General features: G+C 42.1%; 1 protein-coding gene and 1 long non-coding RNA gene across 3 annotated transcripts; one reads left to right on the plus strand and one right to left on the minus strand.

The window, feature by feature from the left end:
* Positions 1 to 8,979: 8,979 nt before the first annotated feature.
* On the minus strand, positions 8,980 to 124,389 carry SMPD3 (sphingomyelin phosphodiesterase 3). 2 transcript variants are annotated; one of them, XM_069968418.1, is made up of 9 exons: positions 124,299 to 124,389; positions 70,772 to 70,834; positions 32,757 to 34,330; positions 21,823 to 21,898; positions 15,960 to 16,115; positions 12,863 to 12,952; positions 11,392 to 11,455; positions 10,289 to 10,451; positions 8,980 to 9,817 (listed from the first exon to the last, which is right to left on the minus strand). In XM_069968418.1, the coding sequence occupies exons 3-9, from the start codon at positions 34,080 to 34,082 to the stop codon at positions 9,716 to 9,718; spliced, it is 1,977 nt and encodes a 658-aa protein (XP_069824519.1). In that variant the 5' UTR covers positions 34,083 to 34,330; positions 70,772 to 70,834; positions 124,299 to 124,389; the 3' UTR covers positions 8,980 to 9,715. The 2 variants fall into 2 exon arrangements, with proteins under 2 accessions (XP_069824519.1, XP_069824518.1); XM_069968417.1 differs by lacking the exon at positions 70,772 to 70,834.
* On the plus strand, positions 110,041 to 118,564 carry LOC138789659 (uncharacterized). Its single transcript, XR_011362753.1, has 3 exons — positions 110,041 to 110,155; positions 115,796 to 115,862; positions 118,441 to 118,564. It is a non-coding gene; the product is annotated as an uncharacterized lncRNA (long non-coding RNA).
* Positions 124,390 to 288,358: the final 163,969 nt, after the last annotated feature.

The following is a 288,358-nucleotide window of genomic DNA, read 5'->3' on the forward strand; positions in this document are numbered from 1 at the left end:
ACATTTGCAGCACTCAGCCACCAAGTGCTTTTAAGGATTTTTTTTTTACTGGAATCATGCTTTTATGTAATCCTGAATAAATATGAATCATTATTTGAAAAATACGCGCATTTTCTTTTTTTTTTGTGTTAAATATATTGGTGTGGGTTAGTCTTTTATGTTGTGCTAGACACTGACATCTAGTGGTAAAGGGGTGTAGAGCAGCCCCTCTATATACAATTCAAATGTCTATTTGAACCTTGTGTTTAAAATCAGTAAAATTATGTTTCACTAAGAGCTCTGTATTAGGGCAATGGTGGGAAAGAAAACTACAATTTCTTTAAGCAGTGATGTCCCAGGCTGCTGGGTATATTGATTTCTGTGGATTTACTTCTTCCTTCTCTGATGTTCTTATTAAATTACACTGATGCATTCCTAATGAAAAAATGACAACATTTGTTCATTGAAATCATATTTCAAACAATACAGGTATAAATTCATTTGAGCTTGTCTTTACAGAGTGAGGCTGCACTCACACTACGTATATTTCAGTCAGTATATTTCAGTCAGTATTGCAACCAAAACCAGGAGTGGATTAAAAACACAGAAAGGATCTGTTCACACAATGTTGAAATTGAGTGGATGGCCGCCATATAACAGTAAATAACGGCCAATATTTCAATATAACAGCCGTTGTTCTAAAATAACAGCAAATATTTGCCATTAAATGGCGGCCATCCACTCAATTTCACCATTGTGTGAACAGATCCTTTCTGTGTTTTTAATTCACTCCTGGTTTTGGTTGCAAAACTTACTGAAATATACTGACTGAAATATACGTAGTGTGAACGCAGCCTGAAAGGGATGGGACAGCTCTCATACTGGGATTGTCAGGGACAGTTGAGAGAGGCAACATGGGAGGTGGTCAGGACAGAAACAGCAGTGCCAGGAAAACCAAGCCTTTGCTTTTATTGATATACTTTATCCAATAACTTCCTATCCCCTAGTGTAGTCCACCCTGCTCTATTGATTCTCCTAAGTAAATTGGGTTCTATGGATGATACTTTCACAGAAGGGTTTATGTGCAAAATTTCTTTTTATTTGCCTGAATCAGAGTTGAATGGCCCAGTTATGAAATGCGTTCAGGCATTTGATCCGTCTATGATTTGATCCTACTAATGCGTTCAGGCATTAGCTGATCCGCCTATGAGAGCGTTTTCTGATTCAATTAGTATAAATAGTAATAGCAGAAATGAATTCTCTGTGTATCTCATGTATTATTTATTAGTCTGGCTGTTACTGGCAAACCCTGGTTTGCAGGGGAGCAAATACCTATGGGTAGATTTGATGTAATTGCAAGATGACAATGATGTCAAATAAACCTTGAAGTTGTGTAAGGGAGTTATAGCCTTTCCTAAACAGAAAATTATAAGAATTAAAGAGAATTTCTACTTCCTTTATTAAGTCAAAAGAACAAAAAAGTTGCCTTACCTTGATTCCCAAAGCAAAATTTGGAAACATTTACCCAAGTATATTCTAATTTCATAGATTCATTTCTGTTCTCTTGCCATATTAGCCCTTGACTAGGCAGCTCATACTTACAACCAGTATCAGGAGGATTGGGATTCAGAATACAGTAATATTAATAGGGTCCTACAGTTTTCGCTTCCTGGCGTGTCACTTCCATCCCTTGGCCATCTCAGAAGAAGACAATAGGGGGACAGGTGAATGTCAGGAACATTAGGAGTGGACAGACCACACCTGCACACAGTGTTTAATTGCTGTGACATCAGCCAGCTATTGGACGTCACATGCAGGTGTGGTTTTGTTCGCACACAATGCTCAAGACATTCACCCATCCCCTTTCAAAGGTATACTTCTGAGATGGCCAAGGGGGCGTCGCGGAGTGAAACAGCTTAGACCTTTTCTGGCTCCCAGATAACCCCTTTAAGGAAGTGATGCAATTTATGGATTAAAAAAATGTCTTAAATATCCTGAACAGCCAATTAGATGCTTTATATAAGTCACAGGAAAGCTGTAGGAGCTGGGGCACAAAGAGCAGATAGTCAGAAGGACTATAAGTCAAACACTAACTACAAATACAGAGGGACTACAAGTCCAAGACGAACTGCAAGGACTACAAGTCCAAGACTAATTATCAATTGTAAACTTCTCCTACATCATAAGAAACTTTTTGGAAACAGTGACATATACGGAACACATCAAAATACGACTCCTTAACCAGTCAGCACCCAGTGGCACTGTTTAATATACAGAAATCCCTATGACCGCATCTATTGGCACTTTTTAAACCCTTATCACTGTTCATGTTCATTATTTCTTTTTATTCCCCTTTTTTTCTTTTATTATTTTATTCATTCATTCATTTTTTCACATTTGTCCACACCCAATCTTGTTGTCTGGTATTGTTATATGTTATAGGTTGCATGCTATACCTTACGTGCAGATTTTACCTTATATCCATATTTATTGTCTTGGATAGGATATTGCTACCAATGTTTTTACTATCCTATATTTTATTGAATAAATTATTTTGTTAGAAATAGGGCCGGTATTTGGTTTTGAGGACTAGAATACTCACAATTTTACAGTCAAACCCCTCCACCTGCCCATCTCTTGGTTTGGGCAGTTTTTTAGTTTAACCTCGACCCTACCAGTATATGATTGTGAGCTGCACCTAATCCTGTTTATTTTGTAACAAAGAGCAGATTGCTTTAGTCCTTTAATATAATGTACACTAGAGAATAGGAGAATGGTGGAGCCTGTGCACCACTATACAGATACATGGTGGGTTTGTCAGGCAATTTGTTGGCTGACAGAAAGTTGATGCAGAAAGAACAAGTCTATTCCTTATAGTGGTACAAAAGCTTAATGTTACACTCACACATAGTGGGAAACTTGCTACATAGAATAATTGTTGAATTTTCTGCCGTCTCTTAGAGGAGCCTGATGGACTGTTTGTAACAAGACAAATCTTCCATGAGGTCAGGTTGCACCCAAGATAGCCGATGGCTCTTACCCAGACAATTAATGCTGCTATGGGCCTAATGGCCAGTGGCCAACACCTTCTTCTACTGCAGGATGACATGTGGCAGAACCGTTTGCCCGCACCAAGAGTAGGTACCAGGCTGTGCCCAGACTGCTTTTCACTGCAAACATAAGGACACTTTTTCTGCTCTGGTGCTGGCTTACCTTTCCCAGAACAATAGGGTTAGGAGGTAATAATGAATTGACAGACAGAAATGTAGTTCTGCTATATCATTTTATATATGTGCACCCATGACAGATGTTTCCTTGCATATTGTCTATTGCACAAGCCAACAGAAAAAGTCCATCAAGGGTGCAAGTATACAAAGTAGATGTAGCAGGGCCAGATGTGTCTACACAGATGGAGTTGAGCACTTTGTTGCTCTTTCATGATCACGAGACCAGTGTGGAGACCAGTCGCTTTGTGCAGGATTGGCAGCTGAGTGAGAACTGCAGCATAAGGAGCAGCACGCTACTATAAGATGGCAGGTGGGCAATAGAGGCAGTTAGAGTGTGGGGGCAGCGGAATGTGAAATACAAGAAGACTGAAGACTCATGGGAAATGTAGTCTTTAGTAGATAAGCAGTTATGGGTTCTTGTCACAAATCAATACTAGGCACAGTGAGTATTGCCCAAAATGCCTTATGTCAGGATTGTTGGCTGTCAGATAATGCCTTTTATTTTATTCAGCATTACCTAATTACATAATTGTTATCTATCTGTCTAATATCTAATGACAATGTACAGGGTTTATGGTTTTATATTCCACAAGCAAATGATTTAATCCTATTAATTACGAGTGTTTGATAAGATTTCTACTGTGTAATATTAACATATTCATTTTGTTTTCCTCATGTAGCATCGCACCCACCGATACCATCTGTTTGCATTAATTTAACCCAAGATCTTCTCTAGAGGCCAGATTTATAACTGAATACATCAGGCTGGAAAATAAGAGCATGCAGGAAGTATCTTAATGGAAAATGTTTCATTGTGATGACGCACCAGCATGCAAAACTATGTTTGTTTTAATCTTTGCCATTTTCCCCCCAAAAATAGTGCTGCTGTTTTGTCAGTTATACTACGGCTATATACTGTAGTCTAGGGGGGAGATTTATCAAACATGGTGTAAAGTGAAACTGGCTTAGTTGCCCCTAGCAACCAATCAGAATCTGGTTGGCAACTGAGCCAGTTTCACTTTACATCATATTTAATAAATCTCTGCCTAGGTGTATATTAAGTCCGTTTCACAATCCATGGCAGATATTGGAGGATGGCATGTCGGTTTTCTTACTTCAAGCTGGGTTCACACACTGTATACTTCAGGCAGTATTTGGTCCTCAAGTCAGGTCCTCATAGCAACCAAAACCAGGAGTGGATTGAAAACACAGAAAAGATCTGTTCACACAATGTTGAAATTGAGTGGATGGCCGCCATATAACAGTAAATAACTGCCATTATTTCAATATAACAGCCGTTGTTTTAAAATAACAGCAAAAATTTGCCATTAAATGGCGGCCATCCACTCAATTACAACATTATGTGATCAGAGCCTTTCTGTGTTTTCAATCCACGCCTGGTTTTGGTTGCTATACAGCCTCACAAATACAGCCTCAAATATACATAGTGTGAACCCAGCCTCAACCAGAACCATGTTTTTGTAGCTGAGCATACTGGCCTTCATGAAACACGCTTCAGACAAATGAAAGTGAATTCTTTTTATCTGTTGAATATGTATTTGCAGATCAAGGAAAAATTATGGAATTTGCAATTTGCATTTCTAGAACAAATATTGGCTAAAAATAAAAAACAGTCTGTATTTTAAGCTAGGGCTACAAAAAGATCTCTGTCTTGCTATGTGTGGATTATGCTGTGTTGTGGCTAAGGGCCTTATTACACGGAACGATTATTTTGCCAAAAATCACTATATTGTTCAAATTTAAGGATAATTTATGTGTGAATGTAGTTAATAAAGAAGTGACTAACATTTTCTTTTGTAAGTGCATGCAGCGGCCCCCTGTGCCTGCAATAATTGTCCCTGGGGCACAGGCCCAACCTGTCCCCACCTTCAATACACTTCCAGTTGTTTCCAGTCAGCTGTGTGGAAAATTTGGTACATGTAGGGTGTGTTTATACTGAGGAATTCTCGAGGATAATATCTGCGGAATTCCGTCGGCTGTCCGCGACCGCGCCTTTCCGCCGGCTCCATAGACACCATTCTATGGGCGGGCGTATTCCGCTATCAGCCGAAAGAAGTGACAGCCTGCAGCTGGAAAACTATTACTCATCAGTCACTTAACAGTTGTACATACAAATCCATAGAAAACAGAAATGTATTTTCTTTTATTTGTTTTTAGTATGTTTCATGAGACCAGAATGGTTATCTATAAAAAATTATTTTGTATTATAACTGTGATCTAGTATTTGCCACTAAGTACAAAAGCTGGGTAAACATCCATAAATGTAGTTATTCCTGTGTGTGTGTGTGTGTGTGTGTGTGTGTATATATATATATATATATATATACAGTATATATATATATATATATATATGTATATATGCTTTGTATTTACATTTTTTGATAAAATTACAATCCTTAGCCCTGGGATAATAACCTCCATAATAATAATAATAATATTATTATTATTATTATTATTATTATTATTAATAATAACGCTGGTCAACAGCCAAAAAGGTTCTGACATTAAAACAATTGAACTTAACTAATTTTGGGGTGCTGAGATCGAAAATGATGTTCAAATTTTGAAATTGGCTCTAATTTTCAAGATATAGACGTACTTTCTATACTTCTCACAGCCTGTTATACAATACTGGAAAAAGTTTGCATTGTTAGTATTGCATCATCAACTGGTATATTGCATCATCTCAGAATGACCAATAGTTATGGTATAAGGCTAGATTCCCACTGCGTTTTTGCTATCCGTCTTTTTCATCCTTTTTTTGCGAAAAACGGATGAAAAAAAACCAGATGCATTTGTGTGCATCTGTTTTGATCTGCTTTTCCATTGACTTCCATTAAAAAAAATTTTTTAATTCGTTTTTTATAATGGAAGTTAATGGAAAAACGGATCAAAACGGATGCACACAAATGCATCCGATTTTCATCCGTTTTTTGCAAAAAACATGAAAAAAAACGGATTGCAGAAGTGGAACCCATCAATGCTTGTCGATTACTGTTGGACAGTTATCAGAGACAATCCCATGTATGAATACAAAAGACGTGTAAATGCACCGAGAAGCCATTGAATAAGGACCTACATTCCAGAGTTCAATAAACATAATTCATTTGTAAAAGTTCTTGGATATGCCTCTAAAGTGTAGTTGATTTCAGATAGAACTAAGTTTTCTATGAATATATTTCAAAAGTTTATGAACAGTAAACTTGCCTCCTTATGATTGCAGAAGTAATAAATATGTCGGCTATTATACTGTATTCTATACAATTCACAAAACAGTAACATTAGAAATCTTTGATATCATTGAAACTACAGCTAATTCACATTTTTACTTATTTGAATTCAGCACATAAAAATCATGAAGGAATGGATAATTTTTTTTTGAACCAAACAACTTTTGAAAATTTGTTAACCGCTGTAATCAGGGCTAACAATTAGAGCCACCAATATACTTACATATACTATAAATCCACAATGAGAAGAAAAGTTAAAAGACTGCTAAATAAAGTGTAGGACTAGACACATGGGGGAGACATTAAGGGTGCGTTCACACCTACCGGATCCGCAGCTGATTTTCATGCTGCAAGTTTGCAGCGAAATCAGCTGCGGATCCTGTACTGTGAATCTCATGGGACCCGGCCCCTTTAACCCCTGCGCCGCAGCTTACAGCCCCGGCCCCCTTAAACCCCTGCATGGCGATAGGGCGTGCGGGGGGGGGGGGGGGGGAGGCGATTGGGCGTGAGGGCAGTGTGGGGGTTTAAGGGGGCCGGGGCTGTAAGCTGCGGGTGACCGGCGGCAGCGCAGGGGTTAAAGGGGCCGGGTCCGGGTCCCATGCAGGCAGCGGATTTCGCTGCAAATTCGCAGCGTAAAAATCAGCTGCAGATCCGGTAGGTGTGAACGCACCCTAAGGGTGGCTTTACACCTAGCGACTCGCAGCATAAATTACGCTGCGAGTCTGTCAGGTCCTTGCAGATCACTTTCACTACATACACACAGCGGTCTGAACGACCGCTGTGTGTATGTAATTCTGCCGGCCCCTTAACCCCTTCAGCTCCCGTCCGGCTCCCGCTCCCACTCCGCTGTATACATTACCTCTCCTCGCTGCACGGGTCCCGGCGTACTGATCTCCCGCCCGGCCAATCAGTGGCTGCGGCAGGGCAACACACTGATTGGCCGGGCAGGAGAGCAGTACACCGGGACCCGTGCGGCGAGGAGAGGTAATGTATACAAAGCGGAGCAGGAGCTGGGCGGCAGCTGAAGGGGTTAAGGGGCCGGCGGAATTACATACACGCAGCGGTCGTTCAGACCGCTGCATGTATATAGTGAAAGTGATCTGCCAGGACCTACCCGACTCGCAGTGTAATTTACGCTGTGAGTCGCTAGGTGTGAAGGCACCCTAAGCTAGACTGGTGTACTCTTAGGCCAGTCTTAGATAAAGCCCCGTCCCCAGACTGATTTACTAAGTGGGGCATACCCCTTTGTAAAGCTGGCTGGCTCTGTGCAGGCATTTTGCGGTAGTCTGCCCTGCTCTTGTTCCCAGGCATAAACCTTAATAAATAAGTTGTGGGAGGACCCCATGTCTCCTCCCTGCCTTGCCATATTCCCTTGCTCGACCATCAGGTGGGCTGGGGATATGGCTACGGATCATGTAAGAATCTGCGCCTGCTTCGAAGCATATACCCGCGGTGCAGCCTTTATAAATCTCCCCATGGTCCCTAGTTACAACTAAAATCAAAACCTGTTTTATGATTTCAACTAGACAGGTTTATACAGAAAAAATACAAAGAAGATCCATCCAATAGAAGGACTGCACTAGTCATAGGAACCATTTATTACTGAACTATCAATGTTTCTGGATTTCCAGACATGATTATTTTGCCTGTTTTTTTTTACTCATTTACCTGGGGTATTGATGGTTAGGGGCATATCAGTAGGTAAATAATATACACTAATAATGGCATCTATATATGTTGTGTTGCACTGTTTATATGTTATTTTGTCAGTAATACCTCCTATGGAGGAGGTATTATAAGAGCCTATATCAAGAGCAAGTTTGGCACCAGTTATGGAGATTGCCATAAGCCACAAAAGTTGCTGAACCTGACTGCTACGGGTCTGTCTAAGAGGTAGCAGGTTTTTGCGTGTGAGGCAAGGCAGGAAAGAACCTGCAACTCTGTGCTCTGTAGTTGGTGGACCATAGGTCAGTGATCATTGCGGTAAGCCTATGCAGAACAGAGTTCACTGCTGGAATGGCGGGTTTGCTGGGTCATTTATTTCACACATAGGTGGCACTTGCCACATAATAAAGTCTATACAGAGCATATTTAGGCCCTGCACTGTGAAGTTCATTTCTTTTTATTACATTCATCCATTGCGTTTAGCTGTATACGGCTTTCCAGGGGGCCCGCTACACATTATATCTCATATATGTAACATGAATGTTTTTCAAATGTTTTTTAATATAATTAGCCTGTTTTCAATAAAGCTATTATATATTTCCTTTGGGTGTGCTCTATTTCATGGTGCTTTCCCTTCTTTAGTAATTGCAACTATACGTTAGCACTAGTAGCACCCCGATTTATGTAATTTTTTTTCCAATAAGATGGTGCCCACTCATCCTTTCATCTTCTTTGGCGCTCTAGTTGTTGACAAAATGCAGGTAGACAGACTGTGATGAATGTTTCAGCAGACCCCGCTGACATTGACAATACAGTAGACCACTGTAAGATTTTTTAAACTGGCAATAGAATCCATATTGATAAAAGCAGGGTGATATTTTATTGTGTTGTTTCTATAACCATTGAAAAAAAAAGAGTAAAGAAATTCCTGAAAAGCCATTAGAAAAGTATTAGCCAATCATGGAATGAACAAGTTTGAATTTGCAGTTCAAGTTCTTGGACGTATCCCTTAAAAATCATCCAGGTGAAATTGGTTGTTTCTTTATCTTTTTAAATATATTTAGTTTTTTTTTTTTTTTTAAACATTTTTTTATGCAGAGCCTCATGCAATTATAGCGCATGCTAGTGGAGCTGTTCAGAACTACAACAAGAGCCTAAAAAGTAAAAAGGTAAATGGTCCTCATTTTTCTTTAGATATACAAAGATTATGCCAAAAAGAGAAAAAAAAATAAAGAAAAATAAACATTGAACAGCATATCACGGTTACAAACTAAATTGTGCTATATAGTGGTATAAAAACATCTTGGTAAGAATGGCACTGGATCTGTTCTAGTTCCTCTCATTCGGATAACCACAGAGAGGGTGACTGGCCGGCTGCGGGAGCTGCTCTGGTACCCTGTGGCACCAGCGAGGAAGCCTCTGAACTCTCATCTTGTCCACCTCCTTTACGCAGTCCAAATGGTTTGGGACTCCAGTGGCTCCATTAAGACACTGGAGAAATCTCCCTGCTCCAGATTCTGGTGCTTGGAGGAATACCCTAGGCCATATTGTATGTACTTTCCCCATTAATACTGGCAGAGTCCACAGTCCTGCTTAAGACTCCTCTTCTCCGGTAGTAACGGTCAGTCGCATTGCTACTGGCACATGGTCTGTAAGTCCAGCTAGTTGTGTAATAAAACTGTACTCTTCAATTTCCTAAAATAAAAGTATAGTGTTATTTTCTGTACTCTGAGCAAAGTGGGACAACATACAGTGATATGCAAGACAGTGATAAAGCAGTCATCATAGTCACAACATATTGGGGGAGATTTATCAAAGTGGTGTAAAGTAGAATTGTCTTAGTTGCCCCTGGCAACCAATCAGATTCCACCTTTAATTTTTCAAAGACTCTGTGAAGAATGAAAGGTGGAATCTGACTGGTTGCTAGGGGCAACTAAGACAATTCTACTTTACACTAGTTTGATAAATGTCCCCCATTTTTCTTTAGAAAACAGGATTTCTGAAATACAGAACACAAGAGAACATGGCACCAAAAATCTTGGGATGCCTTGTAATTATATCTGGGGCACACTGACATGGCTTTATGGATCTGTACAACACAGATTCATATCTCATCCCATTTACACATAGAGATCAGCTAAATACGCAGCCAGATACCCAACTTACCATCTTCCATTCCATATTCAGTCCCTCCTCAGAATACAGCATATAATCAATTCTGCGGCCACTACCCTTCAATGGAACCTTCCTTCCTTTATGGTTGGGACAATGGTTCTTGCTGGTGGGATATACCAGATATTCCTTCCTGCCATCTTCATTTTCTAGGACTCTAGAAGATAGGAAAAAGTCTCATATTGAGAACCAGTAACAACCTTTTACTGGGATAGCAACAATGGGCTAAGCACCTCCATCCTGACTGCTAGTTGTCTATATAAATAAATAAAACTATATTGGGGTACTAGGAATGTATCAATACTTTCATGGAAACAGTATGCATGGCACTATTTGTGACAACGACTGCTAGCATATCTATACCACTATTTAGACTATACTATAAACTTTGGTTTTTCATTATAGAGGTTGTCCATGCAAAACTACTCTCTGAACCCCCCGCTGAACTCTGTATCACCCCCTTCCCCCGCTTCTTTGTTATGAATACAGCCATGGGTACGACATATGACCCGCTCCTCTATTGATTCCAGTGCCATACCCGCGGCTGTATTCATAACAAGGGTGCTGGTGGCGATATGGAGATTGGAAGGGGTACAGAGGTCAGACCCCCCGCAATCTCTTACTTGTCCCCTATCCTGTGAATTAGGGACAAGTTAGTTTTTCCTGGACAACCTCTTCAACTTGACTTCCCATATAATATCCCTACTAATCTTAGCTCTGGTATTATTTATCAATGCTTACACCAGAAACTTGTATTTCAGTACTCATGACGGCTCTGTTACTGCATTTGCTGAGCTGAGTTCTAGTGTTGTATTTAGGTATTGAGCATGGCTCTGGTGCTGCATCTATTTATTACATACAAACTGTTACTATTTAGGGATAAATGCATCTCGAACATGCTCGAGTCCGATTGTGCAGCATTTGGAGAAGTTGGATGCAGCCCTAAGGCTGTCTGGAAAACATGCCTATGGCCTATGGCTGTGTCCATGTTTTCCCAGGCTATACTTGATATCGTACAATACACAGCTGCAGCGTTCAGCATTCATTTGTGCTAAGCTTGTCCAAGTGACCAACCAAATATATATTTCATTACTCACTTCTGTAGATTGTCGGGGGTGCACACCTCCTCATCATAGAGACCTTCAGGATCCAGCAGTGTTCCTGTGAAAACAGAAATTCATATGTTATGGCAGCTGAATACAATCAAAGGCCATTGTACTAAATCGCTGTGACCACCTTGATAACCATAGTATACATTACACCACTTACAATGCTAAGAAAGAAGCCGAATAATTTAGGAAATACAATTTTTTTTCAGGTTGTTTATAAAATGAAACTATTATACCCTCTAGCTTCAGTAGGGAAATTCACATTCTTAACAGTCTTAAGGCAAGGCCTTATACATACATGTTTCTATTATGGTAATGTAATTAAAGGGATTGTACACCAAAACATTTTTTTCTTTCAATTCAACTGTTGCCAGAAAGTGCCAGAGATTTGTAATTTACTTCTATTAAAAAAATCTTTCAGTACTTATCAGCTGCTGTATGTCCTGAAGGAAGTGGTGCATTCTTTCCAGTCTGAAGAGCAGGAGAGGTTTTCTATAGGCATTTCCTGACATGGACAGAGGTGGCAGCAGAGAGCACTGTGTCAGACTGGATACACCACTTATTGCGGGACATACAGCAACTCATAAGTTCTGGAAAACTTTTGATTTTTAATAGAAGTAAATTACAAAGCACTTTCTGGCACCAGTTAATTTGAAAGAAAAACTTTTTGGCGAACAGTCTATTTCCTACGGCTGTTGTTTGCAAACTGTGAATCAATAGAACTGAATGAATTTGAAAATCTGCGGCCGTTGTTTTCAATGACCACTACAGCTGTAGTTTCCTGAATTCATTGCAGTGAGTAAACATAGCCTTAGGATGAACTAGAATAGGGATTGTGAGGCAGGCCCTCTTATCCAACATCAGTGTCTAACCCCACAAATGCCCTTCTGGATAATAGGGCATAAATTCCCAGTCTTGTAGAAAGTCTTCCCAGAAGAGTCATATTAAGGGTAGGATCAAGGCCATACTAATGCATATGGATGTAGAGTGGGATGTCCTAAAAGCTTCTGTAGATGCAATGTGCAGGTATTCCAATACTTTTGTCGATATACTATATAAATCTTAACAGTATCAAATAAAGAGGTGGGACTCAATTTAGCGAAAAAATATATGAAGGTTATTCACATACAGGGGTGAAGTCTCAAGTTCTCAATGATGTCTTGCTTGAGAAAGACTTTATTGAAAAGTTGAAATGTTGCCTTTGCAGGTGGACGAATAAATGTTACACAGTTTTTCACAGAACAGGTGGCCACCCCTCTATTTGATACTGTTTGTATATTAAGCAATGAGGGGGATCATCAAGTGAGCACTCTAACTTTCCTTCATAGTGCTGTGGCCCTCTACATTTATTTACGTGTCCTATTTGCTCTGCATTGGTACTTGCAGTACTTAGTGTTTCCTCCAGGTGGCATTGGTAGAAAATACTTGTTATTTCTTTCCATCAGCACACATCTCTTACCTATTGCCCAAGGCTTTTCTTCTCCAGGGCCCAGTCTGCATGGATCCTTATAATGTGTAAACAGGGTATGTTGCTGCTCCAGCTTATCTTCTGCATGAGAAGATGTAACATGTTGGTTATATTGAATGACATGTCTATTCTTCACATCCAGATTTGCATTTCTTTTTTTTTTTTTTATTTCTCCCTCTTTTTTTAAGCTGCTGATATAATGTGATGCATTAAACTGTAACGCTTTATGTGATTACGTCTAACAATGAGTTCACACTGTGCTTTAATGCTATGCTTAGCACGTACACAAGGAAATCTTCCAACATTGACGCTTAAAGTCTCCATTAGTCAGAGGCTAAAACAGTGTCCTTTTGGCCTATGTCTGGCCTGTAGAAATGGCATAGTAGACTACACGATTTCTGTAAATGGATAAATGTATGCCTTAGAATAGCCTATGGGTGTTATACGGATGCCTTACAGTGGCATCCATCACCCAGCGGCTATAACAGTATCTATTTAACACATATGCCATAAGAAAGGTCACAATGTAACCATTAAGCAGATCACATATAGTCTATAGAGTAACAGATGCCACTGTTAAGTATCTGTCACGGCCTACATTTAGCGTATACATCAGGAGCTTTTCAGGGAGTTTACAAACCCAGCCACAACAAGTAACCATCAGGACTATTATATCTACACTGTACTGTATGCTGTTCGCTGAGGACTAGTGTGTTGCATAGACTCTCTAAGTTGGTGTACCTGCTCAGTGAACTTGACTTTGCCATATGCATGTAGTCTAATGTACAGCCTTTAGAAAAATGATGGGCATTTAAAGGCATCCTTTATTAAACTTCCCACTCTGCATGGAGAGCACAGTGGTTCCTCTACATCCTGGCTATCTCCTAAGGAGGAGGTAAACTACCCATATAGGATGTATTCTATGGAAAACCTGAAAGGTTGTCTAAGTATCTGGAAGCAGGTGAATGAGAAGAACCAGCGCACCAGCTTGTACAATCTGAGATATGCTGGATTACATTGTTATTCATTATATGCCTGCCAGTTATTTAGCTTACCCCCATTATACTCTCTTCAACAGCTCTATTGCAATGAGCGTGACTACGACATGTTGCTATTTTATAAATTACAACATTGCACAGCATGACAAACTCCTTGTTAGCCTTAGGTATGGAGTCTATTATCATCAGCATAGTCGCAGCCAATACAGTGAAGTTGCATTTTTCCTTAATATGAAGACATTACTGAATGTGACTACAGGCAATGTCTAACCCACTAATAAGAGTCCCAGAAAGATACTTAAAGCGACTCTGCACCCAAAATCTGATCCCCCCCAAACCACTTGTACCTTCGGATAGCTGCTTTTAATCCAAGATCTGTCCTGCGGTCTGTTCGGCAGGTGATGCAGTTATTGTCCTAAAAAAAATACTTTTAAATTTTAAGCCCCGTGCCAAACGGGAGTATCTGTGCCCTAACTTTGCACCACCCCCTCCGTCCCTCCTCCCCACCCTCTTCATCATTAGGAATGCCACTGGAACATTTTCTACATGCTGAACACTGCACAGGTCCTTAACGATCCAGCCCATGTGCCGGGCTGACACAGGTGGGAAATAGGAGGCAATCTGCTTGGAGCATTCCTAATGATGAAGAGGGTGGGGAGGAGGGACAGAGAGGTTGTGCAAAGTTAGGGCACAGATACTCCCGTTTGGCACAGGGGTTCAAGTTTAAAAGTATTTTTTTAGGACAATAACTGCATCACCTGCCGAACGGACCACAGGACAGATCTTGGATTAAAAGCAGCTATCCGAAGGTACAAGTGGTTTTGGGGGGGTCAGATTGTGGGTACAGAGTCTCTTTAAGAAGGTTGTTTGGGGGGGTCCTAACCATCCTCCCAAGTCGATCACAAATCAGGCATAAAATTCCAGATATTTACAAAAAATTATGTACCTACTAAAACTCAGAAGCCACTTCCCATGCAATTCACCTGACTGCATTAGGAATTTCTCATCTCAACTATTATGCCTAATTTTTTTTTCTTTTTACACTCAACTTTGATAGAACTCAATATTCATGAAAAATACTGTATACTAGTCTTGGCGAGGGATGACTGATGTTATTAATGGCAGGAAAAAAAAACACAAAGATTTTGTCCAGGTAATGGGATGATCTTGGTGTGGATTCTCCACTGAAATCTGTGTAAAATCCAATGAAAAGCTGCAAACTATGCACGCTAATTCCTTAACCTACACGGTTACCAAAAACAGTGCCACCCCTCACCCGGGGTTGTTTGTGGTGTTGCAGCTCTGCACTATTGGGCTGAGTTCACACACAGTATATTTTAGTCAGTATTGTGGTCCTCATATCGCAAGCAAAACCAGGAGTGGATTGAAAACACAGAAAGGCTCTGTTCACACAATGTTGAAATTGAGTGGATGGCCGCCATTTAATGGCAAATATTTGCTGTTATTTTAGAACAACGGCTGTTGTATTGAAATAATGGCAGTTATTTACTGTTATATGGCGGCCATCCACTCAATTTCAACATTGTGTGAACAGAGCCTTTCTGTGTTTTTAATCCACTCCTGGTTGAGGTTGCAATATGAGGACCAAAATATTGACTGAAATATACTGTGTGTGAACCCAGCCTTGTAGTAATTGAAGCTAAATTGGAATACTGGATTCAATCTGTAGGAAGGTATCTGGAAGAAAGAAGCCATGTTTTTCTAGTCCTGAACAATGCCAAGTCTTTTTTTTATTTAATTAAGAAATCCTAGCTCAACAGCTTGGAGGTCTTCTTTACACTTTGTGCAGATCCTACTTTGTACTGCTGTAAAACTCAATCTGATCCAGCATTGTTACAAAAGTAAGGTGTCCTTTTATGTCTTAGTGGTTTTTATAAATCATTACACTATAAAGCCAATACACTAATGCTGTGTCATAGAATATTCTTATAGCTGTCTGACAAAGTCAGCTACATAATGCCCCATCTTTCAGTATCCTCTGATTTCACTAGTTTAGCTTCTGACATATCAATACATAAAGGACCAGTGATTTCTATGTGATTAATAGTGTTTTACTTCTGAATTCCTACCTGATGAGCAGTTGTCAAAGTTGAGGTCCCCACAGATTACATCAAAGGCCACCAGCTCCTCAGGATTTGCGGCACTGGAGGAGGAGGTAGATTTGCGGAACTCTGACATCCACTCCAGGAGTGAGTCAAGCTGCTCACATCGGATCATTGCGTCCCCTAAAAAGAAGAGCATAAATCTTATTTCCTATGCCAGTGTTTCACATTCTTTGTGGTATGTAAAAGAAAAATAAAAGGCTATGGACTAGGGATGAGCGAACTGAACCGTAACGAACCAGATTTGTTACGAACTTTGCAAACAGTTCGGTTCGGCACTGAACCAAACTTTGAGAAAGTTCGTAACAAATCTGGTTAAAATAACAATAACAAATATAATCACAGAATAGACCAGGATACAAGGGATTATTACTCCTATAATCCCTTGAATCCTGTTTTTTTGTGAATATCAAGCTGTGTGCCATCACCCGTTAGGGTGAGACCTTAAGTTAGTCTCATCAGATATACCTGGGTGCTGCCTAATAAAAAATGTAATGTGACAGCTATCTGTGACACATGAAAGCAACTTCAGTGTTCAAGCTGATCTACTTTATGAAGTGAAAATCTCAGTTCATATCTTTACAATAAAGGTTCAAAAAATAGGAGAACCCCGTTTAGCCGCAAAAAAAACAAAACAAAAAAAACAGTTAAAAAAAAGTCCCATCGGCTGTCCCACTGCACAGTTGTGTAGAAAAATGTTGGCGACTCATTGGGATTCTTGGTGTCCAAGACCATGCACCCCAGTGCTGATTTCTGGTCCTTTAATTATGGGCAATGGCAGTACATTTCTGTTACTGCCCATTGGGTCAACATTCCCCCAGAAGACCATCAGAAAGTTGGCCCATTCTTGCCACTGTCACCTCCCCAGTGCTTTTGGGCCAGTTCTGCAAAAGTTCTGCCTCCACAAGCTTGCACCCATCCACCGCTTTGACTGCAGTCCAACGTGCCCTGGTGTCTTACCAACGATGTCAGGCCCGGCGCTCTCAGGCTGTCCTCCATTTTGTGAGCCTGGTTGAACAGAGCCACAGTGGGCAGGAGCTCCTCCAGACCATCAGGGAGCAGATATATGAATGGCTGACCCCACGTCAACTAACGGTGGGAAGTGTTGAAGCCGACAATGGGAGGAACATTGTCTCTGCAGTGCAACAGGGAGGGCTAAGTCATACACCTTGTATGGCACATTTCATAAACCTCATAGTGCACAGGTTTCTTCGAACATTTCCTGCCAATTGTTGATCCCTTTTGAGGACGCGACTCTGTTTGGGAGTAGGCATGACTATGGATTCAACGACATCATCCCACTCGTCCATGTTCTGGAAAGTGCGCTGAACAACATCATCAGCGAGGATTCCCAGGCCACTACTCCAAGGCTAAACATCCTCCTCCATCAATTATCTGTTCTCAACCATACTGGCCTGGGTGCAATCAGGTACTGCCTCCTCCTCCTCAAATAGTCTGTTTTCAACTATACTGGGCTGGGTGCAATCAGGTACTGCCGCCTCCTTCTCCTCCTCAAATAGTCTGTTCTCAACCATACTGGGTTGGGTGCAATCAAGTGGTGCCGCCTCCTCCAATTGTCTGTTGTCAACCATACTGGGTCCAATACAGTACTATTATTGGTGCTGGTTCCACTGTCAAATGTCTGTTTTCCACCCTACTGGGTCCAAGGAACTTTGTGTCCTATGTCCCGTGTAATCACTTACACCTTGGCTAATTTTTTTTCACTTTTTTTTCATTGTAATAGCAACTGCAACTAAACAAAACTATACCCTATCAGACTCCCACTATTGTAGCTGCAATTATTCAGCCATTATAGCAAGGTTTGTTTTAGGTTCGGTTCGTACAAATTCAAATTTCACGAAAGTTCGCTGGATCGAACCGAAGTTTGCTCATCCCTTCTATGGACACCTTTTTATTTTTTATTGTTTATATTTTTTTAATATGCAAAATGAAGCAATGCTCTATGTAGTTTTCATTAACCCCTTAAAGGGGTTCCTTGATTAAAAATTTCTTGTCCCCTCTGTGCCCCTCCCCGGTGATCTCCAGATTGACCCCAGGATCCTTCATTTGGATAAAGCTGCGGGTCAGCATGTGACCTGCGGCCCTATTTATTCTCAATGGAACTGGAGATAACCAGGGGCATGAATGTCAACCCACCAAAATCTCTCACTTGTCCCCTATTCTGTGGATAGGGGACAGGTAGGTTTTATTTGGTAAACCCCTTTAAGGCACCAATATGTACCTTGTAAGAGAGTATAGAGAGGGCTCCCCTCTCTATACAATGATCATGGTCAGCATGGACTGATCACCTGTGCTGGCTATTTAACCATTTAAGTGTTGCTGTCAAAACTGACAGCAGAATTTATATTGCCCAGTCTCGCATGATTGGTGGTGCAGGGGCATGGATCGTCTTCGGGGAGCTGACCCATTCTACAGGTAGACTTGGGTTTTTGCAAGGCCTCTTCGGCTGCCTGTATTCAGCGATTGCTACCAGTTGTCTTCAGCAGCCTTTAGCAATTGAGTGCCAAGATAACAGGATCAATGCAGTACAGAAAAGATTCGGAATGTCAATTTTAGAGATAGCTTGTGTATAGTAAGTTATATACAAGCTCAGGTTGTAGACTGGAGGAGAGAATCCTTGGAAGACATCTTACTCAGGTATGGATAGAGAAGAGAACAAATAAATTAGGCACTCTGCAATGGACACTCATATAGGCTCTGAACAAGTATCAAGAGCAAATAGGGCTCACACAACAATTTGCAGAGGCTGTAGAAGCAAAATGAAGCTGATTTTTTATTTTATTTTTTTTTTTTTATAAAAACCTACATAGCCTTTAAGGAAATAATATTAACAACAGTAACCAACTACATTTACAGATACTAGTGATAGAAGGAAACTTACTAGGGAACTATTGGGGGCTATATGTATAGCTGCCAGAGGGAGAATGGGACTGATAATTTACTGCAGATTATATACAAAGCTGCTAGAGTGGGAAGGTAATTTACGGGAGAGGGAGAATAACTAGGGTACTTATTAGGGACTATATTTACAGCTACCTAAGGGGGGGGGGGGGGCGGGGTTAGAGGAATAAAGAATACATTCAGGGGGTTACAGAGCTTGTAAGCCTGAAGCTGGTCATTGGTGGATCTCTGTGTTTACTACCTCCAAGATGTCAAATTATACAATAAAGCCTTGCTTTTGTGGAGGCCTTGATGCCATCCTCCTAAAGGCAACATATGTTACCCTATACTCCTAGCCTGAATGCTACTGACAATATTATGCTGTCCAGCATTAATGATTTTTTTTATTGGTAAAGAAGTTAAGAAGTTTAGGTTTAAAATGTGTTTTTGTTTTTTTTTGGTGTGTGTGTGTATTTTTTGACACTCCCTGCTGCCCACTGCTTTCTGGTGTCTGCCCATTCAGCCAATCAGTCACTATGGTGGGTCACTGCCTCAGACCACAAAGCAGTGGACAGCAGCAATCTGCTGGGCTTCTGAATGGCAATGAAAGGGGATTATGCAGGTGAGCACTGTTCTCTCTTTTTTATGTCAGGCTAGCCCATTAAAAAAAAACATACATGTTAAACAAGCTCTCTTTGATCTAATTCTCAGTCAGAGACGTAACAAGGACCACCCTTTCCAGGCCCTAGTGCTGGCCCCTTACTCTCCCCATCCTGTCCATTTAGTCAGACCAATTTAATTATGGGTCCTTCTGCATTGTACACCAACAGGCATTGTACACACTTGAGCATTTTCTTCATAATTCCCTTTTCATTCTGCTGATTTCTCTGAACATAGGAGAAACGTATGAAAATAGGGCACTGAAGCAGACAGAGTGAGGTACTGTGTACCGGCTGAGCTATAATACAATAGTGTATCCAGCTATGCTAATGTTATAAGCCTCTCCACCTGCTGGGTTTATCATCATATCTCTTGTCATCTGAGCCTGTCGTTTCCTTCACTCACAAGCAATGTTGAATAAATGTTAAGTTATTCTTTTATCCTTGAATTCTGCTGTTCAGATGTTTCCTAGTTATAAATGTTACTCCTCCCTAAGGTTTCAAAAAATGAAGAAAGAATATTGCAGCGATTCAACTGTGATTTTGGTGCTCGCTAAAGGATACAGTTACCTAGTTATACATTCCTATTATACTGTCCCCTTTAGGAAGGGAGACTAAAAAAAAAAAGTTGACAATCCTATAGGAACTGCAGTACCTCAAGACAGGGGAACATAAAATGAACAAATGGTTACATGGAATTGTAAAAGAAAATTTGAGGGGAAAAAACACCAAAGGCTTCATAGGTTGGTGACAGGTTGTGCTGCTGCTGGGATCAGCTGTTGTCTGTGGGGGAGCCTAGCAGAATTGACACAGTTCTCATTGAATCAAAGGGCATGGAGATGCTGCCCTTTAAATCTCTTGCAGCTGCTGTCCAGTCCCGCTAATATAGTAGATGAAAATCTCATATTTCTATGCTAAAATATATTCTATTTACAAATAAAAGTAACTTTCCCCATGGTAACATTGTATTTATAGTGGACTATAAGGGAATGACCATGATAGATAGCAGATCTATGTGGCTGAAATACAGCAGTCACTAAACTACTGGTGAGGTTATTGTCTGACATAAAAGCCCATGCTACTCACAGACATATAGTATGTCTCAACCAGACCACACACAGAAAACTCAGCATTGAGCTTTGGTTAACGTCAGTATTTTGCTACATGGACACTCCCCAAACATTCACGCATCATATTTTAAATTGGGACCTCAAACAATGTCACGGAGCTGAGCTAGTAATGTAAATACGTGTCTGTATTATCCCAACACAGTCTAAACCCTGCAGCCTGTCTGTGTGGACTCCACTCTGATACAGCTACTAGACTCAGAGGTATGGGGGACAGACACAGGGAAACTGCCACCACAAGGGGAAATCCAGTGCTACAAAAAGATGGCCATGTTCTTCCAGAGACAGCATGACTGTTGGCTCCAGTTAAGGTTTAGTTTGCAATTAAGCTCCATTCACTTCAATGGAACTAAGTTGCAAAACCTTACCCATTTTTCATTGCCCCTGTAAGCCAGAATCCTACCCCACACTGACGAGGGGCAACTACCCCGAAACAATCGTCTGTGGATGGATGCCTGCCTTGGTAAACCCTTGTCATGTTGCAATACTCGCCACAGAGTTAGACTTTGACACAAAAGGGGCCACCCTGGTATTTTCCTATTTATGTTCCAATACCTGCAACCGAGTGGGACTTAAGGGGCTACGTATCAGTGTGGTTTGGTGATCTCCCCACTGGGAGGCACCCCCTTGGCAATAGGCTTCCCTCCCCTGGAGGGATATCTGGCTATTCCCGTGTTTTGAGACTCGTAACTGAGACTCCACGGACTCTTCTTTTGCAAAACCTTACCCAGACTGAAGACAAGAGTGGTGCTGTCTCTGGAAGGATAAGGGTAAGTTTCTTACCTCATACTTGGTGCAGTTTTCAGGATATTAGCAGTTTATACTATATGCTAATGAGGTGTTCTTGTTCCCTGGGGGTGGGGCTACCTCCCTCAGTGCACCGATGCGCCTCGGTCGACCTGCCGCTCCTAATATTAGCAGAGTGCCTTCCCAATATTTATTAGAAGGGGTGGGCCAGCTGGGTTAGATCAATCCACTAAGGGCAGTAGCTCCAACCCCAGCACACCAAAGCACCTCCTTAGCATATCTATGGCTCTCAAACTGTATGGTATATTGCTAATCCTTGTTTGTACCCATTGATATATGCATGTGGTTTTAATGAATTCATTCAATTCTATTAGAACATACAGGCAATCGACTTACCTGACAGAGCATGCAGGTGAGTGCAGGAGACATATCCCACAATTCTTTGGTCCTGAGGAGTGGTCCCCACCTGCACCTAAATACCAAAATACAGAGAACAGCTTTTAGGTATACTACACCTACAATTACAAATTAATTTCAGACCCTTCTTGGTCATAAAAATTTAGGAATCTACATCACACACTAAAAGTCGGTCAGAAAAGCTTGGACTACACTAATCTCAAAAAAGAAGAAATTGTGGACCTCAGGGATGTAACACAATGACAGTACTGGTCAGTTATGTCCATAATATCCTTGAATTTCTGATACAGATTTTTTTAGGGGCATGACTATGTTTGAGTCCATCAAGTTTAACCTATAACTTAATCCTGGCACAACATTCCACCATATCCTGTCATCTAAAATTTTTCCAGGAGGGCATCCAGACTCCTCTTGAACTTGAGCAATGAATCAACCATCACAACATTGTACACATTATAGAATTATAGTAAAGGGTTCCCATCTGTGATGATCAGGGTCAGTGTTAGTGGGGGTCAACCTGGGCTTCTGACTTAAATAGGGGCCTTAAGACAGCCATTGGACCATTGGCACGTTACTGAATTTTGCTATAAATGCAGAGGCAGTAATGTACTGTTGGTCCAACAGATTTTACACAAACAAAGTTACACTTTATTGGCAAGATCATCTTGATAATGTCATTACAGGTACAATGTACAGTACATAGAGGAGAAGGTAATGCCTGAGTCACCTTGTAGGGGGGCAGCATCAGGGAGCAAGGGGAAAAAAACATCTCCCATCTCTCATTTAAACTTGCCAGCAAATCTGGTGTTTTTTCAAAAGGAGGGGGGAGGAATGGTGGTATTAGTCAGGTCTGGTATGGCGGTGTCATCCAGTGACAGTATGGCGGTATTGGTCAGGTCTGGTGTGGCAGTGTTACCCAGTCACAGTATGGCGGTATTGGTCAGGTCTGGTATGGCAGTGTTATCCAGTCACAGTATGGCGGTATTGGTCAGGTCTGGTATGGCGGTGTTATCCAGTCACAGTATGGCGGTATTGGTCAGGTCTGTTATGGCAGTGTTATCCAGTCACAGTATGGTGGTATTGTTCCATTTTGGTATGGCTGTGTTATCCAGTCACAGTATGGTGGTATTGGTCAGGTCTTTTATGGCGGTGTTATTCAGTCACAGTATGGGGGTATTGTTCCGTTTTGGTATGGCGGTGTTATCCAGTCACAGTATGGTGGTATTGGTCAGGTCTGGTGTGGTGGTGGTAAATGTGACGCCTGAAGCTATTTCCTACCAATCAACCAATCCTATGGTGAGAATTCCTTCAGACAATATGCAGACGGCTCTAATCATTGATTCAATGTAGAAATTTGTTTATGTTTTAAGTTAGAAACTATGAAAAATCTGATTCAGACAATATTTCTACATGCGGAGAAATGCACGTCATCTGCTGTTACCAGGATTATCAGCCATACGCCTATTGGCTATCGCATGAGGGTCTGGTTTTGGCTGCATGTGGTCAACGTGGCTTAAGACTGAGCAGATATCAATATGATGTTCAGAATTTAGAAAATCATGATGCTAACTGGTTAGTTAAGATGGGGCGTCTTCAGGTTTAGTGCCTAGGGCAGCTAGTAATACGGCCCTGGGGAGCAGGATATGTGAGTGAAGGCCATAAAGCAATGTTTATGTGAGACGGGGCTATAGAAGGCAGCATATTGCATAAAGTGGGCATAGGGAGCAGTATATGTAAGGGGAGGAGCCATGTGGAGGAGTGTAACTGAACGAAAGATCCATAGGGAGCAGTATATGTCTGATCGGAGATTCTAAAACCACCATAATCAGGACCAAGTCAACCATGCCATGAGGGTACAAACCATATGATCAGTACTCAATGGTTACATATACATATGCTACAGGCAAATATGAGGGGGCCAGGCCTTAGTGATGGGTGTGAGACAAGGATTCTCTTTTTGGTGTTCTTTGAATCTTAGTACCAAATAGCAACATTTTAGTAAGTCTAACAATGGTGATATTGTACTTAATTCTACAGTGCTTAAATGGGTTATTAGTAGAGATAAGCGAACTGGGTTTGGGTTTGAGTCGATCTGAACCCGAACTTTCAGCATTTGATTAGCAGTGGCTGCTGAACTTGGATAAAGCTCTAAGGTTGTCTGGAAAACATGGATACAACCAATGACTATATCCATGTTTTCCACATAGCCTTAGGGCTTTATCCAACTTCAGCAGCCACCGCTAATCAAATGCCGAAAGTTTGGGTTCGGATGGACTCGAGCATGCTCGAGGTTCGCTCATCTCTAGTTATTAGTTTTTTTTTTCTGAAAACCCATTTTCATATAACTAGTTAGGGAATTCTGTGTTAATAAAGGTGATGGAGGTGTTGAAATATCAGCAACAGCTGCAGACTTATTAAGTGCTGAGGGAAGCATATTTAACAGAGAACAGATGGTGGGGTGTTATCTGTTAATGTTTATTAATGTGTACAGTGGTACCTTGTGTGTAATGTACATCTCTCTAGTTATGACATAATTCTTCTCTGTTTTCTTTTGATATCAAGTACATGATGGTTTCTGCATGTCACGTTAAACAGTTAAAATGCTACTGCCATTTAAAAAAATGTGATTGATCAGGATGACTAGATCACTAGAACAAGCGGGGAGAAGCACCCAACTAAGAACTTCTCTACCTGTCTCTCTCCTTGCTGTAGGAGATGGGCTGTGTAGTATTTCTATAGAATGCATCTCCTACAGTGAGGAAAAAGCCAGGGAGAGACATGCTTAGCTGAGTGCTTCTCTCTAGGGATGGTCCGAACCGAGTTTGGTTCGGGTTCGTATAAACCCGAACTCTTGGTAATGATTCCTGCTGTCTGCACGCTCCGTGCAGCGGGCGGATCCAGCGGGAGGACCGCCTGGAAAACTGGGATACAGCCATAGCCATAGGCTGTATCCCAGTTTTCCAGGCGGTCCTCCCGCTGTATCCACCCGCTGCATGGAGCGGGCAGACAGCGGGAATCTGATGCCGAGCGTTCGGGTTCAAACGAATCCGAACCTCGGAGGGTTCGGACCATCCCTACTTCTCTCTATTCATTCAAGTGATCAGTGGATCTCAGCACCCAGACCCTGACTGGTCAAAACTTTTCAGATGTGTCTGTGACATGTCAAAACATTTCTTAAATGATAGCGACTGCAAACAGGGCACATCTGTAACAGGACAGTGGGTTGCTCAGGATCAGCGTGTAGAGTGAAGAGCAGTTACAAAGATCCTCACTTATTGTGGAAGACCTCTCCTGTTTTGTAGAACACAGACAATCATTGATTTGAATCGGCTTTGTGTGACTGTCAATGTTCCCTGTGGTGGTGCTCGAGAGAAAATGACCATTTATTGCCAGGTTTCTTCACAGATTACAACAGATTCACAGGGATTAAAGCATGGGCACTTTATGTGATCAACTTATTGTCATGAGACCCGTCTAAAAAAAAAGCAATTATCTTAAGGGAAACCCCCTTTGTAGCATTCAGCCCACAACATTTACTGTATGACAATGCACAACACAAATGGGATTCAAACAGCAGGGTCTGCACAAGGCAACATCAAATGCAGGGTGGGCCCTGTTTCTGCATACTATAAAAGTAAAAGATCACCACTTAAATGTTGGCATAAAACATCTATATAATGTCCCCAGATACCTTAAAATAGTCTATTGCATCCTATTGCTCTCCAGAGAACTAAGCAGCAGCTTCAAAGTACTGCAGGAACCTGGTGCAGGTAAGCATCAGCCTATACTCTATTCTTCCTGCACAGCAATGGGACACCTCACCTGTCAGATTTTTGTGACCTTACTGATACCCCACCAGGACAATTAAGTGATATGTGCACTGGGGTCCCAGTGGCTCTAATATTGCACACTGGGGTATCACTCACTGTGATATATTGACCCTGTGCTATCCTACCTTCATTGGGTCTTGTAACACATCTAGGTTCCTCAGGTTTAGGTTTCTTTAATTGATGATCATTCTTAGGCTCTATTCACGTCTTATTTCTGATGTCTATCACCAGTATATGCCGACATATACTGAGGTATACTTGCAGAGAGCCAATTGACATTAATGGACTGTATGTAGCCTCCATTTCTCTGACTTACACAATAGTCCATATTTTTGAGGCCCCCACAATAAAGTATACTTTGGATATAGGCCTGCCATGATTATACCATGTTGTCATATTTTCCTGCTATCCAGAGGTATACAAACTTCAAACTCTAAAAACAAGATGTGAATAAGGCCTTAGTTGTGTCACTGGCATGTACAATATATATTCAGCAACCTAGAGCGTACCTGTCTTTCCTTAGGGTGCGTTCACACAGGGCCGTCTTACCCATTGGGCATGGTAGGCGGCTGCCCGGGGGCCCTTGCATCCTAGGGGGCCCCTGCCCTGTGACATGTTCCCTGGCCCTTTAACTGGGAGTGCTCTTGATGAGCAGATATGGGCTGTGCACAGCTCGCTCTAGTGGCCGGAAGCTGCATTCTGCTTCCGGTCACTAGAGGCCTCTCTCACCCCCTGCATTCCCGTGCGGAGCACGAGTGACGTCACCAGCAGAGCCCTGAGAGGAAGGAGAAGCTGGAGGCCTGAAGCACAAAGCTTGAGTGAGTATGTGCTGATACCAGGGAAGGTGTTAATCATGGGAGTGCTCTCTGCAGGGATGCAGACAGGGCTGTGGGTGAACTGGTAAACAGGGAGGGGGGATCAGGGGTGTAACTCCTCTAAGTGTGTATATATATCTCCATTCAGTGTAAACAGCAGTGTATTATATACTTATCCTCCTCCTGAGAGTGTATATATCTCCATTCAGTGTATACAGCAGTGTATTATATACTTATCCTCCTCCTGAGTGTGTATATATCTCCATTCAGTGTATACAGCAGTGTATTATATACTTATCCTCCTCCTGAGTGTGTATATATCTCCATTCAGTGTATACAGCAGTGTATTATATACTTATCCTCCTACTGTATGAGTGTATATATATCTCCATTCAGTGTATACAGCAGTGTATTATATACTTATCCTCCTGAGTGTATATATCTCTCCATTCAGTGTATACAGCAGTGTATTATATACTTATCTTCTTCCTGAGTGTGTATATATCACTCCATTGTTGTCTCCCTGTATACTGTATAATACAATATACAGGGAAACAACATTGCTTATATATAGAGAAGGGCAAAACAACATGTCTCATATATACAGAGGGGCAACAACATGACTATTATATATGAGAACCATGTTGTTTCCCTGTATACAGTACAGAAAATGTAGAAACTGTGCAAGTCTTTCCATTATAATTTTTCCCTGTCAGTTCCATTCCTGGTCTTGGTTAATGGATGGAAGTACTGGGTGTGAACACACCCTTAATACGGAAATATTAAGCCCACAACAGTCTTGAAATCAGTTATGTTTCCACTACTGGAACGTGCTGTCGTTTTTTGGGAAAAAGTGCCCCTCTATTGATAATGACGCCGGTAGTGGAAACATAGCCTAAGGGCCCTATTCCATTGGACGATTATCATTCGCATAATCGTTAACGATTAACGATCTCAAGTGACCGCTATTGTGAAAGACCTGAAAACGTTCACTCATTTCCATGGAACGATAATCGTTACTTATGTTCGTATTTGCGATCGTTTTTTCTTCGCTATTTCTTCGCTATTGAGTTCGTATCTACTGCAAACAACTGAACGAGGTCTTATTCAATGCGAACGATTTGCGAACGTTTTGCGAACGAGCAACGATAAAAATAGGTCCAGGTCTTATAAAGCGATCAACGATTTCTCTTTTGGTCGTTAATCGTTAACTGCATTTCAACCGAACGATTATCGTTTAGATTTGAACGATTTAACGATAAACTGAACGATAATCGTCCAGTGGAATAGGGCCCTAAAAGTGGCTTATTAATACTAGTTTACCACTAGCAGTGCTCTACTACTGGGGCAGCCAAGATGCACCTCAAACACACTGACACCAATTTACTATTGCCATTTGCTCTAAACAACATGACCTGCGCCACATTTATCATGACTCTTAAACAATTTTTAAAACCGCCTTTTACCAGGTCTGACAAAAGGTCATTCTTTTTTTTTTGTGCTGTGACATCACTTTTTTTTAACATTCTGATTTCATTATCCATGTTGGACATCACTGCATCAAAGTGATGTACTACAACAGTTTTTACTAACCCTGTATGGTTATGGTATTTATTTATTTTTTTAACCCAATACATTTCTGTGCAATAGCCCTTTCCTGAGATTTCATAGCAAATGTTATTCCTGTACTCTGTTATAATTTACATAAATTATCCTCATGCTTTGACATTGCTGTGGTCCTTAGAGCTGAGCAAAACTACAATAAGTTCAGGTTTGCATAACCCTGAACATTCTGCATGTGACTCCCAGTGGCTGGAGAAGATGGATGCAGCCCTGGGCCTGCCTGGAAAACATGAATACAGCATATGGTCCTTACTCTTTGGCAGTGACAGCACTAGATACCTTTACCTGTTCTGTGAAATTGCTGTGCATTACAATATAATGCTGTTACTCCACGCCTATGACAGCACCCAATCACAGCCCAGCTTTAATTTCTCGAAATGAGCTGTGATTGGTTGCTATCTATCTAAGAAAAAAATAAGACACATTTTTGTCTCAGACAAATTGGTAAATCTTGGTCACTGTGTGTCCTTAACATACTGTGGCCAAAAGCAATTTCATATGACATTGCAGTATTTAGAACCTTAGTATTTAGGGTCTTTATAAAGAAAAATGTTTCTTTTTTCCACTTATCAGGCTCATTTTGCTGCTTCCCTACTCCTCATAAACTAATTTTTCACTCTGAAAAAGATACTACCTGTAACGCCGATATTGGAATAAAGTAAAGAACTGTTTACATTTAATTTAATTTTTTTTTTCATTTAATCTCTACGCACATATTATGATTGAGCATTTTTATCTTTGAGGGTGAGCCGCACAATAATGACTTCATCTGATATTATGTTACATGGCATATACTGTTTATGCCTTGTTTTTTGTCCAGGTGAGATTGGCAATGCCGGCTCTCATCCTCTCTGCCATTTAGCATCATGTAATTATGTTACTGCATCATTTTTGTGCAGCATGTGTGAACACAGCCCTAATTTTCACTGCAGATTTTTGCACAATCAGTAAAGGTGCAGCAACTTTCATTCTGTCATTCCTTGCTGCTCAGGTGTAGTAGGGGGCTGGTTAGAGATGATGAATCACTCAGGGCATCCAGCCAAGCCTCCTGTGACATCACGCCCTGCCCCCTGTCTGCATCATCAGCCTGTGCTCAGCAAACACACACAATGTAAGACAGAGGCATTAAATCTTTGTCTCCTAAAGGGAAATAGCAGAGGGAGCAGGAGACAATGTGAATTGGCACAGAGGCCAGTTTCCTTCACTTTCTGGATGTTAATCAGCTACAAGTGTGGCAGAACCGCACAGATATGGAAATACATTGTATAGACAAATCTGTATAACTTTTAATGTACTTTTAATAGAAAACAAGTTTTCCTTATTGGGCGTTCCCCTTTAATACACAGTTTTGACCATGATGGTCATGTATGCTCAGAGACGGATCTTTACCTGTATTGTAAATGTAATAATTTAGGAGACCCATCTAAAGTCTAAATACATTCTCAGTCTAAATAAATAAGTTGCAACTGTACAACTAATTTTTCAACAGATAGCTGAAGGTTAACAAAAAGCTATTTTTTCATAGAACAATTTTCTTCTTATTGTCTTATATTATCTCCATATGTCACTTACTGAACAAGTAGAGTTCATACTTTTCCTAAACTTCCTGATCAATCGCATCTTCTCACATTCAGGCAGATAAAATCAATTCAGGAGAGGTGTGCATCACGCTCCAGCCACAGCAGGTCACCGACTTGGGGAATTAGAAGCACATCTGAGATTCCTTACAGTGTATCTCTGGGGCAATATTAATAGTTGTCGGTTGTGGCTCTAGAACAGGACTCGCCCTACAGCTTGTCCTGTTTGTGAGTGTTTTCCCCAGGAATACAAATATATTTTAAAGAAGGATTGTAATTGGTCTGTAAATGAGGACTTGTTTTACATGGCCGATATTGCATCAGCTATTGTGGTGTCCTACCCGGGGTGTTATTAGTGTATACACCCCTTGCAAAAGCCTGTATTCTAAGTAAAAATGGTGATGAAGTAGTACCTAAGTTTTGCCACTAGATGTCGCTAGTATGTATGTCTTGTACCTTTGTATTGCACAGCTGTAGTACTCAAGTGGTTATTGCTTTGTGATTTGTGCACCAATGAGAGCTCTTTCCTCTTCTCCACCTATCTCTATTCTCCTATTCAGTGAGATGTTCTGCTTTTGATGTAAACTTTCTACTCTCCCTCCCACTACAGTTTACTTGAGTATGACCCTTTCCACATAATTACTACTGGCTAAAGTGTCCTGTATTGGCAGAGGCTTTGAGATCTGCCTCATGGGGTAATTCAAAAGTTGATCTCTCTGGATGCCTACAAGTACCTCCATAATATAACTACCAAACTTCTTCACAAATCTGCTATCAGATTGCTTCTGGGCACTATAAATCCTGCTAAATGTTTGATTGACATTGGAACAATCGAGCAGTGCCTTCTCAGTCCAAATTACTTAATAGAATCCAGGATTGTTCATCTTTCCAACTGAACAAATTCCATATGATCTAGGACCATTACTTCGACCTCTATATTGTTCTCTGATGTATGTTTCCTTTTTGCTGCTGTATGTGTCTACAGTATCCCCCCCATGTCTTGTTATTCTATTTAAACTTTGGATAAAGCTGTAGAGTCTTTCTAACATGTTGTATTCATAATGGTATTGATGTGTTTTAGATATATGGTGTTAATTAGGGTTGTTTTTGCTCCTTTTGGTTTTTATGCATTCCTATGGCTAGCTCCCTCTCTCTCTTTCTCTACATACAGTGTATGTGCATATAAATATATTCCACACTCTTTGTAGCTTTAACTGCACTCATAAGCTATTGTTGTTACATTTGGGATTCTTTCATTATTTGATAGTCCAACTGATTTCTTAATTGTTCCACTACGGCTAGGTTCACACTGCCTTTTTGCATCCTTTTCACTGTATTCATTTCAGTACATTTTTTTTTAACATTAAGAAAAATGTGGGCGACCAAATCTTTGTGTATTTTAACACATAGGGGGACATTTATAAAGTCCTGCTTTTCTGCGCCGGACTTAAAAATGTCCCCGTAGCTCAGACACTACAGAGATTTATGTAGAGGCGGACTGCCTCTGCATAAATCCTGTGCGCTCCGCTGCGAGCTCTGAGTCCATGCCCCCCGTTCTGCCCCCCGTTCCGCCCCTAGTGTCTAGTATCTCCTCTATACAGTAAAGTGTGATACTACATATCCTGTACTGCTGTGTGTCTAGTATCTCCTCTCTACAGCACAGAGTGATACTACATGTCCTGTACTGCTGTGTGTGTCTAGTATCTCATCTCTACAGTACAGTGTGATACTACATGTCCTGTACTGCTGTTTGTCTAGTATCTCCTCTCTACAGTACAGTGTGATACTACATGTCCTGTACTGCTGTGTATGTCTAGTATCTCCTCTCTACAGTACAGTGTGATACTACATGTCCTGTACTGCTGTGTGTGTCTAGTATCTCCTCTCTACAGTACAGTGTGATATTACATGTCCTGTACTGCCCTTTACCTGGGCCAGGATGAGTTGAGCCTTTGGGCACCAGTTGAGGGTGGCTTCATTTTATTTTTCCATGACCCTGTGTGATCTGTACAGGACCCTGAAAATACTCCACTCCTCTACATAGAAATTTAGAGTCTCTTGTAGCTCTTTCTGACTGTTATATGTAAGGACTTGCTGTATCCATATTAGTTAGCTGCTTATTTTCCTTTAATTTTTTTTTCTAACATACAATGGTTTCAACATACAATGGTTGTCCTGAAACCTATTAATATTGTATTTTGAGGGACCACTGTATATGTTAAATGTCAATATGTAAAAATGGCAGTGTGAATCAAACCTTATTAAAAAAAAAACATTTAACTAAACAGGTATATAAAAAGTTTACTTACAATTACTCACTGAAATGACACCTTTAAAAATCGATTTTTTTTTTTCACGTACACAAAACAAAAAGTTCCTAGTTTTTATGGGCTTGGAATTTACAGACAAGTGGCGTCCATGTTGGAGATAACATTGCACCTGACAGAACTTTGGACAGGAAATCTTTTAGTAGTAGGGAGATATAAAACATTGGTTTTTACTTTTACAAGCTTTTGATAGGTCAGTTAAAGAACTTCAGAAACATTTTAAGCAGCGAACAATTCTCCCTTGGGACAAAAATTAGGCAATAATTGAATTTTCTACTGGAACATTGTTAATAGTGTACAGTTCGTGACTGATCAAATCCCATATAATCAATAGTCATCTTGGCAACAAAATAAATTTGTTTCCATAGCTCTGTGAGTACACTGCACCACAAAATGTCTTTTTCTTCTAACATATAGTAATTGGAAAAAAGCAGCTACAGTTAAAACAGCAGAGTCTGAAAATCATTTAGATGATCGGTGATGTTTATCAGCTTATAAAATGATTTATGGAAACATCTGATACATGGACATTTTAACCTCCACCTCCATAAATTCAATGATGAATGTATTCAGATTTCATTAAGTGTTACATACATCAATCTGAGTACCAGTTTATATCTGTCTGTGCTATTAAAACTGTATCAAATAGCGTCTGAAAGTCTGCTCACTGCAAGGACTATGCAGAACAGTGACAGCATTGAAATATATTGTGCAGCCCATGTATAATACACAGTGACTCACCTTAATAAACAGAGCTCCCTTGGCGGCCAGCGCGTCAATTCCTCTCCCATTGGGATAACAGTGATAGGTAGCGTCCAGTATGGGGTAGCGGCTAGCAAACATAAGCCCACTGTTCAGGACTTTAAAGCCGCAGCAGCCATGACAGCTGTAGACCCCCACATCATATAGAATATACTCAAAATAATAGTGTAATTGTTCTTTCAACTTCTCAGCGGCCCGTTTGTCAAATACTTCCTGGAGGCAGAGGAAGTCCAAGTTAGCTGGGAAGAAGGCAGAGATTTCGTGGTCAAGGATATCATCTGAATGCTTTTTTTTACGAGCTGCAGCTTTTTTAATAATGGATGCCTTGTAGAGAAGTTTGTTATTAATGCTGCTTTGGTCAGTAGCTCCATCTGCCACCCTGCCCTTGACTAGGGATTCACGGGAGGTGGTGCAGCTGTCCAGACTTCCGCCATCCCCTTCCCTGTGCTTATGGTTAGAGGTTGGGCTTTTTTGAAAGTCCGGTTCTGTTTCAGCCAAACAGGCCACATTGACGTGTCCGCCCATAGGATCAGGCTCCGTATCGGATATGTGACCACTGTCCTCCCCACTGATTCGAATAATACATGCATCCTCCCCTTCACCCATATCCCCACCATTTTTCCCATCCCTTCCCTCTTCATTACTATTCTCCCCAGAATTATCTACTTTGTATTCCATGGATGTAGTTCTCTTCATACCCATATTGACTGCTCGATGGGTGACATCTGTTCCCTGTGGGGAAACTAGGCTACTAAAGCTTGCAGCACTGATAGATGTGTTGGTTGGAGAGTCTATGTAAATCTTGATCTGAGGTCTACTGGCACCATTGCGTATTCTTCTTCCAATTTCTTTGGCCCGTGCCTGAGTGTTGAAGAGGTTAGTAAACCTGGCCAGTGAGTCAGGCAACAGGCAGACATTGGCAGAGCCAAAGCAAAAGCTCTTAGCACTGCTTGTGGCTCTCCATTCTGTTAGCAGCTTTGCTCCGCTGGCCCTGGCCTTGTCTTGGAGTCGAGAGTAGATATAAGGTCTACGAACAGCTTGGAGAGGTGACCATACCAGGAATCCAATAAAAGCAAAAGGGAGGGAGGAGACAAGCAAGGCCAAGTAAATCGGGGTAGTGATGATAATACAAAGTGCCTGGAAGTAACAGGGATCATCGGACCGCTGACGTTTCTCATAGGTGGTTGGCAGAAAAGAGGCTAGGAGACGATCTCCAAGCCAGAAGCATGGAAAAATTAGTGCCCAAGACAGGGAGTGGAGGAATGAAAGGAAGCTACTGGGGAAGGGGGAAGTGTGCAAAACCATCTCAGCTCAGTGGTGTCCTCTTCATGGGAGCTTTTGCATGATGTCACTCTTATTGAATTATACAAATGAAGGGGGCAGAAGGCAACATCCACCTCCAAGCCCCCCCTCCAAAATGAAGTAATTTGCACTTCTGGCAAATATCACCTTGACATGTCACCAGAACCAAAAATATAGCTAGGACATGAATGTTTTTGTGGCCAGAAGTGTGTCATCGCTTGATTGAAGCCTTCATATCTGCACAAGGTATTCTGCAGTGAGAGAAAGAAAGAAAAGATTATTTAAAATTGGTCAAAAATATAACTCATGTAAAGCTATCAGAACAAATCTGAAAAATTACAAAAAATTATCTTGTTGCTTTGGGTATAAAACTGTTTTAGAACTTTTGCAGAGTGACCAAGATTGCCAACCTTCTGCCAATTGCAAATTCTCGCATTGAAGTGAAGTGGGGCTGTTGGACGTTTGTAGTGGCTATTAAATCATACAAAACAGTATATAATCCAATGGGATCTCTACATATCAGAATCCTAGGTATTTACCGGTGATCTATGTATCGGCATCCTTTCAACTATGATTCATTTGTTTTGTATATAGTAAGAGCACAAAAGCATTTTTCTCTCCCAGGCTTGCATCTACAGCCACAGCAGAGAGCCGCAGGGAAACTGCTGTCCATGATTGAACATTATTGTTATGTATGATTGACCTAGACAGGACCTACTGTCTATGATAAAGTCACTTGGCTATGCACCCCCTAGGCAAATGACTTCCCTTTGTACATATTAATGTATTAAATATAATTCAAACTAAATTTATTCATAAACCAGGTGACATTTAAAAAAAAAAAAAGTGGACACAAATTTTGTTCCATATCTAATTATTAGAAATTTATATTTAGTGGTGCTTTGGATTACGAGCATAATTTGTTCCGGGACTGTGCTTGTAATCCAAATCACTCGTAAAGCAAAGCAAATTTTCCCATAAGAAATAATTGAAATGCAGACAATTGGTTTCACACCCCTGAATATGTCATATTATAAGTTACTGGAGAGTATAGCAATCAGCATGTGGAGTATAATGTATAGTAAGTGTATAAACCTGAAAAAACAGCATCAGTTTGTAGATATAGGATGGAGCTGCAGATCCCCATAATGCAGTAGCGTAGTACAACAGGTAAGAATAGAGAAGCAGGGCTGCTGTCAGAGGTCTGTGTGGTCACATGACAGCAGTGGGGAAGGGGGGTGTTCAGCATGGACCAATCAGGAAGTGAGAATCGCAGAGCTGTGCAGGAGGACAGTGACAGAAACTTTTCTATACTGCAGTGTGTATAGCTGAGTGACAGAGACTACAGGGAGCATGAAGGAATGAGCAGGGCAGATGTTGACAAATAATTGCATCTGGGAGAGAGGAGTTACAGCTATGTAGAGATTACCTCCACAGTCCTGTCCATTGATGCAAGCCCCAGCCTGAAGTGGATCTGTTATGATTTGTAAGGTGAGGGAGACTTCCTGGGTCAGAGTACAGGGCTGTAGACCACTCCATGCAGACCATGCCCCTCCCCCACTCCCCCTCCCACCCAGTATAGGGAGCTATTAAACCAAAGCAATGCTCTTAAACCAAGTAACAATTTTGAAAAACTGTGAGCTCTTATTGCAAAACGCTCTCAATCCAACTTACTCTTAAACCGAGGTATCAATGTATTTGCACCCAATTTAGAGGCCATCTAAATGTGGCCGTGTGCATCACACCTTCAAGAGTACTGAGGATAGTAAGCAGTACTATCATATCCATTAGTGATGTAAAGCCAACAATACTTTCTCTCAAAGGATGGATATGCTCTGTCTGATTATGTATGCCAGTATCACAGTCTGAAAGAAGAGATGACTTCTCTCACATAAACATGAAGTGTTCTTTCCCTGGGACTCCATTAACTGTGGATTTAGCCAGAAGCCATTTATCTTTCCTGGGACAGAACAATAACCATTATGTCTTGTGACAACTTCACTGAAAAGAAGTACAGCTCAATTGTGCACCTTCAGTGTGCTTGTATTTAGGGGTGTCTGCTCCCTGAGGCAAGAAGTGCGTTGCAGCTGAGCCGATTCTGTGCAGTAATTTATATCGCTCTTATCTTATCGCTCAATCTTTGCGGACATTGTACAATGTCTGCATATTCTCCAAATTTTGACAGTTTTATTTCCCATGTATTTTGTATTCAGTGTAATAAGTAGCATGTGTAAGTGTAGAGAACCCTCAGGCTTAGTAATAAGAAAAAGTTCAGAAATGACTAAGGATACAAGCAATGATACAGCCTTATGATGATGAAACATGCTAAAGATTTAACATATATTAATCATATGATATGATTAAAGTGATACTGTCACCCCGCTTACTTTCGCTTCATTTCATCGGTGGACAGTGTCACCCAAGCGGGGCTTCATGGCAGTCAGGCAACATGCGCTATGGAGAGGAGACCCAACTGCTGTGAAGCCCCACTTAGGGGACACTGACCACGAATGAAATGAAGCAGAAAGGAGACACAGACAAGTGATATACGGGCATATATGTGCAGCATCTAAACTTGTGGATCGTGCAGAAAAGCGCACATAGAGTAATAGGGGGTGGGGAGGTGAGAGTATCACTTTAAAGGTCCTTTCAGCTCTAGCTGCAGATTAGTAACTCAAAGGTCTCTAGTCAGGTCATCAAAGGTTCTCTCAGCTCTAGTTACAGGAAAACTGAGGAGGGGGAGGTAATCAGGGTAGTTGTGGAAGCCTGTGAGAAAAAGGGGGAGATGGAGGCATGTTTGAATGGGGCTGAGCAGCAGTCTCTGTATGGGAGTGAGCCATGGACAGCAGTAAATGTGAGAGAATGGGGCTATGAGTGGTGTCTACATGAGAGAGGGGGCCTTGAGTGGGGGTATATGTGAATAAAGGTATAGTGAACCATGAGTGGAGTCTTTGTATGAGAAGGGAGCCATAAGTGGAGTCTATAGGAGTGTAGAGGGGTAGGGAGTGTATGAGTGGGATCTACTGTATGTGAATGGAAACATGGTGAACCATAAGCAGGGTCTATGTAAGAGTCAGGCCATTAGCGAGTCTATGTGAGTGAGGGAAGCTGTTGGTGGAGTCTAAATGGGGAAGGTATGAGTGGGGGATGGGTCTATGTAAATGGACGCAATATAAAAAACAAGAAAAACATTAGCAAATATATAGCCAATGCTAGCCTTATATCTGCTTTCTATTTAGATTTTAATTTTGCTGCTCCAGTGGCCCGTTTGGCGCCCCATTGTGCTGCTCATGCTTGTACATGTCACGCTTAGCCGGTGGGTGGGCTTTTTTTTTTATCAGTTAATTAACTGATCTGCAGCAGTGCATGGTGCTGGCCAATCAGCATTCATCTTCACTGGGCCAACTGACATCACTTCCTGCATTTGGTCCTGAATTTGCTGTTACTAAAGACCAAATGGCCTAAGGGCCGGAGCATCGGCTGCAGTATTCCAGTAACTTAGACACCTAGTGGCTGTATGTATAGCATTGTATTTCATACAGAATACAGGCAAAAAAAAAAAATAAAGTTCATTGCAAAGAAGTAAAATATCATCCTCCTGCCAATTTGACATTTATTGCTGATGACCATTCCCATTTAAATAAACTTTCTCAATAACTCCACTAAGGCTGGGTTCACACACTGGAGCCGCGTGGTGCCACCAAAATTACTCTAATGTGCAATTTGTTGTTCTTTTTTACTTAATCTAAAAGCAGCTTGATTGTTAATGGCCATGTGAAACGGTTTTTGGCTTCAGCCAATTTAAAGATCCTGCCAACAGGTTTGCCAGCATAGTTTTGGCCTCATCACAACTACAATGTGTGAACCAAGCCCGAAGCTCCACACACATCATCTCTTCTTGTATATAAACTAGTGAGTGCTGGAACAATGGAAATAAAACACCTATTATTGTTTTTTTTTTCAATTATTTATCACATAGGGAACTGTCATTTTTTATTGTTAAATTATGGACAACCATGATGACTTTGCCACAACTGAGGTTCTTGGTTCACATCTTGATGGATTGGTGCTTGAGTAATTTTCAGTAATATTGCTGCACAATTCTATATATATGTTCTGCAGTTAAAATTGTAAAAATGCGTGCTGTAGGTAGAGCTGAGTGAACTGCGACTTACTTTCTTGGTTCTGTTTTTATGCTGTTTACCTTGTGGTAAAACTGACATGGTAACTGAATTCTTTGGGTCAGCATTAGAGATGAGCAAATTTACAGTACAAACAAAGTGAATTGCAGGCTTATCAGCCATCTGCCTTTGAAGTCTGCGCCGCTCCGTCCCCAGTGCTAGCAAAAACTGGATCCAGTCCTGGGAGAAGTATCCAGCTTTTCCAGGCACCTAGCCTTCAAAGGTAGCCGGCTGATAAGTCCACTGCCGAGCTACCAAAGTGATTCACTTAGTTTGTATTGTAAATTTGCTCATCTTTAGTCAGTACGATTACAGTGATAACCAATTTATATAGTTTTTGCTATGGTTTACTACATTTAAAAAGGTATGGCTTTTATGGTTTTGCATTGACATATTATGACCTCTATAAATGTTTTAAATTTTTGCATCTTCAGAGCTGTATAAGCTTTTGTTTTATGTGCCATGATCTGCATTTTTATTAGCATCCTTTTGTGGTAGATTAAACTTTTTGATTGCTTTTTATTCCATGTTTTCTAAGAAATAAATAAAATTATCTTTTTATAGTTTGGACAGTTCCACACACTACAATATCGACAGAGTTTTTATTAAATTTTTTAAGTTTTAGATTTTTTTCAGGGACACAAACCTCCCATAAAAACAATTACTTTTTTAATTGTTGGTTCCTGTTTTTACAAGTGAAGTTGATAGATGATAGAAGATGATAAAATTATGGAACCAGAATATCCCAGTTAGTGCTTCTCTGATGGCCTATATTGTTTGAGGCATGGACATGCCTCCACTAAAAAAATGTAATACTCTGTTCTGTGGCAAGATGCATCATAATACTATGTACTAGGTAACCTTTATATGTTTCATTAAACCACTCCTTGGCCAATGTAGATTGGTGATTCATTACTGAATATCTCTTTCATCCAATCCTCATGCATCTTTCATACAATCCCCAATGTTTTCTCTTTGATATGAAAAAAACACATACCATAAATTAATATAATTTACTATAATTTGTTCTGAGATGGAGAAATGTCCTTTAAGTGCAGTGATTACAAAATTTTTGCTTGGGGTTATACTTTGTGATTGGCTAAAGAAAGATAATAGAAATACTAGGTATTCAAAAAGGGTACATGAATATGATTAAATGAATACTGTCACTAACCACTTATAGGAGTTATCCGGAGAGCAGAAGTCCTCCCTCTTCTGCTCTCTGGAGCTGTTTCTTCTGCTCTCCAGTGCCCCACTTCCACTCTCTGTCTGTATGTGATGATAACACTGTACCATTGAGCAACTATTGGACATTGCGTGTGGACGTGATTTCACCAGCACACAATGCCATGCCAATGCACTGCCATAACATGCTCCTACCCCCTTCCCATCTCGGAAGTTAGCTCAAGAGACAGTCAGAGGGAGGAAGTTGAGCAGCGGAGAGCAGAAGAGATAGGGCCTTTCCTGCTTTCTGGATAACCCCTTTAACTACATTATGTAAAAATGTGATGCAGAAGATATAGAAAGTAGGCATAGTAAGTTTGGTAGAGGAAGGAGCCAAGGAATATTGTAATCTTTGTAAGACGGTGGGCACCAATGTATTGGGAAACCCAATATTAAACGTCTTGTGTTTGCTTCGGGATATATTGCCCTGGCTAGAATTGGACCTATATCCTCAAACCCACTGCACGGATGACAATATACCATGAAAAGATGTAAGGTTCTCAGTAGGGCAAAAAAAAACAAACAAGTATTTTCCTTATAGATCACCTCCCGGGACTCTTCCTTTTTATTGCATTTTTTTCAATATACTTTTCCTTAAAATCATCAAAAGATTATAAGGTCTGACACTTCCAAACCACAGTGTGTATAAAGAGGAAACCTGTTAAAGCTAGCCGCTTTGATAAATCCATGCCTTAGTCTAACCTGTTCTCTCATTAGCCACTGCTGCTCGGAGTATGGAAAGTGGTTCTTGCTGCTTATTAATGCCTGCTGGAACATACGGTCCCTTGAGGGCATTCACTAACTTTTACAAAAGTACTAAAAAGTCTTAAAAGAGAAATTCTTAATCTTTTTCTTGCCAATATAGAAACAGATACCTATGTATACTTTCTTTGTATTTTATATATATATATATATATATTTTTTAACTTTCTGTTAATTGAAATTCATCAGCTATTGTATTGTAATGAACATACGGTCCCTTGAGGGCATTCACTAACTTTTACAAAAGTACTAAAAAGTCTTAAAAGAGAAATCCTTACTCTTTTTCTTGCCAATATAGAAACAGATACCTATGTATACTTTCTTTGTATTTTATAATTTTTTTTTTTTTTAACTTTCTGTTAATTGAAATTCATCAGCTATTGTATTGTATGAGCTATTGTACCGAGAGCGCATTAATACTAGCCAGAAATGTATTATCCCTGTGCAAATCTGGCCATATACGTGCTATAGCTGTGGGACAATCACTGATTTGGCCTACAGTTATTTTTCTCCAAAGTTAATCTTATTGGCGAGAGGTGATGTCAGGAACTGGACAGCAGGACAAAACAAGACAGTGAGCCCTGACTCTGAACCCAGCCCACTATCCCTGCCTACTTGCCACAATCCGCCCTAAGATGGCGGCTAGGTGGGACACAAAGACAAGACAGACAGACAAAACACAATAAAGAATGGTACACAGTCTGGGTCACAACAATCGGGCAGCAAAGGTACAAAATCACAATCCAATAAACGTAGTCAAAGTCCAGGCAATATGGTCAGGGCAGGCGGCAAGCAAGGGAGGTCAAGGAATAAGGCAAAGATCAGGGATAGCAAATACACAGAAGATACAAGCGGGCAGAGACAAAGTCAATAACCAGCAATGAGTGCTCAGACTGAGGTTAGTTATATAGGAGGTCAGGGTTCTGGTCCAGAACATCATTGGACCATTCCCCTGATCTCCAAGCACAGACAGCTGAAAACAAAACAGATCCACTGGCAGGAATACTTGTCAGTCACAGCAGAACCAAACACAAATTAACCATAACATGGCCAGACAGAATTCAGCAGGTGAAGTTGGGTGTGTCTCCAAACACAGTGAGTGTTCACACACTGCAAAAACAAAACACAGAACAGAATACCGCCTGGAAAACATTGATACCGCCATAGATGGTGGTCTAAAGCAGTGAAGGGGTTAATGTAATGAAGGGGTAAAAGTTTATTGAAATGACAGTGCTACTTTTAAAGTCTCCATGACAGAACATTATACCCACACATACCCAGCTCTAGTGCATGTACAATACACACCCAGCTCTGCCACATCAAAATACACACACACACACAGCTCTGCAACTGTAGACATATTAAGGAAGAAGAAGAAGAAGGTATACAGTATTCATGGAAATTGCACATTACAATTAGCAAATATTTAGCTATTTTTCCCATTCATACAGAGGTCATGCCCCTACTTCTGAATATGATGTTTTGGTCTATACAGGATAAGTATTGGTATAAGTGGAATTGCTGAGCTTTGCTCCCCAGAAAGCTGCATTCATTGGGCTATTGATTCTACCTTCAGACCATTGTGTGAATGAATTATGGACATCTGTTTAGTGCAGATAACTTACAAGTTGATATTGATCAGCTGGAAGGACTTGGCTGAGGATGTGGTGCATATGGTACCTTTAACTCATTCCTGGCTCCATCCTCAGCTTCTTTACTTACTGAGTCTCCATGCACTTGTTCTTTTCCTGTACTTGATCACCACAGGTCTGATGAAAGACTTTGCAGCTAGTGACAGAATTCTGCTGCGGTCTAATGCATGATATATACCACCGTGCTACTCTTAGCAGCACTAGCTAGAAGAGAGGGTCCCCTGCAAGGAATCCCCTTCATCATGCCCCTGTATACCAGTAGGACATATCAAAGACAACCTATCAAAGACATTTCAAATAGTTTTTTCTATGTAAGGATAGGTTCATATTCATTTTGTACATTCTATCAGCATTTTGTGCAAATGAGATGCTGACGTATATATATGCACAGACAGACAAAGACCTCATTGATTTCACTGGCCCTAACCTAGGTTCGGGTCATTTTCTGCAAGTGTATGTGTTTTGTCTTGAATTCATGGTGTGCTGCATTTTTTGTTCCTACCAGGGTCTTACTCTATGTTCTGTCATTCATAAACAGATTTTAAATGTTCAGGATTTATTAAACACATCTAAAATGTTTATATTTACATGATGAACCCAAAGGTAACCACCACAGAAGCTGCCCCTGTGGCTGCTACAGAGTTTAAGAAGACTGGGGCCCAGGCTCAGGTTGTCCAATGGCTTTTCGTATTAGCATTATGAACTTGTGTAGACCTATTCATAACCAATCCAATTGCTGTAAAGACATTTTATACAATGAAATGGAAAGGGGAAATCCTACAAACTGTAGGCATGCCTGTCGAAGGGGAAATAACACTACTTTTATCTTTTACCAGTCATCAGCCCATTCTGTATGTTGACTATATGTGAAAAATTAGCATGCCTGTTCTTTAATCCTCTTAGTAAACCTTATGTCTGGATAAGCTTAAAGTATTTGTATCCGGTTGCCCCTTTCTGCTGTTTATTTCATTAATATATATATATATATATATATATATATATATATATATATACATTCACCATTGCCTTAAAGAAATACCATGCTGAACAGTCAACAGAAAGCACATTCTGAAATACTTATGTGGATGATCATGCGTGAATGACTGTCCTGAATCTTTCAAGACTGGATATAATTGGAAGACTGTGACTCTATTTCTGTTCATACTATGTTAAAGAAGATAACCAAGGCGTGAAGAGCAACAACCTCTTATCAATATAATTAGTTTCATCCTCCTCCAATTTCCTATACCCATTTTTCTACACACATTCCCCAGTCCCTCAAAAAAATAAAATGTGTTTCTGAGTAATAGGAAGAGAATCAGATTTGTGATCTTTCTTGCATTGGGGACATATGATGGGATTTTCTGGTGCACTGGTAATGTCATGAGGCAGAATAATATGCAACCTCAAGACACAGACAAGTACCTTGCTTTATTAGATAGGAGGAAGTTTATAGGCTGCTAGTCATACATCATAAGATGACATTTCAGAAATTGCTGTGAGACAAAGCCAGGGGTAGATCAGGTCGTCTTCATCATGATGTAGTAATGTTACATTTATACATGCAATGTAATTATCTCTAATGACAGACAATCTTGAAATGAAATCCCTGGCTAATATTACTGTTTAGTTTTTAAGTACCTACAGTTCTTAATGGCATGACGTACTATGAGCTCTATAAAGATCTGGCTTACAAACTAACAAAGCGATTTTAAAAAAGGATGGGATTTTTTTTTACAACTTGGCTTTGGGAATTTTTTAAAATGGATCTTAGTATTTCTGGATGATGCTGTGATACACTTCCCATTCCACATTACCGTTTTCATCCCTTGTATGAATAACGATTGACCTGGAGCCCCTGCAGCCCCCTACCTCTTTTTGTTAAAGGGGTTATCCAGTGTGGGGGCACTTTTTGGGGGGGACCGGGGAGGAGGTGGCTGAAATAAAAGACGTCCACTCACCTCCCCAGTTCTAGCGGCGGGTCTCCGACCGCTTTCTGGTGTCTGATGCCGCCCGAGACGCTACGTCTCAGGGCCGCTCAGCCACTCAGTGAAGGAGGGGGGATCCGTTTGAAGTCCGCTCGGATCCCGCCTCCTTCACTGAGTGGCTGAGCGGACCTGAGACGTAGCGTCTCGGGCAGCGTCAGACACCAGGAAGCGGCCGGGAACCAGGGACCGGAGCGCCGCGATGAGTGACCCGCCGCTGGAACCGGGGAGGTGAGTGGACGTCTTTTATTTCAGCCACCTCCTCCCCGGTCCCCCCCAGAAAGTGCCCCCATGCTGGAGCACCCCTTTAAAGCTGCATCTTCTGTGAAAATGTTAACAGATCTGAACATTTCTGAGCAAGCTTCTGGTTTAAAGTGTGACTGCTAATTCACTGTAGTGTCAATTGGAATTTTTTTCTTCTTAAATTTTGCAGTATTACAAGTTCTCAGGATTAGGAGATCCCCCTTTGGTTACACATAGTGGAGGGAGCTTACTATTATCTGTGGTTTTACGGCTACTGGTGCTTACTATGACACATGTTTCACGCAATTATCATCTGTTCTGCAGTTTTAGGCTATGTTCACGCTATGTAAGTTCCACAGAAATCACAGCCGTTGTTACAACAGCCGTGATTTCTGTGGTACTAACGTAGTGCTGTAGGCTGAGGGAATCCCAGCCGGAGTGTATACCACTGAATAGATGGGATGATCTTTTCTGAGATCAGCCGGTCTCTTACCAAATGTGAACATAGCCTTAGTGTGTTTCTTTACACCACCTTCCTTGAGGTACCAGATTTTGGCACAACAGAGGACACCTTTGTGGGGCAGCAGCCTTAAGGCAACTCTGTACCCACAATCTGACACCCGCAAACCACTCGTACCTTCGGATAACTGCTTTTAATCCAAGATCTGTCCTGGGGTCAGTTTGGCAGGTGATGCAGTTATTGTCATAAAAAATTAATTTTAAAATTGCAGCTCTGTGCCCTACGGGTGTATATGTGCAATAACTTTGCACCACTCCCTCCTCCTCCTCACCCTCTTCATCATTAGGAATGCCACTGGAACATTTACTTCTGTTTGAACATTGCACAGGTGTCTTAATGATCCAGCCCATGTGCTGTGGTAACACAGGTGGTGAATAATGTACAACCTGCCTGGAGCATTCCTAATGATGAGGAGGGCGGGGAGGAGGGACGGAGGGGTGGTGCAAAGTTAGGGCACAGATACGCCCGTAGGGCACGGAGCTGCAATTTTAAAATATTTTTTTTTATGACAATATCTGCATCACCTACCAAACGGGCCGCAGGACAGATCTTGGATTAAAAGCAGTTATCCGAAGGTACAAGTGGTTTGGGGGTGTCAGATTGTGGGTACAGAGTCGCTTTAAAGGGAACCAGTCACTATGAAAATGCAACCTAAGGTATCGCCATAATGTTATGGAGCAGAAGAAGCTGAGCAAATCGATATGTACCTATATGGGAAAAGATTCAGTATAACTTGTAATTTATTGATTGTAATCTCTGATGTTTCTATGCCAAAGAGTCCATGTTATACTGAATTTTTCCTACAAAGATATATATCAATCTGCTCAGTTCTTCCTGCTCTATAACACTATGGTGATAGATAAGATAGCATTGTCTGGGTGACAGGTTCCCTTTAACAAATCTGGGCCAATGTTTGCATATTTGGGATTATGAAGTCATACAGCACAGTCTTTATTGCAAAGTGCTTCAATGCCAAATTGGCATCTTTGTAAGGCAAGGAAATATAATAAAAGGCAATCATATGTAACTGGCACTATTAAAATATAAATGTAATAAAATAAATGTTTTTAGATTACTAAAATGGGATTAAAGAAATAACACACCCTTGATGTACCATAAAGGGGAACGCCTCTAGAATCCAAGCAGCAGCAGATATTGGTGAAGACTTTTTTTTCTTCAAATAATAATGCAAAACATACTTAATGGTTCCATTCACACTTATGTGCACAGAAGCTTGGCAGTTGCAATGTACTCTAGGGGGCTTGGACTTGGATTTAACTTGAACTGCGCCCTAAACAATTGAGCTGTAACTTCAGCCAAGTCAGTATCACCATTTAAACAAAAAAACTTACAATATAACTTTTCCAACACAAGTCTGTTAACCCTTTCATGACAGAGCAGAGCCAATTTTCCCTATGGTAAAACTGACATGTTATGTATGTCCCTCAAGTCCATACAATTACAACAATAGGCAACTTATATACTTTTTATTTTAAACAAATTTTATTTTATTTTTTTAAACAAAAACCCTTCCACTGAATGCTCATAGGTATCATGCATCAATGCAATCAGTGCTCTATTACTAAGGGCTGCTGAAGCCATAATAAACAATTTCCTAGCTGAGGCTTGGCAAGTATGATGGATTGCGCCTTCGCGGTCACATTACGGCAGGCGATCCCAGCACTGGACCACCATGGATAGTGTTTTAACAGGATTTAAATAGCTGGTGCGAATGATTGGCTATTAACCGCGGTCTCCAGATGTTGAGAGCAGCCAGGAGCAACATGGTACAGACTGTCTTAATGGCATATAGGCATACATTTACGCTATATGTCATTGAGAAGTTAAGCAGGAAGAGGGTCACTCTGAGAACCAATCCTTAACAGACTCTAACAACTCCCATCCACTAAACCATACAAACCTGACTATAAGCCTCAAGGCAGCTTCTGTATACACCAAATCTATATTTCACATCATGTTAATGTCTAATATAGCCCCTTCCAGGTCCATCTATAGCCTTCCTCCGGGGTTGTAAGCTCCCACAACCTAGAACCCCTCTGGGCTAACGTTTTTCATGGCCCTCACCAGACCCCTCCCCCTGACTCCTACTAAGGGTTATAACGTTCTGAGCATAGTTCTTTCAGCAACAGCCCAAACAGGGCTTTACAAGCACCTTTCCTGTGCCTAGACAATCTCAGGCCACTACTCTTTAGTATCAAAAATACCCTCAGCTCTCCTTGTGCTCCTCAGTGGCATCTCCAAGCCATTCTAGGTGATAGCACAACGGCAACTCTTGCTATTCTGTCCCCCAAAAGCACACTAGGTGACTCACTATGCAGCATCTCCACAAGCTTCTTGTCACTCACTCTGCCCTGTAGCCCATATCCTCTCTCTCCATGAACAAGCTTTTTAGACAGCCAGGAATTGTTCTTCTCTTATGTTGACCTGATGTACCTTGACATTTTCAGCATGTTGTTGGTGAGCAGCTAGAAGACTGACTCCCTTTTAGCTCTCTTTGGGGTCAGGCAAGGCTGCCCTCTTTTACCTCTTCATTCTGTTTGTGCTATAGAACTTCTAAGGGCCCTTTTACATGGGACATTTTTTGTGCAAAAAATCGTTATAACATTCGAATTTAAACGATTATCATTCTGTGTAATTGTAAGCATTGTAAGTTGAAAAATTGTTCAATGATTTAGATCAAATCGTTCGCTGTAATTCCACATTTGTTTGCTCAAGTTCCGCATTGTTCATTGTTTTGCTGGGATCAGGTGGAGTAAACAATCGTAGTAACGACTATCATTCTGTGTAATATGGTAAAAGATTTCAGGTTAACAATAAACAATCTAGTTTGCGATACTTTATGTACATCCCTGCTGCGAATTTGTCTTCAGCCCTCCCCATTAACCCCCTAGCCGCCGGACATTATACATTACCGGGTCCCCGTTCCTGCTTGCTTCGGGGCTCCCGGTGTCTTCACGGCCCGCCCGGCCAATCAGTGCGCTGCGGCAGGGCAGCGCACTGATTGGCCGGGCAGAACGTGCCGGGAGCCGCCGAAGCAAGCAGGAGCGGGGACCTGGTAATGTATATCCTGCCCGCCCCCCTGCCGCACGATCGCCCCCCGCACCCCCCGGCCACACGATCGCCCCCCGCACCCCCTGGCCGCACGATCGCCGCCCGCACCCTCGGCCGCACGATCGCCCCCCGCAGCCCCCGGCCGCACGATCGCCCCCCGCACCCCCTGGCCGCATGATCGCCGCCCGCACCCCCGGCCGCACGATCGCCCCACGCACCCCCCGGCCGCATGATCGCCCCCGGGCTGACAATGTTAGGTAGTTGCTATGTCAAGGAGACACATGATATCTTACACATAGCCATCTGTGCTTTCAGAAGGTATAAAAATAATTTTATTTTCCAGAACAAAGCTTCTGAATGGCTGCAAGCTGTAATGCCTCCCGGCTCCCCCTCTAACCCTACTTGCCCTTCAGCCACTTGGTAACGCCTCTGTGGCAACCGGTTACAGGTATTGTAAGGTAACAATAAAAAAAACACTTTCTTTCTATTACATGCATAGAAAAAGAAGCATTTTGAAAACTGTAAAAAACAACCTAAACCCTTTGAAGGAAGCCAAATAAGTGTTCACCCCTGGAAAAGTTCAGCTCACAACACTGAACATTTTGAAGGAGTTTTTTTTTTTTCTACTTGAGTACAGAAGTGACCAAGGCTTAAGATCAAGTTATTAATGTTCAGAGTCAGCCTGCCTCCAAGCAGAATACAGTTTAAAGATATCTTCTAAAAACCTTATGTTAAATATCATATTGCAGGAGTTATAGTGTCAGCTCGAGTTAAACATAAAACATCATGTTTGCTGAATTCTATTACATTATTTTACACTGCTTTTTTTAAGATGTGGAAGATCTGACTGAATATCTCATTTCAAAAGGGGAAAGAAAGAGTCTAAAGGCCTTATTACACCAAGCGATTATCGTCCGTATTCAGACAATTATTGTCCGTTACAATCGATAATCGTTTGGTGTTATAGCTCCTATTAAAAGGAAATGATCAGCTGTCATGCATGATGTTGGCTGATCTTCGTCTTTAATATGTTGAAAGATTTTTGAGCGGTAATGACAGTCTGCTGGCCGTCGCTTGTGGAATAGGAGTGGAGCAGCAGACCGCTGCTATGTCTTATGGATCTTAAGATCGTCGGGGCAGTCCCTCCTGCAGCTCCCCGCGGAAGCCCCACTCTGACTTGCTTGCTATCGGCATGTGTACTATCGCAAGCAGTGAGCGGGAACGAGGAGCAAGCAAGCACTAATTTGATAGGTCAGCGATCGATTGCTTCTCACCATCGTCACGTGTAATAGGGGCTTAGAATTATATGTTATACATTTTCTCTCTGTAGGTACCACTCTTGTTTTTGGCTTATAAATACGGGTGAAAGATAACAGTGGCTAATCTGACCAAGCACAAAAGGATCAGCCACGTTGAAATCCAAAATTCCTGACTACTCTCCTACAACATCCACCAATGAAGGAGAGTCAGGAAGCCCCATATACATTACAACAGAAATGAGCCAACTTTAACCTATGGGTATCTACAGCTTTAGGATAAAGAGTGCGGCTGTTCGTGCATAAGAGGTATCTTGTAAAGTAAAACAACCTAAGTATCAATATGATGCTGGGAGCAGGAAAAGTGTTTAAATCTTCACAGCATTGTAATGAAACCGCGCGGCCCTACTCAATTGAATACTCTCTATTGCCTTATCACTGAACCTAAAGAACATGCCATATAGTGAGTAATACAATCAGTAGTTTATATCACTCACGACTCCACAGAGGGGAATGGCTGCCTGCAGGGTGCAATAGATTATAGTCAGCTGCATACATTCTAAAAAAGATGGACTTTCTGTTTAGCCCTTCATGAAGTATACCACCTTCAATACTCTTTTATTAGAAAATCAATTTGTTTAATTACTGCATGTAACATTTTTCCTTCCATTCCCACTACCCTTCCCCTGCAGCTTATAATACATGATATATTAATAACAATCATAAGCCACCAGTGTTGCCTTGGCAATTTAATAAACTGAGACAACCACGCAACATGCCTGACACTTGACAAGTCTGGCTGTACACTTTATTGAGAAACTGGCTTGAAACCTGGGGGACTGGCATGAAATCTGCACCATCTGGTTAGATTACACAAACGTTCACTTTTAGTGGGGGTTCACACTATGTATATTTGAGGCTGTATTTGGTCCTCATGTCAGGTCCTCATAGCAACCAAAACCAGGAGTGGATTGAAAACACAGAAAGGATCTGTTCACACAATGTTGAAATTGAGTGGATGGCCGCCATATAACAGTAAATAACGGCCATTATTTCAATACCACAGCCGTTGTTTTAAAATAACAGCAAATATTTGCCATTAAATGATGGCCATCCACTCAATTACAACATTATGTGAACAGAGCCTTTCTGTGTTTTCAATCCACTCCTGGTTTTGGTTGCTATACAGCCTCACAAATACAGCCTCAAATATACATAGTGTGAACCCAGCCTTAAGGTGCACATTCTTATTTAGCTCAATATTTTTTAATTGAAATATATGTCTGAAAATGAATGCTATTTTTTCCTTGTTTGCATTTTATTAAAAGGGTTCTCCGATTAAAACATACTTGTCCCTGTTCCACAGCATAATGGACAAGTAAGAGTTCGCGGGGGGTCCGACCTCTGTACTTCCCGGCAGTCTCCAGATCTGCCCTGTCTTCTTTGTGTAGAATACAGCCACGGGTTGGCACGTGACCCGAAGGTCTGTTCATTCTCCATGAAGCCGCTGGAGAGAGCTGTGTACCGCATTTGGCTCTTTCTGGCAGTTCAATAGAGAATCGATAAAACCGCAGGTTACATGCCTAGTCGCAGCTGTATTCAAAATAAAGGAGCCAGGGGCCGATCTGGAGATCGCCGGGGGTACACAGGTTGGATTCCCAAAGATCTCTTACTCGTCCCCTCTCCTGTGCATAGGGGACAAGTAAGTTTTAATCAGAGAACCCCTTTAACAAAACAGAAGAAAAACTCTTCATATGTGTTTTTTGTATTTCATTTTTCTATATGCTAAATGTGGCCTAGTGTAAGCTTGACTGCTACTGTGAAGGGTTAATGACCTTAATCTGGCAGTTGGAGAGTGCCAGTGGTGCCAGCACACAACATTGGTAGTTGGCAGATGTGTGCTGTGCATGCTGGGAAAGAGAGAAGGGGCACAGAAGGATCTTGTGAGGAGAGCCCGTCAGTCAGAGTGTGTGCTATGAGGTAACAGGAAGCAGGATTCTGTTGTGTGAAAAAGACAGAAAGGAACTAGTATACTTTAGTATACTACTAGTATATACGTTGGCGACATGGTACACTCTGATCAAATAGTTTGCTAAGATCCTAATTTTTTAATATCTACAGAGCAGGTGTTTGCCGTGTGTACGGTGGGAGGAGTATATACGGTAAGAACTTCCACCTGTGGGTTGCTGCTGCACCTTCTGTTTTTTTGTCTGTACTTAAGCCACAAGCAGCGTGCAACCTGCAGTGTGAATAGAGTCATAGATGTGCGGCCAATTTTTCCTTTTTTTCTATAGTATATACTATATATTTGTATATAGTGAGAGACTAATCAATCATGTCAGGCAGGGTGAGAAGAAGCTGCTGTGGCCCACAAAAATGATTATTTTTCCCCAGTCTCAGTTGTTTTTTAAGCTATGATTTCTTTAACATGTAGGAGTATTTCGGAATGAATGATTATGGTGCTTGTGCCTCTTTCATGCTCCCCGTGGTTCAGGCAAAATGAATCTCCAGAACGGTTCCATTTTAAAATCGAATGATCTTATTTGCATGGTCATATCGTTGAAAGGAACAAAGCCCAGACACTCCAATGGGTTCTTAAAGTGACATTTACAGCCCATCTAATCAATATACCATGAACTTTTGTCATTGGCAAAGCTAGTTAAAGGTGTAAATTAGTCCATTTAACCATCAGATATCTCCATTACTTGTAACAGACCTGACCACCTCCTTGCTAACAATGTCATCTTTTGTCCATGGAGCTACCAAGATACCTAAGTACAGTGCTTGGCTTTCTCCTTTCGCTATCCTGTGTATAGTGGATGGTATTTCAATGAGGAATACCCCTTTAAAAGTGCTGCAGAGACTTTTCTACACATAAGCCTAATTGCTGAATACTGAGAAAGTCTAAAACATCCCAAACCACTGCATATCTTGAGAATAGGAGTCATATATTCCTTCCATTTAAAGGGGTATGTGTGTGTGTGTGTGTGTGTGTGTGTGTGTGTGGGGGGGGGGGGGGCGGTATTTTGAGCATGGTGGCTGCATTCTGAGTCAATTGGACAGTTGAGCTGTGTGCAGAGCACAGTTATTTCTGGCATTCCCATAGAGCAATGGCATGAATGCCCCATTCACAAGGGTGACTACTAAACAACTGACAGTTCATTCATCACTTATCCCTTAAACTACTGTAGCTCTAATCCAAAAACCCTGTGCTAGAACTTATATATTAGTGTGCAAACCTAGGCTTAGTACTAGTTTTTATTGAGACCGAGAGGATGAATTGGTGTAGAAAATTTTAGTATCTATTTTTTTAATATCTACTAGGCCTGTGGTACTAATTCCTTTAGGGCTACTTGTAAATATGAAGCACGTGCTGGCATCAACTTCACGTCTCCTCTAATAAATATCTCAAAATGACATAGTAATCAGCAATTAGCAATGAACTGGCAACAGATCAGTGTATGCATCTGAATTATTAATACATGACATACTCTGGGTGATCAATAGATTTTAGTATGCTCCATTAGTGCTCAGAAGTCAGAACGTCACTCACCATGTTAAACAAAGACATAAATCTATCACATTCAACCTTTTACAGGATTTCCTCTGTATTGATTCAGAAAAAGAGTAAATAATGAACCCAGTAAAGCAACTATTACTTACACAGATATGAATATAAATCTTTTGTTATAGAGAAACCAAACACTTGGATTTCTCCCAGGCTAGAATATTTCCTGTATAAATCACATGCTTTTGTGAGCGAACTTGTCAGATATTTCAATCATTTGTATTTCATATACTATACTCTCTTAATGTACTGGGATAATACACACCAGTCAGCCCTAACATGGTCAACTAACTTAGCAAAAATCGATAATACAAGTAAATGTAAGAAACTTGGTCATTTTATAGGATTAGGCTCTTCTGCCCCTTCTCCAAACTAATCATTCACTATTAAAAACAGTTCAAAAGATGTGATAAATGGTAAGCTCACTGAAGGATCGGGTTATATACTGCTCATAGAAATATAAGGAAAAGAGGGGGAGAATAGCGGGGGGCTGGAAAAAGCCAGCCTATTGAGAGCCATGATCCCTGCAGAAATGTTGATGGGTAGGTACTGTATCTTACATGTGAATGTTTCATAAGGAGATTTTCTGTTTATTTTCATACAAATCCAACAGACACAAATTTGTAGCATGCTGTTCAAGATTCTGTATGAATGAAGTCATTCTAACTTCAAAGTACTGCTTGAAATTATGACTACATACAAACCACAGGATGAGGAGCATTGATATAGGATACATTTGTATATATGATATTTTGTGCACCAGAAGCTAGGAAATACTTGAAACATATTAAAGAGCACTATATGAATCTGTTAACAAATATGAGCTAAGAGATACTGACTATGGTGCCAGACACTTATCTCCACTTTCCATCACTAAACTTTTCCCAGGATCCCATTGACTGTATGAAATGTGACTAAACAGAGTATGGGAGACACTTTCCATATTATAGCTTTCTACATGTGATTGTTAACAAGCATCATTTAGTAGTAGTGATGTATTTGGAAACACATTTTTACTTGCTTATAACTATTATAAAGCATGTAAGTTAGTAGGGGTTGTATATTAAAGGGGGATTCTAGTATGAGAAAATTGTATTTACATTAAACTATCTCCCCAAGATATATAAATTACAAATACAATTTTATTACCAATGATCCTCGCTTCATTGGCTTTTTTGTTCATCACCACTGACAGGAAATGGAAAATAGAAGGACTACAACATTTGTATTTACCACAGATTCTCCCTCTCTCCCATGACAATGCATCATCCTCTGATGTCACAGGAGGCTTGGCTGGATCTTGTCTCCCACCCTCTAAATGATTCACCATCGCTGACCTGCCCCTCCTGACTACACCTGAGCAGGCAAGGAGTGACAGAAGTAAAAGTCTGCAAAAGTCTGCAGTGAAATTAGGGCACACACTTGTTCACACTTATTGGAGTTTCATTGCAATACTGTCACAATACTGCAACATCTTCACAAAAATAATGCAGTACTGCAATTAAATTATGGGAAAACGGCACAGAGGATCTGTGCAGGCGCTGCCAATCGCACCGCACAAAAAACAAGGCATAAACAGTATATGTAGTGTAGGATAATATTGGATAAAGTCCTTATTGTGGGGCTCAATTTCAAAGACAAAAGATGCTTGATCATAATACATAAATGGGGATGAGAAGAAAAAAAAGGCACACATTAAATTCAAGTTAAGTTCTTTACTTTATTCCAATATTGGCATTACAGGTAGACAATACAGTGTGCTGTGTGGTGTTACAGGTAGAGAATACAGCATGCTGTGTGGTGTTACAGGTAGAGAATACAGCATGCTGTGTGGTGTTAAAGGTAGAGAATACAGTGTGCTGTGTGGTGTTACAGGTAGAGAATACAGTGTGCTGTGTGGTGTTACAGGTAGAGAATACAGTGTGCTGTGTGGTGTTACAGGTAGAGAATACAGTGTGGTGTTACAGGTAGAGAATACAGCGTGCTGTGTGGTGTCACAGGTAGAGAATACAGCGTGCTGTGTGGTGTTACAGGTAGAGAATACAGGGTGCTGCGTGGTGTTACAGGTAGAGAATACAGCACACTGTGTGGTGATACAGGTAGAGAATACAGAGTGCTGTGTGGTGTTACAGGTAGAGAATACAGCGTGCTGTGTGGTGTTACAGGTAGAGAATACAGTGTGGTGTTACAGGTAGAGAATACAGCATGCTGTGTGGTGTTACATGTAGAGAATACAGTGTGCTGTGTGCTGTTACAGGTGAGGATTCAGCATGCTGTGTGGTGTTACAGGTAGAGAATACAGCATGCTGTGTGGTGTTCCAGGTAGATAATACAGTGTGGTGTTACAGGTAGAGAATACAGTGTGGTGTTACAGGTAGAGAATACAGCGTGCTGTGTGGTGTTACAGGTAGAGAATACAGTGTGCTGTGTGGTGTTACATGTAGAGAATACAGCATGCTGTGTGGTGTTACAGGTAGAGAATACAGTGTGCTGTGTGGGGTTACAGGTAGAGATTACAGTGCTGTGTGGTGTTACAGGTAGAGAATACAGAGTGCTGCGTGGTGTTACAGGTAGAGAATACAGCGTGCTGTGTGGTGTTACAGGTAGTAACTGTGTGCTGTGTGGTGTTACAGGTAGAGAATACAGTGCTGTGTGGTGTTACAGGTAGAGAATACAGCGTGCTGTGGGGTGTTACAGGTAGAGAATACAGCGGGCTGTGTGGTGTTACAGGTAGAGAATACAGTGTGCTGTGTGGGGTTACAGGTAGAGAATACAGTGCTGTGTGGTGTTACAGGTAGAGAATACAGTGCTGTGTGGTGTTACAGGAAGAGAATTCAGAGTGCTGTGTGGGGTTACAGGAAGAGAATACAGTGTGCTGTGTGGTGTTACAGGTAGAGAATACAGAGTGCTGTGTGGTGTTACAGGTATAGAATACAGTGTGCTGTGTGGTGTTACAGGTAGAGAATACAGCGTGCTGTGTGGTGTTACAGGTAGAGAATACAGCGTGCTGTGTGGTGTTACAGGTAGAGAATACAGCGTGCTGTGTGGTGTTACAGGTAGAGAATACAGTGTGCTGTGTGGTGTTACATGTAGAGAATAAAGTGTGCTGTGTGGTGTTACAGGTAGATAATACAGTGTGCTTTGTGGGGTTACAGGTAGAGAATACAGCATGCTGTGTGGTGTTACAGGTAGAGAATACAGTGTGCTGTGTGGGGTTACAGGTAGAGAATACAGAGTGCTGCGTGGTGTTACAGGTAGAGAATACAGCGTGCTGTGTGGTGTTACAGGTAGTAACTGTGTGCTGTGTGGTGTTACAGGTAGAGAATACAGTGCTGTGTGGTGTTACAGGTAGAGAATACAGCGTGCTGTGGGGTGTTACAGGTAGAGAATACAGCGGGCTGTGTGGTGTTACAGGTAGAGAATACAGTGTGCTGTGTGGGGTTACAGGTAGAGAATACAGTGCTGTGTGGTGTTACAGGTAGAGAATACAGTGCTGTGTGGTGTTACAGGAAGAGAATACAGAGTGCTGTGTGGGGTTACAGGAAGAGAATACAGTGTGCTGTGTGGTGTTACAGGTAGAGAATACAGAGTGCTGTGTGGTGTTACAGGTATAGAATACAGCGTGCTGTGTGGTGTTACAGGTAGAGAATACAGCGTGCTGTGTGGTGTTACAGGTAGAGAATACAGCGTGCTGTGTGGTGTTACAGGTAGAGAATACAGCGTGCTGTGTGGTGTTACAGGTAGAGAATACAGCGTGCTGTGTGGTGTTACAGGTAGAGAATACAGCGTGCTGTGTGGTGATACAGGTAGAGAATACAGAGTGCTGCGTGGTGTTACAGGTAGAGAATACAGCGTGCTGTGTGGTGTTACAGGTAGTAACTGTGTGCTGTGTGGTGTTACAGGTAGAGAATACAGTGCTGTGTGGTGTTACAGGTAGAGAATACAGTGTGCTGTGTGGTGTTACAGGTAGAGAATACAGAGTGCTGGGTGGTGTTACAGGTATAGAATACAGCGTGCTGTGTGGTGTTACAGGTAGAGAATACAGCGTGCTGTGTGGTGTTACAGGTAGAGAATACAGCGTGCTGTGTGGTGATACAGGTAGAGAATACAGAGTGCTGCGTGGTGTTACAGGTAGAGAATACAGCGTGCTGTGTGGTGTTACAGGTAGTAACTGTGTGCTGTGTGGTGTTACAGGTAGAGAATACAGTGCTGTGTGGTGTTACAGGTAGAGAATACAGTGTGCTGTGTGGTGTTACAGGTAGAGAATACAGAGTGCTGGGTGGTGTTACAGGTATAGAATACAGCGTGCTGTGTGGTGTTACAGGTAGAGAATACAGCGGGCTGTGTGGTGTTACAGGTAGAGAATACAGTGTGCTGTGTGGGGTTACAGGTAGAGAATACAGTGCTGTGTGGTGTTACAGGTAGAGAATACAGTGCTGTGTGGTGTTACAGGTAGAGAATACAGTGTGCTGTGTGGTGTTACAGGTAGAGAATACAGAGTGCTGGGTGGTGTTACAGGTATAGAATACAGTGTGCTGTGTGGTGTTACAGGTAGAGAATACAGCGTGCTGTGTGGTGTTACAGGTAGAGAATACAGCGTGCTGTGTGGTGTTACAGGTAGAGAATACAGCGTGCTGTGTGGTGTTACAGGTAGAGAATACAGCGTGCTGTGTGGTGTTACAGGTAGAGAATACAGCGTGCTGTGTGGTGATACAGGTAGAGAATACAGCGTGCTGTGTGGTGTTACAGGTAGAGAATACAGCGTGCTGTGTGGTGTTACAGGTAGAGAATACAGTGTGGTGTTACAGGTAGAGAATACAGCATGCTGTGTGGTGTTACATGTAGAGAATACAGTGTGCTGTGTGCTGTTACAGGTGAGGATTCAGCATGCTGTGTGGTGTTACAGGTAGAGAATACAGCATGCTGTGTGGTGTTCCAGGTAGATAATACAGTGTGGTGTTACAGGTAGATAATACAGTGTGGTGTTACAGGTAGAGAATACAGTGTGCTGTGTGGTGTTACATGTAGAGAATACAGTGTGCTGTGTGGTGTTACAGGTAGAGAATACAGTGTGCTGTGTGGGGTTACAGGAAGAGAATACAGTGTGCTGTGTGGTGTTACAGGTAGAGAATACAGCATGCTGTGTGGTGTTACAGGTAGAGAATACAGTGTGCTGTGTGGGGTTACAGGTAGAGATTACAGTGCTGTGTGGTGTTACAGGTAGAGAATACAGAGTGCTGCGTGGTGTTACAGGTAGAGAATACAGCGTGCTGTGTGGTGTTACAGGTAGTAACTGTGTGCTGTGTGGTGTTACAGGTAGAGAATACAGTGCTGTGTGGTGTTACAGGTAGAGAATACAGTGTGCTGTGTGGTGTTACAGGTAGAGAATACAGAGTGCTGTGTGGTGTTACAGGTATAGAATACAGCGTGCTGTGTGGTGTTACAGGTAGAGAATACAGCGTGCTGTGTGGTGTTACAGGTAGAGAATACAGCGGGCTGTGTGGTGTTACAGGTAGAGAATACAGTGTGCTGTGTTGGGTTACAGGTAGAGAATACAGCGTGCTGTGTGGTGTTACAGGTAGTAACTGTGTGCTGTGTGGTGTTACAGGTAGTAACTGTGTGCTGTGTGGTGTTACAGGTAGAGAATACAGTGTGCTGTGTTGGTGGAACCACAATGAAATGTTAGAGTAATACAATTAATTCATTAACACAATGAAACTACAATGTGTGAACACAGCCTAGATGTACACTGTACACTGCCATATTACAGATGTCTGTACAGTGGTCTGAATCTATAATATAGCATATGCAGCCAGTTTAGCCGGTTCTTTACCTGGTGGTTCCTAGAGCGCCAATTGGTCATTATTAGAGATGAGCGAACCTGGAGCATGCTCGAGTCGATCCGAACCCGACCTTTTGGCATTTGATTAGCGGTGGCTGCTGAACTTGGATAAAGGCCTAAGGCTATGTGGAAAACATGGATATAGTCATTGGCTGTATCCATGTTTTCCAGACAACCTTAGAGCTTTATCCAAGTTCATCAGCCCCAGCTAATCAAATACCGAACGTTCGGGTTCGAAACGACTCGAACCCGAACCCAGTTCGCTAATCTCTAGTCATTATACATAATTTATGTCTACATGAGCCTTTAACCCAAAGAAGGGTTGGGGGGGGGGGTGGCTGTGCATTGATGTTTCCATTAAAAGTTCTGTCTTATAATCGACTGACAGTGGCTGCAGTCAGAGAACAGCAATCCTAAAACAGAAACTACTGCTTTAACAAGTGTGGATATGTCACACATGTGATGGGATGGCTCTGCACAGTAGCCAGCTGGACAGGTAGGTCATGCTGATCAATCAGATGTGATATTTCACACATTACAATACAGCCCACACAATAAGAACCTTTCCCTATTAAAGCAGAAAAATGTGTCACTTTGTTTTATCTCCACATTTCCTCATGGAATAAAAGGAGAACCATTTTACATGCAGTGATAGAATTTTCAGAGGTTTTGACAAAAAAGGACACAGCCAACATAGGAGTATATAATGTTATAGCACCCGTCTTCTCTCAGCAATGATACAGTCCAGATCCTATATAAATCATATAAGCAATTTATGATTTCCCAATGGTCCTATCTATCTATCTATCTATCTATCTGTCTGTCTGTCTGTCTGTCTGTCTGTCTGTCTGTCTGTCTGTCTGTCTATCTATCTATCTATCTATCTATCTATCTATCTATCTATTCATCCAGTGAGTATATGTTGCTTTGTAGTTACATTTTTGCTTTTCAGCATTATTCTGTTACTGCTTACAACTAAATGTCTTGCAGTTGTGTATTGCATTAATATATAAATATTTTATCATACAGAATACTAAAATAGGCAACTTTATCTGAATCTTGCAAAAGAAATAAAGAAATAATAGTTGGCTGGGAGCTGGTCTATATTTTAACTACCGTATATGTGGCGGCTGGGAGCTGGTTCAGATTTCAGCAACAGTAGATGTACTGGGCTTTGGGAGGGCATATCCCTATGTATTAAGCTCCACACAATTTCTGAAAAGTTGCAAGCACAGCATAAAAGTTTTGAAAAGGCAGAAATCATTGTGCTAATCGGCTTTACACGAACATGTACAACATTTTAGTCGCATTGGGAATCCTTTATTAAACTAGACTCAATACAATCTGTAAGTGGGACTCATACTCCAAACTGTTGTCACCATTGGTTGAAGAGGATGCATTGGGGACTTTATATTTCCTGGCTCTTCTTTATTGTTTCTACAGGCATTGATTCTAGTCGAAGCTTCATATGATGAAAGTGATCTATAGTATTCTATAGTCTCCGCATTACCTGCCCTGTAAGCAATATTTGACATGAGTACTTTATGACAATTCATTAGCTAGAGCCCTCATTGATTGCTTAAGTTCTGGGTGCATTATTTTGGTCCCTTGACATGAGCAGATTTCATGTTTGCATGGAAGACATAGGAATATCATTACTGATCAGGTGCTTTGCTTCGTGACAGCAGTGAACCCATCTGTAAATGAGCTTTTTCAGCAAATAATGCTTCATTCCACATGATTAGGAAAGTCCTGGCATGGCTCCACTAATATAACCGTTAATTCAACTTAATGCAGGGATGTCACCAATCCCTCGTCTGTAATACCATTAAGCATTTGTAGAATAAGGTGGAGCATGCTATGCTGAGTACAGATGTAGTGACAGATAATATTACACTTTTAAAGAGATAGTCCACTAGAAGAGAAAACTTCAACTGGCTGCTCTCTTAGCCTGGAAAAAGACCAGCTATATGCCAAAGTAATTGACATGACCGTAGGTAGGGTAGCCCGAGAAGGGGTGGGAAAGGAAACAGACAGTGAGCCCTAATTTGTTACCACCAGCTGAACCTGCCGAGTTGCCTCTATCATCCTAAGTGACTGTGGACAACCACAGAGATGGTCCCTACTTGCAATAAGGTGATAACACAAAAAACTTACATATAAAAGGTGGTCACAAGGTTAAACCAAACAGGCAGCAAGATACAAAAACAGGATTCAAGAGAATAGTCAGGTAATAAAGCCAAAAGAAGGAAAAGCCAGGTACCACTATAGGAAAAGATATGGAGATGCTTACACGCTAGAAAAACCAGTCTAATAGCTGCCGTGGACATCAGGGCTCTGATACACTTTATAGGAGGTCAGGGACCCAGTCCAGGATATGATTGGGACACACACACACAGCAGGGTGAGTGGAAGAACCACTGTTAAAGAGGACCTGTCACCCCCCATGCCGGGGTGACAGGCTCCGGACCCCCCGCTGGAGCACCCTATACTCACCTGATCCCACCGGGTCCCGCTTCCTAAGACTGGTCGGGTGACTGAGATATCAGCGCCCGAAGCCTGGCGTGCGCGCTCCTCAGATGAGTCCAACGCTCATAGAGAATGACAGGCGAGTCCAACGCTCTGTCATTCTCTATGAGCATTGGACTTATCTGAGGAGCGCGCGTGCTGGGCTTCGGGTGCTGATATCTCAGTCACCCGACCGGCTCAAGAAGCGGGACCCAGCGGGATCAGGTGAGTATAGGGTGCTCCAGCGGGGGGTCCTGAAGCCTGTCACCCCGGCACGGGGGTTGACAGGTTCCCTTTAAGTGGCCAGAGGGAACTCAACAGGAAAGAGACAGGTGTGGCAGATAAATCAATCAGTACAGCAGAAGGAGTAGAGCTGTGTACAGAGAAGTGCAAATAAAACATAGAATGCAAATATAAAACCTTGACTAAGAGCGCAGTCTTGGCCGTATACCATGAGCCTAGGACTGTGCCGAGGTCCGAACAGGCATGGTCATAACAGTAATGTTATGTTCATGTTACAGGATTTACATGGTTTGTAAGAGTCTGGATGCTACAGACCATGTCATTCTTATAATGAAAGAGTGCGGTCATATTAATTCTTCCGTTATTCAATTTCTAGTAAAAAGAATGGACAAATTGACACAGCACTGAGATCCTACTGACATCTACTATTTCTATACCTAGACCATCTACTTTGAATAGAACTAGACCCATGTGTCTTGCCTAGTTAAGTGCAGTAATAGAAGTCCCTCCACTGTATTGTTGAGTATCAAATTGAAGTGGTATTTATTTATACATGGGACGTGTGGAACATGACTGCAGTTAATGCAAGCACCATATATATACTGCCTCCAGAGGCAGCAGGTGGTATAGCCCCTATGATTTTTTTTTTTATAAGGATTTAAAGTGACTTTTAAAGCTCCCACTTAATAATGCTTATCTCCTCAATATTTGTGTTGCAATTATCTATAATTTTCTCACTGGTGATTTACTATTTTACATTGCTATAATGGAAATCAGCCCTCCCTTCACTGACTTCCTGTTGGGACAATGATAGACTTGTAATATACATGGCAGCTGCTCTGAAAAGGTAGAGCTACAATGAGATGGGAGACAGCAGCAAAATTCACCATCAGGTAGATCTCAGACTTTCTCAGGCATTATGTATGCACTGTAGCTACCATAAGCCCTAATGCCCTAAAGTGAGAATCACACGTGTGTTTTTTTCTTCTTTTGGATCCATTCTTGTATTTGACTTGAAAAACTACTCGACGACCAATGGTCTTAGGGTTTGGACCTAAAGAAACGATCATCAAATGAGCATTTCATCTGCCGATCATTGTTTCTATTCCATGGAGCGATAATTGGACGACTAGGCCTGATTTGGCCAATTATCGCTCCTTGTAATAGGGACTTAGTTGGTAAGCTCACAAATGGACTATCACTTATGCTGGTTTTACACATAGCAGTATTTTGGACAAAACCAGAAGTGGATCCAACAGGAAAAAGTCCTCCCTTTATATTTTCCATCCCATTTGAATCCACAAAAACTGCCATGTGTAAAACCATCATAAAGGAATGGGGGGAAAAAACATGACTTAGATGAACAAATGAAATAAACCCAACCTGCCTATTATAGGGTAATAAATGGTGGAACGAAAGCTGCATGTGATCAGAGTGCTACAACCACAGAAACATGGGCAAGAGTGGAGCTGGTTTTGGAAACTTTTTTCTTATCATCTTGGCCAAGTGTTAGTCGCACAAGCATCTAAAAATGTCTGAATCGGATTTCACTATATGTGCCTGCCATAGATGCCTCCGTAATACCTCACACGGATGGTTTCATTCTACAACACATGCATCAGTGTCGACTGTGCCAAGTTGCCTATAAGTTATAGCTATAGGGGGCACAGATATAGCAACTGCACCCCAACTGTAGGCTACCCTGAAGTATGCCATGGAATTTGACAGAAAATTTATGAATATATACATATAGAGAGAGAGAGATACAGTAGAATCCTTGTGGTCCTAGTCATAGTCCTAGATTCCACCAGTGAAAAACTACCAGCATTTTATCTTGTGCTGGACAGTGATGGCTGTTCTCTCTTGTATAGACTTTGAGCACTACAAGTTAAATGCCGTAACTAACATCAAGATGACAACATTAGCTACTGCTCCATTTCACTTTCTTCCCTTTCCTTAGATAGAATTGGCTGAACTGAAGAATTTTGTAAAAAAACAAACAAACAAGACAAAGAAAATCTGCTTTGCTAAAATTGGTTAACTTGTAGGGTAGGTTTGGTGATTGAGGCAGGGCTGCATGGTGACTTGCAATGTGCACTGTAGCCAAAGGTCCTCATGTCGCACTGACTGCATCGCAACTAATGAAAGTAGGTCATCTTGCAACCTCCAGATAGTCACCACCTGACAGACACCAGAATTCCAGGCAACTTGCATATTGCAACAAGACCCCATTTGCTTTTATAAGCTCTGATACAGGCACACGACACTGATCTTCGCCATGTCGCTATGTAGACCTAGCAAAACAGTGTGCAGTCTCAATGTCTTACATAACAGAATGTTGTGGCTCCATTGTATCTTCTGCATGTACTGTGCATAAATTTTACTTTTAGAACAGAAACCCTGTGACCTTTCTTCCTATTTATCTGTTGCTTTTTATAGCTTCTTAATTTCATAAAGCAAAGTAAATTATTTTATGCTAGAAAAAAATGATGGAAAACTCCCACGCGTTGAGAGATCCAGCTGTACCAGAACGCTACTGTACGTTAGGTTGCTACGCTTGTTTCAGTCATATTCTGCCAGCATCCCTCTCTGCTACAGCATAGGAGACTCTGCCATTATGTTCTTTTCAAACCTATTTTACAGGAGGAGTCTTGTTGGGAAGGGTGGTGGTGGTGGGGGCTTACACAGGATATGTTCACATTGCATTTTTCTGTTTATTTGACATACAGTACACTTTGGGAGTCTTCCATGACTCCAACATGTAAACCAAATGTGTGCCACTGTGGCATCCTGTATGTCAGACATTGTGCACAATGCATTTGATGAGAGTAAAGGCTTAGTCCCACATCCCATATTTTACTGATGCTACTGATGGGGAAGCCCTGTAGTGGAGTTTTTCCCCGCCTAGTATGATGTATCAAAATATTGGACATGGGAATAAGCTCTAAATCCTTCCTGGTTGTGTCTTTTAAGATGCACCCTGTGCCTTGGTTAGGGTAACAGGGGCGCTATCCACATGCTCTTGCAAGGGATGTAGCTGAAGAGTTGAATTGGGCTCTATGGCTATTCCATTAATGGTAATCATACCAGACATATTCTGATTAAGATACCATGAATAAAAACCAGGAGGGCAGCATCGAAACGCGTCAGCAATTTTAAAGATTTATAATAAAGCTGATTGAATTTTATGAGCTGAAGGAATCCATTTCTTTCTTCTGTGAATCATCATGTGTAAAAGGGCCAGTAATCAGCATTCTCAAGTCTGATCGCTCTTTATTGCAGTACTGGCCAGGATGATCTTTTCTGAGACAGTCTCTTACCAAGTGTGCACATAGTCTATGACTGTATTAGATCTTTGTGGCCATTTAAATTATCGCTATTGGGCACACATTGTTCTGTGTGAGCAGAAGATCACATCGGCCCATGTAAAAGGGCCCTTATTCCCACCAATCCCCATAAACATGCTTTCTTCAATAAGGAGAAGAGAAACTGTGAATTAATTGCTGCCAGACATGTTAGCAGCTTCTTCTGTGGCAACAAAAGATCAGACACATTGAAATTCAACATGCTGCTCTATTCTTCTTTGCCCCATCTGCTGTCGGGGACAGTCAGGAAGCCAACATACACATTAGGTTGTCATTGGGTCCTATCAAATCTTAAAGCTTGATTTTTGTAGATGTACTAGAGAAATATGTGGGAGTATGACAACCTTGCTATGACACAAGCTTTCTGAGCTATGAATAGCAGGGCTAAAACGGCTGGCCTGTGGGATTAAAGCTGTATTTGTGTCCTGCGTAACAGGGGCAGGTGATACAATGTCCCGTGTGCTGTAGGGAACCGTGCAGCCACCTGTTGCACACACAGCCGCCTGATCACAAAGCTGAATCATAATCTACCTGATTAGAGCCGGAGAGCAATGTCCAGAGCCAACAGCACATGACGAACGCAGCAAACTGAGCCAGCAGCAGATCACATTGAGGAACACAGTGCTTGTCTCTTGCCATCCTTACTTCAGCTTCTTTTGCTTCTTACCATTTATGTAGCATTCCTACCCAAATGACTTTATGCAAGGATGAAATCTGCATTAATGTATAATAAACCATATGCCCCAGCTGCTTCATGTTATCCTTCTCTATTGTCACCCATTTGCTCAGCACTGGATGGGTTGTCTTTAATGTAAATATATATTTTGATGTGGACACAACCTCAATCTCCATTTTGCTAAATCATCAAAACTTCAACAACAATAAGTTTTTACAATCTAAACGAAAGTGAAATAACTGGGGGCATAGAGTGATGCTGACTACTCAGGAGCTAATATAAAAAAAGAATAAATAAATCTATAACAAGACCAAATGAGTCTGAAATGCCATGGCCCTTATCTCCAGCCACCTGCCAAGTTCCTGTAAGGTCCAGGCGGATAATGGGTTAATACAATGAAGAGCAAGCGGTGAGAGCTGTGCACTATGTCCCCACATTGCCCCGTTGCTGGGCAGTCAGCCAGATGATTGGGATATTGTCAGAATAAGCTGATGTTTTCCAAGTCACAGATTTATCATAATAGCCACCAGTATACAAAATATCTGCTAACCCTATGTCAGTGTCTGTCACAGTATCTCATGGGTTCTGTGACGTATGGATAGATAAAGGCGAACACGAACCTTTACCATTTTGCTTTAGCTTCTTATCACACAATATTTGTGGTGTATGTTTGTCGTATCTCCTTCCCCTACACGTTTGGTTGTTACTCATGAGTTTCCTAATGAAATAAACAGTGTGTAACTGCCGGGGTGTGTGTATATATATATATATATATATATATATATATTGTGGCATGGTGGGGCTGTAAGAGGCAGTTCTATGCCTCTGGAGTGGGAATTGGAGTTCAGGTGGAGCTCCTGGTCCAGATACTCCACTCCAGCCCTAGAGCTAATGAGGCTCTGAAACCACCTGGTGGAGCTCTATTAGAGACTCCAGAGCTTTCCAGGTGATGGCTCCGAGGTGAAGACTCCCAGGGTGGGAGAACACAGGCAGTGCTAGGGAAGCTGCAATGTGTAGTCAGTGGCTAGACAGCCTAGGTTTTATTTTATTGGCAGTGTTGCCTATGTCTTGTGTTTTGAATGGATAAATAAAGCAGACTGAGGTCAGTATAAAGCATACAGCACTGACTGGACTGCAATTTGCGATGTGCCAACCGTCTCAGGCCCAGGAGATGGCGATCCCAGCGAGTGAGTAACCCCCAGATTGTCACAATATATATATATATATATATATATATATATATATATATATATATATATATACTAGCGATTTCCCCTTAAATAAAACAAGGGTATGGGATGTGCTCCTGGGCATCCTTGGCACAAATCCAATTAAAACATGATTTATGGTAATTTTGATATTAATTTTAAATATGCACTGTATGTATTTTTACATAAGAGTATGACAAGTCCTGTTCTTCTTCCATTTTTTCTCTATCTCTCAGACAAGTCCTTGGCGGAGGATCTGCCCACTCAGCCAGTCATTGGCCACAGCAGTGTCCTGTCTCGGCCAGCGATTAGATAAGTAGGAACATCCTGTACCCAGCATTGGTCTAAAATGTAAATTCAAGAGACGAGTGGCTGGTGACCCAATGAAGAAAACCAGAGCTGCAGAAGAATGGAACTAGGCAACGACACACACACACACACACACACACACACACACACACACACACACACACAGTCGCATGCATTTAAGTGCACTGCAGCAGTCACTCCATAGTAAAAGGGGTACTCCGGGCAAAATGTATTTTTTAATATTTTGTTACATAAGGAAATCACTAATATACACTAATTATGGGAAATGCACATAAAGTGCTATTTTCCTCAATTTAGAAGATCAGGCAGGCTTACTTCCTGAAAAAAAACGTGACGTCACGTCTCAAGTGTCCAAGTGTTCCGGCAGGGTCCAGCAGGGGGCGCACATAGACATATAGACTAAGAATAGACGTCTATGTAGAAACCCCCTCCCCCCCTCCATCCCATCCTGCTGCCTGTCTTGGTTCCTCCCGGCCATGCTGCCCTGTCCCGTGCAGTGGGGTGAGCGCTCCTCATCTGCCGCTCACCCCGCTGCACCTCTTTCCAAGCAGCTGCCTGTACTGCTTGGAAGCTGCTGCCAGCTGCCTCTATGAGCAGCTCCGTGCCCGGTCCTGTCGGGGTGAGCGCTTTTGCATGGGATCGGGCAGCAGGGTGAGTGCTGAGGCGCAGCGGGGACCGCAGATGCAGGGCCTCAGAATGGACATGATAGGGGCAGGAGCGCTTACCCCAATGGGACCGGGCAGCAGGGGGGACTCGGTGGCCGGGCACGGAGCCGCTCGTAGAGGCAGCTGGCAGTAGCTTCCAAGCAGCATGGGCAATTGCTTGGAAAGAGGTGCAGTGGGGTCAGCGGCAGATAAGAAGCGCTCACCCCACTGCACGGGCCCTGGCGCCAGATGTATTAGCAGCATGGCCGGGAGGGAGACAGGCAGCAGGATGGGTTGGAGGGAGGGAGGGGGGGGGGGAAATTCAACTACACAGGCTTCTACATAGACGTCTATTCTTAGTCGATATGTCTATGTGTGCCCCCTGCTGGACCCTGCCGGAACACTTAAACACTTGAGACATGACGTCACGTTTTTTTGAGGAAGTAAGCCTGCCTGATCTACTAAATTGAGGGAAATAGCACTTTATGTGCATTTCCCATAATTAGTGTATATTAGTGATTTGTATAATTTTCCTTATGTAACAAAATATAAAAAAATACACTTTGCCTGGAGTACCCCTTTAAACTCATTTATTCATAGAACTACACAAAAAGTTGCATTGAGTTTAGTTAAGTTTTTTTTCTTTACAACATAGCCCTATACAATATACATTTTAATAGAAGTGATGTCATTAAAGGAGAAATTGAAAAAATGGTAGGAAGGCAGAGGGGTGTAGGAAGATGATGAAACAAAATATTCTTACCTGTCCCCGTGCCCCATAGTTCTGTTTTCGGGTCCCGTTGACAACCGCCAACCACCTGCAGCTCTTCCAGTGGCAATGTCACATACCCAGGTAATTGACTGCTGGCTTAGCCAATCAGTGACTGGGACAGGACACTGCCCCAGTCACTGATTGGCTGAGTGGGCAATCGTTCAGCTGGGCTGTGGCGTTGCAGCTGGTGGAGCTGGCTATGTGGCATACCCATACTCCAACCGCTGTCATCATGACCCGCTACGGAGGCATGGGGAAGGGTGATTTTGCTTTGTTTATTATTTTCCAGCAGCCATGTGCCTTCCTACCGTTTTTCAATTTCACAAGACTTCTCCTTTAACCTCTTTTTACCCCTTCAGTTTTTGTATGAAGCTTGTTTTCCATAAAGAAATTCTGTGCCGAAAATGTTGTGTATACCCTGTGTTACATAAGTGATTTTCTATTAAGTGTACTCAATATAAAAATGTACTGTTACACATTAGGGCACAAATGTATAGCGAACAGCATCAAAAATTCTAATTACTGTAATTTTCATTACTAAAACAGATTATTTTTAGGAAACTGTGTGCTTTTTAGTACATAGTGCGTGCAGTGTGACATCATAGCACATGCTGACATTAACCCCTGCCGCTTCCTCTGCGGTTAAAGCATTAGCGGTATTAACCAATGACAAGAGCTAAGTAGGTGGAATGAGCTCTGATCTGAATGCGTCTCCATCCCACACAGCTTCCCTGCGCACACACAGATATTCAGGGAAAGCTAATTGTCTTTATTTAAGACAGCAATATTTTAGACAATTCTGTAGGCTAATCCGCACACACTGCATTACTGGGCTTCTTATAAACAATCACTCAGGATCCCAGTGGAACATATTGTGTGGGAAATGGATGTGAAAAGCATTTGGCTCCATTTAAATGGTTTAAAATGACAGTTTAGTACATTTAATCAATCTCCAATAATATGGATCTGTAAGAAGTGGTTCTGGAGTTTCCCTAGAATAGTGGTTAGACTTCTGCCCCCACCACTCCACGGAAACTGCCCTCACCAAAGTGGCCAATGACCTGCTAACTGCTAAAGCCTCACGCCAATACTCTGTGCTCCTTCTCCTTGATTTATCCTTTGCCTTCGAAACAGTCGACCATTCCCTCCTTCTACAAACTCTTTCATCCCTTGTCGTCACTAGCTCAGCCCTCTCCTGGATCTCCTCTTACCTCTTCAACCGCACTTTCAGTGTTTCCCACTCCCACACCACCTCCTCTCTTCAACCCCTCACTGTTAGTGTCCTTCAAGGCTCTGTACTCAGGCCTCTTCTCCATCTATACCTTTGGCATGTAAAACATCATAGAATCCCAAGGCTTCAAGTCCACTATGCCAATAACACTCAGATCTGGGGTGTGGGGTTGCACCAGACACTGGATTAATGGGCCTTTGCCAAAATCACACTCCACACTGCCACAGTCGGGAAGAGACACACGTTGACTGACAGGCTCCAAGGCAACAATCACATGGCTGCCACTCACACTTTTACAACACCAGCGACATTTAAAAAAATAAACTTAATGGGAAATGAGCCTAAATTACATCATAAATCTAGTAGATTTAAAGTCTGCCATACAGAGACTGAGAAAGATGTGCCTTATTTATTGAGAGGCTAGAGCCTTCTGCTTCTCAGCGCTTACTTCCTGACAGTCCATGTCTAGGAAATAAGCCTTCCAAGACGTGGAGGCATGGGTCTGAGTTGGGAACATAGCATATGGGCCTGGTATTGCCCTATAGCTGCATGGTGTCTCCCATATTGTGCCGACAATACACAGCCATTGGACATTGTGTGCTGACATGGTTTTGTCTGCTTAGTCCTTTTCAGAAGGGAGGGGGGTGAAAAACCTTCAGCACTTAGCTTTAGCCTTCTTCTGCACCCCAAACAACCCCTTTAAGATCTCCATACACTTAATACTGATGTCAATGAAAAGTGTATGGGGGTCTCCTGAGTCTCCACTGACAGCTGATGTTGGTGGAGATAGGGGTTGGATGTGCTCTGTTTGCCCTCCACTCCCCTAGAGAATACCTTTACACCTTTTGGCCCCGATTAGTACAATACAACATTAACTTTCACTTACATATTCAGTTTTGTTAGGACATGTGCACATGTCCTTAGGAGATTATGCTGGTAAAAAATCTTTTAAAGGGGCAACCCAAACAAGCTCCATTCCATCGCCGTTGGTGAACATTCTATCCCAGCATCTGCATCTGCACACAGGTAAGAAAAAAGCCCCCCCCCCCCCCCAAAAGGTACAATCTGCCTGTATGCAGCAAGCAGTATAATAATATTTATCACTCGATTGACTGAACATTCATATCCATGGTGATATCGAATATTTAGTGTCACCTTTCTGTGAATGACATTTTCGTGATATATGACAGGTCATAAAGTAGCAGAAGAGAATTCTTCATTAGGCTGCCAATTCATGGTCTACAAGGCATTCTGCTCGCTTTCCAGCCCAATGTGTTGCATGATGCACAAAAAAAGAAGGATCAATATCTTACTAATTAAACCAGCGGATCGTCTCTCTCAAGTGTCACATTTTATCTGAGAACAGCAATAACCCAGGCTCAGGAAAACTTGTAGGTATAAAGAACTTACCAGACAGCATGGATCCACTGCCCTCCCCTGATGCCTTTTTACCAGCTGAGTTTTTCTTCCACTCTGAAAAAAACCCACAACAAAATGTTTTTGGTGATTTCATACCTAAATATATAAAAAACAATAGGGGATCTCTACAATGGCTCTTGCATAGGGATTTACCGCTATAACCAAGATACACTTAGTATCCACTGCAACAGGAAGTATTATACTATAGGACTAGGTTCACACAGCGTTTTTGCTTTTATTTTATGAAAAAAACTATGCAAAAAGGGATGGTAAAACTGATGCAATTGTATGCCATCCATTAGAATCCATTGATCCTAATGGATCAAAACGGATCAGTCTTTCTTTTTATTTTTTAGTGTACCCAAAAAATTTGGTTGCTTTTCTGTACCTAAAACAAAACATTTAAAAATGGATCCAGTAAATGGAAAGCAAAAACGCTGTGTGAACCTAGCCTAAGCTATATAATCTGATCATTTATACTATATATTACGCCATAATACCAAATTACCAAAGTGAATGGTGGTGGCTTTGTGAGCCTAAAGTTGTTGCGACCCAACGGTTACAAAAATTCAATCCAAGATCTATTTCTGGTTGCAGTTAAAACAACTTGAAAGTTTTGTCCCAGCCATTTACTTTCATCAGTTGTGATGCAATCATGCAGTACTGTGATTTTCTGGCAGTGCGACCTGTGTTGCTGCCAAAATTGCTGTGTAGCTCCAGCCTCATTCAAACTGACTGAACGACTGTTGCATACAGTAATATTAGTTCTCATTCAGGGTTTGACAAATTACATTTTTATAGATATCAATAGAAAATGTTAGGTAGGGGGAGTTAGGTAGGGGCTGGCAGCAAATTAGTTTGAACACTGAATATTTGGTACAATTTTTTAGATGCAACTTTTTAAAATCTGCTTGTTTTAAATATTCACCCAAAAGTTTGCATAATCCGGGTTTGGCGCCCAATGTATCATTTGCGACTTTTTAAAAAGCTGCACAAACAGGTGCAGGCTTACGTCTGTTCACTACCAGGTGAATATGATTGACCAATTTTTGCTTTTTCTGCTACTTTTTGTGACTTTTTTTTCGCTAGATACATTCACTATGGCAGTGCTACATTTTAATAAATCAGTCACAAGATCTTGGAATAAAATATACACCTATAGTCGCACAAATTAGACTCCTTTGTAAATGTCCCCAATAGTGTTTAATACTAAATACAAGAACAATTAAAAGCATGAAGAAAAATAACTCATGAGCCAAATTCATAATGCTCATTAAGGTGGAAGGTGCGAGGCTGCTTATGATCATGGAATTTATGTAAAGATTATCATTACTATTATTATACCTTGATTATTAATATTATTATTACCATGTATTGGCACCCTAATTTGATCATCATTATTACATTATTATTATTATTATTTTGATTAAAGATTATTATCATTATTATTATTATTATACTTCGTACTATCAAAATACCTTTTAGGATTAGCAATACTAAACTCTTAGATTATTGTACTCTTGAAAATAATTTCTATTTTGGACTATATATCTAATACAAATCTACATGTCCCCATGGTTACAGACTACAAACAAAGCCTGTGTAGTCTGATCCTTGAAAATTTCACAATCTCTTTGAGTCTATTAGCAATTTAACTGACTTAAACAACTGACAGCCTTAAAAACACACTAGTTTAGAAGCTAACATAGAAGCTAACATAGAAGCTAACATAGATAGTCATTCTGGCACTTTTTTTTCTCATGGCCTTGTAAAGTGATAATATGAGAATCAGTCCACAGCCTCAAAGCAAAGAGTCTTCAAATCAATGACTGGTGAATCAGCTGATGGATTTGCTGCTCTCTAGTACTAATATATAGCAGATGCCAACTCATTTTACAGATACATGTATATTATTGACACATTTATACATCGATACAGCAATGTGTGCTTCTAGTCAGATGTCTGAAATCAAAGACACAACTTTCCTTGATGTACTTTATGTACCTTGAAATCTTGTGTTTATTTATTTTCCACATCTTAGAACTGATTTCCTTTGCTAGTTCCCAGCTTGTTGCATTAATGACATCACAGGAAAACTCTAACCTGGTTAGCATTAACATCAAGAGGTAATGAGCTGGTTAATTCAATAAGGTCCTGTGGAAGAGTTATGGCGGCTCAGTGTCCCGAACACCAAGCCCACCAATTAGCAATAAATTAATTAGCAGATCTGGAATGGAAATAAAAGCAGCCAAAACAGATACCAAGAGTGATAAAGAATTCAAATCCAGTCATCTACCATATCGGTTATATGAATAAAAGTAACAAAATATATTGCTTGGGTTAGGGGAAGCCCATTTATCGAAAAAGTTATTTCTAATATAAAAGACCCCGATTCTATTTCCTATACACTATATCGCCATTGGCTGATGTATGTGAATATTCACCTTAATTATTCCTACCTTAACCATACCCAATGCAACCAGAAGCATAACACTAAGTACACAGGCATTGGATTTCTGTAGACACACATAGCAGTATAGACTACACTGAAGACCTCAGTGACCAAAAATGTGGCTCTACCATGGGATGGCATTTTGCCCATCTGCAAAGTGTGTCACAGTTAATGCTTGGTGCTAATATGGTGAATTGGAATCATCCAGGAACAATGAACAGCTCAGTCAAGAAGTAGTAGACCAGAATGAGGCCAACAAGGGCTGAAGTGCATATTGTCTACACCTTCAGAATATTCCACTTAGCTAATTGGTATTCAGAACTTTCTGGCAGGGGTGTTAGTCAACTCAGGAAGACAGTGGAGTTGTATGAAGTATTAAGTGCAGAATAGTATGAAGTAGTAAGACAGAACAAGACCAAGTAGCCTATGAGGAATTGCCAATGCCTACTGTCAGGACCAGTTACACGAAACACACAGAGACAGTGAGCCCTGAGCTCAGCCCCGCCCACTGTCCCTACCTAATTGCCGCAATCTGCCCTAAAATGGCAGTGGACAACTTGGCGGCGATCCCTGGCCTGAGTATGTGAAACAATATACAAGACAAAACAAACAAACACAATAAGAATGGTCAGCAATCCGGGTCACAACAGTCTGGCAGCAAAGGTACAAAGTCAGGATCCAAAAGAGTAGTCAAATAACAGGCAATATTGTCAGGGGCAGGCAGCAAGCAAGCGAGGTCAAAAGATACAAGGCAGAAATCAGAAGAAGCAAAGAAACAGAACCACAAGCAGGCAGAGACTAAGTCAATAACCGGCAAGGCACAGGCAGAAACAGCTAACTTAAATAGGAGACCAGGAACCATGTCCAGAAGGTGATAGGAGGGACCAGCTGTCAATCAATGAGGCAAAGGCAGGTTAACTGTTACATGACCAGAGGAAACTTAGCAGAACAGACATGGGTGGGGCAGGGAAAACAATTAGCAGACCAGAAGGAATAAGACACAGTTCAGACAGGGCACAAACAAAGGCAAACAAAACACAGAATAAATTAAAGATTATGTCCAAAATCGCAGTCTCGGTCGTACCTTACGCACCGAGGACTGCGCCAAAGTTGAATTCATGACACCTACTCTGGGTTCCTTTGAGCCAAGCCTGGATCCCACAAAAAGCTACTACAGATACCCTATGAACTGACTGGGTAACAATTTGGAAGAGCTTATAGCAGTCTAGGACCTTAGTGGATATCCAGTTAGATTTGGAGCACTTTTACCTCTGGGAGCCAACTGGTGTGATCTTTTGCTGTTGCCTCAGTGACATTAACATTTCAGGTACTAACTCAGGCACCATTTTCTGTTGTCTGGTTTAAGTTGGGTACTGTACCTCATTAAGAACGGTGCCTCAATGTATGTAAAAAACTTTTGCAGAAGAGTGGAGGCTTTTATACCTGCAAAATGTCCCATCAGTGGAGGATAAAACAAACAGACACTTATCACCTATCTTATGGATAGGTAAGGAACATACAGTAAGCCTTGTTGTAAGGATGTATATACTATTCAGACCTGTCATGTTGCTACTACAAGGACTACTTAGAGAGTAGGCACAGCTCTTGTTGGATTTATTTCATTAATATCTAGGCAACAAGGACTTCCCACTCTTCATACGGGAATACAAAAAATTTTGTTTGGCCAATCACTGGCTGCAACAGTGACGTACCCAAACCAGTGATTGGCTGAACATGTATTTCCTTGTGTCAAGCCAGAGACAACAATGCAGGGATGGGGAACTTATACTGGAGACCTTAAAGGGAACCTGTCACCCCCGTGCCGGGGTGACAGGCTCCCGACCCCCCGTTAGAGCCCCCTATACTTACCTAATCCCGTCGGGTCCCGCTTCTGGAGGTGGTCGGGTGATAAAGATCTCAGCCGCTGCAGCCCGGCGCGCGCGCTGAGAGATGAGTCCAACAGCCATAGAGAATGACGGAGCGCTGGACTCTCCTGTCATTCTCTATGGCTGTTGGACTCATCTCTCAGCGCGCGCGCCGGGCTGCAGCGGCTGAGATCTTCATTACCTGACCACCTCCAGAAGCAGGACCCGGCGGGATTAGGTAAGTATAGGGGGCTCTAACGGGGGGTCGGGAGCCTGTCACCCCGGCACGGGGGGTGACAGGTTCCCTTTAACACCGCATAGGTCTCCCGAGACACTGGATTTAGAGCTCTATTTCACGCAATATAATAATATAATAAGAATATTGAAATATTAGAAGGTGGACTCCCTAAGGACAGCTCTCACTCTGACGGACTATGTGTGACCCTGTTTTACATAGTTGACCACTTGATTTTATTGAGTAACATCTTACATTATTGCTGATTACCATATAATCTGTAATAGAATAGTGACTGCACATTAGAGATGAGTGAACCTTGAGCATGCTTGGGTTTGTCCTAACCCGCACGCACTCATTACCGCTTTGATTACCAGTGGCTAAAGTGGTTGGATGCAGCCCTAAAGAATAACGAAAAACATAAATGCAGCCTATGGCTATATCCATGTCTTCCAGGTAGCCTTAGGGTTGCAATTAACTTCTTTAACCACTGGTAATCAAATGAAGAGTGTTTGGGTTCAGACAAACCCCAGCATGCTCGAGGTTTGCTCATCTCTGCTATACTTTAGTTTATCACAACTATGACATGAAGCAAACACTACATATTTTTGTCTCTCATCTATTATACTACAGCATTAAATAAACTAATGACCAGTCCATAGTGGATCTAGGTCAGTGTTTATCCATGCAAATTTACTGAGGAGACACTATTGCGTATTTCTCAACGTCAGTGAACTTGCCAGACCTTCTGCCGGAAAGGAACAACTAAGCAAAGGGCGGTCTCTAGTGAAGGAAACCACCTTTCAACAAGCCACAGTCAAAAAATAACAGGACTTGGGAAATACCCAAGCAAGGTATCCATCCCCATACAGCTGTTTCAGGGTATTTGCCATCATCAGTGTGGTGTAGGATACTGGCTCAGGGAGATCAACCAAAACACTGCAGAGACACCATCACATGTTTTTCAAAGTCTGTGAATCTAGGAGTGTTGGTGACAAGATCAGTTTGACATAGTTATTTGCACATAGTTTCCCAATGCTTTGCTGAGGTAATGACAACATTTGACACACACTTCAAACTAAAATGCAAATGCAATTATCACTGTAAGATGAGATTATTTACAGTGCATCCTCTGCACACGTCACTAACGTCACTATGTATAGGAAGATGACTCACCCACCATCCTTTTGAGTTTTGAAGTGATCTTCGTCAATGAGAATCAGCTAGATATCCTAAGTAATCTAAATTAAAGGGGTTATCTTAACCCTATGCGTCAGTGCAGAAAGCTACTGAGCAAAAACAGCTCCTGCCCTGGTGAAGCTGACCATGTATTACATCCTCAGTCATTCATGTTTATAGTTGACATATATTACTTTTTCTTTACAGATGTCCCTAGAGTTGTCTGTATGACAAAATCCCTTTCCCCGATACCACTGCATGCTACCTGAAGTGTCAACCAAGACGGCAGTTCAAAGCTTCCCATAGTGAGTATATATAGGGTTCCTGAGCCCCCCCCATTCTTCTTCACAGTCATTGCCACTCCATTTCTAGTCTATAGCCCAGCTTTATCAAAGGGTGTAAAATATAGACTGGTGTAAACTGTCCACAGCAACCAATTACAGCTCAGCTTTCATTTTACCAGAGCTGCAAGCTGAGCTGTGATTGGTTGCTGTGGCCAGTTTACACCAGTCTATATTTTACACCCTTTCATAAATCTCCCCCTATGAGACAGATGACGATAGCTAATAGCTAAGAAGCAAAAAACCCTACAATTAAGGATTTTTTCAGACACCAGTAAAATATTGCCAAGAGACAAGATTTGCTTCTTGTTATGAATGCTCTCTTCCACTTGGTCTTGGTTGAACTTGATGGACATATGTATTTTTTTATGTAACTGTGTAATGGAGCATTTTCATAAAAACAGCTGCAAACATTTTTTTTCTGTAGCGATGTAGCTGAAAATGGTGCATTAAGTGCTTATTGAACATCTGGCTGTCATTTTCCATTTTCCATAAGCTTAAAAGGCAATCTGCCACCTGGACATTCTTGAGCATCACAGTCACAAAGGTTTAAGACATATGTCCATCAAGTTTAAGCTGTCCCTGGCCTAGCTGCCTGACCCACAGAAAGGCAAAAGACTCACCCCCCTGGCCATAATGGACAGTCTCACCTCATAACCATCAAGGAAATTTCCAATTAATAAATTAAAACCCTTATTAATTTTATAATTATTTATGCAACTAGCCATTTGCATGCTGTCATTCTTTATGGTATGCCACAGTTTGACTACTCTAATTGATAAGAATTGTATTGCTGTCTTTATTGCTCCACGTATAAGAGAGAGTCTGTGGTCCTTGTATAGAAACGATGTCTAAAACAGTATATACATGAGGCCTTGTGTTGTCGCAACCATGGCACTTTAGTATTTACATATAGTGCTTTCCTCGAAGCATTCCTGTCACTTAAAGTGTAACTGTCATTTACATAGTTTACATAGTTAATATGTAAAAAAACACATGTCCATCAAATTCAACCAAGGAGGGGATGGATACAGGGAAGGGGGAGGGGTGATAGGTTCTATACATATGCATTTATGTTATTTTGGTCTAAGAACTTGTCTAGGCCGGTTTTGAAGCCCTCTACTGTTTTTGCTGTGACCAGATCCTGTGGTAGACTGTTCCACAGATTCACAGTTCTCATGGTAAAGAAGGCTTGTCACCACCGGAGATTGAACCTTTTTTTCTCTCCAGGTGTTCCCCTTATTTTTTGTAAGGGCCATTTATATAGTTAAATAAATTAATCATATCTCCCCTTATACATCTCTTCTCGAGACTAAACAAATTTAATTCTATTAATCTATCCTGATAACTAAGATGCGCCATTCCCCTTCTTAGTTTAGTTGCCCGTATTTCAAACAACTTTGCAGAAATTAATATTGAATATAATATTGAAGTTTGTAGTAGGTTTTATGAGGCAAAAGAGCTTCATTCTGTACTCACAAAGCTGTTTCCCACCTACTTCTTATCTTTTCTTTATTAAGAGAAATGAAGCAAAATGAAGACAGGTTTGCACTGTCCATTATAGCCTATGGAGGAGGGAGGGGCGAGGGGGAGGAGTAAGCAGGAAGAGGAGACATGTCACATGTTAGACTGCTCAATGCTGATCTAGGAACTTCTGAAGGTTTGCTATAGTGAGGTAGGATTGCAGGATCTTGTTTTTAGTGTGAATATTGAGTATAGGAGCCAGCACAGAGGCTAGTCTGCATCCACACTGCAGCTGAGCATAGAAAATGCAGAAAGAGATTTTGTAGGGTGGTAACAAAGGAGACAAATACTAGTTATGGAAAGACCCAATATAGTCCTGCACCTCATATACACAAAACAGGTTATCTTAAAAAATTCCCTGAAATGATAGGTAAAAAAGCTACATTTTTGTCAAATGTTTTCATCATTATGGTCTCTGTGCTGATCCCTACCAATTGCTAGATAGACCCAGGAGAAGCGCACAGCTTGGTTCTTTAATCCCCAGCTGATGCTTGATGTGACTGCAGTAAGTAGGCTCTATAGACTTACAGAGACCCCATCTAGTTTCAGTACAGAGACCCCAGCCAATCAAAACTTTGTGTGACACATAAAAAGTGTCCGTGTCAAGAACTGTGAAGAGTAGTATCAAAAGCTTTAGAAAACCTCTTCTGTTTTGGACAATGCCGGACAGCAGAGAGCACTGTGTTGGACTGGAAAGGAAACTTCCTGTTGGGCATACAGCAGCTTATAAGTACTGTAAGGGTTCCTTTTTTATGTAGAAGTAATTTACAAATCTGTGTAACTTTATGGTATCAGTTAATTTTAAATCTATTTTCTTTCTCTAGAGTACCCCTTTAAGGCTCATACACAATGTCCTACACCATAAACAGATGGCCATCCCATGCCTGTTCACACTGTTCATTTACTGTAAAAGGATTTTCTAAAGGGCAGCATAATTTTTTTTAAACTTTTCTCCGAGCATATAAAAATTGCAACAGCTTTTGCCACAGATAGAGTGTCAGCTTTTTAACAAATGTGACCCATTACTTGATGTGGTTGTTACGTAGCAAGACTATGCAACTCTGCAGGCTAGAAAATATAAAAAACGTATTAAAACAAAATTCATCAGCAGATCTTCATCCATAAAATGTCAAAATATGGGCCACAGCAAGGAGGAGCATTAAATATTGAAGACATGAAAAGATGAGAGGGGCCAGGAGAGCAGCCATCAGTAAGAGCAAGTAACAGGAACGAAAAGAAATTCCATGTCTGAAAAATCCACAAATTCATTAGGGAAAGGAAGATTTGTCTCCTAATGGTATTTATATTAATTCGGTAAAATTAACTACTGCCCACGCTGCTTTTAATATGATAACCAAGATCAGTTTAACTTTTGCCTGCCTATCAGATGCTGCTGAATTACGACTTGAAAAACCCTTTAAATATCGAAATCCCTTTGGAAAATATTACTGGGTGGGCAAAGCTTTTTAACTATCAAAGGCAATTCTGTGTGGTAAATTCTCAGCCGCCCACTAAGATAATTATTTATCTATAAAATATTCATGTCATTTCATCATCATCATATCTTAGAGTTACCATAAAAAGGGCATTTCTTACGGTCACTTATGTTTGGTTGGACATTAAGTCAGCTTAAGTTTTTAACAGTATAGGACATGACCACTGGTAACATGTTGTTAAATGTTCAGCTGTTGAAGAGCAGCTCCGGACTACCAGGAGGATGCTTCGGCAGCTACACGCCGTGTTCACTGCCGGATTGGGCTCTAAGTCCTGCCTTTGGCCGAGGTGTTGTCACAGTTACCCGATGGCATCCCTAGCAACCAGGAACACCGTAGGACCACGTCACTGGAGGGGGCTTTCCTATGGCAGGTGTCTGTTGTTTGTTGTGTGACGGTTTCCTCTGCCACTTATGACCATATGTTTTTAATTGGGAACCAAGGGCCTGGTCGAACGAGCCTTTGGACGGGGCCCATTGTGTCCTATACAGTACTTCTTTACCAGTCCCTGGATTCTGGCTATTAATTCTGGATTCTGGATTCTGTCTACTTATTCTGGCAAGTTTAACATCCCTTTTCTCCGGCTGATCTGACCTCTGCACCCGTACCCTGACCTTTTTGCTTTGTGACCTGACTATCCCTTTTGATGCGACAGGTTGAAGCATACAAATATTGTTTGGTACCAACTACCAAAAGCTTTTTTAAAAAAAAGAAAGGTCCCTTTAAAATTAAACTGTGGTGGATACAACCACAGGACATAGGAAACAGCTGTTTGCACTACCAGGGCTTCATCCTGTTGTGAATGCTGGAGATAATATACAGCAAACATAAAACTTTGGATGTGAATTTGCATGGCTTTACAGAATCTGCAGCAATAATGAACATAGAGTGGAATAAAATCTGGGTTTATTTTTGCATGCAGATTTCTTTCCACAGAACATATGAATTGGGGAACAAATGCAAATAATATACAATGTATCAGCAACATTTATCGACGTGCTTTAAATGTAAAAAACTGCATCAAAAGTCCACCACTTTGTACAGTATGTGAATGAGAACCATTAAAATCTCATACATTATTGGCTACTATTCCTTACTTTGGATTTTTCATCCACAAATGCAGAATGAAACTCTGCAGCATATCAGCTATGTCTGAACTTACAATTTAGGTGTGTAATCTGTGTCAAATTCCAGGATTCTCAATGTGTGAACACTGCCATAGGTTAAAGGAGTTGTCCAGCGCTACAAAAACATGGCCACTTTCTTCCAGAGACAGCCCCCCTCTTGTTTTGCTGCTCAGTTCCATTGAAGTAAATAGAGCTTAATGGCAAACCGCACCTGAACTGGAGAACAGAGAAAGTGGCCATGCTTTTGTAGCACTGGATAACCCCTTTAAGGGCTACCAGTGCAGGAGCTGTGCATTTTTGTTGTACACTGCATGTGCTTATGATGCAGTTTTTAAGAATTTGCATTTGATTTCAGATTTCAAAATTTATGAACTGAAGTTGTAATTACTTTAATTGTATTTATATGGACAAAAAGAAATAAACTAATAAAAAACAAAGTAAAAAAACAAACTGGGTAACTGCTTCCATCCAGCAACAGTATAGCATACATGACATGTGACATAGAAATATAGAAGATTGTCGGCAGAAAAAGACCACTGGGTCCATCTAGTCTGCCCTTTTAGTATTTCCCTTCTTGTTATCTTAGGATAGATATGTTTATCCCAGGCAGGTTTAAAGGGGTAGTGCGGCGGTAAAGAATTATTCACAGAATAACACACATTACAAAGTTATACAACTTTGTAATGTATGTTATGTCTGTGAATGGCCCCCTTCCCCGTGTCCCACCACCCCCACCCGTGTACCCGGAAGTGTGGTGCACTATACATACCTGTCACGTGCCGACTCGTCTCCGATCTTCAGTCATTGAAGTCATCTTCGGACCGACGGTCGGACTGTGTCCCAACTTCCCTCCTGAACCTTATTTAGTCCTTTAACATATTTAAAGGCTATTACCATGTCCCCCCTTTCTACCATTCTACCTATTTGGGCCAGGGGTCAGAGGCCGCGGCTGCTGCCAATCCAGCGCTGGGGGGGGGGGGGAGCACGGACTCCAGGGACAGCGCGCCACAGCAGCACATCACTCAGGGGCCCACTGGGCCCCGAAAGTGATGTGCTGCTGTGTAACCTCATGCACAGTAATAATGTGGGCGGCATGGGCCCCCCCCAGAGCCTCGGGCCCCGGGCGGCCGTCCAAACCACCCACATTATAATCCGCTACTGCTAGCTACTAAACAGAACCTGAAGTATATCCTTTAGTTGAGACACATGCAAAATACTTGAATGAGTTGCACTTCAAATTAGACAATAATTTGTATGGGAAAGCACCTTACTGTGATTTTGACTATAGTCTACGATTACTATTCTATAAAGCTTGTTTATATATATATATATATATATATATATATATATATATATATATATATATATACAGTATATATACACTACCGTTCAAAAGTTTGGGGTCACATGGAAATGTCCTTATTTTTGAAGGAAAAGCACTGTACTTTTCAATGAAGATAACTTTAAACTAGTCCTAACTTTAAACAAATACATTCTATACATTGCTAATGTAGTAAATGACTATTCTAGCTGCAAATGTCTGGTTTTTGGTGCAATATCTACATACAGTAGGTGTATAGAGGCCCATTTTCAGCAACTATCACTCCAGTGTTCTAATGGTACAATGTGTTTGCTCACTGGCTCAGAAGGCTAATTGATGATTAGAAAACCCTTAAGCACTCATGTTCACACATCTGAAAACAGTCTAGCTCGTTACAGAAGCTACAAAACTAACCTTCCTTTGAGCAGATTGTGTTTCTGGAGCATCACATTTGTGGGGTCAATAAACGCTCAAAATGGCCAGAAAAAGAGAACTGTTTTCATCTGAAACTCGACAGTCTATTCTTGTTCTTAGAAATGAAGGCTATTCCATGTGAGAAATTGCTAAGAAATTGAAGATTTCCTACAACGGTGTGTACTACTCTCTTCAGAGGACAGCACAAACAGGCTCTAACCAGAGTAGAAAAAGAAGTGGGAGGCCTCGTTGCACAACTAAGCAAGAAGATAAGCACGTTAGAGTCTCTAGTTTGAGAAACAGACGCCTCACAGGTCCCCAACTGGCATCTTCATTAAATAGTACCCACAAAACACCAGTGTCAACATCTACAGTGAAGAGGCAGCTGCAGGATTTTGGGCTTCAGGGCAGAGTGGCAAAGAAAAAGCCATATCTGAGACTGGCCAATAAAAGAAATAGATTAAGATGGGCAAAAGAACACAGACATTGGACAGAGGAAGACTGGAAAAAAGTGTTGTGGACGGATGAATCCAAGTTTGAGGTGTTTGGATCACAAAGAAGAACGTTTGTGAGACGCAGAACAAAGGAAAAGATGCTGGAAGAATGCCTGATGCCATCTGTTAAGCATGGTGGAGGTAATGTGATGGTCTGGGGATGCTTTGGTGCTGGTAAGGTGGGAGATTTGTACAGGGTAAAAGGGATTCTGAATAAGGAAGGCTATCACTCAATTTTGCAACGCCATGCCATACCCAGTGGACAGCGCTTGATTGGAGCCAATTTCATCCTACAACAGAACAATGACCCTAAACACACCTCCAAATTGTGCAAGAACTATTTACAGCAGAAGCAGGCCGCTGGTATTCTAACGGTATTGGAGTGGCCAGCGCAGTCACCAGATCTGAACCCCATTGAGCTGTTGTGGGAGCAGCTTGACCGTATGGTACGCCAGAAGTGCCCATCCAACCAATCCAACTTGTGGGAGCTGCTTCTAGAAGCGTGGGGGGCAATTTCTCCAGCTTACCTCAACAGATTAATAGCTAGAATGCCAAAGGTGTGCAATGCTGTAATTGCTGCAAAAGGAGGATTCTTTGATGAAAGTTTGATGTAAAAACAATGTTATTTCAAATACAAATCATTATTTCTAACCTTGTCAATGTCTTGACTCTATTTTCTATTCATTTCACAACGTAGGGTGGTGAATAAGTGTGACTTTTCATGGAAAACACAAAATTGTTTGGGTGACCCCAAACTTTTGAACGGTAGTGTATATATATATATATATATATATATATATATATTTTTTAAGAGTTATTTAAATTTGGTATTTCTGTAATTTTACCAACATAGATAACAAGATAACATATCTACAAGGAACAGTGCACACATTAAAACCACAATGATAGATATACTATTATTTTCCACCCCTCTCCAAAAAATAATTAAAAATATTAATAAATTATTTGTACCCAAAAATAACATCAATAAAAACTAGAATTCCTTTTACAAAAAAATATACTATCATTCCGGTCTGTAAAACTTAAAAAGTAAACCAGTTAAAGTAAAAAAAGTTATGGCTCTTTAAATGTCTACAATTGTGGACTAAAAAATGGAAAGCAATGCTATCCAGTAGGAAATCGAAGGAACAGTTTTGAGTTCAATACCTGTGCATTACTTGTCTCTATTGACTCCTGCACTTTGTCGTTGTCGTGTGGTCTTTGCCTGTGTTCTCTCTGGATTGTGCATGGCTCCTTTCTGTTCTCCTGTCATCACTCAGTTACTATGCCCTCCCAGGGTATTATCTCTCACAGACTGCTCTAATATTTATGTTACAGGTGCTCCAGTTGGAGATCTCTTTCCATCGTCCCCAGAGAGTGAATTACATTGGGTACCTTCTTAATTAGATGTTTCTGATATTGGGTCTATAACTTTAGATTTATGCATTTATAAAATTTAGTGCAAAAAAAACAACATACCAATAAAAAAGTAGTAATGACTGTCTCTGGGGAGGGGTTATTCTAAGATCAAAGGTATCCTATATCCACAGAATAGGGGGTAACTAGATTTTCAGTGGGAGTGCCAGTTGTTGGAGTGCCACCATCCCAAGATCATAAGTCAAATGTCTCCCAAATAAATGGAATGGTAGTGGGCACTAACAGCCAATGCTCCTTTCATTCTTCATTGTATTTCTGAACATCGGCAATTTTTGAAAGCCCCATAGAGAAGGTGGTCTTATTTGTGCTGCTGCTGCTACATACATTCATTCACTCACTTATTCAGGGGAAATTTGATTTCCCTTTTTGGGAGTCCCAATGGTCTGATCCCCACTACTAAGCAAGGTATTCACTATCCTGTAGGAAAAGGACAACCTTTGATCATACGATAACCCTTTAGACTATGTTCACACTACGTAAGTTTCATATTAATTACGGCCGTTGTTGCCGATTTGCAACAACAGCTGTGATTAATATGAAACTTACATTGTGCTGCCGTCTAAGGAATCATGGGCGTAGTGTATATACAAAGTATACACTCCGGGCGGGATCCCTAGCGGCCACGCAAAAAAACATTCATTGAATAGCGGCCACAGAAAACCTGTCAGTTCACACAATGGAGCGTGCAGCTCTGGCCGCACACTCCATTCTGTGCAGCAGTGAATTCGGATGGGGGCGCACACGGGTGCACCCGCATCCAAATTCAGCAGAAGTGAGGATCATGCGGACAGTACTGCAGTACTGTCCGGGATGATCTTCAGTACACCGGCTGTTCTGTGACCCGGCCGGATCACAGAACGACCAATACATAGTGTGAACATGGCCTTAAAGTGTTCTAATGTTAACAATGTTAAAGTTCACCTGTGCCGATGTAGCGCAGGATTGCTGCTCCAGGACCCCCACCAGGCTCCGGTATCTCCTTCACAGCCCCCATCACAACCTGGTTGATAGACTGCCTGCTCAAGCCAGGCAGTGACTGGGGTGGGACAATTTGCAGTAACTGATTGGCTGAGCGGGCAATCCATTTCAGCAGGGGCCCGGCGCCTGTAATGCTGTGCTTTGCGGGCACGGAAAGAGGTAAGTAATCATTGTTTATTATGTCACCCCCCCCCCCCCCCCGCTCTGCCGGCGGTAAAAATGTTTTCTTATTTACAGACTTCACCTTTAAGTTAATCTAACATGTTTCCATACCATATCTAAATAGAACTAGTGATGCCTACGCCCTTTAAGAACACATTTAAAGTAACTAATAAGTTCCCATATCACAATCATATATGATTCCCTCTGAATGGCTGAGCAATTTCAGGATAATCGTAATTGTATCTTCGGACAGGAACTGGGTTTCAAGTCATCACGGTGGACCCCAGCGAATTGACTGATAGATCTCTTCCTATTTGCGTATAGAGAGAGGTCTATTAGGGCTGCCAGACCTCTGTGGTGACTTTAGGGTTAATCATCGCACCAAAATCAGCACTTAAATCCACATCTCCAAAAGAGATTTTATGGCTAGTTCCATAGCGTCGTTTTTTTTAACAGCAAAAGTAAGTCTAATAAACCTAATTAAAATTAAAATAATTAAACTAAATAACTAAATGTAACATATACAAATACTAGAATGTTAACAATGAGAAAGAAATACAAATAAAAAACAAACATTTTTAGAACAAAATATTAGATTTCATTGTAGATTGTATTGTATCATTTATTACAGCAAAAAAAACCAAAACAACAACATAAAGGCTGCAAACAAGCACAGATATAGTACAAAAGTAGTGAACATGCTCTGCTTTTCATGGTCATGTATAATCATTAGCCCTTGACAACCACACAGCACTTTACTATTGTGAATTGAGCTTTGCATGGAATGTCACAGAAACTGCAAGAAAACAAACTGTATCAGCAAATTTTTCTGTCTTTGCTGACTTTGATTTCTCTGTCGGAAGTGTCACAAAGTCCCTGTCATCACCTCCATGCTAACAAGACTGTCCCTGTCAAGGCTTAAAACTACAAACAGGTCATTTATTATGAAGCCAACACTGACATCTGATACTCAGGAATCGGCTTGGTGAAGTGATCCGTTTCTCCTATGTACATCATAGACACATGCACAGACACATTCTCAGTGTCTAAGGCCACATTTAGCATAAAATCACACAGTGCTCGGTTATATACATCTAATGTGCCCATTCACTTCTATTACTCAGATGTATTTCGAAAGAGCATCATTTTCTTTTTATGTTGACTGGTGTAGTCGACTAGGCTTCTTAAGAAGAACTGAATCTAACTGAATGTATTGGGACAAAGATATAGTAAAGGAAATAATATAAGATATTATATAATATATTTATAAGAGGTGATTAGTTGGATCAGTTTATTTTTCTTACAGTGGAAGTTAAAAATATATGCAATCCATATGTAAAACATCAACCTATTAAACCACAAACAGAATTAGTTTGAAGGATATTTTTCCCCCATAAGGGTATATGCACACTGGAGAACTTCAAGTGCCATGTGCCCCTGCTTGAAGTTCCGCCAGTCCTGTAGGCCATATTCTATGCTCAGGCAGATTCTGCAGTCCGTCCAAAGAATTGACACGTCAGTTCACAGTTCTCCACTTGGAATCCATAGTGTGCACATACCCTTACGCAGCAGATTTACTTATTTATTTCATATGCCACTGATAATCAGAGTCGACTGGGGTGAGGCCAGATTCACATGTTCTGTGTATATCGTTCATGCATAGACTGTATGCAATGGAACAGACTGTTTTGGATAAATAAATGATGATGCAGGGAGTCTGTTCAGTAGCATAAATTCCCTGCATGGACCGTATATATGGAACATGTGAACATAGCCTTACATTGGGGACATTGTTGGCTGTCTGTACACCACAAACAATAATGTACAACAATTTTTGCATTCATAGTAATAAATATGTTGGGCTGTGGAGGGCTCCTTCAACCCCATCCACTTTAAAAAAAAGTAATAAAGTAATTTAACCCATTTCTGCATATGGACATTACTGTATGTCCATTTTTGCAGTGAGTTACCTCTGATGTACGTACAGTAAAATCCATGGATCCCAGCAGTTAATCCTATAGATGCTGCTGTCAGTGCAATTGCAGCATCTATAGGAAGAACAGAGGTTGAAATCTTGGGTTGCAAGGTCCCAGGCAAAGTCTGCAAAGCAGAACAGCACTACTATGTATTAGTCTATGTCATCAGACAAACAACTAGTGAAGTTTCCTAGTGGTACAGTAAAATAACATGTAAAAGTAATAAAAAATACCCCACCAAAACTGTAAATGAAGTAATCTAAACACATAGGCTAAACATCAAAACATCAAAACTTCACATATTTGGTATCGTAGCATGCGTAACAACACTGCCAATAAAATTGTCACATGATGTAGTCTTCATGCTGACTGCAAAATATTAAAACATAGAAAATCCAATTTTTTTATGAAATAGGGGCATTTTTGGCAAGAAAATTGTACAGATATCGGCCAAAATTTACCACTAACCTAAAGTACAATGTACCACAAAAAATATAATCTCAGAATCGCTAGGATAAGTCAAAGCATTACGAAGCTATAACCACATAAAGTGAGACAGGTCAGTTATGAAGAATGGGCCCTGGTCCTTAAGGCCATTTTGAGTTTTCAAGTTGCCAGCTGTTTTTTTTTCTTTAACTCCTTACTCTTTAAGGCATCATTATTTATTGTAAATGGTTTTATTGTTGCTAAAAATGACCTAAATGGTTCCTCTGCTACCAGAAGACAACAGTACCATTGTCTTGGTGGCGGATGATGAAGTAGATTACGATTTTCTTTGATGCCTTCGTCAGCTATCCAAAAGATAATAAGCTCTGTATTAGTTTTACGACTTGGAACAGTATTGATTTTCTTTATGTTCAAGGCTTGACTCATCATGTTCCAGTTTTACCGTCTGACACAGAAAGGTGCAAAAACTGCTCAATGTTAGTACTTAGAAAGCAAAGATGAAATGAGGGTAAATCCAACAACAAAAAGCTGAGAACTCAGTACATAGCCTATGGATAGGATCTAACGATTTACAACATTTCTCTTGAGACCACTTAGCATTAAATCCACGTAACTGGGGCTGGTAACAAGCTTTAGCTGTATATAAAGAAACAGTACAGTCAAGTAAGCAACTTCTCCCTTTTTTATTATGTAAAAAATGATGAGTCAAATTATAGGTGAAGAAGAACATTCTCCAATACCCCCACACCATATTCTGCTTATCCCTTATGTAAATAATGGTATATAATGGTATATATTATCCAGGTAAGGGAATGTAAGCCTATTCGGATGAAGGGAAGGATATGAAGATATGATCTAAAGATGAAGGGATCAATCGATGAAGAGGAAGAGGGTTAGGGCACCCCCCCCCCCCCCCAAAAAAAGCGCCTGGCTTCAAGGCTAAAGCCTAGTATGTTTAGTCATTAAAAGTTCTTAGCAGAGCCTAAATTATATGTCTTGTTTGAACAGATTAGTTTAACAAAGGAGATTTTTTTTATTAACTGGTGTCATAACGTTATACAGATTTGTAAATTACTTCTATGTAAAAAAAACTACTCTTTTTTTTACATAGAAGTACTTTCATTACTTATCAGCAGCTGATAAGTAATGAAAGTTTTTTTTAAAATCAGTTTAAAAAAAAAAGGAATTTACAAATCTGTATAACTTTCTGGCACCAGTTGATGTAAAAACTTCCTCTGGAGTACCCCTTTATGATCAATTGTGCCCCCCCCCCCCCCCGATCTGTTGCATTCATTTTTTAACTAATCCTTTTTTTAATTTACCAAATTAATAAATGTTAAAGTCAATTGCAAATTTCATTAAAGTCCGTCAGCCGCAATTCACATTGCCGGCACTGGTACTGTTAGATAGCTGTTCAGTCAAAAAATAAATAAATAAATAAATAGATAAATAAATAAATAAATAAAAAAAAAAAATAATAATAAAAAAAAAATATATATATATATATATTCTTGTATGCTAAATGTTTAAGAGGATTTCCTAAGTTCCTGAATTGTTGTAAGCTAGAATACCTCCTCACTCCCCCTCCCATCCATGACCCTACTTGATATGCAACTGTAAGATGAGCACCTAAAAGGAATAGGAATGGGAAGGGGACCGAGGAGACAGCTTGCAGCACATCAGGGGCTTGGGAACGCCTCTTTGACACTTGGCATAGGAGAATAAAATGTTATGGAAGCAAAGATGGATATATGAAAGGTACTCCTTGCCCTAACAGCTATCGAACAGTGTCTGTAATTATTGAAAATTCCAATTAGAAATGTTAAGTATTGACGCATTGGCAGAAATATCTCTAACTCATTTTTATAAGACATAAGTGGAAAATGCTTTTTATCCAATTATTTATGGAGCTTTACAATCCCATTTCCACTAGACTGGTATCGTTTCACTGTGCACTAAATATAATAAATCTCTCCTGCCTGCCATTCTGCTTATGCTTGCAGGCTAACCTGTGTAGATGACCTTTTCATGTGAGGATTTTTTTTTTAGAGAATGATGTATCATGTCCTTACACGTACCTAGCTATCTGGTATACACTCACATGATCTGTGCTGGTCACTAAAGAAGCCATCCACACCAGGTAGCCGCAAATAGAAAACGCAGGGTTTCCAGGTACAATAAATTATGTATAGCGTATTCATTTGTTTGGAGGTTCAAAAAGGCTGAATTAATGAGATCAGCTTCCTAAACAGGGCAGGAAATGCAAATGAATAATTTATACCTATTGAAGCAAACAGCATATGTAGGTCTGTAAGAAGTCATTCTACATTTTACTCAGCAATCTCTGTACATTATTATAGAGGGGTCAGCAGAAAAACGTCAGCAGTGGGAGACGTCTACAAGGAAGGTTTGGCCCGAGCAGCAGATGACAACTTGTGACTTTACTCGTTACTTTAAAATTTAAAAAGTTATCCCTTTAAAAATGTTTTTATTACAAGAGGTTTTAATCACTGGCAGCCTTCTAGCTAGTATACCATTAGGTACATTACTTTTTTTCTACAGTAGCAGTTGGGCATCGAGTTGCCCGGTGGTGCAGTCCTTTTTTTGAAAAGTGTTCGGTTTCCCATTTGCACCATTCTTTAGCCGTGCACCAGCCTGGCTCTATGCCCTGGGAAAGGAGTCCCCCCCCCCCCCAAAGTGACGATATTCCCTCCACTCTGTGACGCGGCTCCATTGATTGTAATCGTGTCACATAGGGGAGGGGATATCATAACACTGGGGGGGGGGGGGGGACACTTCTCACTGTGTTTGTATGGAGGGCTTGGGACCACCTTTCTAGTGTTCAGTCAGAGATCTAACACTGAGGCCCCCAGCAAGAATAGTCATGGTCAGGCAGAATTATTTGTCCCTTGTATAGTGGCATTACTGGTGATATTCGGCTTACTATAGTAGTTTGTATTTAATATCAGTATGATGGTATTATCTAGTGACTCCAGTAAGTATTTGTTGTCCTGGTGTGTAGGTATTATATTATTTTTTTACGCCCCACCCTTTAAGAAAATTTTGCCTAGACCTCTAGTAAGAAGCAATGCACACACTGTATGCATTGCCACTCTCTTACGTTCATAGGCCAGGTTGGGGGGGGGGCACAATACTTCTTTGATGGTATAATAGCAAATGACATTTCATAAGAAAATTTTTACTTTTGCCATAGTGGAAATGTAAAGACTGAGAAATGGAGGGCGCTCTCAGGGGCTCAATAACGATAACTAATATCTCCTTATCAGCAGATTCCCGGGAGCGCAACTATGCATCCGGGATCGCAGGTATCGCACTGGAGTGAGCGGCTTTCGGACCGAAAGTCCGAAAGTTCTGCTCATCTCTAATCATTACACAATAAACCTTAGGGCTCTCTATCAATGTTTTTTTAATGAAAACTAATGGTCCTTTTACACATAACGATTATTGTTTGAATTTTCACGATAACGAACGCATTTGAGCAATACTCAGCTTATGTAAACACAGCGAACCATCAAGTGATGAACGATAAATCGTTCATTTTGATCTTTCAACAAATCCTCAAATCTTCGTTGGCCGTTCACTTAAAATTCGCAGATCGCGTCGTGTAAACAGTTATTCAACGATTCACCCTATATGTGAGATGGGCTCTTAGGCGATCTTAAAACGATCACAATAATGATTAATTCAAACGATATATCGTTCCGTCTAAACACTGATCGCTATAAAAAACACGTTGTTACTTCAAAATCGTTAATAGTTCGATTGGGTGAATTATCGCTCCATGTAAAAGGACCAATGGGGGAGATTTATCAAACATGGTGTAAATTGAAACTGTCTCAGTTGCCCCTAGCAACCAATCAGATTCCACTTTTCATTCCTCACAGACTCTTCGCTTCACTTTACACCATGTTTAATAAATCTCCCCCTAAGCCTTCAAAGGTTTCCTTTAGAAATCTGACAGCATGATTTGTTTGTATTTGTTGAGTTCGCCTATAAATATATGTGATTTAAGGAAGAAGTCCCACTAACTGTAAAAATGGCAGACAGGCGGGGGTGGATGAGAAAATAACAAACAAGCGAACTCAACCAGTCTCTGTGCTTTTGTAGCGCTGCTCCCAGGTCCGTTCACATTAGCTGGGGTCCTGCAGCTCTGCTAGTTGCAATGTCTTGAACCCGGCTAAGTAATTGCCCTCCCAGCCAATCAGTGACTGGGCAGGACACAACCTCAGTCACTGACTGGCTGAGCGGGCAATTGCTCAGCCAGGCTGTGACGTTGCTGATGCAGAAGCTGGGCACGTGACATACCTGGTTTCCTGCAGCGGATGACAGCCGGCGGCAATAAATGGGACCCCAATGCAGCACAGCGGAGGCATGGGAATGGGTGAGTTCACTTGTTTTTCCCCTCACCCACCCTGCCTGCCATTTTTTTTATCTTGATGCGACTTTCTCTTTAAGGGAAACTTAAAAGTGTTAAAGCCCTATTCCACGGAACGATTTTCGGAATATCTGCTGCCGCCACTCCGTGGAATAGGAGCGATGGCAGCGGACCGCCACTATCCTCTATAGGCTGCCCGGACGATCTAGCGATCACCCGGGCAGCCCCTCCACAGCTCCCCGCAGCCCCTCCTGCACTCACCCGCTTGCTGCCGACACGTGCAATAGCGGCGGCAGCGAGCGGGAAGCGAGGAGCAAACGAGCGCTGACAGCGCTCGTTTGCTCAGCTGCACCGCCCTGTGTAATAGGGGCTTTAGAGGGGGTTATAATGATTTGGCCTATGTCTTATCAGCCCTCATACTCCAGCCTTGGGTCAGGGGTCAATGATACCAAGGGATTTAAACAACACATAAGGGTTATTTAGTTTATCTAAGCTGTCTAGTAAGAAAAAAAATTAAATAAAATATGTGCTAAGCTAACCAAGCATTAGCAAACAATTGCCCAGCTAGAAATCTTTTTCAATTTGTCTTGCTTTTCCATAGACAGCTGCTCCATTTCCATACTAGGACACACCTCAGTTCCTTGACCACGGATCATCACGCTTGGTATCACAGTCCAGAGACTTGCCTTCTAAAAGTCTATATATTTCTAACAGAGCAAAACACTAAATAATGAAGGAGGAAAAAAAGTTCACCAGTTCAGCATTCTGTCTGCACAGCTCCGCGCTATATGGGTCTTTGGCTCTCAGCAGTACTGACAAGTCCTCAGTGTGCCATTACCTAATGGGTTCCGTCCCCCTGTGACCAAGCAATGCTCTGTTTTTCATTAGGAAGGAAAGCAAATGAATGAGTTGCGGAGGTAATTAACTTAATAATGCATGTGAAGAAGGAGGAAAGCGGCCTCTCTGGATTCGCTGCTCTGCTCTATACCATTCACTGATTTTGCGCTTGCTTTTTATTGTACCTAGTTTTCAACCAAGAACAATATTTGCAAAGTTAATATAAAGCCCTCCATCATACTGTCCCACTCACTGCTGCTTCATTTAAAGAGAAAAGGCAATCTTTTTAGATCAGGTATAAAACAAAGGGGACAAATCTGTATGTGCACACCAATGGAGATATGATACATAAAATTATTAATACAGAAAAATAAAAACCGACCATTTGAGGTCCTTTACAGAGGGTTAGTAGCCTCATATGGTGCTAAGAATTGCACTCGGGGCAAATCTATAGGCCTTATTTACATGTCGGACGGGGAAGCCCTGGGACCCAATACCAATTGTGAGAATGATCGCTGTTCGCTCCCCGCTCTGTGTCAGTGAAAGAGTCATGCTCCATAGACTTACATTATGAGCCAGATTCATCACATGACACAGAGCTGGTGGAGAACCACGCTCAGTGTGGACTTCTCCTGGCTCGTTCTCATGATCAGCACTGATCAAAACTTTTGACAAGTCTCTATGACATGTCAAAAGTTTTATGAGGCAACAGTGACACTTTAAAGTAACTCTGTACCCACATTCTGCCCCCCAAACCGCTTGTACCGTCAGATACGCTTTTAATCCAAGATCTGTCCTAGGGTCCGTTCGGCAGGTGATGCAGTTATTATCCTAAAAACAACTTTTAGACCTGGTGCCCTGTGTTAATATGGTGTGGTACCCTCGCCCCAGGCCTGCAATGCCCTTCTCCCTGCCCTCCTTATCATGAACACTGCACATGTGCTCGATCATTAATCATGTGCAGTGTTTAGACAAGTGATGAATCGAGAAAATACTGCCAGTGGCATTCCTTATGGTGAGGAGGGTGGGGAAGATGGACGGAGAGGTGGTGCAAGCCTAGGACACTCTCGGATTTTGGGTACAGAGTTGCTTTAAAGGGAAAGTTCACCTTTTCTTTCAAATCAACTGGTACCAGAAATTGATTTGCAATTTACTTCTATTAAAAAATCTTGTTTTCCAGTACATATCAGCTGCTGTATGTCCTGCAGGAAGTGGTCTCTTTGACACCTCTTTCTTTGTCAGGAACTGTCCAGAGCAGTAGCAAATTCACATAGAAAACCTCTCTTGCTCTACAGACTACGACTTCCTGGAACACTTGAGATTTTTTAATAGAAGAAAATTACAAATCTCAGGCCCTTTCTGGTACCAGTTGATTTTATTTTTGCTTAACTACCCCTTTAAGATATTTTATATTTAGTTGGTGACATCCATTTTATAGCCCCTCAATCTTTCAATAAAGGGAGTTTCAAAATATGTTAACTCCCCCATAAGAGCAATAAGCAATAAGAACTATAGAGATAAGTTATGTAATGGCAGGAGAAAAATTTTAAAAACTGTGTGCGCAAAGTTTTTTTTATTTTATTTTTATACTGTACCTATGCAGTTAAAGAGAGCATCTGATAAGATTGGTTGTCATATTTAAAATTTACACTAAAGGTTTATCCTTGGCCCTGCTAACTTGTCTTTTTCAGTAAACTGCCCCCAACTGGTAAAACCCAATTGGCTATTTGGTCATACATTTCTGGTAAGAATAAAATTGGAATTACACAATGCAAGAAAAGACATTTAAATAATACTTTAATAGTTGTTCATATGTCTGTTTTTTTTGTAATGCCATTACAGCTCAGATTTGCTTTCTGTACATACATACATATCTCTGTACAGCACTGCAGAATAGGTCGGAGCTATAAAAATAAAGGAACTGTAGGGAGTGAATTATCAAACTTGTGCAGAGGAACAGGGAAGCAGTTGCTCATAGCAACCAGTCAGATTCTAGGTTTCATTTTTAGAGGCCTTTTTAAAAATGAAAAAAGCAATCTGATTGGTTCCTATGCGCACCTGCTCCCCTGTTTCTCTGCACAGGCTTCAAAAAATCTCTCCCTGTACAGTGGTACCTCGGTTTAAGAGTAACTTAGATTAAGAGCGTCAATCAAGCAAACACAGTTCAGTTCGGCACTCTGGAATCCACGGTGGTGCACGTAGATAGGAGCAAGTCCCCCTTGAGCAATATAAAGGATTTCTCGGCACTCACCTAGCTCACAGCAATCAAGCAAACACAGTTCAGTTCGGCACTCTGAAATCCACGGTGGTGCACTTAGATAGGAGCAAGTCCCACTTAAGCAATATAAAGGAATTCTCGGCACTCACCTAGCTCACAGCAATCAAGCAAACACAGTTCAGTTCTGCACTCTGGAATCCACGGTGGTGCACGTAGATAGGAGCAAGTCCCACTTGAGCAATATAAAGGATTTCTCTGCACTCACCTAGCTCACAGCAATTAAGCAAACACAGTTCAGTTCGGCTCTCTGGAATCCACGGTGGTGCACGTAGATAGGAGCAAGTCCCACTTGAGCAATATAAAGGATTTCTCAGCACTCACCTAGCTGACAGCAATCAAGCAAACACAGTTCAGTTCTGCACTCTGGAATCCACGGTGGTGCACGTAGATAGGAGCAAGTCCCACTTGAGCAATATAAAGGATTTCTCGGCACTCACCTAGCTCACAGCAATCAAGCAAACACAGTTCAGTTCGGCTCTCTGGAATCCACGGTGGTGCACGTAGATAGGAGCAAGTCCCACTTGAGCAATATAAAGGATTTCTCGGCACTCACCGAGTGAGTGTCGAGAAATCCTTTATTTTTGCACTATTAAGGCTGGGTTCACACTGCGTTTTTAGGATACGTTTAACGGATGTTTTTTTTTAACAGATACAAATTTTGTGTCCGTCAAAAAAAAACGGATCCCTTTTGATCCGTTTTTTTATAATGGAAGTCAATAGAAAAACGGATCAAAATGGATGCACACAAATGCATCCGTTTTTGCAATCCGTTTTTCATCCGTTTTTTTTTTTTCAAAAAACGGATGAAAAAAATGCAGTGTGAACCCAGCCTAATTGTAGCATTCCTTCACCTTGTTGCACAATACCATCTGCTTCGTATATACAGTAGCAAACTGCTTAGCATAAAGCTCATAGCACTTTTCTTTTTATTGTTCATGATATTCTAGTGAAAAAATTAATGAATAAAGTTTGGTGTATTTTGGCTGTGCTTGTGGATCCTTTTGTTAGTATTGTTGTAATATATAGGGATCCTTGAAATAGGTACATGAAATCCACTTGTTATCAGATCCTACCCAATCACCAGTGAACATATATAGTTAGTTATAGTTAGACTGGAACTGATTTTTAATGGAGGAAAGAGGCGCCGGCATTGTTAGTAATTTCCAGGAGATTAACTTCTGTATACGAGCGTCTGTAAAAAAATAAAAAAATCTGGTCTTTCCTTTGTGTCACAGATGCAGGCTCTTCTGTCCCTGCATCATACACAGAGAATACCGCATAAGTGGTTGCTAAGGGGCACTTAGTGATACAGGAGAGAGCTTATTTTATATTAACCCATTCTGACCATCTGAATGAGAGGCTACTACATCCCAGTTGTCCTATCCCCCTTCCAGCAATAGAACAAGTTATAAGTAAAGCACTTTTTTGGGGCAATGTCAACTTTGTTAGGTCTGGCTGTTACAGGGTTGATTACGCCGCGTATATGAGATTACAGATGAGTATCTAAAAATTGAAGAATGACAGTGATGTGAGCTTCATGCCCTAAGGCCTGTCTAGGCCTGTAACTTGCACTGCCTAAAAGCAATGTCTCTGGAAATGATATTTAAAACTTGACAGTCCTGACGTAGAGGGTGCTTTTACTTTTTTACAATACAGATTTACCTACCTACATTTATCTATAGTGGTCCCTCAACATACGATATTAATTGGTTCCAGGACGACCATTGTATGTTGAAACCATTGTATGTTGAGACTAAAATTCTATGGAAAACTGGCCCAGGTAAGGACCTGCACTGGACAAGTATAGAGATGAGCGGACTTTTCGGATTTCTGGTTCGAGAGAACCAGAACGATCGGCGTCAGATTCCCGCTGTCTGCTCGCTCTGTGCAGCGGGTGGATACCTCCTAAGGAACGCCTGGAAAACTGGGATACAGCCAATGCCAATGGCTGTATTCCAGTTTTACAGGCGTTCCTTAGGAGGTATCCACAAGCTGCACGGAGCGAGCAGACAGCGGGTATCCGACACCGATCGTTCTGGTTCTCACAAACCAGAAATCCAAAAAGTCTGCTCATCTCTAGACATGTAGTATCACACTATACTCTGGAGAATCACTACTAGACAGCCAACCAGTGCAGGCATTTCACTAATACTGGGGTTTTATCAGTAAATTGGCCACTTTCATTGGTTGATCATCTAGTTATGTACATGTGCTGCAGATCCTGACTGTCTGTAGCACTGTATGTTCAGTCTGGTCTTGAGTTACGATGGTCCAGAAAGGACCATTGTATGTTGAAAATATTGTATCTTGAGGCCATTGAAAGTTGAGGGATCACTGTATAAATGTAGGACTTTACAGAACCTAGTAAGCAACCTTAATACTATAGTCATCACTGCTCAGAGCTCCAGATCTACATATATTGTTGGAACAAGGAAAGAATGTAGAGTTGTTATTAGCTGCGACCAGTGGTGGATTAAGATATGGGCAGTTATTCCCATGTGCCCATATTCCCTGCTGCCCTTTCTCCAGGAATCCAGGGCTTATTGCCCTATATTCCCAGACGGGCACCACTACAGGTAACAGAGAGCAATAGGCTCCTCACTCTTCTAGGCCACAGGCACAGGTAAGTCCCACTGGGGATGGGGGTGGGTTGTTGCTTTGGAGTATGTGGGACAATATTATGGGATTACATTATATGTGGGGGAATTAATGATGTAACTTCTGGGTGGTGACACTATCAGGGAGTAACTACTGAATTAGGTGTTACTATCAGGAGAACTTAAAGGAGTTGTCTGGGATTTTTCATAGGAACCAGAAGCCATAGGAACCAGTCAGTTTCTAGATTTCATTTTTAGAGACCTTTTCAAAAATGAAAGCAGCAATCTGATTGGTTGATATGGGCAACTGCTTCCCTGCACAGGCTTTGCTAAATCTCCCCCTATATGCAGTGTCAGGGAAGTGCTGCTGCTGCCTGTAATATGGAGATGAGAGAGGCTACTTTACCTCATGTTACTCACCATTCTATTTTTTGCTGAGGTAAACTTGCATCAGTATCCTGGCTCATAGAAACCCCACCCACCCCTGTAGGATAGTTACTGTAGTGTATATGTAACCCAGGACTACAACTCCTAACGTGCAGGGGTTTGTAGTCCTACAACAGATAAAAGATTTAAAAAACGTGTTTATTTGATAATATAAGTAATTGGCAGACACTGAGCAACCATGCTGCTCAAAGGTCACCTGTAGTAATACAGACATTTCCAGCCTATGGGTAGAGGGGGTGGAGCTATATTCAGAGAGGAGGGGTGGAGCTATAGGCTTTTTAGAGCTGTGATGTCACTTCTGACCCCTGTGACCTGGAAGTTCTTTATGTAAACAAACACAAATGCAAAAAGCAGAAACAGAGTATGGATGCGCAGGGGACAAAGGGGTGAAAAAAGTTAGAGGTTCTGTGGTGGTCTGTGGTATGCTCTAAGGTTGTGTTTTACTACCGGTCACACACTGGGATGATAGCTGTGGTGCCACTTCTATGGTGGTTGGTAGTGCAGTATAGCCTAGCCAGGGATGGTACTGTTGTGATGCTAGTGCTGACTCAGCATGCAGGTGTGGTGGTATACCTGCTTTGTTTGGTGGCTGGCTATACTGGTTCCCTGAAATGGTCGGTGACCTGCCGGGTAACCCAAGGAAGGTGTAGACGGGATGTTTAGGTGCTGGTGCAATGATCAATGAGTCCCAGTAGAATAAATAAAATTGTTTTACTGATTCTTGAGAGAAGAATACTTGTGCCCGTGTTTTACTTAATCACCTTCTGCCCTGCAGTGTCGGGGTACCCGTCTTACGAGGGTGACACAAGCCCCAGACTGTTACCTTGGCGAAGCTGTCCGATGGTGTCCCAGTTTCACCTGCGATGCGAGATAGAGTACGTAGACCTTGGCTACAGTAGCTTTGCTCTATCTGGGTCAGTTCCTCAGCCTTAGGATACAGGCCCTGCACTTTGCTATAGGTATAGCTTGGAAGTGAAAAGTCTCTGGATTTTCCATACACATGTGTCTCTGTCCACCAACACAACTCAACAAGACTGGCTCCTAGGAGCTGTGTGTGTATGTATATAGAGCAGAGATAGGTAGAAAAGAAAGAGTATCTCCTATTGGTCAGCACAGACCATGTGGAAATAAAACCAACAGTAACCCTATAGTGACAGCTACAGCTGTGCAATATATAACAATACTTAAAAGTAACACTGACACCTAGTGGTGAAATCATAGAATGCTCCTTCATCACCACTGAAGGGATAACTTTCTGATCGGTGCCTAAAGCACTTAACAGTGGGACACCACAGATGCAACTAAGGGAAAGGGACAGATTAAACATTATTCCCTTTTCAAATAAGAAAAAATGTTGGACAACCTCTTTAAGGGAACTTTATGCATGGACTACATAAACGGGCATTATTATTGTTTGGGACACTTTGGTTGGAGAGCTTGTATAGAGGCAGGTAGGGGGTGTTATAAAAGTGCAAAGTCTTCTTAGACTGACAGACCTTAAGTCCCTATTACACAAAGCGACCATCGGCCGCATTTGCCCAGTTATATGCCATTACTTCCGATAATCACTTAATGTAATAAAAGGTAAAGAGCAGCTGAACACATTGAAAGGCAAACAACAAGGATGCTGCCATCAACCTGTGTAACAGGAGCGGTGGCAGCAGACTGCCGCTATCTTCTCGCAGCCACCCTGCCCTTTACCTGCTCACTGCGGACGTGTGTAATAGTGGCGGCAGCAAGCAGAGAACGAGGAGCAATTGAGCACTGATCTGACAGGTCGGTGCTTGCTTGTTCCCGCTGAATGTCTTTTTAGTTTGTCTGACAGACTCTACAGAGATGAGTTATCATTATGGTCTGGGCCAAGTGGGGAAGATGACAAAAGAGGAAGACTCTGAACTTGTGAGTCACTGAATATACAGTAACTGTGCTGTAATATTCTCATAGTATAGATGAAAAAAGGGTAGTAGTGGTAATATGTAGTCATGGTACTATTTGTAGTATTTGTCTCCTGTATAGCATTGTTATTGGTAAATATTGTGCTTGGTATAATGGGTTTTATACTTGGTATAAATTTTTATTTGGTTGTAATATCTAGTAATGGTGTGATGATATAATTTGGCCTTCATGTAGAGTTGGTCTTAGTGTACCGGATTTCATCATTATTAGTATGATGGTACTGTGGAAGGGATCATACTTGTTCCTTCTATACTGGTAGTTGGTAACAGCATAACTATAGTGGTATACACAAGCCCATTTTGCCAGGACTGTTTTACCTGTTTCTGAACATCTTTACCTGTGCCTGCCCAGTGTAAACTAGAGATATAACATGGATGAGCCAAGTTTTCTCAACAGCCTGGGGCCCATGATTCAGTTAATCCACCACTGGCTGCAATAAGTTTTACAGAGAGACCCTCTTAACCCCTTAACTACACAGGGCGTAGTTAAGGGGTTAAATGTACACCCTGGCGCGGTCCTGGCAAGCTGAGCCCGCCCCATAACGGGTGAGGACCACCCGCCATTAACCCCTTAATTGCTGCAATCGCGCCGTGACCGCAGTGTTTAAGTATAAGTGACCGGAGCATCTCCGGTCACTTAGCGATCGGGACCGATCACATTTCCTTACTGCCGGAGGTCTTCTCCTTACCTCTGTGCAGTCCTCTGTTCAGTCTTCTGATTCAGCCTGCCACAGATCACAGATAACACTGATCCCTGCTATGCTATTGCAAGGTATGAATGTGATAGTTCCCTAAGGGAACTATAAAAGTGAAAATAAATAAATATATAAAAGTTTTAAAAAGTGCCCCAAAGCCCCTCCCCTATTAAAAGTGTAAATCACCCCCCTTCCCATTTTGTTCATAAAACACATAAAAAGTAATAAAGTTAATTAACATATTATATACCGTAGCGTGCATAATAGTCCGATCTCTTAAAATAAAACAATACTTTTCCCGCACAGTGAACAGCGTGAACAAAAAGCGGTAAAAACCCCCACAAAGATTGCTTTTTTTTTAATGACATTTTATGTATAAAAAATTTTTATAAAAAGCGATCAATACGTTTGATCTAAAAAAAAATTTTACTAATAAAAACTAGTGATTATGATGCAAAAAATGACGCCCCATACGACCCTGTATGGGAAAAAATAAATGCGCTATAGGAGTTACAATAGGGCCATTTTAAATATGCCTATTTGCAAAAAAATGTTTTACGGCTAATAAAAATTGTAAAACGTAAGAAAACCTAGTAAACATGCATATCGCTGTGTTCAGACCGACCTATAGAATAAAGGAAAAATGCCAGTATTACTGTTAAGTGTATTACGTAAACATGGCACCCCCCAAAATTTGCGGAATCGCATTCTTTGACCCAAAGTCAACCGATAAATCTTATTTTGGGGGTTCCGTCATTCATTTCATGACAGATTGAAAGATGTCATTACAAAGTACACCTGCTCCTGAAAAAAACAAGCCCTCACATGGCCCTGTAGGTGGAAAAATGAAAGAGTTATGGGTCTTAGAATGCAAAGAGGAAAAGACAAAAGTGGCAATTGGCCCGGTTCTTAAGGCCATTTCGGGCTCTGTCCTTAAGAGGTTAAAGAAAACCAGCACAGCTGGGATTCAAGACACAAGACATTTCAAGACACCTCCAGCTGCATAGGTAAAAATGGAGTAGGGCTGGTTTAAAATGTGTTCTGGACTGTATGAGGTCAATGATGTCACAAAGAGGTGCATTTAGAGACCAACCAGAGGCGAGCAGCACCACCTTAATGAGTTCTTACTGGTAACTTACATGCTGTGCGCGCTATGTTCAAAGTTTATTTTTGTTATAATAATGCAGCAGTTGCTTAGCCCGTTTGAAGAGCTGTGTATTTTATGATACATGTTTTAACTCATGTTAATGCCATGTTTCAATTCATGTTAATGCCATTTACTTCAGAGCCCTTCATGTCAGAGTATTCCACAATGCAAAAGGGTTTGTGGAGCCTCAATTTAGAGTCTCAAAACACAGGGCTAGCCAGATATCCCAGAAAAGGACCTAACAATGGCTCCTGTAAGCAGACCACCAAAACCACCATATTAAGTGGCTCTTTCAGTCAATATCCAAATTACCTCCAAGTTTCACAGTTAGGAGGGCCCTATTACACCAACAGATTATCTGACAGTTTTTTTTTCGCCAACGCCAGGAATGGACTATAAACAGAGAACAGGTAAAAAAAAGACAGAGATTTCTCCTCTTTTCAAACCCATTCCTGGCTTTGGCTTTAAAAAAAATCTGTCAGACAATCTGTTGGTGTAACGATTATTGGCTGTATTTTGGTGTAATAGGTCATGTTAAAAGGCAACGATCAGCCACCGAGCCATAGGAGCGGCGGCAGCAGCAGGCTGCTGCACTCTTCTATGGGCCACCCGGGCAATCTAAATATCATCCATGCAGCCCCTGCTGTTCCCCCCCCCCTCCCCCCGCTCCTCCCCACTTGATTTGCGTGTAATAGCATAGACAGCAAGCAGGAAACGAGCTGCTTGTTGCTTCCTAGTATCGGGCTGTGTAATATAACATTAAGGATAATGCAAGTGAAATACCAAGGCCAGGTATCCATCCACAGACAGCTGTTTTGGGGTGTTGCCCCTCATCAGTGTGGAGTAGGCTAGTGAGAGAAATGCCCAGTAGACAACTCAAGCAAAATGATCACTGATCTCAGGGAGACCACCTAAAGAAGGCACTGTAGTAAAAGCAGTCAAACCAGGTGCATTGCCTTCTACAGTAATCCTGCCACAATCACCTTGTATGATGGCAATTAGGCATCTGAAGCTTCTATAAAAATTAAAAAAATCTTTTCTGAAATTTCTTTATTTTTTTTTGTGTGTATGGATTAAAGGCAACTGTAAGATTTGATATAGCGTACTACATATATATAGAAGCTGGTTCTATAAAGTAGTGAAGTAAATTCATGGACAAAACAAAGAAAACAGACTGTCTTCATCCCTCCTCATGTGTGGCAGCCCTACTGCTTCTGAATGGGTGCTCCGGGGTGCTTTTACATTTATTTGTTACTATTCTAGATAATTATAGTTTATTTCCAAACAGCCATACTTATTTCACTATTCATTAGGTACAATAGTAATTAACAGCACTGATCCCTTAGGTCTCTGTGAGCAGTAAACATAATAAGTGGTTGTAGTGCATGCTAGGTCGATTGTGCCAGAAGGCAATATGGTAACAAATTACTATACAATAAGATTACTTACATCAAAATGGATTCTGCCCTCAAACTTTTCACTGCATATAATGCAATTCGCAAATGAAATCTTTGCTATAAAACAGTATTTTATTGATATCATGTACCATGTACCATGTTATATCTACAGTATGGGTGGGTTTCTCAATTATTATTTAGAATAATAACTATGGGCAAAGTTTAACTCCACCTTCCCCATTCTTTTCTAGATGCTCAGTCCTTCAGCACTAAAGCAATCAGGTCACTACTCACCCCAAGACATCCTATTTGTTGAAGTATATACCATCAGTTAAGTTTATGGATAAACTGGCACCTAGACATCAGAAGAGACAATCCCAACTAATGGTGTATGGTAGTAGGTGCTGAGATTGTAGTCATCAAGCCATGGTGCTTGAGAAGGTCCAAAACAACATTTTCCATATAGGATTACAGCTATACTATATATAATAAGTGATAACTGGGAAACTCAGGTGCTGAATTTGCATCAGAATCCAATGAATTAAATCTTGATGTATCCAAAATTGGTAGCAGTTATGTGAGTGGTAGGGTTTCAAATCACCCATTTTCAAAAGAAGCCCTCACAATCATCTATAATCCTGGGAAAAACTGCTGCTGACTATACTTTTCCCAGGAGGTCACCTTCTATGACGTCGATACTTCCTAACGGAACATATGGATAGACGTCGCCATGGTGAGCCAATACCGAATGCGAATTAGCCTCAGGGTTCGGCTCCATGTCTGCAACCAAATAACAGATCAATATTATATGGAGCCCCCTGAAATCTATGGGCCTGTCAGTGTCTCTGATTCTATTTACAAATGGAATGGGTTAATCAGCCAACGTTTTAGTAACTGGTGAAAATCCCACCTTGTTTTAGAGGGACCTTCTTTAATCTCCTAGATTAGTTACCTGAACAATCTGTGTATTGGAGCCCGTCTTCAATCTTCCACTAAAGTGGATTAGGTTTCTGCTCAGTGTAACACATAAGCATATATTTGGAAAGCATGCCCAAAATAATTAGAATAATCCCAGAAAAAAAGGCTTGGATAAAGGCCAGAAATGGACTTAATTATGTTGACCACCTGTCGGAAATTGCTTTCCTCGCTGCGGGTTTATTCTATCACATTAAGGTAATGTATATACACACGTGTGATTTCATTAAATGTAATAAAAAAATACTTCACTGGTCTGTACCAAGAATATTCTTAAGGGCAGTGGGGAATTCTAGCAAAGTCACAACAGTTTATGCTCTTAAACCTTGGCTAACATGAAGGAACCGTCCAAAGTGGACAACTGCTGTGTTTCTTGCAGAACACAGGTTCTGAACATTGAATGTGACCCAGTTACCATGAATGATGCTGTGTGAATCACTGACTACGACAGCTGATTGTTCCAATTACTACTGGGCATTTGATCTGTACGATTTGTCACTAACTGTCTGATACTGAGTTATGCCTAATGCATTACCAGTTACTGGAGGCTGAATATATACAACTAACCAAGAATAGGTAAAAACAACTGCTTCAACCAATGACCACCAGGAATCATGTACTTTATTACATTAAAGGGGTTATGTTAGAAAAACTTGTCCACTTTCTTTCAGAGACAGCACAACTCTTGTCTCCAGATTGAGGATAAGAGTAGTGCTGTCTCTAGAAGAAACCGCAGCCTTGTTCCAACGCACATCCCTCAGGAATTCCTGAAGCAATGGAGGTGGGCCCGCCTGCCCCTAGTGTGACGAAACCCCCTCCTCTCTGTGACGCAGCTCCATAAGAATCAATGGAGCCGCGTCACAGGGCGGAGATTGTCATACTGGGGGGCGGCAGGCCTGGGAATAGAATGATGCCACTCGCAGGAACCGGGCCATGGTTAAAAAAAATACCTTATGGTACCTGATGGTACATTAGCTTTAAGGAACTACTGTATTTAGAGGCACTATAAATAATAGCTTCAAGAGGGGTTTGGGATATGGTGAATAAGACATGTAGATGGCATGAATATCCTGTGACTAAAAACACTAAACCTCAGAGCATGTCAGTGCCTCCCTAGCTCTTTCCTTTAAAGCTTTTTTTCTCTCTTTCTCGTTGGAATCTTTTCTCTTCCTGCTTGATTTCCTTCTCCTCTCGTACTGACATTTCTTTTTTCCCCTTCCTATGATAGAACTACAGTATATTGTTTATTGTTTTTTTGCATGAATGTCAAGTGCTTTATTTGGTCACTGTATTCCACAGCATGTCCTTATATTTCTGGTCCTTATGACAGGGTCAGCTTCAGGTCTGTGTGGACCCTATAACAACAAAATCTTAAAGGAGAAGTCCACTGAAAATTTTTATTAAAGTATTGTATTGCCCATGAAAAGTTCATCATCAAGCATCAAGGCTTCACTTCATGGATAAAATGGTGATGTCACGACCCGACTCCCAGAGCTGTGCGGGCTGTGGCTGCTGGAGAGGATGATGGCAGGGGGACACTGAGGGACACAGGGCACTGGAGGGACACTGAGCATCCCTCTGCCATCATCCTCTCCAGCAGCCACAGTCCGCACAGCTCTGGGAGTCGGGTCGTGACATCACCATGTTATGCAGGAAGTGAAGCCTTGATGCAGTAGTAAGTGCAGGGAAAGAAGCACTTCATAAGCATTTCCCGTAATAAGTGTATATTGGTGATTTGTATAACTTTTTGCGGGCAATACAATACTTTCATAATAATTTTCACCGGAATTGTCCTTTAAGGGTTTTTCTTAATCCAAAGTAGTTTTACTGGCCTGTTAAATAATTTTTTGTTCCCCCCTTTATTGTCTGTCCTTGTCCCTGGGAACCTGTGCCGAGGGCCACTGGGTTGAGGGAGAGGGCAGTAAAGAAGGTAAAAAGAATTATAAATAATTTTGATATCGCTGCTGCTGCCATGCTGTGACCTGGAGAAAAAAAAATACATGTTTCCCCTTTGATCAAAACCATATGGACCAGAACTTCTGCTATCTTTACCCGGAGATTCTGCATTATGTAAATAGAGGTGAGATCCATGGTAAGTCTACAGCAAAATCCGCATGTAATGCCAGTGCATGTGGAATCAATCTAATATTGCCTAGGGTTTGCATGTTCCTGTGGTTCATGTATTTGTTTTGTTTTGCACTCACTGTCTTTTTGAATGCCTCTCTGTCCTGGGTACCTGGCTGTTGTCAATGCTGTGGTGGAGAGGCACTGTTATCAAGCTGGCACTGTATGCCATAGTGTTATTGCCCTGATATTGAGGGACAGAAAAGAAATTGCCTTATATGCTATGGAAGGGTGGGACTAATGCTGGGGGAAGTATGAGGATGCAGCAGTAATTGCAGTAATACAGAAGTAGTAAAACCTAGGGGGAGATTCATCAAGACCGGCAAACTCGTATGCCGGTCTTAAATTAGGCCTCGTCCCCTTTCCCCTGGGTGAATTCACTAAGAGGCGTCCGGCGTACCAAATCGAAACCTGCTGGTTTGCACCATGATTTAGGCCTGCGAGCATGCGTAAATCATGATAAATGAGGCGTGGGAGGAGGCCATGCCTCCTCTCTGCCTTGCCGCACCCCTCCCCCAGCCCCACCTGCCAGCCCATCGGGCGAGCAGGGAATGTGGCACACGTTTGCCAGGGAGAAGGGGAGAATCTGCGCCTTCTCCCTGGCGTACGCCCCTGCCGTACTTTTCATAAGTGTCCCCCTTTGTGTGTACAGGTGCTGGCACCTCCTTGTACAAGGCGTAAAAATATTTTAAAAAATTTAACTTAAAAAAACAAAAAAAAAAACAGGAGTAGCTTTCTTTGAACAACCCTAATTTTTTTGGCCTTGTTTGATGAACAATATTGTTAAAAATCCCCTGCACTACAGTGTATGATCTGCCCGCCACAGTTTACCAAGAAAATGTCTGTGAATATATTTAGTGCTGTCTCCAAAGCCTATGTATTTTGCTGCATTACCCTTCCTTTCACACAGCCACAAAACCAGAGCACTGTGTATCTTAATCATCTATTCTACACTGTGAATAAGTGGAAAAGCCATTCATTTTTATGAGCAAGTAAGGCAGAAGCAGAACTAAATAAAAGCCATGATACTGGCAACAGGGAAAGTGATAGCTGTTTGTACCTGTAGACTGCATCTGCCAGCACATAGAGGTAGCACTGCCCAGAAGAACAGATGGCACAGGGCAGGATGCGATGACAGTTTTTACAGTAGGAAACCAGTGCATACATGTCGCTATGGTATGTCAACAGCATATTCAGGCTTACTAACACAGCGCTATGTTTACAAATGAGCCGTGATCTAGAGCAGTGATGTATGAGCTGCTCATTAGACGCTAAGGGCAGTTTATGGAGAGGTGTCAGGCCCTTGTGATAATCCAAATAGTTTCATGACGGAAATAGATTCTCTATTCATTCGCTTATAAAACAGGGGGGAAGTGTATCAACACATTACCAGGTATGTCTAAAAGTCAAGATAAAAATAGGGTTAAATTATATATTGACAGGGGTTTTCCCCTTGTATTTCCTATCTATAAGATGATCACAACATGTTCTGCTTCTGGAATCCTTGATCATCAGCTGTAATGTGTGGAAGAACCATATAGTAAATATATCTCAGGGGAAATGATGCTTATGTTCACATGTGGAAGATTTGTGGCATAAATATTAGTTCCATTTGTCTGAATAGGGCTTGCAAAAATGATTTATGTGTCATCAAAACAACCCATAGTCAGATAAACAGAAGAGATTTTCAGAGAGAATTTTTGTATCCAATCTGCTGCATGTGAATATCCACCTACACATAATCAAGGTTCTCCTTAGATACTCTCCATGCTGGCTAACAGGTGAAAGTCCTAGAAAGGGTACCCCTTTATTACATAGAGTGTCCTAATAGGTTAGGAAAAGTTGGCCTTCTTAGTGTATGGTCTCACTTGTGTTGGAGATTCTATCTGATGCCTTGTTATAGTTAACAGCAAGAATATCAGCAAGTAGTGATTTTTTTTTGTCACTGTTCTTGAAAAATTGCATAAAGGTCAATAGGATGTGTTTGGTTTTAATCTGTCTTATGTTATGAAGATGTAGCCTACTGCAGGACGTATAGAGGCAGGAGAGACAGATTCTGGTAAAGGGTTTTGAGTATTGGGAGTAGGCAGTGTGAGTATGCAAGTTCAGCAAGGCAAGGAAAGACATTGCAGACTTAAAAGAAACTGCAGATGTAGAATGAAAATCCTTCCAAATGAACAAGTCCAAACTGGTGGCCAAAATGCTAGAGACAATAGGAAAAGCTTGCCCATAAAAATTGCCTGCCAAGTAGTGAGAGGCACATGCCATTATGGAGCTGATAGCAGTAACAGGAGGCAGCTGATGTACTGATGTCACAGCTAAAACAAAGTAGGTTCAGAGACAGTTCTATTCATTCATATCAGAGAGTATTATGATAATCCATTTATATATCACAATGCATTCAAAACAATGCACACTGTTGCAAAGGGTCTTTAGACCCTTTCACATTTTATGTGCAAAAAAATCCCATCAATCTTGACCCAATACGTAATGACGAGTGACTCTAGAGATTAACGAACTTCCAGTAAATTCAAGCTCGCGCGAAACCCAAATGCTCGGTATTTGAATCTTGGTGGACTGCAATCAAGGTGTAGGAACATCTCAAAGATGATGATGAGAATTGGAAGAGCTACATTTAAAAAACATTCCTCTTAGATATATATATTTTTTTTATTCTAACATTACGCTTGTAATTATGGGGTTTAGAGTACAGGATAATCAGGGAAAACTTGATTTTTTAAAATCTTGTTTAACACTGCCCCATTAGACAACATAAAAAGGGGTTATGTCATTAAGAAAACTAGGTTTAAACTGATGCATTATGTAAAATAAACATTTCAAATGTACAAGCCTTTCTAAAATGGTACTGTTTGAAAGATATAGACTTACTAACCCCCATGTGCCCACTAAGATGGGCCAGGCATGCTCAGTCTCCAGGAAGTACTGGCAGTTGGTCTCCACTGAGCCTGCAAGCAGGGGGAAATGTGGGAAAGTGTTTGCACTGCATGGCAACAGTAGGGGCACAGTTTAGAGAGGAAACAAGGAAGTGTTGAAATCCATGGGGAGAAAACAGTTCTGGGATGTAAGTTATTTTACTAAAACAGCATATTTGCACTCCTTTACATGTAGTACACATCTGGTTTTCCAACTTTAAAGTGTATACACCTACAACTCTCCAAAACATGAATGACAACCAAATATTTACGATAAATATACTTTATTTTAATATCCAATTTTTTTTTTTATTATTAAAAACACCCCCAATAAAACATAGAATAACATATAGTGCGGGGTCTCACCAATTCATGAAGTAGTACAGATGTTTACAATAGTAATAATATCAGCAATCTATCATATACACACATAAATAAGGTACATATGGCAGTGTGTATCTAGCTCAATCCTGACAAGAGCATCAACAAGCAATGTGAAGGATAATATATACAAAATATAGATGGGACTCATTTATATCAGGCTGTTAACATATAGTTGCTAAATAGCAAAAATATAGTTGCTGCTAACCAAACCAGCTGCAAATGCCTAACTCTACAATTGCCTATTGCATGCTACATAGCACATACAGGTAAAGATAAAGAAACTTACCACAGTTTGCTGGTAATACCATGTAAGTACATTTAGAATGGGGGACCCCACCTCAGACCCTGGCGCACGTTTCGCCTGCCGGCTTCCTCGGGAGGTCGTTGCTTAAAGCGTAACTACCATCTTTAAAAACTTTTGATTTGTCTTAGTGAAATGTTAGAAGTGCATGTTGGTCGGGGTCTGATCAATAGACCAATGCCCCTTTATCTCTGCTACAGGGAGATGAATGCTGTAGACTTCTCGTCCATTCATCAATCTGCCCTTTGTTCTAGCAATCGGCGGGGTTCTTAGCAGCAGGACCCCAACCAATACGCACTTCTGAAATGTCACTATGACACGTCAGAATTTAAAAAAATGCTAGTTATACTTTAATGACACAACCCCTTTAAGACAGGCATATATATGTACATAAATATCACCTATCCTTTCTTGCATCACTCACTAGAGAGCTCTAAATTGCCAAGTGACGTAAGCGCAAGAACTGTGTTGGGACCTTTATCAAATTGGGTTTCTATGGTTGAGAAGCTACTCAGAAACCTAAACTCACCATATACAATGTGAGGCACTGGCTGGTGGTATATGTATCTATGTGTGATGGATGTATCTGGGTTTGGCAAATGCATGGAGAATACCACCCACTGGAATGCATGCTGCTTGTTGTCATATAATGGTGGAGGAAGGATACTGGCATGGGGCTGTACGTCAGGGTTTGGGTTAGGCCCCTATTTTCAGTGAAGAATAATGTAAATGATACAGATTACAGATATTTTAGACAATTGTATGTTTCCAACCTTGTAGCAGCAATTTAGAGACGGCCTTTTCCTGTATAAGCATGACTGTACTCCTGTACAAGCCGAGCATCATGAAGACATGGTCTGATGTGTTTGATGTGGAGTAATGTGAGGGCCTTCACATAATCTTTACTTCAACTTCACTTATGGTATGAATTAAAGTGCTGATGCTGAGCCAGACCCTCTAATCCAAGATCAGTGCCTGACCACATAAATTCTCCAAAATGTTACAGAAAACCATCCTAGAATAGCAGTTATAGCCACAAAATAGGGTCCGACTGCATTCTAACAACTAGAGCTTTGGAATAGGATTTCCAACATATTCATATAGTCAAATATATATACAGTGGTACCTTGGTTTAAGAGTAACTTGGTTTAAGAGCGTTTTGGTTTAAGAGCTCACAGTTTTTCAAAATTGTGACTTGGTTTAAGAGCATTGTTTTGGTTTAAGAGCTCCCTGTACTGGGTGGGAGGGCGAGGGGGGGAGGGGCATGGCCTGCATAGCGGGGTCTACAGCACTGTACTCTGACCATGGAAGTCTCCCTCACCTTCCAAATCATAGCAGATCCACTTCAGGCTGGGGCTTGCATCAGGGGACAGGACCATGGAGGTAATCTCTTTATAGCTGTAATCCCTCTCTCCACAGAGAGTGCTGCATGTATGTACCCACATATGTCCTGCTCATTCCTTCATGCTCCCTGCAGTCTCTGTCAGTCCTGATTGGTCCATGCTGATCACACACTCCTTCTCCGTTGCTGTCATGTGACCACACAGCCCTCTGACAGCAGCCCTGCTTCTCTATTCTAGCTTTTTGTACTACATTACTGCGTTATGAGGATCTGCAGTTCCATCCTGTATCTACAAACTGCTGCAGTTTTTTCAGGTTTATGCCCTTACTATACATTGTACTCCGCATGCTGACTACTATACTGTACAGTAACTTATAATATCACATATTCAGCTGTTTATAAATGTTTGTATTTGTTTTACATGTTATTCAGAGTATAAAATCATTATTTTTAAGGTGTGGAACCAATTGTTTGCATTTCAATGATTTCTTATGGGAAAATTTGCTTTGGTTTAATAGTGGAATTGGATTACAAGCACGGTCCCAGAACCAATTAAGCTCGTAATTCAAGGCACCACTGTAGGGGGAGATTTATCAAACATGGTGTAAAGTGAAACTGGCTCAGTTGCCCCTAGCAACCAATCGGATTCCACCTTTCATTTTCCAAAGAGTCTGTGAGGAATGAAATGAGGAATCTGATTGGTTGCTAGGGGCAACTGAGCCAGTTTCACTTTTGGCTATATAGCGTATATGAATAAAGCCTAAATTAAAGAACCCTTTTCCATTTATTTTTTCAGCGTGTTTCTCCATGCTCTGAAGTACTCTGCTAAACAAGAACAGCACTTGTCATCCTGAGCTAACTGGCTCATAAACAGGCTGCTACAACTGTAATTGCTAAATAGGCCAATATTACATCTATAAGATATGTTCCCACATAGTATTTTGGTCCTTTTTCAGCTGGAAATGGCTTAAAAGATGGGCAAAAAGCAAATAAAACAGCTGGAAAAAAACAATGTGTGCGAACATAGACTTGTGCAAAAAATGGCTTAAAATAAGGCTGAAAATGTGACTTTAGCTTCAGGCTTTGTTCACACACAGTATTTTTGCTCAGTATTTTTCAACCAAAACCAGGAGTGGACTGAAAACACAGAAAGGCTATTTTTACACATTGTTGAAATTGAGTGGATGTTATGTTAAAACAACAGACGTTATTTGCCAATAAATTATGGCAATCCACTCAATTTCAACAGTGTGTGAACATAGCCTTTCTGTGTTTTCAATCCACTCCTGGTTTTGGTTGCAAAATACTGAGCAATACTACTGTGTGGGAACATACAACAACACTTATATGCCACAGTGAGACTAACTTCCCTGCTTCCAATAACCGACTAGTGTCATAAACCGTATCGGGAAAAATATTAAGGGAATAACTCAGCACTAACTAGCAACACAACCTATAAAAATATGTAGCTGATAACCCAAATGATATTGATAAAAATACTTTATTGGTACTTAATTTAAAATACATGTGAAATAACAGATAGAGAAAACAAAACTGGATTGGCAAGACACATGGGCTACATACATTAATGGTGAACAAACATCTATTGGAAATAACCCAAAGGTAAAAACGCTGGGAGTATCATAATACAGCTTCCCCTTAGTATGGTCCAACAAACGTGACTAATAACATCAGTTGCATCAAAAAATACGATATTCAATACCTTGGATGTGTAAGTACACAGAAGCCCAGTGCCGTGCGCCCCGACGTACGTTTCGGCTAAAACGCCTTTATCGAGGGGTGGCGCTGTATCGTGAGATCCGATACTATATAGGCCGCTTTAATTAACCCCAGCCAATCAGGTGAAAAATGCCAAGCGATCACAGACATTAAGAAGATAAAAATCACCTGCATGATTCTCGGCGCATAGTGTCAAGAACATGATCCCCCCGAACGCTTCCGGGCCAGAGACACACGTGACCGCATGTCACAAGTCCATACAGTCACGTGACATGCTCAAACCCGGAAGAATCGAGGAAAGGACCCAACGCATGCTCACTCATGCGGAACATAGTTGCCAAGGAGACCCACATTAAACCACTGATTGGATATAATATAGAAGAGAAATAGATGAATAAATAAATCCGAGACCTCAATATACTTAAAAGCACTTAGAAGGAACACATAATTTTACAAGGAATGAATATACACATTTGATCAATATATTCAAAGACAGACATGTTCATAAATATGTTTGACTAAAAATCCCATTACATGCCAAATAAAATAAAATAAAATATAAAGAATAAAAAGTGCCATTATAATGTCAAATAATGAGCAATGTGCTATCTATTACAGAATAAATATTTACACATGTTGTGGTGCCTGTCTGCACCCAACATGAATAATAGATATTCTTCTCACCCACTTTTTCATGTTGGGTGCAGACAGGCACCACAACATGTGTAAATATTTATTCTGTAATAGATAGCACATTGCTCCATTTTTTTTACCCACTTTAGAGGGGTTTATCAGCCTGGTTTTAAAAACCGTGCTCAGGCAGGTCAGGAGGAGGACGTGAAAGCCATACTTTCCACATTCTCCTGCTGTGCCCCTGTAATGGAGCCCTGCTCCCCCTGCCCCATCACAGCTGCTCATTGGCTGACAAGCATATCTCCCTCCAATCACTCTCCATGAAGGGTGGCACATTCATGGAGACATCCAGACTGGGGGCCTCCTTTAAGTAAATAAATGCATCAAAAACAAACAATATGTCCTAGAACACACTTGGCATCTATAGCTATTAATGCTGCTAAAATCTTGCAGAAATCTTGGGGTCACAAAAATATCTTAAAAACATTAGTAATTTAAACACAACATTAAATGACTATGCAGTTGCATACAGTAAAGGATCCGGATGTCCACACAAGTCCTTGGGCCACTGTGCTACTTCATGGCTTTAATTGAGCTGAACAAATCACATATGTTTTCAAAAAGAGCTCAGGGGGCTAATTAAGATCATTATCTGATGGCTTCTGGCAGGCAGACAAATATACAGCTGTCAGTGTGACAGGTATATGGTGTATTCTGTTTGCATACAGATCCACCATATGTGTATTTATCTGTCCCTACACACACACACACACACACACACACACATCAGACATAATATTTAAACTACTGTCTGCCTAATGATGTGTAGCCAGAACAAGTTTGACCTATCCAGGCATGGAATCCACAAGACCTCTAAAGGTGTTATGTACTACCTGCCACCAAGACATTAGCAGTAGATCCTTTAAGTCCTGTAAGTTGCATGTTGGGATAGATTGGATCATCCACAGATGCTCACTTAGATTGAGATCTGGGGAATTTGGAGGCCAAGTCAACAGTTTGAACTCTGTTATGTTCTTCAGATCATTCATGAACACTATTTGCAGCAAAGCAGGGTGCATTATCCTGTTGATAGAGGTCACTGTCATTATTGAATACTGTCATAAAGGGGTGTACTTGATTTACAACAATGTTTAGGTAGGTGGTACACGTTAAGGTAATCTCCACATGAATTCCAGGACCAAGGATTTACCAGCAGAACATTGCCCTCTAAAGGCTTGTCTTCTTTGCATTGTACATCCTGGCGTCATCACAACTCCAGGAAAGTGATGCTAATGCACCCAATGATCCATGTTATGTATAAGAACATGTGATCCATCAGACCAAGCCACCTTATTTTATTGCTCCTTACTCCAGTTCTGATGCTCACAGGTCACTGTTTGATGAATCCATGACACTGTAGCTGGTGAAGCAGTTGCCTCTCTTTGGATCACATATGGTAAGTACTAAACACTACACATCAGGAATGAGACCTACTGTTATGTAGATGATCTAATCTAGATATACAACCATAATTTGGTCCACGTCAAAGTTGCTCAGATTCTTACACCGTCCCCTTTTTTTCTACCTCTAGCACATGAACTTCACTGTTTACCTGAAGTATACTATATCCCAATCTTTCACAGGAGTCATTGTTACATGATGATCAATGTGATTCACTTTACCTCTCAGTGGTTTTATTGGCTAATCAATATTCCATGTAAAACACCACAATGTGTATACCACACAGCCTATACTGAATACCTACCTTGAATGACAGGTATTCTTTATTATGGCCTACTTACAGACAATATTGCCTAACCAGGTGAGTTTCTACCAAGCAAAATGTGAGCTGAAGATAGTAATAGCTATAAAAGTATGTCTGCAAAAGGAAGCTGTCTCAGTGTGAGCGTTCCTCTCAGTGAAAACATTGTGAATCATTTAAAATGATCCTCAAAGCTGATATCCGAACTTCTTTTTAGAAAACTATAGGTGGTGTCACCATGTGTGACCTGCTTAAAAATCCTGGATCATTATGTCTAAAGTATCTTTGAACTGTCTACTAAATTCTCCATAATGGATGAAATATAGAATGGATAAGGCCCAAAGTAGAATACATTATTTATTGTATTCTATGACTTATTATGAATTATTTTATGCAAATAACAGAGAGCTTCCATTAACATGAAATTCATGAAATTTCACTCTTTTTATACAAGTATGGAATACTGATGTTCCTTGTAATATCTGCAAATTTGTATTCAAAGTGTCACATAAAAATATGAACTCAGCCTTGACACCAAGTATGTAGAGTTATATGAATACGAAAGAGTCTAAAAGTAACTTGGGTTTCCCTGGGGCCATGCTTAAATATGGCAGCAATGCAGCAGACTCTGCATGCTAATTTGCAGCTAGAAAATTAGCAGCAGACCACAGTAGCAAGTGTTGGGATCTCAACAAATACATCCAAGGCATTTTGGTTTGGTTTTTCTGTGCCATTTTTGGAGTCCCGGGAGGGGTGTAAGGCTTTATCTCACAGGGAAAAGAGGGCGTACCCAGGGATTGGACGGACATTTTAGGTGGGTGAGCTTTCAAGGGTATGTGAATCCTCAGGATGGGAAGGGAGAGTCTTGCAGTGCAGTCACTTTAGTGGCAGCTAGGGAGCAGAAGGAGAGGTGGATGGATTTATTTTCAAGGGGCCTATATAGGGGCACAGTATGGGAGCCTACCATGTGGTGGTGCAGAGGGGTTTTAACTACTATTTGGGAACAGTGTTAGGTCCTACAAAACGAGAGCAAGGAGGGTTAGGGTTTCTTAATACTATATGGACACACAGTAGGAACCTACCATATGCTGGTGCAGAGGGTGTGTAACTACTATATTGGCACAGTGTGGGGACACAGAGGGCGATTAAATACTATATTGGGGTACCACTATGTGTAACTACTATGTGGGGCACAGGGAGTGCAGCCCACAGCACTCTAGTTAGTGTTTTTTCTGACATATGTCTTTATAAGTTTTAGATGTTACAATTTTTCATGTATTTTATTATACCAGAAAAAGACACTGTATGAAGGAGCCCTTGGGCTAATATTATTGGAACACTTTTGCTTCCAAGAAACACGGCTTACTTGGAAGCCACAATATTAGATGCCTACCCTTCTGAATGGTCTCTACAGTGCCCAAAGGGAGTAACAAGTGTTGATATAAAATCTATGTAATGCTGTTTCAGCCCTCATCGCACAAAGCTTCTTATCACCCTCTGTATTTCAACTAAACTCAAATGAACCATTGAAGCATGAAAAATGCTCTAAGCGCTTAATATGTGGCGTGTAATCATTAGTTGTTACAATACGACTGGAGCTCCTAAAAAAATCACTGGAGATAGAAGATTGGGAAGAGAGAGTTATGTTAGCAGCAGCTGTTGTCGGTGTATGCGCTGCTGCGTTTAGCACTTTAAAAAAATCACTAGTATGGGCCTTGTGGCCCTCAAAATTTAGAAGACACATTGTCCGTCATGTCTACTATGACCATCACAATGCTCCTGTCCTGTTATTAGTGTACAGTTAATATTTTTTGCCCTTCTGTACTTCTTTTTTTTCGGATTTGGAGTATATACATTGGTTGGGTAAAGTTTTGTTCTGGTATGGTAGAAAAAGGCTGAAGGGAAACTGATCTCAAAACCAGTCCCATTTTTGTTAATGGGGTCATTCATGGCATCCAACGTATCAGTTGCAATACTGGACTGGCCTAGGTGCCAATAAGAGAATCTGTCTTAGGGTGGTATTACAGTGGACGATTTTTCTATAAACGATCTCAAACGACTGCTATGATGAACGATCTTAAATTGTTCATTCTATTACACAGGTCAATGATCGTTACTTACAGTTGTTCTTGCACTCGTCCTTTCTTGGCTGGATTATAGGTTAGACTTGGTGGACATGTATTTTCTTTACCTTAGCAACTATGTAACTATTTATATGTAACCATATGTAATTCTCTAAATTGATATTGTTAATCTTATTCCTCCCACATAGCATTGGGGCAGTCAGGAGGCGGATTGTTTGTTCATATATTCCTCGTCCATATGAACAGGAGACAAATATAGATGGACAAATCTATATGCAAATAATACCTAATCACAAGTCAACTTTCAATTTATTAAACTACACTCTGTTGGCAACAAGGCTGTTTTTTTTTGTTTAGATAATAGAGAACCACTATGTAAACTAACAATTACTACTTACAAACAGAAAACTTTATTTTAGAAGCAGTATAATATTGCTATATACCATGTGTACTGTATGAGAACCATTACCTGAAGTCTTTTGGAACTTTTAAAGCTTTTAAATTACTAAAACATTTACATGTATTATTATGTACAGGTATATAATAGATACCTAATAAATATTTACCTAATTATACATAACATTCTGGAACAGAATCTTACCTTACACCATACACTTGCTCACCAGGTGGTGCTATTTCTACACTTGATTTTGTTAAACTTTTTCCCTGCCAAATACATTTGTCACCTATCACAGGACAGTTGATTTAAAAAGTTTGATTACTAAGAGCCCATCACACAGACCCCATGATCACAAAAACGGGTTTTGTGTCTCCTTTTCCTCCAGACCCATACAACAGTGGTGAGTTTAAGTGGAGCAGTCGTCTCTTGCCACAGTCATGCAGGAAAGAGGGAATGGGAAACTCACTCACCCCATTTCGAAAATTCTGAGTTAATAGTGGATGGTCCTGTGCTCAGTTTGTTCAGCTGTTAGGCAAAGTGAAGACAGGTTACAAAAAGCATGTCATCCTCTCTCTCAGGAAGACATGTCCTGCATTGCCCAGATAACCAATTGATTGTGTAATGCTTAATTTCCCCTGTTGAGGTGCTGCAGAGAAATGTCATACCTACTGCAGGGTTCCTCCATATTACAAGGCTAATCCTGTGGGTTCCAGCCGGGGACAATAGTTTATCTCAAGCCATTTTTCTAGCAATTAGAGAAAAAGAAGTGGAGAAGTAAGAACTTTCTTGAGGAAGGATTTCAATAAGATGTCCAGCAGGTTAGAAATGTGCATTTACTTTCTACACCATTCTTCTATCTTCATTGGATCTTTAACAAGTTTGGACTTTGTTGGCAGAAAATTTTAACTTCTATGTAGACTTGAGACACTCCAGGAGTAGGTGACTATTTGAAGCTGCAATCTAAGCTAGGGTCACACTGTATCTGAGTGAGTCAATATGTTCAGCATCTCTGCTAAATGGAACATAGGCCCAAATAATCAGAAAGGTCAAGGCTATGTTCACACCACGTTTTTTCTTTTCCTTTCTTTAAAAGAAAAAATTATATCTGTCATTTCAAGTTCAAAATGTTGTGTGTCTTTTCGCTGTTTGGCCTTCGGGCAGAGCAATGATGGCTGTTGGTACATGATTCTAGTTCTGATGGACTGATGGCCTTTGGGTGTGTCTTAAATAAAAAAAAAGTCCATTGAATTTAATAGTAAAAACGGTGAAAGGATGGTAAAAAAACAAAAACTGTATGTGAACAACTAAAAAATAACGTCCAATGTTTGCAAAAGACGTCCAAAAATAATTGTCATCATTATTTTGATGTCCACGCAAACAACATCCATTATTTAATACGGAGGTGGAATTGTGGCAATAGCAGACTTCTTTTTAAATAGAAAAAGCAGACGCCTTTTCTGTACAGTATTTTAAATATAGTGTGAACATAGCCCAAAAGAGTATCCTTTTGGTCTCCATCGAGTGGAATGGCATACAGTTATTTTGTATTTTTCCCATTGTAACCAATCAGTGACATATGCTGCTGTTCAATAGTATGCTAGAGTTACACATCGAAAAATATGTCCAATATAATCCTCTGATGAACAACTCAAATATAGTGTGAACATAACCTTAATAACACTACTAACAGCTGTGCCACTAGACATTTCATGGCTTTAGGGAAAGAGTTTTGTCAAGTACTACAAATTCTTGAAAGGGAAATCCACTCAACATTATGTTATGACATGTCATAGATAAATGTAAACTGAACACATTGGTGAAAACCAAATACATTTTAAGCAAAGCACTTACACCATTTTCTATCATTTCTCACATCCAGAACATCTCCTTTTCTCAAGTCCATTCACATTTATTACAATAGTAAAAATATAATAAATGTGGGATGCGCAGAGGCCACCCCCACCCCCTTAGCATGAGTGATGCAGACTGACAAAAATTACAAAAACATTGTGCAAAATGGGTGACTTTCTGAATAATAACCCTACCCCTCCCCTGCAGTTTATGCAGCTTTTAATTCCAAAGCCAGAGGTACACAGCAGAAGGGACAAGTTCCTTTTGAAGTCTCTTATGGCTACAACTTAAAATTATGCAGTGTTTTTCCTAAAAATTCTGTTTGTGAAATCCCCTTAGGCTGGTTACATAAATTTTTTTTTCAGTAAAATGTCATGTTTTTTCCGCAACTTTATAGCGTTATTCATTGTATTTATTTATTTTTGGCATCCAAACCTTATATTGAGGTTAATCTGTCACCTGCAATTCATGTTCCAAACTATGGACACTATTAGGTCAAGAAGATACATAGTACCTTTCATATATCTGTTTGTACTTCCATAATGTAGAAAAATGCTTTTGATCTCCTGTTTAAAGTGTCAAAGAGGCGTTCCCAAGCTCCTGAAGTTTAGCAAATTGGAATGTTTCCTTGCTCCCCCTCCCATACCTGACCCTGCTTTGGACTCAGCTTCGACACATAAGAGGGATGCAAGGAAGCATTCCAGCTGGCAGCATTTCAGGAGCTTGGAGCTTGACACGTTGCACAGGAAAATAAAATCAGTTTTCTATGTTCTAGAAGCACAGAAGTTGGATGAAAGATACAATGTGTCCTCTTGAATCTTTGAAGTTAATAGTTGTTGTTTTTTTTTATTTTTAAATACAAGTTAAACTGTGTATAATAAAGGCTACAAACAGCGTAAACAATCAGTAACCCATCCCCTCCCCTCTTATTTGGAATTGGATTTATATTTGTATCCCATTCACTATATAGCATGCATATGAAAAAAAAGAGCAGGATATAAAAAGGGGCATTGACATCTGCATCCTTCAATAAATCCTTCAAAAAATAGTAAAAGCAAAGGAGACAAAAGCTTCCATCACACTGCATCTTATAGTGTCCTTGGCAATGTACAACAGGATTCCTCAATGTATAAGTCCATTGAACACATCCAATTGATGTGTGGCATAAGTGGCACAGACTTCTATTGACAAAAAAAATGGTTTTATACTTTTTTTTTAACTGAATGTCTCAGTATAGAATAGCTTAACAGATTGCATACAACACTCTGTGATATACAATGATATAACCAAGGTAAACTGGCCAAAGGAAGGCTAAAATGACATTCTTTTGGCCCCAGTAGTGAATGGAAGTCTGCAATTATTTAAAAGGGTTGTCTGGGCACATATACTTACTTAATATTTTGCTGGGACAGCTATAAAAAAGGAATACTCACCTACCTGGATTCTCTGCAGCTCCTGGCGTGGTGTCATCACTCTCACTCTGCTTCCTACTTCCGGGATAGACTCATCTCAGCTTTTAGACACTGACTGAGGTGGGACACTGCTGCGGCCACTGATAGGCTAAGCAGACATTTCCTTCTGAGATGAGTCTGTCTGGGAAATAGGAAGATGAGTAATGAGCAGAGGTCTGAAAGACTCCACACCGGTAGCTGCAGGAGACCCAGGCAGGTGATTATCCTTTTTATATTATGTTTATAGCGACCACAGTAAAATATAAAAAATATTATATTTCTGGATAACCCCTTTAATATATCCGCTGGGACCTTTCCCATTGAAAAGAGAGTTTGTTATGTTCTGTCACATTTCTTTCTTTGGATCAAACCCCCTTCTCTCTGTGTAACCTGTATCTTATTTCTCTTTCTTTCTCTTTCTTTGTGGGTGGAGCTGAGTCTTGCGCATGTGTAATCTGTCAGCAGAAGCATTGAGCACCATGTGTTCATTATTGTGCCAGACCCTAGGTCAACCAGATTAGCGTTTGTTGGGCCAGTCGAGTCTGAATACAATCCTCTAGGGAAGTGAGGGATTTCTTTAGCACTCCTATAGGAATAACATCTACAGCATAACATTTGAATATATATGATCCTGTCAAGCTGATCCATTAAAATAAGTAAAAAAAATATAAGTCCTCATATCGCTATGTAAAGCTGGCATGCTTACATTGTGCTGATGGGGATATGACAGGATTATTTTCAGGAGCACATGGTGCAAGCATGGTTGACTTCATAGGGATGGAGCACATCACTACAGCAGGCCCATGTCTGCCACCATTGTGAAGAACAGAAAACACAGATTTCTTCTATTTCAGGTCTGAGTGTATATTATATCATGTAACTTATGGATGCCTCACAATGAGTTGTAGTTTAGATGACATGAAAGAACAGGAAAACTATAATATAATCAGCACACAATCAAAAGACATAAAAGATAATACTATGACCAGCCAGACTGGGCAGGGTAAGACTGCCCATGCATGAGGTTTGTCAGTACACCATCCTATTCTTTTCTTGTAGAATTCAGTTAATCAATCATATTTGATACATTCCAGAAAAGTTACTAATACGATGCTCTGCAACCACTGACACCTATATGATAACTCCCAAACCATCATTCCATGCAGAGCGTCACTTTTCACACTTGAGGATTCAGCAGTGCACATTGAACACCTGTTCTTCTCATGGAGATATGCTTAACGTCAGTCTTTTCCTGACAAACCTTCCTGATTTCTTTCTTTCACCTTGCCTTGTTTCAATTATAGTTAACTATTTCACTAAAAACCATGCTATCCTGCACCCTGAGCCCATTCCCCTAGTTATGTCCATGTTATTTAGAAATCAGCAGCCATCTGCATCAGACCTGAAGCATTTAAGAAACAGTCACTCAGCCACTCCCATCCTGCTTTGTGAAAGACCAAAAGCCTGGGAAACTGACCTCAGATATCCCAATTTCAGGAAGCAAGAATAAAGGCAGGGACTATATATATATATATATATATATATATATATATATATATATATATATATATATATATATATACACACACACACACACATATACATATTTGTATATTACCTGGGGACTAATCTAGATACAGTGATACAGTGATTACACTGAACTTCTTATGGAATTGTGATGCTGATTTGCTTGCAGTGGTTAATACAGTCTATATCACGATATAGAAGAAATAACACTGTTACATAGGGAATGCAGTGAAAGTAGAGTGCAAGCTGTTGGAGCAATTATTAAGGACTGTTCCAATGACTTGCATTCAATAGGCTGAAAGCCATAAAGCCATGTAGATGATAACACTACAATGCTTTCTCATACAATGAAGGTTTATGGCCTCTGGGGTATTTTTCATTCCTAGATTCATGTTCCTAGGCAGATCCTGTGCCCACCATCTGTCTCTCCTCCAAATCACATCTCTGAGTAGATCAAAGCATTGAAGCTCCACACATAAGAAGCAGACCCAGTACCAGTGCGCGAGATTGCGAGATCACATAATTATATACCGTATTTTATAGTCATTTACAGAGTGAGATCCATGAGGCTTTGCTGTTTAAACCACCTTCTAATCTTATGGGTGACATAGCTAAGGCAATGGGGAGGGGGCATCCTTAAGGAAAGGGTCTCTGCTACAGCAGGCATCTGCCATGCATAAGAAGCATGGGCTAGGGAAGAAAAGGGGATAGGGGGTGAGTAACCAGAGTTGTAGCAAACCCTGCATGACACTACCTGATGCTGCAGAAGCAGAACAGCTCAGACCAATCATGCATATCACCAGAGGACTGGTCTTACCTGTATGATGTCCACTATATGAGGGCAGACAGGTCTTTGTGGTCCCCTCCTTTGCCGCTTCCCTCCGTCTCTCTCTCCTTTCCCCCTGTTTCTCTCCTGTGTGTCTCTTTTCTGTCACTCTCTCCCTCCCTCCTCTTTGCTCCCTCCCTTCTCCTCCAGTCTCTCCCTTCCTCCCTCCCTTCCTCCCTCCCTCTCTCTCTCTTTCTCTCCTCTCAGCACCTGCTGCTGAGAACAGCTCCTCTTGTAACAAGCAGAGCGCGTCCACGAAGATTGACGGGATTAAACCAAATACTGTGGAGCTGTATAGAACAAATCAACAATTTCAATGAAATAATGAGACGGACACATAGTTATGGGTGAGTAGGGGTTGGCCACAGCTTTAGTAATGTAAGGGGAACCTTGTCCAATATAGCTGAATCTAATAGCTTTATTACCAGTTCAAGACGTCACCTAGAAAGCAGTCTCACAAGAACCATGTTGAGTATGACTTGGTAGCAAAAGCATAACCAAAATTCATTGGGCCCCATAGAAAAATAAAATGGGCCCCCACTATTTGAATAACGGAAACTGCAACAGCAGAATAAATAGCAATAAGCAGCAATAATGGTGGGGTGATCTGTGGCGGCCATTGTTGCCGCAGCGCAGTGTCTGTGGGGCTGGCAGGAGTGGGGTTGTTGGACACTGGGTCACTCCCTTTATGGGCAATGGCGTTGTGCCAATGGTGGTTTGCTGTCCAGTGCTACTCCGTTTAGGTTAGGGACCCACACGAATCTGGAACCGTAAAGTGGTATATGTACACTTTGATCAAAATGTGTACTAACTCCTGATGTTAGCACTGATTGTTCTGAGAAGCAGTGGATTGGTGTATAGCATTGTGGATGTGGGGCCATGTCTTTTGACATATAGCTTGGACAACCATACTGTACACTCCTCAACTTTAAAATTGCAATACCAAGAAAGAAAAGTCATCAAAATGTAGAAATCACAGGATGAATGGACATATAAATGATATGCAAATGAAAAAGATAATAAAATGGAAACAAAATATTCAAAACACCACAATTAATTCAGTATTGAGTATGAGCATCATGCACAGAAATATCTGCACTTGCATCCCTTGTCATGTTAGTAATAAGGTTATTAATGGTTGTCTGAGGAACGTACTGCTATGATGGATGCAGTTGGCATGCAGATAATCAATAATAATTAATAATCTCATTAAAAGCATGCCAAGGTGTGTAAGTGCATGTATTTCTACATGTGACGCACATACTTGTACTGAATAAATAAAGATGTTCTACATATTCTTTCCATTTTTCCATTTAATGATATTTGAATATCATTAACATGTCCATCGATCCTGTGATTTCCACAGTTACATAACTTTTCCCTTTGGATGTTGCAATTTCATTGTTGAGGAGTGTAACTATCCTTACACGCGGCCAACTTAGACATCTGAAAAATGAGAATACAAAGCATATATGCAAGAACACATGTAACATGAACGCTAATTACTTTTCAAATATTAACCCTTTGAGGACCAGGCCGAAAATGACACAGTGGACCACGTAAATTTCAGTGTTTTCGTTTTTTCCTCCTCCCCTTCTTAGACCTCTAGCACTTTCAGTTTTCTATCTACAAGGCCATGTAAGGGGATGTTTTTACAGGAATAGTTGTACTTTGTAATGGAGTCTTTCATTTTACCATAACATGTATGACGGAATCCCAAAACTATTATTTATGAAGATATAAATAGGTGAAATCGTAAATAAGAATGCAATATGGTAACTTTTATAGGCCAGTCCAAACACAACCACAAGCAGGTTTACACAGATACTCTAATATTATATATATACTGTATATATTTTTAATGAAATCCTTTTTTTGGCAATTAATTATTAATAAAATTGGCCTATTGTAACGCTTATAACGGTTTTATTTTTTCATCTACGGGGCTGTAGGGGGTGTCATTTTTTCCGCCATGATCTCTAGTTTTTATTAATACCATATTTGTGTAGATCGCACGCTTTGATCACTTTTTATGAATTTTTTAAAATATATCATGTAACATAAAATCGGTAATCCGCGCACTTTTTCCCCTCTTTTCGTCTACGCCGTTCACCGTTCACAATGACGCTTGTTATATTTTAATAGATCGGACAATTACGCATGCTAAGGTATATTATATGTTTATTTTTTTATTTTTATATGTTTTATTTATATAATGGGAAAGGAGGGTGATTTAAACTTTTATTGGGGGAAGGGCTTTGGGGTAGTGTATTAGTGATTTTTACTTTTTTTCTTTACACATTTTAAGTCCCTCTGGGGGACTTTTACATACATTAGTTTGTTTTCTTCACTGATTATTGCTATGCCATAGGCATAGCATTGATCAGTGTGATAGGCGATCTGCTCATTGAGCCTGCCTGTGGCAGACTTAATGAGCAGAAAGCCGATCGGACCGCACGGAGGAAGGTGAGAGACCTCCGGCGGTCCGTATCAACGATCGGGATCCCCCAGTCACACTGCGGGGGTCCCGATCGGTAAGTGACAGGGGACTCCCCCTGTCACTTACATTTAAATGCCGCAGAGTTTAAGGAGTTAATGACACGCTGCAGCGCGATCGCTGCAGCCTGTCATTAACGGTCCGGTGCTCACTGCAGCCGGCCTCCACCTCCTATGAAGCGCGCTCCGCTCCAGAGCGTGCTTCATAGCAGGAGAAATAACCCTGGACGTACAGTTACATCCAGGGTCGTCTGGTGACAGACTTCCATGGCGTAACTGTACGTCCAGGGTCGTCTAGGGGTTAAGGGGCAATTCACACGTCTATGATATATACAGTCCATGCACGGACTGTGTTCTTCAGACTGGACCTTGGAGCTCCCAACATCATGATGCCAGGAGTTCCAAAACTGTTTAAATATTTGCACTATTGTTCTGACACAGCGTGTCATTATAGTAGGGCAAATATTTAACCCCTTCAGGCCAGCCTTATGGCTATATAGGTTCCTGCTGCACGTATATATACATTCCTTACTTTAATGTGTCTGGTGTTTTAAAGTATGCATGGCCATTTTAATGAGATCAGCCTTGCACATTACTGTCCCCAGACAGGGAATAATGACAGGCAGCCGCGGTCCTGCAGCTGCCTGTCACTTATCCTCTTAAACGCCAGGATGCATATCGATTGCAACGTTTAAAGGGGTACTCCAGCGCTGATAAAAAAAAGGTCCCTGAACAGGCTCCAGTTGGTCTTCATTTTTTTCTTCGCTTCCTGGTTTGGGCTTTCCCATGATGCACTTTGTGTCCTGTGATGTCTAACTGACTCTGTAGAACTGTTAGATGGCTTACATCTTGCTCAGTCAATCAGAGCTGAACAACCTGAGTCATCTGACAAAGGGAGGCTGGCTTAACAAGGCTTAGACCCGACTTCCTCTTGATGATGTCATTGTCACAAAATGGCTGCCACAGAACATCTTGGGGTCAACAGTCATTAGGTAAGAATGAGTTTACTTCACTTCCTGGTGGGTGTTGATGGTGGAAAAGACAGGGAAGGGGGGGGGGCAGATAGGTAATTGAAGCATATTACAAAGTTTTATAACTTTGTAATGTGTTTAAATTACTGGGAAAAAGTTTTTTGCTGGAGTACCCCTTTAAGGTAGTCAGTGACAGGGTAAGCACCTGTCATTAACTGATCAGGGCCTCTGCAGCTCCCAATCATTTGTACCGGCAGGCGGTGGTAAGACACCTCCGTCCTGTTGGATCTTCGATCTGTATATAGAGTCTGCTCTCAGGCAGACTCTATGTACAGATTGCTGATAATTAGAGATGAGCGAACCTCGAACATGCTCGAGTCCATGCGAACCTGATTGTTCAGCATGTGATTAGTGGTGGCTGCTGAAGTTGGATAAAGCTCTAAGGTTGTCTGGAAAACATGGATTCAGCCAATGACTATATCCATGCTTTCCACATAGCCTTAGGGCTTTATCCAAGTTCAGCAGCCACCAGTAATCAAATGCCGGACAATTGGATTCGGATGGACTTGAGCATGTTTGAGGTTCGCTCATCTCTACTAGTAATGCTGATGAATGCTATGCTATGGCATACAACTCATCAGTATTTGCAATCAGAGCATAGCATAGATAAGTCCCCTAAGTTCCCACAAGGTGAACAGCGTAAATGAAAAGTGAAAAACACCCACTAGAACTGCTGATTTTTAAAAATTATACATTAGAATAAAAATTAATAAACACACAATTTCTCTTATACCCATATGATACCAATAAAAACTAGAGATCAGATCAGCAGCAAACAAAAAAGTGACACCCAACCAGCCCTATAGGTGAAAGAATAAAAACGCTATGGCCCTTAGAAGGAAAGGAGGAACATTAATTCAATTTAGGCTGGACATCTGTGCATCAATGACCTTTGTTCATGAAGGGGTTAAACAGTTTCGTTCTGAGGTCCGGTGTGCAGTATACATTCTGTGCGAGAACTGTATATTGCGGATGTGTGTATAGCCCTTTATAAATATGGATATAAATATGAGTGGGCTAGGACAATTCCAATGTTACCCCCAAAGCAGGCTTCCATCTGTTCAAAATGTTAACATCCCCTTTTGACATGCCCATACCAAAGCACCATCAATATAAAAGGACTACAGCATGTGCCCAAATCCTTGCCGAAACGCTAACTCTTGTTACTTATTAAAAGATGGCAAGATGACAAGTAGGAGCAAAAAACAGGGCTCAGTGGTTGAATGGCAGTATATGATGTAGTACCTGCAAGTAGAAGAAAATGAAATTGATCCTTAAAATAGACTACCATGAATCCTGGCCATATATATTAGTTTTGGCAAACTTTAATGAAGTCCCGCTAGACTTCAACGTTCCTGGACAATAATTTGGATGAAGGAGAAACAGTCGCCAACATCAATCTGCTGAGGTGCAGAAAGAGGGGGAAGACGTAGAAGATTGAAACAATTTGGTCTCATAATCCTTTCAACAAACAACTGAGGAAGCACAAACAATACAACATAACAAAAAGACTGACACACCAATAAAAGCTTATCTTTTTGTTCTTTCTTCACATCCTTTCAAAATCGGTCTGATCAAAAAACATTGGGAACATTCAGAATGCCTAAGAGGTGGACAGCAAAAGCTACGCCTTACAACCATATTTGCATTGTTAAGGCAGACACATCTTACTGTACAAGACACTCAGATATGACAAGGTAATAATCTGTCTACATGAATATGCAAGGAAGTGTTAGCCAGCAAGTCTCTTGTTTGTGGGCCATCATAATGGTAACTGGCTATTGTCAGCAATAGAGAGAAATAGAGATTTATTGTTTATCTTGATTTGTCATAAAATAAAATAATTATGTATTGTTCAGGTCTGGTATGGTGGTGTTCTCCAGTCACAGTATGGTGGTATTGGTCAGGTCTGGTATGGTGGTTTTATCCAGTCACAGTATGGTGGTATTGGTCAGGTCTGGTATGGTGGTTTTATCCAGTCACAGTACAGCGTTATTGGTCAGGTCTGGTATGGTGGTTTTATCCAGTCACAGTACAGCGTTATTGGTCACGTCTGGTATGGCAGTGTTATCCAGCCACAGTGTGGTGGTATTGGTTCTGGTGTGGCGGTGGTAAATGTGACGCCTGGAGCTATTACCTACCAATCCTGTGGTGAGAATTCCTTCAGACAATATGCAGACTGCTCTAATCATTGATTCAGTGTGGAAATTTGTTTTAAGCAGTTAAAAAAACATAAAAAACTTGATTCAGTCAATGTTTCTCCATGTAGAGAAATGCATGTGGCCGAAACCAGACTGGTGAGTGAAGATGGGGCGTCTTCAGGTTTAGTGCCTAGGGCAGCAGCAGCTGGTAATATTGCCCTGAGAATACAGCAGCAGAACAGAGTAGAACCAGAATCAACGTCAGTACAGACATGGTCAAACCAGGAAGGTGCATCAATGTCCAAATTAGCAGGCAGATATGGAGGTCAGGAGTTCAAGTAGAAGGGTTAGGTCCAAATAGCAAGAAGATTCAAGAACACAAATAACATGCCAGAGAAAGCATGGGATGGCAGGTGTAGAGCCTAATTGGCTCCCTGCAACTCATTGGTTGGCCTGCCCCACCTCATGACCGGGTGACATCATCACTGGTCACTGGGGAGATTGGGAGAAGGTTTGTGGTACCACTATATTGTAACTGGATAATGCCACCAGAATTTACTTTCTCTATTTTCTACATCTGGCCCAGACCATCTTGACATCTTTTTCCAGCTGCGACTCACATAAAATAATTTTATAAGTAGTACCCTGCAATAGCATTCAGACCTGAGAATCTAAATTAAATCAGACCCAAATAAAATAATTAAGTCCAGACACCTCTTTAGGCTTTCCCCTCCATGCTTTTGGTATCGCTTAACCTCAGAGTGTGTATATGTGCCAAGAAAAAAAAAATACCTATAAAGAAACATAAAGAATGAAGTTTGTAGTGACACAATGAAAAATTGGCCAGACGTGGAGAAAAAAGTCATTTAGTTCATGTAAAACTGCCGCGCGTGTCTCGCTGATTGTTTTCCTGATCAGTGGGAGTGTCAGTGTCATGCTCATACCAATCAAACTTTTGACAAGTCCCTGTGAAATGTCTTTTTTTTAATCATGACAGGTGAGCATTAAGCTTGGATGCCACTGGGAAAATTAATTTGGCCTATACAATTTGTAGAAGTATTGTGAGTTCAAATTTTTAAATCTCTATTCAGAAACAATATAGCTTCAAAAATAGTTAACGCAACTCTTGAATTTCAAATTTATATATGTATCTCTATTCCCACAGTCCTGTGTTATTTGATACATTGATGTTAAAATTTTGAAATTTGCTCTAATTTCCAAGATATAGACGTACTTTCTATACTTCTCACAGCCTGTGATACAATACTAGGAAAAGTTTGCATCATCAGTATCGCATCATCAACTGGTATATTGCATCATTTTAGAGTGACCAATAGTTATGGTATAAGTCTAGGTTCACACTGCGTTTTTGCTCTCTGTGTTTTTCATCCGTTTTTTGCGAAAAGCGGATGAAAAAAACAGATGCATTTGTGTGCATCCCTTTTGATCTGCTTTTCCATTGACTTCCATCAACACTACTTTTGTGTCCGTTAAAAAAAAAACGGATGCCTTTTGATCTGTTTTTTTTTATAATGGAAGTCGATGGAAAAATGGATCAAAACGGATGCACACAAATGCATCTCTTTTTTTCATCCATTTTTTGCAAAAAAACATGAAAAACAGATAGCAAAAACGCAGTGTGAACCTAGCCTAAGGTATCTGGGTAAATGGAACCCATCAATGCTTGCAGATTACTGTTGTACAGTTATCAGAGACAATCCCATGTATGAATACAAAAGACATGTGTAAATGCACCGAGAAGCCATTGAATAAGGACCTACATTCCAGAGTTCAATAAACAAAATTAATTTATAAAAATTCTTGTTGCAATTTGCAACAACGGCTGTGATTTGCACAAAACATACGTTGTATTGGAATGAATGGAATCCCGTCCGGAGTGTATACACATAGTATACGCTCCGGCCGTGATTCCATCTGGCCACATAAAAAACTGACATGTCAGTTTTCTGCGGCCGCTATTCATTGAATAGCAGCCGCAGAGAACATATCAGTTTACACAATGGAGTGTGCGGCATGCTCCATTGTGAGCAGCGGGGAATTCGGATGCGGGCGAACACGGATGCGTCCACATCTGAATTCAGCAGAAATGAAGATCATCCGGCTGGTACTGCAGCACCGGCAGGAATGATCTTGAGTAACACTGGCTGGTACTGCAGTACCGGCAGGAATGATCTTGAGTAACACCGGCCGTTCCTTCGGGTCACAGAATGGCCGGTGTTAAACGTAATGTGAACTTGGCTTCCAAGTTCAACTTTTCCCACTAATCCAGGAGCAATTTAGTGATGAACAGTGCCTTTCCTAGCTTGAAAAAGCACCACATTACAAGGCAAAAGTGATAACTGAGTTACTTAGTAAACAAAACATACATTTTGGGGGAGATTTATCAAACTTGTGTAAAGTAGAATTGTCTTAGTTGCCCCTAGCAACCAATCAGATTCCACCTTTATTTTTCAAAGAATCTGTGAGGAATGAAAGGTGGAATCTGATTATATAAACATTTGACTTAATGGGGAACTCCACATAATGAAAATTTGCTTTCTATTAAAAGTACATTAAAAGTTATATTGATGTGTCTATATAATAATGTATTACCATATATGTAGGGTTCTGCCACACTGGCAGCTGATAGAAATCCTGATAGCTGATAGAAATTGTCTCCTGCTCCTTCTGCTATCCCCACTTAGGAGATAAAGATTCCATGCCTCTGTCTCACATTGTGTGTGTTTGCTGAGTGCAGGCTGATGATGCAGACAGGAGGCAGGGCGTGATGTCACAGGAGGTGCGGCTGCATCCCCCAATCCCCTGAGTAATTCACCATCTCTGACCAGCCAGAAGCAGGTGTTGCACCGATTTCACTGATTGTGCAGAAGTCTGCAGTGAAATTAGTGCTCTGTTCACACATATTGGAGTTTCATTGCAGTACTGCAGCGCATGTAAGATAGTATGGGAAAAAGTCCTTATTGTGCGGCTCAACTTCAAAGATTAACGATGATTGATCATATAATGTGCGTGGAAATGAAAAGAAAAAAAATTTAATTCAAAAAGTTCTTTACTTTATTCCAATATCAGCGTTACAGGTAGAGAATACAGTGTGCTGTGTGGTGTTACAGGTAGAGAATACAGCGTGCTGTGTGGTATTACAGGTAGAGAATACAGTGTGCTGTGTGGTATTACAGGTAGAGAATACAGTGTGCTGTGTGGTGTTACAGGTAGAGAATACAGTGTGCTGTGTGGTGTTACAGGTAGAGAATACAGCGTGCTGTGTGGTGTTACAGGTAGTAACTGTGTGCTGTGTGGGTGGGACCACAATGAAATGATAAAGTACTGCAAATAATTCAGTAACACAATGAAACAGCAATGTGTGAACACAGAATAGATGTTCTGCAACAGTTTTGGGCAGGGTGGGGGACTGTGATGAACAGCTGAGGGAAAGCATTGCAATCTGAAACGAGTGCTGCATTTTGGAAACTGCTCAACCAGGAAGTACAGAATCACAATACAGAACAAAACCCTTCCAAACAAATGGATTTTTGGTAGTTTCAAAAGTAGGATAGATAGGTAAGTAATATATGTAGGTAAGTAATAGATAAGTATTTTAGATAGGTAAGTAATATATGCTTCTGCAGAAGTTTCATTTTTTTAAACCTCTACCTGGATTTCCCCTTTAAGGCTATGTTCACACTACGTAAAATAACGGCCGTTGTCCGCGCCGCAAAACTACGGCCGTTGTTTTGAGGTTCCCTATAATTACTGTAATGCAATGTAACTACGGCCATTGAATTCACACTGCGTATCAGATAACGGCCGTTGTTTATACGGCCCCGTGAAAAATGAACATGTCAATTATTTCCGGCCGGTAATACTGCAACAACGGCTGTGGATTTCAATGCGGATATCTGCTGAATTAAACTTGATTTTGATGTAAAAAAATTTCTGAGTGGTTTCTCGGGCTGGGCGCAGTATTTTAAGTAAATGACCTGTTTCATCCCGTATATAATCATGCTAGGAATCAAAATTAAACAACGGCCGTAGTTTCACGACTAGCCCGTACGATAGTAATTCTACGGCCGTTGTTTTGGCCTCAAAATAGTGGCCGTTGAAAATAACGGCCGTTATTTTACGCAGTGTGAACATAGCCTAAAGATGTAAAAACAATTAAGCATACAAATTTTGTGATACTTTGGAGAAAATATTCCAGGTGCAATGTTCTCTCTGGTCTTTGGACTATGAGGTGTCTGTTTTTACTTCAATAAAGCATTGCAAGGGAACTAAGTCTGGAGCTGGACATTCATCTTTCCATGTATCCTGAATGGCTGTTTGCCGAACAGCAGTCCTGTGCACCGTCTAAAGTTCGCAGGAGAATCGGTGAGCTGCAATAGTGTTTCTAAAATGTTCTCTCTGCTCCGTTTTCTCTCCATTAACCCCTTAGCGACCCATGACGTACCTGGTACGTCATGGTGCTGCGGTGAACGGCACCAATCCCGGCTGCAATCTGCAGCCGGGCAGTGCCTCTATTAGCCGGCGTGGGTCCCGTTGCCGTGCCGGCTAATTAAACACTTCAATGCAGCTGTCAAACCTGACAGCTGCATTGAAGGGCTTCATGCACAACATCCCTGGTGTCTAGTGGCACGGATCTCCCCCCCGCGATGCGATCACGGGGGGAAGATCCGTTCTTCTGGCCGGCCCGGATCTCAGCGTCGGAATGACGCTCATCCTGGCTCGGCAATAGATTGCTATGGCCTGCAGCAGGCCATAGCAATTTATGACCGATCTGATGGATCTTTGCTGTGTATATACACAGCATTGATCTCTACGAGAGATCAGTGCTGTCTATATACAAGTCCCCCAGGGGGGCTTCTAGTTTATGTAAAAAAAAAGTAAAAAAGTGTTTTTATTAATAAAAAGTCCCCTCCCCTAATAAAAGTCCAAATCACCCCCCTTTTCCCATTTTATAAATATAAATTATTAAATAAACAAATAAATAAACATATTTAGTATCGCCGCGCACGTAATCGCCCGAACTATGAATTAATCACATTCCTGATCTCGCACGGTAAACGGCGTAAGCGCAAAAAAATCCAAAGTGCAAAATTGCTAATTTTTGGTTGCATCAAATCCAGAAAAAATGTAATAAAAAGTGATCAAAAACTCATATATGCGCAATCAAGGTACCGATAGAAAGAACGCATCATGGCGCAAAAAATGACACCTCACACAGTCCCATAGACCAAAGAATAAAAGCGTTATAAGCATGGGAATGGAGCGATTTTAAGGAACATATACAGTATTTGTTAACAATGGTTTGAATTTTTTACAAGCCATTAGATACAATAAAAGTTATACATGTTATATATCGTTGTAATCGTAACAACTTGAGGAACATGCATAACAAGTCAGTTTAACCATAGGGCGAACGGCGTAAATGCAAAACTCCCCAAAATCAAAACAAATTTGTTTTATTTTTCAATTTGTATAATTAGTAGGCTCTCTAGCAATACCCCAAAAATATTATTTTGGAGACAAATGTAAATGTCGAAGTATAATTGAATCACAAGTAAATATGTATATATAACACTTTATCTAAATCAAAATTAAAATTCATAAAAACATATAAACAAATGAACATGTAACTACACGCTTACAAAAAAATCTCTGTATATAAATCTCATGCGGTTGCAAATGGTATAATACAGGATATAGACTTGATTATTTGTAGGTTAAAATACATATAATGCGGTTAAAATTATTATAGTACGGTTAAGTCCGCATGTAGTTGTTGCATACGGTGCGGTTAAAACCGCATGCAACTAGTGCAGGGCCCTTGCAAGTCGCCGTGGTTTATTACTACTATATTTGATCAAGTCAGTTATCACTGTTCTGTTTATCAGTTCAATATAAATTGCAACAGTTAGTGGCGCTTATTAGCGTTTTCACAGAAATTTATTAAAATCGATCCGGTGGAAACCCACCTCTCACCGGTCTGAAGACTCTGATTCTATGAGGTCTGCGGCCGCAGACTGGTGGGAGCAGACAGAGGGTTATGTACTTGAAGATGTCGTCAGGAGCTCTCCTCATGTTCAGTGTTCCTCGTGTCGTGTGCACAGGGTCTTGTTTAGAGTACTGTCCGGTTTGGAGCTGAATGCTCAGTGCTCGGTTGTCTCTCCTGACACAGATGGGTGTTTACCCTTAAGCGCTGCTCCCGTGTTCTCTGTCAGCATAGGAGTATTTGTATGCATTCACTATGCTGTGAGCTAATAAATGGTGGGACCGGTGGTAGGTGGTTATGGCAGTATATTTCTGCAATATATTCAATAGTAGTAGCAACTCTTTATACGCGTTTCAGAGCACTGCTCAGCTCTTTCTTCAGTAATGAGTTGCAAAAAAAAAATAAAAATTTTCAATTTGACAGCGCAAATGATTTTTTTCCGGTTTCGCAGCATATTTTATGGAAAAATAATGCCTGTCATTGCAAAGTACAATTGGTTTTGCAAAAAATAATCGCTCAAATAAGTCTCTAGGTGAAAAAATGCAAGTGCTATGGACTTTTAAACATAAAATGGAAAAAGCAAAAGCGCAAAAATGAAAATTGCCTTTGACCTTAAGGGGTTAAACACCCATTAATAGAAAATCTACTTATCGTTGCTACAACTGTTTAAGAAACTGAAAAGAGAAACAGGTGACTACTTTTAATATTTGGATTAGAGAGGTTTGCTCAATGTGTGTTTGTGTATATATATATATATATATATATATATATATATATATATATATACAGTATATATATATATACACTCACCGGCCACTTTATTAGGTACACCTGTCCAACTGCACGTTACCACTTAATTTCCAATCAGCCAATCACATGGCGGCAACTCAGTGCATTTAGGCATGTAGACATGGTCAAGACAATCTCCTGCAGTTCAAACCGAGCATCAGTATGGGGAAGAAAGGTGATTTGAGGGCCTTTGAACGTGGCATGGTTGTTGGTGCCAGAAGGGCTGGTCTGAGTATTTCAGAAACTGCTGATCTACTGGGATTTTCACGCACAACCATCTCCTAGGGTTTACAGAGAATGGTCCGAAAAAGAAAAAACATCCAGTGAGCGGCGGTTCTGTGGGCGGAAATGCCTTGTTGATGCCAGAGGTCAGAGGAGAATGGGCAGACTGGTTCGAGCTGATAGAAAGGCAACAGTGACTCAAATAGCCAACCGTTACAACCAGTAGTGGATTATAATAGGGGCGTTTCGGGTGACAGCCCGGGGCCCATAGCTCCTGGGGGGCCCATGACCACCCAAAAAGACTTATACTTTCAGTGGTGTACTGTCTCCTGGCTACACTTCCGCCATGATTTGCAAAAAAATCACTGTTTTTTATGGCAATTTTGCACAAATCAGGACATCATGACATTATCTATCCTGTACTATGAACGCCAGGCTAGTGCTGCTATAGTTACAGTGGGGTGGGGGGGCCAGGCTTGGTGAACAGCCCGGGGCCTGTGGTAAAGTTAATCCGCCCCTGGTTACAACCAAGGGAGGCAGAAGAGCATCTCTGAACGCACAGTACGTCTAACTTTGAGGCAGATGGGCTACAGCAGCAGAAGACCACACCGGGTGCCGCTCCTTTCAGCTAATAACAGGAAACTGAGGCTACAATTTGCACAAGCTCATCGAAATTGGACAGTAGAAGATTGGAAAAACGTTGCCTGGTCTGATGAGTCTCGATTTCTGCTGCGACATTCGGATGGTAGGGTCAGAATTTGGGGTCAACAACATGAAAGCATGGATCCATCCTGCCTTGTATCAACTGTTCAGGCTGGTGCTGGTGGTGTCATGGTGTGGGGAATATTTTCTTGGCACTCTTTGGGCACCTTGGTACCAATTGAGCATCGTTGCAACGCCACAGCCTACCTGAGTATTGTTGCTGACCATGTCCATCCCTTTATGACCACAATGTACCCAACATCTGATGGCTACTTTCAGCAGGATAATGCGCCATGTCATAAAGCTAGAATCATCTCAGACTGGTTTCTTGAACATGACAATGAGTTCACTGTACTCCAATGGCCTCCACAGTCACCAGATCTCAATCCAATAGAGCATCTTTGGGATGTGGTGGAACGGGAGATTCGCATCATGGATGTGCAGCCGACAAATCTGCGGCAACTGTGTGATGCCATCATGCCAATATGGACCAAAATCTCTGAGGAATGCTTCCAGCACCTTGTTGTATCTATGCCACGAAGAATTGAGGCAGTTCTGAAGGCAAAAGGGGGTCCAACCCGTTACTAGCATGGTGTACCTAATAAAGTGGCCGGTGAGTGTATATGTGTGTGTGTGTGTGTGTGTGTGTGTACTGGATGGATATATATATATATAGATATATAGATATATGTATATATATATATATATATATATATATATATATATGTTTTTACTTTTTTTTAACAGGTGATCATACAGGTTGGTATGTAAAACAGGGAAGACACTCCCTTTTACTCTCTGTAACATATATATATAATATATGTAATATAGCCCCAGCAGCAGCCCCATATAGTATAGGTCACACCCCTGTGTAAAACAAAAAACAAAAGCATACTCACCTGTCCTATTGCTTCCCACCTGGAGCTCCAGTCAGCATCTGTGCATAAAAATTCCGATGCAGGCTGCCCGAAAAAACAGAAATTCCTTGCTCCAGTACAATGGCCCCAGCAATCCCCCATCTATGTCAGTGGCGTGTTGCTATTGACCTTAGACATGCCCCACCACCACCCCATGTGCAACGCATGTCGCTGACAGCAAGCACCCCGCCCCCCACCCCAGGCACAGCACACATGGCAGGCAGGTGTGTGTGTGGGGGGAGGATGGTTTCAGGTGCTTGCTGTTGAGTCCATGGATGATTACGGAGCCCCCTAGCTTACACCTCCCTGTGTCTTCGCCCAGCTGTCATAGTACTAGATACGGCCCTGGTACCATCGTAGTAACGATCGTAACTAATAAATATCAATCTGTGTAATATGGTGAACGATTTCAAGTAGCTCTCATTTGCTATTATTTATCATTAATCATTAAAAATCACTTTGTCTTAATAGGCCCCTTAGATGGATGAGAAATAGTAATATAGATAAATTCAGTTTAGAGATGAGCAATCTATAGATTGTAAGCCCTCGCGGGCAGGGTCCTCTTCCCCCATGTACCAGTCTGTCTTTTGCCTTCATATAATGTTTTCTGATCTTGTATTGTTCCTGCCTGTTGCCTATCTATTGTATAGCGCTCTGGAATTAAGGGCGCTTTATAAATAAATAAATAATAATAATAATAAAGCAAACCTGGAGCATGCTCGAGTCCATCTGAACCCGAACTTTCGGCATTTGATTGGCTGTGGCTGCTGAAGTTGGATAAAGCCCTAAGGCTATGTGGAAAACATGGATATAGTCATTGGCTGTATCCGTTTTTTCCAGACAACCTTAGAGCTTTATCCAAGTTCAACAGCCCCCGCTAATCAAATGCCGATCGTTCGGGTTCTGATCGACTCAAACCCGAACCCGGTTCGCTCATCTCTAATTTAGTTACATCTGGAATCCTTGGCAGAAATTGATAGCATTGTAACCATGTATGTTTATGTAATCAGAATTGATCCCAATTCTTGATATTGCATTTCAGTTTTTTTTTGAGTAGGCCTATCTTTAAGCGCAGTTGCGTTACAGCAATGGGGTCTTAGGTTTACATCTCACATAAGACAACATCTGCAAGGAGTTTGTATGTCCTCTGTGTGCTTGCATGAGCTTCCTTTGGGTACTCTTGTTTCCTCCCGCATCCAAAATACATACAGATAGATAAATATTGAATTTTGATTGTGAGCCCTAATGGGGACACATCAAGATTGAAATCGACTTGACCCAAAAACAACAAGACAAAAAACTGTGTGTTATAAAAAGAACACCCATTTAAACTAATAAATTATAATATAAAGAATGTATACTTTATTAAATAACAAGACCCAAACATGAACACCAATGCAAGTCCACAGTCATATCCAAAAATATGAAGACATACAATGTAACAGTTAAAAACACTTTATAAGAACAAAAACCTATAGGCCAGATCCTGATCCTAGACTCCTTATGAACAGGGCCTGCTCCAGGTTTTTGAGGGCCCTTGGGCGACAGAGTTTCAGTGGGCCCCTCATTCATCCACTATGCACAATCACTTGAGACACCACTAACATACACAAACACACACTTGCTGACACACTCACATTACTGACACATACACTACCAAGTGAAACACAAACACACATTACTGACTGACACACACACAAATTATTGACTGACACACACACACAAATTACTGACAGACACACACGCACACATTACTGACTGACACATGCACACATTACTGACTGATACACATACACAAATTACTGACTGACACACGCACATTACTAAATGACACACATTACTAACTGACAAACACATTACTGACACACACACAAATTACTGACTTACACACATTACTGACTGACACACACACATTACTAAATGACACACGCACATTACTAAATGACACACACACATTACTGACTGACACACACACATTACTGACTGACACATTACTGATTGACACACTCACAGCACTTACAGCTAAGTGTTCTCCCTCTTCCTCTCTGCTGGGCTGATCTCCACACTGTAGTATTGAGGACCTGAGAGTCATGTGATCATGTCCTTCATTCCCATCTCTCTGCAGGGTGCTCACAGGTTCTGCTCCTTCTCTGTTTTCTGATGTTTAACCAGCTAACCCTGCACTACAGTGAAGGGGCTGAACATCAGAACACTGGCCCCCCTCTCCCTCTCTTGGCCCCTTCATGTGCTGTGGGCCCTGGCACTTGTCTGAGTGTGCTGTCGCTGGCCCTGCTTATGAAGCCTGTGAGGTGATACGTGTGGGGGTTCATTCACTCACTGGACCTTTCAATTCTTATTACTTATCCTCCATACCTATGCTTCATTAGGTCACCTGGAGCCTTGGATACAGGTTCCTTCGGTACATTTGCCCAGTGAGAGGCAAAACTGTGGACATGCATTGGTCTTCATGTTTGAGGGTAGCTTCACACGTACCGACTCGCAGCGTTAATAACGCTGAACGACCGCTGCGTGTATGTAATTCTGCCGTCCGCTTAACCCCTTCAGCTCCCGTCCGGCTCCCGCTCCACTGTATACATTACCTGTCCTCGCTGCACGGTCCTGGCGTACTGCTCTCCTGACCGGCCAATCAGTGTGTTGCCCTGCCGCAGCCACTGATTGGCCGGGCTGGAGAGCGCAGTACGCCGGGACCCCGTGCAGCGAGGACAGGTAATGTGTACAGCGGAGTGGGAGCAGGAGCCGGGCGAGAGCTGAAGGGGTTAAGCGGCCGGCAGAATTACATACACGCAGCGGTCTTTCAGACCGCTGTGTGTATGTAGTGAAAGTGATCTGCCAGGACCTAGCCGACTCACAGCGTTAACGCTGCGAGTCGGTACGTGTGAAGCTACCCTGTGTCTTGATATTTAATAAAGTATACATGTTTTATATCATATTCTTTTAGTTAATATTACACACAGATTTTTGCTTGATTTTGGTTCAGTATTTGTGTGTTGGACAGCACCCTTACCACATAGGTGGTGCCCACTTTTTTTTTTGTCCAGAGACAGACTTGAGTTATATAAAGTAGCCTAAAAGATAATGCCCCCACCCATTACTTGCTGGGTTATTCACATATGTCATGTGCCCTTTGTTTCTGAAGTAAAGGGGTGTCCTGAGACTTTTGATTCACCCTGTACTTTTACTGAACAAAATACAGATTGTAATTGAAATATGTGGATGTTAAATTTCCTAATTTTTTGTTTTCTTCTTTTTCTCTGTTTCAGGATCTATTATGATTGTTAAATTGTGTATCAATCGTGTTACATAAGATTAAAGAGTTAAAAAGTATGTCAGTCTTGAAATATTTGGCCAAGACTGTATTATAGCTGCATAGCTGTCCTAATGTGACCCAGGTATAATGACTCTTGGCCCTAATTTACTAGGATTGTCAACCCTACACATCAATGTTTTGGTTTCTGATTACCCTTAAAAATTTGTGCTCTGGAATTAAGGGCGCTTTATACATAAATATAATAATATTATGTAGGGTTTTTCACATGACAAAAATAAAACTGATTTTTAGAATAGAAAACCGGTAAAAAAAAATAGTTTGTTTTATAAATATGTCAATGCCCATGATATGACACCTTTTTGGTGAAACAGGAAACTGACAGGGAAAAACTGAAACAGAAATCTGATTAGGTTGTGTTCACATGTACAGGATCTGCAGCAAATTAGCAGCAGATTTGATGGCGCAGATTTGAATCTGCAGCAGATCTGCAGCAGATTTGATGGCCCAGCTTTGCTTTGCTTTGAATCTGCAATGTCAAATAAACTGTCAATTGTTTGATTGAACAACATTAGTAAATCAGCCCCTGTATTTTTACTTAAACTGGCAACAGTCAGATAACAGTTTTGAGTAAATTTTTATCCAGACTACATCTTTGACAAGATCTGACTGAAATTTTATTCATATTTTTGGAATTACATTACTATTACAATAGAAGCAGTAGTGAAAACTTTTCCTGGCATTGACATGGCATCCCATAGACATTTCTCTAATGTATATCTATTTTTAATTTAGCGCTGGTATATATTTTTGAGCACCCATTTTTCCTGGTCGTGTCCGCATATAACAATACCTTATGAGATAAGCTTCCCCCTGTGTCTCCCTAGCTACATATATTTAGAGGTGGAAGGGAACGGGCACTCTGAGTAATATTGTGATGCTGAATTAAAAATAGATTTAGATTAAAATGACTATTGTGCATAATGCTGCATGATAATATTTTTTTTAAGTGTCCCATGGAACTGTACTTACGCTTTAAAAGTCATGACAATTCAAACACAATACATATTAGAAAATTGTGTAATTTCTTACTATAAAACAAATACATTTTATTCATAGACACTAAGTTGGCCTTCCAGTGGGGTATTTTCATCTCATAAAGTCATAGCATATTACTATAGTTGGATGCAGCCCTAAGGAGTCCTGAAAAACATGTTCCATGGTTTCCAGGCAGCCTTAGGGCTGCATCCAGCTTCTTTAGCCACTGGTAATCAAATGCCGCATGCTTATGTTTGCACAAACCAGAGTGCACATGAGGTTTGTTCATCTCTATCAGGGATCTCCAGACTACATAGGACAGGAAAAGCAAAAACAATGAAATTGAGCCATATCATGATCCCATTCCCCCAATGTCCACATTTTGTAGGCTTTGCACCACTGAACACATTGTTTAACATTTTGTGGTGGCAACAAAGATTTGGCTATTACAGTTCTGCCATCATCTTTATGCAGTACATGCCTGTGAGCAGAGCTTCACTTACATAGAGGTACAGTATACTGCTTTTTGTCAGTTTTGTCCAGGAATTTTTTGTTAGTTTTTTTTAACTTAAAACTGTTTTTCAGCAAAACAGACAAATGAGCTATCCAGTGTCACTGATTGGTGAAGTGTGAAGAGTCCGGTTGTATTTGGATTTTTGGAAGTCCGCTCCGAGTTTATTATTATTTTTTCTTGTTTTCTAAAATGGCAGCCGCCATTTTAGAAAGCAGGAAGTGTTCTGGGCGGGAAAAGCGCTTTCCCATGATGCCCGTAACAAATCCAATTAGCAGGGATGTAGCACTAGCCCACCCCCTGTGTATCGTTGGTATTGCTTTAAGAGGAGCGGTCACATGACCGTATGAGGCAGTCTGCACAGAGAGAGGAAGGAGACTGTTAGCAGTGCACAAAGCTTGTCAGTGACAAAACGCTGCTGCTGCTGCTGTACTGAGAAGATATTGTACCAAAGCAAAGACAAAAAGATTAATAGGAAAGCGGAGAGGAGAAACATATAGTGATTGAGATAGAAAAATAGAGAGGGCGAAAGATAGATAGGTAGATAGATTAGGCATTGGAGAGCAAAGGGTGCACAGAACAAAAACGTGCTATACAGATATACAAGTACTATACTGTCACCCATGTGGGAGTGTATATGACATAGGTGTTTTCCTGAGGCACAAATATATACCTCGTGCATGTGTGTAAAATAAAACTCTAAAAAAAAGTTATATACAGATATACAAGTACTATGTGGAGAGACTGCTCCTTCACTGCATTTGTGACCTTTTTCCTGCATAGACCCTGTAATGGTGAATATTTAAGTCTAAAAAAAAAATTGACTTTGAGATATTGAAAAGATAATGATGTTACTGACACATAGAGCCCTAAATTCAACCAAATACACTACCCCCGTATCATATTGATGCTTTAAACTATGAAATCCCAAAAAAACGAAATTCGGTCGAACCAAACTTTAAAAAAAAATCCGGAAGTCCGGCGGGAACGAACTTTTGAAAAGTTTGCTCATCTCTATTTGTCACAAGCACTGCACAGTGAATGGGGCCAGAAGCATTTGACCCCCTTAAACTGTGTTGTAGCCAAACCTGGTTACTGCAGCTGAGCTATCGATCACTTGAATGGGAGCTGATCTGGAGTTGCAGGTTGCAACCACTACACAGTTTACAGACCCAACGGCTTGCGGCCCTGTTAACTGATCAGCTGAATCAAAGGGTGTCAGCACCATACCAATCAGTGACTGGTGTGGATAGCTCGTCTGTCTATTTTGCTCGGAAAACCCCTTTAATTGATTTTACAGTATGTATCTAGACAGGTGCATCTATGAAAGAAGCAACTATTCTCTTTGTGGGAAAATATTTCTAAAATGAAGAAAAAGAATATGCCAAGAATATGTCAAGCAAGCTAAGAGATAAACATGGTTTCTTGTCATCTGGCCCATCTGCTAACATATTGGCACATTATTGCCTAATTCTTATTATAAAAGACATGACTGTGAGCTGCAGCCTACCATTGAAGTAACATTGTTCTGGTTTATATATTTGCTAACCTAGCAAAGAGATTAGTGCGGTGTGTGCCCTGTTAAACACTAGTTTTTTGTCATGCAAAAGAATCAAACCAGGACAAATTATTTCAAATTTATTTATTTTTCACCTTCATTGTGAACCATCTGTACCTTTCCATTAAAAATACACTGACATCATTTCTGGTGGTAAAATAAAAATAAAGAACAAAAATATTTTTGGGGAAAAAAACTAAACTAAACCGAACAATGTGGTTGTGTAAGTGTGAACAGCCTCTAATTGGGGGTGTGCTTGCGTTCAGAAGTAGTTGAAGTTATTTTGATCAACCTCATATAAAGTTTAGCTGTTCTTGAAGGATTTTCCTGACATTTTCTTAGTTGCATTTTATAGCAAAAGTCATGGGTTCAGATTTCTGAACATGTGTAAACCAATTACAGCTCAGCTTTCATTTTACCAGAGTTGAAAGCTGGGCTGTGATTGGCTGCTGTGTGCAGTTTACACCAGTTTTACACACTTTGATAAACATAGGCCATAGTATTTAACCACATGATGTACCTGGTTATCAGGAGTGTCTAAGGGGGTACAGAAAGGGCTCACAACATGGCTGCCATCAGCACTTATGTACTGCATTGATCCCTATAATCATCATGGTATTGCTTATATGAGTCCCCCAGTGGGACTACAAATTATTGTGAAAATAATATATATAAAAAAGTTCCAGTTCTATGAAAACATGGCCACTTTTCCCCCTCTCTTGTCTCCAGTTCAGGTGTGGTTTGCAATTAGGCTCTATTTACTTCAATGCGACTGTGTTTGAAACCTCACCCAATCTGGAGACGAGAGGGGCCATGTTTTTGTAGCACTGGATAACCCTTTTAAGGATAGTGAAGGTAGCATTATGCTTTGGGGCTGTTTTACTGCAGCTGGAACTGGGGAAACAGACTGGAAATTATGAACAGTTGACAACAGGTTAATAATAAGTCAATTTTGTAAAAAAAAAAATTGAAAGACCTCTGCTGAAAACTGAACAAGAAAGAGGAGTGGGCAAAGATTTCCAAGTATAGATGTGCCGTGCTGATAGACTTCGGATGAAAAAGACTGAGAGCTGTCAGAAATTCATAGGTTTATAACGCTGGATAAACCCTTTAAGGGTGTGCATATATATGTAACCAAATTATGATTGCTAGTTATGGACAAGAATGTTAATTTACTGATATATTAATGTCCACTCACCTTTCCCAGGGAAAAAAATGTAGCTACTATACATTATTTTATATTGAGAAAGTATTGTCTTGAGAGATATCTGTCAAATACATCTCTGTAAATGACATCATTTGACTACATTAATTCTTCCTATTATTTTCATATTGCAGATTCATGGTCACATTTTCTTCTTTTGTTTATGACATTGCTTTCCATTATAGTACTGTTTTTCTAGAACCTGACAAAGAAAGATTAGAAGTCCTGATGGCATTAGGTCAAGCCTACTTCATGCTGCCAGCCCAGACATACTGCAGAAAGAAACAATGAGGCAGCAATGAAAAGTCTCACATTATCAGTGCATTTCCATTTCAGTTCATTTCCACTATCTGTTCTAGCAGAAGTCTACTTCAAAGGTGAACAGCTTACAGCTTCTCTTCATAAGCCATAGTCTTTTTTGTTTGAGAAATGGTGGTAAACTGGACACACCACAATTGGATTTTATTTAAAGGGGAATTTCATTATGTCTTCATTGTAATGTTACCTTAACAGACCAATTTAATTGGTAAAAACCTAACCCCCAATATGTAACTTTTTGCTGTGTAGAATTTAAAATGTATGTGTCAAGTAAATTGAATTGGTGTGAAACTCCCTTTAAGGTGGCAGCGTTTTGCACCAAGATGCATATTGTAGGTCTAAACCTAACCTGTGAAATTAAACACATTTCAAGTGTACAAGCATTCGTGAAAATGTACTGTTTGACAGATGTATACAGTAACTACTAGTGCTCAGTTCATCTGCAATCTCATGGTTTGTCTAGATAGAAGGTATTTGCAGCTAGTCCCTTCTTTGAATGCCAGAAAGTGGAACTGTGGGAAAGTGCGTGCCCTGATACATAGCAAAACCATGCTTACAGTTCAGAGAGAAAACCAGGAAGTGATCAAATCAATGGGGTAGAGCACAACAGTAATGTAGGGAATATTACAATCTTACTGCCCATTGTTATAGTACAGCATGGCAGCCTTTCCATAGCGAGTGTGTAATAAGCGCTGTTCTATAGCATCAAATCTGCCTCAGAACCTGTACTTGTGAATAGACTCTAAAACCACTAGGTGCTGATAAACAAAGTATATTAGACTACTGCCTATCTTTTTATTGTATAACTAGAAAATGTACCCGACGCTGCCCGGGTATAAAGTGTCAGTGTGTTAATTAGATTTGTGCCCAGGAGGCCAAGCTAAAGGTATTGTTTCATCTGAGTTCATCAGTGGAATTAGTGTATACCTGTAGTGCATAGTTGGAGGGGTTCTGTATACCCACAATGTATAGTTTTTAGGGGTCTCGCATATCTGTAGTGCATAGTTGGGGGGGCTGTATACCTTTACTGTATAGTTGGGGGGGTCCTGTATACCTGTAGTGTGTAGTTGGGGGGAGGCTGTATACCTGTAGTGTATAGTTGAGGGAGGTCCTGTATACCTGCAGTGTACAGTTGGTGAAGGTCCTGTATACCTGTACTGTATAGTTCGGGGGTCCTGTATACCTGTAGTATATAGTTGGTGCTGTATACCTGTAATGTATAGTTGGTGGAGGTCTTGTATACCTGTAGTTTATAGTTTGAGGGTCCTGGATACCTGTAGTGTATAATTGGTGGAGGTCTTGTATACTTGTAGTATATAGTTCGGGGGTCCTGTACACCTGTAGTAAATCGTTTGAGGGTCCTGTATAACTATAGTATAGAGTTGGTGGAGGTCCTGTATACCTGTAGTGTATAGTTTGGGGTCCTATATACCTGTAGTATATAGCTGGTGGAGTTCCTGTATACCTGTAGTATATTTGGGGTCCTGTATACTTGTAGTATAGAGTTGGTGAAGGTGCTGTATACCTGTATTATAGAGTTGGTGTAGGTCCTGTATACCTGTAGTGTATAGTTTTGGGGTCCTGTATACCTGTAGTGTATAGTTTGGGGTCCTGTATACCTGAAGTATATAGTTGGTGGAGGTCCTGTATACCTGTAGTGTATAGTTTTGGGGTCCTGTATACTGGTAGATTAAAGTTTGGGGTCCTGTATACCTGTAGTATATAGTTTTGTGGAGGTCCTGTGCACCTGTAGTGTATAGTTTTGGGGTCCTGTATACCTGTAGTGTCCTGTATACCTGCAGGGTTGTATTTACCCGTATGGCTGTGTTATTCAGTCACAGTGTGTCAGTATTGGTCATGTCTGGTATGGCGGTGTTATCCAGTCACAGTATGGCGGTATTGGTCAGGTCTGGTGTGGCGGTGTTATCCAGTCACGGTATGGTGGTATTGGTCAGGTCTGGTATAGCGGTGTTATCCAGTCATAGTATGGCAGTATTGGTCAGGTCTGATATGATGGTGTTATCCAGTCACAGTATGGCGGTATTGGTCAGGTCTGGTGTGGCGGTGTTACCCAGTCACAGTTTGCCGGTATTGGTCAGGTCTGGTATGGCAGTGTTATCCAGTCACAGTATGGCGGTATTGGTCAGGTCTGGTATGACAGTTTTATCCAGTCACAGTATGGCAATATTGGTCAGGTCTGGTATGACAGTGTTATCCAGTCACAGTATGGCGGTATTGGTCAGGTCTGGTATGACAGTGTTATCCAGCACAGTATAGCGGTATTGGTCAGGTCTGGTGTGGCGGTGTTATCCATTCACAGTATGGCGGTATTGGTCAGGTCTGATATGACAGTGTTATCCAGTCACAGTATGGCAGTATTGGTCAGGTCTGGTGTGACAGTGTTATCCAGTCACAGTATGGCGGTATTGGTCAGGTCTGGTATGACAGTGTTATCCAGCACAGTATGGCGGTATTGGTCAGGTCTGGTGTGGCAGTGTTACCCAGTCACAGTTTGGTATACCTGTAGTGCCCTGTATATACATGTACTGTATAGATGGAGTAGGGGGTCCTGTAAATATGTACTGTATAGATGGAGTAGGGGGCCCTGTATATACATGTACTGTATAGATGGAGTAGGGGGTCCTGTATATACATGTACTGTATAGATAGAGTAGGGGGTCCTGTATACATGTACTGTATAGATGGAGTAGGGGGTCCTGTATATACATGTACTGTATGGATAGAGTAGGGGGTCCTGTATATACATGTACTGTATAGATGGAGTAGGGGGCCCTGTATATATATGTACTGTATAGATGGAGTAGGGGGTCCTGTATATATATGTACTGTATAGATGGAGTAGGGGGCCCTGTATATACATGTACTGTATAGATGGAGTAGGGGGTCCTGTATATATATATATATGTACTGTATAGATGGAGTAGGGGGCCCTGTATATACATGTACTGTATAGATGGAGTAGGGGGTCCTGTATATATATGTACTGTATAGATGGAGTAGGGGGTCCTGTATATACATGTACTGTATAGATGGAGTAGGGGGTCCTGTATATACATGTACTGTATAGATGGAGTAGGGGGTCCTGTATATACATGTACTGTATAGATGGAGTAGGGGGTCCTGTATATATATGTACTGTATAGATGGAGTAGGGGGTCCTGTATATACATGTACTGTATAGATGGAGTAGGGGACCCTGTATATACATGTACTGTATAGATGGAGTAGGGGGTCCTGTATATATATATGTACTGTATAGATGGAGTAGGGGGCCCTGTATATACATGTACTGTATAGATGGAGTAGGGGGTCCTGTATATATATATATGTACTGTATAGATGGAGTAGGGGGTCCTGTATATACATGTACTGTATAGATGGAGTAGGGGGTCCTGTATATACATGTACTGTATAGATGGAGTAGGGGACCCTGTATATACATGTACTGTATAGATGGAGTAGGGGGTCCTGTATATACATGTACTGTATAGATTGGAGTAGGGGGTCCTGTATATACATGTACTGTATAGATGGAGTAGGAGGTCCTGTATATACATGTACTGTATAGATGGAGTAGGGGGTCCTGTATATACGTGTACTGTATAGATGGAGTAGGGGGTCCTGTATATACATGTACTGTATAGATGGAGTAGGGGGCCCTGTATATACAGGTACCGTATAGATGGAGTAGGGGGTCCTGTATATACATGTACTGTATAGATGTAGTAGGGGGTCCTGTATATACATGTACTGTATGGATGGAGTAGGGGGTCCTGTATATACATGTAATGTATAGATGGAGTAGGGGGTCCTGTATATACATGTACTGTATAGATGGAGTAGGGGGTCCTGTATATACATGTCCTGTATAGATGGAGTAGGGGGCCCTGTATATATATGTAATGTATAGATGGAGTAGGGGGTCTACCAGTTATTACTGTGGATGTTGTGAGGCAGCTTCCCTAGCAACCATTGCTCCCTGTGGAAATGAAAGCAGTAATCCTATTGGTTGCTAAGGCTCCAGCTGCCGTGTCTGCTGCAGCTAATTATATCACCTGTGTTTGCAGTGAGGAGATTTTCCCATTCATCTCTATGGGGCGCCGCTCTTTCCCCTCCCCCTCCCCTCCTGTACATCTGGCGGGAACGGGACCTTCGGAATAACCTTCCCGGGCACCCAATGTATCTGTGTGCCAAATTTGGGGTCAAACGGTTCAGGCGTTTGGAAGTCTATAGAGGACAGACAGACAGACAGACAGAAGGACAGACACACAGACCTTGATTTTTATGATATAGATAAATAGGGTTTATGGCTATGAACTTGTGCTGCTAGGCCTGATCTGTTTGCCTATTTCTGACCAAGCATCTAGGCAAGGATCTGGATTTGCTTGTTCCCTTGGTGCTGTGCCCTAGCGTCTCTTGGCCCTCTGGGCTAGCTGCCACCCACACTGGACAATACCATAGATGACAGGAGCAGAAAGAATAGGGAGAGAATTGCATGCAAACAAGGTAACAAGGCTGTGACGACTAGAGGGAGCAGTACGGCTATGGGCACAGACCACTGCCATTACAATATTTGAAAAGAGCAGCACTTCAAAGATGGCAGTGTTTACAGCGCTAATTCTTGCACAGCGTATGCCTCTTAGTGAATCCGTCCGGCCAGGTGCCTGAATCTGCGGTATACCAAATCTACACCTGCTTCCAGCACATGTAGATTTGCAGCATGATTTGCGCCTGCGAGCAGGCGTAAATCATGATAAATAAGGGGCAGGAGGAGGCCACGCCCCCGCAAGGTCCGCCATAGGGTGAGCGGGGCACACGGGAGGCGTACGCCAGGGACAAGGGGTGAATCTGCACCTTCTCCCCAGCGTACGCCTCTGGTGTACCATTCGTAGATCCCCCCCTATATGTTGCTCTAGAAAGTGTCTGGTTTCTTACTGTAAAATAGACCCAAACTTGCATATTATTCCATCATGTGGTGCAAGTTAAATCGTAAAAATTGTTATACTCAGATAAATCATGTGACATTATGGCCCCTTTCACACTTCATGTCACACATGCAGTTCATTCAGGCCCCATACACACATCTGTAGGTGCTATGGATCTGTTTTGGAGGAGTGTTCTGTGCCACAAAAAATGATAAAGCCATTGTGCGTCCGTGTCACCTATATGATAGTGGGTCTCTGCAAATAGGGACAGTTACTGAAACACATTTGTAATCCTATCCATGGTTGCACGTCTGCAGTTACAGACAGAGTTACTGATGTGTGAATGGGACCTAAGGATACAATCACACATACAGGATCTGCTGCAGATTTGCAGATATCAGTGTAACTAGATGCATCAGTCTGCAGCAGATCCTGTATGTGTGAATGCATCCTTGAATTAAAAAGTATAGAAATGACTGTACAATTTTCCTAGAGTGATCCACGAGTGTCCCTCTTTGACCATCCAAAAAGTTAGGAGGTATGACTTTAGTGCCAGGTAGAGATGAGCAAAGCAGTAAAAAATTTGTTTTGCAAGGTTCATGAATATTGGCTCGGAATTACAAATATTCGCGAATCAAATAAATATTAATCTCATAAAAACTGCCAAACTATAGTAGCTACTATAGCGAGACTATTGCAAAGTAAATTGCATTTTTTTTACCAGGTGCTCTTGTGTCAAAAATGCCAATTTTGGAAAATGACAATTTAAAAATAATGTCAATTAGCCAGTCAATCATTTAATTTCTGTCATGGACAGCAGTGGACCTTGGTGGATCAGAGGCATCAAATGAAGTTTTCCTGATGTTGGTGAGCCAGCAGTGTTTACTTACCTTTACTCCATGGACATCACTGGACGCCGGTGGATCAGTGGCGTTAAATGTCACTTTCTACTAGGGCAGCAGTAGACATTCAAAAGCAGTGGCGGCAGTCGCACTTGACTCTCTACTTTCTACGACCCTGAGTGGCCTAGAACAGATATCGGGAGGTGGCAGGGGCAGCACTTGGACTCTCTACGACCCTAAGTGGCTTAGAACAGATATCGGGAGGTGGCAGGGGCAGCACTTGGACTCTCTATGACCCTGAGTGGCCTAGAACAGATATCAGAAGGTGGCAGGGGCAGCACTTGGACTCTCTACGACCCTGAGTGGCCTAGAACAGATATCGGGAGGTGGCAGGGGCAGCACTTGGACTCTCTACGACCCTAAGTGGCCTAGAACAGATATTGGGAGGTGGCAGGGGCAGCACTTGGACTCTCTACGACCCTGAGTGGCCTAGAACAGATATCAGAAGGTGGCAGGGGCAGCACTTGGACTCTCTACGACCCTGAGTGGCCTAGAACAGATATCGGGAGGTGGCAGGGGCAGCACTTGGACTCTCTACGACCCTAAGTGGCCTAGAACAGATATTGGGAGGTGGCAGGGGCAGCACTTGGACTCTCTACGACCCTAAGTGGCCTAGAACAGATATTGGGAGGTGGCAGGGGCAGCACTTGGACTCTCTACGACCCTGAGTGGCCTAGAACAGATATCAGAAGGTGGCAGGGGCAGCACTTGGACTCTCTACGACCCTGAGTGGCCTAGAACAGATATTGGGAGGTGGCAGGGGCAGCACTAGGACTCTCTACAACCCTGAGTGGCCTAGAACAGATATCGGGAGGTGGCAGGGGCAGCACTTGGACTCTCTACGACCCTGAGTGGCCTAGGACAGACAGTTGATGGTGGTTACTATAGTGGGACTTTACTTTTTTATTTAAAATATATTAGAAAAGAAAGAAATCCCCCAATGAATAGACAATCCCTTACCCTATTTTTATTTTTATTTTTTTTAATGTCAAGTAAAATAACTGTAATCCGACAATTGAGCTAAACGGGCGATCCAACTGCCAAAGATGGAAATGAACACCTAGTCAATTGGGATACATCTAAGTAGACCAGTAAAGCCCACCCGCAAAAGCACATAGCATGTGACAAAGAATGGAATAGAGAAAATTCAAGAAGGCTTTCTACTCATTGTATTAAATAAAAGAGTGGCAAATTTTCCAACAAGCTTATCATCCTCAGCTCCATGTGCCCACTAGGAAGCTATCATCAGGTTAGATTTATCTAACCTACTGATAGTTTCCCTTTAACAATTCAGAATAAGGCACTGTTTTCATCTATGCTCAACTTAGTATATTTGCCTTACCATCCATTTCAGAAACAGCCCTCGTATGTGCATGTACAGATGATGTCAGAGCTACCACAGTGATCACATTTCACTGTCTGATCCTGTCTCAAGGCTTAGGAGTAACCTGTCATTCTGTCTCTGCTACAATATGGTGAGTGGTAGCTAGCACTGTTATTCTGTAGCTGACATATAAAATGATCTATAATTTTACATCTGGTAGGAAAACACTCGCCTGTTATTATGTACATATTGAGAATGCTTTTAATGTGGGCCTGACCCAAAACAGTGGTCCCGCACAGAGGTTGTTCTGTAATCAGGCAGCCCGAGGCCTTGTACTGTGTAATTAGGCTGCTAAAAATTCTTCACAGAAATGTTAAAGTGTATTTTCTCCTCCATCTGAAAAGTACAGAGCAGAAATATCTCCTGACTTACTGACTTGGCAGAGACATATTAAAAGGCTGTACTGGATGTCATAAAGTTTGTAAGTTGAAAGTGCCTTTAAATGTGCCTAGGGGCACTTTATATACTCTAGTACATACAAAAGTATGACTTAGTTTATCACTTATGTATGTTGTTTCTATGAATGCTTTACTGAAGTATGAGGGTGTGAGGGTATGATAAGGTCTCTGAAGGGCTTAATACACTGACAGTATCTACTTTGGTATACTTAGTATACATTTTATTTAATTTTTTTATGCCCTCTTACAAATTTTCCCGTGGCTCGGGTCCATACACTGTACATTTTAGGCCATTAGAGTGTTTAGAAATTTAGCAGAGAATGTCAAAATCTTATATTTTTAGGGACCAGTTCTGGTCTGACTTGGATTTGAGATGTCTGTATGTTAGAAAGTCTTTATGTTTATTTAAAGGACATAAGGTGGTCGCTGACTATTTAAATAGCTTCTGCTCAATGTCTTCAGGAGGCCTTCACAATCACAGGATGGTTGGACACAGCATTGGCATTGTATGGGTTTTCAGAGGCTGAAGTTGCAGAGGAATTTGCCCATTTAAAGTTGAATAAGGTGATGGGTCCAGATGGTGTCCACCCCAGAGTTCTTAACCCCTTGCCGCAAAATGACGTTTGGGAAACGTCATGTAAAGCAACATGACGTTCCCCAAACGTCATGCTTTCCCTGCCTCCCCCCTCTGTCACTGAGTGAGATCGGGCAGCGGGAGGAGGCTGTATCACACAGCATCCTCCCGCTGCCTATGCCCAGAGGGGAGCCGCGCTCCCCCCGGACAGTTAACTCCATAAATGCCGCGGTCGATGCGACCGCAGCGTCTATGGGGGAGATCTGCTGCCTGCCGGCGATCGGGCGGCGGGGGGAGGCTGCAGAACGTTGCCTCCTCCCGCCGCCACTGTAACTGTGTCCCCCGGCCCCCCTTCCCCTGCCGCCGGTACCGGAGATTGCCGCGATCAACGTTATAGCGGCGATATCCGGTAACGGCGCCGCCGATCGCTTTCGTCTCCCCCCACCGTGAATCCACGGTGGGGGGAGATGAAAATGTATTCATCAGCCCCCAGATCAGCCCCCTAGTAGCCAGTAACTAACCCGCTCCCCTCCCCGGGCGGCCATCATTTCCAAGATGGCCGCCCCCATCCCTGTGAACAGATTATATCTGTTCACAGGGATGGAAAAGAAAAATGAATGAAAGCCCCATGCTCTCCACCACTGGAGGTAGCGGAGAGCATGGGGCAGTGATCGGGGACCCCCCTGTGGGGTCCCGATACAAGCGATCAGCGGTATATACTATATACCGCTGATCGCTTGTGCCATGTGCCGATCAGCACTTTATATCCCCTGTCACCATGAATGATTGGTGACAGGGGATAAAAAGTGATAGTGTCCGTCCCCCAAGTCGCCCCCCACCCCCCCAGTCACCCCCCGCCGTCCCCCAGTCACCCCCCTTCCCCATATACGTTACCTGATCCTGGAGCTCCTTCCTCCTCGACGTCCTGGCTGGTTATGAAGTGCGCATGCGCTCCACAACCAGCCAACTCTGAAAATTTAAAGTGACAGAGACCAATTTGGTCTCTGTCACTGAACTATGATTGCTGTGATAGAAAATATCACAGTAATCATAGTAATACAGTGAAAATGAATGTACAAAGTAGAAAAAGTGACAAACATACAAAAAAAATAAAACACACACTTTTTATTATAGTAATAATTGCAGTTTACTCCCAAATTACCCGTAACCACAGCAGTTTGCCCGTAACCCCCCCAGATTACCCGTAACCACCGTAGGTTGCCCGTAACCACCGCAGGTTGCCCGTAACCGCCCCAGGTTGCCCATAACCGCCCCAGGTTGCCCGTAATCACACCAGATTACAAGTAACCACCGCACGTTGCCCATAACCATCGCACATTGCCCGTAACCACCGCACGTTGATCGTAATCACCAAAGGTTGCCCGTAATCATGCCAGATTACGCGTAACCACCGAAGGCTTCCCGTAACCACCGCAGGTTGCCCGTAATCACAAAAGATTACAAGTAACCACCACATGTTGCCCGTAACCACCGCACGTTGACTGTAACCACCCAGGGTTGCCCGTAATCCGCCAGATTACATGTAACCACCGCACGTTGCCTCTGACCACCGCATGTCGCCTCTGACCACCGCATGTCGCCACTGACCACCGCACGTTGCCACTGACCACCGTACATTGCCAATGACCACCGCACGTTACCTCTGACCACTGTACGTCGCCACTGACCACCGCACATCGCCACTGACCACCGCACGTCGCCTCTGACCACCGTACGTCGCCACTGACCACCGTACGTCGCCTCTGACCACCGCACGTCGCCTCTGACCACCGCACGTCGCCTCTGACCATCGCACGTTGCCTCTGACCACCGCACGTCTCCTCTAACCACCGCACGCTGCCATTGACCATGAAACGTTGCCTCTAACCACCGCACACTACCTCTAACCACCCCAAATTGCCAATGACCCCCCCAGATTGCCCGTAACCACGCTAGATTGCCGTAACCACACCAGATTGCCGTAATCACCCCAAATTACATATAAGCACTTCAGTTTGTCCGTATCCACCCCACGTTGCCCGTAACCACAGCAGGTTGCCTGTAACCCCCTCAGATTGTTTGTAACCACAGCAGGTTGCCCGTATCCAACCCACGTTGACCGTAACCACCCCACATTGCCCGTAACCACAGCAGGTTGCCTGTAACCACAGCAGGTTGCCTGTAACCACAGCAGGTTGCCCGTATCCTTCCCACTTTGCCCGTATCCACCCCACATTGCCCGTAACCACTCCACATTGCCCGTAACCACAGCAGGTTGCCTGTAACCACAGCAGGTTGCCCGTGACCACCCCAGATTATCCGTAACCATCCCAGGTTGTCAGTATCCACCCCAGGTTGCCCATAACCACCGCAGGTTGCCCGTAACCACCTCCAGATTACCCGGAACCACCCCAGACTGTCCGCAACCACCCCGCATTACCTGTAATCTCATTTTTTTATTGTATTTTAGTAACTGCACTATTCTAATAACTATTACTAGCTGTGGTTTTGCTCCAGCAAATTGGCGCTCCTTCCCTTCTGAGCCCCGCTTTGTGCCCATACAGTGGTTTATGCCCACATATGGGGTACCGTTGTACTCAGAAGAACCTGCGTTACAGATTTGGGGGTGAATTTTTTCTCCTTTTCCTCGTGAAATTTAGAAATTTCAAATGAAACGAACATATTATTGGAAAAATTCGAGTTTTTCATTTTTAATGGCCAATTTTGAATACTTTCATCTAATACCTTTGGGGTCAAAATGCTCACCACACCCCAAGATTAATTCTTTGAGGGGTGCACTTTCCAAAATGGGGTGACTTATGGGGAGATTTTACTCCGCTGGCACTACAGGGGCACTGCAAACGCACCTGGCGCTCAGAAACGTCTTCAGCAAAATCTGCACTGCAAAAGCTAATTGGCGCTCCTTCCCTTCTGAGCCCGGCTGTGTGCCCATACAATGGTTTATACCCACATATGCGGTACCGTTCTACTCAGGAGAACCTGCGTTACAGATTTTGGGGTTCCTCGTGAAATTGAGAAATTTCAAACTAAACAAACATATAATTGGAAAAATTCGAGTTTTTCTTTTTTACTGTCTACTTTTGAATACTTTCCTCTAATACCTGTGGGGTCAAAAGGCTCATCCTACCCCAAAATGAATTCTTTGAGGGGTGTACTTTCCAAAATGGAGTGACTTATGGGGAGATTTTACTCCGCTGGCACTACAGGGGCTCTGCAAACACACCTGGAGCTCAGAAACTTCTTCAGAAAAATCGGCATTAAAAAAGCTAATTGGCGCTCCCTTCCTTCTGAGCCCTCCTGTGTGCCCATACAGTGGTTTACGCCCACATATGGGGTACCGTTGTATTCAGGAAAACCTGCGTTACAAATTTTGGCATGCTTTTTTTCTCATGTTCCTTTTAAAAATGAGAAACTTTAATCTAAACGTATATATTATTGGAAAATTTAAATTTTCCATTTTTTTACGGCCTAATGGTGAACCCTTTCCTCAAGCCCTTGTAGGGTTAAAATGCTCATTATAACCCTAGATTAATTCTTTACGGTGTCTAGTTTCCAAAATGGGGTCACTTATGGGGGTTTACAGTAAACAAGCCTCCTAAATCAACTTAAAAAAAGAGCTGGTCCCTGAAAAAAATCAGTTTTGGAAATTTCATGAAAATTTGATAATTTGCTGATACATTTCTATGCCCCATAACACCCTAAAAAAGTCAAATATGTCTACCAAATCATGCCAGAATAAAGAAGACATATTGGTAATGTGACTTAGTAACTAATTTATGTGTTATGACTTCCTTTTTTAAGAAGCAGTGAATTTCAAAGTTCATAAAATGCTAATTTTTTTATTTTTCATGATATTTTGATGTTTTTCACACAAAAAAACACAAAGTAGTGACCAAATTTTGTGACTCACATAAAGTGCCATATGTGACGAAAAAACATTCTCAGAATCGCTAGCATACGTTAAAGCATCACTGAGCTATAAGCGCATAAAGTGAGACAGGTCAGATTTTAAAAAATAAGCTTGGTCATTAAGGCCCAAACAGGCTTTAGAGGCAAGGGGTTAAAGAATTTGGATCTGTGATATGCTGTGCACTATTTGCAACTTTTACTGATGTACTGTATGTACTAGCAATTTGGTTGTTGTTTAATTTACAGTATATGTTTCTTATTAAAAATAAAAATAAATAATAATAAAAAAAAAGAACTCAGATCTGGTATTGCTGCCTCCCTGACAGATCTGTATAACCAATCCCTCCTCACAGGCGATGTCATTGATGACTGGAGAACGGCCAATGTTATACCCATCCACAAGAAGGGTAGTAGAGAAAAGCCCAGTAACTACAGGCCGGTTAGCTTAGCATCTGTAGTAGTGAAACTCTTCTCAAAAAGAAGATAATGGATCACCTAAGAATCAACAATTTGATGGATTCAAACCAGCATGGCTTTACTGCAGGCTGATCATGTCAAACTAATCACTTGATTATGTCAGAAAAGTGCTGGGTAAAGGTGGTGCCGTAGATATTGCCTATCCTTCAGCAAAGCCTTTGATACAGCTCCCCATAAAGAGCTGATAGAGAAGTTAGAGAAAGTTGAACTTAATCCCTGGATAGTTCTGTGAATTTGTTGTTCGCTGAAGGATAGATATCAGAGGGTTGTTGTTAATGGTGTATATTCCGAGAGAGACTAGTTATAAGTGGTGTGCCACAGGATTCTGTTCTGGGTTCTATTCTGTTTGTAAGTGACATAGGAGAAGGTTTGGTAGGTAAAGTTTGTCTGTTTGCTCATGACACAAAAGTGTGCAATAGGGTTGATATTCCTGGAGGTGTCAGTAATATGGAAAATGATTTAGCTTTGCTAGAGAAGTGGTTCAAACATTGGAAATTGTTTCCAAATGTTGTTTCTATGTCAGTACCTTATGTCTTTCCCTTTCTGTCTGCAGCAGTGGTGGTGAGTGCAATACAATATTCATACTTGTGTTGTTTGAGGGCAGCCTTCCCCACCGGTGGTGCCGGCTCGGTTTTGGTAGGGCATTTTGGGTTTGGTCCTGTGACATTGGGGTTGCAGGGCCATTCCATGGCCTCCCTTTCCTGCATGTGCATGCTTTGCGGCATTGGCAGTCGCTGACCGACACAGTGTGGAGTTAGCGTAGGGACCTGTATTTTATAGTTCTCCCTTTTCTGAGCAGCTGGCACTCCCAATATAAGACCCACATGACCCAAATTGGCAGGATATACCTGTGCTCACATGTCAGTACCTTATGTCTTTCCCATTCTGTCTGCAGCAGAGGTGGTGAGTGTAATACCATATTCATACTGGGTTTTGGTGGGGCATTGGTGGGGCATTTTGGTGGGGCATTTTGGGTGTGGGGAATGTGAACCAGGGGACCTTCACGTGGTACACGGGGCAATATGGTTTGTTCAAATTATATACCAACATCCTGGCGTTGGTTTTTAAAATAGGCCTAGTGGCATTAGTATTAGTAGCCATAGGTGGGACGTGCAGCTGCCCCTTTCTCTCCATGTCGTCTGATAAATGAGGCCCTATCCCTAAAGGCCATAAGGTTGGTGTGAAGTAGGTGACATATTTTATGAACAGCGTACAGGATGATAATTTATATTCTAGTATTCCATATTTGTACTATTTATGTATTGTGATGCTATTACAGAAGGACAGAATTGATAGCAGAAGTAATAGCGTGGAAAAGTACCTTTCTTTAATAGCATCACAGTTTTTTGGCTGGCAGTTAGTACACTGCTGCACTCCTCTTTTACATGATTTGCAATTGAAATCATGGATTTAAACTAAAAACGAACATTACAACAACTATCCAGTTCGAGACTGTTTTTGTGTTACAGGACTAGCATTGCGACCCCGATAATTGTTACGCATATGTCAATTGTTTTTTCTCCCACGTTCTAACATTTTTATTTCCTTATCTTTTTTATCTGCATATACTTCTGTATCTTTTTTCTTCTTTTAATGAATTTTATTTTATTTGTTGTGCATAACTGTTGTGCATATTTTGTATTTATGTTTGTTACTCTTTAAATATATAACATAAAATTTACCACCATATACTGTATATGCACAATCGAACTTGACTAGAGGACCTTAATTTCTCTTTTCTTTTACTTGTATTTATTCCTTTGGCTATAGGACTAGGTTAACCTCGCCAAATTTAATAGCAGTTGAACCTACACGACCTTTTTTCGTTTTAAGTACAAGATATCATGTACATTAATTGTCCCCTCCAATTTGGAGTGACATTACCCCCTCCTCAAGACCTCACTAACATACAATATTATTAACACCTCTGAAAATCAGTAAGCATAAATAAAAGGGAAAGGGTGGGTGGACTGGAGCAGCTCCTTCCTCTTCTTGCCCCCAATATATGGAACCAGACCGGGTCACCTGACTCAGCTGAACACACAACAGAGGCTCTTTGCCAGACAATGTTCCCCTAATCCCCGCAGGGACACCTGTCATTGGTAAAAGCATCAACCAATGACAGGAGGCATCTGAACTGGGAACTTCTAAAACAAAACAGCAGAAACATAGAAACCCCTCTCCTCCCTCACTTCAGGAAGAGGTCAACTCTGGGTCAGTTGAGGTCCCATGCAGACCATTCCTGATGGTCCGAGCAGGGGCGTAGCTAGGGGTTCAGCCTAGGTGAGGCGAGTAAGTCTCAGTGGGCCCCGAACCAATTATGTTACCCATAGGAAACCTCAGTAGATGACAATGCTTTTCAAATAATCAAGGGACTGAGAACAGTGGAAAAAACTTTCTACATTTCACATAAATAACCATGTAAAAATTAAAGGGGTTATCAAGAATTGCAAAAACATAGCTGCCTTTTCCAGAAACAGCCCTCAGAATAAATAACCAACACTGCACTTGATCATTGGCATTTGAACAGTCCATCCACATCACATCGGACCCCACTATGTCCGCCTAAACTCTGCAATATATATAACAAGATGTGTGTTACGTATGAGACATACCTTGGTACCTTGTACTGTTGCACTTCGATTTTTGTTCTTTGTAGCAACAGGAATGAATACTCACAGGAGTGAAGACTAACTGCAAAATTCACTGTTTATTTGGCTTCTTATACAAAACATATAGATGTGCTCACTGGCTGATGTGTACTCTCCCCTCAGTCCAAACCATCCACCCCCACGGCGGACGTTTCAGAGGATAGGCTCCTCCTTCCTCATGCAAATTAGGTACCCCCTTTTCAGTTAGAGAGCATATCCCGTACCCCAACCCCCATAGATAACATCCTTCCCAGGAGTTAGCCCCACCCACCCACATAGGTCTCCTTCTCTATAACTAAGGGGAAAAAGCCATACTTACCTGCTGTGCAGTTGCAGTACTATAGTCTTCTGATGTCAACTCTCTCCCTGTTCTGTGAGCGCATGAGTGACATCAGTCATGTCCCACAGCTCTAAGAGAGGGAACAGCCTCTTGTGGCCACAAACAGTGATTGGCAGGATGGAGAGCCAATGCTCTCTTCGCCTTGTCAATCACCCTGCTGCATTCAACTGTATGTTCTCGCATACAAGCGCATACAGCTAAATGGTCAGACACAAAATTCGGTAGCCGTGTGGGCCCCCCAGGAGCACTGGTTGCTGGCGAGGGGCCACCTACAGCCAATAGACATTTAAGTCTGTCTGCAAAAGCAAAAGCTTTTGCAGACAGCATTAACTGGCAAAATCTTCAGTGGGCCCCCGGCCTGTGTGGGCCCATGAGCGGCTGCCCCCTCTGCCCCCACCAAATTATGCTACTGGGGCTTGTACATTCCAGCAGGTCCTGTGACTATTAATATAGTTTCCAAGTGTTAGGCACAAACACCCAGGGCCAGTTTCTATTAAAGAGAAAGTTTCTCTGAAGAAGCAGCAAAACCTCATTAAAAAGCTCATGTCATGGACAGAGGTGGCAACAGAGAGCACTGTGAAATAAAACAGCACTTCCTGTAGGACATACAGCAGCTGATAAGTACTGGAAGACTTTAGACTTTTAAATAGAAGAAATTTACAAATCCATATAACTTTCTGACACCAGTTGATTTGAAAATGTTTTGGTTTTTTTTTGTCTCTGGGATACCTGTTTAAAATAATATACAGTTCTGTTGTTTATTTTAGTGGTCAATTATGCTTAAGATCAGGTATGTTGTTCCATAAAATAAGAAATTTCTATAAGAACTGTACCTGAAGCAGAGAGTATGCTTTTCTTTTTGGTTTTTCATTAAAGTAGGTTGCTTAGCTGTTCAAAGTGAGTAAAATACAGACTGTGTACCGTCTGTGAATTATGTTTATAGCAGACTGAAGCAAGGTAATGTATGATCTTTATTACCTTCTGCCAGTTGGGTATACACAGCAGCCATAAATCCAGCCTCTGTACATTAGCAATGCACAGAGCTAAACACAGAATGGTTTATATACAGCCACAAATGGAGACGTTCAATCCAAGGACAGCTTGGAAAATACCACATGTGCATGGAGCGAAAATTAGATTTCACTTATATGCACTGTACTCAGATTCTCTATCCAATCGACCATATTTTATCAAATATATGAAGGCATTTATGATTCATAAAGAGAATCTTATAGAAAGGGATGTAGGAGTTACTGAAGTTTGCTAACAGAAATAAAGTGGAGATGTGGGATGATCTCCATACCATACTATGGGGCCCCATGAATCCTAGCTACTCTCCTGAGCTAGAGTACAGACTAACCCTTTAACCCTTCAGAATTTTTAATTTTCACTTCTCACCACCTGAGCGGTGAGCACCCTTCATTTTAACAGATAATGCATTTCGAAACTGGAAAATATAGAGTGAAATTTTTTAAAAATGCTATTTTTGCTGCATCAATTTGTTCTGAGCTCACTGTTCAGTAAACTTTTATCAAATCAATGCCCCCCTAATAAAACTGCTTAGGCATCTGCTAAAGAAGAAGGACTTCTAGTCTCTTCCTCCTCCTCCCCTCCTGCTGTTCCATTACACTTAGGACTTTCTATATCTTAAGGTGGCCATACACCTTCAATAACTGACGGCTAAACGATAATTCAGACATCAGTTAGATCTGCCACGGGCTGTCCATCCTCCCCTTGGGGTATGTTCACATGGAGCGGAGAGCGACTGAAGCGGAGGCACGCGATCCCTCCCATATAGGTGGAATTGCGCAATGGATAGATACGCCGTGAAAAATTCCGCTGCCTTTGCTCCCTGTGAATATACCTGTACACAGGAGTGTTAAGCACAGCTGAGTGCTCATGTGTTGTCTATGGGCAGGGGTAAGCCACAGCAAGAGCATTGTCGCTGCAGTTTATCTCTTTCTGAACAAAGGGGTCAGCCGTAATTTTCCATAATAGCCAACCCTTATTACCACCAGCGTCATCCGTTGGTGGTGGTTCTGAACGGTCCCATACACGCTAGATTGATGGTTGACCCATAGTCTAAAGCAGTGCTTCTCAAACTTTTTCTACTGGAGCCTCACCCAAAAGACCAAGGCAATGCCTGGGCCTAACCAGACTGACCAAGAGGATGCCTGGGCCTCACTATCTGTGGTGAAAGTCCATTTAAAAGTTAAAAATAATGCTAGGGCTACCTTTCACCTGTCTCCCAAGCTCTATATGCTAATAAAGCAAGTACAAAATAAATTAATAATGTTGCTAAAATGGAGATTTTTACAAACAGCAAAACAACTGTGCAGATCATAGTCACTTTTGTGAAAACTGGCTCCCCAGCAGGGCCTCACCAACAACTAGGGGGCGCCTCACAGTTTGAGAAGCACTGGTCTAAAGTGTATAGGGGCCTTTACAGTGCTTCTTGTTCATACAGTAGCATCCAGTATGTACTTTGAAAGCCCTTATAATACTGGTGACTCTTTAAAGGGAATCTGTCAGCTGTAATTCGAATTTCAAACTGCAGATTCCCTTTAAACTTAGAAGAAGGAAGTATGTTGTGCTGTTGTGATAGTGATTCAAGGAGGTGATCTGGCATCACAACGTACAGTTGTCATGGTGCTAGTAGGGACCCTATTACGCCAACAGATTTTTCTGACAAATTTTTGCAGCTGAAGCCGGGAACAAACTATAAACAGTGAACAGGTCATAAAGAAAAGCCTGTATTTCTCCTCTTTTCAAATCCATTCCTGGCTTTGGCTGTAAAAAATCTGTCAGATAATCTGTAAGATATCTGTTGGTGTATTAGGGCCCTAAGATGGTATTGGGAGGGGTCACAATATAATCACACTATATAACAGGCAGTCTCTTCCTGCTATCCGTAGCTGGGGACCTCCACTAGTAGCCGTCATGGAGTGATCCTCTGTACCTGCTACATAACCATTTAAATGCTGCTGTTAAACCTGAAAGCAGCATTTAAATAGGTGTCATTGGTGGTCCAGTGGCTGGATGGCTCCCCACAGCGACATTATGGGAAGCCAATCCATTATACAGGTAGCCCTGGTCCTCTTCTATGTGTCCTGGGCTGCCTGTATTCAGCATTTGTTAGGGACTGCCTTCAGCAGCCCCTGGCAATCGAGTGCAGATTCAATTAATCAATGCATTACATATGTACTGCATTGATCCATATGAGCAATCATGCTATTGCTCATAGTAGTCCCCTAAGGGGGCTACAAAAATGTGTAAAAAGTGTTTATTAAAAGATAAATAAATCTATCCCATAATAAAAGTTTAAATCACCCCTTTTCCTATTTTTTTTTAAAATATATAAACAAATAAAATAATAAACATATTTGCTGTGCACGGAATCGCAGACTTTTACATTATTATATTCTTGATATCGTATGGTAAATGGCATAAACGCAAAAACCTACTAAGCGCACAGTTGCTGATTTTTGGTCATATATCACATCCCAGGAAAACTTGAATAAAAAGCCACATATACAGTATGCAAGTGTGGTATTGATAAAAAGTACAGATCATGCCACAAAAAATAAAACCTCAAACAGCCCCATAGGCCAAAAAATAAAATATGTTATAAGGATGGTAATAGAGCAGTTTTAAACACATTTAGTCTTTTTTTTTTTTTTTTTTAAAGGTAGGGGGACAAAGATAACATGTCAGTTTTACCACATGGCGAAATTTCACCTCTCATAATTTTCTTTCAGTTTTGCAGCATATTTTTTTTTATTTAAATGAAGCATGTCACTACAGTGTACAATTGGCGTCGAGAACTCTATGGTTTTTTAAACACAAAAATTAAAATAGTCTGTGACATGAAGGGGTTAAAGGGCTAGGCGGAGGAAACATGGCTGCTGTCTTCCAGAGAAAAATTAGCATATGGCTCAAAACAAAAAAAATATGCTCAATCATAAATCTTGCATCAACAGTCCCTAGGTTTGGTTTACAGGCCTGTTTAGATTGGAGGTGGGCCCCTGAGCTCCTGGGACCCATAACAGCTGCTAAAGCTGCTGCGCTGGTGGGCATACCCTTGCACTGTGCTTTGGGATTACGCAAAATAATGTGGTGTACTCTTCGTGGAGGTCACTTTTTATTAGCATAATTTGTTCTATGTGTCTAGGTATTAACATGTATGATGAATTATGTAAATCTGGAGTTTTTATAATGCCTATACACTGCCCATATTTAAGGACCGTGTAGTTGAGCACCACGAGAAATAGCTGAACAACAGCGGAAATGTCAGCTGTTGTTCATATTTTATTTAACGGTGAATGAGTTCTGCAATTGAAAGGTTATCTGTGCCTTTAAACTGGCTCTTTTATCCCTTAACCTTTAAAAAGCAGAGCATTTATGATATGGTATCTCAGTGTACAACATGTGACATGTGAACTACTTACCATTTATTTCATCTCTGTGTTGCCTACATGGATGTCACTTGCAATTTGCATTCATGGTCTTCCAGATTTCAACCACAGAGTTATGAAAGCGATTGTACCACCAGGTACATTGCTATGGGTTTTTTGCATGAACTCACCGGTGTCTGTGCGGGGATGTCAGTGGCGCGGTCCTTTTTTTGAACCGCTGCCTGTTCCCGCACGCGGCGCCAATCTATTACCGAGCACCGCACCGCCCTGGAGCACTGAGGGCAGGCCCCTAATATGACGTAACCCCCTCCCCTCTGTGACACGGCTCCATTAGAATCAATGGAGCTGTGTCACAGAGGGGAAGGGAGAGTGTCATACTTGATGCTTGATGTCCTCTGTGGAATGAATATTCCTTGTGTCGATCATCAAAACTAATTAAGTCAGAGTTAGGCTATGTTCTTATTTTGGGAATTCAGCAGAATTGTATGTATACATTTGTGTATGCCTGAATTCTTTTTTTATTCCGGTTACCACTCTGCTATGTTCCTACTTTGGGAATATATGGAGAAAAGGCGGCCGACACGGCCGTAAATAGTGTTATAAACATTGACGTCCGCCTTTCACTGATATATTAACATAGCACTTAGAGTGGAAACTCAAATACAAAATAAATCCATGCACACATATATGTATACATACGATGCTGGCTCCCCCCACAGTCTTGCTAATGGACAGCTTTTTTCCTATTCCTAGTATTTGGGAGAAACTTCTAAGTAAGTGGCAGAAGGAGCCATGGACACATCGAAATTCTACCTAGGATCCCTCTTTGCAGTCATTAAAGGGGTACTACAACATCAGATAAAAAAGAAACATGCTGCAGGGCATTTATCTTTGTGCACATGTCTGATTCAGTTCTGAAACCACAAAAAATCCAGTTGTTTGGAGGGTCTTAGTTCTGTATTTTGTGGTTGCACTTCCTGGACTGATCAGGACTACAATTCCCAGAATGCATTTATTTTCCTCAGTTTTTCATCACAGTCCTTCCACCCTGCCTACTCCCCTCCCACAGCACTCCTGCCAGTTCCACACCCAAAGCTGTTGCAGAATATCTCATTTCACTGCAGACTATTGCACAGTCACAGCACAGATAGTGATGTAGACTGGAAGGGTTGGTTAGAGATGGTGAGTCACTCAGGGGTGGGAGACAAGATCCAGACAAGCCTCCAGTGACATCAGAGGATGATGTGTTGTCCCCAGAGAGGGGGAGAAGTTGGGGACATTTCAAATTATATAGTCCTTCTATTTTTCATTTCCAGACAGAGCTGAAGCACAGAAAAGCCACCAAAGCGAGTACTATTAAGGATAACATTTATTTATTATACAGTAAATATTTTTTTGGAGAAAAAATCTTGTATTATTGTTTTATCTTGTATATTAAATAAACATTAAGTTTTACTTATCTTTTTCTGGTTTTTGTTTTGTTGGATAAGTTTAAATCCATGTGCCGGTCCGTGATTCTGAAGGATCTGGCTTAGCAACGTTTCTCTTAATGCTGCATCTCATGAGTATGAATATATTCTGTTGGTATAATACTACCAGACATGATGTGCTATTGCTTTGTGATGAGATTTAAGTGCTTAGAAAATATCATGTTCACGGAGTGGTAAAAGAATGAGCATTTGTATCTATCTCCAGGCTCCACTTGTCTTCAAGACATCCTGTGTGTTCTCCAGTAATTGATCATATGACATTTTTAGAGGATGATAAATTAATGGACTGCGACCACACTGGCCGCTTTCCTCTAAGTTGTTAAACCAGTCCGGTTACGCCAGGAGAAAGTGGAGTCACGATCAACATTTGCAGGCAGAACTTAATCTGTTATTCAGCTTCTAAAAATTCATTATGCATGATTTACAACAGACAGAAGCCTCCAATTTCCTCATTAGCTCGTGGAGGAAAGTAGATGATTTAAAGACAGTGCACACAGTCATAATAACACTGATCTTCGGAGACGAGGCATTGAATTCCATTATCTACCTGTTACCCTATTGGAAATGAAATACTGGAAAAACTTTTTATGTATAGTCAAATAGGTGAAGGTATAGGTGTATCAGTGAAGAGAGAGCAGCCTTACTGCTACAGATGGCTGTGGATGTGCAATTGTATAAGAGTTGGAGTATATGGAGCAGGGAAGCTGCCAGACAGGTGGCTACCACTGTAGGTATACTGGGAGCTTAGTAGGGTCATCCGATATTGGATGCCATAAAAATATCTGATCACTTTAAGGCTATGTTCACACTATGTAAAAGTACGGCAACAACGGCCGTAGTTAATGCAGTGTGGAACATTGGCTACATTTCTATCGGATCCCGGCCGGAGTGTATACACATAGTATACCCTCCGGCCGGGATCCCGTGCGGACCCGCAAATAACTGACATGTCAGTTTTCTGCGGCCGCAATTCAATGAATTGCGGGCATAGGACAGCCTGTCAGTTCACACAATGAAGCGAGCGGCTCCAGCCGATTGCTTCATTGTGCGCTATGGGGAGTTCTGATGCGGCCGCGCACAGATGCGCCCACATCAGAACACTACGGCCATAAAGATCATCCGGCCGGTACTGCAGTACTGGCCGGGATGATCTTGGCAGAGACCGGCCGTTCTGTGACACGGCCGGGTCACGGAACGGCTGGTCTCTTCCGGTGTTTGAACATGGCCTAAAGTCTCATACACATAAATTCATGCATTTACTGACCATGCAGTTACAGTAGTACAGTTACCATTATATAATAGTAAGTCATGGTGTGCTTACTAAAGCCCTTGTGGTACTGTTATGTTTAGGTGTGTTAAGTTAAGAGGTTAACCCTTTAAGAGGAAAGTAGATTTGTTCTCACTGATTAGAGCCATTTACCGGAACATGTTCTTTTTTATTAGCAGTTTTTAATTTTCTGATTTAATTTTTATTTTATTTTATTTTCAGTACATTATTCTGTGGCTGCTATCTTGCCTCAGCTGCTTTTAATAGCATTTAGTTACATCCTTTCTGACAAGTCTCATGGACATAGACATGATAAACATCTCTAGACCCTATTCTGTGTATTGGACATATTTGTAGACAAGCACAATAAGCACAACTCGAGCATGTTCGAGTCTGTCCAAACCTGAGCGAGTCCCAAGGAAAACATGGATACAGCCTATGGCTATGTTCACGCAGTTTATTTTTTAGTAGAAAAATGGCTGTTGTTGGCAATTAAAACAATGCCCGTTTTTTGCATTAAAGTCAATGCAAAACGATGGCCGTTGTTCACATAGTGTATTGAACAACAGCCATTGTTTGATTCAGCCATGGAAATAATTCAGATGTCAATTATTTCCAGCTGTTGTGCCTTGAAAGCAATGCAATTTTTAATGCAACAATGGCCGTTGTTTTTGAGTGCCAAACATTGGCCATTGTTTGTGCAGTTTGTGAACATAGTCTATAGTTGTATTCATGTTTTCCAGGCAGTTTTAGGGCTACATTTATCTTCTGCAGCCAGCATTAATCAAATGCTGCATGCTCATGTTCAGATGGACCCAAGCATGCTCGAGCTGCACTCACCTCTAATTTGTGTTACATGTGTAAGGGTTATTTCACAGGGTAAGGGAAGCAGAGATGCTATTGTCTTTGTTATCAACTGGTGTAATTTTTTAGAACCCCTCTACCTATCTCCACAGACAAACAGTTTTAGCTTTGTTTTAAGCCTTGTGGCCAAAATGAAAACTGCAAGATGTGATGATTATTTTATAATATAGATAATAAAATACTTTTGTTCTCCTTCTGAACTGTTATTTTTCTGTTGACAGAATAAGTTTTTTTTTTCTTTTTTTTTATTCTTCCGTGGCACCAGTTGTACTTTAGGATGGCATTACATGGAATTAAATTTTACCATATTTTGTTTTGTGGAACCAATGAAGCGTGGTATAGTTGGATGAAGAAGATGCCTGCAGCTAGAAGCCACAGGCTGATAAGGTAAGATGGGTAAACCGTTACACTCACATAGAATGCACAGAAATGACATCTTGTCATCTTGCAACTTAGACAGCCAATCAGCCACAGAGATACAGCGAGTGAGTAAACACAAGAGGAGCCCACTGTAACTAACGGACCCACTGGGGAATTCATCTGTTCCCCTGTGGGCTTGTTTTAGCCTATAAACATCTATTATAATTATCTTTTCCTGAGTTTATGCAGGCTCGGACTTGCCCACAGGGGTGCAGAGGAATCCCCCAGTAAGCCCTACCCCTTTGTGGGCCCCTGAGCAGGAGGTGGGCCTCCCTGTTTAGCAGCTCCTTAATGACATATAATTCCCCAGCACTGGTGCACACACCTGTCACTCGGTTACTCATTGCCTCTATATAGTAACCTGGGGTTTTATCTTATTATATAGTGTCAGGGAGTGACCGGGGTGCTAGGCCGTAGCATGTAGTGTGCAGAATCAGTGCAACTCCTGTCCCCTGACTCTACTTCTATGTAAGGCCGGCGCAGAATGAGAGTGAAGCTGGCACCCTGGCCATTAACCATCCACTATAACCTTGATACACTTGGTTTTAGTTAATAAATTGCAGTTGACGACCACATCACTTATTCTCTGCAATAATGCACTTGTCTGCTGCAAATGTCACAGATTTTATAATGCAAATTTATTGTCCACACATATCTCTACATAGTAAGGCCAGTTATTACAATGGCAGTATAATTGTTAAACACATGGCTTCAGTGCTGCAAAACAGTCAAGAAGGTCTTACTTCCCATGTCTGTTCTGGGGTATCATATTGTAGACAGAAGTGTAGAGTACCCATGAACAATATACTGTACATGCCAAGAATATATATTATGTTCATAAGAGAAATGTGAACATTGATTTTTTTGACGTTGTGTCCTACTTTTCTAATAGATATATACACTACTATGCTACTCCAATTTAAAGCCAGTCCAATGATTACAGATGATTTTATTTATTTCTCGAATCCATTGTAGCAGCAGCCATGCCAAGAAATGCTTTTACTGGAATTTATCTGTAATCTTTGCTGAATACAGTATAATTTATTTGCAATGCTTTTGTATACATCTACAAGGTCATGCATGTCTCTTCCCTGAGATAAGAAGAGTAGCGCATTTGCTAGGTTTCAATAATTGGAAGAAGTGTTCCCAGCTCAGTCCATCATTCTGTGAGATAACCATGTCATCAACCATAGGACAAACATCTCTATTCACTTGGGGCTAGGTGAAAAGTACTTTAGCCTGGAACAAACAGAATTAGAATGTTGATAGCTATGGAATAGACCTAGGATTCTAGTCGTTCTCTATGTATAATAAATCAGAGACTCTTGGTGAATATAATGGATCTTATGCTCACATACGCAACATTTTATGACACTAGTGGGTAACCAAAATAATCTAATTATTATAAGTGTCTTCATATAATGTGTTTGTGGATAGTAAGTATACACTGCCTGTGATCTGGAAACTGACAGCACAGAGATATACACTGTTCGCGCAGCCTGGCCGCTTGATTTGTTGTGCCATGTAGAGGCACTGCAAACGAGCATCAATCTTGCTTATCGGTGCTCAACAAATCACTAAATGTAAATGTCTTAGGCCCAGATCCCGACTAATCAAAACTTTAGAGACAAGCTTTAAAGCGTAACTGTCATTTAAATGTAATTTTTCAGAAATCAATAAATATCAAATAGTACAAGCGATTTTAAGAAACTCTGTAATAGGTTTTATTTAACTGTGTAATTCGATAAGCTTAAAATATAAGGATAAGGATAAGCTTAAAATATAACTTTTATTTCACTCGATAAAATAGGTATCCAAGACAAAAAATTATATACAAAAAACAACAAAAATGTCCATAAACAGATACTGTCACAAATAACATCTCATCATATCATTATGGGAAACTGACTACCGAGACTAGGCAAACCTCGTGGTAGTATTATCACCATAAGTCTCTGTCTGTCCAGTGGGTGTTGTGTGCAGTCATCTCATGAATATATGGCGAGTACGGTGTCCTAAAGCCCAATGGTACCACTCAGGCTAACCGCCCGGATAGGGATGTAGGTACCGGTGAGGCTATATTAGACCGATCTCCACATTAAAAGCACAAGAACGTCACAAACAGAATACCAATAGGTCTGGCCCTGTCGACCGGCTGTCTGTGATGCTCAAGTCTCATATGTAAATCCCAACACCTATCCCTACGCGTTTCAATCACCGCCTGGATAGGGATGTAGGTACCGCCCGGATAGGGATGTAGGTACCGGTGAGGCTATATTAGACCGATCTCCACATTAAAAGCACAAGAACGTCACAAACAGAATACCAATAGGTCTGGCCCTGTCGACCGGCTGTCTGTGATGCTCAAGTCTCATATGTAAATCCCAATACCTAGTCCTACGCGTTTCAATCACCGCCTGGATAGGGATGTAGGTACCGCCCGGATAGGGATGTAGGTACCGGTGAGGCTATATTAGACCGATCTCCACATTAAAAGCACAAGAACGTCACAAACAGAATACCAATAGGTCTGGCCCTGTCGACCGGCTGTCTGTGATGCTCAAGTCTCATATGTAAATCCCAACACCTATCCCTACGCGTTTCAATCACCGCCTGGATAGGGATGTAGGTACCGCCCGGATAGGGATGTAGGTACCGGTGAGGCTATATTAGACCGATCTCCACATTAAAAGCACAAGAACGTCACAAACAGAATACCAATAGGTCTGGCCCTGTCGACCGGCTGTCTGTGATGCTCAAGTCTCATATGTAAATCCCAATACCTAGTCCTACGCGTTTCAATCACCGCCTGGATAGGGATGTAGGTACCGCCCGGATAGGGATGTAGGTACCGGTGAGGCTATATTAGACCGATCTCCACATTAAAAGCACAAGAACGTCACAAACAGAATACCAATAGGTCTGGCCCTGTCGACCGGCTGTCTGTGATGCTCAAGTCTCATATGTAAATCCCAATACCTAGTCCTACGCGTTTCAATCACCAGTATGGTGAAATCATAACACAACACACAAACACATAAATAGGATGATAATTGGCAAGGACCGCTGTGGCTGGGTACTCATTGAACCTGTATGTATAGCGATTGCAGATAGAAGGTCCTATGTTGGCAGTGGCTGACACAGGACATCTATCCACATTGTGCTATAGGTATATTTGTGAGAATTGCCAGAGCTGTATGCCTACATTTAAGGTCCTCCGCCCGGAGATGTCATCCCTTGATCCTGCAGTGGCAGAATGCCCCTGACTTCAGAAGAAGAAGGATTTCTGCGTTCATTATGCTCTATGAAGAGGGGAGGGGTCAGAGGAGTGAGTGAGCACGGAGGAGAGAAACATCAATCCTGCACAGCACAACACCCTGCAATCTTCTCTCAGTAAGTTCATAGATAAGCACTGACCTTTCTGACCTCTGAATCCAGCGGTTTAGGTGCCCAGAGAGTCTACAAACAGCTAACCTTCATGTCTCTTCTTCCTGCTCCCTCATCTCCCTTGGCCCCTCCCCCCTCCACAGGATATAATGGACACAGCAGAACCCGTCTTCACTAGCTTCTCTGTAATGAAGACGGATTTGCCTGATAATGCACAGATAAGAAGTGAGGGAGGGAGGCTGGAAAACAGCTTTTTGAGTACAAAAAGAGGCTTTTTTTTTGCCTAATACAGAGGTTTTTTTTTAATCGTTTGTACTACTGATTTCTGCAAAAAAAAAGAAAAACATGACAGTTACACGTTAAATACAGTACAGTACAGTACAGGTGAAGCTATAAATAAATGGTAGATAGAACATGAGTAACATAAATAAGTTAGGTATGAGATAAAAGCTGTTTAGATAAAAGATTTAGATTTTTAAAAAAGATTTTTACTAATTAATAATTATATGAATCTTATTTCTAGAGATGAGCGAAGCAGATCCGGCAAAGCTAAATTTGCTGCACAGTACGCTGTCAATTCGCTTCGTTCTGTGAAGCAAATTCACCCTGATTCGTTAGGAAAAAAATGAAATGGCCACACATGCTGTCTGGAGCGTCACTGGGTGGGACAAAGTGATTAACCATAATCCCTAGCAACCGTCCAATCAGCTGCAGGCCCCTCTATGATGTCAGCACCTCCCCCTCTATATAAGGAGGTTCGTTAATGGTCGGCTGTGTGTGGAGGAGAGAGCCGGATAGCACCAGGCAGTTAGAACAGAGCAGGGAGAGACTAATAGTGCGTTACACAGACAGATTTATCTGACAGATTTTTGAAGCCAAAGCCAGGAAACATAGAAACATAGAAGATTGTCGGCAGAAAAAGACCACTGGGTCCATCTAGTCCGCCCTTTTAGTATTTTCTTCCTTATTATCTTAGGATAGATATATGTCTATCCCAGGCGTGTTTAAATTCTGTTATTGTAGATTTACCAACCACCTCTGCTGGAAGTTTGTTCCAGGTATCTACTACTCTTTCAGTAAAATAATATTTTCTTACATTGCTTCTGATCTTTCCCCCAACTAACCTCTCACTGTGTCCTCTTGTTCTTGAGCTCAGTTTTTTACTAAAAACACTCCCCTCTTGAACCTTATTTAGTCCCTTAACATACTTAAAGGTTTCAATCATGTCCCCCCTTTCCCGTCTTTCCTCCAGACTATACAGATTCAAATCCTTAAGTCTTTCCTGATATGGTTTATGCCTCACACCCTCCACCATTTTTGTAGCTCGTCTTTGGACCCGTTCTATTTTATCAATGTCCTTTTTTAGGTGAGGTCTCCAGAACTGGACACAGTATTCCAGATGTGGCCTCACCAGAGCTCTATACAGCGGGATCACAATCTCCCTCTTCCTACTGGTTATACCTCTAGCTATACACCCCAGCATACGATTTGCTTTCCCCACTGCCTGGTTGCACTGGTGACTTATTTTAAGGCTTTCAGAAATCATTACCCCTAAATCCTTCTCTTCTGAAGTCTTTTCCAACACAGTACTGCCGATGTGATACTCGGATAGAGGATTCCTCCTCCCCAAGTGCATTATTTTACATTTGGAAACGTTGAACTTCAATTTGCTGAAGTCCAGATAGGCGATATCCACAGCACCACCTTCATCCAGCACTTTTGTGGCATAATCAAAGAAATCAATGAGATTAGTCTGACATGATCGGCCCTCAGTAAAGCCATGCTGGTTTGGATCCATCAAATTGTTGATTCTTAGGTGATCCATTATCTTCTTTTTTAGAAGAGTTTCCATCATTTTCACTACTACAGATGTCAGGCTCACTGGCCTGTAGTTACTGGGCTCTTCTCTATTCCCCTTCTTGTGGATTGGTATAACATTGGCTGTTCTCCAATCATCGGGGACATCTCCTGTTAGCAGGGATTGGTTATACAGATCTGTCAGGGGGGCAGCAATCACAGATCTGAGTTCTTTAAGAACCCTGGGATGGATCCCATCTGGACCCATCGCCTTATTCAGCTTTAAACGGGCAAGTTCCTCTGCAACTTCAGCCTCTGAAAATACTGGAGCCGAACCCATATAGCTGGAGGCAATGTTGTGTCCAACCATCCTGTGATTGTGAAGGCCGCCTTCTGAAAACACTGAGCAGAAGTAACTATTCAAATAGTCAGCGACCGCCTTATCTCCATCAATAAACGTATTCTCCCCATTACTTATTTTAGTAATGCTGCAGCCATTCTTCTTCTTCCTGTCACTTATATATCTGAAGAAGGTTTTATTCCCCGCAGTAACAGATTTTGCCATTTCCTCTTCTTTTGAGGCTTTAGCAGCATTTATAATCTGCTTTGCCTCCTTCTGTATACTTTTGTACGTCTCTCTGTCAGCTTCATTCCCAGTCTCCTTATACTTCCTATACGCTGCCTTTTTTCCTTTTACAATGGCCTTAACCTCTCTAGTAAACCATAATGGATTCTTCTTCCTTTTACTTTTGCTAACTTCTCGTACATATAGTCTAGTTCCCTTTAATATGACATTTTTTAATTCTGCCCACTGAGTGCTCGCCCCCGATGTTTTATCCCACCCTCTTAATTCTTTATCTAAATACTCCCCCATTTTATTAAAATCTGTCTTCCTAAAATCCAATACTCTTGTTGTAGTATGGGATTGGACGTAGTCAGTTTGTACGTCAAACCATAGACACTGGTGGTCACTGGAACCTAGATTTTCTTCCACTCTAACTTCAGACACCCGATCCACATTAGTAAATACTAAATCTAGAATGTTCTCTCCTCTGGTAGGTGACTTCACAAGCTGTTTCAGAGATGCCCCTGTAAGGGCCTCCATTACATTCTTGCTTTTACATGTAAGTGCAGAAGGGATATTCCAATCCACATCCGGCATGTTAAAGTCGCCCATAACTACAATGTCCCCCTTTAATGACATTTTAGTAATTTCATCCATCAGCATATTATCATAGTCCTCGCTTTGCCCCGGAGGCCTATAGACAACACCTATCCTAATAACAGATCCCTCTTTGGACTGCATACAAAGCCAGAGAGTCTCCAGCTCTTTATATGTATTTTGGATGAGTGTCGATTTAAGACTATCCCTGACATAAATGGCTACCCCGCCTCCCCTTCTCTCTGCTCTGTCTTTCCTGTACAGAATATATCCCGGTATAGCTATTTCCCAATCATTAGACTCTTTGAACCAGGTCTCTGTTACAGCAACAAGGTCCAAATAATCTCTAGACATAATGGCCGTCAGCTCACAGATCTTGTTTCCTAAGCTGCGAGCATTCGTACACATTGCCCGAAGATTACTAAGCTTCATAATACCTTTATTCCCAAATTCATCTACCGCACCAACAGCACCTTCCTTACCACCAATAACCGCACCAACCATTGCATCTACAGCACCAATAACCGCACCAACAACTGCGTCAACAGCACCAACAACTACATCAACAGCACCAACCACTGTGTCTACAGCACCAACCACTGCACTTTCACCAATCCGGATACACTTATTTGTCTTTACTGGTCGGGGACAGAAATCCTCCTCTATTATACTTCTGTCCCCTTCATCTAGTTTAAATGTCTGTCCAAAAACAATCTGAATTCCTCACTAAGTACCTGTGTACCTATGTGTGATGGGTGCAAACCATCCCTCTTGAACATGTCCTTTTTGCACCACTTGCAAAAGCTATGACTAACAAACCCAAAACCTTCTGCCTTACACCACTGCCTTAACCATGCATTAAACTCTGAGATACGACATGCCTTGTTGTTCTGATTACAGACCGGCAAAACCTCTGAAAATGTCACAGAATCTGTTATCTTGCCCAGCTCCAGACTAAAAGTTTGAAATTCCTTTTTAACCAAATCCACATCTCCTTGGGACAAGTCATTGGTTCCAAGATGAACCACCAGATCAATCTTGCTATCTATACTAGCAGCCTTCACAATGTTCACAATCCGTCTCCTATCCCTCCTGACAGTAGCACCTGGGAGACATCTCACCTCTCTAAACACATCCTCCTCCTGTCCTACCACAACACCTCTAACAATCGAGTCACCAACTAGAAGATGCCTTCTCTTCTTACTAACCTTTACTTCTGCCCTCAGTGGCCCATCCAAAACAACATCCCCATTGGAAATAACCTGAGCAGCCATGTCTCCAACAGCAACTGCATCTCTATCAATATCAGCAAGAACACTAAAACTATTCTGCACAGAGAGGCCAAACGTGCTATGCTTCTGCTCTACAGCTCGCAACCTACCTGAACCAACTGTTTTCCAAACCGCCCTTTTCCTCTGAGGTCTTTGAGGAAGAGGTGGCTGATAACCAGGCTGCACAGCAACTCCTGGCTGGGATAGTCTCCTCACATCAGATTGAAGTGTACAGACTAAGGACTGCAGCCTAGAAATTTCACAACGTAAACCAGAAATCTGCATGCAAACTGGACAGCACCCCAAGTCCCAAAGGGTTCTACGGAAAACTACAGCCAAACAAGAATTACACTGCACCAAACCAGACATCATTTAAGAACAAGTGAAAGCAAGTACTGAAAAAAAAAGAATCTCGTGCAGTCACCAAACTCCTGCTGTTTTCAAACTACTGCAGTTTTTTAACTACTCACTTTTGCCTCGTTGCACTTCTGCCACGCTGCTTCTACCAGTAGTCAACTCTCCAGGAATGGATTTGAAAAGAGGAGAAATATTGGTCTTTCCTTTATGACCTATTCTCTGTTTATAGTCTGTTCCTGGATTTGGCTTTAAAAATCTGTCAGATAAATCTGTCCGTGTAAATGCCGTCTAACAGATCAATTTAGGGACAGAGAGGAGAGGAATGGCGGAAATTGAAGGTTTGACTTGCTGATTGACTTAAATTGTGATTTCCGACACTTTCACAACATGTTTTAACAAATTCACCCTTCTGTAATAGTCCCAGTACTGTAGCTACTATAGTTTTGGCTGTTTTAATAAAATTAGTTAAAATTTAATTCGCGAATATTAACTAATTTGACCCAAAATTCACGAAGCTTACAAAACGAGTTTTTGATTGCTTCGCTCTTCTCTAGTTATTTCCCAATTTGTTTTATTGCCATTTCATTGGGGTCATAGGTATGGGATAATGAACCTCCAAGCATTATTAAAGAAAGAAACATAGAGTAACCCCACAGACTCCACATATATCCAACTTGTAATACATACACAAGATACGTAGATACTCTATATATATATATATTTATTGATCAGTATATACACAGATACTGGCTAGGTGACTTATTAAATTTGTTAAACTGTAATGTTTGATTGTACAGTGCTGTGGAATATGTTGTCACTATATAAATAAAGATCATAGGCCTACTATTCTAATTTATTCTAACTGACGTTTGCACATGGCTGAGAGTAAAGTTCACAGAGCACTGCTTATGTGAGTATCTGACGTTTCTTTTTCCTTGGTTTGAATGTGTGCTTGTGGGCTAGGAAGTGAATGTGGAATCGGACAGTGAATGCTCTGTTGGGCAGGAGTTGCTCTATAGGACAGGATCCAAGTTTGCTAATGATGTTTCTGCTGTGCCTGCCAGCAGGGCTTTCTGTAAAATATATTAGCTCCGGGATAGAAGGAAGAATTTTTCTGAATATCTTTGAGAAAGAGACCATGTAAGACTCCCTGCCAAAGCATATATAGATCTAGTGCCAAAACAAAGCAAGTGCTGGTTTATGTAAGGATAATGGTTGCTTTGTTGGAGTCCTGCTTATTTGTACTATAAGGGGAGTTAACGCGTTAGTGTCAGAAAAATTGTGTTCTAACATGTCAATAGTTAAAGCTTGCAACAGGTCTCACTCCTGAGACCTGCTGAGATCCTGAGCTATAGCTATAAGAAGCATGCTCCACTCACAGGACTTATGAGCATTACTGATGTGTGAATAGGTACTTATAGTCACACAATAGTAATGGTAATGTCCTTTGAGTAACAAGAATTTTTTGCTAATACTTTGCTTTATTAAAGTAATATTTCTATGTAATATAACTTTATTAGAATAAATGTATCATTTCTTAGCCACCATTCAATTGTCGTTCATCAGTAAGGGCAACACAGATCTCTCTGCTGTGACCAATGTTTGTGTAGGAACTGTAGGGCTTTCCTGACCCCCTGCACTGGTCAGGATCCCATTCTGTATACTGTATACTCTTATCTAATCAAATGCCAGAAGGGCCGATGCCCTCCGGGGGGGCGGTCCCGTGCTTCTCCTGACCCAGCGACTCCTTTCCCCTACCGTAGGGAATAGGAGTCACCGGGCCAGGAGGAAGACAGGATCGGTCCTCTGTCCTCCTGGTCTGTCCCTCGTATGATGCGCGGCTGCCGGGGGTTTCACGTCCTATCCCCGGCAGCGCTAGGACGTGACACCCCCGGCAGCCGTACATCATACGGGGGACAGACCAGGAGGACAGAGGATCGACGGGGGAGCGAGTTGTTAGGTGAGTTGTTTTTTTTACTTTATTTCTTTCTATCTGCTTTTCGGGGGGAGAGAGGGGGGCCATCTATAAAAGGGGGGAGAAAAGGGGGCCATCTATAAAAGGGGGAGAGAGGGGGGCCATCTATAAGAGTAGGGGAGAGGGGGGCCATCTATAAGGGGAGGGGAGAGGAGGGCCATCTATAAGGGGAGGGGGGAGAGGGGGCCATCTATAAAAGGGGGGAGAGAGGGGGGCCATCTATAAAAGGGGGGAAAGAGGGGGCCATCTATAAAAGGGGGGAGAGGGGGACCATCTATAAAGGGGAAGGGGAGAGTGGGGCCATCTATAAAAGGGAGGTGAGAGGGGGGCCATCTATAAGGGGAGAGGGAGAGGGGGGATCTATAAGGGGAGGGGGAGAGGGGGCCATCTATAAAGATGGAGAGGGGGCCATCTATAAGGGGGGGAGAGAGGTGGCCATCTATAAGGAGGGAAGGGGGCCATCTATAAGGGGGGGAGAGGGGGCCATCTATAAAGGGAGGGGGAGAGGGGGCCATCTATAAGGGGGTGCAACAGGGGGAGAGGGGGCCATCTATAAGGGGGGGAGGAGGCCATCTATAAGGGGGTGCAACAGGGGGAGAGGGGGACATCTATAAGGGGGCAACATAGGGGGTGAGGGGGCCTATAAGGGGACAACATAGGGGGAGAGGGGGCCTATAAGGGGGGGACAACATAGGGGGGCATCTATAAGTGGGACAACACAGGGGGCCTTCTATAGGGGGGCATGCATAAGGGGACAACATTGGGGGGACAACATAGGTGGCCATCTATAAGGGGGACAACACAGGGGGGGCATCTATAATGGGGACTACATGGGGGCGTAGATAATAGGGCATGCAAAGAGGGGGGCATATACTATAGTGGACTAAACAGAGGAGCCATCTATAAGGAGGGGCTACAGAGAGGAGGGCCATATACTATAGGGGATGCACAGAGGGTGTCATCTACTATAGGGGAACTACACAGAGGGGGGCTCTCAAGTAGATGCACATAGAGCCATTTATATGGAAGGCTGAACAAGGGGCCACCTATAAGGTGGCTACATAGAGGGGGGGCATATACTATAGGGGATACACAGAGGTGGACCATCTATAAGGAGGCTACATAGAGGGTGGCATATACTATAAGGGGGTCCCATAGAGTCAGCCTACCCACTAAATGAGAGTGTAAAGCAGCCAATACAGATGTGCAGTTTGTAGAGAGATGAGGATGGTGCCTAATATGTTTGTCTGGCAGATTCTGTGGATTTGTGGCACGGTATAAGTTCTAATGGCCCAGGGCAGATGGAGAAGAAAATGAAAAGGGAAGAACTCTGATCAGAGAAGACATCCCCTGTGAGTCACCTGATGTAACTGTACTGTAATGTATATGGTGTACAGAACCTGTGTGGAGCTGGGTCTACCTCTATATAACTGTATGAGGTGATATTGGTCTTTTTAAAGTAGATTTTATTTAGTAGCATTGGCGACATTAGTCAGCATGCGGTGGTATTAGTCAGTATGCGGAGGTATTAGTCAGTATGCAGTGTTATAAGTCAGTATGCGGTGGTATTGGTCAGTATGCGGTGACATTGGTCAGTATGCGGTGGTGGTGTTAAACTCAGCACAGTGACCGGGGCCAGAAGCAGTTTGTCTCTGTACACTGTGTAGTGGTGAGGACCTGTAACTGCAGCTCAGCTACACATTACAGAGACAGAAGATTCTGACCCCATTTACTGTGTTATTATCTGTAATTCCAGTCATGGCCGTGATGATACAACATGTAGCCATGCTGCACTCACAACATTGTTTCATAACTTTTCACTGTGCGGTGAGTGGGCCTGTGTGCTCGGAAATGCCAGGGCTGATTTTCAGTCCCGGTCCGGCCCTGATTCTTATCTTATATACAGTATCGAGGGGAGGGGGGGGGGGCTTTACATGGCACAACAAATTGAGTTGTTGGGCTGCAAGAATGATTTGTGTGTATTCCGTGCAGCCCTGAAAACTGACTGCACAGAAATAGACATTTTATATATATATATATATATATATATATATATATATATTTTATTTGTTCTACGCTCATCAAGCTGCCAGTCTTTCAGTGTTGCTCTGCTCCCAGCCCCTCCTCCCAGGATATTTCCCAGGATTGGAGCCAGCTTTTCCCCGGCACCAGGGGTGGGGTAGCTGGGAGCGGAGCAACACTAAAAAGTCAACGGCTTGATAAGTGAAGTGCAGATCAAACAAAGCACTTTGCCTCGTTTAGATAAGCGATTTACTCATCTCTAAAACCCAGGACACCAAGGCTAATAACATTATTTGACCACATATCTCACTTTCACACGACCTTCCCTCTACCAAACTTGGGTCCCCTGCAAAAATGCTCGAGTTTCCCATTGACTTTAATGGGGTTTTTTACTCGAAACGAGTACTCGAGTATCAGTGAATATTTGTCTTGAGTAATGAGCACCAGAGCATTTTAGTACTCGCTCATCACTACTCACAACCTGACGTCATATTTCCTCTGCCTTATGACTGAATACCACCATATTGTTATGTACTAAACCACTGTATACAGACCAACATTACCCCAATACAGTTACAACTGTACGGGTATACATACAGTGCAGGTACATCAAGGGACACTCACAGGTGACATCTTCTCTGGTCATAGTATTCCTCTTTTCTTTTCTTCTCCATTCTATGCAGACCGGCATGATGATTTCTTCCAGCCACGACTAGATACAGGATCTGTTGGACAGGTTCTGCACTTTCCAAGTGTCCCAGAGTCAACTAAATAGTAATAAGTCCACTATTAGTTCAGTAAATGTACAACTAGTAACCAGTAAGTATAGTTACCTAGGGCTGGGGGGCTGGAGCTAGGGCTGCCCCCAGTAGGTATAGTTGCCCACCAGTAGATATAGTTGCCCCCAATATAGCTGCCCCTATTAGGTATAGTTCCTCCCAGTAGAGCTATCCCCATGAGGTTTAGTTGCTCTCAGACAGGGCCAGCGTCAGCACCCGGCTTACCTGGGCAAGTGCCAGGGCCCACAGCACCCCTAGGGGCCCAGTCCCACTAGGGCTGCTTTCATTTCTCACTCAGACTGGCTTGTACGTTGGGAACATTCACCTCCCTGCCCGGCCAGCCAGCGTCTCTTCCGTGCTGTGGATCAGCCTGATCTGCACTCCCTGCACCTTTCAGCTGATCAACTTCCCCTTATCAAAAATAAAAAAAAAATGCAAATTCTCACCTGTCGCATTGCAGTCCTGGGGCACTGACTTGCCCGCCAGAGCATTAAATATCCTGGGGCTGGAGGAGGAGCCAAGGAAACCCAGCAGCGCCGGTGACAGCAATCAACTATGTAATGATGCGTGCTGTGCAATGGGATGCCTGTGGAGGTCTCCTTACGTTCCCTCCTCTCTCCCTGTTACGCTGATCCCTGCCGCCTGTTTTCCAATGCTGCATTTGATCAGGTTCCGGCCCACTATGTGTCATTCTCTCACCGCACACAATATCCTAAGGAGGCGTTCTTAGGCATCCCACTGCACGGTACGCACCATTTGGTGAGTCATTTGGCCAGGCTCTGTCATTTTAGTTATGTTAGATGGACAATAACAAAAATGACAAATCTGGATTTGCCGCCCTCATCAGAGTCTCTAGTATATGCCGCCTGAGGTGGAATCCTCATTCCGCCTCATGGCAGAAGCACAGCCAGCTGCTGCTAAGGCAAGTGAAATCATGGCATGCATCAAAAGAAGAATAGATGCTCATGACATTAATATAGTTTTTCCTCTATATAAATTACTAGTCAGGCCACACATGAAATATTGTCTACAGTTTTGGACAGTGGTATAAAAAAGGACATGACTAAACTGGAGAGGGGGCAGAGGAGAACGGCCAAGGTCATTAGGGGAATGGGTAGATTACAATAGCAAGGCTGTGGTGTTTTTCGTTTTGACAAAATGATGTCTTAGCATAAATTTTATATTAATAGCACATATATTTGTGCATCCCTGGCTGAGCGATTATCAAGCCATGTAATTTTGTAACATTGACTAAGCATATACAGTATGCCAACTCAAATATGTTTTATTATTAGGGGGTGTAGTTAGGGGTACTAGTGGAACCTTTTGGGCCTTTTCGGCTTTTGTAACCTTGAACTGACTGGTACTCCTGTGTTGTGACATCATCCTTTGCACAATTTTTTATATTGTGACTGTATATTGTATATTGTGCAATAACTCATTCTTTATGATGTGTATTTTAATGTATTGTCAGGGCTGTCAGTGTGGACTTTGATGTTACTCTGAGGGGGTAACTTGTTAAGCTGGCTTAGGTAGTCTTATAGGTAAGCTATCTCCAATAGGTGGCACTAGGGGGCCTATTCACTGTAAAGCCATTTTTTTTCTCTACATGTCCAGCTTTAGAAATAGTGGGATAATTGTTGATAAATTAAATTTTAAGACTTTTTGTGTTGTCTCCTTCTTTCATTAGCAATCGAACCTCTGTCCATTTTGATTACAGTGGAGAACATTATTAAAGGCTTCCAATATGTCAAAAGAGAACTTAATTACATGCACCAGTGTCCTAATGTCCTAAGGATTGTTTTTTCTTTGATTGAGATTTAATTAGACCAAACCAGTGCTAATGCCATTACATGAGGCCCTACCGGTGGAGAGGACGAATATGTATGTAAGAGGGACCAGGGAAAGCTGTGAATATCTATGTATTAATAGTACTAGAGAGTTCTCCTGATTCTCCATCTACTGTATGAATATATATCTTCTATTCTACAAGATAAGAGAAAACAAAATCAAAACATGGAACTGCTTACATTTTGAAATAACTAACCAAATGTATTAATTGTCCAATCTGGTTACATTTTCTTAAATTATACAAACATACTTAGGCTGCATTCACACTACGTATATTTCAGTCAGTATATTTCAGTCAATATTGCAACCAAAACCAGGAGTGGATTAAAAACACAGAAAGGATCTGTTCACATAATGGTGAAATTGAGTGGATGGCCGCCATATAACAGTAAATAACTGCCATTATTTCAATACAACAGCCGTTGTTCTAAAATAACAGCAAATATTTGCCATTAAATGGCGGCCATCCACTCAATTTCACCATTGTGTGAACAGATCCTTTCTGTGTTTTTAATCCACTCCTGGTTTTGCTTGCAATACTGACTGAAATATACTGACTGAAATATACATATACTGACTGAAATATACGTAGTGTGAACACAGCATTAAAGAGAACCAATCACAGGGTGTTTGATTTTTTTTTTTTTTTAATTCTTTCATTTAATTACAATTCAGATTTTTTTTCCTTAGTATTCTTCATAATTTTTGTGCCCACATTTAGTTTATAATACAATTTTTTATGGGCTCTTTTGAAAAGAGCCCACATCTTCCCAGCACGCAGAGCGCCAGGATGGGATCCCATAATCCTTTGCCTGTCGCTCTGTCAAAACACAGTGATCTTGTGTTATACAGGGTCACTTAAGCCCTTGCCGCAATATGACGTTTGGGAAACATCATGTAAATCAGTTAGTTCCTGCATAATGACATTTCCCAAACGTCATGCTATCCCTGCCTCCCCCCACTGTGCCTAACAGCGATCTGGCAGCGGGAGGAGGCTATCTCACACAGCCTCTTCTTCCTGCCACTGCCTGGAGGGAAGCAGTGCTCCCTCGGGTAGTTAACCCCCAGCGTCTATGGGGAATCTGCTCACTCCGACTCCGCACCCCCTTCACCCTCCCCCGAGCCTCACGCTGGGTTATTATACGCTGCCTAATGCAGGGGTCTGATCGTTTGAATCAGCTGTCAGTGTTCTGACAGCTCATTCACTCTATAATATATTACAGCACTGATCATGTGCTGTAATGTATTATAGGTGTACCTGCAAAAGTTAAAACACACACACACACACAAATACATACATACATAAATAAATAAATGCACAAATAAATAAAATAAATACATTAATAAATTAAATAAATAAATAATAATAATAAATAAATATGCATATTCCCCATCCCCCTTTTATAAATGATCCCCTACAAATGAGATACATATATTTTGGTATTGGCACATCCGTAATGACCCCGTCTATCAACCCATTACATTAATTATACCATCCGATTAACGCTGCAAAAAATAAAAAACAAATCAAAATGACTATTTTTTGTCAATCCCACCCCCTAAAAAATATAGATAAAAGCTATCAAAAAGCACATGTACCCAAAAGGTGTACCACTAAAAACGTCAACAAAAAAAAAGCCCCAACATAACTTCCTTGGCGAAAAAATAAAAATATTGCTGCTTTTACAATATGCAAGACACAAAGTTTTTATAGCATAAATGCCATAAATTACAATAAAAGCTATATAAAATGGATATCACTGTAATCGTACCGACCTGATGAATAAAGATAACATGTAATGTGTCACGTATAGTAAAAAGCGTACAAAAAATGATAACAAACAGCTGCTAAATTGTGTTTTTTATTCATACCAGTGATCAGGGTGTCACTTGTCCCCCAGAATGGTACAGATGGAAAAGTCAACTTGCCTTACAAAAATATTTTGGCACCGCAAGGCCTCTGTGACATGGTATACTGGCTAAAAGAAAAAACTGAAATAAAAAAAGACCCCACAATTCACCAGGTCTCTGTCATGTCTGCGGCCAGGTGACGCACTGCAGCCGCATATGGGGGATTTCTAGAAACATTGGAATAAGGGGAATCAATAGTGAGTGGTATTTCTCAGTTAGTGTTTGCTGTGTTAAAGGAAAAAAATAGATTAAAATAGAATATCAACCCCAAAAAAAAAAATAATTTAATTTCCCCTCCAACTTGCTTAAAATTTTTGCAAAACACCTAAAGGGTTAATAAACTTATGAAATGTTACTATGAATACTTTGAGGGGTGCAGTTTTTACAGTGGAGGGTTAACTAATTGGGGTAACTTATGGGGTTAACTAAAATTCAGGCCCCACAAATCAGAATTTGAAATTTTCATAAAATGTAAAAAAAATGCTGCAAAATTTCGAAGTCCTCTAACATCATAAGTAAAAGGAAGTTCACCAAATTATGTCACCATAAAGTAGACATGTTGTAGATGTTGCATTAATAATTAGTTTATGTGGCATGACTATCTTTCTTAGAAAAAGAAAATTTTGAATATAAAGAAATGTAAAGTTTTGTGCAACTGTTGTGTTTTTTTTTTTACAAAAAACTACTGAGTGTATCAACGAAGGTATACCACAAACATAAAGAGGTATATGTCACGAAAAAATGATCTCAGAATAACCGTGATAATTAAAAGCATCGCAGAGTTATCACCACATAAAGAGAGACAGGTCAGATTTGAAAAATTGGCATTAAGGCCAAAACAGGCAGAAGATGCAAGGGGTTAATTACATGATAGGTTCTCTTAAATGAAACTTTAGATAAGAGGAAGGTAATCTATCTGTCCTGTACAGTATACAGTTGTCCCTCAACATACAATGCCCCCAACATACAATAGATTCAACTAACGATGGCTACCAAGGAACCAATCTGTTGTTACAGCAGCCCGAAGTCTCTGTGGTTTCCCCAATAGATCTACTTCCCCAGGCTGCCATAGCCAGGCTGTACTAGTAGATCACAGATAATTCAATAAATTGCAATAGCTAACAATTGTGGCAAAGGGAATCCTACTTCCTTATAATGCTGTCATAGTAAATGCACAATAATAGAGGTAAACGGCCAAAACCCAAGTCTTCTGTTAATCGTAGCTGTAGATGAACAGTGTCAGGAAATAAGTGTTGTATCTGTGCAGTGTACATTAACAGGAATGTGTTAGAGGATATTTCCAATTTAATGTGTCATTTTTATACAAGGAATATTTTCTTTTGATAAAATAAGACATTTCTAGTCTTCGGTCACATAAAGTATTTCTTTATACAATTGTAAGAATGTGCAAAATAAAAATAACATTTTTATATGCTCCAGGGTAACAGGAACATGGTCAGGAAAGGAATAACCGGAGTGTGTTTAGCTACACATTTATATCCATTAAAAATAACCATTTTAAGTCCATGAATTATATCCTACTGCAGCAATAAAGCAACACTTGTCCACCAATAATAGTCATTATAGATCAATAAATAGCATCAAATGTTAATATACTAAAATTAGAAGTAATATGGTTGACAGCAGTTTATCCATAGTCATTTAAAGCGAGAACCTCAAACCTTATATTTAGAATGGAAACCTTTGTAATTTTGGGGTGACAGTTTAGTTTTAATTTGTAGGCGTCTTTATTTTGGTAGCCCGTAATTGTGGGCCTGGTTTTATTTGAGCTGAGGCTGGCTGCGGAGCTGCTAAGTACACAGCATTTGCTGAATGTTCCTATTTTCTCTAGTTAAATTTAGACATTGTAAGGGTAGGGCGGATTTACAAAGCCTCCTCTGACCATGGAGCTCTGAGGGTCCTCTGTTTACCACAGTCTGGAAGTCGTGTGACTACTGGAATCTATGGGAATGTGTTTTTATATTTTAGACCTTTTCCACCTGCGTCAGCATGAACGCAATCATTAATATATTAGATTTCTTTTTATAGGATTAAATATGTGGAAATAATGTATATCATGGGTATAAATGAACCTGTGTTGATTCTTTATGACTCAGCATATCAAGATCTTAGGTTACTCAGATTCAGCATATTGGCCCTGATGCCAGATTCCCCTCAGATGCAGTAAGAAAAATCTAATTCAGTGTTAATAGTCAAATAAATGTTACCAAGTCAGTAGAAATTCCAGTCTAACCTATTTTTAATAAGTAACATTTAAAAAAAAAAAGGAATTTCCTTTAATTTTGATTTTATTATGTAAGCATTTGGGCTTGCTTTTTTAAAATGATCAACTTTGCCATATGCTTGACAAAGTTAATCCCTATCCACAGTATCCACACGATACAGCATAAGTAAAAGATTGCGTAAGGGTCTGACTGCTAGGGTCCCTAGGATCTACGTAAGTACTCCCCATTAGTGCATAAACCCTGCAAACCCAGCTGAATAGACCTGTGGGCCATGTAAGCATTCCATCTCTCTTCGGCAGAATTAAAGGAAATAGAGATTGTTGTGGAGGCCTGTACCTCTAATCATTGGGGTTTTTGGATTCCCTGTGCTCGAAATTTTGAGGAGGTCCCAGCAGTCAGACCCTTTGCAGTCTTTTAGTTGTGCTGTATCTTGTGGATACTGTGAAAAGGGCATAACTTATCCTGCTGGGTATACCCCTTTAAAGGGGAACTAACAGCAGGTTAGAGGAATTTAACCTGCTCATAGCTCCTTATTGGACATTGGGCGCTGAGGATGAAGGTATGTGTCTTGTAGTGAGCCCCAGGATGATGTTCTAGCAGTAGGACGGCCAGTCACTTGCTAGATGCAAGTATGACGTCGCTCCTTGTGGTGGGTGGCCATGGCACAGCCGAACCTTAAGAGTTTTGTCATGTGACGCCAGTGCCTGGTGGGCACACAGGTGTGATGGCAAGCCTGCTTTTAGAGGATAAGGCCGGTTGTACCATTCTCCGCTGTGGTCGGTGACCTGTCGGGCTGCTGCAGGGTCCCCTGGGATTATGTCACATGTTAGGGGATAGGGGAAATGTCCCAAGGTTGAGGTGTAGTGCTGTGCAGGTGGTAGCGAGTAATCACAGACCCAGTAATAACGTTGACTTGCTTTACTCTTTATAAATGTGCAGCAGGTAATACAACGAATCTTCAGGTACACTTGATCCAGTTCCAATAAATACACACACATAGAACCACCAGATCTGTGGGATAAGTGCTGATAGGATGTAGTAGATTTGATAAAGTTGTACTGAGGTAGTATAGCGGAGGATGCCGTGAGAGTCTCAACCCAATTAGTAATGTGCTATGCCGCGAGGTTGGTGTGGTGTGGTGTGATAGGTGACACAGGCCCCAGACCCTGTTACCTGGGTTGAGCGGAACAGTTAGGGTTCCTACGTACGCCCGCATTGCAAGATGGAGTTCATCAACTTTCTTGTAACTTAGCTCCACCCGGATCAGTTGTTAGCTGTTTGGCTTTTCTGCGGAGACTGTCCTGCACTGTACTGACTCCTAGTCCTTGGCGTGGGTTGAGGTTATCTGTAGGCTAGTCTTCTCCTGAAAGGCTTAACAGTGCATCACACAGCTTGTGCGGTGCTTCAAGAAAAAGGGTTGTGTGAGCTGTCTGTTCTGCTTCCTACCCATGAGGGGTACTGACTAAGAACTAACTTGTAGAGGGGACCTGGCAGAGGGCCAGGGCTCAGGTAGAACCACTTAGGACGCAGCTCAAATAGCTCTTCTTTCTCCTCCAAAGCTCAGCCAAGACCCCCCTCGCCCAAGGGACTAACTTCCTAACCATGCGTGTGCTGTGTTGTGGTTGGGTGAAAAGAGTGCAATAAGAGAACGGGATAAAGAAGAGACAATAGCGCAAAGGAAAGAAGAAATCCTACTGGACAACAGAATCTGGTGCATACAGAAACAATGACCTTTTCGTTTACTTCAGCCGTGCAGTTTCTAGACCTTAGTTACGCACTATAGTGACATCTAGTGGTCATCTTCAGCAACACAACAGCTATAGCAAATTCACAGGTAAGTACAGACTTTTGCGAGGGGTGTAAAGAATAGCAACACCCACACTGGGACACCACATGTCTTACTTTCATTCTCTAGTACCGCCCCCACCCCCACCCCCGGGCACTGATCCGGCCCCCTCCATTGACAATCATTAAAAGGTGCAGTGATTCATCCCCGGTTGGTCCACCCCCCTAAAGATTAGATTCATCTAACCTGCTGATAGTTCCTCTTTAATGGCATATAGTTTTTTTCAGATCAAGTAGACAACATTTTTTATTTTTAATCATAAATTTTCATTCAGATTGCTAGCCATGTCGCTGAGTTGATATGCTTCTCCTGAAAAAAAAAATAAATACTGTCGGCTGGAAAAGACATCCCAAACTGCTTACATGGCTACATCACTATGCATGCAGTGAGACTATTCATGCCTCTGTTGTAGTTGTCTGTGGCTGCAATAACCTAAAAAAAATATTTTTTTTATTGCTGCTATTAAGTGTCATAAAGGTGTGGCCAGGAAAACTTCAGTGCCCTGACCACTCCTCTATGACACTTCAGAGCTACAGCAATTTTTTGTTTGTTTAATAATTGCAGCCTTGGACAACTACAATAATGGTGTGAATAGTCTCACTACCTACATAGCCATATAGCCATAGAACCAGTTTGAGATGTCTTTTCTATCTGTTTCCCTTTAAGATAGAGCAGCATTTTTACTGTGTTATCTGTAAGTTGAACCATCATTCCAGATATCCTATAATTTATCATTTATCAGGTATCACTAATGTAAAAAGAAGAGATATTACTGTAAATACATACATATTTAATTTGTTTTTGATTATTTATTAAGAACAAGGGAATGTGTTACGAACTAACATAGGACCTCTTAGTGCATAATGTACCACTTAATGGAAGAAGACACAGTAATATACAAATGGTATTGAATAGAACATCCGACATGTCTATTAACATTTCAGACTTGTTGTTTCACTGAACACAAAAAGTTAGTTGAGTGAACCAAAAAAGCTATCTTTATGGCAGTAAAATAATCGACTCGTTCAGTGAAAAAAAAAACAATTCCATTAATGGGGTACTTCGGTGCAAATTGTTGTGTTTTTTTTTTTCAAAACTGGTTTCAGAAAGTTGTATATATTTAAAATTTACTTCTATTTAAAAATATAAGCCTTAAGCACTTAAGCACTTCTGTATGTCCTGCAGGAAGTGACATTTTATTTCCAGTCTCACACAGTGCTCTCTGCTGCCACCTCTGTGCGTGACAGGAACTGTCCTAAGCAGTAAAATATTTCCATAAACAACCTCACCTCCTTTATACAGTTCCTGTCACTGACAGAGGAGGTAGCAGAGATCACTGTGTAAGACTAGATAGAATACACCACATTCCCCCCCCACCCTCCCCCCTCTCCCCTCTTCTCCTTATTCCTCCATTGTTAGTGTGGGCCCTCTGCCTACCTTCATTTTTGCTCACGACCACTAGGCTTCAAAGTTGCTATAGAGTTATTGTAACTCGATTGCTCCCTATTGCCATTGTGTATATGTACACCTTTATATCAGCCTTGGGGCCTAATTTAAGACCAGTATATTTGTATTGTCATTTTTATACAGGATGCATGTTCTCGGTAAGCAGTGATTTCAGGCTCATTGGTATTTCCTTCAATGTGACAATAGTATACAGTAGTTTGAATCTACAGTTTTACATCTTCTATCCAGGGAACTGTTCATGGGATGTAATGTCACTCACACTGCCATCATAGTTACCTATAGGGTCCATGGCATAAACCTACTTATAAGTCACTGTGTGGTGCACTTTAGCTCAAGTGCAAAGCTCCATCCTAATATGTACTCCTACCTCCTATGTCTTCCTACTTGCTGTAGCTGGCAACATAAGAAACGCTTTTTGGTGATCATGAGTGGTTTCGGGTGTCTTTATTTATTATTTAAAAAACAAGAAATTCATTATAAGTTTGACTCACCACTCTAATCCACAGGGAAGATCAGACTGATTGCATCACTTGGCACAAGAATTAAAAGCCAAAGTGATCAATATTCTACACTCACTGGGGAGGCAGCGGCTCAATCAGAATTCAGATTAAAAGCCAGGTTTTAATGATCTGCACTTCGTTTTCTATATCTCCATGGGAAGGTGCTAAAGCTAACCAGTGGAGGGGTGGAGGCAGGAATGACCCCCAGAACAATTACAACTTGATAAGATGAGTAAATCAGAATAATGACATCATCTATATTCCATTACAATACTGAACACCCAATGGAATACAGCACTTATTGGTATTTGGGGTATTGTGCTAAAAGGATCTGCTACTGATGCTTTTGATTGCTTTAGATTTATTGATAAAGTGAATGATTCAGCTAACGGATATAGAAATTTTAATTGTCTGACCTATTGTATGACGAGGAATATAGGCCATGATGACACTCATATCTCATTAATGCCAAATGATATTGATCCATTCCTTATTAGAAAAGTTTGCAAAGTTGTTAGATGGCAACTAGTCCTAATTACAATGAAACTCATTATACTGTACATTTTTCACACATGCTGTATAAGATTCCATTGCACTTGTTGGTATGTTTAGCTTTCCAGAAAGTATTTTAAAGACCAAGAATTTTATGATTATATGAGAGAAAATTACATTCCTAGTTTTATAATGTAATACTAATTGTTCACTTCATATAGCCACTTTATAGACACTCTCATGGAACTGTAAAGACATTTTCTTTGAGTGTTTGTGGCATCATGTTAGCCGTGGTTAAGATCCCTCTGGAGCACTAAGAAAAGAGGCACAATGAAGTTTTATTTCTTTCCACATCTCGGAAATATATCTTTTCAGATAGGAAGGGGTGGGTGCAAGTCCCACTGATCCTGTTTTTGGCATTTATAAACTACACTGTTTTGCTGACATTGCACAAGTTCTGGGGAGCAGCTTGAGTGGTCTTCTGCTAATTTTAAAGGGATATTCCACTCAGATATAGCTTTTCATATGTTGCTGCCCATGGTGACACTAACAATTCATTCCATACTTGTTATTATCTATTATGTCTCCTTCCCTTAGTTCTGAGCTGCTGCTTCCCGCTAAAGACACAAAAACTATGTGTGAGATTTTTTTCTCCGTTTCCCCCTCCTCTTCCCTTCCTTCCAAAAAGGCTCATCTAAACAAGTACTTGACTGGCTTTATTGGCAACTTTGTAGGTTCTTTGTAATGCTAGGAAGGTTAATCTGAGGTCAAGTTGTTGATGAACTCACTGGGGGAGATTTATCAAAGGGTGTAAAATTTAGACTGGTGCAAACTGCCCACAGCAACCAATCACAGCTCAGCTTTAGGCAGTGCTGAAAGGAAAGCTGAGCTGTGATTGGTTGCTGTGGGCAATTTACACCAGTCTAAATTTTACACCCTTTGATAAGTCTCCCCCACTGTGATTATCCCTCTTGCATTACAAAGTTGCAGATAGGGACTTGTTTACATCTGCTCTCTCTGAAGGGAGGGGGAGGAGGAGGAGGAGACAGAGAGAAAAGCTCACACTGTCTTCAGTAAAAAGCAGCAGCTCTGAACTGTGGGAAGGAGAACGAATAGATAATAACAAGTATGGAATGAATTGTTAGTCTCCCCATGGGCAGCAACAAATGCAGGGGTGTTGCAAGAAATGGCTGGGCCCCATAGCAAACTTTTAATCCCCCCCCCCTCCTGACTGACCACCAAACCGTCAAGTGGGAGGGCTTTCAGTTGAAGGGACATTTACAGATCCCAGGAGGCATGCCCAGCCCCCTGGTGCTGCAAATGATGACAGCTCAGGGGGCCCAGTGTATTGCAGGAGCAGGCCACGGGGATGCTTCATTGGTAGTTACGCCCCCAAACATATGAAAAGTTTTGTTTAAGTAGAATACCCCCTTAAGCCCAGTTCTGACTCTGAACTGGTGGCAGAATCTGACTACCAATCACAGCGACAGCAGCATTTTACACCATAGATACTGTAGTCAGTAATAAGGGTTCTATAGGGTTCACAGGTGATGGGGACAACTAATGTTTGTTATGGCAGCCAGAGGCCAAATCACAGCTACAGAGACCTGTGGGCGCAACCGCATGCAGGTTCTCACAGGCTATAACTGTTATTGTAATACTGACTGATTATGTAAGGCTCACGCTCAGTTCACTAATGAAACCAAACTTGTGTGACACAGTAGGAGTGGAGTGTGAGTACTGATTATGTAAAGTGCACGCTCAGTTCACTAATGAAACCAAACTTGTACAACACAGTAAGAGTGGAGTGCGACCACTGATTATGTAAGGCGCACGCTCATTTTATTAATAAAAACTAATTTTTATAACACAGTAGGAGTTGAGTGTGACCACTGATTATGTAAGGTGCACGCTCAATTCACTGATCCCAGTAAATTGTTGTAACTCGATAGGAGTTTAGAGTGTCCAGTGAGTGAATAATATGGTCTGCGTCTTCACTGGTCCCAGTGAATTACTATAGGCACCCAGTTAATTGGTTTACTGGACAATTGGTTGACAGCTACAACAAAAAATCACCCACAATATACCCTTCTATCCTCTCCTATCCTCTCTGTTGCTATATCGCTCTGTTAGTCTCTCTCTGCTCTGCTGTAACTGCATGCTGCGATCCTGCTCTCTCCTCCACACGCAGCTGACTGGCCACCTCCATAAACGAACCACCTTATATAGAGAGTGAGAGGGATGTGCTGACACAGAGGGTCAACCTGCAGCTGATTGGACGGGCACAAGGGATTTCTCCCACCCAGTGACAGTCTAGACAGCTAATATGTCATGTTTTTTGCGAATACTGAAAATTCCGACTTGGAATGTCCAGACAATAAGAGGATATAGAAAAGGAGAGAAAAGCAAGTGATGGATAGCATCAGAAGGAAAAATGGAGGAAAAATTTAAGCATGATATAGAGAAGTGGAGTAAATGGATTAAAATAAATATAATAAATAAATATTAGCAATTAATAGGAAAACAGGGTACCCCCAAAGTAACTTACTAATGCCACTGATGCCCTACTGGATTGTGCCACCATCCACTAACTCCAAGGTTCCACTGTGTCCTATTGAATTGTGCCACTGTCCCCTGATGATTTGCCACTGTGCCCCTAATAAACTGCATCCGCATTCCCCAATGAACTGAGCCACTGTCTCAAAGATGAACAATGTCCCTAATGTACTGTACAGTACCACTATACCACTCCCTATGTAGTCTGTCACTGTCCTGTAATGTATTATCCCCCCACATCCAAATGATCTGTATCACTGTCCCCTAATGATGTGCCAATGTGCCCCTAATAAACTGTGCCACTGTGCTTGTAAGGAACGGTCCCTCTCATATACCATAAAGTGATAGATAGATAGATAGATAGATAGATAGAGATATTTAAGCGGAATTTTGCAAGACAGGGTCAGTTTAATAGAAGAATTACTTGGCAAATAGTTACAATCCTTACTGAAGACAGATAAATCACCACCTTATGAATTAAAGCCTATACTGCCCTTATTCATAGCATTATTCATAGCACAATTCTGTGAATAATGGCCTACAGGTCTGAAATGCGTGCTGGAATTTTCTCTGTCTCAGGTGTGGATTTTAACTATTTGTCAAATAAGTCTTCCATATAATTGGAACTTATTCTACTTTTATTTACAAGCCACTACCGGGCACAGCCAGAATCTAAAGTTTTAGGGTAAAGTAAAATGTGCCCTCCATCTCTCTTTCTTCTTATAGTAAGACTTGGAAGAAATAGCAGTTGTGTGGTCTGTCTTCATGGTAGCTATGCCACTCTTTACAAGTTTACCTCTTTGTATGCAGGTTGCAAACAATATAGCCTGGCTTGTTAGCTTTTTGGGATACCGATTAGGACTGAGATTGCTTTTATGGCTGTAATACTGTAACAGAGTTTAGGGCTTTGCCAAAGTCTCTTTTAGGAAGTTACTTGTTAAGATCTTGTAAACTTAGAAGACTAGGGAGGCTACCATGAGGCAGGGGTCCTATCCAATTAGTATTCTACTCTGCTGGAGGGGCTCTAACCACTTTGGAGTCACTGGCAATAAACGTGGAAGAACAACCTGTACTCATGGCTATGAAGATGTCCAGGCCCAGGAAACTCAGAAGGAACCAACTTTATTGCCATTTCCCCTCAATGTACCATTCCACTGTCCTCTCTTATGGGCTGTACTGTGTCACTCACCCCATAATATTTTGTCCCCTAATGTAATATGCCACTGTCCTCTAATGTAGTGTGCAAATGTCCCCTCTAATGTACAATGGCACTGCCACTGTTCCTGTAATGTACTGTGCAGCTCTTCTCTGATGTACTGTGCCAATGTCCCCCTAATGTACTGTGCCACTGAATGTTGCCATAGAATGTTGACTTGCAATGTTTGGCATAAAATGTTGACATAGAATAGCGGCACAGAATGCAAGCTAGGAAAATATAATCTTGGCAGAGAATGTAAGCTTTGAATGTTGACATAAAATGCGGGCCTGACAATGATGGCATAGAATGTTGACATAGAAAAGATGGCATAGAATGTTGACATAAAATGTTGACAGAACATGTTGACAAAGAAGAATGGCATATAATGTGGATATAGAATGTTGCCATAAACTGTTGACATAGAATCTTAGCATTGAACGTTGGCATAAAATTTAGACTAAGAATGTTAACATGAAGTTGCACAGAATGTAAACCTAGAATGTTGGCATAGAATTTAGGCTTAGAAAGTTGATTTGATTGTAGTCTTAAAAAGCTGTCATAGAATGTAGATTAAGAAGCTCCCCCAGCCGGCCCATCGGGCAAGCGGGGCATACGGCAGGCGTACGCCAGGGAGAAGGGGCGAATCTGCACCTTCTCCCTGGCGTACGGATCAGACGTACACTTCATAAATATCCCCATAATGTTGGCATAGAATATGTGCATAGAATATTGACACTGTATTTCAATATAATGTTGACATAGAATGCTGGCATAAAATCTTGGCTTAGAATGTTGACATAGAGTGCTGACTTATCATTTCGGCATAGAATGTAGGCTTAGAATTTTGGCATAGAATGTTGGCAAAGAACCAAGGTGCAGTATTTTTTCCTAGAATAGTGGCATAGAATGCATGCATAGAATGTTGGCATAGAATGTAGTCCTCCAAGGATTTATCCTTTAAATTTTGATGTGCCCTTAATTTTAAGACCGATACTTCAATTACACGCCAGTGTTTCACAAGTCAGTCTGTTTCTTTTTGTTTCCCAATCCTTTCAGTTTCTTCACATAGCTAACTGCTCTTATATACTATATGCATAGGATTTATTGATGATAAAGGGGAAAATTTCCCATTTGTAGCGGATTCTCATGAAGTAATTCCCGAACTCTCCAATTCCCTTTGATAGACTAATCTGCCACTGTAAACCCTACCCCATGCTTTAGGGTGTTTACTTAGGATGAATAATTCACCATCAGAGAAGATCTGACATTATCAAAGACCTCATTAATTGGTTTGCTTTGGGTTTTCACTGAGTGTTTTGTAGTAGGGAGTTGGTGGAAGCCTGAAGCATTTAAGATTAATAGATGTTTTATACAGATGGGAACTTTATCAGTATTGAACCACAGTGCCTCATTCATTTACATCTGGAAACTTGAATAAAGTAAACCTTGCAGTCAGCGCAGAAACCCTGAGGGCTCAGGAAATGTATCTGTAGATCCACCTAACAAATGGATTAATACAGTATATATGATATCACAGGCACTTTGCATCCTCCTTGTTAAAGAGAGAACTGAGGTCATGACTAGGAGGGGGCTGGTGCACTTAATGTCTACAGAACTATAATTAAAGTGAATGACACAGAACCACCTTTACATGTTCTACATAAACTGTGCTCTGCAAATTAACAAGATATGCTGCTGTAAAATGGTAAAAGTCAGGCATCATGACACATTGTATGACAGCAGTAGATTTGCAGTGTCTAACAGAGGCAGCAGGTTTTCCTGCCTGTTTCATTAGAGAATTGTGATTGGCAAAACAGCACTTATAGACCTATGATGTGAACAAGAATCTGTAAACATCAATGTGGAATATGTTGGTAATAACAAGTATATAAAAAATTAACTAGGGACAAATGAAATTGAAAGCTTTCACAGTGTATGCAATGTTTGGGCTTTTTGAACAGATTTCTTTTTTTTTCCCAGTAAATTAACCCATAAAGGACAAGATGGCCTTAGAAATTATTCTCCTCTGACGTCATCACGCCTGCCGGACGTCCTGTCCCCGCGGCTCGCAAGGTGGAGCCAGAAGAGGAGGAGGAGAGCTTCTGCCTGCAGCCACAGCGCGGATTAGGTGAGTAGGATGATTGTTTTTTTAGGGGCAGAGCAGGGGGCATTATTAGTTCATGGGGGGCACCTCTGGGGGCATTATTAGTTCATGGGGGCACCTCTGGGGGCATTATTAGTTCATGGGGGCACCTCTGGGGGCATTATTAGCTCATGGGGGCACCTCTGGGGGCATTATTAGTTCATGGGGCACCTCTGGGGGCATTAGTTCATGGGGGCACCTCTGGGGGCATTATTAGTATATGGGGTACCTCTGGGGGCATTATTAGTTCATGGGGGGCACCTCTGGGGGCATTGTTAGTTCATGGGGGAACCTCTGGGGGCATTATTAGTATATGGGGGCACCTCTGGGGGCATTATTAGTTCATGGGGGGCACCTCTGGGGGCATTATTAGTTCATGGGGGCACCTCTGGGGGCATTATTAGCTCATGGGGGCACCTCTGGGGGCATTATTAGTTCATGGGGCACCTCTGGGGGCATTAGTTCATGGGGGCACCTCTGGGGGCATTATTAGTATATGGGGTACCTCTGGGGGCATTATTAGTTCATGGGGGGCACCTCTGGGGGCATTGTTAGTTCATGGGGGAACCTCTGGGGGCATTATTAGTATATGGGGGCACCTCTGGGGGCATTATTAGTTCATGGGGGGCACCTCTGGGGGCATTATTAGTTCATGGGGGAACCTCTGGGGGCATTATTAGCTCATGGGGGCACCTCTGGGGGCATTATTAGTTCATGGGGCACCTCTGGGGACATTAGTTCATGGGGGCACCTATGGGGGCATTATTAGTATATGGGGTACCTCTGGGGGCATTATTAGTTCATGGGGGGCACCTCTGGGGGCATTGTTAGTTCATGGGGGAACCTCTGGGGGCATTATTAGTATATGGGGGCACCTCTGGGGGCATTATTAGTTCATGGGGGGCACCTCTGGGGGCATTATTAGTTCATGGGGGAACCTCTGGGGGCATTATTAGCTCATGGGGGCACCTCTGGGGGCATTATTAGCTCATGGGGGCACAGCAGGGAACCCTACATACAGGGGGCATCCCACATTCCTACTCGCTTTACTGCACACAACACCAAACAGCGCAGATACTTTGGGAGCCTACAGGAGGGAGAAATGAAAGGAAGTTGCTAGAAATGTGCGGAGCCTAAATTGTTTGTCTCGCAGGTTCTGAAGAGATGAAAAGTAGCTGGAAGGAATCATCATGGAGGACTGGACTGGATGGAGAGGAAGAGGGAAAGTGACGCCTCAGATCAAAGAAGACGTCACCTGTGAGTCACTGTATGACTGTTTTCTTATTTTGTAGAACATTATTTAGTAGGGGTGCCCCGAGGTAATTTTTTTTTTCAAGGGGTGCCCCGAGGTGGAAAAGGTTGGGAAGCACTGTAATAGATGATAGATAGATAGATAGATGCACTAGCATGAGGAATGTCCCAGGAACCTTGCTCATTTAATCATAGCAGCGAGGCCTCTGATAATCGGCTGCTGAGGAAACGCGTTAACACGTTGGGCCACAAATACAAGTCTGAAGAGCACCATACGAATGCATTAAAAGGAAGTACAAAGTTTCTTCAGTAAAAAAAAATTAAAAAAAAACAATTCAAATTTTTTTAAATTTGGGACAAGGACTGTGCAATATAATGTGACTATAAGTTAACACCGACAAATTAGTGCAACTGAGATACCTGAGGAATATAATAAAACACGAGGTACGACTGAATGGTGAATAAGTCTGAGGTGCAATAGGACTAAATAGTCCAGAGCAGAGGCGTGTGTGATCATAATATAATTAGGGATGAGCGAACCGGCTGAGGTTCGGATGAACCTGAACTCTCGGCTTCTGATTCCCGCTGTCTGCCCGCTCTGTGGAGAGTGTGGATACAACCTTGAGGACCGTCTAGGCGGTCCTCAGGCTGTATCCACCCTCTCAACAGAGCGGGCAGACAGCGGGAATCAGAAACCAAGAGTTCAGGTTCATACGAACCCGAACCTCAGCCGTTTGGCTCATCCCTAAATATAACATAGTTGTAACAGTAAAAAAAAAAAATGCTACATATGAACTGTGTCATAGAGACTTTTGGGGGGGGGGGGAAACGCAACATATGACACAGTATTATGCAAGGTGAATGGTTATGAAGATAAAAATGTGTTTGGTGATAGATAGATAGATAGATAGATAGATAGATAGATAGATAGATAGATAGATAGATAGAAAAAGAGGAATTTAGCAAGATAGGGACAGTTAATACTGCCCTTATTCATAGCATAATTCTGTGAATAATGGCCAACAGGTCTAAAATGCATGTTGGGGGTTTTTTTTCTATCTAAGGTGTGGATTTTAACTCTTTGTCAAATAAGTCTTCCATATTAATGGAACTTGATTTCTGGATTTCACTTATTCTACTTCTGTTTACAAGCCACGAGTCAAAAGCTTGTAAGGTAAGGTAAAATGTGCCCTCCCACTCTCTTTCTTCTTATAGTAAGACATGGAAAAAAATGCTGCTTATAATTAATTACTATATCCTGGGCCTCATAGATCCTGTATGCCCCCCCCCCCCCAATACTCACCTGGCACTTTGAAAATTGTTTGCGCTTACACCGTTTCCCCCACAAGATCGGAAATGTGATAATTTAATAGATTGGGCTATTATGAACATGGCGATACAAACTATGTGTATTTATTTTTATTTATAAAATTGGAAAAAGGGGGGAGATTCAGACTTTTACTAGGGGAGGGGATTCTTTATTAATAATTTTTTTTTTTTACCCACTAACTAGAAGTCCCCCTGGGGCACATAGCAGCCGGGATCACTGTGGTTCAGAGTGGGGTTTTCACGTGGCTCCCCTCTGAACTCCCCTAGAGGAGCGTACATTTAGGCCCTGGGCCGTCTAGGGGTTAAGACTGAGGTTGAGCTTTGCCAAAGTTACTTGTTAAGGTCTTGGACTAGGGAGGCTACTGTGAGGCAGGAGTCCTATCCAATAAGTATTGTACTCAGCTGAAGAGGCTCTAACCACTTTGGAGTTAATGGTGATAATCTTTATAGCCAGCCGTTGGGGTTCCCCGTTAGGTAGGGGTTAGTTGCAGCGAGGTAAGTTCCAAATTGTTCCAAGCAGAGTTGCAGGTCTTGAAGAGGCATGGATAGCATTTAGTCCCTCAGTAGTCTCACACGAGGTGCACTAGCCAGACATGGCTAGAGTACAGGAACACTTGAAACAAAAGATATTGTGGTGGAACCCAGCATGGGGTCCTGGCCAGCTAACCAGGCGCAGGAAAGTTTTCAGCAGGAACCAACTCTATTTCTCTTACTAACACTAAGAACTACACCATGCATATTGCACACTCCACCTCTATTTATAGACATCCTAGAGGTTGTTGATTGGTGAAGACATGGGGAGACTGGAAAAAAAAAACTTTTGGGTAAGCTTTATAGGGATTGGATGACAAATTCGACAACCAGCTGGTGGCAAACAGGAGAAGACATGTGCTCAGAAAGCAAATTGAATGTGAGACAGAGGGTCACATTGCCATCTACTCCTGCAGAGGTAGCAGCAGAGGGAGCAGGAGACAGAGTGGATTGCAGGGAGGCCAGTTTTCATCACTTCCTGGAAAAAAAAAATTCCCTATCCGAAGGACACCTTTAAAGGAGAAGTCCAGCGAAAATTTTTATTAAACTATTGTATTGCCCCCCAAAAGTTTTACAAATCACAAATATACACTTATTATGGGAAATGCTTATAAAGTGTTTTTTCCCTGCACTTACTACTGCATCAAGGTTTGACTTCCTGGATAACATGGTGATGTCACGACCCGACTCCCAGAGCTTTGTGGGCTGTGGCTGCTGGAGAGGATGATGGCAGAGGGCCACTGAGGGACACAGGGCACTGGAGGGACCCACACAGCTCTGGGAGTCGGGTCGTGACATCACCATTTTATCCAGGAAGTAAAGACTTGATGCAATAGTAAGTGCAGGGAAAAAAGCACTGTATGTGCATTTCCCGTAATAAGTGTATATTGGGGATTTGTATAACTTTTAGGGGGCAATACAATCATTTAATAAATATTTCCGCTAGACTTCTCCTTTAAGGTGGCTGACAATTCAGCATAAACAAATTGGATTCAGGGTGTAAAGGATAAATTTGGGGTTTAAAGACTTGCACATGGAAATCCTCATCTACAATCTTGTTTGTACTATTACTAAACCAATTAAAGTTTCATTAGAGCAGGAAAGCACATTGTACATTTGCATCTTTAAATGATTTATAAAGTGGCAAATGCTCCGTTTCTTGGTTTGATCTGTAACAATCTCACTTGACACATGGTAGTTACAGCACAGCCTACATGCTTTTTGCTTGTCATTGTTTTTATGAACCCTGTAGTCAGTTTCCTTCCCTCTCACTGTGTGATTGAAAGGATGAAGCCATTATTAGTATTACCTGCATCCATAGAGCCGCTTAATAGAGATAAATTAGCATAATGCCATCTCTCCTCATAATACACTTAATAAGCATGCTGTTAATCAGAGGGTTTTTTAAAATGAAACAAAATATATTCTCACGTATGAACAGGAGCGGTGACAATGTTCATTGCTAAATAAGGACACAGCAGGGAAACCCTTTCAGGGGCTCGTGACTTGGTACTACAGTCGGTGAACATTAAATGACTTCTAAGGGTTTATGTACAGATAAAGTAATTTTTCTATATGTAAGATGTGACGTAACAGAAAATACAAAGTTTGGGTAAAAGAAACAGTATAGGTCTGTGACATGTAGGTAAGGACATCAGGTTAAGCAGTAATGAATATTATATAGAAATTGAAAGTCAGGTAAGAAACAAAGAGGAGAAGGAGTTTAGGCATATGATGAGACGCACATTGGTTTTAGCTAGTTTAAAATACTTGCATAGTTAATATGTTGGACAGTCCAGGCAGAATGTCACTATGTAATATAGGGATCCTGCAAGCCGACTGGTCCTTGTGGTGACTTAAAGTGTACCTGTCGTTATAAAAAAACTTTTGACATATTATAGAGGCGTGTCAAAAGTTTTGATCGGTTTAGGTCTGGGTGTTCAGACCCATACCAATCAGAACATAGAGCAGGGAGAGGATCACAGCTGCAGCACATCCTCTCCCGACTATGGAGTCTGGCTCCATAGGAGCCCATTAAAGTCAGACTCTTTTTATAATTCAGAGCGGAGAGTGAAGGTGCTGCAGCACGTCTTCTCCCCGCTCTATCTCCTGATCAGTAAGATCATGTCAAAAGTTTTGTTTAACGACAGGTACACCTTAAGGGGTTAAGGGGTTAAGTTTTTCGTCAAGGGTAGTGTGGGGTGGTGCAGTTAAAGCAGGTTTAGTAGTAGCAAAACAACACAAGGTTAACTTGAAAAATAGTATTTCACTAACCTCTTTACTTCTCCAAGGCTAACAAAGGTTCACAGACGATACAGATTTCAGAAGATGTACAAGGCTGCAACTTAGTTAGCAATGACAATGGGAGATCCCTGGCTAGAGAAGACTTGTGGGCCCCTGAGTTCCTAGGCTCTAAAATGTCAAACAGACTCATAGTCCTATGTCTTTTTAATCCATAGCATGTTGTTCTCTGTTTAGTTCCCACCAGATACTTGTAGTTCCACAGACGCTCTACAATTCCTACCTGCTCACTGTAGGCCATAGTTACTTCTGCTACCCTGATGACAAGGCCTAGTATGAGGCACAAACAGCTTAGTCTCTCCTGGATTTTGATTCTCAAATATGTTACTGACCATTTCTCTGCATGCAGATTTGGCCCTTATTGTGACATCCTGGCACTGACCCTGCATTACTGACTTTGAGCCTATTGTCTTACCTATCTTTGTCCCTTGCACTTAGTCAGGTAAGACACCATCATCTAGTTGGGGGCAGCTCATCCAAACAATCAGGGACAGGGTTTAGAGTGGAGAACAAGGATTCATGTCCTTACCCCTTTTCTGAAACTAACTCCTCTTCTCTACTGGATATCCTCCTGCTACTAAAGAGGGGAATGGTTGACTGGGCAGGGATGTCCCACCTTCTATGACATTTTAATTAGTGTCAAACAGGGGTACCTGGGGCCCATCTGTAGAACTGATCCAATGAAGAACCAGTAATAAACAACATGCTTGCCTTGTTATATTCTGCATTATTTTGTATCTTTGAATTACAAGCTTTTAGTCCCTACACTTATGATGCTCTCAGGGTATGCTGGGTGTAGTACGTTCTGAAAGGACAAATCTTTAAAAACTAATAATAATAACAATAAAATAAAAAGGTGACCTGGTGGTTGTGTAGAGGCTCCTAGTGGCTGCAATCTGTGCTTCACAAGCCTTTAGGAAAACTTCAACCCTCAGCCCTGAAGGTCCATCAATACATATTTTAACAATGGCAGCGGTTATCTGGAGTTGTCTGTTGATTCTAGTCCAAATCTCAGCATGTTGTAAGGGGTTCAGACTGTCAAAAATACTGGGGTTGTAGTGTTTGCAGCTACAGCTCCCAGCATGCACTGAAGGTCTGCAGTTGAAGATGTAGTTGGAGGGCCAGAGGTCACTGGATGATACTTTGTTGAAGATAAGAATACACAGTTCTCTGGAGGCTCAGTGTGAGCAAGTGGCCCCAGAACAGCATTAATAGGGTATATACCAAAAAATGTATGTGTGGTGCCCTACAGTGTTGGATGACCTGTCCTCCTTGGGTGACAAAAGCCCCAGACCTTGTTACCTGAGTTGAGCAAGGTGACCAAAATTACCTGGTTACACCTGCGCTCTGACAGAGTACGTAGCCTTGCAGCAACTTTGCTCTTTCCAGATCAGCTCCTCTTGTTTCAGGATACTGTCCTGCACTGTTAGAGATGTTCACAGCGTGGGTTGGGGTGATCTCCGACTTGTCCTTTCCTGAGTGGTTTAGCACTGCATAATAAGGATAAGTGTTGCTTTGAAGAAGAAAGAGTCTCTGTGTCTCCCCATGTGTGTCTGTCCACTACCACACTCCAGACTAGACCACACTGGACTTACTAAGTGTGTGCGTGTACTTTCCCATGTGACAACTTCCTACAGGGTGTGTAATACCTCCTGTGAGTGGTGGAGAAGAGAGTGCAGAGAAGAGAAAGGAGAATAGAGATAGGTGGAGAACAGAAAAGAGCTCTTATTGGTGCGCACATGACAAACAAACAATAACCCCTTGTTCACTACAGCTGTGCAATACACAAATACATATACAAATAGTAGTGACATCTAGTGGTAAAACTTACCACTTTACTTGAAGTACAGGCTTTTGTGAGGGGTGTATAGACCAGTAGCACTCGTGGTGGGACACTATATGTGTATATATATATATATATATATATTGTAGGGATCTTCCCGGGGGATGGTGTTTTTGGACACAGTTCACAGCAGACTTGGACTTGTAAAATAACAGCTTGGCGTTTATTTGCAGCATAAACAGTCCATAACAGAAATATAGCAACACTGTGCTTTAAGAACAAAACAAAAAGGTCTTGCCCGTCTGGGCGCTAACTAACAAAAGCAGGTTACCTCTCTGGCACTTCAGTCGGCAGTATTGCGGGGTGTGAACAGGCCCCAGCAGCGGCTGTCTTCCCAGCTCTCACCAAACAGACCACGCAGGCTGTTTACTCCTGTCTGAGAGCAAGGACCTGTACACTGAGCCCACCTTTTGCCTTCTCAGGCTGATTGGGATCAGAGCTCACCTGATCCCAAAACCCATACTGGATCGGGGGAAGGGAATGGCAAGTCCCACTACCAAAACCTACCTGCCATTCCATGTAAGTCCAGGCCCGGCAATAATAAATAATAGCTCAGCAGCATAACACTGCTGAGCACCGATGCCTCCTGGACTCACCATCTCACGCTATGTATTAACCTGGGTGAGATGTACATCCCCTCGAGCACTTTTCCCGTCACATGTCCACATATCCCCCCCCCTCTTTTTCAGACCGGAGGGCTGAGCATTTTGTCCCCACAGACAGTGTACCCTTGATAGGGCGTCAGCATTTGCCTGTAATTTCCCTGGCCTATGTTCCACAGTAAAATTAAAGTTTTGTAGGGACAGAAACCATCTAGTCACCCTCGCGTTTTTCTCCTTGTTTAGCTTCATCCATGTTAGGGGGGCATGGTCTGTCACTAACTTGAATCTCCTGCCTAGTAAGTAATACCTCAGGGATTGTAGGGCCCACTTCACTGCCAGACATTCTCGCTCCACAATGGCGTAGTTTTTCTCGGCCGGGGATAGCTTCCTACTCAAGTACATCACCGGGTGCTCCTCGCCATTCACGACCTGTGAGAGGACGGCACCTAACCCTGTATTAGAGGCGTCTGTCTGTACTAGAAACTCTCGCCTAAAGTCAGGGGTAACTAGCACAGGCTGTTGGCACAAGGCAGACTTAAGGCTTTGAAAAGCCTTCTCAGCCTCTGGAGTCCATGTCACCATTGCGGACTTCGCACCCTTTGTCAGGTCAGTTAGTGGGGCTGCAACTGAAGCAAAATTCGGCACAAACCTTCGGTAATAGCCCGTAATACCCAGGAAAGCTCTGACCTGTTTCTTTGTGAGGGGTTGAGGCCAATTCTGTATTGCCTCAATTTTATTTAGTTGTGGTTTCACTAACCCCCTCCCAATAATGTAGCCCAAGTATTTGGCCTCCTCTAAGGCTAGTGCACACTTCTCTGCATTGATGGTTAACCCCGCATCACTTATGGCATCTAACACCGCCTGGACCTTACAGAGGTGACTTTCCCAATCCGGGCTAAAAATGACCACATCATCGAGGTAGGCAGCGGAGTAATCACGATGTGGTCGCAGAATCAAGTCCATCAACCTCTGAAAAGTGGCAGGGGCTCCATGTAACCCGAATGGCATCACTACGTATTGGAAGAGCCCATCAGGGGTGGAGAATGCAGTCTTCTCTCTAGCCTCAGGAGTGAGGGGAATCTGCCAGTAGCCCTTAGTGAGATCAAGGGTAGTTATGTACCTGACATTACCCATCCTTTCTATCAACTCATCTACCCTGGGCATGGGGTAGGCATCGAACTTGGAGATCTCATTTAACTTTCTAAAATCATTACAGAACCTCCAAGTTCTATTGGGCTTTGGGATTAACACAATCGGGCTGGACCACTCGCTCTGGGACACCTCAATGACTCCTAGGTCAAGCATACGTTTTACCTCGGATGATACCGCCTCCCTCTGTGCTTCTGGTATCCTATAGGGCTTCAGGTTTACTCTGCTTCTAGGCTCAGTTTCAATATGATGACTAATGAGATGCGTACGCCCTGGTAGGTCAGAAAACTTGTCTTTATTTCTCTGCAGGAACTCCTTAGCTTCCTGCTTCTGGGACACTGATAGGGTGTCACCAATCCTGACCGGAGGGACTGGTGTTGACAGATGACCAACAGGCTTTGTCGCCACCAAGGATTCCCTGTCTTTCCAGGGCTTGATCAAGTTTATGTGATAAACTTGGAAAGGCTTCCTTCTACCGGGTTGGTGTACCTTGTAGTTGACCTCACTGATCTTCTCTACAATTTCATAGGGACCCTGCCACTTTGCTAAGAATTTGCTTTCTACCGTGGGAACAAGTATGAGTACCCGGTCACCTGGGCTAAATGTCCTGATTCTTGCAGAATGATTGTAAATTTTGCTTTGGCCCTCTTGTGCCCTCTGGAGGTGTTCCCTTACTAGGGGCATTACAGTGGCTATACGGTCCTGCATTTGTGCTACATGCTCTATAACACTCTTGTATGGGGTGGACTCACTTTCCCATGTCTCTTTCGCTATATCCAACAAACCCCTAGGGTGACGACTATAGACTAATTCGAAGGGAGAGAACCCTGTGGACGCTTGGGGTACTTCCCTAATAGAAAACATCAGGTAAGGTAGTAAGTGATTCCAATCACGACCATCCTTTTCCACCACTTTAACATATGTTTCAGGGTTTTATTAAACCTCTCCACTAACCCGTCTGTCTGTGGGTGATATACAGAGGTACGTAGGTGTGAGATTTTAAACAGTTTGCATAGCTCTTTCATCACCTTTGACATAAATGGTGTACCTTGGTCCGTCAAGATTTCCTTGGGGATCCCCACCCTGGAAAACATATAAAACAATTCCCGTGCAATTGTTTTAGATGCAGTGTTTCTTAGGGGTACAGCCTCAGGATAGCGGGTCGCGTAGTCTAACACAACTAGAATGTACTGGTGACCCCTAGCCGACTTTACAATGGGACCCACCAAGTCCATTGCGATCCGGTCAAAAGGTACCTCTATGATGGGGAGCGAAACCAAAGGACTGCGGAAATGCGACACTGGAGCGCTAAGCTGACATGTGGGGCACGACTCACAGTATTTTTTTATGTCAGCATAAATCGCAGGCCAATAAAATCTCTGGAGGACTCTCTCCTGCGTTTTATCCGTCCCCAAGTGGCCCCCAAGGACATGATTATGGGCCATGTCGAGTACCTGACGCCGGTACGACTTAGGCACCAGAAGCTGTTCCACAACCTCATCATTAATTTTAGTGACTCTATAGTAGAGATCATTAGCCATAGAAAAATGTGGAAACTTTTTCTCAGCTTCTGGTTCCTGAGGTACCCCATTCAGAACAGTGACCTGCTCTCTCGCATTTTTGAGAGTGGGGTCCTGTAATTGTGCAGTACCAAAATTATCTCTAGACACCTCTAAGTCTGGAACATTCTGTGCAGTGGGAGGAGCCTCTTCCTCACCTGCCAGGACCTGTAAAGGAAAAGCATCATTTTCATCCTGTACATTTTTATCATTTACCGTGGGTAATGCAATAGACTTAGGGGTCTCCTCACTCATTTCAGGGGATTGTTGTTTTCCCCATAGAGCCCAGAACAACGGAAAATCACGCCCCAATATCACATTATGCATAAGGTTTTTAACCACACCCACTTCATATTGTACAGCGCCTAGTTCAGTCCCGACATTAGCCAGTACTATAGGGTAAACCTTTGTATCGCCATGTATGCATACCACACTCATATGTCTTTTTGGCACAAAGTCCCCAGCCACCAGACTGGCATGCACCAAGGTGACAAGGCTTCCTGAGTCTAGCAATGCCTTAACAGGGAAGTCATTTACAGTAATGTTGCAGACTTGTGGTTCAGTCTCTAGTCCAGTGACTGCAACAAAAGACGGCTCCGCAAATAGCGACTGACGCCGGCTAGCGTCACACTCCATGGGCTCAGTGGTAAGAGGGCAATGGGCAGACATATGACCCGTCTCATGGCATCTCCAGCACTGGATAGGGCCTGGTCTCCTTGGCAGGGAGTCCTTTTTAGGGCCACTTAGCCACCGGGGACCATCACCAGTCTTTTGCCCCTGAGACACCTCCTGAGCGCTCTTCCCTCTATCAGCACCCCTCCACACTCCCCCAATAGATGGAAGTCTCTTACCAGCTGATGGCACAGATCTGGCACTCCGGGGAGGTGACGGTGCTGCAGGAACATCACGGAGGTAGTCCTCGGTCGCCTGGAACCTCTCCACAAGGTTGACAAGTTCGTCGACACTCCTAGGGTCACCTTGTCCCACCCAGCGTTGCAGATCAGCAGGGAGTGCTCGTAGATAGCGATCCATCACGACCCTCTCTAGGATCTGGGCAGGAGTAGAAGTGTCTGGTTCCAACCATTTTCTTGCCAAATGGATCAGTTCATACATCTGGGATCTCACTGACTTGTCCCAACTGTAGCTCCAGTTGCGGACCCTCCGGGCACGGACAGCAGCAGTAACTCCTAGTCGGGCGAGTATCTCTGCTCTTAGCCGAGGATAGTCCTTGACCTCTTGCTCACTGAGGTCATAGTAGGCCTTTTGAGGTTCGCCTGTTAAATAGGGAGCAATGACTTCTGCCCACTCAGTGGAGGGTAACTTTTCTCGCTCAGCCACACGCTCAAAGACAGTTAAGTAGGCCTCAATATCGTCATCAGCAGTCATCTTTTGCAGCGCACGCTGCACAGCTCTTCTCACAGACAAAGTCTCTGGCGCGGCTGCTGCTACAGGCTGTGGATTAGCACCTGCAGACGCCTCTTGCTTCGCTATCAGGTGCTCAATAAGTCTCTGTTGTTGAGCCATCGCCTGTTCATGGCGCAGGTTAGCGTCTGTCAGAGCCTGTTCATGGCGCAGGTTAGCGTCTGTTAGAGCCTGTTGTTGCAGCCTATTAGCCTGCTCATGGCGCAGGTTAGCGTCTGTCAGAGCTTGTTGCTGTTGCAGACTAACTTGCATTAACTGCTTCAACATCTCCTCCATGTTGCTTGTCTGTTTTTGGAGTGAAGCAGCAGCCTTCACCCAGGACATAAGCAGCTGTAGCCAAGTTGATGCACACTGTTGCCCCTAGCAACCGTTTTGCCCGCTCCGCAGCACCAATTGTAGGGATCTTCCCAGGGGATGGTGTGTTTGGACACAGTTCACAGCAGACTTGGACTTGTAAAATAACAGCTTGGCGTTTATTTGCAGCATAAACAGTCCATAACAGAAATATAGCAACACTGTGCTTTAAGAACAAAACAAAAAGGTCTTGCCCGTCTGGGCGCTAACTAACAAAAGCAGGTTACCTCTCAGGCACTTCAGTCGGCAGTATTGCGGGGTGTGAACAGGCCCCAGCAGCGGCTGTCTTCCCAGCTCTCACCAAACAGACCACGCAGGCTGTTTACTCCTGTCTGAGAGCAAGGACCTGTACACTGAGCCCACCTTTTGCCTTCTCAGGCTGATTGGGATCAGAGCTCACCTGATCCCAAAACCCATACTGGATCGGGGGAAGGGAATGGCAAGTCCCACTACCAAAACCTACCTGCCATTCCATGTAAGTCCAGGCCCGGCAATAATAAATAATAGCTCAGCAGCATAACACTGCTGAGCACCGATGCCTCCTGGACTCACCATCTCACGCTATGTATTAACCTGGGTGAGAAAAGGTACATACCGATGGTACACAAATGGATGGATTACACTGCAATACACTGCATGTTATAACCAGTGACTCACAGATTACATTTTCTCTGATCAGAGTTGCTCACTTTCCTGTTTCTTCTCCATCTGGCCCAGCCATCATGAAGATGTCTAAGATAAAGTTAGATAGGTTTATACAAACTCCCTATCTGTAGTGCTCCACACTGTAACGGTGCCCACTTTGTGCCCCCATATAGTATTGAGGCTTAATTTGGGCCCTAAAATAGTACTTCTGCCTCTCTATGTCCTCACATAATAGAAAGGCACCCGTCTGTGCCCTCATATAGTATAGGTGCCCTCTGTACTTCAATGTAATAGCTGGCCTTCTCTGTGCATCCATATAGCAGTTTGGGCCATCTTTTGCTCTGCATAGTAGTTTTACCTCCTCTGTGCATCTAGTCATTAAGCCACCTCTGTGCTCCAGGGCAATGTGGGAGAGAGCAGCCTCTTTTGGTCATGGAAACAGGGATGGGGAGCCTATGGCTCCTCGCTCTGTCAATCACAGTGCTCCTTAGGAGCGCATACAGCTAAAAGGCTAGGTGCAGCACACAATGGCCAAGTTGGCCCCACAGCAGTAGGGCACTTACCGAGGATCATTGGATGCTGATGCTGACCTGGGGGACCCAGTATAGCCCAGGACCCACTGGGGGTTTCCCTGATAGGCCATTGTGAGCCTACTACCATCCTATAATGTGTCTAGTGCATTGAAATCACTTGCTCCTTCCATGTCACAAATCATAGAACCTACTGTGATCATTTAGTCCAGCAGTGGGTAATTGCTTATAGGACATATTATTTGGTTCCTGACAATAGTGCTGAACAAATGGTCTGACAAAACATGTTGTTGACCTGTTATTGTTATTTTACAAGTAAAAAGTGAGTGTGAAACATCTGCACCTTACCTTTGTCTGAGGACTGTGCATCCCACACACTTGCTGTCTTGACCTGTTTAAGTAAAGATTCTACTATGGATATTGTGTGAGCTGCACTACTTCTATGGTATTTTATGTATAGTTTTATGTATGCCTTTTATACTTTTTATAATTGTGGAGAATTCAAACTCAAAATTAAAATTGCTGTCTGAAAAAGGACTCCATAGTGTCTTTTGAAATTGGAAACAATCCATATTTTTCATGACGTTCAGATAACAGCACTTTGTCAGATTCAATGAGTTACAGAATCTTTCACCATGGATTTCCCGTCAGTGAGATATGCCGATGGAATATTTTTTTTTTCTAAAGCGATTGCAACATTAACAATACAATACTTGCTTCCATGTAATTAATTTCTTAATGAATTATACCTAACAATATCCATCAGTCTTTTCTTGAGCTCCTTAGCATATGTGAACATTTCTGTCAAATCCCCTGCCGTTGCCTCTATTGTTGACAATTTCCATGTAACTTCGTTGTTACTATGTTCAGGTATTTCATACACGAGAGGAATGTTAGCACAGACCAAGGGATTTGTCTGAACAACAAAGCAGACATTTTTAATCTCTGGTAGCACAAACCCATGTGATTAGACTTTCTTATGGCTGAACAAAACACCTCATCTAAGCCTCTTGCTGTAGACAGAATGTTGTAAGATGCCATATGTTTTCCTTTCTTCTACATCTGAACCATGTCAAATAAAATGTCTTAGATTTCCCATAACGTATTTCTATGTACACCTTCCTCAGTAGACCACTAAATAACCTAACCCACTTTTGCACGGCAGCTTGATATTCTTGATCAGGTAAGATTTTGGCTTGTAGACTACACAGCGGTTTGCAAGTAATCTCCATTTTTAATTATTTTTTCTGCTAGTAACACAAAGGTATTAAGGTCTAGACCTTTCACTTTATTAAAATATGCAAATAACTGCCCCTCAATCACGTCGTATATGCAGAATTATGTTATTTTTTTTCTAATCTGTTTGTATTTTTTTTTTATTGTATTTTTAATTTTATTTTTTGTACATTTATCTTGCCTGGGGTGCAGAACCTTTTTCCTGTCAAGGGCCATTTGGGCATTTATAAAATCATTTAAGAACCATACACTACAAGCCCCCTTCACTCAATGTTATACTGTGCACAGCAGTGCAACCGCTGGACACAAAATGGTGATGTGCGAGGCATAGGCATCCGCTGGCCACATCAGATCATCTCAGGGGCCATGTGCAGCCTGCAGGACAGAGGTTCCCAATCCCTGCTTTATAGCAAGCCCCATGGACATAGAATCAACTGTCTGAAAATATCCCATTAAAAAGAAAGGTAGAGTTTTCTGGACGTGATCCGTGACCTGTGCAGGGGGAAAGGAAGAAATAGCTGTGAGCTTCAGCTATTGTGAATAGATGTCATATCTTTATGCTGACATCACCTTTTATCAACCAGAGGTGTGGATGTTTAGTACAACACAACTAAACTTTCAAGCATAGAAGTACATAATTAAGGTAAAAGTAAGCTACTTTCACTTTAATTATTAACATCAACTTTTACTGATATCCTGTCTGTGGTGATAAGACTAAGTAGTAGTAGTAGTATTAGTAGTATATGTAGTAGTATTAAGCATACTATAGTAAATTGCTGAATTTTTAACAAAAATCCTTTTAAACTTATGGTAGACCATAGGTTGTTTTCAGATGATCATGACACATCCAATTTTACTGAAGAGGCTATGCCCAAAGTAGTTCTTAAAGTGAATCTGTTACCCCCTGGTCACCTGTCAAGCTGGAGGCACTGCTGCATAGATATCAATACCTTTATAACTTGTGTCTATGGTTTTATTTCCATAAAAAAAGAAACCTTTTCATTTGGGCCATGACTACATGGCAGGGTCTAGGGTCCCCATGGCTATGTCTCACTGTGATGTATGCCTTACCTTTACATAATTGCTGACACACACTGTGCATATAGCACAGTAAGGTGTAGTGGTACCAGCGCCCAGAAAACCAAAAGTCAGTTGTGAGTGTGAACATAGCTTTAAGGCCCAGGCTACTTGACAGTTTAAGACCACGACCAACACAATGTCTTTTTTTGTCCGTTTGATAGATTTTTATGGACAGCCATCCTTTTGCTGCCACACAACAGCTATTATTTTAACATAATGGCCGTTATTCATGGAATAACAGCTGTTGCTTGGATGCAAAATGAGGGTTGTCCAAAAAAAGGTTTGCCAAACGGACAAAAAAAAACATGTGGTCATTTACATTTAGGCTATGTTTACACAACGTTTTTAAAGCCGGAACAGCGGCCGTATTTTGATAATTATGGCCATAAGTAAAGAGCATGATCATTATTTTATTATTTATTTGGTTTATTTGGTTTATTTGGTTTATTTCCAGCCAACTACATTACAACTACCTCCAAGCATCTACATTAAAGGAAAGAACCAAGAAAAACTAGTATCAGTCTCTTCCCAGTAATTCATAACAAGGGATACACCTGAGAAGCATGTATTGATAGTGTACTCCAAGCCTGCCTTTTACAGTTGACATTGACAGATGCACATGACTTTTGCTAATATGCATGCACTTGTTCCTGGGTTCACATGTGACATACTTCAAAAGTGATGGTTTTCTACACTCCTGCTGTAATTTTAAGGGTATAAACCCACACACCGTATACGCAGCTTATTTACTGCTGCGATACGCAGCAAATACGCAGCAAATACGCAACAAACACGCAGCAAATACGCAGCAGATTAGATCTAAATAACTGAACACAGCATCAAATCTGCACCATCAAATCTGCTTCAAATCTGCTGCGTATCTGCTGTGTATACGGTGTGTGGGTTTGTACCCTAAGTGTCATATTTATATAGCTGGGCCAAGATATTTCCACATTTCACTTGTGTCTCTGTCATGACTTTAACCCTTAGGGGACACAGCCAGTTTTCATTTTTGCGTTTTCGTTTTTCCCTCCTCGTGTATATAAGGCCATAGCGCCTGCATTTTTCCACCTAGAGACCCAAATGAGCCCTTATTTTTTGCGCAACTAATTGTACTTTGCTAAGGCAGATGTAATTTTTGCCTAAAATGTGCCGGGAAACCAGAAAAAAATTATATGTGTGGTGAAATTGAAAAAAAAAAACGCATTTCTTTTATTTGGGGGAAATGTGTTTTTACGCCATTCGCCCTGGGGTAAAACTGACTTGTTATGCATGTTCCTCAAGTCGTTACGATTAAAACGATATGTAACATGTATAACTTATATTGTATCTGATGGCCTGTATAAAATTCAAACCGTTGTTAACCAATATACGTTCCTTAAAATCGCTCCATTCCCCGGCTTATAGCGCTTTTATCCTTTGGTCTATGGGTCTGTGTGAGGTGTCATTTTTTGCGCCATGATGTGATCTTTCTATCGGTACCTTGATTGCGCATATATGACTTTTTGATCGCTTTTTATTACAATTATTCTGGATTTGATGCGACCAAAAATGCGCAATTTTGCACTTTGGGATTTTTTTGTGCTGACGCCGTTTACCGTGTGAGATCAGGAATGTGATTAATTAATAGTTCGGGCGATTACGCACGCGGCGATAGCAAACATGTTTGTTTATTAATTTATTTATTTATTTTTATTTATAAAATGGGGAAAGGGGGGTGATTCAGACTTTTATTAGGGGAGGGGGTTTTGTGTTATTAAAAATACTTTTTTCTTTTACTTTAGACATATACTAGAAGCCCCCCTGGGGGGCTTCTAGTATATGCACTCTGATCTCTCATAGAGATCCATGCAGTATAGTTATACTGCATGAATCCATGAGATCGGTGTTCTATTACTTTTGGCTGCTGCAGCCAAAAGCAATAGAATGCCGAGCCGGGATCAGCGCCATTACGGAGCAGACCCCGGCCCGGTATGGATGCAGGGATCGCCCCCCCGCAATCGCGCCGCAGGGGGGCGATCCCCCCACTAGACCACCAGGGATGTGTAACCGCAAGTATTTAGAAGCAGCTGTCAACTTTGACAGCTGCTTCTAAGTACTTAATTAGCGGGCACGGCGATCGGACCGTGCCCGCTAATAGCCGCGAGCCCGGGCTACTCGCGGCACCCGGGATCGCGGCAGTTCAGAGGGTGGTCGCCGCGCGACCCCCCTCTGAACTCCCATAGCGGCACGAGGACGTTAAATAACGTCCTGGTGCAGCTATGGGTTAAGCCAATAAATAAATAATACCATCCTAAGTAAATCCATTAGGTAGTGTCTGCAGCTTGGAATGATGGGCTCAGTGCCCGGCAGGGGCATCCATCACCACTGCATGGAGGTGTCAGGTACTAGTGCAGGAATACATTCAACTACTCACATAGGATTCAAAGAATTAGACAAGAAGCAAACAATAAAGACATAAATATGATTTATAGATAATTTACCTGTGGTATCAAGAAATCTTTGGAAAAGTAGATCCTCATAGAGGACATTACACATATGGCACCTTTAAAGGGGTAGTCCACCCAAAAAAAATTTCTTTCAAATCAACTGGTGCCATAAAGTGCCAGAGATTTGTAATTCACTTCTATTAAAAAATCTTAAGTCTTCCAGTACTTATCATCTGCTGTGTGTCCAGCAGGAAGTGGTGTTTTCTTTCCAGTCTGACACAGTGCTCTCTACTGCCACCTCTGTCCATGTCAGGAACTGTCCAGAGCAGTAGCAAATCCCCATAGAAAACCTCTGTTGCTCTCTAGACTGGAAATAATACAACTTCCTGTTGGGCATACAGCAGCTGATAAGTACTGGAAGGCTTGAGATTTTTTAATAGAAGTAAATTACAAATCTCTGGCACTTCATGGCAGCAGTTGATTTGAAAGAATTTTTTTTTGGGTGGACTACCCCTTTAAAGCTTTATATGAATATGTTAATGAGTAGTTTAACCCTCTGTGCGCAGGTGCAGCCTCATATCTGCAGCGATGGCTAATGCAGAAAGGCAGTCCCAGTATTTATTAGGGGAGTTGCTAGAAGACTGGGTGGTCAGACATATAGGCTTTTTTAGATGACCAGGGCTCATACAGTCTGGAGCTCCAACATATCTACCATGATAACAATATAGCGGTCAGGTAGAGGTGCTTAAAGGAGTTATCTGGTTAGGTAAAATGCCCACTCCAGGAGACTACAATTCATTCCATACTTGTTATTATCTTTTTTTGTCTCCTTTCCCCAGTTCTAAGTCTGCTTCTTGCTGAAGGCACAAAAATTGTATCTGAGCTGTTCTCTCTGTCTCTCAGGGGGGAAGGGGAATGAACAGGTAATAACAAGTATAGAACACATTGTTAGTCTCCAGAAGGGAGCATGATTCCACATGTATTTTACATAATTGGATTACCCCTTTAACCCTTTTACTCCTTGGACAACTTTTATTTTTGCATTTTCAATTTTTCCTCCTTGCTTTCTAAAGACATTATGGGGGACATTTATTAAGTCCGGCATTTTCTGTTCCCGCAGCTCCGACAGTACTGAGATTTATGTAGAGGCGCACTGTCTCTACATAAATCCTGTGCGGGCGAGTTTGCGCGCCAGGAAACCTACGCCAGCTCAGAGCTGGAGTAGGTTTCCTGACTATTTTTTTGTGAACTATTTTTTTCCTCCCCACCCACATGGCATACCAGGCGGAAAATGGCCAAATGTGAATGTTTATTCGCAAAACGGCCATTTGCGGAAAAAAATTTCCGCACCTGACCATTTTCTGCCGAAAAATATGCATTTTTTTATTGATAAATGTCCCCCTAAGTCTTTTAATCTTCCATCCACAGAGCCACATGGGGGTTTGTCTTTTGCCGGACCAACTACTTTTCAAAGACACCTCTGGCAATACCAACTTTAAACTATTCTTTATTAATATTATTTATTAATAGGCTAATATAAGCAATCTTGTTATTCAATTCAATACATTGCTATATTTATAATACTGGTCTCAGTATATTGAATTTGGTAACAGTAAAAATATCCTTATACACCCTAGCAATGCCCTAATCATGTGGGATGGGAAGAGGGAGTTACATGATTTTCCCTGATGGGTCCATGGCACAGCAGTCCGAAACTGCCTAAATGGATTTACAGGGGAAAAAAATGTTTGCTTGTTTTACCAGTAGTATGTACCGATTGGTCATAATATTGCAGCTCAGAATTATAGAACTGTTTAATTTGCTGCAAAATTATAAAATAATATAAACCTGAGTACCACAGTCATTGGAAATCTTACATGCAGATTGTAGTAGAACATTTTACAAAAATTCATCACTCTGATTTATCTCCTGCTAACATACATTTGGATGAATCCAATCTCTTGAGAATCTAATATTTGTCTAAATTAAAACTTGTTGATTTGTTGCATCCATATTAATAATATAAAAATGAAACCCATCAGCTGTACAAGAATTATACGTATAATTTATCATCAGTGCCTGCTCCAAGTTTTGATGTCTCTTTCAGCACCTGTATTATAATGGGATTCTGTCATCAGCCAGACGTGCCTGATTCCTAATGCACATCTACTACTAGTGTGTAAGAGTCAGTCTTTCACTTTACTTTGTGGGACAGGTTAAACGGGTGTAAATTTAGGAGTGACAGGCGATTGGGCATCCCAAGGGAGGGCTCCGCTATGTGATGAAGTCCTAAAACCACACCTAGAGATTGAATCTGTGACCTGGAAAGGTAATACTTGTTTTCTGTGTTTTCAGTTGTATATGTGTAACACTGTAGAGGATATGTGTCTGTCTTTTCTAGGAGCCAAATGTCTGGAAAGGTATGTGAGTGTGAAGAAAAGGGTTTCTTTGATATAACAATCAGCTCACGTTTTAGAACTGGTATTTGATCTAGTTCAATATCCTTGCCATTTTGCCCAAAACATGTGTTTTCTCCTTGTTCTTTATACTAGTTTATGGCTATGTTCACACTACATTAAAAAAGATGCAATGCATTGAAGTCAATAGAATGACGGACATCAAATGCACACAGTGTATTAAATAACAGACATTGTCTGCACGGACCGGTCCCTGGTGCAGTATGTAGCCCGGGACCGCGGCTATTGGCAGGTACGGTCCGATCGCTGTGCCCGTTAATAAGGTAATCGGATGCAGCTGTCAAAGATGACAGCTGCATCCGATTACCTGATGCATCCGTTTCCTGGTGTTTAGTGGCGAAGATCGCCCCCTCGGGACATTGTCCCAGAGGAGCAATCCCCTAGTCTCCAACCGGCCAGGGTCAGCCGAAAGCAGTTGGGTGCCTATCTCATTGATCTATGCTGTATATCTATGCAGCATAGATCTCAATGAGAGATCAGTGTGCTTATACTAGAAGTCCCACAAGGGGGCTTCTAGTTTAAGTGTAAAAAAAAAAAGTGTTGTTATTAATAAAAAGCCCCCTCCCCTAATAAAAGTTTGAATCACCCCCCTTTTCCCATGTTATAAATAAAAATAAATAAATAAACATGTTTGGTAATCGCCCGAACTATTAATTTATCACATTCCTGATCTCGCACGGTAAACGGCGTAAGCGCAAAAAAATCCCAAAGTGCAAAATTGTGCATTTTCGGTTGCATCAAATCCAGAAAAATTGTAATAAAAAGCAATCAAAAAGTCGCATATGCGTAATCAAGGTACCGATAGAAAGAACACATCATGGCGCAAAAAATGACACCTCACACAGCCCCATAGACCAAAGGATAAAAGCGCTATAAGCCTGGGAATAGGGCGATTTTAAGGAACATATTTTTGTTAACAATGGTTAGGCCATCAGATACAATAAAAGTTAAACATGTTACATATCGTTGTAATCGTAACGACTTGAGGAACATATATAACAATTCAGTTTTACCCCAGGGAGAATGTCCTAAAAACAAATACCCCCCAAATAAACAAAATGCATTTTTTTTTTCAATTTCACCACACATTAATTTTTTTTCTGGTTTCGCAGTGTACTTTATGAAAAAATTCAGCCTGTCATTGCGAAGTACAATTAATGGCGCAAAAATAAGGGCTCATGTGGGTTTCTAGGTGAAAAAATGCAAGTGCTATGGCCTTTAAAAGCACAAGGAGGAAAAAATGAAAACGCAAAAAACTAAATTGGCCCGGTCCTTAAGGGGTTAAAATCTAAATCATCAGTAGATGTTATATAAAGTATGTTTGCAATTTACATTCACTATTTTTTTTTTTTTTTTTTTAGTCATCATGCTGTAAAACAAAGCTGAAAGTTTATTGTGCAGTCTCCTGAAGGCAGATTTTCTGACTTGTGCTGGTTTGAAAAAAACAGACTAAACTCATGGAATTCCGGCCAGTAGAGAGTCATGGCTCAATGTGTTCATCAATCACATGACTGTCTTTTCTCTGTGAGCACTCAGATGACCTGAGCTTCCTGTGTTCAGTCTTTTTTTTTCAACCAGACTAAAAAGTTGCCTTCAGTAGCATTGACCTGGATTTCAAGTATGTATAGCTCTGTTTTAAAGCATGATAACTTAAATAAAAATTGCAAACTTGCAATTTCACATCCCCTGTTGATTTAGATTTTGAAAGTCATAACAAAAGTTACACTTTAAATGCAGTTTTTCAGCTAAAATAAAAGGGACCTTAGGATGAGGCTGTCTGGGATGAAAAACATTGTTTTCTTTCCAACAATAATATGCTGACTGGTTAGAATGAACCTCTTCATGAGTTTTATCATGATGGAGTACCAGATAAAGTTGTCTCTAAACTTGGATATATTCGCTCAGCAATTTACACTGATTTTAGTCTTCTGCATTTCATCCCCAGTTATATGATCAAACTAATAGAACAAACCAAACTTTGGAGCAGTATCTCCTATGCTATCCATTTAAAGGATGACTTGGTTGGTTTTCTTACAATACATCTTATTGGTTCTCATGCAACAATTCTCACAGTACCTCCATTAAACAAAGACAATTCTAGGTGACTCCTATCCCCTCTAGTTTTATGCGAGAATGCTACTTGGGTAACCCCCAATAACTGCCAGCCAACAATTGTTCAGCCTTTCATTATAACTCCTGCAGAATTTTGTTGTAATTTCTTTGTACATTTCAGTCTTTCGGGGGATGTTTAATCAAAATGAATAAAAATTAGAACAGAAAATGCAATCGCTTTCTGAAAAACACATTAGAAGTCAGGTGGGATGTCTGCAATTGCTGGCAATCCCGCCAGACTGGTAATGTGTGTTGCAGAAAGCTATTACATGTTTTTATTCTAATCATGTGTTAGGACTCGGGCTGTGCGTTCAGCGCAGTAGCATAGCAGCCAGACTACTTTTCATGTTTTGCTCTGTTCTGCTATTCCGTGTTGTAGCAGTGGCCAGTGTTTCACTTTCTTAGCATAGGTGTGGTGTTCACTGATTGTTGATTGACAGCTGACTCACCAGTCAGCAGTCAGCATCTGGGCAGGACCTGGAGCCTCAGCTACAATCACGCTTGGGGCTGGGACTACAGGCTCCACAAGTATCTAAACTTGTCTCATGTTCTTTGCCTGCAATAGTTCCTAGTTTGACTAGTGTTACTTGACCTAGTGTTTATTCTGCATTGTATTCTCATTATCTGACTTCTGGCTTCTGACTTTTGACTACCCCCTTGGACACGTTTGGTACTGCACCGCTCGGTTGTTATTGACTAAGACTTCTGACTTCGCTCCTATTGTTTTTGTCTGTCTTGTTTTTGTTTTGTGTTGCACCTAGTTGAGAACAGGGTTTGCCGACCAGTTGTCTATTGCCGTTTAGGGCTTCTGAGGTAAGTAGGCAGGGACAGCGGGCTGGGTGCCATCTTCAGAGCTCACCTTTCCTTGTGTTGTCCTGTCCCTGATTCCTAATATTTTGGTTTATTTTGTTTAAACATCCCCCGAAAGAACAAAATATACAAAAAATTATAAATATAACTCAGATCGTTTGGCTTTAGTTAAATTGTTAACCAGGCCCCCTCCGCTCTGCCAAATAGGGTGCACCTGGTAAGTCTTCTATTGATTCCAATGAGGTTTGTTACTCAAGTCCAGCACTAGAGCATTAAAAAATGCTCAACGAGAGTAAAGAGGACTTGAGCATTTTAGTACTTGCTGAACTCTAATCCCTACAGTCACTGACACAACACTGTCAGTTCAATGGTGATTGGCTGAGCAGGCAGTTCCTGCTGGGACAACATGTCCTAGGTACTAGGAAGCAGCCTGAAGCAGAGGAGACAGTGGCTGCTGTGTGGCATCCGACAGGTGAGTATGGCCTTTTTGTAGCACCCCTATCCAAAGATAAAAAAAATGTGCTTTCTATATACATTTTTAATATTCAGATCACATAGGGACAGAAATAGTTTCTGTGTTTTCAAATCAATTCTTTTATAATAGAATCAGGTTTGTGCAAGTCATAGTAACCTTTACTTCAATGCATGGACAGCTATTGTTATTTATGAATACAGATGCATGATCTTTGTTTTTTCTGTGCTGTGACATATTAGGCTCCGTTCCCACTGAGCAAAGGTAGCGGAATTCCGCGACGGAATTGTCCGCCGCGGAATGCCGTTAGCCTCCCGCTCATAATGGGAGTCTATGGGAGATGCGCGCTCCTGCCCTGTCCGCGCTGAAGAATGAACATGTTCATTCTTCAGCGCGTACAGAGCAGCAGCGCGCGCCTCCCATAGACTCCCATTATGAGCGGGAGGCTAACGGCATTCCGCGGCGGACAATTCCGTCGCGGAATTCCGCTAGCTTTGCTCAGTGGGAACGGGGCCTTAGAGATGACGCGAATGAGATGTGATCTACAGGTTTATTGTGCTGAATATGAGTCTAAAGAGAAGAGGAAAGTGCTAATTGCTGGCTTTTAGATTATTAAATGGTAATAGATTTCCTGCTGATGTTAGATGTAAACAGGTATAAAGGAGAATTGTCTTAGTTGCCCCTAGCAACCAATCAGATTCCACCTTTCATTTTCCAAGGAATCTGTGAGGAATGAAAAGTGGAATCTGATTGGTTGCTAGGGGCAACTGAGCCAGTTCTACTTTACACCCCTTTGATAACTCTACCCCTATGTTCACACAATAGTTTCAAGCAATACTGTGTGGACCTTATATGTTGGGGAGCCCCTCTATAAGCCAGAACAGAGAGCTATACCAACAGTTCCCATCTTGGCAGACTTAAAGTGAATTTACCATCGGGTACATCGCTTTAAGATCTTTACATCAACAGACTGGTGTCACAGTCTTTTTTTATACGGCCCCAGTGTGACATTTTGCCTCCCCTCTGTGATTTGGCTCCATTAGAATCAATGGAGCTGCGTCACAGAGGGGTTTCATCACAATGGGGGCGGCCGGGTCTGCCTCTAGTGCTTGACGCTGGGTCAGTCACCTGGAATAGAGCGATGTTGTGCACGGGAATTGGGCCACGATTCCAAAAAAAGGACCAGTTTATTGATGTAAAGATCTTAAAGCAATGTACCTGCTGGTACATTCACTTTAATCTGTCCCTTTAATGCAAGAATGGCTATTCAAGATGGGATAACCCATTTAAAGCATACTTTTTCTTGTCTATATTTCTATGCCCTGTGTGCTCTTTCAGAAGTATGGTCAGTGTTGCCTATAGCAATTAATCAAATTACCTTTATTGATCTTGGTCAGATTCAGAAACATCCATATCCATATTCTATTTATATAGTATATACTGGTGTCACATTTTACTGTAATCCTGTCTGTGATGATAGGGAGGAGGCTTAGTTTTAGGTCTAGTGGCCAGACTAGCAAGATAGAAAGCCATATAAAAATACACCAAACATTAAAAAAAAATCTTTAACATGAAAACCTTTTTTAAATAGGTAATTTTTGATGCATGGTTCCTTTAAATAGTAAAAACAATGCTTTATCATAACCCGTGTACAGAACTGGAACATTTCTGATTCACATATGATTAGTTATAATGCAATTTGGTAAGGACCATTCAACCTGGCCTCATACTACACAATACAGTTGTTTTTAGCTACTGGTTGAATATAATATTCTTGCATAATACTTCTCAAGGATCTTTTGTTAAGTTTGCATAATTAAACTCTTTTGTAATCTTTTGAGACCGAGTACAATTAAAAAATCATTCCACATTAAGTAGGACCTTCTGCTTGTAAACTGTTACTTGTGAGATGCAAGTTGAAACAGTGACTGTTGATAAGATAATTGCATGACACGCTGATGACTTTAGTATATTCTGTTATTAATGAATGCCGGCAGTAATTATGACATACAATGAGTTTATCTGCAGACGTAGTACTATAACTTTTGTGTTATGTTTTTCGAGCCAGTAATAAGACTTTTAATTGAGTCATTCATCTTTTAGACGCTATTATGAATATTATTTACAAGCTTTGGTGGCTGACTAGTGGCAGGCCCAATCACCAGGTATGACCACACTGATCCTCCAAGAACTGCCATGGTAATCGTTTGTACTGTACTACAGAAGCTCTTCTAGCACCTATTGATGACATGTAATAAAGTTCCATGAGATGTGGCTTGTAGTCTGCTGACAGAGAATGTTAGGCTAGGTTCACACTGCGTTTTTGCATTTCGTTTTTTATCAGTTTTTGCAAAAAAAACGGATGAAAAAAATGGATGCATTTGTGTGCATCCGTTTTGATCCGTTTTCCATTGACTTCCATTGTTAAAAAAAAAAGATCGAAACGGATCCGTTTTTTTACGGACACAAAAACGTAGCTGACACTATTTTTGTGCCTGTTAAAAAAAACGGATCCGTTTTGATCCGTTTTTTTTACAATGGAAGTCAATGGAATGCAAATGCATCCATTTTTTTTCATCCGTTTTTTGCAAAAAACGGATGAAAAAAACGGATTGCAAAAACGCAGTGTGAACCCAGCCTTAGTGTTCCTGGCTACCCTTCTTCATTTCATTGATGGTCACTGTCATGCTGGTCATACTGACTGTAAACTGTCATTTTAAATAGACATTACATGTAAGCAATATATTAAAACAATCATACATTTAATCCTTTAAATTAATTTACTCCGTTTTAAGAACCGATTGGCTGGAGAAAAAAACAAAGGCCCAAACTATTATAAATATTTATAATGGAAGACAAAGGATTTTGACTTTATTCAGGACAAAACAAACCAGACTCTACTGAACCATAAGAAGATTCACAAGCCTTTCATGTAGGTTATCACATCTAATCAAGAAACACAAAGAAACACAGACCAAGCATGTTAAATTGCCTTAGAGCTCTGCTTGTAGTCATCATCTGAGAACTGGCCCATCATCCTTGTAATATTGCTGCTGAAGGATCATGTTGTCTTACAAGTGTTTCTTCCCTAGCTTCAGGGGATCTTGATCAACTGAGAATGCATTACTGTGCTAGTGAGTGAAATTTAGTAAAGATGCTGGTTGTGAGACCATATGAAGGCCACATTTAGATGGCAGAATTTTGTTCAGTATTTAGATGCAAAATCGGGAGTCCAATGCACATTGAGGTGCAACACTTTTTATTATTCCTTTTCTCTCTATCAGTCCCATTCCTGGTGTTAGCATACAAATTCTGATACAGATACTTCTTATCTGTTTATTATCTGCCAAATCTGTCTTCATTACAGAGAAACCAGTGAAGACGGGTCCTGCTGTGTCCATTATATCCTATGGAGGGGGAGGGGCCGAGGGAGATGAGTGAGCAGGAAGAGGAGACATGAAGGTCAGCTGTTTTTTAGACTGTCTGGGCACATAAAACGCTGGATTCAGAGGTCAGAAAGGTCAGTGCTTATCTAGGAACCTGCTGAAAGAAGATTGCAAGGTGTTGTGCTGTGCAGGACTGCTCCGTGCTCACTCACTCCTCTCAGCCCTTCCCCTCTCCATAGAGCATAATGAACACAGAAATTCTGCTTCTTCTGAAGTCAGGGGGGACCTAGGAAAACAGCTTTTTCAGTACAGAAGGAAACTCTTTCGTTAAATAAAACCTATTACAGAGTTTCTTAAAATCGCTTGTACTATAGATATTTATTGTTTTCAGAAAAATGACCCTGAAATGACAGTTACGCTTTAACCTTTGTCATAGGATTTGGTCTAAAGGACGGGTTCTACTTGTTATGTTTTGCTGTATATCCTGTGTACATTGTTTTTGTAACATTGATATATGTTTTGCTAACAAACTCACTCTTAATCACAAGATATTGCATATTGTACCTTTAAATTAAAAAAATATTTGAAAACTTTCAATAAAAATTTATTGAACAAGGATCTGGTCTAATGGACCAGGAGTTATTTGTGTGTGACAATGAGGGTCGGGCAGAATTATTTCTAACATCAGACTGAGGTCATAGGCAAGTAACATAGTAACATGGTCAATGGGGGCAGATTTGTTTGTCCATTGCTCCTCCCTAATCTTGCTCTGTGTAGTGACAACCCATGATGTAGGCATGCAGTGGGCTTATAGTCTTATGCTTCAGCTACTGCGTAATGGTCTTAGTGGACTACAGTGTGGAGTTATATTAGGAACATATAGGCTACCTCTGTGACATACTGCCTCTCTACCACATACACTGATGCAGAACAATCCAGATAAACCAAGAATGAGCGACTCTGAAAAAATACTTTATATTTTACTATAAGTTTATTAGCACTTGATAATGTTAAGGATGTCTTTATGTGAGCACTTCTTTAGCCACCTGTTTTTTAAAAAAATGATGTCTACTTTACATGGAGTAAAACATAAGAAAAAAAAAAGTGAGACTGACGTTATTTCAGTTTCTTCTCGTCCTTTAAGTACTGAGCCATCTGATTGGTATTAACGCTTCTCTCTGGAAGATGAGTCTGTCAGTTCAGTTAAACTGCTTTGTTTCTATAGTATTGCTACATGCCACCTGATTTATGATAATACATCTTCCATCAATGCTTTAAGGGTCTGTTAAACAATGTCAGGTTTGGACAACTAGCAGATATCGGTCATATTTCACAGTGTACCACCTCGGGCTGTTGGCTAAAGCCAGAATTCACAGAAGATCTTGCACTAGGGGATTTTTATTTAGCATTCTCCACTATCTGACTCAAGGGGATTCCTCAACATTAATTACATTGCTGACTGGTTTATCAAAGACAATTTTGATAGAAAGATGTCAGTTTATGTAGTGCAATTGTTATCATGTATTCCCTTGAGCGCTGAGCATTGTGTTGTTTAGAAGGCCTAAAAAGGAAAAGATTGCCAAAGACTATTTCAAACTATATTTAAGACCCTTACATTATGTATAACCTGATTATTGGGCAACATTTCAGGTATTCTTATTCTGCAGGCAAACTACATACAGAAAATGTGTATGTAGCGGGTGCAAATAGACTAGAGTTGTGTGAGCATTTTCTTTACTTAGTGAATTCAACTAACAATAATGAAAGTATTTCTATGTACTATCTATACAGACAACCCAATCTGTCCACCATTGTTTGAAAGGCCACCCACTAAACATATAGAAGTAGATTTCCTTAAAGGACAACTCCGGCGGGACCCCCCCCCCAAAAAAAAAAAAAACACAGACACACACAGACACCATACTCACCATCCCTCCGGTGACGATCGCCACTCCATTCGCCCGCCATCCGCCTCACCGTCACCTGCGTCCGCCGTCCAGCGATGTCTCTTGCTTCTGGGTCCATGAGAGAGAAAAGGCTGCCAGTGCGCTTGCGCACCGGCAGCCTTTTCATTGGCTGGAGCGCATCACATGGCTTCCAGCAAGCTCAGCCAATCAGGGCTGAGCAAGCTGGAAGCCATGTGATGCGCTCCAGCCAATGAAAAGGCTGCTGGTGCGCATGTGCACCAGCAGCCTTTTCTCTCCCATTCACTCTCAATGAAGACGCCGAAGAGGAAGAAGACCCGGACCGCCCCCCAGCTCTGACGTCACCCGTCACCAGATGCCGCCCGGGAGAAGAGGACGGTGACGACCGTAATAGGTAATGTATACATTCTTTAACTTCCGGGGTGGGGGGTCGGGGGTCGGAAAGTGGGGGAAGGGGGCCAGACCGGGTATTTAACCACATTACAAAGTTATATAACTTTGTAATGTGTGTTAAATAAGCCAAAAAAAAAATTTCGCCGGAGTTGTCCTTTAATCTATTTAAATATTCCCCAAGATCAATTAGCTTTAGGATTTGGGAACAGATTTGAAACCCTAGCAAGACAAGAAATGTACTCTCCAACCCTTTGGACTTAACAAGAATTAGCTACTTAATACTAATAAATAAATTATATTCAAGGAGACAAGTCAAACAATAAAACAATTCAAAATTATATTAACATCTTTGTTTTACTTATTTTAGAAGCCAATAGTTATAACTCGATAATTATAATTTTTGGCACTTTATTTTGATGAGAAATTGAATCCACAACAGAATGTTACTGTAAGCTAGTGGAATCTTTTGTTTCATAACAATTTTATGTCTTTTGTTTCATAACCTTAATTTGTAATAATGTTAAACAAGAACTCTGGGCTGGGGTGATTTTTGGCAGAGTGCTAGGGAGGGGGAGGATGAAAGAAGTAACTCTCAGTGCTCTCACCTCCCCCACTCCAGCACTGGTGCCAGTATCTCCCAGCTCCGGTCCCCCGGTACTGGCCTCTTCTGTGTCTGAGTTGGGGACCTGGGACGTAACACGTTAGACCCGCTTTGCCAGTCAGCAGGATCGGGGGACCGAAACTGCGGGATACCAGTGCTGGAGCGGAGGAGGAGAGAACATGTTACCTATTTCATCCTCTACCTCCCCAGCGAAAAATCACCCCAGCCCGGATTTTTCTTTTATTGTTGAAGCTGTAATCCAGAACTCAAATTAATCCCTTAAGGACCCATGACGTACTGGTACACCAATAGGTCCGGTGTCTATTGGAGTTATGCCCTGTGTAAGGTCCCTGCAGGTGAGAGGGTTTTATTAACCAAATTCATTATTTTAATCTATCATGTAACCACACAGGCAATGCATATTGTAATTTTTCTCTTTCTTTGCACTACTTGCCTCATCCTCTTACATGTTCATGGCCAGCTCCCCTTTTATGTGTGGGGCCACATTACACAGTTATGCTGCCCTATATGTTCTCTCTGTTCTTTAGAATAGATTGTATCTATTGAACTTTGGCAGATGACCCAGCAGAGCTCCCACAGGTATCAATGTATGTGCTGGGCTTTAGGATGAAGTTATTCATTCAGTAACTGTGTTTATATCCATTACCTATTCACTCTCCCAGGCTGCTGCTGCGGTCCGCTTCTCCCCGGATCCCGCACGCTCTAGCTTCAGAGCGACCTGTCAGCTGACAGGCCACTCAGCCAATCACAGGCCGGGACCGCCGCTGTCTTGCAGCCCTTGTTAAACGATTATCGGGTAGTGTAATAGGCCCAGTAAACGTTTACAGTTGTTATCGGGCCCCTATGGGCCCATCTAATAGTACCCTTAGAGTTGTAACCGAAGTGGATATTGACTGAAAGGGTGACTTAATATTGTGGTTTGGCGGTCAAAACAGCTAAGGCAAGAAGACAACCGCCATAACAATATACACAAAAATAAAATAAATTACACTCAGAAAATAGAAACAGATTAGAAAATGTTATAATATCCATCTCTATATGTTTATTCAGTAAAAGAAAACTAAAACAAGCGTTACATTTCCTTTAACTTTTTCTTTACTAAAATGAAGGCAGTAAGCAGACTTTAACCATGCTTTAACAGCAACAACTTGCGTGTATATAGAAACAGTGTATAAACAGTCTTTGAATCTCATCTCTATTGATCAGTTTTGTTACAGAAATAAATATTAGAGATTATATGTCAACATTCTGGTTGTTGTAGTATTTTTTTCATGACTAGTTTCGCTGCCAATAGCACATCAATTCATTCAGTTTCAAAATTGTGTTATTTACTGCTCCATCTAAACAGTCAAATCCTTAAAATAGCTACTTCACTTCCAAATAATATTTTGTCCTGCTTGAAGGCTCCTTCCAGGAGCATATGGTGGCAGAACTGAGCCAAGGACGCCTAAAACCAGAGTACAAAATGTTTCCTTAACCCGTGACTTGTGGATATTAGTGCACAATTTTTTTACTTGGGATTATTAATGCACACATAATTTCTAATCTAAACAAACAGGTTTTCAATATGCCAAAATATATTGGGGGAGATATTTCAAAGGGTATAAAAAATAGACTGGTGTAAACTGCACACAGCAACCAATCACAGCTCAGCTTTCAGCTTGGCAAAATGAGAGAGGTGCTGTTATTGGTTCCTTTGGGCAATTTTTCAATAATAATAACCCCTGGACAATGAACACATTGCAATCTGGGGGTCATTATTAGAGATGAGCGAATATCGAGCATTCTCGAGTTCGTCCGAACCCGAGCGTTCGGCCTTTGATTAGCGGGGGCTACTGAAGTTGAATAAAGCCCTAAGGTTGTCTGGAAAACATGGATACTGCCTATGACTATATCCATGTTTTTCAGATAGCCTTAGGGCTTTATCTAACTTTAGCAGCCACCACTAATCAAATGCCGAACGCTCGGGGTTCGGACGAACTCGAGAATTCTCGATATTCGCTCATCTCTAATAATGACCCCCAGAATGCAATGTGTTAATTGTCCAAGGGTTATTATTATTGAAAAATTGCCCAAAGCAACCTAAATATTCATGTAAATTGGCCTATACTTCATCCATGGGATCAACAGGGATGTGTTTGCCAACTGCTAAACTAGCCTACTGTTTTGGAGAAGTTACCAATGTACGTCTCTGAAGCAGGGCATTTATAAGGGTCAGCGTCTGTGCTGGTGCATAAACTGTTCTCTCTTAGGAGATTGGTTGGACTTTAATCCTTGGTACCTACCAGTGTGGAAATGGAGTTATCCAAGGAGCAGAATAGCTCCTACCTGTTTTTGATTCCTTGACGCACCACTTCCTCCCCCTGGCCCTCTCAGATTTTAACAATGTCAAGGAGACATCGGGCAACTATTAAACATTACCAATGGAAATCACACCTGCCCCCCTCATCTTATAAGGTATACTTATGAGATGGCCAGGAAGTAGAGTGTCAGAACAGGTAGGACAGCATTAGAACAGAGAAGAACAGGTAGGATATTTTCTGCTCTCCAAATAAAACCTTTAAAGGAGAACCTGCCCCCACGAGGTAGGCTGGGGGGGGCAGGAAAATAATAATGCATCCCACCTCATGCCTCCAATGCGCCGCTTCCGGGTCCCGTTCACATCAGCCGGTGACTTTCATATCTGCTATCTGCAACATCACAAACCTAGAGTGATTTCCCGCCCAACCAACCAGTAATTGGGGCGGTACTGGGTCACCCCAGTCACTGGTTGAGCGGGCGTTCGTTCAGCCAGGCCATGACGTTTCAGCTGGTGAAGCCCGTTGAGTGATGTTCATGGTTTTCAGATAAAGCTGACAGGTGGCTGCTGCCAACTGGACCCGAGAGCGCAGCATCGGCGCCATGAGGACGGGTGAGTTCAGGTCTTTATAATTTTCCTGACCCCATCACCCTGCCATCAGTGTTTAAGATACTTGCAGTTCCTCTCGCTGGCCTTTCGGCCTACGCTCTTCCCCTGAGTCGCTAAATACTTACATTGCTATATTCCTATTACCGGTAATAAATATGTGGACACATGTAGAGAAAATCAGTACAAGGGATTTGGGTGCTGATCTATGTCCCCATCTAATAGTAATGCTTAATTTCATGGTTCCAGGTCCACCTCATTGTGAGGTTTTGTTTTCTCATGTCTCCTGTCAAAGGTAATCCATATTTAATATCATTCTATCCATTCAAGGGATTAAGAAGCTATAAATATTTTGTGTCCCATGTGCTTGGAGCCCTGTGCTCCTCTTCATTTTTTCGCGGTGAGCAGCGGTCAGGAGGAAATTAGCTGAGGTCTTTTCATCAAGCTGAATAATATCCAGAGACTCATTTTAATTTGAAAGCCGCATCCCACCAAGGATGCTTATTTTCCTACAGTCTAATTTTAACCTAGGCGGCGGTGGCATAAATTAAAACAGCGTTAATGACACCAGATCAGATGTGATAGAAGCTTTTACTGAACAGTCGCTTTTGTGCATCTTACAGGCAGGAATATGTCTCTGGTTGTAACATCTTGCAGAATAAAAGCGTCTTTGTGAGCTGATATTTCAACGTCTTTGTATAGCGCGATTCAAGGAGCATCCATTGTAAGGTTAGGATCTAAAATTGTGGTTGGTAACTGTAATCTCTGCTCACACTGTGAAGTGATAACATACTTCAGGTTATAATGACTGCTTTTAGTATATGAGGTTAAATTAAATCTATGTTTGGAGAGAAGGCCACATTCTAACCCCCATCTTGCAGTTTGCAACTTGCCATCTCTGTTATAGCTTTGATGCTATTTCTGATGGAGAAGCAGATAGATGCTTGGCTTCGATGTGCGAAATATAGATACATGTTAAATTGTCACTGTCATTATAACTTTTAAAATCTAAGTCAACAGTAGATGTGAAATAAAGCAAGTTTGCAATTTACATTTGTTTTTGTTGTTATCATGCTGTAAAACAAAGCTGAACTTACCAGAAATGAAGGTCCAGTCTCCTGAAGGCAGATTTTCTGACTTGGGCTGGTTGAAAAAAACAGACTAAACACAGGAATTCGGGCCAGTACAGAGTCATGGCTCAATGTGTTCATCAATCACAAGACTGCCTTCTATGTGAGTGCTCAGATGGCCTGAGATAAACAGCACTTCCTGTTTTCTGACTGTAAATTCCAAACTTTCTTTATATCACATCTACTATTGATTTAGATTTTGAAAGTTATAACAACAGTGACACTTTAAGGAGTCCTATCCGGTGATTGAAGAGTCAGTCAGGAAATATTTTACACAGGCCTTTTACATAGCTTCTAAATAGCCCTTTAAAGTGTCACGACCTCCCGCTTCTGGATCAGCAGCAAGATCCTTTGTTAAAGGGGTAGTGCGGCACTAAGAAATTATTCACAGAATAACACACATTACAAAGTTATACAACTTTGTAATGTATGTTATGTCTGTGAATTACCCCCTTCCCGATCACCCCCCCACCCCCGCACGTGTACCCGGAAGTGTTGGTGCATTATACATTACCTGATCCGTGTCGCTCATGTCCGCAATCTTGTGCCAAACGTCATCTTCAGACGGCCGAATCGCTGCCGCCGTCCCTGATGCTGGCCCCCCTCTGCCGCGTCATAACTGTGCTCAGCCGCGATTGGCTGAGCACAGTTATGCTCAGCCACGATTGGCTGAGCACAGTTATGCTCAGCCAATCGCGGCTGAGCATCTGATGACACTGCAGAAGGCGGCCGGCACTAGGGACGGTCGGAGCGGTTTGGCCAGCCATCCGAAGATGACGTTTGGCACAAGATGGCGGACATGCTTGACACGGATCAGGTAATGTATAATGCACCAACACTTACGGGTACACGTGCGGGGGTAGTGGGACATGGGAAGGGGGCGATTCCCAGACATAACATACATTACAAAGTTGTATAACTTTGTAATGTATGTTATTCTGTGAATAATTTCTTAGCGCTGCACTACCCCTTTAATTCGGAAGTTCTGGTCTCCATAGATACAGACAAGTAATAAGACCATAATGCGTGCAACCCCCATTGGATCCAATAAGGGCCTGTGGCTAGTAAAAAAAAATAATAATTTACATTTTGTAGCCTTGTGTGCCCTGACTCCAAAGCTGGTTTTATTAAGCTGTAGAAAAGTATCTACTACTATTTTGGAAAAGTTATTTTTTTTGTTTTTCCCTTAAGTGGGAAAGGTCCACCTAACACTGTATAATAATGTAGTATTACATTGTTTTTATGTTTCTGTATATGCAAAACCACTTTTATATTATTCTTTTGTATTCAACTAGCTTAGGGACAATACCATGAGCAGAACTATTGGGTGCACTTCTGTCAACTTGCTCCTGAGCTAGTGGGAGGACACATGTATTTTAGAGGAACCTTTGGACCATTACCTTTGCCACATTGCATTCTAGGGTCATTATAACATTAATTTTTTCATCAAATGACCTGTGTCAAGGGTTTCTTTTGAAAAACCTATGACTGTCCTAAATATATTCATGTAAATTGGCCATGAAATCCATGAAATCAACAGGGATGCGTTTCAGATGTTGTCATTAAGTGAAATATGGTAGGAGGTCTGGCTACAACTAGAAGATCGCACATTACACTGATCCCTGCTTTGCTATGGCATAGCAGTAATCAGTGTATGTAATCAAATGTATGTATGTAAAAGTTCCCTAAAGGTACTATGAAAGTGTAAAAAAAAAAAAAAAGTTTTAAAAAATGTCCCAAAACACATAAAAATAATAAAATCAATTAACATATAATATACCGTAGTGTACGTAATCGTCCGATCTATTAAAATAAAACAATATTGTTCCTGCACAGTGAACGGCGTGAACTAAAGGCATAAAAAAAAGCAGAGATTGCTTTTTTAAAGTTACATTTTATGTATAAAAAATTTATAAAAAGCGATCAATACAACTGATTTAGAAAAAAATGTTACTAATAAAAACTAGAGATCATGGCCCAAAAAATGACACCCCTAGGTGAAGAAATAAAAGTGCTATAATAGTCACAATAGGGCCATTTTGAATACACCTATTTGCAAAAAAAAGTTCTACTGCTAATAAAAATAGTAAAACATTAGAAAACCTAGTAAACATGCATATCGCTGTGTTTAGACCGACCTATAGAATAAAGAAAAAATGCCAATTTTACAGTAAAGTGCATTACGTAAACATGGAACCCCCTAAAATTTGTGGACTTACATTTTTTGACCCAAATACAACCCATAAATTATATTTTGGGAGTTCCGTCATTCATTTTATGGCAGATTCAAAGACGCCATTAAAAAGTACAACTGTTCCTGAAAAAAACAAGACCTCACATGGCCCTGTAGGTGGAAAAATAAAAGTGTTATGGGTCTTAGAAGGCGAGAAGGAAAAAACAAAAACGCAATTGACAATTGGCCCGGTCCTGAAGGCCATTTCAGGCCCGATCCTTAAGGGGTTAAATAAAGTGGGATGTTATTAAACAACAGCTTTTCACTAAATATGAACTCTGAGGCTTTTTTTAATGAGGAAAAAAGTAGAAAATTAAAAGGAAATTTGATTTAAAAAGGAGAAACATTTTATTAAAGGACCCATTCCCACAACAGCCCTATAACAATTAAATGGCCAAAATGTACATAAAGTAAATCCCATCACTCGCTGGTTGAACTTCGAGTACCATATAATCATTTATCTAGAAGCAATTGCTTCATGTTTTGTGGCCTCTCACCATGCTGTCCACCCAGGGCCAGTTCTAGGTTTTCTGCTGTCTGAGGCAAAACCTGAAATGGCACCCCTCTCCTCCAGTGCCCTCACCTCCAGGCGCCCCATTACCACCACCCCCCCCCAAGTCTATTGAAAATCATAAGTAAGGTGTGTGTGCAGAAAACCTGCAGATTATAATAATAAGTGCACACACAATCCAGCTTCGCCATACATCACCCTGTTGAAGCACTACCTTACATCCTTGAGGACAAGACACAAAATGTTTCAAAGTTTCGATTTCCACAAGTGAGTAAACAATTCTTCAATTCTCATTGCCTCTCCAAGAATAAAAGCCCCTGACATATACAAGAGTCAATACATTGCAACTTTTCATGGTGATCTTATTCATGGTCATACTACCATTAAACCTTATGCTCCATATAAAGGGGTAGTGATTACAGATGAGCGAACCTCGAGCATGCTCGAGTCCATCTGAACCCGAACTTTCGGCATTTGATTAGCGGTGGCTTCTGAACTTGGATAAAGCCCTAAGGCTATGTGGAAAACATGGATATAGTCATTGGCTGTATCCATGTTTTCCAGACAACCTTAGAGCTTTATCCAAGCACAGCAGCCCCAGTTTATCCAATACCGAACGTTTGGGTTCAGATCAACTCGAACCCGAACCCGGTTCGCTCATCTCTAGTAGTGATCACTTGTAGTGTAGTGATGTCTGAAGCATATAACAATACCTGCAATGTGCTTGCAGTCCTGACTTTCCTGCATTGTAGTCTGTGTCCAGCTATTTATTATATGCAGGTCATTGGGTCAATGAAGTCAGTAGAGTGTAGCAGACAATATCATTTATGGGCACTCCATAAAACATGCCGCCCATAAAAGATACTACAAATCTGCCGCCCTGAGCAAAAAGGGAAAACGACGAAAGTAACCAAGACATACCCAACCAGACAGAGCGAACGTTAGATAAGTATTTATATTAACTGGATATTTTGAAAAAGGGACTTAATTTTGCTCCAGAACAGTCTTTTGATTTATTTCACACATTGCTGAACGTTAATAAATTTGCTAGGCTTCTCACAGTTAAGAGTTAATTTCTGTGAGGATGATAGTGATGCTATAGAGTTGGTAAGAGCAATAGATATGGATGAGATGGAACAGGATTTACCAACTATTGCAATATGTGATTTTAAAGAACAATTGGCGGTTACCCATCTCAGAGATCTTGAGGCAGAGTCAGATAAAAATCCCGTATCTATGGTATCCCTGCCACACAGGGTTAGAAGTAACCCGGGCTTCTATCCTACAAAATCGAGAATTCCGGCTCTGGATAGCTTCTAATATGCAGTTGAGAAGGATTTAAAGGTCCTTCACGACCGTGCTCCCAAATACACATCGTTTTCTAAAATGTCTAAAGCTTTGTCTGTAGAGAATTTGAAAATTTAATAGTGAAAAAAGCGGACAAAGGGGGAGCAACTGTCGTGATGGACCTTGATCTCTATACACAACAGGTCAATGCCATCTTAGATGATAGGAAAGTACCTTCCACCCCCCTGGGAAAAGACACCAGATTAACTGGCAAGTCTGAATGGGAGGAGGGAAACCAAAAAAAAGAAAAACAAAAAAAATTGTTTTTTCTGTCCCCCTGCTCCCTGGTGCTGCCCCCCCTGCAAGGTGCTGCCCTAGGCACCGGACCACGGGTGCCTAGTGGTAAATACGGCCCTGGCTATAGTCCCTCTAGAATACCATCTGAAAAAGACGGGGTTATATTCTAGTGAGATTAATACTTTTATCTTACTGGCTGTTGATTTTTTATTAAAAAACAATTATTTCCTTTTTGGTAATGAATTTTTCTTTGAAGTGGTCGGAGCTCCGATGGTCTCGTGTTTCTCCCCCACCCTTGCTAATTTGTATATGGCGTGGTGGGAGGACAGATTTCTTTTTTCTGATGTCAATCCCTTTGGTAGTTGCATTGTTTGGTATGGGTGGTACATGGATGACCTCCTGTTCATTTGGGGTCACGATGTACCGCCCATAGGACATTTTGTTGAATACATTAATGATAACAATTGCAACATCAGATTTACCAATACTGAATTAGTTGACACCATAGACTGTCTAGATTTGACATTAAGGGGAGACTAAACAACACTGTCATTACCTCCCTCTACATGCAACAACATTCTCGATGCACAAAGTTGTCACCCAAAACATACCATTTCAGCCATTCCGAAGGGAGAGTATTTAAGAACCAAGAGAGCCTGTTCGAAACAAGAAGACTACGAGAAAGAGGTAAGGGGGATAGATCAAAGATTACTAAGTAGGAATTATGCCCCCTGGATGTTACATAGGGCTAAAACCCTTACCCTTCAAAGAGATCATGACTCTCTACTCTTTTCCCCCAGTGTAAATAGAAGTGATAACAGCAAAAAGAGACATGACATCACATTCACCACGGCATATAGTTCACAGTTTAATGATATAAAACGAATTTTTACAAAACACTTACCCATCCTGTATCAAGACGATAAACTTAGTAAAATTTTGGAGGGGGGATGTGATGTAGTGGCAAGAAGAGGTAGAACAGTTGGAAGTGTTATCTCCCCAACTGTTTCGAAACAACAGTATATAGGACATGGTTGTCACAGAAGGGTTTCTTCCAGTGCGGGGGGGGGTCGCTGTAATGTATGTAAATTTGCAGAGAAAACCACCAAAGTCCATAGTCCGATGGTTTGAAACAATTTGACATTTCTTCTTTTATGAATTGTAATAGTGACCATGTGGTATATGGCATATCCTGTTCTTTTTGCAATAAATTGTATATAGGATGTACAGCGAGGAAGCTTAAAATCAGAATAGCCAAGCATATTTATAATATTAATCGTGAAGGAGAGAATGTTTCAGGAGCTCCAAAGCATTTTATTCATATGGATGATAGTGATCTGCGGTATTTTTCCTTTTTTGCTATAGAAAAAGTTAAGAAAAATCACAGAGGAGGCAGCTGGTCCCAAAAATTATTTAAGATACTGTATCTTAAACATGGACACTCAGTTTCCAAAGGAATTAAATTACAGAACTGATTTACTATATATTTATTGATGCTATTTTTTAATGGTCATTGTGGCTCTGTTCAGATTGTATCCACTGGGAGCATTGCGGCTTCTCCCACTCTCCTAGAGCGACGTCATTATTTCAGGTGCTGAATGCTTAGTCTAATTAGACGCATGCGCAGAGTATTCACCTGAACGCCGACGGAGGTGGGGGTGAGTGCAAGCTCTCATATTCATTTGTTCTCATTGTATATATATATATATATATATATATGAGTGTTTTTAATTTATCAAGTGTATATGCTGTGACAAAGATGGTTGCGTCGAAACGCGTTGCCTTACACATTTTTAAGTGGATTTTTTATACTTATGTGCACACAATAAAGGTATGAGATTTTATTGGGATTGAGTGCCTTGTATGGACTTTCATTGGTCTGGATTGCCAAAAAAATCATTTTGCCTTGTTGCAGAGACGGCCCTGTGTCCACCGATTACTTCTTGATAAGTAAAACCGCTGAAAGTTCACAGTAGTGAGTGCCAAATTTGTTCATATTCCATGTGCACCTCATCTTCTAACAAAATGCCAGCCACATCTCTATCTTGTTTCACACAATGGTCAATGTGTCAGACCAAGGGTGAAACTATATATAAAATTTAACTACTAAAGTATTAACGTTATGAATAATTGTATTTAATGAAAGATGCCTACATATATACTCCTATAAGTTAGTTTAATAAATAATAAAAAAATAAAAAGTTAACTGTGCAGCAGACCAGATACACTGATTGCTGAGTTGGGATCAGCGTCATTCCGACGCTGAGCCCCAGCCCGCTCAGTAGAAGAGATATTCCCTCTGCAATCGCATTAGACACCAGGGACAGGTTAGCAGCTGTTAGCTTTGCTTACTTTGAACGTCCGCAGGACGAGTATACTCGTCCTGCGTCGTTAAGAGGTTAAAGAGGGTAATGGCCAAATTTTGTGTACAACTTATAGACCAATTTCACATCTAAATTATTATGTAAATTGTATGCAAAGATAATTGTGTCCAGAATTCAAAGAATTCTACCCATCCATATTGATAGATCCAGAACAGTCTGGTTTCACCACTGCAAAAAGGCTAAAGATAACTGTCATGTCCACACCTATACAGATCTCAGTGCTGTCCTCTGTTTCTAAAATACGACTGAGACTGCAAGACTTTGCTCAATCAGTGCTCTGGCCCGCCGCAGTCACTGATTGGCCGAGTGAGACGTCCAGACGCCAAGAGCCCCTTGAAGCAAGCCAGAGTGTGCACCCGGTAATGTATGCACCGGGCTGCAGGGGGGTTAACGGGGCTGCAGCTTACATACAGTGGGATGACAATTCTGCTAAGAGTATGTAATCGTATTGAAAGTGACAGTGAAGGAATCCGTTACATGTGAACCCACCCTAGGGATAGTTTCACACATAGCGAATCCACTGCAATTCCCGCTACTGTAATTTTAAATGAGGTTTTATACTCGCAGCTTAGCCAATCAGTGACTGTGGTAAGGCCGTGCACTGATTGGCTGTGCAGGAGCCTCAGATGCAGCCGGAGAGCAGACAAGGTAAAGTATTCTCTGAGCAGTGGCTGATTAAGAGGGTCGGACTTTACATACTCGCAGCGGAATGAAAATTCCACAGTCTTGTCTGTGTTTTGTGTTTTTACCTTTGGCGTAGGAAGGGGCTGTCACCAAGTTGTCCACTACCGCTTAGGGTAGCTGAGGCAAACATTGACCTGTTTAACCTCTTAAGGACATATGACGTACCGGTACGTCATATGTCTGCACTTGCACTTCAAAGCGGGGCCGCGCGGCGGCCCCGCTTTGAAGTGCCGCGAACCCGGGTGCCGCGAGTAGCCCGGGACCGCTGCTATTAGCGGGCACGGTCTGATCGCCGTGCCCGCTAATTAGCTAATCGGAGGCAGCTGTCAAAGTTGACAGCTGCCTCCGATTACCGGAGGCAACGTTTCCCTGGGGTCTAGTGGGGGAGATCGCTCCTCCGGGACCTTGTCTGGAGGAGCGATCTCCGTTACTGATGCCGGCCGGGGACGCGTCCAAGATGGCGCCGTCCTCGGCTCGGCACTCGTTCGTTTTCGGCTGCAGCAGCCGAATGCAAACGAGTGCCGATCTCATGGATCTCTGCAGCATATCTATGCTGCAGAGATCTCAATGAGAGATCCAAGTGTATATACTAGAAGTCCCCCAGGGGGGCTTCTAGTATATGTTTAAAAAAAATAAATAAAGTGTTGTTAATAGTAAAAAGCCCCCTCCCCTAATAAAAGTCTGAATCACCCCCCTTTTCCCAGGTTTTAAATAAAAGTAAATAAATAAATAAATAAATAAATAAACATGTTTGGTATCGCCGCGTGCGTAATCGCCCGAACTATTAATTAATAACATTCCTGATCTCGTACGGTAAACGGCGTCAGCGCAAAAAAATCCCAAAGTGCAAAATTGCGCATTTTTGGTCGCATCAAATCCAGAAAAAATGTAATAAAAAGCGATCAAAAAGACGTATATGGGCAATCAAGGTACCGATAGAAAGATCACATCATGGCGCAAAAAATGACACCTCGCACAGCCCCAAAGACCAAAGGATAAAAGCGCTATAAGCCTGGGAATGGAGTGATTTTAAGGAACGTATATTGGTTAACAACGGTTTGAATTTTTTTACAGGCCATCAGATACAATATAAGTTATACATGTTATATATCGTTTTAATCGTAACAACTTGAGGAACATGCATAACAAGTCAGTTTTACCCCAGGGCGAATGGCCTAAAAACACATTTCCCCCAAATAAAAGAAATGCGTTTTTTTTTTCAATTTCACCACACTTTGAATTTTTTTCTGGTTTCGCAGTGTACTTTATGCAAAAATTCAGCCTGTAATTGCAAAGTACAATTAGTGACGCAAAAAATAAGGGGTCATGTGGGTTTCTAGGTGGAAAAATGCAAGTGCTATGACCTTTTAGACACAAGGAGGAAAAACCGAAAACGTAAAAACGAAAATGGGCCACGTCCTTAAAGGGTTAAAGCGTAACTGTCATTTCAGGGTTATTTTTCTGAAAACATTAAATATCAACAGTACAAGCGATTTTAAGAAACTATGTAATAGGTTTTATGTACTAAAAGAGTTTCCTTCTGTACTGAAAAAGCAATCTCCCAGCCTCCCCCCTCACATCAGATGAAGCAGGATTTCTGTCTCCATTATGTGGCTATGGAGAGGGGAGGGGCTGAGCACGGAGGATTTCTGCACAGCACAACACCCTGCAATCTTCTCTCAGTAAGTTCATAGATAAGCACTGACCTTTCTGTCACCTGAATTTAGCGTTTTAGGTGCCCAGAGAGTCTACAAACAGCTGACCTTCATGTCACCTCTTCCTGCTCCCTCATCTCCCTCAGCCCCTCCCCCCTTCATAGGCTTACAATGGAGAGAGCAGAGCCCGTCTTCACTGGCTTCTCTGTAATGAAGACGTGTTTGCCTGATAATGCACAGATAAGAAGTCAGGGGGGGAGGCTGGGAGATTGCTTCTTGAGTACAGAAGGAGGGTTTTTTGGCTGATGAAACCTATTACAGAGTTTCTTAAAATCGCTTATACTACTGATTTCTGCAATAAAAAAAAAACATGACAGTTACGGTTTAATTAAATATGGTGCTGTAGTTGGGGAGGACCTCCTGAACATATACTGTAGGTGTGGATGGTGAGCATACAAGAAATATGTTTCTTAGAGAATTTTAGTGTCTTTACTGGCCTTTTGAACCCCAACAGTTTACCTATATGATACAGCTTCTCAGTGTCAGAGAAGATCATCTTCATTTCTGGTGAATTATGATGTTGGTGCACCCGTTTGCACCTGCATCCGAATTCACCACTACACATAATGGAGCATGTGGCCGGACATGTCAATTCTTCGTGCAGCCGGATGGAATCCCGTCCGGAGCGAATACAATGTGTATACGCTCTGGACGGGAATCCATTCATTTAAATACGATGTATGTTTAGCATAAATGACGTCCGTTGTTGCAAATTGCAACAATGGCCGTAATTTATGCTAAACATATGTTGTGTGAACATGGCCTCATGCTGTTCATGCTAGATGCGGATACAGTCATCTTATTGTTCAGCAGGAAATGGAATTTATCCCTCCAGACAACCTCATGCCACTGACCAAGGTCCACTGATGTCTTTTTTTCGGCCATGTGAGGCACTGTTTTCAATTATGTAGGGGTCATCAGAGACACCCTTTTGGTATTTGGCAACTGGACCACAGTTACGTTGCATGAAAATGGTGGCTGTTACACTGCTTGATCAGTTTGTCCACTGTAGTACATTGTTGCCGAGATAGCAAATGTGCCACCTGAGCTTAACGCCATGTGACCTATCACAGTGTGATCTTCTGTCCAAGGTTCATCCAGTCTTCCTATACTATTGACTATTTACCACTATTGAATAGTGGTTCGGAAACACACAGCAAGTGTAACTAAGAGGGATGCCATTTTGGTTTTTAATTTGGGGCTCAAATAGTTCTGTGTATTAGTCTGTTTTTTATGCATTTAAATCTAGTATAATTTTTTACGCTTATACAAATTTACAAAATAAATAATAAATAAGATCCCGAGCATTTTAACATCTGCAACGCTAAATGGGCCCTATGTGCTATGCACTATTGAATATTGTTTGTGTTCAGTGGGTTAAATATTACCATTCTGACAGCGCATTTGGCTGCAGTTGTCTCTATAGCAACAGTGTGTGATGTAAGAGACGCCAGGATGCCAGCTGAAGATATTAGCATGTCCTATTGAATTGAGAAAAAAGTGGGCAGTGAGTATTATGCATTATCTCTTTTGCCAATCTCTGCTACCTCAAGTATTCTCACTAGTCAAGTAAATACTGGACGGTTTTCCAGTTTCTTTCGACCAGTCATAAAATCCAGCCATGTCTTAAAGTGCACTATGATCTGTGTGGCAGATGTGTATTGATTAAGTCAATGTTATTGCACCTAATGGTGTGTGTGTTAAATTGGTAATGAGACAGAAGATTCTAAATACGGCATTAACAATGCATTAGGCTCCTCAAAAAAATTGTTGACGTTAACATTGCTGTGTACTCTAGGAAAACTTAATGGATCTGGTTGCTTTATCTTTTTCTGAAAAGCAATGTGATCATGCTTGTGTGTAATAAAGAAACAAGTGATTCTGTGATATGCATGTAAACAGACATCAAATATTAACCCTAAAAGCATGAGTTCTCATGTCAATACTTGTAACTGTTGAGCCTTGACATGAAGTTTTAAAGCGGATGTACCATCAGGTACATCGCTTTAAGATTTTTAAATCAATAGATGCTGGTGCCACAGTCCTTTTTTATGAATCATGGCCTGGTTCCCATGCACCAGCCTGAAGCACTGGAGGCGGGCCCGCTGGCCCTAGTGTGACCAAACCCCTCCCCTTTGTAACCACAGCACTATGGTGTCCCACCACTGGTGTTTTTTGTCTCTCCTGTGCACCTGTCAAAAAGCCTTTCTCTTTCAGGTTAAGTAGTGATGAGGTATTCTGAGGTTTCACCATTAGGTGTCAGTATTTTATCTATGTCTATGAATTGGGTTAAATTTTTTGCATTAGGTGTCAGTATTTTATCTATGAAGTATTGGGTTAAATTTTTTGCTTATACCATATGTTTATTTCTGACCAATAGGAGGTGCTCTTTACTTTTAACCTATCTCTTCCCTTCTTTCTCCTGTACACGCGCATCCCCACCACTCACAGAGAGGCACTTTACATGTCCCTTTAGGAGGAGTCACTGGTGGAGAAAGTGCAGTTTAGTATTTACTAGATTCTCAGAGAGGAAGGACACGGAAAGCAGCAGTTCCTGCAGAAGTTAGGCCAGGGCCAGTCTAGTCACCTTAGTGTACAGATGCAGATGAAGTCCAACAGTTCTTTTACGACTACTATCTTATCTATCTATTCTATTATGCATTGCTAAGCACACCAAAGGTAACCAAGGAACAACCTAACCCACGCCGAGAACACGGCTACAAAGAGCAGGGCAGTATCCTAGAGGAACTAGCCTCGATAGAACAAAGTTACCGTAAAGAAGGTCTACATATCCTATCGCACAGTGCAGGTAACTGGGACACCTAGCTACACCCAGATAACCACGCTGGGGCTTGTACCCTACTGGGATGGGTTCAAAGATACCATGGGGCAGAAGGTGGTCAGACTAAGTCTACACACAAGTACAAGTAAGTCTTCAATACAAAGATATCTTCAGGTTTCGGCAGAGTACATAGCTACATTGGGTTGGGGCTCCTCTGGCCAACTCTTCTCCTCTACTCTACTCCACTCTACTCTTCAAGCACTGCTACAGCTACCTCTCTTAGTTCTCCTAAAGCACCTTCTCAAGCACAAAAGGTCAAGCACTCTAGTGTACCAAGATTTATCTATTCTGTGAAACGTGTACTGTTATAATAAAAAGCCTGACAGTAAAGCTGTTCTATTTTTATACTACCAGGATTCTGTCATTTTCTATACGCAACGGCACCTATACACACCACCTTGGGTTATTCTTCCCCCTTCTGTGCGTGGTGGTACCGACTTGGAAACTTCTATAATTATTGGGGCGAATATATCAATGGTGAGTTGTGGGCTCTTCTGTCAAAAAGCTGCAAATTTGTGTGCTATAGTTTGCTCAATAATGTATGACTTTTGTTTCCTGTGCGGCATTCTGAAATCTTATATTAATATAATTCTATAGAGATAAAAAAAAGACATCCACATGCTATACATCGGTCCACTGCTTCTCAGCAAAATTAACATCAGGAGTTAATATATACTTTAAAAATGTATAAGCCCACACACCACTCCATGGATCATGCTTTGTGTGGGTCCGTATAGTGTATAAACAGTATCATGCAAAAAAAACTAGAAAAAGAACACTGTATAACCTTCTTTCATTAGGTGCTGAAGAATTTTTATTATTTACACAAGGTGAATATTATACATACAAAACAGACAAATTATTTACACATATGTACAAGAAATTATTCTCGAATTTCCCTGCCTACGTTTGGAATCCCCCTGGTATGGCCGTCTCCACAGCTCCACAGAAGGCTGTCCCTGCACTAGACAGGACAAGAAATATCCAAACAGGTAAGTGATAGTACACTAAAATCCAGGCAGATAAGTAGTGATGCACTTAGATGGGTAAGTATGACACAAAATATGTAGTAAGTCAGTAGTGGTGTAGTATGAACCACCTAACATCTGACTAATGGTGTCACTCAGAGTATCCACTAGGCATTCAGACCATGTGGTCTTATGAGAAAGCAGACAGACGTCACACGTCTTTCAACGCGTTTCCCCCTCCTAATGTTGGTAGTAAGGTGGGTTCATCAGGGAAATAAGATGTGGGTCTTGTGTGCAGAAGGTTGGATCAACCAGATGTCTTACATGCAAGGTTAGATGTGATGATATAGGTATGAAAAGGTTATGGTGAAACCTTCTGGTGCTGGTATGAAAGGAAAAGTCCTTATACTGCTGTTATCAAAGGAGTATGATGAGTCCTTCTGTCACTCCGTAGTTTATAATGTGTGAGGTGCACAATATACTAGGCTGCATCGCCCGATTTTATTTATAAGGGTAAGGGCTTCACAGGGCGGTCCATAATGTAAATGTGATAATATGGTCCAGTTATTTATTATAGCTTGCGGTAGTCACCAGGGACCCGGTACGGGCAGTCAGTTCTCAATCTCTAGTTTTTATAAATATCCTATTTGTGTAGATGGGAAATTTTGATTGCTTTTCATTTGATCGCTTTCCTTGATAGATCATGTGACAAAAAAAATCTACAATCTTTGAGTTTCTTTCCTCTTTTCATCTTTTACATTCACAAATTAGGCTCCCCCTGTACATTATACACATATTAGGCCCATCCCCTGTACATTATACACATATAAGGCCCATCCCTTGTACATTAGACATATATAAGGCCCATCCCCTGTACATTAGACACATATAAGGCCCCTCCACCTGTACATTATGCACATATTAGGTCCCTCCCCATACATTAGACACATATTAGGCCCCTCCCCCTGTACATTAGACACATATTAGGCCTATCCCCTGTACATAATACATATGTAAGGCCCATCCCCTGTACATTATACAAATATTAGGTCCCGTTCTGTACATTGTACACATAATAGGCCCCCTCTGTACATTATACACATATTAGGCCCATCCCTTGTACATTATTTACATATTAGGCCCATCCCCTGTACATTAGACACATATTAGGCCCATCTCCTGTACATTATGTACATATTAGGCCCATCCCCTTTACATTAGACACATATTAGGCCCATCCCCTGTACATTAGACACATAATAGGCCCCCTCTGTACATTATACACATATTAGGCCCATCCCTTGTACATTATTCACATATTAGGCCCATCCCCTGTACATTAGACACATATTAGGCCCATCCCCTGTACATTATACACATATTAGGCCCATCCCCTGTACATTAGACACATATTAGGCCCATCTTCTGTACATTATGCACATATTAGGCCCCTCCCCCTGTACATTAGACACATATTAGGCCCATCTCCTGTATATTATGTACATATTAGGCCCATCCCCTGTACATTAGACACATACTAGGCCCATCCCCTGTACATCAGACACATATTAGGCCCATCTCCTGTACATTATGCACATATTAGGCCCCTCCCCCTGTACATTAGACACATATTAGGCCCATCCCCTGTACATTAGACACATACTAGGCCCATCCCCTGTACATCAGACACATATTAGGCCCATCTCCTGTACATAATGCACATATTAGGCCCCTCCCGCTGTACATTAGACACATATTAGGCCCATCCCCTGTACATTAGACACATATGAGGCCCATCCCCTGTACATTAGACACATATTAGGCCCATCTCCTGTACATTATGCACATATTAGGCACATTCCCTGTACATTAGACACATATAAGGCCCATCCCCTGTACATTAGACACATATTAGGCCCATCCCCTGTACATTAGACACATATTAGGCCCATCCCCTGTACATTAGACACATATTAGGCCCATCTCCTGTACATTATGTACATATTAGGCCCATCCCCTGTACATTATACACATATTAGGCCCATCCCCTGTACATTAGACACATATTAGGCCCATCTTCTGTACATTATGCACATATTAGGCCCCTCCCCCTGTACATTAGACACATATTAGGCCCATCTCCTGTATATTATGTACATATTAGGCCCATCCCCTGTACATTAGACACATACTAGGCCCATCCCCTGTACATCAGACACATATTAGGCCCATCTCCTGTACATTATGCACATATTAGGCCCCTCCCCCTGTACATTAGACACATATTAGGCCCATCCCCTGTACATTAGACACATATTAGGCCCATCTCCTGTACATTATGCACATATTAGGCCCCTCCCGCTGTACATTAGACACATATTAGGCCCATCCCCTGTACATTAGACACATATTAGGCCCATCCCCTGTACATTAGACACATATTAGGCCCATCTCCTGTACATTATGCACATATTAGGCACATTCCCTGTACATTAGACACATATAAGGCCCATCCCCTGTACATTAGACACATATTAGGCCCATCCCCTGTACATTAGACACATACTAGGCCCATCTCCTGTACATTATTCACATATTAGGCCCATCCCCTGTACATTAGACACATATTAGGCCCATCTCCTGTACATTATGTACATATTAGGCCCATCCCCTGTACATTATACACATATTAGGCCCATCCCCTGTACATTAGACACATATTAGGCCCATCTTCTGTACATTATGCACATATTAGGCCCCTCCCCCTGTACATTAGACACATATTAGGCCAATCTCCTGTATATTATGTACATATTAGGCCCATCCCCTGTACATTAGACACATACTAGGCCCATCCCCTGTACATCAGACACATATTAGGCCCATCTCCTGTACATTATGCACATATTAGGCCCCTCCCGCTGTACATTAGACACATATTAGGCCCATCCCCTGTACATTAGACACATATTAGGCCCATCTTCTGTACATTATGCACATATTAGGCCCCTCCCCCTGTACATTAGACACATATTAGGCCCATCTCCTGTATATTATGTACATATTAGGCCCATCCCCTGTACATTAGATACATACTAGGCCCATCCCCTGTACATCAGACACATATTAGGCCCATGCCCTGTACATTATGCACATATTAGGCCCCTCCCGCTGTACATTAGACACATATTAGGCCCATCCCCTGTACATTAGACACATATTAGGCCCATCCCCTGTACATTAGACACATATTAGGCCCATCTTCTGTACATTATGCACATATTAGGCCCCTCCCCCTGTACATTAGACACATATTAGGCCAATCTCCTGTATATTATGTACATATTAGGCCCATCCCCTGTACATTAGACACATACTAGGCCCATCCCCTGTACATCAGACACATATTAGGCCCATCTCCTGTACATTATGCACATATTAGGCCCCTCCCGCTGTACATTATACACATATTAGGCCCATCCCCTGTACATTAGACACATATTAGGCCCATCTTCTGTACATTATGCACATATTAGGCCCCTCCCCCTGTACATTAGACACATATTAGGCCCATCTCCTGTATATTATGTACATATTAGGCCCATCCCCTGTACATTAGATACATACTAGGCCCATCCCCTGTACATCAGACACATATTAGGCCCATGCCCTGTACATTATGCACATATTAGGCCCCTCCCGCTGTACATTAGACACATATTAGGCCCATCCCCTGTACATTAGACACATATTAGGCCCATCCCCTGTACATTAGACACATATTAGGCCCATCTCCTGTACATTATGCACATATTAGGCACATTCCCTGTACATTAGACACATGTAAGGCCCATCCCCTGTACATTAGACACATATTAGGCCCATCCCCTGTACATTAGACACATATTAGGCCCATCTCCTGTACATTAGACACATATTAGGCCCATCCCCTGTACATTAGACACATATTAGGCCCATCTCCTGTACATTATGCACATATTAGGCACATTCCCTGTACATTAGACACATACTAGGCCCATCCCCTGTACATCAGACACATATTAGGCCCATCTCCTGTACATTAGACACATATTAGGCCCATCTCCTGTACATTAGACACATATTAGGCCCATCCCCTGTACATTAGACACATATTAGGCCCATCTCCTGTACATTATGCACATATTAGGCACATTCCCTGTACATTAGACACATACTAGGCCCATCCCCTGTACATCAGACACATATTAGGCCCATCTCCTGTACATTATGCACATATTAGGCCCCTCCCGCTGTACATTAGACACATATTAGGCCCATCCCCTGTACATTAGACACATATTAGGCCCATCCCCTGTACATTAGACACATATTAGGCCCATCTCCTGTACATTATGCACATATTAGGCACATTCCCTGTACATTAGACACATATAAGGCCCATCCCCTGTACATTAGACACATATTAGGCCCATCCCCTGTACATTAGACACATACTAGGCCCATCTCCTGTACATTATTCACATATTAGGCCCATCCCCTGTACATTAGACACATATTAGGCCCATCTCCTGTACATTATGTACATATTAGGCCCATCCCCTGTACATTATACACATATTAGGCCCATCCCCTGTACATTAGACACATATTAGGCCCATCTTCTGTACATTATGCACATATTAGGCCCCTCCCCCTGTACATTAGACACATATTAGGCCCATCTCCTGTACATTATGTACATATTAGGCCCATCCCCTGTACATTAGACACATACTAGGCCCATCCCCTGTACATTAGACACATATTAGGCCCATCTCCTGTACATTATGCACATATTAGGCCCCTCCCGCTGTACATTATACACATATTAGGCCCATCCCCTGTACATTAGACACATATTAGGCCCATCTTCTGTACATTATGCACATATTAGGCCCCTCCCCCTGTACATTAGACACATATTAGGCCCATCTCCTGTATATTATGTACATATTAGGCCCATCCCCTGTACATTAGACACATACTAGGCCCATCCCCTGTACATCAGACACATATTAGGCCCATGCCCTGTACATTATGCACATATTAGGCCCCTCCCGCTGTACATTAGACACATATTAGGCCCATCCCCTGTACATTAGACACATATTAGGCCCATCCCCTGTACATTAGACACATATTAGGCCCATCTTCTGTACATTATGCACATATTAGGCCCCTCCCCCTGTACATTAGACACATATTAGGCCAATCTCCTGTATATTATGTACATATTAGGCCCATCCCCTGTACATTAGACACATACTAGGCCCATCCCCTGTACATCAGACACATATTAGGCCCATCTCCTGTACATTATGCACATATTAGGCCCCTCCCGCTGTACATTATACACATATTAGGCCCATCCCCTGTACATTAGACACATATTAGGCCCATCTTCTGTACATTATGCACATATTAGGCCCCTCCCCCTGTACATTAGACACATATTAGGCCCATCTCCTGTATATTATGTACATATTAGGCCCATCCCCTGTACATTAGATACATACTAGGCCCATCCCCTGTACATCAGACACATATTAGGCCCATGCCCTGTACATTATGCACATATTAGGCCCCTCCCGCTGTACATTAGACACATATTAGGCCCATCCCCTGTACATTAGACACATATTAGGCCCATCCCCTGTACATTAGACACATATTAGGCCCATCTCCTGTACATTATGCACATATTAGGCACATTCCCTGTACATTAGACACATGTAAGGCCCATCCCCTGTACATTAGACACATATTAGCAGGCTCGGACTGGGCCACCGGGGAGCCGGGGGATTCCCCGGTGGGCCCCGCCTCCTCCCCCCTCCTTTCTCCTTGCTGGGCCCTGTCCCTGAGCCAGAGAGGGGCCTACCATTTGATAGGGAGTGCAAGGGGGCCCCTGCTTGTTCCCACACTGCTGAAAAGAACAGGCGGCATCAGGGCCCGTTCTTAATGTAAACTAATCATGGGCCCTCCCTCCCCCTGCACTCAGTGTGTCCCCGCTCCCAGCCTCGGCCCTGCTCTCTTCCTACCTGTCATGAGGAAGATGCGGAGAGCAGCAGCAGGGCCCTCCATCCCCCCTCCCCTCTGCAGTCACGTGACTCTCCTGTTGCTATGTGTGCAGTCGGTGCACAGGAGAACGGGGAGAGGCTGCCGGCTGCCGGGCCTGGCTGGGAGAAGAGGAGGGAAAGATGGAGACAAGAGGAGTCCATGGAGCTTCCTGCCCTGCTGAACATGTGAGTTTGTTAACTGTATATTTGTCTGTCTTTGTAATCTGTGTGTGTTTGTACATCTGTGTCATGTGTTTATGCATGCGTGTGTGTGTGTGTGTGTGTGTGTGTGTGCGCATCTATCATGTATATAGTGTATATTATGTAATGTAGTACTATAGATATTTTACTGTATATATATAATCTGCATGCTTTTGTATCTGTGTATATATGTTTGTATGTCTGTCATGTGTCTGTGTGTGTGTGTGTTAGTATGCTTAGATGTAGGTATATATGTAAGGTGTGTTGTGCATATTTGTGTATGTCTGCAGTATGTCATTTTGTGTGTATATATTTGTATGTGATGATAAAAAGTTTGCACCCTGGGGGACCAGTTGTGCAGGAGATCCCTGAGGCTTAGGGGCTGATCGGCTAATTCAGTATTATAGGAGTGATGGTAGGATGATAGGAGTAGTAGTAGACATAACAGTAAGACTTTCATCAATGGATGAGGCGTTTTGAGGGGAACCCTCTTTGTCAGATCTATTGAGGGTTTTCTACAAAAAATGTCATCCATTGATTAAAGTCTTACTGTTACTTCTACTACAACTCCTATCATCTTTGATGTGAGAATCCTGAATCAGCTGATCAGCGCCTAAGCCTCACAGATCTCCTGCACAACTGGGACCTCCAGAGAGCAAACTTCTTCTCAATTATTGTACCGACTCAAAAAATAAATATATAAGCAGCAGCATCAGACACGGGTAGTATAATGCCCCCCTCATCTGACTGCACCCCCTCCAGACACAGGTAGTATAATGCCCCCCTCATCTGACTGCACCCCCTCCAGACACAGGTAGTATAATGCCCCCCCCCCCCTCATCTCACTGCACCCCCTCCAGACACAGGTAGTATAATGCCCCCCTCATCTGACTGCACCCCCTCCAGACACAGGTAGTATAATGCCCCCCCCCCCCCTCATCTGACTGCACCCCCTCCAGACACAGGTAGTATAATGCCCCCTCATCTGACTGCACCCCCTCCAGACACAGGTAGTATAATGCCCCCCTCATCTGACTGCCCCCCCCTCCAGACACAGGTACTATAATGCCCCCTCATCTGACTTCACCCCCTCCAGACACAGGTAGTATAATGCCCCCTCATCTGACTGCACCCCCTCCAGACACAGGTAGTATAATGCCCCCCTCATCTGACTGCACCCCCTCCAGACACAGGTAGTATAATGCCCCCTCATCTGACTGCACCCCCTCCAGACACAGGTACTATAATGCCCCCTCATCTGACTGCACCCCCTCCAGACACAGGTAGTATAATGCCCCCTCATCTGACTGCACCCCCTCCAGACACATGTAGTATAATGCCCCCCTCATCTGACTGCACCCCCTCCAGACACAGGTAGTATAATGCCCCCTCATCTGACTGCCCCCCCTCCAGACACAGGTAGTATAATGCCCCCTCATCTGACTGCCCCCCCTCCAGACACAGGTAGTATAATGCCCCCCCTCATCTGACTGCACCCCCTCCAGACACAGTTAGTATAATGCCCCCCTCATCTGACTGCACCCCCTCCAGACACAGGTAGTATAATGCCCCCCTCATCTGACTGCACCCCCTCCAGACACAGGTAGTATAATGCCCCCCCTCATCTGACTGCACCCCCTCCAGACACAGGTAGTATAATGCCCCCTCATCTGACTGCACCCCCTCCAGACACAGGTAGTATAATGCCCCCTCATCTGACTGCCCCCCCCTCCAGACACAGGTAGTATAATGCCCCCTCATCTGACTGCCCCCCCTCCAGACACAGGTAGTATAATGCCCCCCCTCATCTGACTGCCCCCCCTCCAGACACAGGTAGTATAATGCCCCCTCATCTGACTTCACCCCCTCCAGACACAGGTAGTATAATGCCCCCTCATCTGACTGCACCCCCTCCAGACACAGGTAGTATAATGCCCCCTCATCTGACTGCACCCCCTCCAGACACAGGTAGTATAATGCCCCCTCATCTGACTGCACCCCCTCCAGACACAGGTAGTATAATGCCCCCTCATCTGACTGCACCCCCTCCAGACACAGGTAGTATAATGCCCCCCCTCATCTGACTGCACCCCCTCCAGACACAGGTAGTATAATGCCCCCCTCATCTGACCACCCCCTCCAGACACAGTTAGTATAATGCCCCCTCATCTGACTGCCCCCCCCTCCAGACACAGGTAGTATAATGCCCCCCCTCATCTGACTGCACCCCCTCCAGACACAGTTAGTATAATGCCCCCCTCATCTGACTGCACCCCCTCCAGACACAGGTAGTATAATGCCCCCCTCATCTGACTGCACCCCCTCCAGACACAGTTAGTATAATGCCCCCCTCATCTGACTGCCCCCCCTCCAGACACAGGTAGTATAATGCCCCCCTCATCTGACTGCACCCCCTCCAGACACAGGTAGTATAATGCCCCCCTCATCTGACTGCACCCCCTCCAGACACAGGTAGTATAATGCCCCCCTCATCTGACTGCACCCCCTCCAGACACAGGTAGTATAATGCCCCCTCATCTGACTGCCCCCCCTCCAGACACAGGTAGTATAATGCCCCCCCTCATCTGACTGCACCCCCTCCAGACACAGGTAGTATAATGCCCCCCCTCATCTGACTGCACCCCCTCCAGACACAGGTAGTATAATGCCCCCCCTCATCTGACTGCACCCCCTCCAGACACAGGTAGTATAATGCCCCCCTCATCTGACTGCACCCCCTCCAGACACAGGTAGTATAATGCCCCCCTCATCTGACTGCACCCCCTCCAGACACAGGTAGTATAATGCCCCCTCATCTGACTGCACCCCCTCCAGACACAGGTAGTATAATGCCCCCCCTCATCTGACTGCACCCCCTCCAGACACAGTTAGTATAATGCCCCCCTCATCTGACTGCACCCCCTCCAGACACAGGTAGTATAATGCCCCCCTCATCTGACTGCCCCCCCCTCCAGACACAGGTAGTATAATGCCCCCCCTCATCTGACTGCCCCCCCCTCCAGACACAGGTAGTATAATGCCCCCCCTCATCTGACTGCACCCCCTCCAGACACAGGTAGTATAATGCCCCCCTCATCTGACTGCACCCCCTCCAGACACAGGTAGTATAATGCCCCCCCTCATCTGACTGCACCCCCTCCAGACACAGGTAGTATAATGCCCCCTCATCTGACTGCACCCCCTCCAGACACAGGTAGTATAATGCCCCCTCATCTGACTGCACCCCCTCCAGACACAGGTAGTATAATGCCCCCTCATCTGACTGCACCCCCTCCAGACACAGGTAGTATAATGCCCCCTCATCTGACTGCACCCCCTCCAGACACAGGTAGTATAATGCCCCCTCATCTGACTGCACCCCCTCCAGACACAGGTAGTATAATGCCCCCTCATCTGACTGCACCCCCTCCAGACACAGGTAGTATAATGCCCCCCCTCATCTGACTGCACCCCCTCCAGACACAGGTAGTATAATGCCCCCCTCATCTGACTGCACCCCCTCCAGACACAGGTAGTATAATGCCCCCCCTCATCTGACTGCACCCCCTCCAGACACAGGTAGTATAATGCCCCCTCATCTGACTGCACCCCCTCCAGACACAGGTAGTATAATGCCCCCTCATCTGACTGCACCCCCTCCAGACACAGGTAGTATAATGCCCCCTCATCTGACTGCACCCCCTCCAGACACAGGTAGTATAATGCCCCCTCATCTGACTGCACCCCCTCCAGACACAGGTAGTATAATGCCCCCCCTCATCTGACTGCACCCCCTCCAGACACAGGTAGTATAATGCCCCCCTCATCTGACTGCACCCCCTCCAGACACAGGTAGTATAATGCCCCCCCTCATCTGACTGCACCCCCTCCAGACACAGGTAGTATAATGCCCCCTCATCTGACTGCACCCCCTCCAGACACAGGTAGTATAATGCCCCCTCATCTGACTGCACCCCCTCCAGACACAGGTAGTATAATGCCCCCTCATCTGACTGCACCCCCTCCAGACACAGGTAGTATAATGCCCCCTCATCTGACTGCACCCCCTCCAGACACAGGTAGTATAATGCCCCCTCATCTGACTGCACCCCCTCCAGACACAGGTAGTATAATGCCCCCTCATCTGACTGCACCCCCTCCAGACACAGGTAGTATAATGCCCCCCCTCATAATATAATGCTCCGGCTGCACGCTCCATTGTGTGCATCTGGGAATTCAGATGCGGGTGCACACGGGTGTGCCTGAATCACAATTCAACAGAGATGAAGACCATCCGGCTGGGATATTCTGGTAAAAGGGGTATTCTGGTGAAAATTTTTTTTTCAAATTAACTGGTGTGAGGAAGTTATAGGAATTCGTAAATTACTTCTAATTAAAAATCTACAGTCTTCCAATACTTATCAGCTGCTGTATGTCTTGCAGGAAGTGGTGTATTCTCTCCAGTCTGACACAGTGCTCTCTGCTTCCACCTCTGTCCATGTCAGGAACTGCCCAGAGCAGGAGAGGTTTTCTATGGGGATTTGCTACTGCTCTGGACAGTTCCTGACATGGACAGAGGTGGCAGCAGAGAGCACTGAATCAGACTGGAGAGAATACACCACTTCCTGCAGGACATACAGCAGCTGATAAGTACTGGAAGACAAAGTAATTTACTGATCTGTAACTTCTGACAGATTTGAAAAAAATTATTATTTACCTGAGTACCCCTTTAACGCTTTAATGACCACTGATATGCCTTTCATGAAGGTCCTTAAAAGTCTTATTCTAGCCCAACACCTTGTGGTGAGGCTAGGATAAACCATTATTGGTCTCCTCTGCTGGAGATTGTAATATAAGAATAGACTAGATGGACATTTTCTCCTTCATCGTTTATGTTTCTAAGTCTGTGTTCACACATGACATTTTTCATGTGTTTTTGCAGCAATATTAAAGAGGACCTGTCACCTCCCGTGCCGGGTCAGAGCCCGGCCGACCCCCGCTAGAGCCCCTTAAAGTCACCTCAATCCCGAAGTCCCGCTTCTTCAGCCGGTGCGGGGACGGAGATATCACCGTGGGAAGCCCGGAGCGCGCGCTGCTGAGATGAGAATGACGGCTCCATTCATTCTCTATGAGCGTCGGACTCATCTCAGCCGCGCTCACCAGGCTTCCCACGGTGATATCTCCGTCCCCGCACCGGCTGAAGAAGCGGGACTTCGGGAATGAGGTGACTATAAGGGGCTCTAGCGGGGGTCGGCCGGGCTCTGACCCGGCACGGGAGGTGACAGGTTCTCTTTAAGTTTCTACCTAAATGGTGCAGTTTTACCACAACTGCATGAATCAGTAACAACTGTATAAGTGACTGGCAGTGCACTAGTATTGCTGCTCACATACACAGCTCTATGCAAAATCGCTGTACTAACGTGAAAGGTTTGGTGCTGATTATGTCTTTATATGTTGGGTGGGCCCCAAGAATCAATTTCCCTGGTGGGCCCAAGGTACCCCAGTCCGACACTGCATATTAGGCCCATCCCCTGTACATTAGACACATATTAGGCCCATCTCCTGTACATTAGACACATATTAGGCCCATCCCCTGTACATTAGACACATATTAGGCCCATCTCCTGTACATTATGCACATATTAGGCACATTCCCTGTACATTAGACACATATTAGGCCCATCCCCTGTACATTAGACACATATTAGGCCCATCTCCTGTACATTATGCACATATTAGGCACATTCCCTGTACATTAGACACATACTAGGCCCATCCCCTGTACATCAGACACATATTAGGCCCATCTCCTGTACATTAGACACATATTAGGCCCATCTCCTGTACATTAGACACATATTAGGCCCATCCCCTGTACATTAGACACATATTAGGCCCATCTCCTGTACATTATGCACATATTAGGCACATTCCCTGTACATTAGACACATACTAGGCCCATCCCCTGTACATCAGACACATATTAGGCCCATCTCCTGTACATTATGCACATATTAGGCCCCTCCCGCTGTACATTAGACACATATTAGGCCCATCCCCTGTACATTAGACACATATTAGGCCCATCCCCTGTACATTAGACACATATTAGGCCCATCTCCTGTACATTATGCACATATTAGGCACATTCCCTGTACATTAGACACATATAAGGCCCATCCCCTGTACATTAGACACATATTAGGCCCATCCCCTGTACATTAGACACATACTAGGCCCATCTCCTGTACATTATTCACATATTAGGCCCATCCCCTGTACATTAGACACATATTAGGCCCATCTCCTGTACATTATGTACATATTAGGCCCATCCCCTGTACATTATACACATATTAGGCCCATCCCCTGTACATTAGACACATATTAGGCCCATCTTCTGTACATTATGCACATATTAGGCCCCTCCCCCTGTACATTAGACACATATTAGGCCAATCTCCTGTATATTATGTACATATTAGGCCCATCCCCTGTACATTAGACACATACTAGGCCCATCCCCTGTACATCAGACACATATTAGGCCCATCTCCTGTACATTATGCACATATTAGGCCCCTCCCGCTGTACATTATACACATATTAGGCCCATCCCCTGTACATTAGACACATATTAGGCCCATCTTCTGTACATTATGCACATATTAGGCCCCTCCCCCTGTACATTAGACACATATTAGGCCCATCTCCTGTATATTATGTACATATTAGGCCCATCCCCTGTACATTAGATACATACTAGGCCCATCCCCTGTACATCAGACACATATTAGGCCCATGCCCTGTACATTATGCACATATTAGGCCCCTCCCGCTGTACATTAGACACATATTAGGCCCATCCCCTGTACATTAGACACATATTAGGCCCATCCCCTGTACATTAGACACATATGAGGCCCATCCCCTGTACATTAGACACATATTAGGCCCATCTCCTGTACATTATGCACATATTAGGCACATTCCCTGTACATTAGACACATGTAAGGCCCATCCCCTGTACATTAGACACATATTAGGCCCATCCCCTGTACATTAGACACATATTAGGCCCATCTCCTGTACATTAGACACATATTAGGCCCATCCCCTGTACATTAGACACATATTAGGCCCATCTCCTGTACATTATGCACATATTAGGCACATTCCCTGTACATTAGACACATACTAGGCCCATCCCCTGTACATCAGACACATATTAGGCCCATCTCCTGTACATTAGACACATATTAGGCCCATCTCCTGTACATTAGACACATATTAGGCCCATCCCCTGTACATTAGACACATATTAGGCCCATCTCCTGTACATTATGCACATATTAGGCACATTCCCTGTACATTAGACACATATTAGGCCCATCCCCTGTACATTAGACACATATTAGGCCCATCCCCTGTACATTAGACACATATTAGGCCCATCTCCTGTACATTAGACACATATTAGGCCCATCCCCTGTACATTAGAGACATATTAGGCCCATCTCCTGTATATTATGCACATATTAGGCCCCTCTCCTGTACATTTGACACATATTAGGCCCATCCCATCTGCATTATTCACATATTAGGCCCATCCCCTGTACCTTTTACACATAATAGGCACTCCCCCTGTACATTATGTACATATTAGGCCCCTCCCTCTGTACATTAGACACATATTAGACCCATCCCCTGTACAATAGACACATATTAGACCCATCTCCTGTACATTATACACACATAAGGCCCATCCCCTGTACCTTTTACACATAATAGGCGCTCCCCCTGTACACTATGTACATATTAGGCCCCTCCCCCTGTACATTCGACACATATTAGGCCTATCCACTGTACATTATACACATTTAAGGCCCTTCCCCTGTACATTATACACATATTGTTCCTGTAGAAAATGCTGGGAAATCGGTCTCAACTTTTCAAGCCCCATGATATCCGTTGGATCAATATTTATAGCATGTTCAAGGACCCCCTCTCGTAGTTTCCGAGAGGTAAGTCCTATGTACATTTTTTCCACATGGGCAGGTAGCATAATAGATGACCCTCTCCATTGTGCAGGAGATATGATGTACTACCTTGGACTGTTGTCGTCCTATGGAACCAGAAAAAGTGTCACCAACACAAATATATTGACAGGCTAAGCAATTATGGCACATACGGCCCCCCATTTAGGGCCTTTTGACTGGAAAATGTACTTCCATTTAAGTGTTACAGAATGGCTCTTAACCAAAATATCTCCTAGATTTTTAGCACAATTTGCTGTGACTAAAGGGGTGGTAGGGATCATCCTATCTCTTTGTTCTGCTGTAAGATGTTGGCATGTTTACAGAACAGCGAGCGGGGAACGAGGAGCAAACAAGTGCTGACAGCGCTCGTTTGCTCCTCTAGACGGCCCGTGGAATAGGGGCTTTAGCAGAACAGAAGGCATAAGACACAGTTCAGTCAGGGCACAAACAAAGGCAAACAAAACTCAGAATAAATGGAAGATTATGGCCAAAATCGCAGTCTCAAATCCGAATGTAAGAAACAGAGGTATGTCAAAACTCACCAAGCACACAAATATCAATTCAAAAATAAGTATACATAATCTTTATTCATATATCTGTACATACACAAAAAAACCCTATATAAGCCCTAAATTAAAAACACTTAAAACACCCAATTGTATCCAGGAGGGACCCTTAACAATACATAGTATCCCTACCTCCCCGTACTCAGCTGCTATATTAGAATCAACACTCTATACATTACATATATATGGAATACACCCATTTTAGAATAAATATATATACCAAAAAACTTTATACACATACAAAATCGCAGTCTCGGTTGTACCTTACGCACCGAGGACTGCGCCAAAGTTGCATTCATGACATCCTGTCTGCTAAATATTTGTTTTAAATCACTTGTCTGTAGTTCAAACTCCTTGTTTATTGTTGCAAATGTGCCTGATCCAAATGAATTGTCCCTTGGGTATGCCTTAGATAGTATGCTGCAGGTGGGCTGAGGAGGCACGGTGAAGGGCATTAACACTGGTTTCCTTTTTGGGTATTGTGTGAATAGTGCCATCCATACCTACACACATGTTTAGATCCAGAAAATTCCCTTGGCTTTGCAATATCTCCCTGGTCAAATAAATATTCTTGGAGTTCTCATTGAGACCATGTAGGAATGCCACCAGTCCACCTCAGAGCCGCCCCCCCCCCCCCCGGATGAGATCCACAGGACATCACTTCCCACTCCCAGTGTCCCAAAAACACGTAGGCATATTAGGGCACACAAGTCCCCCCTTTTGCCATTCCCTTTACCTGTAAAAAGAAGGGGTCCTAATGATTTATGCATTAAGGCCATTTCTAAAAAGAAGCTAGTAGCCTCAAAGCCATGCTTGTGTCAGATGCAAGTGTACAAAGATTCTACATAACAGCAAACAGGGAATATATCTTCTTCCAACGTGATGTCATCCAAGCATTGTAGGACTTCTGTTAAATCCTTAACAAAGAAGGGTAATGTCAAAACAACTGGTTAGAGATAATAGTCAATAAACTGGCAAACATTTATTTATTTGTGTACTTTGAGCAGGAAGTACATAGCTGGTACTATGGGGTGAGATGTTACTAACCTTTCATAAACCTTTTTTGTAATGACTCCCGTTTCTTATTCTTCTAACAGGATGTTGTCCCAAAACATTTGCATTTACAAATACAAAATGACAACTGTATACAAAACAATTCAAACGCTAGTAAAACATCCATTAACTCACACAAATACAGCGAGAATTGTAGAACATTAAAAGACAAATAGCACAGACAATTTACATTAGTGTTGTTCACATTATAAGACACGTGGAGTCTTGCCATCTAAACACTATTGTGATCATATCAATACGGAGGGATAAGGAGGGGATTAGCAAAGCAAAGAAACACCAGAAATGACAGAAATAAAGATGGAGAAAGTAGGGGAGGGAATACCATATATAATCCTAATGCCCATACATCCAGGCACAAGCCTCATTGAAGCCTGGGGCCTCAAAATGAAAAATCCAGGCTGTGCTTTAGAAATGCTTCAGTGCAACCATGCGCCTCAGCCACCAACTCCTCGGCACAATGAATAGCTATCAGCTCAATAAACCGCTCCTGTAATGATAGAGGGTCTGCAGATTTCCAATATCGAGGTATAGCTGTTCTTGCCGTGGCTCAGCACACCATTATTGCAAGACACCAATTTTCCCGGCAAGAGAGATTAAAGAGTAATTTGTGGATAACTGGCAGTATGTTTTCCAGAAAAGATTTGTACATTCTTAAGACCCCATCCCAGAAGGGTTTTATGCAGGAGCAGTTCCAACAAATGTGTAGAAGAGTCCCTTCCTTCTGAATTCACTGCCAAACCCTGTCTGAGGCCTTAGGGTACATATGGTGAATAACAGATGGGCACCTGGATCTTAAAGCTCTTTTCTTGGAATTGCGAGGCCATGGACAAACCATGCAAGAACATGCACATTTTGTTACCTCTTCTGTAAAGGAGACCCCCAGGTCACTTTGAGAAATAGGGAGCTCTGTCACTGTTACCCAGAGACATATCAAAATCTGACAATGAGAGGCCTAAAGAGGAAGCTTGGAAGAAGAACTTTAGTTGTTATACTTAAACCAGGATAGACCCCCCCCCCCCAGGCTGGAATCCTGAAAAGCCTTCAAGGATAAGAACTGGTTATCATCCAGGAGTTGATGTAATCAGGGGGAAGCATCACACTTCCAAATCAAAAATGTGTGTGTGGTCTATCCAGGAGTAAAAGCTGGGTTCCTGAAGAGGGGAGGTCACAGGACCCGGGTGAGATAAAGTTTTAAATTGGTTAACCCACCTGTCCAATATGTAAAATGTGTGTTTAGTGAGGAATGCCTACCCCTACATAGTGTCCTTGTCTATCTGAGGCAGCCGAAGGGAAGGTGACTAGATCTCCAGGAGAGATCACCTTTTCTAACATGTCCCATCTTTTACAAGTACTATTATGTGTCCAGTCTAGAATTTTGGTTTGGTTAGTATCTGCCCTTAAGCGAGAATGGCCATCCCCTCATATGTATTTGTTAAATGCTCTTTGTAAGGTTCCAAAATATAAGACCAGTACGTAAACAGGGTTAGTTTGAAATACATTTAGACATCTCGGAAGGATGTCCATTTTAAGTACATACACATGCAAGCCACAATATAAAATTTCATGCAATAGGTCTGTAAATTCTCCAAGGTCTTCCTATGCAGAGAGAGGTAATTAAAGGGGAACAATAGTTACAGTTTGTAAGATATTTGTATCTCAGATAGGTGATGCTTTCTGCTTGCCAGCAAAAATTTAAATTTGACTGTATCAGGGACAAATCCCTTTCTGACAAAGAAACATTAGGTCTCTCCATCCTAGAAAGGTTTCACTTGAAATTATTATTGAGCCTGCCAAAGGTCTCGAATTCTTTCAATACTGAGGGAAGAGAGAAGTGCAGAGAAGTGACATACAATAGTAAGACATCAATGTACAATGCTAACTTGTGGTGGTCGTGCCCAATGGATATCTGGATTACAGCGGAGATCTATTGCTAGATGCTCCATGGTCAGGATGTACATACAACAGGGGAGATGACGGCCATCAATAATGATCATGAACATTATTTACGGCAGTCATTATTAAAAAAAAAAAAAAAAAAAATGTTTTTTCAACTAAAAAAGAAGCTGTGGGAACATAGCCTAAAGCTGATTAATTATACATTGAGTTCTCAATAATTCTTTTTTTTTTTTTTTAGGAATGTGTAACACTACTATTCTACCCTTTTTACATTAAGAAAATCTAAGTGTCACTGTCATACTGCAACAAAATTAGAAGACAGAAGATTCTGGAATCTTGTTTATGATTCTGCCCCATAACACGCACACATCTGATCCATACCATACATAATCATGTACAATAAATATGCAGTTTGCAAACACGCTTTGCTCAGGCACAGCTTTGATGTGTATCAGCATTAAGTCATGCCCGTAATGCATATAATTTAGCCTCCTCCTTCAATAAATTACCATAACATTTATCAAAATCCATTGCTTTTCTTTGCATAGTAATTGTAACAATTTTAGTAAATGTATTAAATAAATCTCTCTCAGATGGCAGCTGTGTTTACCACTGGGTGCCATGAATCTCTTGTATGTGCATGTATGTGCCTTGCTCTTTAAGCCACAATATGCCATTTACTTCTTACAGTGACAACAAAAATTAACCAATGTTTTTATAGTCTATTTGATATACTGTACTATCAATGCATCCAGATTTATCGCGCAAACACAGCAAAAGTCCTAAAGAATACTGCACAATACAGCAGAAATGAATTATCCTATACAATTGGTCGCTTGAGAGGGAACCAACCCCTATGACTTGGTGCATACAACCCCCATTGGGAGCAAGTATAGCAGAATATCTGAAGCAGCCAAATATCACATCAGAGAAAGGGGATAAAGGATGTTGGCATCTTTTTTCTTTGAATCCGTACCAACAAAGTAGGCAAAAAAGGAGTTCAATAATATAAAATGAAGCATATCTTATGTAATGGCAAATGCTTCTGAGTTTCACTGACAGGCAGAGGTGTAGCTAGCGTCTCATGGGCCCTGGTGCAAGAGGTCAATCAGGGGCCCCACCCCATCCAAACCTTGTCCCCCCACACCTTAGCATGTCCTTATCCATCCACACTTCTAAACCAGGAAATGTAGTTGCTATTTACAAGTGGGCTAAAGGACCTCTAACATAATGCCCATGTGACCAGCCTCTTGTGTGGGTGGAGCTATCATTTCCATGTGTACCTTGTGCCTGCCTGCCCGGTTGGGCCCCTCTCCCTAGCAGCCTGATCGCTGTCGCAACCGTTGTGTCTTCTGTAGCTGCACCACTGCTGACAGGGTTCATCTACTAATATTAGTGGCGTCAAGACACTGTAACTATTCAGCAAATATTTTTCTTCATACTATACGATCTACAGTAATACAAGGACTTGTACATAATGAAACCATGATTTTTTTTAATTCCGTATACATCTACTTCATAATAAAGCAGGGCCCTATTACACAGATTATCAAACAAAAAATTGTTATATCTTTCAAATTTAAGCGATAATCTTTCTGTGACTATGCAGGCAACGATCAAACGACTAACAAGAATTCGTTCATGTGTCTTACCTTCCTCCTCGGCGCCTGTCCTTCAGCGGGGAGCACTGTTAGGAGCAGTGCCTCACCCCCCACATCGTCATCTGGCCAGCCTGCTCCACTGATAATCACAGAGGCATTAGTGATCTTCCACCAAGAGGTACACTGTGTCTGGCATGATGGAGCCAGACACGCGCTCTAGAGGTAGAGACCCAAATAGCTATAAACCTGCAGCACAGTGGCTCAGCGGTTAGCACTGTAGCCTTTCAGCGCTGGGGTCCATAGGCAACATCTGCAAAGAGTTTGTATGTTCTCTCTGTATTTGCTTGGGTTTCCTCCAGGTACTCTGGTTTCCTCCCACACCCAAAACATTCAGTTAGGTGAATTTAGATTGTGAGCCCTAATGGGGACAGGGAGACATAATTGGCAGAACTATGTGAAGAGCTGCGGAATCTGTGTGCGCTATACAAATAAAAGCATTATTATTATTACCTGTTTCCTCTGACCCCATTACAGTGTGCACCTGCCTTCTAGCCTGAGAGGGAGTTTCTCTGACCACACACATAATCTTTCTTTTCCATATCTGCATGTTGAGTTTTACAACAATCCAACATTTCTATTTGGGTGCTTTATTTTGGTCAATAAGTTTATATATCTTGGTGGCACCTTGGACTCTTAAAACATTTGTGAGTGTACTGAGGTGTAACACACTTTAAAATGGGTAACAGAGCCAGTAATTCAGTATGTGACCTTCTTTTGTTTAGACTGTCAGGAGGAGGATTACACGAGGACCTGTTCTTACTCAGAGGCTATGTGCTCATGCAGAAACAATGCAGAGTTGCTGTATTGTAGGTCTGTTGTTCTTACAGAAAATACTGAACATACAAAGTCTAGTTTTTTTTTAACAATGACCAGAGACAGAAACTACATTACGAATGTTTGTACTGAGTGTAAGATTCACATATTTAGAAAGTATAAATCTATATAATAAAGAACAACCTAAATAAATAAGGCAATGGGGATAAAAATGACAATACCATTCAAAAATTGTCATAAAACGTCAAACTGCAGCTGATCCTACATAACAATTGACATGCTGCCCATCTATAATGTCAATTTAATTGTTTCGCATGACATGGATGAGACTTTTTAAGGAAATTTTGAGACTTAAAGGAGAATTCCGGGCTGGGTTGATTTTTGGCAGATTGCTGGGGAGGGGAAGGATGAAAGGAGTAACATGCTCTCATCTCCCCCGATCCAGTGCTGGTGCTGGTGTCCAGGGCAGTTTCTAGGTCTTTTTGGCAACAGGGCAAATCTTGATATAAGCCTGCCAGACAAACATCTTGGGCTCCTCACTTTTTTAGCAACTTTCCCTGTTCCCCTCCCCTAGGTTCCCAAACTAGTAATTGCACCTGCATTTCCCATGTAGTAATAACATCCTATACATTGCCCCCATATGCCCCCTGCATTTCCTATATAGTAATAATGTCCCCCTGCATTTCCCATATAATAATAATGTCCTCCTGCATTGCCCCTATTTGCCCCCCTGCATATGCTATATAGTAAATGTCCTCCTGCATTGCCCATATACTAATAATGTCGCCCTGCATTGTCCCCATATGTCCCCCTGCATTTCCCATATAGTAATAATATCCCTTACATTGCCCCCATATGCCCCCTGCATTTCCCATATAGTAATAATGTCCCCCTGCATTTCCTATATAATAATAATGTCCTCCTGCATTGCCCCATATGTCCCCCTGCATTCCCCATATAGTAATAATGTTGTCCTGCATGAGAGCCTCGAAGGACAGAGACTTGCCTAGCACCTAAGCGTGATGTGAAGATCATCTGGCGTCTGTCCAAACACACTGTGGTGACGTTCATTTATTTGCATTTATGTGATGGATTTTTTGTATCATTCCAAGGATATTCAATATATATATCAAGAAAAATAACCAAGTTGCTTTTGTCCCATTACTTTATTTACTGTTGGACTTAGTACCAAGTTGGCTGCTTGGTTTTTTGGGACGTGGTCACACAGTGTGTAAAGCACCAGCATTACCTATATATATATATATGTCCTGCATTGCCCCCATATGTCCCCCTACATTTCCCATATAGTAATAATGTCTCCTGCTGTGCCTCCATGTAATAATAATCCCCCCTGCTGTGCCCCAATATAATAATAATGACCCCTGCTGTGCCTCCATATAATAATAATTCCCCTTCTGTGTCTTCATATAGTAATAATGTCCCCCTGCATTTCCCCCATATGTCCCCCTGCATATCCCATATAGTAATAATGTCCCCCTGCATTGCCCTCATATCTCCCCCTGCATATCCCATATGGTAATAATGTCCACATGCATATCCCATATAGTAATAATGTCCTCCTGCATTGCCCCCATATGTCCCTCTGCATATCCCATATAGTAAATGTCCTGCATTGCATCCATATCTCCCTCTGTATATCCCATATAGTGCTGCGTCCCAACACACACATAATAAAATAAATAAATATATATATATATATATATATATATATATATATATATATATATACACCTAATCCTGGCATGGAGTCGGCCTTGCTCTCTTCTGGCCTCTTCTCTCATCCAGCGATGAGGTCATCACCTCATAGAGATAGAGGCTGATGTGGGAGGTGAGGGTAAAATCCAGGACGAGGGGGGCGGCGCCAAGGAGAAGGAGGAGGTCTGTTGTACGACACTCTGGGAAGTGGGGTTGCCGGGGGGTGTTGGGGTTTGCTCTGAGTCCGGGTGTCCGGTGTAACGCCTGGAGTCGTGGATCCACTGAACTGTCACTAGCGATGGTGGTAACCGCACTAGGGAGCGGAGTCTAAGGGGCCGCTGGTTTTCACCAGAGCCCACCGCAAGGCGGGACAGACTTGCTGCAGCAGGCGACCCCCAGGTCGCTACCCCTGGCTTGGTTGCTAGTTACATGTAGGCGAGGCGTGGCGGGAGCAGTAGGCAGATGGTAATGCAGGCAAAGGTCTGAATTCGTAACCGCAGGTGGCAGGCAGCACTCAGGAACAATGGGTAAGCAGCGGACAGGGACCAGGGACTGGGACTGAGGACAGGGACTAGGAACAAGGACTGAGGTCAGGAACAACAGGGAGCTGGTCCAAACGCTATGGGAAGCATGTAGAGGCTCCAACACCTGGGAGGGGGCAGGGCTGGAACTTATAGGGGAGTGATTGACACTTAAACCAATTAGGAGTGCACTGCCCCTTTAAATCTGAGACAGCCGGCGCGCGCACGCCCTAGGAGGCGGGGACGCGCGCGCCGGCCCGCACAGTGACGGGCAGGAACAAGGCAAGGTGAGGCGCCCTCCTGGGCCGAAGTAGCCGCAGCGCCGGGTCCCTGCATGTGGACACCGGCTGCTGCGGAACTGGGTGAAGAGTCACAGCGGCGGTCCGGAGCGCAGGACACCGCCGTGGCCCTAACAGTACCCCCCCTTTGGCCTCCCCCCTCTTTCTAGGATATTAGATTCGGGTTCCCAGGATCTCTCTTCAGGACCAAAACCTCTCCAGTCCACTAGGAAGAAGCGTCTTCCTCTGACAGTTTTCATCGCTAGGATGTCTTCAACAATGTATACGTCATCAGAGACGGCTTGTGGAGTGGAGGACGAAGCTTTACTGGAGAATCGGTTGAGGACCACTGGCTTCAAGAGGGAGACATGGAAGGAGTTCGGGATTCGCATAGTAGGGGGTAGACGGAGTTTGTAGGTGACTGAGTTAATGCGTTTTAGCACTGAGAAAGGACCAAGAAATCGAGGACCCAACTTGTAGCTGGGAATCTTGAGACGGATATACTTGGCCGAGAGCCAGACTTTGTCACCTGGGAGAAAGTTTGTGACAGGTCTCCTCTTCTTATCCGCCTGGTCCTTCATGCGGTCAGAGGCTTTGAGTAAGGACTGTCGAGTCTGTTCCCAGATCGACTGAAGGTCAGAGATCAATTCCTCCACGGCAGGAACCTCAGATGATGGAGAGAGGGGCAGAGGAGGACGAGGGTGATGCCCGTAGACCACATAGAAAGGAGACTTGCCTGTGGAACTTGAGTCCAGATGGTTATAAGAAAACTCTGCCCAGGGAAGTAGATTGGACCAGTTGTCTTGGCGGCTGGAAACAAAATGACGTAGGTAGTTGCCCAGGATCTGATTGACTCTCTCCACTTGCCCGTTGGTCTGGGGATGATAAGCGGATGAGAAGTCCAGCTTACTTGGAGCTGCGAGCAGAGGGCACGCCAAAACTTGGAGATAAATTGTGAGCCTTGGTCGGACACAATGTGAAGAGGAAGTCCATGCAGGTGGAAGATTTGTCGGAAGAACAACTGGGCCAGACGGGGAGCAGAGGGTAGTCCAGGAAGAGCCACGAAGTGAGACATTTTAGAGAAGAGGTCAGTCACCACCCAAATGACTGTATTGCCCGCGGATGGAGGTAGGTCTGTGATGAAGTCCATCCCTATGTGGTGCCAGGGACGGCCCAGGCCTGGCAAGGGCAAAAGTAGGCCGGCAGGTCTTTGACGGGGTGACTTGTTCTTGCGCAGGAAGCCCCAAAGTCCTTGACATCCTGAAGGAGATTGGGCCACCAGTAGTGACGAGAGATCAATTGCCCGGTCTTTTGAGCTCCCGGATGCCCGGCCACCAAAGAGGAATGACCCCACTTCAAGATGCGTTTTCGAAGTGCGGGGTGCACATAAGTCTTACCGGGAGGCAGTCTCTGTAGAGTAGAAGAGGCAACTAGTACTAGGCGATCGGGAGGTATTATGTTACGGGGGGATTCCTCTTGCCCCATGACATCGGATGCTCAGGATAATGCATCGGCTTTTACATTCTTCTCGGCTGGACGGAAATGAATAGTAAAGTTGAAACGTGAGAAGAAGAGAGACCACCTGGCCTGCCGGGGATTGAGGCGTTGAGCCGATTGGAGGTAGAGAAGGTTCTTGTGGTCCGTGTAGATGTTAACAGGATGTCTAGCCCCCTCTAGGAGATGACGCCACTCCTCCAGTGCCAACTTGCCAGGAGTTCACTGTCTCCAATCGTATAGTTCCTCTCGGCAGGGGAGAAAGTCTTAGAAAAGAACCCGCATGTTCTGGTCTTACCTGATGTGTCCCTTTGTGAGAGGATGGCTCCTGCGCCCACAGAAGATGCATCGACTTCAAGAGAAAACGGCTTGGTGACATCTGGACGGACTAGAGCAGGAGCAGAGGCAAAGGCAGACTTTAGGCTATTGAAGGCTTGTTCGGCCTTCTTGGTGAGAGCCACTATGGGTGCGACCAGGGTAGAGAAGTGAGGGATGAACTGCCGATAGTAGTTGGCAAATCCAAGGAAACGTTGGATAGCTCTAAGTCCCACAGGACGTGGCCACTGGAGAACAGCTGAGAGCTTGGCTGGATCCATCTGTAGGCCCTGGTCGGAGACAATGTATCCAAGAAACTGCAGGCTGTGTTGATGGAAAACGCACTTCTCCAGCTTGGCATACAAATGGTTGGCCCGTAGTCTTCGTAGAACCTGCCGTACATGGGGCACGTGGGTCTGCTGGTCGTGGGAGAAGACCAGGATGTCGTCAAGATAGACAATGATGCAGACATAGAGGAGGTCACAGAATATATCATTCACAAATTCCTGGAAGACCGCTGGGGCGTTGCATAGGCCGAATGGCATGACCAGATATTCGTAGTGCCCATCTCTGGTGTTGAAAGCGGTCTTCCATTCGTCTCCTTCACGAATACGGATCAAATTATACGCTCCCCTGAGGTCCAGCTTGGAGAAGATCCTGGCTCCACGGAGACGGTCGAATAGTTCGGGGATAAGCGGAAGAGGATAGCGGTTCTTGACAGTCACCTTATTTAAGCCTCGGTAGTCTATGCATGGGCGGAGACAACCGTCCTTCTTCTGCACAAAGAAAAATCCAGCGCCAGCGGGAGACGTGGACTTGCAGATGAAGCCCTTCTGTAAGTTCTCCCGGATGTAGGAGGACATGGCTTCAGTCTCGGGCACGGAGAGAGGGTACACTCGACCACGTGGAGGAGAAGCTCCAGGAAGAAGGTCTATGGGGCAGTCATAGGGCCGATGAGGTGGTAGAGAGTCCACCTCCTTGGCCGAGAAGACATCAACAAAGAGGCTTGACGGAGTCAGGTGACGTCATAGAGCATTTGGGCTGAGGAAGCTTCAGACAGCGGTTAGGACAGTCCAGACCCCAACTGAGAACCTCCCCGATTCTCAAGTCTAGCCTAGGGGTATGTAATTGCAGCCAAGGTAGACCCAGCAAGATGTCGGAAGAAGAATGGCGCAAGACGTAGAAGGAGATCTTCTCCTGATGCAAGGGAGGACTTCGCCTACCTGGAGGACTAGAGGTGCCGTCTGGTAGTGTACAGCTTCAGTAAGAGTCTCGCCCGTGACTGAGGAGAGCTGGATCAAGGGTTGCCGCCATCTTTGGACCAATGTGGCTGCAATGAAACTGCCTGCAGACCCAGAGTCAATGAAGGCAGTAGTCTGGTGCGTTTGTCCTGAGGGTGTCTGGATGGAGACTGGCAGAGACAACCTTGGAGAGGTAGCATTCACACCTAGGGAGGCCTCTCCTACCGGACCTAGGTGCGAGCGTTTCCCGGACGTTGGGGACATCTTTTCCGGAAGTGATCAGAGCCACCGCAATAAAGACAGAGATTCAGCTCCAGTCGGCGAGCTCTCTCATCAGAGGTCAGGCGAGCTCGTTCTACCTGCATCGGAACTTCAGGAGTTAACTGGGGTACTGGCGTGACTGGACTCTGGAAAACAGGTGCCAGCCGGTGATGGCGACGAGGCAGGCTTAGTTGCCGTTCTTGCCGAACCTCCTCCTCTCTCTCGGTAAACCGGTTGTCGACTCTGGTAGCCAGTAAGATAAAATCGTTCAAGGAGGTAGGAAGATCTCGGGCGGAGAGCACGTCTTTTACCCGACTGGACAGGCCCTTCTTGAAGGTGGCTATTAGAGCGGCCTCATTCCAGTCCAATTCTGCTGCCAGGGTGCGGAACTGGATGGCGTAGACGCCAACGGTGGAACTCCCCTGAGAGAGATTGAGGAGAGCTGTCTCAGCCGAAGACGCACGGGCAGGTTCCTCAAAGACGGAGCGGAACTCGGCCAGAAAGGTTCGGAGATTAGCAGCAGCAGGGTCACCTCGGTCCCAGAGAGGCGTGGCCCAAGCCAGAGCTCTACCCTCCAGTAGGCTGATGATGAAAGCCACTTTAGAGCGCTCGGTGGAAAACTGACTACTTAAAAGTTCAATGTGCATGGTGAATCCTCTGCACAACTTGGGATCACCTCCGTATTTACTCGGTAGAGCCAGTCGAAGTCTCGAAGGAGCTGCAGGAGGTGGAGAGTGCTGGGCTGTAGTATGCTGCTGTAAGGCGGCGGTCAGTTGCTGAATCTGCTGCGACTGTTGCTGGATCTGCTGTGCCTGCTGGGCGACCACTCGGGCTACGTCACGGATATCAGGCACCTCGCCGGGATCCATGGTTGGAGCTTACTTTAATGCCTGGAGTCGTGGATCCACTGAACTGTCACTAGCGATGGTGGTAACCGCACCAGGGAGCGGAGTCTAAGGGGCCGCTGGTTTTCACCAGAGCCCGCCACAATGCGGGATGGACTTGCCGCGGCAGGCGACCCCCCAGGTCGCTACCCCTGGCTTGGTTGCTAGTGACAGCAGGCAAGGCGTGGCGGGAGCAGTAGGCAGATGGTAATGCAGGCAAAGGTCTGAAGGCGTAACCGCAGGTGGCAGGCAGCACTCAGGAACAATGGGTAAGCAGCGGACAGGGACCAGGGACCGGGACTGAGGACAGGGACTACAAACAAGGACTGAGGTCAGGAACAACAGGGAGCTGGGCCAAACACTATGGGAAGCATGTAGAGGCTCCAACACCTGGGAGGGAGCAGGGCTGGAACTTATAGGGGAGTGATTGACACTAAAACCAATTACGAGCACACTGTCGGCGCGCGCGCGCCCTAGACAAGGCAAGGTGAGGCGCCCTCCTGGGCCGAAGTAGCCACAGCGCCGGGTCCCTGCATGTGGACACCGGCTGCTGCGGAACTGGGTGGGTCCGGAGCGCGGGAAGCCGCCGTGGCCCTAACATCTGGGCACTGAGTGTGTGTGTGGGGGGGGGCGGTCGCTGTCTTGGAGATATAGTTGAGTCAGTTTACTACTTGTAAATATGCAGCAGGTAATACAGGTTCAACAGTATGAGGTTCCTTTAGATAAAGTCTCTGAAACACTCTCTGAAGTTCCAAATAAACACTTGACATTAGAACGACAAGATCTGTAGTAGAAGTGCAGTGTAGGATATAGTCGTGTTGGTTGAGTTTTGCTGGGTGATACAAGAACAGAGTAGCAGAGAGAAGGATGCCGTGAGAGTCTCAACCGATGTACTACTGTGCTCTGTCGGGATGTTGGAGGATGAGGTAAAATACTTATACGAATAAGAAGAATAAGAAGAACACCTGTGCCCGTTTATTGACCTTTGACTTCAGTCTTTACATCACCTTATGCCCACTAGACTCAGCTGAATGTTCCTAATGGGTGACACAGGCCCCAGACTTTGTTACCTGGGATGAGTGGAATGCTGAGGGTTCCCTGCTGACACCCGCGCTGCGAGACAGAGTTCATAGGCTGCTGCAACTTTGCTCTGTCCGGATCAGTTCCTAGCTCTTTGGCTCTGTTGTGGATAGTGGAAGTTTAACAGTGCATAGTGCTTTGGAGTGTTACTTGTTAGAAAGTTGTGAGAGATGTGCTATCTTGCATCCTTCCCATGTGGGGTACTAGCTAAGACTGACCTGCTCTTCCTGTCTCCTGTGTGACTCACTTCCTCTCTAGCATGTAAGATGTGTTGTGAGTGGGTGAAACAGAAGAAGAAAGGAGGGAGATGAAAGGAAAGAAGAAAACAAAACTCCTACTGGTCTACAGATTCAGGTGACACATAGAAAACAATAAACCTTTGCAATCCTTCAGCTGTGTAGTTTCCATATGCACATACATAATATAGCGACATCTAATGGCGAACTTTAGTACTACTTTCATCACCATAATAACACAATAAGTACAGACTTTTGAGAAGGGTGCATATATATGTAAACACCCCTAGTGGGACACCACAAGGGGACCTGGGATGTGACGTGCCAGGCCTACTCAGCCAGTCAGTGGCCGTAGCGGGGTCCTCTCTCAGCCGCTGACTGTACGAGTGGGCCTGACACATCACGTCCCAGGTCCCCACTCAGACTTAAACCATTTTACTTCTTTCATCCTCCCTGACACTCTGTCAAAAACCGCCAAGGCCCAGAATTGTCTTTTAAAGGAAACCATTCAGCAGGATATAAAACATTATAACGTTATAAAACCATGGGCAGCGCTTATGGCAAGTGTGATTGAAAGTCAGGGAGGCATCTCTTTCTCGGCAGTGTTTGATATAGAGGCCTTTTTGCCTGTCATTTACACCCCCAGACTGTGATCACAGGCAGACAGACAAGACTAGTCATGGCTTGGTCATGCCCTGCTGGATGTATTAAAGGGATTATCCAGTGCTACAAAAACATGGCCACTTTCTTTCAGAGACAACACCACTTTTGTCTCCAGTTCAGGTGCGGTTTGCAATCAAGTTCCATTTACTTCAATGAAACTGAGCAGCAAAACCCTGCCCAAGCTGGAGACAAGAGTGGGGCTGTCTCTGGAAGAAAGTGGCCATGTTTTTGTAGCGCTTGATTACCCCTTTAAAACAGTTTTTTCCTGCATGTACTTCTCTCAGTTCCTGGAAAACAGACATGGTAGGAAACCTTATTAAAACATTCATTGTGCACCACCCTTGGGTTTAAAACATTGATTCTGCCAATTGGTTCCCTTATTAAGTTGGTAGCACACATTAGATTAATGTTGGCCTAACCCATTAGACAGTCACCTCCCTTGTTATTTACAGGCATGTAAGTGGATGTCCATCAGTATTTTGCACTAGTGCAACCTCCCCAGTATGGCTTTGTGACCTGTCTGGATCCAGCTGGGAGTTGGTCTTTACCCATCCTTGTATCAGTCTTCGTGTTTATATGATATTGATGTGAAATACAGTAGTCTCTAACAGTGCCTAACTGTTCCTTTCTATCTTATCACTGAAACACATGTAATCGTAAAGGACTTAGGGCCCTATTACACAGGGCGAGAATTTACCAAATCAAGGTGATTTGGTATATTTTTGCTCTGTGTAATAAAGACAACGATCAGTTGAAGAGCTGTTCATTAGCTCATTCTTGTTGTTTAAAAATCCTTGTTGCTGAAAAATCATTGGCCACCAGCCGCGCATTGCTACATGTAGTGGTGCACAGCCAATGGATGATGACACTGTAATGGTAATAATATTTATACTTACCTTTTTCTCCTATGTTGTCCGGCAGCATTTCATCTGTGTTTCCTGCTCAATAACAACACTTCTGGCATGTCTCTTCAGGGCAGGCCACTCAGCCAATCATGGGCCGCAGTGCTGTCTCATCTCAGCCAACCTGTCACTGAGGACACTGAGCCAGAAGCATCTGCGGTGAGCAGGGAAACGGCTGCAGGACAACTGGAGAATAGGTAAGTATAAAATTATTTTTCATGCAAAGGCTGCATAGACATCTCTAACAATATATATATATATATATATATATATATATATATATATATGCAGCCCTTGCTGCAACCAAGCAGTGATCTAATGGCCCTTGCTCAGCCCCTAATTGTGTGAAGCAGTCTTGTTTTCACAAACTACCAGCAAGACTCCATGACTGTGGAAAAATTGTGGGGAAAAACACAGCATTCAGCCCAGAGAAATGGCTGGTAAGTTTATTTCTTCCCCTTTCATTAAATAGTCTGCGAAGGAAGAAATGGGAGGTTTATAAGTCTGACATAGATAGCGGGATACAGCGCTCAGCTATCTTCAGCAGGCTAGGCCTCACAGGCAGGCCCGCTCCTGCCATGAGGCAGACTGAGGCTTCAGCCTCAGGCGGCAGCTCCTGTCATCCTGCAGGGGGCGGCAGAATCTTCTCTGCCACTGTCATTTTAGTGAAGTTTAACTTCACTAAAATGACAGCAGCCCCGGCCCCCTGCTCGTGAGATTAACACAGCGGCACATGCAGTTTATGCCCACTCATACAAGACCCGACGCTTCAGTTCACTGCTCTCTTGCCCTGTACTGTAAGCCGGCACTCACAGGATTGAGACCCCTCCCCCAGCCAGGATCAAACCCCCGGTCTGATCTTTACCTGTCTGCTGTATGGCGCTGTTGTCACTTGGCCTGGGAGAGGGGTCTTAACCCTGCGAGTGCCGGCTTACAGTTCAGGGGAAGAGAGCAGTGGACAGAGGAGTCGCGTTGTGTGAGTAGGGGGAGGGGGGGTGCTTTCTCCTCCTGTCACTGTCAGGCCCGTGTCCCAGTGTAGGTGAAGGAGAAGGATATGAGGTTACCCTGCTGCTGCCACACGGCCTGATAAACTGTGCTGGGAAGTCTGTATGTGTGAGGCAGCTTTAGGGTTAATCTTCACAAGAGGTGCGTCCCTGTGGTGGAGGACCTGTGACCTCTGCATGGCCTGTGTGCCTCCTCCTCTTCACCCTCCCTGGGCAGCAGGATCCTCTGTCTCCCTCCATGTCTACCCCTGGCTTTTGAGTAAGAATACTTGTCCTCACTGTCTGTCTGTATTAATATCTCTATCACCTCTTTTGTTCTCTCTATCTATCTATCTATCTATCTATCTATCTATCTCCTATCTATTATCTATCTCCTATCTATCTATCTCCTATCTATCTATCTCCTATCTATCTATCTATCTATCTATCTATCTCCTATCTATCTATCTCCTATCTATCTATCTATCTATCTATCTATCTATCTCCTATCTATCTATCATCTATCTATCTATCTATCTATCTATCTATCTATCTATCTATCTATCTCCTATCTATCTATCTCCTATCTATCTATCATCTATCTATCTATCTCCTATCTATCTATCTATCTCCTATCTATCTATCTCCTATCTATCTATCTATCTATCTATCTATCTCCTATCTATCTATCTCCTATCTATCTATCTATCTATCTATCTATCTATCTATCTATCTATCTATCTATCTATCTCCTATCTATCTCCTATCTATCTCCTATCTCCTATCTATCTATCTATCTATCTATCTATCTATCTATCTATCTATCTATCTCCTATCTATTATCTATCTCCTATCTATCTATCTCCTATCTATCTATCTATCTATCTATCTATCTATCTATCTATCTATCTATCTATCTATCTCCTATCTATCTATCTCCTATCTATCTATCTATCTATCTATCTATCTATCTATCTATCTCCTATCTATCTATCTATCTATCTATCTATCTATCTATCTATCTCCTATCTATTATCTATCTCCTATCTATCTCCTATCTATCTATCTATCTATCTATCTATCTCCTATCTATCTATCTATCTATCTATCTATCTATCTCCTATCTATTATCTATCTCCTATCTATCTATCTATCTATCTATCTATCTATCTATCTATCTATCTATCTATCTATCTATTTATTTCCTATCTATCTATCATCTATCTATCTATCTATCTATCTATCTTTCTCCTATCTATCTATCTATCTATCTCCTATCTATCTATTATCTATCTATTATCTATCTCCTATCTCCCTATCTATCTATCTATCTATCTATCTATCTATCTATCTATCTATCTCCTATCTATCTATCTATCTATCTATCTATCTATCTATCTATCTCCTATCTATCTATCTATCTATCTATCTCCTATCTATCTATTATCTATCTATTATCTATCTCCTATCTCCCTATCTATCTATCTCCTATCTATCTATCTCCTATCTATCTATTATCTATCTATTATCTATCTCCTATCTCCCTATCTATCTATCTATCTATCTATCTATCTATCTATCTATCTCCTATCTATCTATCTATCTATCTATCTATCTATCTATCTATCTATCTCCTATCTATCTATCTATCTATCTCCTATCTATCTATCTCCTATCTATCTATCTATCTATTATCTATCTATTATCTATCTCCTATCTATCTATCTATCTATCTATCTATCTCATATCTATCTATCTATCTACCTATCTCCTATCTATCTATCTATCTATCTATCTCCTATCTATCTATCTATCTATCTATCTATCTATCTATCTATCTCATATATATATATATATCTATCTATCTGTCTATCATCGCCCCCAGTGTACATATATATCCACATGTGCTACTATTTACCACCCCCTCCATTAATATACTACAGTGTACATATACATCTACATGTGCTGCGATATATACCCTATACAACACTATACTGCCATATATTACACTACACTGTTAAATAGTGTGGAGCTGCCATGCTGTGCAGACTAGTTAGTAGTGAAGCGCACAGCTTGTCTGGATCCAGCCCTCAGCCTCTCTGTGCTGGAACTTGTAGTACAACAATTTCAGCTTAAAAATTATGCCTGGTTCTTTTTTTTTTTTCTTTTTTTTAATTTAAATTTTATTTTGCCAACTCTTACTTTACAGCAATGTTATTATAAATAAAAGTATACATTCTGATCCCTCTAATCTCCCTCCCCCCCCTCTTCCAGGCAAGGGTATCTCAATATTTGTAATAATATTCTTCATACTTATTGTATACTTTAACCATTTCCTCCCATGCCTTTACCTCGGGGGCTTCTACTGCCAACCAGTTTTTAACTATAAGCAATCTAGCTACAAATAATCTTTTATGTAGACATGTTTTTTCCCTTCTGCCTGTACCCTCCAGTTCCAACTCTGCTCCCAAAATAGTCACCCATGGTTTCCAGGGAGTCTCAATCTTTAAATCTGTGTTAACTTTTACCATTATCCCTTGTAATACAACAATTTCAGCTTAAAAATTATGCCTGCTTCTTTATAAAGTAAGAGTCTTATGAGGTTCTGCAGCAGCTGAGGTGTGTTTACTGATAGCTGCGGTATTCATATGTGAATAGTTGACAAACAATTGATTCTAGGATTTTTTTTGGGGGGGCGCCATTTTAATTTTCGCCTCAGGCAGCACAAAAGCTAGAAACGGCCCTGCTCACAGGCTCCCATACTAGCCAGCCCTAGAGGTCATGATTCAACATCTGGCTGCCATAGTGATCATGGATTACCGATGGGCTATAGGAGGAGTCCCCTCCCCTGTCAACCCTGTGAGTGCAAAAAAAAGGAGCCTCAGTTACGAGTTTCAAAACATGGGATTAGCAGATATCCCTGTGAAGGAAACCTGTTGCCAGTGGGGAGATCACCTAACCACCCTGATATGTAGCCCCTTAAGTCCTACTCAGTTGCGAGTATAAGGACACAAATAGGGAAATACCAGGGTGGCCCCTTTAGTGTCAAAGTATAACTCAGTTGTGAGTTATCAATGGGTTTCCTTCCCCGGAGTGATATCTGAGCATTCCTGTGTTTTGAGACTTGTTTTAGCATATTCAAATTTTTCAGGGGGTAGTTTATCGATGGAGACTCTTGATTGAGTACTCCATTGCATTGCTACCAGGACATACATGTTATGAGTTGAGGTTCGTGAATGCAGACCCTTACAATTACTAGAAGCTGGTTGCTGTTGTTACTGACTCATTGCAGGAAAAAAATGACCTATGGCGGTGAAATGGTGTCTTTAGCCACACACAAGTATTCCTTAATCCTTATGTTATTTCTTAGAGTAAATATTTTCTTGGGTTTACTCAGATTTGGTTTGCTTTATTGGCTGTATAATATTAATCTCTTATTGTACAAACAAAAGGATGAATAATTTGTTAGAAGTAAAAGTGTATTTTATTAATCTTGTTTGTAGCTTTGTGAGATATTGTTCCTGGCTGTTTATTGTCATTAAAAAGAAACAAATAAAATACAACGTCTAGTCAACATGCTGAAAATTTTTAAAGCGTGAAAGTCTTTTCATGGGATAGTTCACCTTTGGCCCTTCTGCCTACAGATCCAAACGTAAACTTGTTCCTCTTGGATAGATCTGGTGGTAGTTATGAACAGTATAGGGATACATTGTTTATCACCACTCAAATCAGTCTCCGTGACCACTTGGGCTCAATCATAGTCTTAACTCACCTATCTATCCACACAAACACAGGGAGAACATACAGACTCTTTGCAGATGTTGTTTTTGGTGGGATTTAAAGAGGTACTCCGGGCTGGGGTTATTTTCAGTGTACAGCTGGGGAGGGGGTGGATATAGAAGCCGCCGGTCACTTACCTCCCCGATCCCAGCGCGGGGTGCCGGATTGCGCCGCTCCCTGTTCTCCCATCCGTCTGCCACTTCCGGTCTGAGCTGCGTCTTGAGATGTGACGTCTCAAGGCAGCTCAGCCATTCAGCAGCTGAGGCGGGACTCTACGGGACTGCTACGAACGCTGAATGGCTGAGCTGCCTTGAGACGTCACATCTCAAGCCGCGGCTCAAACCAGGAAGTGGCAGCTGGACGGGAGAATGAAGCGGCGTGATCCGGGACCCAGCGCTGGGATCGGGGAGGTAAGTGACCGGCGGCATCTATATCCACCCCCTCCCCGGCCATACACTGAAAATAACTATACGGGTACCCCAAGACAGAAGCGGCCCTCATCAGCAGTGCACCTGCTACAAAGATACCCCCACTGCAATCAGAGGTGTGGCAGAATTTTTTGTCTCGGTGGCGGCAAAGAGCATGATACTATATGCTCCATCTGTGATCATAAAGTGGGTAGGGTTTGGGTTCAAACCCAGGTACACCCCACCCCACACACAAACCACTTCTTGCCTGTAAACAACAACCATTGCAGCAGAGCAGGGAGAGAATTATAGATCTCTGAAGATCTGACCAACAGAACTTCCACCAAATAAAAGGAATGTTGGTCCAAGAGTTCTCCATTGGAATAGAACTATAGTGCTCCTGTGTAACCACTGCTCCATTCATTCCTATTGGATTGATAGAGATGCTCTAATAGTATACATAATCGATGGCTTGCATTTCATCACACTCCCATAAGGCTGCTATTTTCACATATCTGTGTTTATTTGAAATCCCCACCTAAGGCGTCTTTAGCAAATGTGTCTGGAATTACGGCTGAAATGACAGTGGCTTATCTCACATAACCCTGTTAAATTCACCTGAATCAGTTCATGTATTATCCAATTTAGGTTTTAGGATTTGGGTTCTTTAAATGTCCAGTGCTTTACAGCTATTTATATGTGTTGCGTGCGAGGTTAAAAGAACCATGATCTCCTTTACCTCTAAAGAATTATTAAAGCATAAGTGAAATTCCATCAAGAGCAGTTTACAGCTAATGAAGGTGGTCAAGAATGGTGATGAAAGGCAGAACCTGAAAGTGACATTTTTATATTCCCACCATGAATGTTGTAGACTGCCAACCTGTGAATTTTCACCCAGCATTTGCATACTGATGATGGTAAAATGTTCTTTGCCTTATGTGCAAGTATTACTAGGCATTATTACTAGAGATGAGCGAACCGAGTCCATCCGAACCCGAACTTTCGGCATTTGATTAGCAGTGGCTGCTGAAGTTGGATAAAGCCCTAAGGCTATGTGGAAAACATGGATATAGTCATTGGCTGTATCCATGTTTTCCAGACAACCTTAGAGCTTTATCCAAGTTCAGCAGCCCCAGCTAATCAAATACCAAACGTTCGGGTTCGGATCGACTCGAACTCAAACCCGGTTCGCTCATCTCTAATTATTACACATTCTTCCTAGTTATTTCTTTACTTTCATATAGGGTATGTCCACACTAAGGAATCCTGGCGGATCACCTGCTGCGGATGCCGCAGTTCGTCCCAGCTCGCATCTCCTCTAGTCCCATAGGCTTCATTCTATGGTTTGGAAGATTCCGTCGTCCATCTGAAGAATGAGTGGGTTCATTCTTTGGGCGGACAGCGGAATCTGGCAAACCATACAATGAAGCCTATGGGACCAGTGGGGGTGAACTGAGGAATCTGTGGCGGGTATGTGCACACTGTGGAATAGGCAAGGAATTGAAGAGGAATCCCCTCCTATTTCAGCTTGAAATTCCTCCTGTAAATTATGAACAGAGCAATGTCCCATGGGATTTCAGCTCTGTAGTTCACACTGCAGAATTTTCAAGCAGAATTTTCTGGTGCACATCCACTGAAATGTTAATTCTTTGGCCCTGTTCACGCTGAGTAAGAACGTCGGAATTCCATGGCGGAGCTCTCCGCTGTGGAATCCCGTCGTGCTCATTGTTCTGCTTTGAGTGAAGGAGAGGGCATGCGCGCCTCCGTTTCCTCCCCTCTCCGCTTAAAGAAATGACATGTTCCGACGTTCTTGCTCAGTGTGAACGGGGCCTTTGGGTGGATTCTGCTAAAGGAATCCTATAGAAGTCAATGAGGGCTTACATTCTGCTTGAATTCCGCTTACATTCAGCTCAAATTCTGCCCAAATTCTGCTTCTATTTTGCCAGAGCTGAATAGGTGAGGAATTTCGAGCAGAAAATTTTCCTCACCTTTTCCTCAAGAATACCCTTAAGGCTGGCCCTGGCGATACCCCTCCTATAGGTTCAGAAATCTCTGGTAGAATAGCTCAAAATAGTTTTCTAAGTAGACAATCCTTATTTTTTTTGTATTTATAGCAACATCTTGATATGGTCTTTTATGTTGTTGTATCCAAACCACAGTCTTATCAATGCTTTGAAATCAAGTCACATTATATCATAAAAAGACATGAAGCTTACTACTTATTTTCCGAACCTTATATGTAGAGAGAAACGTGTACCACCAGATAATGACAGAGCTTTGCGTGGAATTATGGTTCCTTGCCACAGTATACAGACTTTTTGCCACAGTATATGTGACTTAGGGGTGGATATAAATGGTTAAGATTCCTTTAACTTTGTGATATATCTTATGTTGCAGAGGTTGGAATGTGCTTGGTCTGGGTTCACTTTTTCCAGTATCTGTCTAGCGCTGAAGACACATTCATGACCTGTAAATAGCTTTTGAGAACTTCCATGTAGAGTATATAATGCAACAAAGAATTATATAATATTAGAGATACTGTAAATCATTAAGCACAATAATAAGTAAAGGAAGAGTTAAAACCAAGCCTTAAAATCATCTTTCCAGGCAAAGCATCTGGAGGGTGAACTTATGTGGTTAACTATGGTTTATACTTACAGATTGTGTCTTTTACTGAGCATTATTATTAATGTAATTGTCTTTATTACTCTGGCAAACAATTTAAAGGGGTACTCCTGAGGAAAAAAAAATGTTTTCTTATCAACTGGTGTCAGAAAGTGCCAGTGATTTGTAAATCTCAAGTCTTCCCATATTTATCAGCTGCTATATGCCCTGCAGGATGTTGTGTAATTTTTTTCAGTCTGACATGGTGATCTCTGCTGCCACCTCTGTCCATGCCAGGAACTCCCATAGCCCCCTGTGTCAACAATAACAGTAATCGATGATTACTGTTGTCCAAAAGAACCACAGAGAAATACTGCTTGTAATTAAAATATAGAGACTATAGAGTATAGAAACTGAGCTGCAGTGTAGAAGTCCTCAGCAATATAAATCCAATCTACTGTCTTGGGATGTGGCATCATCGTGGATCTTGGCCATGAGATTTGTCCATGAGACTGCAGGTCAGTAAACATAATTTGTTCTTTACCTGAGCGTGATGATGAACCGTTCCTCAAGACAGTGCAGTATTTGTGTGCCCTGGAAAGACAGTTCTGGATGCAGCTTCAACAGCTGATGATAAAACATACCAATGGGCAGACAACAGAGGTTCTGGAACTTCTCAGGATTCTGTTGTAGTTCCCAGTACAGCTGATGGAAATGAGAATGAGGAGAGACTATCCTGTTTCTCCTGCATTCACTTGAAGCTGCCCATTCCTTCTTGCCTGAGCATTTTTGGTTCATTGCGTTCCTAAGCGAAGTATCCCTGATACTGATTCTCCTGTTGACAGACAGACCTGCTAGCTACAGTCTGTCCTTCCTGTCTGATTCTCTGCTGCTTAGCACTGTCTGTTTCTTAGGACCAGTTGATACCCACTCTGGCACACGCTTGTGGAAAGACCTCATGCAACTGAAGTCCAGCTTCCATATCCTAAAGCATGATAAAGGGGCAAGAACTAGAGTCAAGCTGGTTTAATAGCACAGTGGGTCCACATCTGCAGCCCGTTACATGATGTTTGTTCTCCTGATAATTCCTGCAGGGCCTGTAGTGCTTCCTTTTTGGTCTTTCTGTTCTATCCCGCATCTATCTTATCTGTACTATATAATCTCTTCACAATCAGTTGTGACTAAATAAACAGATCCTTCACAACTGTGAAAAATAAGGCATGTTAAAAGGAAAAGATGTTAGACCTTTACTTTTACCTTTACAACTTTTATGTATTACAACCAAATAATTTTTAGACATTTTCCCTTGATGGTGATGATGTTTGTGCCATTTTATGTTTAGAAGCTTGTTTTTACCTGATTCTCCAGGGATAATTGGATCCATAGACGCTTCTAATCCCTCATCTTTTTCTTTTTTTCTCTGAGCTGCTAAGAGAAAAGAGTGGGGAAGAGAGATCTACTAAAGCTGTCTAAGACTTCAGATAAACAGTAGGACTTAAGGCCCTATTACATTATTGGCCTATTTATCGTCGATAATCGGCCTAATTATCGTCATTACGGCTGATAATCGCTTCGTGTAATAGAAGGCAACGATCAGCTGACATGCACAATGTGGGCTGATCGATGTCTTTTAAAAAACAGGTCCCTCAAGCTCCAGTTGGTCTTCATTTTTTTCTTCGCTTCCTGGTTTGGGCTTTCCCATGATGCACTTTGCCTCCTGCGATGTCTAACTGACTCTGTAAAACTGTTAGATGGCTTACAGCTTGCTCAGCCAATCAAAGCTGAGCAACCTGAATCATCTGACAAAAAGAGGCTGGCTTAACAGGGCTTACATCCGCCTCCCTCTTGATGATGTCATTGTCACAAAATGGCTGCCACAGAACAGCCTGGGGTCAACAGTCATTGGGTAAGAATGAGTTTACTTCACTTCCTGGTGGGGGATTGAGGGGGGAAAAGATAGGGAAGGGAGGCAGATAGGTGATCGAAGCATATTACAAAGTTATATAACTTTGTAATGTGTGTCAATTACTTTCGCTGGAGTACCCCTTTAATGTCTTTCAACATGTTGAAAGACAAACAATGGGAGCGGTGGGCTTCCCAGACAATTTAAAGATCCTCCCTGGGAGCCCCTCCTGCACTTTTCATTCCTGTCATTCATTTCCAGGTTTCCTTTTTCCAGGTTCTTAATTAGCGTGGGAAGCTTGCAGTCAGGAGCATTCTATTTGTTATCACAGGATTAATTTGGGGTAAGTACTCCTGTCAGAATCATGGAATGAACCAGCAATCTTCTATGCAGAGCACAGAGAGGCACCTCCCTTAGTGTTTTACTATATGCAAACTGTGACTATACAGATTCACTTTAAGCCATGCATCTTGGGGTTATATAGACATAGGTAACCTGATATGGCTGGCCAAAGACTGCTCTACCAGAATTAAACATGGGTATGGCATAACAGGATGTGCCAGGCCTTAACTAAATGTCTACTGGCTAATTAAAGCGCCAAACATGCAAGGAGGAGGCTACAGAAATTCCTAGTTGCACAACAAGGACCCGCTGTGGTATACTCCCCATCAGTTATACAGATGAATGAGAAGGCACTGCATCCAACAGCCAGTTGCAGCCATAGTCACCTGTGGTTTGTAACTCTATTCCATTCACTTGTATGACACCAGGAATCAACCAGGAATCACTGTGTAGCCTCATCCTTATTCTGCACAGTAGATTTTTACAGAAGTCTGCGTCCTCCAGAGCAACATAGGATCTTTGCAGTTGCCTTCAACTTATAGCATCCAAGATTGTCAGTTCCCTTCTATTAAAGTGGCTGCTTCCCGCACATGCGTGAACCCCCCGGGCTGGCGCCGATCTTTCCCTCGCATGTGTGGGAAGTAGCCCGTCTCCGGTGGGACTGCTTCCCTGCGCAGGGGCAGTGAATACAGCCCTTTATGCAGTTTTAAATATGCATAGTGGGCAGGACGGGAGGGGTCAGGCTGGGCGGGACGCGGCAATGCTCTCTGGCCCTGAGCAACGCCATAAATGCCCTTATGCTAGTAATTTGCATAACAGCATTTAGTGATTTTACAAACAATGCGGGGACCTAGAGGGGTAAAACTTATGGCAATATACTCCTGAGATAAACAGCTACTGCGGCATATCAGCAGGTTCTCTGCGAAGAACCTGCTGATAGTGCCGCTTTAAAGGGAATGGGGAGATAGGATATTTAAAGACATGTTATGTAACCCAAACACCTAACTTGAAGTACTGGAGTACTGGAATGTTATACTGTGTATGTATGCCCTTAGTGGAAAGGTACATGCACGTACTTAAAATACCTCCTGATCAAATGTGTGCCAATAGTCTCCATTATACTCCTAACAGAGATGTCTGTAGCCAACCTGAGATCCAGCAGCTGCAGGCAGCAAACATAATGACATAACCTCTACCAAAAATAACACGCATTATCACCACATTGATTAAAATGTCTGGTTCGAGCCAGGACTCCCCATAGCAACAGGCAGACAGATTATAATATAAAAAGGATTAAACAATTGTGATATAAACTACTGGGAACGACAGATCTTTTACTGGCTATAATTTTAATATATTTGTGCTTGCCTGCATGCATGTATAGTGGTTATTTCCACCACAAATGCATCAATCAGTAGGTTTGGAATACATCCAAGAATTTTTTTAAGGCACATGAATGCCATAGTATAGCGCCAAGACA

This window comes from Dendropsophus ebraccatus, chromosome 4 (assembly GCF_027789765.1).
Source record: "Dendropsophus ebraccatus isolate aDenEbr1 chromosome 4, aDenEbr1.pat, whole genome shotgun sequence".
NCBI lineage: Eukaryota > Metazoa > Chordata > Amphibia > Anura > Hylidae > Dendropsophus > Dendropsophus ebraccatus.

Excerpts from the sequence above, each read along its gene's own strand:
- SMPD3 (XM_069968417.1), bottom strand. The coding sequence starts at position 34,082 with ATGGTTTTGCACACTTCCCCCTTCCCCAGTAGCTTCCTTTCATTCCTC. Across the intron at positions 21,899-32,756 it reads AGGGAGCTCTGTTTATTAAG|GTGCAGGTGGGGACCACTCC; the intron begins GTGAGTCACTGT and ends TTTGGTATTTAG. Across the intron at positions 9,818-10,288 it reads TGAATATGGAATGGAAGATG|GAAATTGAAGAGTACAGTTT; the intron begins GTAAGTTGGGTA and ends CTTTTATTTTAG.